The sequence below is a fragment of the Gopherus evgoodei genome, chromosome 13, assembly GCF_007399415.2.
Source record: "Gopherus evgoodei ecotype Sinaloan lineage chromosome 13, rGopEvg1_v1.p, whole genome shotgun sequence".
In the NCBI taxonomy this organism is placed as follows: Eukaryota; Metazoa; Chordata; order Testudines; family Testudinidae; genus Gopherus; species Gopherus evgoodei.
Window position 1 is genome coordinate 1 of NC_044334.1, and position 250,712 is coordinate 250,712.

The 250,712-nt window shown below is 44.2% G+C and overlaps 2 protein-coding genes and 3 long non-coding RNA genes across 5 annotated transcripts; 2 read left to right on the plus strand and 3 right to left on the minus strand.

Moving 5' to 3' along the window:
- Window positions 1–6: 6 nt before the first annotated feature.
- ZNRF3 (zinc and ring finger 3) lies at window positions 7–181,149 on the minus strand (the record flags this gene model as incomplete). Its single annotated transcript, XM_030582723.1, has 8 exons — window positions 180,976–181,149; window positions 51,308–51,433; window positions 15,893–15,967; window positions 10,792–10,923; window positions 9,299–9,409; window positions 4,775–4,942; window positions 1,867–1,969; window positions 7–1,088 (listed from the first exon to the last, which is right to left on the minus strand). Coding segments are annotated over exons 2-8 (1,797 nt in total), but the record flags the coding sequence as incomplete, so codon positions are not given.
- A 627-nt stretch (window positions 181,150–181,776) lies between these two features.
- Window positions 181,777–190,588, plus strand: LOC115660884. The gene is made up of 3 exons (XR_004002966.1): window positions 181,777–181,932; window positions 183,952–184,179; window positions 190,450–190,588. It is a non-coding gene; the product is annotated as an uncharacterized LOC115660884 (long non-coding RNA).
- Window positions 190,589–203,913: 13,325 nt separating this feature from the next.
- LOC115660886 lies at window positions 203,914–212,522 on the minus strand. The gene is made up of 3 exons (XR_004002968.1): window positions 212,370–212,522; window positions 205,088–205,275; window positions 203,914–204,033 (listed from the first exon to the last, which is right to left on the minus strand). It is a non-coding gene; the product is annotated as an uncharacterized LOC115660886 (long non-coding RNA).
- A 12,344-nt stretch (window positions 212,523–224,866) lies between these two features.
- Window positions 224,867–232,432, minus strand: LOC115660885. Its single transcript, XR_004002967.1, has 4 exons — window positions 232,182–232,432; window positions 228,192–228,258; window positions 227,218–227,271; window positions 224,867–225,632 (listed from the first exon to the last, which is right to left on the minus strand). It is a non-coding gene; the product is annotated as an uncharacterized LOC115660885 (long non-coding RNA).
- A 927-nt stretch (window positions 232,433–233,359) lies between these two features.
- Window positions 233,360–237,407, plus strand: XBP1 (X-box binding protein 1). Its single transcript, XM_030583248.1, has 5 exons — window positions 233,360–233,676; window positions 233,765–233,861; window positions 234,006–234,134; window positions 234,834–234,997; window positions 237,121–237,407. Exons 1-5 carry the CDS (start codon window positions 233,471–233,473, stop codon window positions 237,308–237,310), a joined length of 786 nt encoding a protein of 261 aa, XP_030439108.1. The 5' UTR covers window positions 233,360–233,470; the 3' UTR covers window positions 237,311–237,407.
- Window positions 237,408–250,712: the final 13,305 nt, after the last annotated feature.

Below are 250,712 nucleotides of genomic sequence, written 5' to 3' on the forward strand. Positions count from 1 at the left end.
TCCTGCTACTTCTGGACCTTTCCAGTTCCTTTTAACATCCAAGGCAGCACTGGGAGTAGCCTCGAGGCCTCCCTCTGAGGTAGTGCCATTTGAATCCCTGTGCTCTAGTGAGGAATTACTGCTGTAGTTCATCTCCATGCTGCAGTTAGAAAGTTGGTCCCCTGAGGAAGAAGCTGGCACAGGCCGACAGTCAGCACCCATCAGAGCGTGTCCATGTGCCAGAAGCTCGTCCTGATGGGGGCCCTCCAGGAGAACGATCGTCCCTCGGTTTGTACCACCAGCATCCCCTACTCGGCAGGGGCTCTTGCTGCGGTAAATATAAGGGTCATAGTCACTGCTCAGAGAACTACGGAAGGTGGAACAGCTCCCATAGACCCCCTGGTTGCTGACCTCTGTACAGTCAACCATGGAATCACTGGAGGAGCAGTGGCATTGACCAGAACTACTGCTGCTGCTGTCACTGCCTGGGCAGTCAGCCAGGTAACCACTGCACACTGAGCGGTGACCATGATAGCAGCTGAAACTGGAGGTGCTGCCACTCTCCAAGCGGGAGGAGGGCACTACATGTACCACAGGAGGGAACAGCATGCTGCCACCAGGCTGGAAGGCACGGGAGGGACCCTTTGAGGCAATGCCTGCTGGAGGCTGTCCATCTTGCTCAGGGTAGCTAAGGCCTTGGAAATAGTAGTGCTGGTACATGGTCTCATACTGGGAAAAACAAGCTGCTTTGGAGAAATTACGTCCATTGAACTTGGCCCTTCGGAAGGTATGAGCTGGAGAATAAGCTCTGTGCTCCAGGCCACAGCGATGTGTGTTCAAGGCATGATCCAAGTGAACAGGCTGGTAATTTTGGATGTAAGCAGGGGACTGTGCTGGATACAGGCTCTGCTCACCATGCCTGTCCACTGTAAGTACCGTGATGGGATTTCCATGGGGGTCCATGCTAGTGCGGGTGGGATATGCAGTTATTTGGCTGGTCCTGTGCACTCGGCCAGGATAATGAACTGGCAGAATCACCCTCTGCTGCCGGCTGCGCACTGGGTTGGTGGATTCCAAACATACCGGGCCTGGGTTTCCCTTCTTTTGTTCTGGATGGGGAGAAAAACAAACAAACAGTGTGTCCTGGAAATGCAGCCACTCTGCTGAGGGTTTGTTACCTGGCAGACTGCAACAGTGAGTAGAAGTGCCAGCCTGCTCCGGAGAAGTGACACAATCAACACAAGCACACGTGCCCAGAAGTTCTTTGAAACACCTGGGTCTATTGGCCAGGGGAGGAACAGAAGTGATTTCAGCTTCTTCCTCTGCGTAGGCAAAGATGCTGCCTACTCAGCATTCCCAACCCTCTGGGTTAGTAACACTCACCTCTACCCAACTTTTTTCATTCTTCTTGCAAATTATTTAAACGGAAAATGTTTGAAAGTCAATGAAAACCACATTCTATGTCGCTGCACAGAGGAATCCAGGAATTTTACAACTTCCTCCCAAATACCAGCTGCTTTTAATTAATTTGCTTTTCTTCGTATTTCCCCATATAAATACAGTGAACTTGGGTGAATTTTATTTGTGCTTCTTTTCTACAGGCTGATAGATGCTGCACTCTGGTGAGCATGTGCCCAGGAATATGGCAGGAAAGTGTTCTGGCTGTTTTAAGACACGGGGTCACTCTCAAAGAAATGTACTTAATTGACCTCTATTACCGGCTGGCATAATTGAAGGAAGTACCAGGATTGTATTACAATACAGACCAATCACTGAAGAGATTTTCCTAGGAATGTATAGAAATACACAATTTCCCCTCCATCCAGAGAGCTGAGAAGTTCAGAAATGGCGCTATTTTGGTGTGTGCATTTGAAGGGTAACACTTACCTATAATGTTATGGCGGCAGTGGGGGCAAGTATGATGCTGCAGCAGCCAGGGATCCACACATTTTTTGTGGAATCTGTGAGTGCAGGGAATCACCCGCAACTCCTGTTGGGGGGAAAGAAAATTAGAAGACTCTTCCTAAAAAGGCACGAATATTCGCAACCCACATCTAATTGTTCTGGCTTAGCTACATATCAGGTCAATTCCCAGCCCCTTGCTGGAAGAGGAGAGGAAAAGCCACCAACCTCTGTTAACAAATAACTAAGAGCATAGTGGCTGGAGAGATTTTTTGTTGATCCATATGGTGAGCATCTCCATGCTCAGCAACCCTGTTGCGCTCATTTTCCTGTTGCAGCCTGTCCTCCTCTCAAGCTACTCTTCCCTCTGAAGCCTCTAGCCTACCTCCAGCAGCACCGAAGAGTTTGAGTTAGGTTTTGTGCTTTGTCTGACAGTGTTCCCAAGGGCCACATTCAGTGCATCCTTGACTGTTGTGCACGTGCAGCACTGAGTTACTGCAGCAGTTATTTTATTTTTTCATGTCTAACAAAGGGTGTATTTTTTATTTGAGGGGAAAAACATTTTAAAAAAGGCAGTGTCTTTTTTTATCCAGTGTCTTCTAACTTCATGCTGAGATTTTAGATTGTCCCTTCCCTTTGGGACATGCTCTTTGATTCATTCTCCTCCTTAGTTCCTCTGAGTGTTGTCATAGGGGAAACGGCAGCCGGGCACCTTTCATTATGGCACTAACACGGATGGAGGCTGAGAGGTAAGAAGTCATTTTCTGCACCTTTGAGCTTCTTCCAAGGTATTTCCTCTGTAAGGATGTGAGACAATGATTTGGTGAACCTCTCATGTAAAATGGTTAGGGCCTAAGTGTATTTAATGGATCATACATACACACGTATCACATATGAGCTAGTAGAATATATATATATATAAGCAAATGCATACTCAATATAAATGTAGGCCTAGTTTAGTTTGGTTCATCAGATCTTTGAATAATCCTTTTTTGGGAAGAAGTGCAAAACAAAGTTTTTGGCTTACTAAGTATCTTGTTATTTCACTCCTTGGAATGCCTCTGATTTGGGTATGAGGTTCCAAGGATGAAGAAAGAATGCAAGATTACGATGACCCAGCCAAATATAATCAGGGTAAACACAGGAAGTCCCCAATGTCTCTGTCAAATATTAAGATTGATAGTTTTGTTACTGTTAATAAATAGGTAAGTTATACAATTTATGGTGTAAGGCAGAATCTTGTATTTGGTCATAAAACATCAGTTCAGAGGAGTGGGGTGTTTGATACAAGGTCTTGGGTATAAAAGAATGTACTCAGACTTAAGTCTTTGCCTTTGTTTGTGTACAGCCTTGTTGGTATATCCTCAGTCAGTTCATTGGCTGCCATCTTCAATTGATTACTGGGGTGTGGCACTTTGTACATATTCGGAAATAACCCTGTCCCTTGGATGGGAACTCTGGAATTAGCAGTGTTTTTGCCTGCAACAGCTAGCAGTGGTTTTCTGCTTTGCTAGATTTGTAAAGTAACCTATAGATCTGAAAATATCCTTACATCCTGATCTTATTTCTTATCTCACTCTTTAAAAGCAGCCCACGCATCAAGAGTGCAGTTTCTAGAGCAACACTTTACTGCTCTCTGGGAATGACTTTGCCTTTGATGGCACATTCTGAAGCAGAACAACAAGATCTTACAAACTGCTTTGCTGAGGCTGCTTATACTTTGGCCTTACCTTCAGCCGAACAAAAACTGAAGCTATGTACCAGCCAGCTCCTCAGCAAACTTTCTCAAGAACCATCAATAAGCTTGGAAGATACCACACTTCAAGCTGACAAACAGTTTACTTATCTTGGCAGCATGTTAAACAATGAAGTGCAAATCAATCACAGAGTGGATATGTGAATTAAGTCAGTGCATCATATGGTCGCCTTTATCACTAAATCTGGAAGCAACATGGAATCTGTTTACAGATGCAAATCTAGATCTATAATACTATTGTCCTCATGATATTGGTCTACAGGTATATTAAAAAGCTTGGAAGTTTCAACTTATAACACCTACAATGACTACTGGGCACCAAATGGCAGGATCAGGTGTCCTACACAGAAGTCTTAGTGCAAGCTGGTTTGGCTGGTATTGAGGGTCATTAGATTTTGATTTGTTATCAACTGAGATGGACTGATTATGTAATTTGTATACCTGAGACCCATTTATCAAAACAAATTCTGTATATGAATTAAGATCTAGCAACAACAGGCATGGAGTGCAGATGAAACACTTCTAAAGATGCTCAAACAAAATCTGGAACCAAGAAATATTTGTGACTCGATCTTCGAGCATTACATGGTGCCAGGCTGTCAGGGTGGATGTCTATGACTTTGATAAGAACTGCTTTGCACAGCCTGGAGCACAGTGCCATGTATGAAAACATGCAGCTCTATCAACATAACTAGACAAATGGCTCTGTGGTCAGTGCAGTCATTGTTTTTCTTCCTGAATGAGCCTACGGAGCTATGAGATGACCCATTCATACAAAATGTAATTGCTGACGTAGTCCTTGAAATCAGGGTGACCAAGGTCCAGACTCCAGAGAAAATAATAAAAAAAAAAAAACCAATAAGTAAATAAAGAGATTTCGGGGTCCACTCAAAAGCATCTGGCAGCCCACATTTGGCCCCTGGTGCATCTATTAACTATACCTGGTCTATGAGATCCAGTTTTGGAGAAGGAGACCTCCCTACATTTTCAGCTGGATGCAATCAACACTGCCACACCTCCTACCCACTGATCCCCACTCTTGGTTCATGTGCCAACAAATACCCATTAGGTGACAACCATGCCAAAACTGGCCCAGCAGCATTAGCCAACCAGGTTAGAGAAACTGCTTTCTTTTACCTCCCCATCGATGTATTTCTCCAGGCAGATGGCACAGTCAGAGGTTGAACTGCTGCTTAGTGTGTCCAGAGCTCCACAGCTTCCTTCACGGTGACCCTTATTTTTGGACTTGAACTTCCTGGTTTCCATCTTTTCCAGTGCCTGCACTGCAAGCCTGTTCATGGAATTCTACAATATAAAACACAATGTTGCTGCTTGAGGGATTGAGGCAATTGGAATAGCAGAAAAATAATGCTGTTCCTAACAATTAACATCTGTAACCATATCTCCTCAGGCTGAGATGGGTGTCAAGTCTCATAAGCTAAGCAGATCCTGATTAGGCTTCTCTCTCTGTGGGAGACACTTTGGAAATGACATACGCTACAGGGAGGAGCGTGGGTGATCAACTTAACACTGACCTAAACATTCTCTGTGCAAACACAGTCCTAACCAGTTAAAAAACAAAAACATAAAACCAACCAACCAAAACCTATGCGTGTGAGAGCACGCACATGCATGGCACTTGGCGAGAAGTAGTTTTCCAAACCTGAAAAAAAATGAGCAAAACTGATTGAGAGGAAAAATTTAAACAGAAAAATGTGAGTGATAATTGGGAATTGTTTAAGAATATTTTATTTTGCTAGATCCCCAAAACACCTACAGCTCTACAATCACAAAAGACGACTTTCTTCAATTAAAAAGCCACTCTGACTAAAAAGAGGAATGAAAGCACCGCTACAAAATAAAAATATATATATTTAGCAAATAAGGAAATTGATAGCAACAACTATAAACAGAAATGGATAAAAGTCAAAAGTGCCAAGGAAAAAAAAGTCTTTGGATAGTAGGGTTAAGGACAATAAAAAGGAACAATGAAACAGAAAAAACACAACAACCTAGTAATAAGTGTTACGAGAAGTGGTAAAATTGTCAACACTGAATCAGAAAAGGCAAGTATTCAAAGACGAACTTTTGTTCTCTATTTGGAGAAAAAGACCAAAGACAACATACTTTCTACTTCTACAGTAACTAGGCAAGATGTTATACAGCATCTATTAAAAGACAGACAGACAGACAGACAGACAGACAGAGGTCATTTAGACCCAGTTGTCTCAATTCCTTGGTAAGCTGGGCTCACTTCAAAGTTAAGACTGCATGTCTGTCACAGATCATGAATTCTGTGTTTCTGTGACCTCTGCACTGGCCAGTGCGGCTGGCTCTGGGGCTGAGGCAGTCTCAGGCTACAAACATACCCACACCCTGCAGCAGCAGTAGTTTGGGTGTGGGAGAGGGCACAGGACTGGGGCTGGGGTGCATAGCAGCGCTTTCCTCAGGAGGGCTCCCCAGAAGCAACTGGCATGTGTTTGCAGTTCCTGGGCGGAGGGGCTCTGCGTGCTGCCCCTGCCTGCAGGCACCTCTTCTCCGCAGCTTCCACTGGCTGCAGTTCCCAGGTAATGGGTACTGTGGAGCAGTCGCTCATGGCAGGGGCAGCATGCGGAGCCCCCTTAGCCTTCCCTCCCTTTAGGAGCTGCAGGGACATGCCACTTCTGGGGAGCCATGTGGAGCCAGGTAGGGAGCCCGCCAGCCCTGCCAACCCTCCCATCCCAACACCAGTGGGGGTTCCAGGCCACACGCCCCACCCTGCAGCCCCTGTGGTCCCCCAGCCCAAGTTTTAGTTAGGGGTATATAGTACAAGTCATGGACAGGTCATGGGCAGTGAATTTTAGCTTACTGCCCACGACCTGTCCATGACTTACTAAAAATACCTGTGACTGAAACGTAGCCTTATTCAAAGTACATGTGCTGTAATTCAGCAAAATACAAGTTCATACATCTAGGAAGAAATAACGTAGGTTACAAACATAGAATGGAAGAATGTATTCTGGAAAGCATGGACTCAGAAGAATTTAGGGGTCAAAATGGACAACCTACTGAACTGTGTACCTGTGGGATGCAGTGGCTAAGAGAGCTAAGATGTATGTATAAAAGCAGAAGAATGATGACTAGGAGCAGGAAGATGGTACCATCTGAGTATATGCAACTGGTGAAACCATTACTGAAAAAGGTGTCTGGATCCAGATCCACCTTTCAAAAAGGATGTTGAAAAACTGCAAAGTGGTCAGACAAGAGTTTCAAGAATGATCTGAGGTCTGGAAAATTTGCCTTAGACAGTGAGAAGGTAAGAAGATCAGTCTGTTTGGTTGACCCAAGAGAAGATAAGAGCTGACATTATTGAGGTGGTTTATAAGCACTTATGTGAGGAGAAAATTTTAGATAGTACAGGGCTTTTCAATCTCACAAACAAAGGCATAACAGGATCCAATGGCTGGAAGTTGAAGCAAGAAAACAAATGTGTACCTTATTTCCAGTCTGAATTTAACTGCGAGGGTAATTACCATTACAACATGTTAAGGGATTTGGTGGATTCTCCATCATGTGAAATATTTAAATCAAGATTGAATGTCTTTCTAAAAGACCTGCTTTAGCTCAGCCAGATGATATGGCCACGATACAGGAATTAATGGGTAAAATTCTACGGCCTGTGTTGTGAAGGAAGTTGTACTAGATGATGATATGCTTCCTTGTGGTTTTTAAATCTCCATCTGCGACCCAGTATGGGATATACTCTTTTATAGGTCAGTGCAGACCTAAGTTCCCTCTAAGCTGTGCAGCGGGCTATCAAGTGCCACACATGCGGGCGGGAGTGGCACCTTTCCCCCAGCCCCAGAGCTGCTGTTGTGAGAGAAGGCTGGGGGAAGCCCTCTCTCCATGTTGTAGCCCTGAGGCAGCCTGCATCCCAAACTGCTCATCCCCGGCCTCACTCCAGAGCCTGAACCCCTGCCAAAGCCCTGCCCCCATCCCACTCTACCCCTCTGCCCCAGCCCTGAGCCCCCTCCAGCACCCCAAGCCCCTCATCCCCAGCCCCACTCCCGAGCCTGACCCCTAGTCGGAGCCCTTCCCGCCCCCCTGCCCCCGCACTCCAACCCTCTGCCCCAGCCCTTGGCCCCACCCCCACCATACATCACCTTCATATTGGTAACCATTACAAAATTCATTCCACACATTAATGTAAATAATTACAGGAAACATTAGTGCAGACCCCAATGCCCCAACATAGTGTTAACAAGATGACTCAGCAGAGAGAACTTTCCAACGTGTGTCAGTATTGACTGTAATGCTCCATCAGGGTGCTATAGGTCAATGGTTCTCAACCAGGGTATGCATACCCCTGGGGGTATGCCGAGGTCTTCCAGGGAGTACATCAACTCATCTAGATATTTGCCTAGTTTTACACAAGCTACATGAAAAGCAGTAGCGAAGTCAGTACAAACTAAAATTTCATACAAGGACTTCTTTATACCACTCTATATACTATGCAGTGAAATGTACGTACAATATTTATACTCCAATCAATGTATGTTATAATTATATGGTAAAAATCAGCAAGTAAGCAATTTTTCAATAATAGTGTGCTGTGACACATCTGTATGTTTATGTCTGACTTTGTTAGCAAGTAGTATTTAAGTGAGGTGAAAATTGGGGGTATGCAAGACAAGTTAGACTCCTGAAAAGGGTACCGTAATCTGGAAAGGTTGAGAGGCGAGCCACTGCTCTAGGCCCTGTGATCTGAAAGACTGCCTATAGCATAAGATGAAAAATAAATGTGAGGATTAAATATCCTTTGGCACTCTTTATGAGGTTTGCAATGCTGGACAATGCCAACTCAGATAATTACATACTGCTTCCCTACAGTTCAAATTGTAGGTTTATTTGAATACAGAATTTATCCTTTTCCCTTCTAGTATCCCTGCTTTTCAGTGTTGTAGGTCCAGAACGCCTGGTGAGTCCCATCACAGAGGTGAGGGTTAAAGGAGTTCTATGATTAAACAATTGTTTGGCCTCCTTCCAGATGAAAGGCCCAATATACATGCAGGGGAATTACAGGACAGATGACAAATACAAACTGCAGGGAACTTTAGCATCTGATTGTTACACTGTTGTCCTGCTCAGCCTTCCTGTCAGATAGCTTAGATCCTCTGAATCTCTGTTCCCAGGATGATTCCTAATCAGGCTTCTTTCCTTGAAATCTTTTCCCTCTAGGAATCAAGGGAAATTTTCATTAAAAGAAAGCTGCCTCTCCTGTTCTTCTTTAATTCCAGATGGAAATCTTGAGGGTCCACATACTATACACCCAACAAGCTTGGAACCTGCTTTGAAGCCACTATCCTTTTTTAGAATCCATCAACACCACTCCAATCAGCTTCTCTCCCTTATCCACTTGGGAATAACAGTTTCTGTAGCACTCCCAACCCAAGGATCAACAGATTGAGCACAGCAGAGTCTAGCAGGTCTCTTAGTAAAGTTCCACACCTTTTCAAAGTGCCATGCATCTTTGGATAGTACCCTTTTCCCAAAGATTGTTTTTCCAGACAGTGAACCCTTCTCTCTCTTCAACAGCACTGACCCAACTCTCTAGAAGGTAGAGGCAGCAATCAGAGTGCAAAATAAGTATCATTATTGATCCCCAGCTCAGGCAGCTCTTACCTGACTACGTCGCTGCTTCAGTTTGATCTTGACAAGAAGAATGAGGCAAACGAGAGAGACCACCACAAAAAAGGCGAGGAAAATCCCCATGTCAAAGTACTCTGTGGGTTGCTGAAGATGACAGAAGAAATTTAACTTACCTCCCCAGGCAGATCACATTCAAATCCATTGCTATGCCCTTCAAATCCATTTCCCCCTTCTCTAATTTCTTGATAATTATGATTTCCATGAATGCCCTGTGGGCAAGAACCACATTGGTGGAAAAATCCACTGCATATGTTAGCCTCTCTCTTGACCTGAGAGCCCTGATGCATGAGCCAGAATCTTAAGTCAATATCACTGAGTGAGGTCAATTAATATTATTTTATAAAATTCCATGTACTTAATAGTCAGGGGTGTCCTTTACATGCAGGGATATGGCAAACAATCTGAAATAAAAAAAAATGGGAGGAAGTCACATTTGTCGCAGGAACGTAAGTATGCGATGGGACACAGTTATGACCAGCCTTAGAGTATAAGGTTTACAGCAGCTCTGAACTCAATGTTGGTTCTACAAACAACAAGTTTCACCAGAGTGAATCACAGTTACCAACAGCTCCAATGGGTTTTTGGTATAATTCTATTTTTGAAGCAAGTAAAATCAACATATCTGAGTCCTCAGGAAAGTATCGATTGCTCAAATGAGTCATGCTTTCTAATACAGCTGATGCTTTAGGAATACAGTAAAAATGAACTAGAAACCTGGTCTACACAAATTTTTATAAAAACGAGGAGTCCGGTGGTACCTTAAAGACTAACAAATTTATTTGGGCATAAGCTTTCATGGGTTAAAACCCCACTTCTTCAGATGCATCAGGCTGTCAGATGCAGTTTGTTTTTTACCCACAAAAGCTTATGCCCAATAAATCTGTTAGTCTTTAAGGTGCCACTGGACTCCTAGTTGTTTTTGTGGATACAGACTAACAGGCTACTCCTCTGTAACTTTGCACTGATTTTTATGTTCCCTTTTCTCATATAAACTACATGTAGGAAGTGTTCAAGATGTCTTGGGAACATCCACTCTAGATTGGAAAGAGAATAAAGTCTCAGATTTCTTTGTTAATCCATGTGTGAAAAATGCAGTCAAGAAATGTTCATTAACATCAGACAGACTGCTTTCCTGGGGGTAGAATACAATTATTAGCTGCTTTTTTTTTTTAAATGTTTTGTTTTCTTTATTAATGGACCATTATAATACAAAAAACAAACACACACAAAATTCCCTGTGTAATAAATATAGGACCCAGGCTGTGAACCTCCTCCTTAGCACTGGTGAGATGTTACTCACTTAGGAAATCCCATGGAAGTCAATGATACTTTCTGAGTGAGTAACTAACTGTTCTCCAGTCAGCAATCATGGAAAGCATCACACTACATGTTATCAAATCAATGCTATTTAAAAGGTGCTGCATGAAGCAACAGCAACACAATCCCCACTGCCCACTAAGCCTCACCCGTGGGGGCCGGTGCTGAATCCTTGCTCGTGCCACTTTCTGCTTGTTAACTATGTTCATCAGTTTGACAGCATCAGCCCCCTTCACATACACCACTGGCCTCTTCAAAGGGTCTTCTGAGCCCTGGTTCAGCTAGATGAGAACACAGTAAAATTCCATTAAACAGATTTATTTCAGATCTCTCTTTTCAAGAGAAGGAGAGAAGACCATGGGTGAATGAAGATAGCACTAGATACACCACTTGTCCTTCTGTAGTGCATCCTTTCATCCGAGAATTTCAAAACACTTTACAAACATAAAATTAAGTTAAAAACTTGAGTTAAAATTAGACCTGTCCATTAATCGCAGTTAACTCATGTGACTGACTAAAAAATTAATCATAATTAAAAAAATTAATCGTGATTGATCAGTTTTAATTGTGCTGTTCAACAACAGAATATCAATTGAAATTTATTAAGTATTTGTGGATGTTTTTCTACATTTTCAAATATACTGATTTCAATTACAACACAGAATGCAAAGTCCACAGTGCTCACTTATTTATTACAAATATTTGCACTGTAAAAATGATAAATGAAAGAAATATTTTTAATTCACTTCATACAACTACTATAGCGCAATCTCTTTATTGTGAAAGTGCAACTTACAAATCTAGATTTTTTTTTGGTTACATAACTGCACTCAAAAACAAAACATAAAACTTTAGAGCCTACAAGTCCATTCAGTCATACTACTTGTTCAGCCAATCGCTCAAACAAGTTTGTTTACATTTACAGGAGATAATGCTGCTCGCTTCTTGTTTACAACGTCACCTGAAAGTGAGAACAGGTGTTTGCATAGGCCAATGGGAGCTTTGGGGGAGGTAGCCCCAGGCAAGGGCAGTGCACACAGCCCTCTGACACCCCCCTACTCCCAGGGCCGCAGGAACATGATGTGGGCTGTTTCCAGGAGCGGGGCAGGGCCAGGGAAGGCAAGGACCCTGCCTTAACGCGGGGCGCTGCTGCCGCTCCAGGTAAGCGGCGTGGGGCTGGAGCCTGCACCCCAACCCCCTGCCCTGAGCCTCCTCCAGCATTCCATGCCCCCTCTCCACACTCCAACCCCCTGCCCTGAGCCCCTGCCTGCACCTCACATCCCTCCTGCACCCCAACCCCTTGCCCTGAGCACCTTCCTGCATCCTGCACCACCTCCTGCACCCCAACCTTCTGCCTTACAGTCATGGCCCTGCATGCAATTTCCTCACCCAGATGTGGCCCTCAGGCCAAAAAGTTTGCCCACCCCTGTTATAGAATATCTACGCAGCACACATTTCATCAGCAAAATTCAAGCTCCTAGCTTACGAGACCTTTGACTTATGAGCTAATAAGTTCTTCCGTCTTCAACAGCAGAGCTTGTAAACTCACTGATACAGTTATTTGGCTTCTAATGCTTACTTGAACCAACAGGTACACACTTGGGTCTTAATCTGCAAAGAATTATTCATGTGTGTAGTCAAACTGACAGTTTGAATTTACCAAAAATGTCTTCATGTAATGAAGGAATCCTCTCTAATCTAGAGACTAACTTGAAGCGTCAACCACAGCCACAAGCATAGTTGAAACTCAGAATTTTGGCACACAAACTGCTTCCTCTATAAGTGTCCTGGGACCACTGCACAGACCTACTTGAGATCCTTTCAAAGTATTAAATCTTAGCAATCTCTAAGCGTATATTACGTATCAGAGTGGGGAAAGGTCTAGACTAGAGGATTCCTCTGTTACAAGATGACATATATGCAGTAAATTCAAAAGGTCTAATCTGACACAGAAGAACCATGGGATAGATAAAGTCACAAGGCATGACCAGAAGGGGACAGAGATGCAGCTATCCTTGTAACTGCTACACCCTTACACACTTATTTTCCCCTCAAAGGAAATTTTCTGGGTCTGACTCACCCTGGAAATTATCCCCTAGGAATTCAAGTATTCTGTTCAATTTTAAAGATGAGGGAACAAAAATCTAACATTGATTCTCAGCCTGAGAGTCACAATCCTGAGAGAGCCTCAAACAGGTCAAAAGGTTATAGACATCCTCCATTTTTTTTTAAGTGATTGGATGGGAGAGGGTCCCCAGACTTTTCTGTTGTAACAAGGGTTCACAGTCCAGATAGGTCAGGTGTTCCCAGCCTATTCCATGGTCACACAGCCTAGTGCCAGGAAGAAGCACTCGTGACAAATCACAGGTCAAGGAGAACACTTGCTTAGCCTTGAGGGGTGACAAGCAATTTGGTCTCAGAACTTGTGACTTTTGCTCATTAACCTGTGTCAGGAGGTGACACAGGAATAGCTACATGCGGAGCTGCACAAGCCAAATTATAGTTCCCTTTAAGTGATGGCTAGGAGCAGGAGGCAAGCTTGTAACAAATAACGGGACAGAAAAAAAATGTGGCCCTTCTCTTCTATACATAATGTGCAGGCTGAGACAGAATAAAATGACTGATCAACTTAGCAGGTGTTTGCACAGAAGGATTCTTTGTTTAGAGTTTGCAGGCTCTGACATTGAGAGCTTATCCATTAAATCTAGCCTTGCAGGATATGATCAAAGGAAGCCTTAGGATAGTAAAAAAAAAAAAGAAAAACAACCTTTGCAGCAAGCTCTTCTTTTTCTTTTCTCTCAGGATGGGGGAGATGGAAGAGGGAGTTCTCTTCCTTAGATTACTGCTGCAAACCTGGATCATGGCTTTTAGTCAGGACAAGGCTTTAGATGTGAAGGCACAGGATGCACAGGGTGTCAAAGTTCCTTTTAAGTAACTGCTGTAAATACATTCTTTCACTAAGGATCTCTGAGACCGCTATATGGGGAGAGCCAAATTTATCCCACTTTTCACTGATTAAAAAAACCAAACCAAATAGTGTAGCATATATGCTGGTATGTTTCTACCAGGCATTCTGCACTCACTACCTCATCCTTGCTTTCCTTTTTCTTGAGGGAGAAATACTAGCAGAGAAGTCATGGCACTGAGTTCTCGCTTAATGCCAACATCTTATATACTTTCAAGACAAGTTAATTAATATCCCTTATACCAAGTGCTCCAGAGCACAAGCCCAAGTCTGCAGAAGAGAAGTCAGAGGAAGAAGGGGATTCATTTTTCTACAAAGACGACTACTTATCTGGAGGCTCTCAGAAGCTTTCCAAAAAATTTTATTAGGATGTATTGGAAGTCACCTTTTCCTTAGGAGAGTAGCTCAAGGACGAAAGGGAAGAATTTGAGGGGGGTCACTTAGATCCATGCTCAGGAGCTATCCCCAGGGCTCACCAGACTGGTTTGATGAGAAAGTGGATGGCTCGACAAAGAAGAGGCAGGTGCAGACTCACCTTATATCTTTAAAGCACTGACCAGGGGCTGTAACGTGACTACACATGAATCATCACATTAAGGAAACCAGTGTCTTCAGGTGGAGTAATATCCCTGAAAGGAATGATTCCAAGGCACTGGGGGTCACAGTTGTCAAGGGTAGTAGTGCTGAATTTGGTGATGGGCATTTGGGGCAGTGGATTTGATGGCCCAGCCATCTTGCAAGTATAGGGCAGATTCCCTTTGAGCAGATTCTTAGCACACGTCCCACAGGCCCTAGTTCTGTCCATGTCTGTACTAGATATCGTGCCACTTTCCCCTGGAACCTGACTGCTCCCTTTCCTGAAGTGAAGAACTGACTTCAGTCCATGATCCACCGCTGCAGGACTCCTCCTGGTCACCAGTGACCTCCCACAGGGCCGCTGCTCGCTCTTTTTGTGCTACCATGTCTGCATCCAGGTCACACCACTACCCCTGCTGGCCCAGGGATGGGGAAAAATAAGAAGATCGGGAGAGTAGAGAAAGGAGGCCTGTCAACGGAACCCAAGGGTGGGGGGCTAAATCCTCAAGATCAGAGTGGAGCTAGTTAGAAGCTGTGTGCTGTTGCACAGAAGCAGCAGACTGGGCCTATGAGGAGGCAGTTGGAAGGTTTATTTAGGAAGAGCAGTTTAGGCACTAACACTCAGAGTTTCACTTGTTCCTGTAGCCAGTCAGTTTCCACACTAGAGGATTCCTTCCATGTGTGAAAAATCAAGAATTAATCATGCAAATAAATGTTGCAGAATCAGGGCCTAAGCTACATGCAAGTGATCTGTTTTAATATTTTACACCTCCACTTGCAGATAGTCTCTAAGATACATGCTCTGTACTCAATTTTCAAACATGTTTCTTCCAGAATTGAAACCAGCTCTTTCAAACCTAATCATGCAGGCTTTCAACCACGAGGACTATACACAGGCCAATTTAAATTTTCATACTGGAGCTATTTTTGTCGTAGCCCTGTTCAAAAAAGCAGTTAGAATTCTTTTCCACACTTGTAAAAGTATTTTCCTGCTCCCATAACTCAGAACTGGCTGAAGAGATTTTGCTCAAACTTCCCACAAAAACACAATCCTACCCTCCCAAAGTGAATACAAGTGACACACAAAACTAACTCCACTAGCAAGAGGCAAAGCCTGGAAAATGTCAGTCCAAAAAGTGAGAAAACAGGGGTGTAAAACAGAAAATATTTTGCAACCTAAACTGCAGTGGCTGCTGCTAGTGGGCACTACACTGAAGCATCCCCTCCACCCTGTACACCAAATACCCTCCCTTTGAGATGAGGGGGTAAAGGGAGCATCCTGGACAACACAGAGATAGATTACAACAGTGTCTTAAAAAAAAAGTAGTGAAAAGGCTGAGGTGGTATTCAGTGCGTGTGTGTGCTGTGCAAAGGGAAGTACTCACATCTCCCCTTTCCGGGGACATTACCTCTTTCACCGGAAAGAAGAATCAATAGAAATGGAGCAGATTAAAAAGTTGGAAACAATACAGACTTCTCTGGCTTTCCCATTCTCCACCACCCTCTGTCAGGGTACTTGCTTGAAGAGGGGGAGGGAAAAACTCAAACACCACATCCCCAGAGAGAAGAGCAGGTGTGTCTATTCTAGGACAACTCTATTATGAGAGCAAAGAACACAGCTCACAATTCAGAGTTTGGTGTACAGCAGCCCTAACAGTGAGGGTAAAGCTCATACAGACTGGGATAAGTCTGGGCTCGCTACTTTGTACCTGGTCAATGGCATCTGGGTTTTCAGAAACATCAAAGATGACAGCTGTGGCTCCTCGCTGAACTGCCCGCTTTGCCTGCAATGAGAAAAAGATAATGCCCCTTTAACACCTCCCAAAAGGGAAATGTCCCCCCTGCTCCCTACCTCTTCCCATCCCAGCAACCAGTGATGCTTCTAGGCATAAGCAGACTAAGCATGCTTAGGGCCCTGAGCAGCTCAGGAGGCCCTCTATTTGCGCGTGTGCACATGTCTGTGTGTTCCTGCTTTGGGCCCCGAAGGGGCTCGCACTGCCTCTGCCAGCAGCAGCCTGCTCTCTTTCACTTTCACATGCTAGGCAGGAAGTAAACATGATTAAAATGGTTTTTATTTCCATATAATCAGAAGGCAAATACAAAGGCAGGGATAACTGAATCTCTAGTGCAGGGAGTAACCAACCGCTCCAGGGCATCCATGGTGCCCTTCCCAGCCCCCCTCAGTCTCAGATGAGAGTTAAACTTTTACCACTTTTTTAAACATTTCTTAGAACTGAAAGAATTAAGTAACTAAGAGAGAAAAGCCCTCTCTCCAGATCACATAGGAGGGAGGAAGTGCTGTGGGGCTCTATTAGAAAATCTTTTCTGCAGTGAGGAAGAGGAAAAAGGGTTCACCATTGGCAAGCATAAAAGGAGACTCAGGGCCATTAAACATGCCATCTTTAAAGTCTCCTAAATCCATTCTCTCTGCAGTCATGACAAATTCTGTCCAGTGAGACTCGGATTGTGTGTTCCCCAGACGTTTTGAAAAGACATTGCTATGTCTGTCCACTAGAGGTCAGTCTTACTGCATGCAGATCTCCACTCAGAAAAGATCAATTCTATTTGATTTGTGAAGGGTTTATACCAGGTGTTGGCAACCTTTCAGAAGTGCTGTGCCGAGTCTTCACTTATTCACTCTAAGTTAAGGTTTCACGTGCCAGTAATACACTTTAATGTTTTTAGAAGGTCTCCTTCTATAAGTCTATAATATATAACTAACCTATTGTTGTATGTAAAGTAAATAAGGTTTTTAAAATGTTTAAGCAGCTTCATTTAAAATTAAATTAAAATATAGAGCCCCCCCGGACCGGTCTCCAGGACCTGGACAATGCGAGTGCCACTGAAAACCAGCTTGCGTGCTGCCTTCGGCACTCGTGCCATAGGTTGCCTACTTCTGGTTTATACCAAGGGACCATAATTCAGAACTGGGAGTGACCAAGAGCCAGCCAGGGACACTGGTATGTATTAAAATCCTCTGGGATAGTGAAATGGGAGCTGCAGGCACCTTTCACTGCAGCGTCTGTAAGTGTATCTGCAACCTCTACTGAAATGTTGTCCTGTAACTTCCTACCGCAAAACAATTGTCACTGAATCATCACAACTAGCACTACACCTCCAATTAAAAAAAAAACCAACAGGAGTCCTTGTGGCACCTTAGAAACTAACAAAGTTTATTTGGGCACACGCTTTTGTGGGCTAAAACCCACTTCATCGGATGCATGCAGTGGAAAATACAGTAGGAAAAATATAAAAACACACACACACACACACACACACACACACACACACACACACACACACACACACACAGAGAGATACACACACACCCCCATGAAAAAATGGGTGTTGCCATACCAACTCTAACGAGACTAATCAATTAAGGTGGGCTATCATCAGCAGGAGAAAAAAAACTTTTGTTGCGATAATCAAGATGGCCCATTTCAAACAGTTGACAAGAAGGTATGAGTAACAGTAGGGGAAAAATTAGCACGGGGAAATAATTTTTACTTTGTGTAATGACCCATTCACTCCCAGTCTTTATTCAAGCCTAATTTAATGGTGGACAGTTTGCAAATTAATTCCAGTTCTATAGTTTCTTGTTGGAGTCTGTTTCTGAAGTGTTTTTGTTGGAGAACTGCAACTTTTAGGTCTGTAACTGAGTGACCAGGAAGGTTGAAGTGTTCAACTGGTTTTTGAATATTATAATTCTTGACGTCTGATTTGTGTCCATTTATTCTTTTGCATATCGACTGTCTGGTTTGGCCAATATACATGGCAAAGGGGCATTGCTGGCACATGGCGGCATATATTACATTGGTAGATATGGAGGTGAACGAGCTCCTGATGGCATGGCTGATGTGATTAGGTCCTAGGATGGTGTCCCTTGAATAGATGTGGACAGAGCTGGCAACGGGCTTTGTTGCAAGGATAGGTTCCTGGGTTAGTGTTTTTGTTGCGTGGTGTGTAGTTGCTGGTTAGTATTTGTTTCAGGTTGGGGGGCTGTCTGTAAGCAAGGACTCGCTTGTCTCCCAGGGTCAGTGAGAGTGAGGGTTCATCCTTCAGGATAGGTTGTAGATCTTTGATGATGCACTGGAGAGGTTTTAGTTGGGGACTGAAGGTGATGGCTAGTGGCGTTCTGTTACTTTCTTTGTTGGGCCTGTCCTGGAGGGGTGACTTCTGGGTATTCTTCTGGCTCTGTCAATCTGTTTCTTCAGTTCAGCAGGTGGGTTTTGTAGTTTAAGAATGCTTGATAGAGATATTGTAGCTGTTTCTCTCTCTGTCTGAGGGATTGGAGCAAATGCAGTCATATCTTAGAGCTTCGCTGTAGACAATGGATCGTGTGATGTGGTCTGGATGAAAGCTGGAGGCATGTAGGTAAGTATAGCCGTCAGTAGGTTTCCAGTATAGGGTAGTGTTTTTGTGACCATCGCTTATTAGCACTGTAGTGTCCAGGAAGTGGATTTCTTGTGTGGACTGGTTCAGGCTGAGGTGGGATGGAAATTGCTGAAATCATGGAATTCCTAAAGGGCTTCTTTTCCCTGGGTCCAGATGATGAAGATGTTGTCAGTGTAGCGCAAGTAGAGTAGGGGCATTCGGGGACGCATCCATGAAAACAGAGAAATCACAGGGCCCTAACCCTTTGTAGAGAGAACAATGCAGCATGTGTTTAAATCCAATAGGAAATAAATAGATGGTACAAACATCCCTGTTACGGGGTAATATTGATGTTTTACCACAAGAAACAAAATTGGCTGCAAGTGTGAAGGACTAACTGGTCATTTTCTCTGCTCCATTCTCTCTTTATTGTTTTCATTTAAAACCTAATAAAGCACATCAGACAGCACCTGAGGGAAAGCAGCTCCCAGACAGGGTCTCTGCCTCAGCCCAGCAAATATTTATCTCCTTTGAAGTCAGAACACCTGGCTAATAGCTAATAGCTGTTGGGAATGAAGTGCTAAAAGGAATCTGATCTAGTAAAGCTCTTCTTCTCTGCCATGGAGATGTGCCAGTGAAGTGGCAACTCACCCGGTATTGCCCAGAAGGGTTCTCTCACAGATGCCCTGCACTTGCTCAAGTGTTGCAGGCATGTAGACTTTAGAGCCTGTTAGAAAGCAGTTCTTTCTCAGTGGGCAGATGTGAAGAGCTTTTGATCTCTGGAGATTATTATACTTTTAAAGTATGTCTGGGTTTGGATCATTTTGCACAGAATGGTGAACAAGCAAGTTTACAGTAGATAACCCAAAAATTACCAAACACACAGTCTGGTCACTCATTACTATCCTGCAGCACAGAATCATAGAAGTTAGAGGCCACTTGGACTCTGAAAGAGCATCCATACAGAGGTTCAATGCAGTTTAATTAATCCACTTTAAATTCACTGCTTTAGCTAATCTAAATTACATTTCCTGAGGTCTCTGTGTAGACAAGCTCTTATTCATAGGTTTTTCTCTATAGCAATTTAGTTAACAGGAGTATTCCGCAGATTTGAGAAATTTATAATTAGATCCTGAGACTCATCAGGTATAATTTTGGGTTGCCTCATCTTGACTTGTTCTCTCACAATACACGCTAAAGAACAAAAAGGCCCAGCAGCTCTTGAATGTCAAACTCTTACACCTGTATTTTCTGTAAGCTGAAGATGACAAAGAACCACAATGCCTCCAGCTACTAGCATCTGGGTACTTGTGGGACACCACACAACCTTGCGGCATATTTCCAGAGAGCATGTTACAATATCCACTGCGTATTGCAGCATTAGCGCACCACTGCAATTGCAAGCTCCTCTTCCATAGAGGAATAAAAGGCTCAGCACAGCAACCCAACTGGTATTTTCTAGGCTGGCTGGCATGAGGCTTGGGGGAATCAAAGGATGTTACAGCTACATGAAGGGCAACTGTCATACAGCAGAGGAAGCTGAGAAATGCTGCTGCATTAGTCCACAAAGCAGCACCTACTGACAGAGCTGCTGAGCAATGGTGCCATAAGTCCTACCACTTTGCCAAGAAGATTAGAACAGCTGACATCCTGACTTGGGTGCCCCCACCCCAGCTCCAACTTCCCTGCATAAACTTGAATGCACTCAGCTCATTAAAGAAAGTGAGTCTCAAACATATCACAATATCAGCTTTAATTCCTAACCTTAATAGTGGTATCAGGAGCATAAGTAGCATAAGACCGCAGCTCCGGTTCAGGAGATATTAATGCACTTTACATGCCCTAAGCACTACACAGACTTAATAGATAACATACAACATTATGTTGCAACTACAGCAGGAGAGACCAAGCCCACTGGTCCCAGTAAAATACAAAATGTAGGCTATTATATGAGAGAGATCTGGTTGTAGACAAGCCAATCATGGAAACTGGGATTAAATAAATGCCACTACCTATTTCTGCAGCAAACTTGCTTGGCTAGTTTCACTGTAGACAATTATAACCAAGCAAGGCAGGATTTTGCTAGGCCCCAAGTAAAAGGCAGAAAACTCAACTTTACTTTTAATTCTCACTTGTCACTTTTTCCCTTTCTCCACCCTTGTTATTCCTATTTCCATAAAGGTGGCCACACAAGCACAAGGCTAACAAGCATGCTGGTCAGCTACTGTTCCCTGAAGCATGAGTCAAAAGTATGACACAAGTAACCCTTCATCAGTCTACAGACTAAGGATTGGAAGCCCTGTCTCAGAAAAGTGCCCTGTTTTCAAACTGAAACTTTTCATTCCAAAGGAAAATTACCTCTAACACCCCCCCACACAAAAGGTTGAAACGGTGAGGGACAGCACAGCAGTCACTTCAAAGACTGGACACTGTTTTCTTTGGCTTTGTTTAGATTCTGATCAGAAGGGTGAAAACAGACCAAACGTGTGAACTAAGCTATTACAGAGTCTGACTCATTACATCTCCACAGACACTAAGATCAAGTCTCTGACCAAGTTACCAACTTAAAGTAACCACAAGAAGCAGATTAGAAAGGGGGGTTCTCCTCACAGTAAATATAAAGGAAGTGTAATTCAGTTCGACAATGAGATATGAAAGCTTCAGATGTGGAAATATAAGCGGGTGTTAGAGCGGAATTGGGTGGGGGCGGAGTGCTTTACACATACAATACACATGCATACGCTATGGATCCCATTCCAGCATTCTGCTCAGCTCCACTTTCCATAATTTAGTTGCAGCTTGGCCTGACCTTCCAGGTTTCCCTGGCAAGAGATCAAAGAGCAGAAGCCACAAACACACCACAGAAAGCAGTCAGTCTCTCTCTCTCCCCCCGCCCGCTCCCCCCACGCCTCCACAGCAGCCTCTCCCCTTCTGGTCCCTTCCCCCCCGTTTTTAAAATCACAGCACTTTGTTGAGAAGCAAGCGAGTGTGAGCAGGCAGGGGCCTGAACACAGGCCTTTTCTTCACCTGATTTTCAGCTCTTTCCCTTAACTCTGTGAAGGTAACTCAGCAAGAGAAACCTTTGCACCTGCACTGCAGGAGAGGGAGGAACAGGCAGCTGCATGTCTTCCACTCCACAATAATAAAGAGAACTCTTGAAAGTTGTGGTGCAAAGCCTCATTGCTTCCACAAAGGCCTCTCTCCCCACTCCTCAAAAACATCTTTTTGGATAATTAAAAGTCATTAAACCTTTGAAAGTTTCCTATCTGCTGCTTACTCAGAGCCCTCCTGCTTACTGAAGATGCAATTTAAGCCTAACTTAAGAAAATACTACTTCATAAAGTGCCTTTCTGCATTAAAAATAAATAAAGTATCAGTTAATGTTTAAAGACTACTTGTTACTCTTAAAAAAAAATGTAGCAGCCAAAAGGTAAACCAAGAAGAAAGGTATAAGCTGAAAAAGGTAGGAGGTTGGGAGGGTACTGCACAGAGGTTATAACAGGGGTTACCAACCTTTCAGAAGTGGTGTCCCGAGTCTTTTTATTCACTCTAATTTAAGGCTTCGCATGCCAGTAATACATTAACATTTTTAGGTCTCTTTCTATAAGACTATAATATATAACCGAACAATTGTGGTATGTAAAGTAAATAAATTTTTTCAAATGTTTAAGAAGCTTCATTTAAAATTAAATTAAAATGCAGAGCCCCAGACCGGTGGCCAGGACCCAGCTTGCATGTCGCCTTCCGCACGCATGCCATAGGTTGCCTACCCCGGATTATAATATGCAGAGTCAAACAGCAACACATTTCCTTAAGTCTCAATTCCCACACAAATGACTTTGGCAAAGTGAAGCTACATTGCAGATGCATATCCATGTTTGAACCTATGCTACTTATCAAGAGCATTAGAGTTAAAAACAAGAAATAGCCCCCCTTTCCTCCTCCCAAAAGTTAGAACCCTCAGAAACAGAATTACTGTTCTAGCTATCAAACAAGGTACCAAACCTTAACTCTACCTTGTAGAGCGAGCAAGCCTCCCATGTTCCTCTATCTGCATGTGGCGTATGAAAAATGTATACATCACAGAAACTGGATTAAGATCTGGTTATTATACATGTCTGCCAAAGCAAGTATGATATCTGGCACCATTCTAACTTTTGCCATTTTAAAAAAAGAGCTCTAATTTAATTATTTGAGCATTTGCATGGTTGCACATAGAGATATGCTAGCTCTGTGTATATGTATAACAACATTTGGGTACTTGGCTGCCACATGGAATCATAGCTCCTTTCAGGCTTAAGCCCTAAGCACCTGAGATACTGACTACTCTCTGCTCCTGGTAGGAATGGGCCATTAATGAAGACTGGGGAATAACTGCCTTCGGCATTCTGTGTGTCTAAGCAGGAATCTGTAAAGTTCTTCTACATCTCACTAGAATAAATAAAAAACCATAAACGTCACAGTCATCTTATGAATAAGATTTAGGAATGATCTACCTGGAAAAGTCAGGTCACTTGGTGTCTTGCTTGACAAACTGAACCTTAAATTCACCATTTCCTGGTATTCAATTTTTTTTTTTTTTTGGAGGGCGGGAGAGAGGAGAGTAAGGGGACGTTATTTAGGTCTGTGGAGTTTTGGGGTTTATTTTTTTTTAAACTCCAATATTCTCATGAGATAATACACATTCACACAACTGGTTTGGGCTTGCAACCCTAACTCCACCATAAAACTTTGTCTTAGCATCATTAAAAAAAACGCACCAAAGGCCCATTGGACAGGAGCCATTTCCAGCAAACCCAAGGAAGCTAACAAGAGGGGAGGCCTAACCGAGCAAAGATCTGGGATAGGGAGGATGAGAAAGTGGGGCAAAAGTCTCCTCTTTGCCAAAGAATGTAAGGTAGGAACTGTGGTGCAGAGTTATCTCCACACAATCTCTGTAGGCCCTTGGATCTGTGGAAGGGCAGGGCCATCTGTACAGAGGCCCTGTACTCTTGCCACTGGCTCTGGCCACTAGTCAGACTCAACATCCTGATGGCGGCTGACTTGGGTCCCCAAAAAGGGGGAGGGTCTGCAGATCAGTTGATATAGCCTGCAAGCTGGTATTACTTTTCCCATGAACTTCCACAGAACTTGAATGGGGGTAATGTGCCTGTTCTCCAACCCTGTCAACCCTATCTCTACCTCTCCCCAGCACTGACCCCAGTCCACATTGAGGAGGGAGCCCTCTATAAGGTCTGGGCTGGAATGCCGCTGCAAAAGGAGCTGAAGTCCTGCACATGGATTAAGAGGGGTGTAATGTGACATTTGATAGAAATGCACTTGCTGTATAAGAATGTAGCAAGAAAACTATGCACCATCTTAGTTGAGTAGGGCACAGTCATGCCTCAAGATGGGGTCCAGAAGCTTAGGGACCATTTACACAGCCGTTCCTGTGCTTGTCCTATACCTTAATTAATTGTAAGAACGCAGCCCCAGGGAGGAAGAGGAAGTCAGAACCCAGGTACAGAGGAAAAGCCGTTAAGGGTTTGATTTTCAGAGATGCCAAGTATTTATGGCCACTCTCTGGCCAGTTAGTTTCAGCAGAATCCCATTTATAACTCTGTTTATTGATCACAAGTTCACACAATGAATAGGGTGGAGGTAGCAGAGAGCATCTCTGATAGTCACAGGTGACATCAATCTGCCATACAGAAATAGCTTATACCAGGGGTAGTCAATAGGCAGACCATGGCCTAAATTCATATTGCCAGATGCCGTTGAATGGACCTCTAAATCTTTTTATTTACTTATTATTGTTGTTATTTTCTTGAGCAAGAAATTTGGACCTTGACAAAAAATAATTGACGACCTATGGCCTACACTTCTCACAATCTGACTGGGAAAAACATGGTCTTTGGGAGCCTTTAGAGAAGGTAGAGTGCAGGTTTGTGGCCATTCACAGCACTGTAATATTATAGAGTGATTCAGGCCGGGTGAACAGCCTACTAATGAAGGGAAAAAAAAGACCTATCTTGTTAATTAGCAATAATGGCAAGGAAAATGCAGATGACATTGTTCAGAAGAGTTTAATGATGATTTTGTAGCAATGCCATGAAGCTTCTGCCAGCAGCTAGTGATATAGGTTGCATTCCAACATCCTTCCTAACCCTTCTTTTTTCAGCTGCTTATAAACAGATTCAACAAATTCCATTTGGACTGAAATTTTCTCTATTCTTGGTTCCAACCACAACAAATTTTTCTGAAAGTATGAGCAAAATCAATGCAGCTATTCTGCATTGACAGTGTGTAAGCCCCTCTTCCCCTACCCCCCATACTTCCTGCTTTTCTGAGAAAATATTTGTATTCCTCATGAATAAAAAAAAGTAAAATTAACTAGTTTAGTACTTTCAATATTAGGATCATTTAAAGGCCCATTGGACAGTAGATTCTTCTACTTGTTTTTCTGCCTTTGTTGAAGGCCCATCAACACCTCAATGGTTAAAGATGCCTCAGGTAATGAATGCCACTCCAATTTAGCATAAGCCTGGCAACTGTACGCTGCAATTTAGCAGTACTTTTGTCCTGAAGAAGCACAAAAGAAAATAAAAAGGAAAAATCCACTGTCTTGTTCATTAATGGTACTATATAAAACACAATAGTAGCTGGCAATGCTGGAAAGTTAAGGGTTAGAAATCAAGCACTCGAACGTCAAATCATAAAAGCTAAAGGTTCTACTGCAACCCATTAGAACTCATCTCATATGGAACCCAGACCAGTATCAATTAACTTAACAAAACCAAAATATTCTCCAAAATAAAACCATCCTCTAGGTCAGTGATCCTCAGACCCCAGTGGTTCAGGAGTCAAATTAGCAATCTCCATTACCCAGAAGAGCCATAGTAGTGTGAATTTTTTCATTTATTATGGTACTTTTGTATATTTTAATTCCCCCGTCAAATAAGTTAATAATTTAGTGCAAGATAACTTAATTGGTTAATAACATAACAGCATCCCAATTGGTTAATAATTAAATCACATCGTGTTTTAATATTACATGCTGCAAAGAGACACAGGAAACACATTAAAAAGCCACTTGCGGCTCGCAAACTGCAGTCTGAGTATTACTGCTCTAGGTCATTTAGTACATTCTTCCTGATTATTGCTGTATATTTAGGGTAGAATTCTCTTTTCAACTACATTGGTGTAAATCCAGAGTTACTCCTCTGATTTCAATGAAACTACTGTGGATTTACACGAGTATCTGAACAGACTCCATCCCTTAGAACTGTAAGACCCCTGGGACAAACCTCTTTATTCCTTTGTGTTGGGAAGAACACATTGTCAGCATGTAAACAAATTACTAACAACATTAACTAAGCCACTTTACACAGATGTATAATTTTCTATTCCTGTTTTCCATCGTAACTGAACATGTCAGCCTCTTTAAGGAGACTCACTGCTGTCGAGTCACTCTGTCCTTTAAGGAAAAGGAATTGTAGGTGATTCAGTTGCCAGGCATACTCAATAATAGGGAGGAACTGGCAGGCGAACCAGCTGAGAAGAACCCAAGGAATAGCTGAGAGAAATCTGCAAGGACTGGGAGGGGCTGGAAAGCTCTCCAGTCATACAGCCCTGGTCTAGGACTGACTGATCCCACAGGAAGTGGACCAGAAAAGGAAGAAAAAAGTGGTTTGGAGTGAAGGGGATATGTTGCTCCACCATTCACACTAGAACCCAGAGATGAGTGACAGGCCAGAATCCCCTAAATTGGAGCAGCACGATCAAGAGGGACAAGCAGATGCCCCCAGTAGAAGGAGAAAGGAATATTGTGTCTGAGCACTTAGTGATGGCCGACAGTCTGAGTCCAACCAGGACTGAGGGACCAGAGAGAGCAAAGGCAAAAGGCAGACTGTTTTGTTTGGACTGGTGATTTTGTTGATCCCAGAAGGAGGACAGGGGGAGCAAGCCACCTGTTTCAAGATATTGATATAGAACGGTTCACCTCTAGATGTCTGGTTTAAATCCAGCACAGTCTGGTAATGAGTAAAAGTTATTACCATCTGATGGTGGTTCAGTGTGCCATGTAAAGAGAGTTAATGGATCTCAGTCCAGGTCCTGGTGAACAGAATTGCTGGTAGTGTAAAGACCAGACAATCAGTCCAGCACAATATGCTAGAAAGATTTTAAGCTGATCCTTAAAGAAGCTGGTAAATGTAACAGCTGCCAAAGGCAGTATGACATTAATTTTGTTAGAGCTGAATATCAGTAACTATTTTTAGAGGGAACAGAAATAAGAGAAAGATGCCAAGGGCCAATAAAACAAAGAGGAATTAGAATCTTTTAAGATAAACATTTAATTGGCAGTGTCAGATTCACAGACGAATGTATGCAGAGCGTGCTAGCTTCGAAATGAGAAATGTCCCAATAGACTATTGATTGAGGACTGATTTGTCTCACTTTATCTTGAATCCTACTGAGAAATTTGGAGAACCAACTGAACTGCCTCAGTGACTTGGTTGGCTAGAATGAGGGAAGTCACCACAGGTAAGGATACATTGTGCAAGCTTTGTCTCCGCAGATGAGCCACAACAACTGATAGACATTTAGTGAACACCTTTCTTGCCATCAAAAGGCTAAAACACAGCTCTCTAAATTTGTAATGAATGTCCTTCACTATGAAATGCAGGTATTTCACATTTCCACCCTCGCATCTCACAGAAAAAGTTCACATTTGCAAGTTGAGAGTCACAAACTAATTTACAGGATCTAGGGAGGGAATTGCAGAAGCAAGGGTGACCGTTCCAAACCAAAACTCATGAATGAACCTGTTCAGCCATCTGAAGTCCAGTACAGGATGCCATCCTCCTTTCTTCTCGTAAAATTAATTTCAAATGAGCACCTCTAGCCTTCTGGGAACTCTCTGAAAAATATCTACAAATTAAGCATTTTTCAAGCATGTACTGCTCTCCAAGGCATAGAAAAATTTAACATACCCACCATTTAAGGACATAGCTACCTCACAGGCTGGACAGGTTTTAAATTATAGAGGTGCTTAGCTTGCACCATAGGGACAGTGCCATGTTACTAAGGTAAACCTACTAAGGGAACAAAAATGTTTCTTTTCTTTTAAAACCAGGGTACTAAATAACTATAGAACCTAACACTAACAGAGAGAATAAAAAAGCTATAGCTATAGAGTAGCCGAGGAAATTCTGTCTTGCTGCCACAGGTGAGTGAGTGATCAATGTGGCTGCTCCACCCTTTACACCCTTGAGTGAAGGGTGTGAGAATATGCAGGGAGTACGTGTCTTGCTCCAAAGGACACTGAATTAGTTTGGTCAACAATCTCATTCATGTGTCCTTAGAGTGGGATCCATGCAGACACTTTCTTCTTCGTGCCTTCCCTCTGGTGAGAGAGTAGCAAGTACCACCAACATAGAATGGTGAGCAAAGAAGTTCTTTAATTAAGAACCAAAGCACTGCTTACCCAAATCTGGCATCTAAATGACAGGCAAGGTCTAATGCACATTATTGGAAGAGCCTATGTTATTAGCTTGGTTGACTGATGCTGAGGCTGGAGATTTTACTGCCTCCCTGGCAAAGTGCAGTTTAAGTGGCAAATGCTGGCAGGATTTGGCCTGAAAGTCCAGACGGATAGATTTGGGCCTTGTCCAAACACACGAACCACCACACACAAGTCTCCTGTTCTGCAAAGATGGAACAGCAGATCCCACATCACTTACAGCCCTTCTTAGATTGGCTGTGTAACCTCAGCACCCTGAGACTGTGAATGGGAAAGAGTTCTCTTCGGTCTTCAGAAGAAGGGAGTTCCCTAAAGGAAAACAACACTACATTAAACTAAGTACAGGACTAAGATTTGCTAAGTACAGTGGTAGTGAGAGTCCTTAAACTTTTCACTGTGAAAGAAGAGAAACAAAGGTGAGCAGGGGAAGCAAACCAATTATTTTGGTATGTTGGCCATAGACATCATATGGGGCCCCCATGCATCCCCAATGATAGAGATTTGGTTTGGCAGAGGTTCCATGACTAAACACCAAGAGTTACCATATCCCACAAGCGAGAATGCACCAGAACAGAAAAAGAAAAAGACAGATTCATGCTTCTGGCTTGGAATAGGAGTAACTCTTATTTCCAAGCAACATGTTCCTTTTAGGACCCAACATGCACATGACTTTAAACCGTTTTCCAAAAGTCAGTCTGTTTTTATTCTACAGCTTTGCACCAGCAGTCTCCAGTGTGCTGTATCTACACCTGGGAAAAAAAAGAAAGAGATGCTCTTCTCTGAGACAGTCACCAGCACCTCTCCATTAACTTGATGGTTGGTACATGTAATAGGCACCTTCTGTCATAAACAGATTGTTAAGGGTTAATGGCTCTCGTATCTGTAAAGGGTTACAAGCAGGGAACGGGACACCTGACCAGAAGACCAATCAGAAGACAAGATACTTTTAAATTTGGGCGGAGGGAAGCTTTTGTGTGTGTTCTTTGTCCGTTGTGGGTTCTTCTCTTGGAGGGTCTGAGAGAGACCAGACATTACTACAAGCTCTCTAAGTTTCTTTTCTAATAGTAAGTAAAAACAGGTGGTTTAGGTTTTTTGATTGTTTTACTATATTTGCAATTGTGGATCTGGCTGGTTAACTTTTATGTGAGTAGTTGCTGGGAATATTTTGATTTGTATTGGTACTGGGGGGAAGTCTCTTTCTGGTGTCTGTAAGCTATAGGACCCTGTAATATTTACATCTTGAAGTTAGAGATAATTCTTTACTTTTTCCTTTCTTTTAATAAAAGATTTCTTTTTTAGAGAACCTGATTGATTTTTTCCCCTTGTTTCCCTTGTGTTATTCCAGGGGATTGGGATAACTCACCAGGACGGGTGGGGGGGGAGAGAGGAGGGGGAGAGATAGAATCTCTTTGTTTTCCTTGAATCTGTTTGCCTCTTTGTGGAAGGGAAGGGAGATGCTTCTCTGTATGGTGATTTAAGAGGTTGGATCAGTATCTCTCAGGATAGCCCAGGGAGGGAGAAAGATGGAGGAATAGTTTATTTCTCCTTGTTTTAAGAACCCAAGGGATCCGGGTTCTTGGGGTCCCCAGGGAAGGCTGGGGAGGTCAGAGTGCCCCAAAACACTGTATTTTTGTGTGGTAGCAGCGCTATCAGATCTAAGCTGGTAATTAAGCTTAGAGGATTCAGGTGCTAGTATCTCATTTTTTTAACTCTAAGGTTCAGATCTGAGAAGGAATGCTATGACACCTTCTATCTGGAAAAAAAACAGAAGCAGCCCAGCAAAATCTGTTTGTTTTAAAAGACATCATTTGATTGTTTGATACTGCTTTTGGTTTAAAGCAAAGCAAAATCTTTAAAATACACCCTACGAGCTAACTGTTTAAGTAGGCAAGAATTTGTTGTCTCTATATCCCTTCCACTATCCATAGTGAATACAGTTAGCAGCTGCTACTATTAGGGAAAAAAATGCACAAAGATTTGTTTATTAAACAGATAAAATCCCATTCCCAATTCCAACAGAATTACAGTTAAATCTGCAAAAAGGGTGGTGCATCAGCCACAGGCTAAGACATTCCAGTATAGTAACCTGCTGCATAGTGTTTCGCTGTGAATCCTGCATGAAACCCACAATGTTATGCCACATATACTACATCATTAAAGGATAAACCCTGAAGCTTTTCTTGGTCCCTCAAAGCTACCAAGAGTGTGATGTGTGGGATATTTGGACAAATAAAGTCATACGTACTAATCCTGTGTTGAAATCAGTCTCAGTATCACTGAGATCTCTCTGTCCCACAATTCTCTGGCAGGATTTGAAAGCCAGACCACAGGTCAGTTTTTCATCTGAAAGTGGGGAATGGAAAGGGATAATATCTAAACTGCTAATGGCTGAAGTTACAAATTAACCTGCTGACCTGAACACTCAGCTCTGCTACTCTGAACACTAAAGATTCATCTTTATACATATGCTATAGATATTGCATATGTGGTGGTGATAGCCAGTACTGGGTAAATGCACAGTTTACAGCAGTTTTCCATAAAAATATGAAGTCATGGACCATTTATCAGATTCACAATCTCCAAAATCAATCTTGAAACAGGCACTTAAGACATAAGTAGTAGTTCTGTCTAGATACATAATCATGTTTACTATGGTATAAACTGGTCAGATAACATAAACTTAAGTATCAGCAATATGCAGGGAAGCACAGCTCTACCTACCCTTTACCACACACAACCACACCACTACCACCAGGACAACCCAGTGCTTGGATGAGATCGGCTCATGGATGAAGAATAGGTGGCTGAAGCTGAACCTGAGCAAGACAGAGGTGACACAGTTAGGCACAAGAAAGCATTTTGAAGGGTTGCCGTGACAGTGACATCACCTTTGGTGAAAGGGTCACAACCACAATTAGTCAATTCAGCCTGTAGTTTAGGAGTACTCATGGATTCCTTGATGATGGCAGTCTCTCATGTAGAAGAATCCATGCATAATGCTTCCTGTCATCTCTGGCCAGCTAGAAGACCTTGTCCTATCCTGGCAGAGAATGACCTAACTTCAGTTATTCATGCCATCATCACTTCTCAGTTGGCCTAAAAGCAGTCAGCCCTTAGGAACTTCAACTAGTACAGAACGCTGCAGTGCACCTCCTCAACAACACAGGCTATTGCGAGCAAACAAATCCTCTTTTCCCTGCACTGTATTTCAAGTTAAGTTTACGGTCTAGCCTGATATCTTCATGGTCTCCATGGCCCAGTACTGGGATACCTAAAAGACCCCCTAAAGATTAAGGATGAAGTCCGGGATAAAAACTACACTCATCTGGCACAGAACTCCTCTCTACAGTAAGGGTAAAGTTCCCTTGTGTAGGAAACAAATTTGAGGGGTCAGTTGGAGACTTTGGTATGAATTCCCCAAGGAACTAAGGATCACCACAAACCTCACCACCTTCTGTAGCAAACGAAAGACGCATTTCTTTGAGCTTGCGTTCTCTAACAAATACATAGAAATATGCATATTTCAAAAAACCCTACCAAAAACAAGACACTAGTGCATGTGTGCTCCAGACTCTGTTTACCTCTCTCCATTATGAAAACTGACCCTTTATTCCTACCCGTTGTTTCTTTACTGATTCAAGAGTGGAGCTTCCCTCTTATCACATAGCTTCCTTAAGAGCTTTTGGTGATGGACCTTGTCAAAGGCTTTCTGAAAGTCCAAGTACACTATATCAACTGGATCACCTTTATCTGGGATGGGAAGATTGTAGAATGCCTGGCATTGAAGGTTTTTAGGAACAAATTAGATAAACACCTGTCAGACATGATCTAGGTAGGTATTCTTGGTTCTGCCTCAGCAGAGACAGCTATATTAGATGACCTCTTGAGGGCCCCTCCAGCTCTACATTTCTCTGATTCTATGGTAAATGCGTGTTACCATTCTGTATAGATAGAGTTAGCAGCACTGCGGTCCAGTTTTGAAGTACAAGTACCTTCAGTTATGTGATTAACGTCTGTCATACGTGGCTCATTCTTGCACACAGGGGAAAATGGTATGTGCAGTGCAGTGTTTTGTAGGGTTTTTTTGTTTAATATATACAAGCTGATCTGTGTTTATATTAGACAAAGGAAAGTATGCTTTCCACTGGGATTGGAAGGTGGTGAGGTTCATTATGGTCCTGAGCCATGAAGTTCATTCCACAGACTGAGACCGGCCCCTTTAGAAAAAACTGTTTCCTGCATAGATGAGCTTTACCCTCGTGATAGAGAGTCCCACAGTACCCAGGAAGCACAATTGAGAACCATGGGTCCCCATCCCAGAGTTTGAGGTGATCTTTTAGATATAATGGGCCCAGAGGACTTAAATATAAGAGAGAGAGCTTAAACTGGACTCAATATTCTATGGGAAACCAGTGCAGATAGCAGAGGACAGGTCTGATATGTTCATGGCGGCCTAGGTTGCTGAGAAGGCATGCTGCTGCATTCTGTACTAGCTGAAGTTTCCCAAGGGCTGATGGGTTCATGACTAGCATTACTGTAGTCAAGCTGGAAGTTAACCAATCATGTTCAACTGAGGCCAGGTCAACACCTCACAGGATGGGATGGAGTCTTAGTCTAAGGGGTCTGGGGGGAGGAAGCACAAGCAGCAGCCATGAGTATGGCAGAACTTAACATCAGTGAGGAGCACAGGAAACTGTGGACTAATTTGACCAATTTTGGACGTGTACTGTCAACACAAGGAGCCTCATCCATCACTACAAACTCCTCAGAGTGCTTTTATATGACTACCACCACAGCTTCCATCTTACTTGGGTTTAAGTTCAATCAGCTGATTTTGATTCACAAGCTGATCTTGTTCAAACACTGGGTCATCTCTGTGGTATTGGTATGGTCATATCAGATGAAGGATAGACATAACTGTGCATTGTCTGAATATTGCTGGCACTTGAGCCCATGTCATTTCACCCGTTCTAATGGCTGAATGTAGAAGTGTAATTTCTCCAAGATTAATCTTTGGACTTATCTAATTTAGTGCATTCTCTTGGCACTCTGCCACCTTTCTCAGGTGGGACAGCAGTATCTCATGGTCGACAGTACTAAATGCAGCAGAGCGAGCCAGAAGGATGACAATATATGTCATAGAATATCAGAGTTGGAAGGGACCTCAGGAGGTCATCTAGTTCAACTCCCTGCTCAAAGCAGGACCAATCCCCAGATTTTTACCCCAGTTCCCTAAATGGCCCCCTCAAGGATTGAACTCAACCCTGGTGGGCCACTGCTCAAACCACTGAGCTATCCCTCCCCCAACATAATCCTCCATCCATACTGGTGAGGCAATATTAAATGTCATGATATTGGTCTTATTACGGTTGATTTTCAGTCCAATTTGCTGGCTGAATGTGTTGACTCGAGTTGTTTTTTTCTTGTATATGGTGTTGGGTATGTGATAGGAGAGCGAGATCATCTGTGAAGTTCAGGTCTTCAAGGGATAAGAAGAGTGTCCATATCTTCTGTTGTATGCTGCAGTACCCAGTCAATGGAAATGTTGAAGAGGACTGCAGATATGACATATCCCTGACATACTCCTCTTTTGACTTCAAAACTGAGCTCACTAAGATCAACAAGCCATGTAAAGTTGGAATAGAAGCTTTTGATTATGTTGATTACATGGAGAGGGATTCCATGTGCCCGCAGAATGTGCTGTAGGCTGGTCCCGTGAATGCTATCGAAAACCTTCTCAAAATCTATTAAGTTTATGGAGATGTGCCGTTGCCATTCTAAGCATTGTTATATTATGTTTCGTAGAGTGAAGATTTCATCTGTGCTTCCAAGCCCTTTCCAAAAACTGGCTTCCTCTTTTCTGAGAACGCTTCTTCATAGGAAAGAGATGGATAATTTCCATGGGCTACACTAGCAATGCCAGAATTCAGACTCAGTTTGCCAAATCCACAAGAAAAATGGTAGCGAACAAAGCATACATTATGATAAAACTATCTACCAGGCAGCACCTGTTCGGGTAATAAGTTCTGTGGGTGTACTGAGGATAAAGATATCAGAGGGTAGCCGTGTTAGTCTGGATCTGTAAAAGCAGCAAAGAATCCTGTGGCACCTTATAGACTAACAGACGTTTTGGAGCATGAGCTTTCGTGGGTGAATACCCACTTCCTCAGATGCATGTAATGGAAATATCCAGGGGCAGGTATATATATGTGTGCTAGCAAGCAAGCTAGAGATAATGAGGTCAGTTCAATCAGGGAGGATGAGGCCCTGTTCTAGCAGTTGAGGTGTGAAAACCAAGAGAGGAGAAACTGGTTCTGTAATTGGCAAGCCATTCACCTCAACTGCTAGAACAGGGCCTCATCCTCCCTGATTGAACTGACCTCGTTATCTCTAGCTTGCTTGCTAGCACACATATATATACCTGCCCCTGGATATTTCCATTACATGCATCTGAGGAAGTGGGTATTCACCCACGAAAGCTCATGCTCCAGAACGTCTGTTAGTCTATAAGGTGCCACAGGATTCTTTGCTGCTTTTTGAGGATAAAGATGCACTGCCAAACTGGGTCCAGGAAATACTCTGATTTGGCCAGCAACTTTGCATTAGTGGCTAACGAAAGATGACATGATCACCTTTTCAAAACATAATGGTGCTTGGTTTTGGATTAGGTTAGTTTCAGGGACCCTAACTATGGTGGGCCCATGTTGTTAGTTTGTTGCCTTTTTCCCAGAAAAAGGATTCTTGTTACAAAGGGAAACTGGAAACTTCTTTCCATACAAGCAGAGACATGGCTGTATTGCAAAGGCCTCAGGGTAAGGATTAAAGAAAAACAAAATAGAAACCCGTCCTTCTCTAATTAGGGTCTTCATTTGCCAAAGAGCGATTCCACAGCGGGAGGAATTACATTCAGGCCATTGCTTGGATAACGTCTTCCAGCAGGTTGGCTCCTCAGAGCAGGCTCCTCTGAGCCAACAATTTCTGGTTACATGGAGGCAAGCTGCCTATATACTGTTTTAACTGGCCTGGCTTTTGCAGCCGGTTTTGTTGAGGAACAGTTTTCTGTTCAGAATGCAGAGATAAAAGCTTGGTTTGGGTTGAAATTCTCCCCACTTTCTTTCTCCCTTTCTTTTTTTAAACTTGGGAATTATAGGTTTGGAGTTTGTCTTATTTTTCTTGTAGACATCAGTGTTTTCCCCCTTAGCCACTTGACACTCTGCCAGTGAAGACTGCTGTCTGGAGTCCAGCCATTCAATCAGCCCCTACCTCATCAACACTGTGGTGCTGGTGGTCATCGTCTGTTGCTGGTGACAGGAAATCATAACTTGCAAGAGGTTAACCACAGCCCATAAACAGCCAGGCTGGCTCATTAGTCCCTTAGAGTCAGCCCAAAGGAGCTTTTGGTTGTTTCAGCACTGTTCATGGGCTTAAAATCTATGTCTTTGGAGCTCTGAGGAACCAACTTGTCTTCCCTAAAAACAGTTATCTTTTTTTTTTTTCTTACTATCTGTCCCATCAGCCAAGCCCATGTGTCCCTGTTCAAATGCCTGGAGCCTAAGGTTAGTTCTCTCCAAGTCTTTTGGCACTCTCCTCAAGCATCCAGGGCCAGACAGCTAGAAAATCTCTGGGGTATTTTTAAAGATTTGTTGGGAATCAAACTTCCAGATATAGACCTATTCATCAGAAAACCTGTGTGTCCATGTCCATATGCTGACTGACGCACCAGAACATGCACACACATTTTTTTTTTACTTTCATTAAATGTCTCAGTGTGAATCTCATGCTGGTAACTTAGCACAGCTCACCGCTCACAAATGCACCTCAGCCCTGAGCTAGCGGGACCATCCTATAGGATAATAAGGGAAGTTTAGTCCATGCTCTCTGCTGACACAGGGGATATCTTAGTGCTAATTTTTCTTCATATGTGAAATGGATACCAATCCCAGTTGGAATTAGACCTTTGAACTACACAAAACACAAAACTGTCACATGCTACAGATGCAGATACCCTTAAGTATATCCATGTAGCCACTGTGAAGACACTCAGAGGTGAAGTTCAGAGGGGAGCAATAGCTTCTAGAAAGTCATCTTTCTGGCAGTGGAAAGGGAAGTTCAACTTCATAAGTTTTGAGTTGTATTAAACTCCTCTTCCGCCAAGCCCTATGTCCCTGAAGTTTCTTGCAAAATGCTCCTAACTTTTCTTTGCAACATCTCTCCAAATCTAAAAATCATAATCTGCTAAAACTTGTCTGTCTCTTACTGTGAAGACTGGAACCCCTCCCCCTCTAATCTCCCTGCAAATCTATCCAAAACTCCACTGCACTTTTAATTATATCACCCCATCCTCATTTTTAGTGCACTGAATTCAGGCTCTTCACTCTCCTCTGCAAAGCCCTGAACAATCCCATTCCCTGCCTCCAGGTCTGCTCCCTGCTCTCTTCATCTTATTGCTCCTTTATCTCACTCCGCTTGCCAACTTTCTTTTGCTATAATTCCTGCGATTCATGCAACCTCATTTCTTAGCCAACCACTTCTTGTTGCCTCCAAATTCATTCTTTCATGTAGCCTTCCAACTGTAGCTGTTTCAGTTATCACATGTATTGATTTGGTCTATAAGCTCCTTGTGGCATGAAATCCCTATCATGGACTTGTAAATGAGTCATAAACCATGTACAATTATGGAATTCTAAAATCTTACCCGACTGAGAAACGGGTCAAGTCCTGAAGTCATCCTCAGTCCTAACTCAGCCAGAACTTCCAGTGACTTCAGTGGGAGTTCTGCCTGAGTAAAGACACCAGTAACAAGTGTCAGAAAATAACAGTGGTTCTTTAGCTCCACGTTTGTTCGGGGGGGATTGTGGAGGACTCAGTCCTAAAAGGAACATTTATGCAGAGCTGATCCACTGTTAGCAAATCTGTGGAGAGGCCAAAGGGAAAAGCATAAGATGTGTCTTTATTTGCATGCTGCTGCCACGCATTCCATATTATAAAAATACACTGTGAAAGTCTGAGGATGTCAATGTAATAGTGAAAGCCTAATATCTCTGACTTTTGACACTGGCTGTTATTCTGTAGACCCTGCTGTTCTCCTCTCACCTCTTCAGCTTTTCTCTGATATTTCTTTCTGTATGGCACTTAACATGGCTGAGATCAAACTCCTTATCTTAAACCCTCTCCTCCTGACACACTCCTGGATTGCCATCCACAATTAGCTCCGTCACTCGTCAACTGAACATTGTCTCTCTCCTTCTCGCATCCTTCTACTTACTCCTCCTTAAAGAGACTGCTGAAATGAAGACAGGAAATAATTACGAAGCCAAAAGAAAGGGTTAGGAAGAAAGACAAGAGAAAAGGTGTATCTCAAGTTTAAAACCGTGTCCTCACCTTCATGGCCCTTCACAATGCTAGCTTAACCAACATCTCAGACCTTGTTTTATGTTTCCCCACACATCCCCTGCATTCCACCAATAACAATTCTCCGATTCCTGTTTCTATGCATGCAGTGCCCACCTGAACCAGTTTGCCAAGTCACTTCCTTCTCCCCATTCAAGTCTCTCTTAAATCTGTTAAATAGCCTTACAGTTGGAAGGTAGCATGGTCTGGAGGAATGAGCAGGGAGCTGGGAAGCAGGAGGTACATAGTTCTCATCGTGCCTTTGCTGAGGAATCACTTGGTGGCTGTGGGCAAATCATTTCCTCTCTTTCCCTCCATTTATATCCATTCCATAATACCTGCTTACCCCACAGGGACATGATGAAGATTAGACTTCAGCTAGTCAATGTACTTCAAACTAGTCAAGCAGAACATAAATGCTATTATGGAAACCTCAGATCTTCCTAGATGCAACCAGAATTTAAAAACAGAACAAGTGTTATCCTGTCTCTGGATCTCCCTGTGCATCTCTGTTAGCATCTCAGGATAAAATGACAGAGTCCTGTGGTACCTTATAGACTAACAGTCATATTGGAGCATAAGCTTTCGGAGGCGAATACCCATGTGTTGCTTTTTACAGATCCAGACTAACACGGTTACCCCTCTGATACTTGACATTTCAAGAAGTGATTGTCTTATTTTTGGGCTTTGTATCGCACCAAGCTGTGTACTATTGTCACTAAGTAAATACAAATATAGGTGCCTGAGATAGATGGACGTAAAAATAGAATGTGAAAATACCAGCACAATTACCAGTATCCCTTCTGAGACATGAGTCTTAAGGAAGCTCCTCCTGCCATAGGACCTACAGTGGACAGATTTGTATCTAATGCTCTCCTGCTAGTTTATTCTACACATTTCACTTCTTCTCTCCTCCAAACACTTACACTCTTTTCCTTGCATCTTCATGCTCTTTATTGTTGAACTGGTTCTCGCTTTTTTTTTTTTTTGGTATCCTACATTTTCAGCAACTAGTATTGAAGTGGCAGCCCCTTTCAACTGTACGTTTTACAAATGATTTAACAGAATAAAGCTGTCTGTTCCCTGGGCTCCCATTCAGGCATTGCAAAGCCCGTTCTTCCTGAGTTATTTGTGTATAGCCTTAGTTAAATGAAACATTTGTCCCCTTATATTATATATAATATTTTTAAAAGAATATAAATCACATATGCTCTAGACGTGAGAATAGTGTATAATTCTCTAGTAAGTAACTCTGAATTTAAGGGCTGCTTAAAGATAGACAAATCCAAAACAAGTCCTATTGACTGGAAGTTGAAATTAGAAAATTTCAGACTGGAAACAAGGAGCAACTTTGTTTTAAATCCATAAGGTAATAAACTATTGGATCATCTTACCAAGGAATGTGATGGATTCATCATTCCTTGGAGTCTTTAGAAAAAAAACCAATCTTGATTTAAATTATGTGCTAGTTTAACCATAAGTAACTGGGATTGAAAGTGTTCACTTAACACAGTAGGGAAAAAATTCCCACCAATGCAAGAATTACTGGGTGACGTTCTACTGGCACAGTGGATGCTCTTGCCTTTTAGATCTATGATCTAAAGCCTGCTAGACAATCAGTGGGGCCCCTGGACGATTGAGATTAAAAAAAAGGAGTACTTAAAAAGACGATAAAGTCATTGCAAAGAAACTAAATTAATTCTTTGCTTCAGTCTTCACGGCTGAGGATGTTAGGGAGATTCCCAAACCTGAGCCGACCTTTGCAGGTGACAAATCTGAGTATCATTAGAGGTGGTTTTGGAATTAATTGATAAACTTATCAGTAACAAGTGACCGGGAGCAGATGGCATTCACCCAAGAATTCTGAAAACTCAAATGTGAAATTGCAGAACTACAGGCAGCAGATTTAAAGCAAAAAGGAAGTAGTTCTTCACAGAGCACACAGTTAACCTGTGGAACTCCTTGCCTGAGGAGGCTGTGAAGGCTAGGACTGTAACAAGGTTTAAAAGAGAACTAGATAAATTCATGGAGGTTAAGTCCATTAATGGCTATTAGCCAGGATGGGTAAGGAATGGTGTCCCTAGCCTCTGTTTGTCAGAGGGTGGAGATGGATGGCAGGAGAGCAATCACTTGATCATTACCTGTTAGGTTCACTCCTCCTGGAGCACCTGGCATTGGCCACTGTCAGCAGACAGGATACTGGGTTGGATGGATGTTTGGTCTGATCCAGTATGGCCATTCTTATGAACTAGCATTGGAAATGTATGCCAGGCCAGTCTAATCTCATTCGGAAGAATGCTTCCATTTTGGACTCAGAATGGTTTCCCCTCTTTTCACAGAAAGTGATAGGCCTTGTAGTAGGGCTACTACAAGCTTTCAACAACTGAATTACTTCTCTCAAAGAGAATGTTAAATACTGAAGTTAAATATTGTTTAAATATTAGGGACCTGAGTTGAGTTTTTTTTAAGCCTAAGGGATTTAAACACATCTTCACTGAATTTTAGTTCCACAAAATACTATGTAGCTCATCCATGATTTTTAAACAAGATAAGCATGCAACTGTACCCTATTTTGCATAGGCAATTCCTACAACTGGAACAGATTTAATTGTTTCTACATTCAACAACCCAATCTGTGCATGCATCATAGTAATTATGTATGCAGGTTAGGAAAGCAATTGCACTCTCTTTTTGTGCCCATAATTACATGCTTGACTTGAAAAAATTCAAGTCCTAGACATAAACCAGTTTACCACCTGCCTTATTTCTGTTTCAGCAGCTCACAAATACCATTTGTGAACAAAATGGCTAACAACTGGCTCAGAAATATGAAACGTAAAGAAACTATTTTCAAATGCAAATGAATTTACTGCTGGAAGGAAGAGTGTCTGATATTCTGAATTTTCTTGCAGCAAGCTGGATGAAGCCACAGATTTGTAGGAAGTCAGAGGCTCACAAGGGAAAAGTGACTAGTAGGAGAGAAACAACTTAGTACTTAAAATTCTGTCTTCAAGTACTATACAAGTATTAACCAGTATATGGTAACAGACTTGTTACTGTAAAAATGTCCCAGGAGCCCTCCCTAGAAGGGGCCCCTATTAGGTATGAGTCCAGCAAAACAGGGTCCCCTACCTGACAAATGAATTGGTAATAAAAACTGAGATGGGGGTATTCATCAAACTGTCTTCTCTGGCATGTGCCCTACTTCAGGTGTACCAAAAGCTTCTGCAAGCAGAACTGATGGAGCATCAACATTTCAACTGAGTTTCCAGGAGCTAGTTTCTTGAGAGGTATTTTGTAAATGGCATGTTTTTTAAAGTGCTTTATGGACTCTTCTGTGGATTAACTGGTGAGTTAAGTTCCTAATGTCTATTTTAAAACAAGCTCCTTGGGCCAAAACTTTACCCTCTATTTTCTGCACAGTGCCAAAGCACATTGTTGACACTCTAATATTAAATACACACTTGCACTTCTGGCCTAAAAACTTCATCCTTCCTAAATGCCTGGTTAAGAATTTGAACAGCTCTGCCTGCTAAGGCCTATGGGTACACCTTACAGAGATACCATTTGGAAACAAAGACTGAGTAAGACCTAGAACTGGACAAGAAAAGCAGCCAACCTCACAAAGTGAATGAGCTCAGGTCAGGGTCACATAACATTCTGAGACAGAACTCCAATATAATGACTGGACAAATGAAAGGTAAGTCAGATTTATAATTATTCAATTTTATTTACAGATTTTAAAATATTCCACTAAATCCAAACTAAAACCCTTTCCCGTTAGAACAGCCCACTCCATAAATTGGCCTTAGGGCTGCACCTGTAGATCCGCAGTTTAAGTGTACCCGGTAAGAATGTTTGAATTAAAAAACTCATTAGAGAGCCAAACAATTAGAAGTCATGGCTACATTTTTCAAACAAGATGCTGACTCTCACTCCAAACAGCAAAAACAACCTTAACTCTGACCCATGGCAACCGCAATAAAACCTTATTATGACATAACACAAGAGGTTCTTCTAGTCAGTCTCAATGTAGATATGCTCTGATTAAAGTTCAAGGGCAATAAATAAAGCAATAAATGGGTTCATTGGGGGAAACGTTGGAAGTATTCTTAGCTTTAAGGAATCCTAACACTGGACTGAGGAAAGCCAGCCAGTTTAGAGGTGGGTGCATTCACCCTCTTGCTGAGATCCATGGGAGTGAAGCCATGCTATTGCTCACCTCCTAACAGCGACAGAAAGTAAATACGTCTTTGGTGAACCTTAGAAGGGGCACGGAAAAATAAATCCCTTCCTGAGGACTTTGAGGCTTGTATGAGAAAGCAGGTTTTGTGGCTTAAAGCTCGTCTTCAGTATAGTCTCTTGCTAGCCATTCTGACTCTGGTCCTGCCCCAGTATCAGAGAAAAAGGCAGGGCACTAGTAATTCTAGGTTCCACCAGTTTAACTTCTTTAAAATCAGCCAGCCAGTCAGTATTGGAAATGCACCACTGAAAGAACCACACACAAAAGTTTGCGAGCATTACACAGGCAGGCACTCCCTGCCTGCAGCCATGCAGCATGTGCAGGCACTTTCATTGTAACTTCAGACAACTTTACTCTGGAAAACAGGGAAAGGCAAGGTTGTGCTGTTGCAGCGTGTGGGGGAAGAGGTCTGGCCAATGGAGAAAGAGTTTCACTGTGCTGCCTGCATTGAGAAGGCAGGAATTCTAGAAGGGGAAAAGGTTCCCTTTGAAGCACATGGCACTAAGAGCTTCCCAGTGACCATGGCAACAGGCTCAGTGGGTTCCCAGCCTGAGAACCAAGGAGCAACAGCCATGATTCAAAAACAAAACAAAACAAAAAAAACAGTCTGAAAGAAAAGGAGGAAGGAGGGGCAGAGGGAATGAAGTAGAATTAGCCTGGCAGAAACAGACCGGCTCCCTGGTAGGCAAATCCAGCCAATAATGCGTGTTGGGTTCATGGGGTTTCCTTTTCATTTTCAAAGCTTTCTTCTTCCTTCTTCATTCCCCTTCCAGCCCTATTCACGAGCTCATCAGATCAGTAAAGCCAGGCCTTTGCTTCGCCTGCATGCAGCAGTGCCTTAAATAGGGCTGCACTGTGATCAAAGGAGATGCTAAATCAAGGCTGCCACACACACCCCTTGCCCAGTCGGGACCCAGTTTTCACTGGTGCTCAAATGGAGTTGTTTTTAGAGAGGGGGGCCAAAGAGGATGACACTCTTGTGATTGTCCTTCCATTATATCATATAAGGCTCAATCTTGCTGGACAGGATTTCCTGTGATGCAAAGATCTCTTTAGAAAGAATTAAAAACATTCTTGTTCTTAAATACTGGTCCTATTTAATGAGCAGATAGAGAACTGGTATAAAGCTACTGAAAACACAGGCTACTGTTCTGCCTGGAGAAGAATCCTTATACCAAACAGGTGGATCACTGTGTTATGGATGAACAACATTGTTATATTTCAGATTGTGACTTTTTCCCTTTACTTAAATTCATCCTCAGTTCTCTCCCTCTTGCTTTCTAATGTGAAAAAAGCTTAGCGCTCCTCACCCACCTGACACTCTCATTCTGACACTTTCCCTGTTATTCCTAATGGCACCTTTCTACACAGCTCCTGATGTTTCTTGATCTTCTGAGTCATCTTCAAGCCTGGTCCACACAAAGTTGCATAAGTATAACTGAAGGTGTAATTTTAAACCAGTTCAGTTAAACTGTGGCAGCTCTGTATATAGACACTCATATCTGTTTAAATCTAGTTTATATTGGTTCAATCTGAAGTCTGTAATTTATAGATGCAAGGTAAACATATGAACTGAGTTTAAACTGATAAATATGTACAATGTTCTGTATGGATGTTAGTTTAAGTTAAACTTCTGTGCAAATCCTTGTCTTTATTTCCACAGTACCAATTTTCTTCCTACCATCAAATTGCCAGATTAAATAATCCAACTTTTTATACACCACTTTCCACATGAAAAACATAGTTCTCAGAGTTAACAGAATGGCTTCCAATGAAATTAAGGATGAAGGACAGACACTGGCAGATTCCAATCTGACTTCAGAGTTAGAAAATCCATGGATCTGGGAAAGCAGTAGAAACTCCAGCTGCAATTATGTTGCTGCAAAGACAAAGCAGACTCTCTCCCAGTGGCCTATGGCTCATTATAGAATTAAAGTTCAACAGCCCTGCATCTGTGGTTTTTACACAGACTAGTCCATCTATTGTGCAAAAATGTCTTTTGAAAGGAACTATTTGAATCTGCAAGTTAAAAAAAATTCAGTAGACATCTTAACTTTCATATCTTTGTTGAGGTTTCAAAATATTTACTTCATTTTTTAACTCAAACTATTTCCATTATACCTGGGTCTACTGGAAAAATAGGCAGGTTTGCTATTTTCCTCCATTCTATGGAAACAACCCAGACAAAGAAGTTGATCACAAAAGGAAGCTGATAATCTCAGCCATAGACACATTAGTGGAGATACTCAACCCGACTGTCCCAGTGGACTATATTCCAAGTATCTAAGGCCCAGCTTGACAAAGCCCTGGCTGGGATGATTTAGTTGGTGTTGGTCCTGCTTTGAGCAGGGGGTTGGACTAGATGACCTCCTGAGGGCTCTTCCAACCCTAATATTCTATGTTAAAACCATTATTTGACACTTTTTGGGGGGAAGAGGAAAGACAATGAGAGGTGTTCAGGCTTCTCTAATGGAGATGGCAATAGCAGAGGAAGTGAAAAATAACAGACTTTTCTTTAAAGAAACTTTTTCAACACCAACATGTATTTCACTTAAAATCCTTGTGTTGCTATGAACTCCACTTCCCAACAGGCTTTCCCTTCTTCCACAAAGGCTGCCACAATCTGCTAGGAATCCTTCTACATTGGGCATTTTCTTAAAAGGGACACGAGAGATAATAAAGTTTATTATCACTGTTTACAACTAAACCTTGCAGATGCATTTTTGTTTGAGGGAAACACTTCTTGTACTGTATTTACACCCTATTAAGTTTCTCTATCCTTGTTTGCCCAGAATCCTGGTGTCCAAATTGCTGGGAGAATTCTTAACCATATCAGCTAGAAGTCAAATGCAGCCAGTCTCCCGTCACCTCCTGCTACGTTATATTGATGTTCTTAGCCTTGACAGATACTGTAGTCACACTGGTTTCTACAGTTCGGTTGATTAGATGCTCAACACACATTATTCCCACAGACTGGCTTTTGAGCATCATAGTGTGTGTGTCCACATCTGTCCATGTGTTCAGTGCTCATGAAAATTACTGATTTGAAAGCCCTGGAGACTAGAATTCTCTGTTTATACACAGAACTAGAACAGCCAAGGCAGTGGCAATGCAAGCTTCCACCATGCACTATCTGACAACATGCCTCAGCCCTGATGTGGCAGGGGATTAGCAAGAAGGGTGAAAAAAATAATTTCCAGGCCTCTTTAGAGTCTTGTTTAAGACTACCAACAGCAGGAAGCAATTAGTGACAATTATGGTGGTAGGTCTGTGGTGGGTTCACCTTTCTACTGGGAACTGGACTGAGCATAAAGGCCAAAGAGCAATCAGATGGTAACTGTGTCACAACCAACCTGCTCAGGATTCACAGCTGTCACTGGTGACATGCAGGTGAAATGCTATCTGTCAGTCCCAATCCTGGCCACTAGCTAGTTACGCAAAGGTTGCCAACTACATTGCATCTGAGTTTCCCACTCATGATTTGAGCCCTACAATTGCTCAAGGATTATTCTTTTGTGTAGCTGATGGCAAAAAACTTACATGTATCTTTTGATCTTCTTATGGAATGTTCCAGAGACCTCTCTTCTTAAGCTACTACTTTTTTCCTCTGTATCTGCAGACACTTGATGCTTTAATTGTCAGGGGTCTAATTACTTTCTGCATGCAGAAGATGTAGAGACAGGTTCTTTTTGGTTTATCCTGAGGATGTGTCTCTCCTAATTTCATGCTCTCTGGCTGAGATCATTTGTTAGGGTTTCAAGAATTTTTTTGCATTAACATAAGTGAAAAACCAGAAGTTAATGTTTTTAGGACCTATTGCTTCTTCCCATATACACATGTATTAGAGAGACAAGGCAGGTAAGAGAATCTCTTTTATTGGACCAGCTTTTGTTGGTGAGAGAGACAAGCTTGTGAGCCACACAGGGCTATTCTTCAGGTCAGGGCACTGAGGTTTGTGCGGCTCAAGAGCTTGTCTCTCACCAACAGAAGTTGGTCCAATAAAAGATATTAGCTCACTTGTCTTCTCTAATATCCTGGGACCAACACGGCTACAACTACACTGCATATATAAAAGTATGTTAAGATTTACTTCTCCCATATCACTTTAAACTGAGCCTGATGAATATCGCTTCATTCAGATCGCTCTCACTATTTATGTAGATACCATCTGGTAGCTATTTCCACATTCTGGTCCATGCTTTGCTTTTTTCTTGCCTCAGTCACTAATGATTCCCTTCTTGTTGGTCTTCTTGCCTCATCCCTTTTTGGCTTACATTCTGTTCAAATTCCATGGGTCATTTGAAAAAAGGAACAATGAAAAGTCATCTCCTGCTCCTTTATTCAGACATCAGCAAATACATACCTGTAAAGTTGCAAAATTATCTTTGACACTTACAGCTGTTCATACTGTTCCATGCATATGTTTACAGAACCTAAGTCATTTATCCTTCCCAGGAAGCTGACCACTATGACCTAGTTTGTTTAAATTTAAACTTTGTTTCTTTTAGTCTGCTGTATTCTGGTTTGTGCTATCTTTTATGCTCTGGACAGAACCTTAGAATTCATGAAAGCTGCTATACAAGTTATTAGACAGCACAAGTGGGTATTCACCCACGAAAGCTCATGCTCCAAAACATCTGTTAGTCTATAAGGTGCCACAGGATTCTTTGCTGCTTTTACAGATCCAGACTAACACGGCTACCCTCTTGATACTTGAAGTCTTGTTCCAAATCCTTGCAATGCAGAGAGAGCCCCCAACTGAGTTTGCAACAAGACTCTCAGGCTTGTGTTTGCCCTTTGCACATTTCTAACCTTCAAATCTATACTGGATATTGTATTATGAGAATTGTGTGTAAGATGAAGAGTAAAAAGACTAAATCTGCCAACACTCAATAAAAAAAGCAGGAATCCCTTAAATCCTGGTTTATGGGAGATCCACTGCATTTCAGATAATGTGCTGTGGAAGTGACTTTGTGACTCCACAGCCAAAAACAAAGCCTTTGAACGCTTTTTCCTTGGTGTCTCAGGGTCCAGTGAAAACCAGACTTGAACAGCAGGGCAATAAAACAATTACCGTTAGTGGATGCCATCTGCAAGATGTCTGGGGGAAGGTGTGACATCAATTGCAAGAAATAAGGATGGGGAGGATCCTCAAATGGCTTAACAAAACACAGTGAACAAGTTGCTTTGGCACAGCTGAAATCAAAAGGTATCTGAAGCTGGGAAGGCATATTCAGGCCCTCACACTTTTTCACTCCCTGAAAGATGGGTGGCTTTACAAGGGCTCTCCCCCACACTAAAACAATTAGTCACAGGAAAGGCCATGATAGCAGGTTCGAGCAACGCTCCTGAAATTATTTCAGTCACAGGAATGTCAAGCATGCTCCATCATTGCATCTGCCCGATTCGAACATCAGCCCTTCAGCATAATGAGAAATAATTCACCACAAATTGTAAAAATGTAATGGGCTATAAATGTCAGATGTAGAATGGAGAAATAACTGACTCTGCAAATCAATGTCATTCTATAGTTTAATTACATATATAAATGCACAGAGCAAGAGCATTAAGGTCGCGAAGTCAAGGACTCAAAACTTAGAAAATGCCAGAATTAAGGTTTTCCATGAAAATCTTAATTCAGCCTCCTTGTGTGTACACATTATGATATCTTCAATTATATGTTTCTCTCCTTCCCCTACAAGAAGACTCCTGCTTCATTCAGAGCACAGTCTGGATGGTGTTGACTCATTATTCAATTTTTTTAATCCTTATTATATGGCTTCAGGCCTTATTTACTGCACACAGATCAAACCCTGAACTGAATACAGAATTATTAATATCCTCACAGGCTTTTCTATAATGCCCATCACCACCATGCCTTCACAAACAATTAACATCTCTTCACAACACTCCTGTAAGGTAAGGTGATATTATTCCCAATTTGCAGATAAGGAATGGAGGCACAGAGATTAAAGCCAAATTGCCTAAAATGTCTGTTATTTGGGTTCCCAACTTAAGATGCCTAGGGAGCCAGATTTTTTAGTTGTACTTTATATAGTTAAAGCACAGTTGTAGTTATGAGCACTCAGCACTTCCAGAAATCAGACCTCAGCTATCTCAAGTCAGACACCCAGAAAATGAGGCCAGCATGAAAAGTCTGGTTTAAATAACTTGCTAAGCATCACATAGGAACTCTGTGGCACAGATATGGATAGAATTCAGTGTTCAAGGGTGGCATTAAATTAACTCAGCCACAAGATCATCTTTGTCTCTTTCTACAATACCATCTCCTTCCCAATACACCTTTCAATTCTTCAGCAAATGAGGCGGGGGTTCTATAACCTATAACCTCATCCATCACACAACCCAGATTCGTTTCCAGAGCACCACCTACCCTATAAACTGAGGGAAGAAGGGGTGCTGTAGCAAAAAGTTTTTAATCACATGATCACAATCACAGTTTATACATACAAGGAGCTGAATTAAGGTTGCACAGGCAACCTTAATATTGGCATTTTTAAAAGTTTGAATGAGTCCTGTGGCACCTTTAAAGACTAACAGATGTATTGGAGCATGAGCTTTCGTAAGTGAATACCCACTTCGTCAGATGTATATAATGGAAATTTCCAGAGGCAGGTATAAGTATGCAGGCGAGAATCAGTCTGGAGATAACGAGGTTACTTCAATCAGGGAGGATGAGGCCCTCTTCCAGCAGTGGAGGTGTGAACACCAAGGGAGGAGAAACTGCTTTTGTAGTTGGCTAGGTGTTCACACCTCCACTGCTAGAAGAGGGCCTCATGCTCCCTGATTGAACTAACCTCGTTATCTCCAGACTGATTCTCGCCTGCATACTTATACCTGCCTCTGGAAATTTCCATTATATACATCTGACGAAGTGGGTATTCACTTACGAAAGCTCATGCTCCAATACATCTGTTAGTCTTTAAAGGTGCAACAGGACTCATTTTGCTTTTTACAGATCCAGACTAACACGGCTACCCCCTCTGATACTTAAAAGTTTGAGTGCTTGACTTTTCAACCTTAATATAGTTTAATTGTATATAACTTCCTAAATTTTTATAAAAAACAAAAATCAAAATTCCATGACATGGAGCAAATACAGACCTCCACGTGGGTCATCAGTAGAGTAGGAAACTTTTAATCCATATCACGAGCCAACGATGACTGGTACCAGTAGAAGGCTGTTATCCTCTATGAGGCCCTGACACCAGAGCGGGATGAGATTCACACTTTGCCAGTAATTTTCACAGCTATTTGCTAAACAGCAGAGAAACGTTCGGGACTCTGAAATGCTGGTTTTAGTTTCAAGTTCTGGAAAAGAGCACTCTCTAGGGGCTATAGCCCCTCGTGCTCCCATCCCTCAGAGACTGTCCCCAACCAAACCTACTCCTCAAACACTGCATTTGAGTCAGGATGCTTTCCCTTTCTCGTCCATGCTGCCTGGGCACCTGCAGAGGGAGCACTGAGAGCACAAAAAAGTTAAGTCTCTCTATTCTTACTTCTGGTGTCTTGCACCACATGATCGCAGTGCTGCTGGCAGAATCAATGCAAGGAAAGTCCTGCTCAACATCTACAATCCTGGACTGGAGCATGCTCAGTGCAGACAGAATGTTCAGAAAACTTTGCTCCCCACCCCTAACAAATCTCTACAGATCATGTAGAAATGGTGATTTTCAGAAGCATATAAACACAGCTAAATTTGGTTGTATCTTCACAGGGATGACAAAGGCATCTCTGACACCATGGCATCCTCCACAGATCACATTTCGAGTCCTTGATCCAATTCATGGAGGCACTAGAAGTTCTCAATGAAAAGATTGCAAGAACTTTTTTAAAATGGGCTAAGCTTTTCTTTTTCCCCAACCTTGTTCTTGGAAATGCTAAACAGTTTTTGCTGAAGCTTTTAAAAAACTTTTAGATTCAAGACAGCCAGGGCTGTAAAACAAGGTCTCATAATGGAAAGCATTAAGCAACCTCAACTAGGTGTCACTTCCAACTGCATCTATAATGTCATCTCGTTTAAACATTAGTCTTTGAAAAACACTAATCTTAGAGTATAAATGGTCAAGCAGGACTTTGGCTGGAAGATCAAGAGAGCTGGACACTGAACCAGGATAGCAGAACTCAGGACACAGAGTTTGGAGTCTTCTAGTCTAAAGTTACTGTCAGAGTAATTCTAGTGCCCCAGTTGCTGCTCAGTGCCTTGCCCAGTGCCAACATGAAGTTAACAGGATGGGTAAATTTAATGGCTCCTATTCAGAATCCTGGTCTGTAGCGAAACTGCCAAGAATCCAGTCCATTCTATAGTACTGCTGCTGCTGGATTGCTATAGCCCTGAGCTACAGCTGAGCCACTGTAGCTATCCTCTGGAGAGGAGAGCTCACAAAAACGAAACCATGCAGGGTACTATAGCTCAGACACCCTCATGGAAACAGAGAGATTGGGGATGGATAGAATAGCAAAAGAGCCTCCTGATTTTCTAGTAGCCAGGAGGGTGGAGAAGCAGCAAAGAAACTCTCTACCTCTGGTGAAAGTCAAAGATACCTTCCCCCTACAACCCAAATAATCCAGAGTCCCTGGTCTTGGGGGGGCAGGGAGGGGAAGGGTTCTCCCACTTTCCATCTGCCAGAGAAGGCTGGGAAAGCAGCTAGTAGCCAAAGACTGGTACAAGAGACTGAGTCCCTGAGCAGGGCCCAGGGACATAAACCTCCCAGTACTCTACCCACTCCCCAGCAGTAGAGTGCTGGACTTTTCACCAGGACACTGCCCCAGGTCTTTTCTGGTCCCTTTCTCCCTCCATCTTTCATATTAACCCCCAGCTAGCACATATCTGCTAAATTTTTCCATGCCTTATGTCTTCACAAAATTCTCAAAAAAGAGCTCAATATATTTAGTTTAACAAAGAAAAAGGGTAAGTGGTGACTTGATTACAGTCTACAAGACCCTACATGGGGAAGAAATATTTAATAAGCTCTTCAGTCTAGCAGAAAAAGCTAGACCAGTGGCTGGAAGTTGAAGCTAGACAAATTCAGACTGGAAATAAGGCATACATTGATGACAGTAAGAGCAAATAACCACTGGAACAATTTACCAAGGGTCATGGTGGATTATCCAAAAACTGACAATTTTTGAAATAAGATTGGATATTTTTCTAAAAGATCTGCTCCAGGAATTTTGGAAAAGTTTTATGACCTGTGTTATACAGCAGTTCAGACTAAGTGATCACAATAGTCCCTTCTGACCTTGGAGTCCATGAATCTCCCCATTCTGCCCCAGTTTATGCACCCCCCACATAACCACAATGAGACCGCCACCAACAGAGCACAATACTTTGCTGAAACTCCTCCTTGAGCTAAATGGCCTACTTTGCCCAAATCTTTCCTCTCCCCCAGCCATTTTTCATACCTTAGATGCCCTTTTTCAAGCTTGGAACAAGTGCCATATCCCATGGGAAACCTTAGAAAGGATCTGTTTGGGGAAAAAAGTTTCCTCCAGTTTTTCTCATTTGTCACAAGAGGGGGCTATCCCCTTCCAGAAACAGAATTGCAAGCTCCATTTATCTAAAACATTGGTGGTCATTTTTACCCTTACCTTGCCCAGAACAGTGAGGCATGGTTTAGGCTCCAACTCAGGCTGTTCCAGTTTCACCACTCCTACCCAGCCATATTCATACAAGTCCTCTTCATCGTTGCTATTACACAGTCCCAGTGGATGCATCTGAAACAGAACAAGGGGAGACAAGGAGAAGTTGGTAAAGGCGTTAACCAAAACATTAACATGAAACCAAAACAGTGTTCATTATGATGGAAGTAACAAGATATTCTACTGGTGGCCTAAATACAGAGCATAGTATATTTATCAGTCAAATACACACTAAACAGAGAAATGTCTGCTTGCTGTTCAGACAGTGGCATGTCAGAAGGTGAGAGAAGTTCCATAATTCATTGATGTCCCATCACTTCAAACTGCTGATATAAGTTTCATTATACATTAAGGGACCAGTCTCTTCCTTTAAAGATAGAAGGTAAAGGTGACTAAGCATCTTTTAAAGGCATCTAGAGTTAGGCTCCTGATCTTGAGACTGGAACAGATACCATCAACTAGAATGAAAGGAGGAGGCAGCCAATCACTGAGTGTTTTAGTAAACTAGTGGAAAATCCTCTCCATTTCAACGCAGCGGCCTCTGCACAACTATATCAGAGAACATAAGAGTATGGTTTTGTGGGGAGCAACATCATAACCTGGTGCTGAGCTCTGACTAGGATTTAATATTTGCAATACAGTAGCCCCCAGAGACCTGCATCAGAATCAGGAACCCACTGTGTGATGTGCTAGAAGTTCCCATCTGGACTCCTCTGCAGCCTGGGACAGTTACCCAACCACTCTGGCTCACTTTCTACCTCTGCAAAACAAGAAAACACCACTCTTCTTCCTAAGGGGTGGTGCGGTGGAGTTAATACTTATGAAGCACCTTTGAAGATGAAAAGGCTGTTTTAGTGCTAAATATTTTTATTGGAGTCCGTACACTTCTGAGCTCTGTCAAATCACAATTGAGATCAGATTTGCCAGTAACAGATGGACTGGAAGCCAGTGGTGCGAAACAGTTAGGAAGCCAAAAGCAGGAAAACACTCCAAAGGAAGATTGATAGTGTCAGACAAATCAGAAATTACTTTGAACTTAAAATGTTATTCCAGTCTAGAGTTTTCCTCAAACAGGGAGCAGCCCAGCACAGTCCTCTCCTTGAGAAAGAGCAATGATGAATGAATATAGCCATGGGGCACGGCAACAGTAACCCAGAGCATTTGCATTGACAAACATACAGAAAAATATTCCCAGACCAAAAAAAACAAAAACAAAAACACCCTAACACTGCAATAGTGCCCAAATCCCTCAGCTAGGATCGGGGCCCCTTGTACTAGGTATGGTACCGAGATACTGTCTCTGCCCCAAACAATTAATTACCTAATTTGTAAAGAGACCCAGCTAGACAGTGTAAACCAGGATTATAAAAATAAAATCCCGGCAGTTAACACAGGTCAGATAATACACAAGCTGATGGTCCCAGGTCATCTGAAAGAGATAGCTCCTGTAAAGCAAAGGCAGGTGCAAATATGTGTATTAGGGGGTCACCCAAAGAGGGCAGAGTTAAGGTTGCATAGCAGGTACCTGAACTCCTCCCCAGCACATAAGCCTGTCTTGATGTCTTGTGAGATCTGCAACTTTCACACCCTGCAGGTAATTTTACCACACGGTTCTCCCAGTCATCACAAACTCAACTATCTATAGTCCAATAATCAAATCCCCATCACTGTTACCTGGCTCTTCCTAACAATGGGTTCCCACGTCAGTCTGAGAGGCTATCATGACATCTGGAGGGCGGATTCCAACTATAGGATTGTTATCCTCTAATCCAGCTTGATATTATTCTTCCCCGAGACTTTCATCCTCCTTAGCAGCACAGAGGCTGTCAGGCTGGGTGTGGGACCATTCTACCACATCCCTGAAAGTCTCGGCTAAGTACCTCACATATGTCAAAGGCTGTTAGAAAGAAGATGGTGATCTATTATTCTCCGCATCCACCAGACTAGGACAAGTAGTAATAGGCTTCATCTGCAGCAAAGAAGATTTAGAAAGTTTTTCCTAATATCTAAACTATAAAGAAAGTTAAGCTCTGGAACACGCTTATAAAGGGAGGTTGTGGAATCCCCATCACTAAGGTTCTAAGAACAAGTTGGACAAACATGTCAGGGATGGTCTAGGTTTATCTGGTCCTGCCTGAGTGCACGGGGCTGGACTTAAGGACTTCAAGGCCTCTTTCAGCCCAATGACTCTATGCATCTCTCTCCTTTGATCACACACATGGGAGTCAGGGACAGGGACTCACACTTCTAGAGAGAGGCACAGCCCCTAAGATCACCTCATATCACAAAATCACAGCTCTGACAAGCTGCTCCAGCTAATCCCTCCACTATCCATACAGCTACATATAATATATTAATTGTAATTGGAGTGCATGCAGATAATCCCCAGAGGCTCCAGTCAACTCCAACAGGACAGAGTTAAGGTTGCATGGATGTGTATCGTAACTCTGTATTTCCTAGTTTTTAGAAGTCTGTGTTTTGCTGAACTTAAATGTTCTGGAAGGGCACAAAATACCACTGACTACCTTAATTCTGCATTAACAAAAGTTTTTTGGAAGTGAATATAGTGCTATAGTTACACCCTCTTCCTGTACAGCAAAACAAACACTATAGCTATTTAACACTACCAATGACTTGAAAGAATAGTGGAGGGCCATGATCTGATCCTTGAAGGAACCACTAGAAATGCACCCATTCAGTGATGATCCCCAGTTAACAAGTTACATTTTGAGACCTGTGAGTTAGCCAGTTCAAAGCAAGTCTACCCCAAACAGTAGTTGGAACATCTATGCACTGCTGGGAGCTGTGAGCCCTAGTGCAGGAGATGCAACAGAGCAGCCACTAAGGAGCTCAAGCACCAAATTTTTCAGCATAGAACAGACTTTTAGTGGGATAGTGAAGATTCTCATCTTCTGAAGAGTAAAATATCCAAGGAGTGTCTCCCTAACAAAAACATTTATAATGGGAGAAGGAGAAGAAAGAGGTAAATCCCTTATCACAGTCTTTGTTTAATCCTGAGCTGATGGTTCAGGACCAGACTTCAAAAAGAAACTGCTGAGTTTCAGTTCACTTGCAAAATTTGACACCATCAGCTCAGGATTAAAACAAAGACTGTGAATGGCTAGCCAACTACAAAGGCAGTTTCTCCTCCCTTGGTGTTCACACCCCCACTGCTAGAAGAGGGCCTCATCCTCCCTGACTGAACTAACCTCGTTATCTCCAGACTGATTCTGGCCTGCATATTTATACCTGCCTCTGGAAATTTCCATTACATACATCTGACAAAGTGGATATTCATCCACGAAAGCTCATGCTCCAATACATCTGTTAGTCTATAAGGTGCCACAGGACTCTTTGTTGCTTGAATCTAGAAAGGAGTCTCAGGACATTTTTCAATATGAAAGAATTTGGTATCGGCAAGGTACAACCTGTAGTGAAAGATTCTCAGTTCTTATACATAAATGGGAAGCATACTGACAAGTTAACTACGGGCTTGGCTACACTGGAGAGTTGCAGCGCTGGTGGTGGGTTTACAGCACTGCAACTAATACACCGTCCACACTTGCAAGGCACATCCAGGGCTGTATCTCCCTGGATACAGCGCTAGCTGTACTCTACCTCTGCCTGGGGAATAACGACTGCAGCGCTGGTGATGCAGCACTGCTCTGCCAGTGTGGCCACCAAAAGCGCTGTTATTGGCCTCCAGAGAAATTCGGAAGTATTCCAGAATGCCTGTTCAGCCACTCTGCTCATCAGTTCGAACTCTACTGCCCTGGACTCAGGTGACACGCCCTTTAAATGCCCTGGGAATTTTAAAAATCCCCTTCCTGTTTGCTCAGCCAGGTGTGGAGTGCAATCAGTGAATCTTTCCAGGTGACCATGCCTCCACGAGCCAAACGAGCTCCAGCTTGGAGCAATGGCGAGTTGCTGGACCTCATCAAGTGTTTGGGGGGAGGAAGCTGTGCAGTCACAGCTGCGCTCCAGCCGTAGGAATTACAATACCTATGGACAGATATCAAGGGATATGATGGAAAGAGGCCATGACCAGGACGCGCTGCACTGCAGGGTTAAAGTGAAGGAGCTGCGGAATGCCTATTGCAAAGCCCATGAGAGAAACTGCGGCTCTGGTGCTGCCCTCACAATCTGCCGTTTTTACAAAGAGCTGAACGCGATACTTGGGGGTGACCCCACCGCCAATCCAAGGACCACGATGGACAGTTCAGAGCTGGGGGGGAGGAGGAAATCGAGAGTGAGGGTACTGGGATGGGGGGGAGACACCCCGGAGTCCCAGGAAGCATGCAGCCAAGAGCTCTTCTCAAGCCAGGAGGAAGGTAGCCAGTTACAGCAGCCGGTACTTGGTGAAGGACAAGCAGAGGAGCGGGTTCCCAGTAAACGGCTTGTATTTTCAGGATGGAAATGTTTTAGGAGAGGAGGGTGGGTTAGGGCTGCATGCATGCATGCCTAGATGTGGAATAGCCCATTGATGTGGTCTATCACGTCACGGTAATCGGCCTCGGTAATCTCTTCAAAAGTTTCAGCCAGAGCGTGGGCAATGCGCTTGTGCAAGTTTACAGGGAGAGCCACTGTGGTCCTTGTCCCAGTCAGGCTAACGCGGCCGCGCCACTGTGCTGTGAGGGGTGGGGGGACCATGGCTGCACACAGGCAAGCTGCATAGGGGACAGGGCGGAATCCGCATTGCTGTAGAAGACCCTCCCGCTCTTCCCAGGTGACCCACAGCAGCGAGATATCTTGCAGGATCAACTCCTGTGGAAAATGTTGGGAGACTGTTCAGTGTAGGTGCCCCCTGAAGCTGTCTGCTTCTGGGCTGTACTGGGGTTTTTGTGTGTTGGGGAAAGCAATCAATCAGTCCCCCTCACTCACCATTTCGGAGCTCCTGTGGGTTGTGTGTGCTCTCTTTGGAATGGGAAAATTATACTAAAGTGAAGACTGTAAACTCCTTCACTGTGTGGGAATAACTGTCTGAGATATAAACAATGCTGCCTCTGTTAACTGTTGCCTTTTTTGCCTTTCTACAAGCAACCTTGACTTCTTGGATGCCTGTATTATCAACAGCTGAAAGACTCCAAAATCTCCAGAAGAAGCTGCGAAAAAGCAAAGACGACCTGCTGCAAGCAGTTATGGATCACTCTGCCAGAGAGAAATAAAAAACTGCAGGACTGGAGCAAAAAAGAAAGCAGGACCCGCCAGAGAGAAACAGCGGCCAGGAAGAAAAGCACAAAGCAGCTGATAAGCATCCTGGCATGGCAAGCGGACTCTATCCAGGCGCTCAGAGACATTCAGGTAGAGCACTACTGTGCCACCCTCGCACCAAAGCTCTTTCACTTGTGCCCCCGTGTCAGCTCAAAACCCCCTTCCCCAGCATCCACGTTCTTACCACCATCACCAGCTGCCTCCAATACTGTACGTTCACCAACCAGCCCTGAGAACTACGACCCTTACCCTCTGCACTCAACCCCCATCACCATGCAGTATAGGCATCCTGAAGTGCAGCAGTCATTGCACAGCACTCCAGACAGCACACATTCAAACCTGTGACTGTACAGTTCACCACTGTACTCCCCTGCCCTTTTAGGTTTCGAAAATGTTGTGTGTGTCAAGAAAGTTATTTTCTTTTCAATAAATGAATTCTTGGCTTTGAAAACAGTCTTTATTATTGCAGAAAGTAAAAAGATACTGTAGCCCAGGAAAGAAACAGGCACTGCAAATCAGCTTAGGAAAAACAGATTCCTACTAACATTGTAATCACTGCACTTCACTCCTGTGCAAGGCACCAAACATTACTGTTGGGTTTTCACCCTCAAATTCCTCCCTCAATGCATCCCTAATCCTTGAAGCCCTGTGCTGGGCCTCTCTAGTAGCCCTGCTCTCTGGCTGTGCAGATTCAGCCTCCAGGCGTTGAATCTCGGAGGTCCATGCCTGACTGAATGTTTCACCCTTCCCTTCACAAATATTATGGAGGGTACAGCACACGGATATAACTGCAGAGATGTTGCTTTCCCCCAAGTCTAGCTTCCCATACAGAGATCTCCAGCGCCCCTTTAAACGGCCAAAAGCACACTCCACAGTCATTCGGCACCGGCTCAGCCTGTAGTTGAACCATTTCTTGCTCCTGTCAAGCTTCCTTGTATACGGTTTCATGAGCCAAGGCATTAACGGGTAAGCAGGGTCTCCAAGGCTCACAATGGGCATTTCAACGTCCCCTACTGCGATCTTCCGGTCTGGGGAAAAAATCCCTGCCTGCAACTTCCTGAACAGGCCAGTGTTCCAAAAGATGCGTGCATCATGCACCCTTCCAGGCCAGCCTGTGTTCATGTCAATGAAACGCCCATGGTGATCCACAAGCGCCTAGAGAATCATAGAGAAATAGCCCTTCCAATTAATGTACTCGGATGCTAGGTGGGGTGGTGCCAGAATAGGAATATGCGTCCCATCTAATTGCCCCTCTGCATTAGGGAAACCCATTTGTGCAAAGCCATCGAGAATGTCCTGCATGTTCCCCAGAGCCACGGTTCTTCTTAGCAGGATGCGATTAATGGCCCTGCAAACTTGCATCAAAACGATCCCAATGGTCGACTTTCCCACTCTAAACTGGTTCCCGACCAATCGGTAGCTGTCTGTGGAGTTGCCAGCTTCCAGACTGCAATAGCCACCCACTTCTCCACCAGCACGGCAGCTCTCAATCTTGTGTCCTTGCGCCGCAGGGTGGGGGTGAGCTCAGCACACAGTCCCATGAAAGTGGCTTTTCTCATCCGAAAGTTCTGCAGCCACTGCTCGTCATCCCAGACTTCCATGATGATGTGATCCCACCACTCAGTGCTCGTTTCCCCAAGCTCAAAAGTGGCGTTCCACAGTGCTGAGCATTTCCGTGAATGCCAGCAGCAATTTCGTGTCATACATGTCAGGTGACTCGCTATCATCATCAGACTCCTCATCACTTTGGATCATAAGGAATAGCTCAACTGCCAAATGTGATGTGCTGGCAAGACTCATCAGCATACTCCTCAGCAGTTTGGACTCCATTTCCCACAGAAATTGCGCTGCATAGAAACCATTGAGAGAGTCAAGATGGCGCCAAACGTGGACGGAAAAACAGGGATTACTGGGATTTGAAGCAATGCATCACGGGGTGTTGGGACAGGAAGCAGAATGACCTGCACACTCCACCCCCTTCCCACAACCCACAGCGCCAAAATGGGACGAGGTGCTCTGTGGGATAACTGCCCATAATGCACCACTCCCAACAGCGCTGCAAATGTGGCCACACTGCAGCGCTTTCCCTACACAGCTGTACGAAGACAGCTGTAACTCCCAGTGCTGCACAACTGCAAGAGTAGCCAAGGCCTACAGCTCCAAGATGAAACGGTTACCATACTACACAAAAATCATGGGTATTGGAAGGGGCAGATTCTGACTCCGAACTGAGATCAAGAACCATAACATCCCAAATGTTCCTATAAGTGTGTAGCAACAGCATGTTGAAATTATTCTGAATAGGGCATGTAGTATGAACTCCTAGTAAACATGTTTATACAGCTAGGAGAGATTTTCAGTAGAAGACATGAGAACTTCTGAAGCCCAGAACTAGAATATGTCTGAGAGTGACAAAGTCCCTATACATTTTTTTTGGGAGGGGTGGGAGATGGGGGGGTTACACAGAAGAAAACAGTTTACTAGAAGATGAATGCAGCAGTCAGTGCTTTCATGTAGCAGGAATCCAGAGGAACCTGCATGGAAGACTATTGACGTTCCATCAGCCAAAGCTGCAGACACTGGAGGGATGAAAGGGAGTGTTTCCCCAAATTTTACCTCCTATGCAGCAAGGCTAATGCAACTGGCTCTGTGGATGAGGGGAAAGCAGTGTTATTCCTTGACTTTAGCAAAAAGCTTTTGATACGGTCTCCCACAGTATTCTTGCTGGCAAGTTAAAGAAGTATGGGCTGGATGAATGGACTATAAGGTGGACAGAAAGCTGGCTAGATAGAGCTCAACAGGTCTAGCTGGCAGCCGGTATCAAGCAGAGTGCCTCAAGGGTTGGTCCTGGGGCAGGTTTTGTTCAATGTCTTCATTAATGATCTGGAGGATGGCGTGGACCGCACCCTCAGCAAGTTTGCAGATGACACTAAACTACAAGGAGTGGTACATATGCTGGAAGATAGGGATAATATACAGCAGTACCTAGACTTAGAGGATTGGGCCAAAAGAAATCTGATGAGGTTCAACAAGGACAAGTGCAGAGTCCTGCACTTAGGACGGAAGAATCCCATGCACTGCTACAGACTAGAGACCGAATGGCTAGGCAAAAGTTCTGCAGAAAAGAACCTAGGGATTACAGTGGACAAGAAGCTGGATATGAGTCGACAGTGTGCCCTTGTTGCCAAGAAGGCTAACAGCATTTTGGGTTGTATAAGTAGGGGCACTGCCAGCAGATCGAGGAATGTGATCATTCACCTCTATTCGGCATTGGTGAGGCCTCAGCTGGAGTGCTGTGTCCATTTTTGGGCCTCACACTACAAGAAGGACCTGGAAAAATAGGAAAAAATAAAAAGTCCAGCGGAGGGCAACAAAAGTTATTAGGGGCCTAGAGCACATGACTTATGAGGAGAGGCTGAGGGAACTGGGATTGTTTAGTCTGCAGAAGAGAAGAATTGGGGGGGGAGGGGGGAAGATTTGACAGCTGCTTTCAACTACCAAAGAGGATGGATCTAACTGTTCTCGGTGGTAACAGATGACAGAACAAGGAGTAATGGTCTCAAATTGCAGTGGGAGAAATTGAGATTGGATATTAAGAAAAAAACTTTTTCTCTAGGAGGGTGGTGAAGCACTGGAATGGGTTACCTAGGCAGGTTGTGGAATCTCCTTCCTTAGAGGTTTTTAAGGTCAGGCTTGACGAAGTCCTGGCTGGGATGATTTAGTTGGGGATTGCTCCTGCTTTGAGCAGGGGGTTGGACTAGATGACCTCCTGAGGTCCCTTCCTACCCTGATATTCTATGATTCTTAATTCCTGGTTGCCTCCCTGCTGCACAGAGTTTTTAATCTTACATAGATCTATACACCACAGTGTGAATCACAGATACTAAGGCATCTAAAAAAAAAAAGTTAGCTGCTGCTAGAGTAGTTATATCTATAGAAACAAAGTGAAGGTATTTTTATTTGTAGGGTTTATTATGATAATCACCCTAGTATCTTACTGTACGTTTTTAACTGTAATGATCTTTTTTTTTTTTTAATTTCAATGTACTACTTGATTGGGAATCTCTAACTTTCCCTCACTTCTCCACCATCCTCTTTGCCTCCTGCTTCTGAGTCCTCAGATGCATCCAACACCCTTTTGTCACATCTTTCAGCTCCTACTTTCACTCAAGTGTCATTTGAGCATCTCATAATTATCTTCCACCACAGTTACTCCCCTCTCACTTGACTGCTCAACTAATTTCCATTGATTTTATGAGTTCCCGTTTATGCTGTCTAAATCTTGTCCTATCTGCCACTCACTCATAGGTCTCCTCAAACCCCTCTTCTGCATTGTAGTGTCTACTCTCCTCCTCCCTCGATCCCCCCTTGGCTACAGTTCCTTATCAACAGTTTCCACCAGCTCTACCTAGTGCTCTTCCCTTCTCCACTCCAATCGCCTTCCCACCAACACAAGCACAAATCCAGATTCCATATCTGCATCTCCCCCTTCCTTCTCCTAGCATCTAGTTGACAACTGGCCCAACCCTGACGTTCCTTCCATCTGCATCCTCTACACCTCTCATATCTGTCCATCACCCCTCTTGTGCCAAGATTCCTAACCTCATGCCCATCTCCTTCTGTGATGGAGAGTACTTACCCCGCTCTGTTCCTGCAGGGTTAACCATACCCTGTAGGCCAACAGGCCATGCCCTCTTGCCCTTGCTGGGCATGCTCTAACTGCAGGCCAAACATAAAAAAAGAGGGTAGCCCAACTCAGTCTGGGCTGGCTGGGAAGGAGAGCAGATGTGTTGCAGGCATCTGCCCAGAAGCTATCAGAGCCCCATGCCACAGAGACCAGCCACACCGAGACCCCAGTGAGTACCAGCTCTGAGGCCCATGGGGGAAAGGAGTCACTGGAAATCTTGCCTGCCTAGCACCCCAAGGAGATTGAGGACCTGCACACTATGGAGCCAGAAGACAGGGTAGGAAGTAGTCCAGTGGAACCAGACATTGATCCAAGGGGGTACCGGGAGCGGATTCAGTGTGTTTTGGTATGATCCTACTGACCTGACCCAGTGACAGGACCACTCACCCCGATAGAGCCCTTGGCTGGGACATGGTAGAGTAAGGTGGGCGCGGGTTCCCACCCCTGGCTGCCAGCCTCATCACTGGGTGGTGGCATGCTCCCATTTGGCCACAAGGTCCAAGCTTGTTGCTGACTTGCCCCAGCCAGGAGGCTGTGGGACCCTAAACAGTGAGGGTTCCCTGGCCAGCCCTACAGACTCTGACCACTAGGCAATTCAGCCCTGTGCTTAAGAGCAGCCACCTTGACCCCGACACCAACACCCCATGACAGGATGTACTCACCCTGTGACAATTGGCAGAGAGCACAGGCAACAACCAGAACCTCCTGAAAGTTCCACACCAGAGAGGGCCAGAGACAAAACCTTCCCACCCCCTATTCTGGTTTGTTAAAGATGGAGACAGAAAAGGTTTTGAAATGGCTACTGGAAAGTCAGCAACAGGCAGTGCAGGAGCAGCATCAGGCGCAGCTGCTACAACAGATGGCCATGCAGCAGCAGCTGGTATGGGAGATGGCTGTCCAGCTGCAGGAATGCCTGGTAAAGAAGATGGTGATGCGGCTGCAACCAACCACCTCACCTGCCCCAGAGCAATAAGCTGATTGGGGCCCAAGTGGAGGAGACTGTCACACTGGAGCAATTCACCCAGATCCTCCCTAGTAAGGGGGAAGGAGTGGGTCCAGGGACATTGCCTAGCTACCCGTGCAGAGGCCATTTCCTTAATGGAGGAATACCTGAATGCCAAAGGGTCTGAAACGTGAGTCCATAATCTGGAGAGCCTAAGGAGCTGGAGTCAGCTGGTGGATTGGGGAGGGGGGACACGCAGTCCTGAGATAGGGAGTCCTCGGGACCAACCCAGGCCATTAGCAACAGTATGAACACCAGCAAGGAGGCGTGAACACTCGGGGGGGGGTGTCTTGAGATCGGAACCACCAGCCAGGGGGCCCTGGCCATTGCAGCTATGACTAAATGTAGGTGGCCAGCCTCCAGGCAAGAAAAAGGGGCCTATGCTCCTGGTATCCCTGTGGGTGAATGGCAGGGAACTACTGGGCAACAAAGGCCCGGATGGCTCAGGAAAAGGTCCCTCCGTCCAGCCAGAGACACCGATACACACCCCCACAGGCAGAGGTGCCAGTGGAGGCTGACTAGGGCTGGCTGGACATTGACGGAGACTTCCTAAGGAAGCAGAGGGATGCAAGTCTGAGCTGAGCCTGGGAACACATGGCGGGCCCCAAGCAGGAAGATGGTGCTGGCAAACAACCACCTCAAGCACCCCAATTCGAGGTGCATGATGATTGCCTCTGCCAGCTGGCTAAGGAACCTCAAACTCAGGAAGAATTCCAGCAATTGCTGGTCCTGCAGAGGTTCCTGCACAGCTTACTATGCCTAATGCACTCCATGCCCTGGGCAGGACACTTGTTGAGTGAGAAGATCCTGCAAGAGGTGGTAGGGAGGATTTCTGGCCAGGTATCTCAGGCGAAGTTTGGGACTTCTGCACCACCTGCCCTAAGCACCCCACCAATACCACTGCCTGTAGTTGGGGTCCACTTTGAGTGGATTGGTATGGACCTGATAGGGCCTCTGGAGAAGAGTGGGTTGGGTGCCAGTATATTCTCATAGTGGTAGATTATGTGCCCTGGTACCCCAGGCCATGTCATTGCAGATGGCCACGGCCCCCATAATAGCTGCTGAGCTTCTAAAAATCTTCACCTGGGTAGGAATACCCAGGAAGATACTAACTGACCAGGGGACCAATGTCTCAAATTAAATGGCAGAGCTGTCCCAGTTATTAAACATTCTGGATCACTAGGTCACACTGCCCTGCATAGAAGGGCAGCCCTATTGACTCTGGCCATTAAGCCATGCTGCCCTGCACAGAAGAGTAGCTACCTTGACCCTGACCTGACACCCCATGACGGGGTGTATTTACCCTAAGACACACTCCCTTTATCTTGCTGCCTCTGGAATACTCACTTCTCTCTAAAAAGGGCCACAGCCTTCTGTAACCTGTTCATATCTTGTTCCTGAAAGCTCCTGGTGCTCACAAAGACCTGGATCCCTCCATCTGATGAGACTTCTGCAGCTGCCTTCTCTCATGGAGCTCTCTCCTCCCCCCCTCCCCCCGCCCTAGATGAGGCTGTGGCAAAAAATTGGACTGCTTAACAGGGAAGGAGAGCTAATAACAAATTACACCACTAAGTTGTAAGTGTTTAATGCCTATTTTGCTTTAGTCTTCATGCTAAAAAACAAAAACACACACACACACACACACAAACTGTGACCAGATGCTTAACCACACGTTAACAACAAGGTGGAAGGAAAAGAACAAGGAAAGAACTGGTTAAAGAATATTTAGATAAGCTAGATGTATTGATGTTGGCAGGGCCTGATGAAATTCACCTCAGAGTATATAAGCAGGAAAAGACCTCCCAGTCTAAAATACAGTGGCTGGACACCGTCACATTCCTGTCCCTCACAGGCAACTGTCATGAAGAACAGAACATTAGGGAGGCACATAATTCATTTGGGGGCCTCTATGTTGTCCAAGTGACAGCATGAGAACTAACCATGATAATGTGTAAATTAAAATACAAAACCTGTTTTAAAAAAGAAGTTCTCTCAGTGTAAGAAAGATATACAGCCATAGCATCTCCCATATACATCAGCAGCAGGATTTTAACCAGGATCTTCAGGTTCTCCAGCTCAGACCCCTACCCACTTAAACTATAGGAGTAACTGATAGCCTTTTTGTGGACTAGCCACCAGGAGGAGGATTTGGCACACATTTTCCCAATAGGTCAGATGAGATGAGAAATACTAGATTCCGTCCCTTAGAAGGGAGTGTGGTTCAGTGGCTAGAGACAGGTAGTCAAAACTGGAATGACGACTCTGAAAAGCAGTGTGGCTGACTGGATAAGTTAAGTCTGCCTTGTTAGAGACCTGGGCTCTATTTCTCACTGTGCATACAATGATGTTGTGTAACCTTCCCAAACAACCAACCACCAACAAACACTAATGGGGGCTTGTAGCTCATCCTTGACACCATCTACGGTTGGGGCTCAATGTCTTAGTCAATAATAAGGGTAGTGATAGTGTGGAAAGAAACAGTCGGCAGAAGTGAGATCTGAACTCATGGTCCTCTGGCTGCCAGCTCTGTCACATTTGCTCTGGCGTATATGGGTATTTAGGGCAGATGTTTCTCTCTCTCACCATATCATCATCATCATCATCACCACCACCACCACCACCACCACCACCACTTCTAAATGTGGCAGCAGATTTGTCTTTGCATTTGTTCTTCTAAAAACACTAACAGATATCTACACGTAACTGAGATTATAATAATTGCTACATGAAGGAGCAGTATATATAATAGAGCACAGGATATTGGATTTTTTGTAAAAGGGATTTGCAGAAAGGTGACACTTGTACAATGAAACCTCTACAGTAGGGGCGGGCAAACTACAGCCTGGGGGCCACATCTGGCCCTTTCAATGTTTTAATCTGGCCCTCGAGTTCCCACCAGAGAGTGGATCCGGGGCTTGCAGCACTCCAGCAGGGGCTTGCCCCGGCTTCATGCATGCCGTGGTTCTGCACGGCTCATAGAAGCAGCGGCATGTCCCCACTCCAGCTCCTAAGCACAGGGTCAGCCAGGGGCCTTTGCACGCTGCCCCTACCCCAAATGCTGCCCCCGCAGCTCCCACGGCCATGTGGAACCACAACCAATGGGAGCTGCAGGGGCAGTGCCGTGGATAGGGCAGCGTGCTAAACTGTCTGGCTGCACCACCGCATAGGAGCTGGAGGGGGGACATGCCATTGCTTCTGGGAGCTGCTTGAGGTAAGCACCGCCTGGAGCCTACACCTCGACCCCCTCCAGTGCCCCAAATCTCTTGGTCCCAGCCCGGAACACCTTCCTGCACCCCCAATCTCTCATCTCCAGCCCTACCCCAGAGCCCATACACCCAGCTGGAGCCTTCACCCCCCAACACCCTGCCCCAGTCCAGAGCCCCCTCCCACACCCTCAACTCCTCATATCTGGCCACACCCAACCCCCAAATTTCATGAGCATTCATGGCCCGCCATACAGTTTCCATACCCATATGTGGCCCTTGGGCCAAAAAGTTTGCCCATCCCTTCTCTACAGCAACCTTAGCCCTTCACTCATTATAAACTATCTCTAGTTTGCAGCACCCACTGCTAAATCAGTCATGGGGCCACCAGACAGCTCTGCCAAAGCAACTCACTTATGGCCTGATATGCTAAGACCCCAACACTCTAGGGCATGCTTTGGTGTTTAATTTGCCAACTTCACAGATTCTGTTTGCAACGTTTCATAATCAAGCTGCTTTGCTCATTTCCAAAAGTCTGAAGGTCATTTCCTGCCAGTGTAATTGCTCCTTACCCTACAACCAATTAAACATCCCTCCAGCAACATGGTTTGGATTTAAAAAAATAAGTAAAAGTCATTCCCACCTTAGTGCAAAGAAGAAAAGGGTGCAAGGTGAGGACACAGAAGTTGCTAAGGTGATAGAAACCTTCAAAATCATTGGCAGAGCTCTGGAGTCAGCTCTTGGCTATAGCACAGAATTAATTTAGGCAAATTATTTTCCTTCTCTGTGTCAGTTTACTTACCAGTAGAATGGGGATAGTACTGACATACCTGCCAAGAGGGCTATAAAGCAGACAGATTAAGGTTGCACTGAGAGCCTCTGGTGGAAGATGCTACTGATGTGCAAAATGTTAAACAGCCATTTGTTTTACAAGAATAATAATCTGAATCTCTCTTCTGATATCAACTCACGATATTGCTTTTTTAAAGCTCCTTCACCCCAACAATAGCTTAGGAGAAATGAAACAGAGCTTATTTCCCTCTTCAACTTCTCTGAAAATGGGTTATATTTGACAAGTGAAATACATTTGATCACTGAAATGGTAAAAATTATTGACATTGGCCATCCATCTGTTTTAGGTTTTGAGCTGTTTGTGGAGCAACACATAATGAACATACATTCCAGAGAAACCACATCATGCCTCTATTCTGGAATGTTTCAGATCTACCTCCAGCAGTGATAAAGAAACCCACTGCCCACAAGGCTCTAGAGTCTCTTCTAGACACTTGATAATTTATCTGGTTGTCTTCTGTTTATTTGTTTTTTTGTTATCAGCAGTGTCCTTACAACAGCATGAGAAAATAGCTCCCTAAAAGGTACAAAAATTGCTCTGGCATTTAATCAACACATCACTTGCTTGTACAAACATTTAAAAACCCCCACTGACAATGGAACATTATCCCACCATGGGACAGTGACCCAGCAAAGTTTACCACCACTTTAAGACTGACTGCTGATGAACATCAAATCTTACCTGCTTGAGATGAATGTTTAAAGGTACTCCAACTCCCTGGCTGCAGGCAGATCTCACTCTCAAAAGGTATTCAGAGGGGTTTTGCTGTTTTTACAAAAGCCATTTAATTTCAGGAAACAGCCCAAATCATACAGCATATGTGCAGACTTGACTCTGTTCCACCTTTACTTATTAGTCAAGAAGGGAAGTTTGATCTTAAACTGGAAATTTTCCTTCTTGGATCCTTCATGTCCCACAATTCCCAGGTGATTAGAAGCAGACCAACATACTCTGAGCTCTCCACAGACCATGAGCTTTTAGAGCAGGGGTCAGCAACCTTTCAGCAATGGTGTGCCAAGACTTCATTTGTACACTCTAATTTAAGGCTTCACGCGCCAGTAATACATTTGAATGTTTTTTAGAAGGTCTCTCTATAAGTCTAATATAACCAAACTACTGTTATATGTGAAGTAAACAAGGTTTTCAAAATATGTTTCAGAAGATTTAAAATTAAATTAAAATGCAGATCTTATCAGTTTAGTGTGATCCTTGCCCTTGCTTTTCCTTGCTGAGTTTTCCAATGTCTGGCACGTATTTGGATACTTTAAGCTGCATACAGGCTTCTGAGTGATCAGTTGTTAACTAGCTCTCAGGGGGACAGAGGACAGATTTCATATGTGAAAATACCTTTTCATACAGGTATGTGGATCCAAATGCTGAAAGCATTGCAAATGCAATTTTCTTCAAACAGTTAAATTTCACTGGCAGGGACATCCAGCAGGTCAGAATAGAGGCCCCATGATCTCTCTCAGTGGCTTCAAGCGTGCTTCGCAGAGCCACAAACTTTAATGTCTACAATTCTGAGCTTTTTAACTAAACGAGTTGCATTTCAAAATTTTCAACACCCATCCACTTAAATACAGACAAATCCAAGTCGCTTTCATTGAACTTTTAAGGTTTAATTAGAAAAGAAAGCACTGGGCCAAATCGCTGGAAATCTTTAAATCTGTCAGAAAATTCTGATTCCAGTTCTTGCACGTACTTTCCAATCTCATAGACGACACTGACAGTGCAACGTGTCGATAGCTCTTTTATGAGTTGGAAGTAGCGGAAAGTAGAAGTTCGAATATCCCTGCAAAAATAATGCTAGTTTTACAACAAATGCCTTCTAGGCTGTATAAAGATCCAGAACTGTTCGAACTCAACCTTTATCTCCAGAGTGCGGAGCATTTAAGTGACCAGTGATATCAGTTAGAAACATGAGCTTACACAGCCATTTGTCATCATCCAGTTCAGGGTAGTTTTGTTTTTCTTCCGACAAAAAGGCCTTGACTGCATCAAAACAGTTTACAAAGCACACCAAAACCTTTCCACAACTTAGCCACCAAATGTTGCTGTGAAGTGGGATGTTCTTATAAGCACTGTCCATCTCTTCTAGCAGTGCTTGAAATTGTCTGAGTCAAAGCAGATCAAGTAACAAGAAAATTCACAACTCACACCACTACATTCATCACATTAAGCTCTGAATTATAAATTTTAGCACACAGGTTTTCTTGATGGGATGATAAAGTGAAATTTCACTGTCGGATGGCCAATCTGATCAAGTAACTTTACAAATCCCTTGTTTTCCAACCATGGCAGGAGCACCATCTGTTATGACAAAATATTTTTCTGATGTCAACTCCTCCACCTTCAAAATGGTTTACAAAACTTTCCACTATATCTTCCCTCTTTGTTGTGCCATGCAAGAGTTTTAGGCAACAAAGTTCCTCTTTGATTTCATCGGAAGCACAATATCTTGCAACAACTGCCAAACGTGGAACGTCATTTATATCCATGCTCTTATCAACTGCAACACTAAACACTGCTGTGTCTTTCGATGCAGTTGTCTGCTTTTGCTTAATGTTTTCTGCCATTTCACTTATGCATCTCAACTGTTCTGGCAGAGATGGGCAGTTGTTTTATTCCAGATATGATTGTAGCTTTATTTGGCAAATCATTGAACAAAATCTCCGAACTGCTGAGAAACTTTATATATTCCCCACCTGTAAACGGCTTTCCATTTTTTGCAATGCATTGTGCAATCTTGTAACTTCCTGCTGTAGCGTGATTTTTACTTACACCTAAGCTTTTAAAAATATTGCTTTGCTTCTCATAGGCCGCTATTGTCATTCAGTCTTGTCTGCTTTGTCAAGAAAGGTTTCCTTGTGCTTCATTTCAAAATGTTGAACACTTGATGTGCAACAAACAACACTTATATAACAGCACAAATAGCACTGTCCTTCTTTTCAATAAATCCAAATGCATCTGTCCAAGCAGGCTGAACTGACTGGACATCTAGCTATGCTTTCTTAGGAGCTGCCATTTTGTCAAATGTTCCCCTCAGTTCTCAGTGGGGGGAAAAAAAAAGTGGCGATAGTAGGCATGCACAAGGTGAAATGCAGTGTGCTCTCATAAAAGCAATTTTTAAGATGTGGGTTCTGAGCTGCAGCCCCTCTTGCCCTGAGTGCAACCCTCACTGTCCAGGCTGAGGACAGTAGGCCACAGAGAAGAGGCTGCAGAGCACTGATCCAAGGCCAGGAGCAGAGCCCAGGGTGGCCTGCTGGGACTCCAGGCCAGAAAGCAGACTAAGTAAGGCTGGAGATCCAGATCCCGGTTGCAGGAGGCCAGCAGCTGAAACCCCAGATCAGCAGCTGACGTGAGTGGACCTGGAGGCTGGTAGGGCTGAGCAGGGCCAAAGGCCTGGACTCTGTCTGGCAGGGGGCCTGCGCTGGAACTCCAACCGGAAGCAAGGTGAGTGGGGCTGCGGTGGGGACCCCCGCTGGAGAGGGGCCAGCAGCCGGAACCCCAGAGCAGCAACTGAGCAGCCCAGCCTGCCGTTGCTCTGGGGTTTTGGTCGTTGTCTCTTGCCAGTCGGGATCTCAGCCCGCTGCCAGCCTGGGGTTCCTTCACCCAGGCTGGCAACGGGCACTGAGTGGGACTGGCAGTGGGACCCTGGCTGGCAGGAGCCGGCGGTGGAAACCCCAGAGTGGCAGCGGCTTAGCGGCTCAGCCTGCAGCGCTTACCATCAAAATTCGGCTCGCGCGCCACCTTTCTAACGACACCTGTTCTAGAGCTAACACATTAAACATTGCTAGACAAAATATTTAATTGTGCTACAAAGAAACTAGATTAATAGATTATACAGATAGATGGGAATGCCGATCATCGCGTTTGACTGCCTGTATGACACAGGCCATAGGACTTTCTGAATTAATTCCTGTCTGAACTAGATCTTTTAGAAAAATGTCCAAACTCGATTTAAAAAAAAATATATATATAGTCAGTGATGGAGAATCCACCATACCACCTGACAAGTTGTTCCAATGATTACTCACTTGGTTAAAAATTTACACCCAATTCCAGTCTGAATTTGTTTAGTTCCAACTTCCAGCCATTGGATCATGTTAGCCTGTCTCTGCTAGACTGAAAAGCCCATTATTAAATATCTGTTCCCTGTGTAGGTACTTTTAGGCTGTAAATCAAGTCATCCCCTAACCTCCCTTTGTTAAACCAAACAGATTGAGCTCAGAGTCTCACTATGAAAGGCAGATTTTCTAATCCTTTATAGTTCTTCTGGACCTTCTCAGAACTCTCTCCCATTTTTCACCATTCTTCTTGAATTGTGATTGTGATGGGGGACACATACACACACCCTTCAGGGCCCTGCCTGGAACTGTGGCACCATTAAGCCCACCTGACCCACCAACCTGAGTTCCCTTTACACTGTAGTGTTATGCAGCCTGTAAAGCCCTTCCGCAAGCTTCAGACTGCGTTTTAACACCACATATACAGGTAGGGACACACCCAGCTGCAGCTATACACACACATGCTCAGATCAGCTCTGATGGGAAGGCTCAGCTGAAGAACTGCCTAGTTACTCAACTGCACACACATCCCTCTGGAGTGTAAACCCAAAATTATACCGTCTTGTGTTGCAGAGAACTGTAAAGTGTAAGCTCATGAAATTTGCCCCCTCCTTCAATGTGGAGAGGAATATACACAGCTTTCTGGCCCAAGTTATTATTTTCATGCTCACACTGGTTTTAGACAAAAACGAAAGTAAGTTTATTAACTACAAAAGATACATTTTAAGTGATAAGGGATAGTAAACAGATCAAAGCAGATTACCTCGCAAATAAACATACAGAATCTAAGGTAAATATACTAAAGAAACTGGATGGATGGAACTCAACTGGCAGCAGTCTCAGTGGGGCCGGCTGCCGGGACCCTGGCTGGCAGGGGCCAGCGGACGAAACCCCAGACCAGCAGCAGGCTCAGCCCGCTGCCGGTCTGGGGTTCCGTCTGCCGCCTGTGCTGCCAGTCTGGCACGCGAAATCTTTTATTGGCATGTGCAACCTTAAAATAATGAAGACTTGGCACACCACTTCTCAAAGGTTGCCGACCCCTGTCATATCATAATATCTCTATGAAGAATATGGGGGCATAGTGTCACCATGGACACCAGAATTAGACACAGTATTCCAGCAGTGGTCACACCAGTGCCAAATATAGAGGGAATACAACCTCCCTATCCTTACTCAAGATTCCCGTTTATGCATCTAAAGACTGTACTAGCCCTTTTGGCCACATCAACACACTGAGCTCACGTTCAGCTGACTATTCACCATGACCCTCAAATGTTTTTCAGGGTCACTGCTTACAATTCACCATCCTGTAAGTATCGCCTACATTCTTGTTTCTAGATGCATACATTTACTTTCAGCCATACTCAAACACATACTGTTTGCTTGCACCAGTTTCCCAAACAATCTAGATCACTCTGCATCATTGACCTGTCCTAGTCATTATTTACTACTACTCCACTCTTCAAAGTCATCTGCTAACTTTATCAATGATGATTTTATGTTTTCTTTCAGGGCATTAATAAAGGTGTTACAAAGCATTGGGTTCCTGTAGGACCCAACTAGAAAAACACCAGCTGAATGATGAGTCCCTGTTTACAATTACATTTTGAGACTTGTCAGTTGGCCAGTTTTTAATCCATTTAACAATTTGCTGTGTTAATTTTGTATCATTCTAGTTTTTAAAATCAAAATGTTGTGTGGTATCAAGTCAAATGCCTTACATTAGCCGTAGTATGTTACATCAACTTTTGTTGACCAAACCTGTAACCTCAAAGAAAGTGAAAGTTAAATTGACAGGATCTATTATCCACACACCCATACTGATTGGCATTAATTATATTACCACACTAGATTAATAAAGATAGATATCAGCCACTTCATTATTTTGCCCGGGATCGAGGTTAGGCTGACAGGCCTGTAATTATATCCAGGTTGTCCTGTTTACCCTTTAAAATACTGGCACACCATTAGCTTTCTTCCAGTCTTCAGCAACCTCCCCAGTGTTCTAGGAGTTATTGAAAAGTCAACATTAACAGCTGAGAGAGCTCCTTGCCCAGCTCTTTTGAAATTCTTGGATGGGAGTTATCTGGCCCTGATGATTTAAAAGTGTTTAACTTTAGTAGCTGCAGGGTAACATCCTCCCTCCAAGGTTACTACTGGAAGTGTTTCCTCATCATCATATGCTGTAACTGCATCTTTTTTCCTCCAAATACAGAACAGAAATATTTTTGAATGCTTCTACTTTTTTCTGCATTATTGGATATTCTGCTATTCCCATCTAGTAATACCATTGTTAGGATTCCTTTCGTTCCCAATATACTTAAGCTGTGCTGCCAATAGATCTTTCTTTATGTCTTTTGCTTGCAACATATATTTTCTAAGATTCTGAACTTCTGATTTATATTAATTGTCAACATCCCCTTTCTTCCACTTGTTATACATAATTGTTTTAACCTGCCTTCACTTCAAAGTGTGGCTTTCCCTCAGTTGTCACTTTTTGAGCATCTACAAATATATTCTGGAACAGCTCCCAATTATTTCAATATTTCTGTTTCAAGTATTTCTCCAAATTGACTGAGGTTCAGTTTGCTTTCAACTTTATGAAACTGGCTATGTATAGCCAATGATCACTTGTACCTAAGCTAGTACAAATTTTCAGTTTTGTGGTCAATTCCTATTTGGGCTGTCTACATAGGGCAGCACTAGAGGACTGTGATATCTAAAGCACACCGATGTATTGCATGCTAACTGGCCTGTATAGACCCTTCTAGTGCAAGTTAAAAGGTCCCAAGTACACAATTACATAGTAAATAGCACTACATTAATGTACACTAGGGATCCATTAGTTCACAGCTGCAGGGGAATCTATGCTGGTCAGTGCACAGGTGTGCTTTAAGAAATCACATTTATCTAGTGCGCATTACTGCTGTGTAGACAAGCCCTTTGTCAGGCCAAAGACATAGAATTCCCACTTGTTGGCTGTAACACTTTGAGTTAGAAAACTCATCTATAATATTTAGAAATTCTGAGGATGATTTTAGTACTGACAGCATGAGGCCACCAGCCTGTGTCACTCAGATTGACGTCTTCCCATGATAACTCAGCTTTCCCCCGCCCCCACTAGACATTATAAATAGGTGCATAAATGAGTGCATTATAAATGGAGATCCTATTCCCTAGCTGTGATTTAGGGTCAATAGCAGACACCAACTAGAACCCCATTTTGTGCTTTATCTGTAAGAACCCTGATCCAGAAGAATTCAAATCTTTTTCTGGAGATATCAGTAACTAGAAACAGGTAATATCAAATACCCATCTTTAAAAGAGCCTTCAACTCTGACAATAGGCCTGAAGAAATGCATCTTAGCTCTGGACTCAGTAAATTCTCTGAGTAGGGACATGTTCTGGGGCATGAAAGGTCCAAAAAAGGAAGTTTAGGCAAAAATCAAAAAGTTCCATTGATGATTCCTTTATTGTTTTTTAAACAGTGGGATGGTTCACAGCTGTCAAAGCCTTCTGCGGAGAGGATGATACTAATACATAATATACAGTAGCCTGCTTTTCAGAAGGGCAGAACATAAAACACTATCAAAAGTCAATGGGAACTACTGGTTCTCAGAACATCACATCAATAAAAGCAGGCTACTGGATTTCTGAGGTACCACAGTGTGGAAGACTACCACCACACACGCTACATCCCGATGTGACAGAACGAATACTTTGTAGTGTGTGGAATACGTGGATAATCAAGTGACCTCCTTGCACATTTCTTCATATGAAGTATCTAATTCTCTTAGTCCACCAAGTAGACAGAGTGGTAATGCTCTTAGGTGAAGTGGCTCATCTGGCCTTGAAGATTTAGAAACTGTGGCCCTGGCCCTAGCAGCTGCTGCACTTGTGGTGCAGTGACACAGAGTGTTATCCTGGGGGGAGAGATGGCCAATGAAGGCAGCTCCAGCTGGGGAGGGGGCTCAGAATCTGCCCAAAGGGCCAGTTGGAAGACTATTCCATAATACAGGAACTAGGGGTCACCAAATGAAATTAATAGGCAGCAGGTTTAAAACAAATAAAAGGAAGTTCTTCATGCAGCACACAGTCAACTTGTGGAGCTCTTTGCTTGAGGAGATGGTGAAGGCTAGGACTACAACAGCGTTTGAGAGAGAACTGGATAAATTCATGGTGGTGAAGTCCATAAATGGCTACTAGCCAGGATGGGTAAGGAATGGTGTCCCTAGCCTCTGTTTGTCAGACGATGAAGATGAATGGCAGGAGAGAGATCACTTTATCATTGCCTGTTAGGTTCACTCCCTCTGGGGCACCGGGCATTGGCCACTGTCGGTGGATAGATACTGAGCTAGATGGACCTTTGGTCTGACCCGGTACAGCCGTTCTTATTAGAGAAGACGGCAGCAAAAAGACTCCGTTTGGGTGAAAAGGGGTTTGGCCAGAGAAAGCTGTATTAGAGGAACCTGGTCTGTGAAGGGCTGTTTGCAAGGAGTCTGGTGGTAAGGGGCACAGAGCTTATGACTGGTGAGAGTGATCACTGAAACATGGACAGAGGGAATACAGTTTTGGCACCTGAGGAATGGGTGTGGCCCTCCAGGTGAGGAGCTGTTTGCCAGTGGACCTGTTGGAAAGAGGTGCAGTCACTGAAGTGTTGAAGCAAAGGAGCATCGCAAGCCAGATAGACAAAAGCAGGACAACAGGAGTGAACCTGGACTTTGGAACCAGGGAGAGGAGGACCTGATTCCCTCCTGAGGTGACGCAGCATTGTTGAAACACTTCTTTCATTGTAATTGTAATTTAGTTTATTTTCCTACTCAAGTATTTGATGTTACTTTATTTTATTGTACCTGCCAAATGTCTGTTTTTTTTTCCTTTATAAAGTTTAAAATTTAAGATTAAAGGTTGAGTTTGTTTGCCTTTAACTCTCCCCATAGTAGGCACAGCCTAGCTGAAGTGGGTCACTGCACAGGCTTCCGCTATGCATGTGCTGAACCATCTTGCTGTGAGGGCCTTGGAGGCATGCTTGCTTGATTGCTGGCTGGTAAAGCACTATGAGTGCAATTAACTTTTCTGTAGTGTTGGGTCCTCTTGAGGCAAGTTGTTCTCCTGACATGCCAAGTGCACCACTCCATCACTAAGGATACTTCAGACTAACAGAAAATACACTAATTACTTCTGATGAGTTAGCTAACCTTGGTGTGGGTCTGGCCTCAGAACTATTTACTATCCTAATCTGACTCTGTTAACAATGTTCCTATTGACTCAGAGCTGGCATTAGAGCAAAGCACCTTAAAAGTGAGAAAGTGAAGAGACTGAGCACAGAGTTACAAAAGATTGATGCCCACACCCTTACAAAACTTGAGTCGTAACGAGGTATTTTAGTGCCTAGCCAAGCAAGAAGATTTACACCCGCTACTGTTTCCCCCCCACCATCATTTTTCCACCCCTGTGGCTTTGAGCCTTGGGCAGCTGCCCCGCTCGCCCACCCTGGTTACGGCCCTGTGGTGCAAACAGGTCTAGCATCTTGCAGGGAATCTGAATCACCGGTAGGTATAACGGCTGTATAGCTCTGAGGAATCTGGTAACATAATGGAGTTTTATCATCAACCTGGCCTTCTGCAGCAGATAACAAGGACAATTTCTAGAACACACTTCTTGAGTGTTGGCCTTGAGCTCCACTGCTATCCTGTCACAAGCATAACTTTGGCCAGGGATGCTCAGGTGCATCATTCACAGCTCTATAGCTAATTTTTGTCTATACTGCCCCAAAGGCGATATTGGTGGGTCTTTACTGAGAGTAGAATGTCTACCTCTGATTATCTCAAGGAGTGTATGTCCCTTTCTTAGAATTTCCAAGCTGTTAGGCAGTCAGCCACCTCCTGAGTGCTCCTTGTTGGGCAGCAGTCACTCTGCAGCACCCTGCCTCCCTTTCCCCCTTCTTAGGGCCCCTTAAAAACTGCACAGTCCACAGTATTTCAAATAAATAATATTAACCCTTCTGGGTGGGGCCCAGTTATTTAATATTACATGCAGTCTTAAGTGACCTTCTAGGCCCAACCCTCTTCCATCTTGACTAAGAACTCCACAGCCCTCCTTCTGGGGCTTGGGCTGCTCTTCTCCCTGGTCCTTTCTGATTTACACACCATTTTATACTGGGCCTGGCCCAAACTCTCCTTCCTGGGGCATCTGTCTTCCCTCTCTGCTTCAACTGCCACTCCCAGGGGTCGCCTGGCTGGGGCTCAGCCTTCTGATTCTGGTATCCAAACTCTTGGTGCCAGCATCTTCCCTGCATCCTCACTCTCTACTCTTTTCCTATGCTACCTCTCCCTGTTTCCTTTTCCCCTCTGGCTCTTTATTGAGGACACCTATCCTCTGTCAGGCTCTATCAAGGCTGTAACAAATCAGAGGTGTGCTGAGCAATTCCCTCTTAAAGGACCCAGTACATTCTGTAACAGGGATCTTGATGCAAAACTGGTCACTGAGTTACGTGGTCAGGAATCAATATGACTGGGGTACACCAATCTTCATCTGATCTCCATGGCTTCTTCCAATAATATTCTTATTAGTCTTTGCTAAGAATGGAATACATAGAAAGCTTTTAAACAGGTCATTTGTGGGGTAGTATATATTGCCTTCACTTCTGAATCTTTGCCTTTACAAAAATTTCTGTCTCCCTATTAGGTCTCAACATGGAAGTCCTTCAAAAAAGGATTACATTTCCTACAGTATAGAGCCTTTATTTTCCCTGGACATGGGGGTCCAGATAGAATGATGTGATTTTCCACCCAGGTAAGCAGCTTGGGGGACTCCTTTTCAAGAGGAATAAGCCTTCTTCCCACCCTTTACTCAAGTATGCAATCACCATGCTGTTGTCATAAGGACTAAAACATGCTGATGCTGTACTACTAGTTGGAAATGCAGTGGAGCAAGCCATCTCACCCTGAGCTCCAAACAGCTGGAGTTATTTTTCCCTGGTCTCTATTTGGACAGAACACCCTGTGTCAACTGATTTTCTAGTACTGCTGGTGAGGAGGATCCTTTCCAGTTTTAACATGTGATATCCCAGTTCAAACTTGCTGAGACAAGTCAACAGCTCCATGGATTGAATTAAGTCTGGTACCCTCACTTTGAAGTGGAGGAAGAAAGAGTTGAAACGGGAATCGGAACCTTAGCAGTCCTCCTGTGGAAGCAGAAACACTGATGTGTTTTCACAATACCACCAGCATGAGTCGTCTAGCACAAGTCAAAAACAATACTGATATTATTTTAACTTCTCAGGTGATGATTCTGACCTTGTCTGGAATTGGAATCAGGAGACTTTCATAAATGAATGTTTCTGTAGAAAGCCATCTAGAAGAAGGCAGAGAGACTGCAGTCTATCTCCACACACTGGAGGTGCCTCCAGTTTTAGCAGGAATGCAGAGAAAGACATCTGACAGGAATATGGAACTGTGTATTACAGGTCATCATGAAGGGACAGAATTTCGCTTTCAGAACCAAGAGGCTTGCATGACCACCTTCTTTGTACTCCACACTACTGCACTTTTGATGTGTTCTATGACTCACATCTAGTCCAGTTTGAAGACCTTTTCTGGACTCTGGTTTCTGGGATCTCATTTCTTTTAGGGGGAGCTGGATCAGTTTCTACTAAATATCCATTTTGAGTTGTCCCTAGAACTGGACAAGAAATCTTTTCAGGGTCTTTGGAATTGCAGTCTGATTTGGATTTTCCCTCCCTATCTAATTTATTCCAGAGCAGTCTTCCTAACAAATAATGAAAAACAAGTACAGCTCCTTCTTAAACTGAGAGAAAACACCCCCTCCCACCTCTTTTCACCACCTCTGGCCACTCTGGATGTTCAGACTACACCTGGGCACCATCACTGGGTGTATCTGGACTTTTGTGAAGATCCAAGGCTTGAGAGTCAGGCATTTCCCATCACTAAAGAGATATTCCCATTTGAAGTCAGTATCAGGTCTAGGGTCATATTTCCCCTTTAGGTTCCCTTGGCATCACTGGTTAGGCTTTAATGTCAGGGAAGGATGGGTTCAGTGCAATGGAAAAAAGTGGGACTCCTAGGCATAAAGTTTCTTTCTCTGCTTCTTTAAGACAGGTCAAAGCTCCCGTTTTCTAAGGACCCTGAGAGTGTATCACACCCCTTAAACAATCTATTCTGACGAGGTGAAGAACACAGATTGCCTGTTTCACCATAGAGGCATCCAGCTCTGGAGGCAGCCCTGCAGTTGTGTTGATGGATGAGGAATTCAGTCACTCCATGCAGCGGTAGCATTATCTAAGGCAAGGCTGGTGTTGGTTGGGGCTGTAGCAGCAGGATCTCTGTTGCTGGAGCAAGCAGCTGTTCCAACACAGGAATCATCAGTATATTCCAGCGAGGCATGAGGTTGCAGTCTCCACCTTCATAGCCTGCTACCAACTGCCTTGGAGGATGTGCTGAGTTGGCTGTACATTACCCGGGTAGCCTCCCCTTCCACAGAAGCAGGGTCATTACTGCTGCATGCAGTGACTACATCCCTGTGTTTGCCCTTCCCCTCTCCCACAGTGGACAATTAAGAAATAAGTCTTTGGGTTAACTCTTGAAGCAGAGTTTAAATTCCTTCTGAATTTTGATACACTACTCAATGTAGGGATCAATATCCTTGTTATTCATATAAAGTATCTAATCCTTTTTCCAATCCTACGTTCATTACCTCTGTTGTGGCAATGAGTTCCACAGGTTAATTCATGCACTGATTTTAAGAGCATTTTCTTTCCTTCGATCAGTTTTAAATATGCTCCATTTAATGTCTCTTTTTCTATTATGGGATAGGAAGTCAGAATGCTCAACTTACTTTCTGTACACTTCTCACTATATCGTACACATTTATGTCCCTTTCTATTTGTCTTCTTTCTCAACCTAATATCCCAGTTTTCAGACAGTATGCAGATGTTTCCTATATAAACATCATTCCCTTTCCCTTGCTGCCCGTATGCACAGGAAAGACTCCCAGTCAAAATCCAGAAGGCCACTACTTCATCCTCCTTTAAGTCATTCCCCGAAACTCATCTCTGCCAGAACACACACAGAAAACTGCAATCTGAGAACAGCAGGACAGGTGGCAAGTTGTGTTTACAGTTAATGAATTACACAGTAAGTTAAGAATTGTATACAGCAATTGTCTGTACTAAAAGTAATATCCTATTATTTTTGTTACCCCATCCCTCCCGCTCATCCCCATGCTGGTCTCAGACATGTGTTCTGTCTTGTCGATTAGTTTATAAATGTTTTGAGGCAGGGATGATCATTTACAATGCCCTACACAGTGGGGCCCTGGCCTACTGGAGGACTCACTTCTGCAGTATAAGGGTTAAACAATAGCAATCTCCAACACAGAAGTTTTCCCAGGTCTCTATTTTTATTAGCCCATCTCTGAATCACCTAGAAGGTTGTCTCAAAAATAGAGAGATATTGGGTGGCCAGTACTGAACTCTATTCCATTTTGTTCATTTTAACATTGTTTACTTGTTGGCTTACCACTAGACAGTCAGAGGTTTTCATTGAGCTGTCCACAACTATGCCTAGTTCATGTGGATGAGCAGGTCAAATTACTCCCTTTAAGGGGCTGGGATATCAATTTCTGCAGGAGGAACCAAGCCTTAAACTAAGCATCAGACCCATAGAAAGCCACTCCATTCAGATATAAAGCAAGGAAAAGGAACTGGGAGAAAAGAAAGAGGAAACACACACCCCCCCACCCACCCACCCTCCCTCCCTCTGGCCAAAAAACCTTGAAAACAAACTCAACTACCTCAACATGCTCAAAGCTCACCAACCCCAAAGGGTTCAGCTTACTCAGTTTTGTCTTTCCAATATGAATAAAAATGGAGTTTGAAAATTGCTCCAAATCCACCAAGCTTGGCTATAATAGCTGCTTTCTCTGGTTAGTGGAAAAGAATCTATGTTAAATATCTAGAGAAATAGAGAAACAGTCCCCTGGTATACACTGTATCAATCAAGCTTTGAAATCATAGCCCATCTCTTTAAGAAGTATCCAGCACAAAATCCTTGAACTATACTGGGGCACTTTCCACATGTCTAAAAGGGCAAAATTGAAACCACAGCTGGGTGGTGCTTTTATCCAAGGTTACAATATCAGCACACACTGTTGAGGGTTTAAATTAACTTCAAAGGAGCCGTGCAGTTTTAAGTGGGTTACTGTTACACAGCAGACAAACAGTGAACTGGGAAGGAGGGAGGGACCTTTTACTCTGTAACTTTATCTCCTCAGAAAAATCCTGGAGATTAAAAGGGAAAGCTTCCGTCCTTTTGTCCTCTTCCCCAGTTTGCTAGGGTCGGATGTCATGGTATTACCAGCCTCCAAATGAACAAACCCAGGATGTTCTCTTAAAGACATTGTTACTAGATTAAAGGCTTGTATTTTCTATCCATCCATAGAAAACTGTCTCCACCTACTTTTCATGGACCGGAAAAATATTCTTGGAGTGGGGCTGAGAAGAATAGAAAATGCTTCCCATTAATGTACTGAGTCACTTTGTTCTAAATACCATTATGCTTCTTTAGCACACAGTGTTTCTTCTTCTCAACCAGACTTAAACTTTCCCAAGAGGCCACAGTCACAAGCTGCCAAACTAAGGCCTTGTCTACACTACAAAGTTACAGCGCTGGTGAGGGGGTTACAGCGCTGCAACTTAGAATGTGTACACACCTGCAGGGCATTACCAGCGCTGCAACTCCCTGTTTGCAGCGCTGGCCGTACACCCGGTCGTGCCTCGGGTGTAGAGGAGCCAGCGCTGGATGACCAGCGCTGGTCATCAGGTGTAGACACTCACCAGCGTTTTTGTTGACCTCCATGGAATAAGCAGGTATCCCAGCATACCTGAGGAAGCCTCTCTGGTAATTAAGCAAACTCCACTGCCCTCCAAGCAGGTCTCCTTCCCCATGGTGTGCTCTGGCGTTCCCCGACCCCCCCTCCAAGCAAGTCTCCTTCCCCGCGGTGTGCTCTGGCATTCCCCGACCCCCCCTCCAAGCAGGTCTCCTTCCCCGCGGTGTGCTCTGGCGTTCCCCAACCCCCCCTCCAAGCAGGTCTGCTTCCCCACGGTGTGCTCTGGCATTCCCCGACCCCCCCTCCAAGCCGGTCTCCTTCCCCGCGGTGTGCTCTGGCGTTCCCCGACCCCCCCTCCAAGCAGGTCTGCTTCCCCGCGGTGTGCAACAGCGCTGCAGCGTGGCCACATCTAACACCACTTGCAGCACTGGTTGCTGTAAGTGTGGCCACTCTGCAGCACTGGCCCTATACAGCTGTAACAACCAGCGCTGCAAAATTGTAGATGTAGACATACCCTAAGATCCTTCAGCACTAATAGTCCCTGGCAGGCGACAGACCACTGGAATCAGTGTTTAACCAACCAACCACTTTGTTTTCTTAGAGGCTGTACGTCTTCAGCAATCAGAGCAGAGAAGTTCACTACAGAACACTTTGCTGCACTCTCCAGGTGGTCACCAGGCTGTTAGGGTGAGAGCAGCACCACCTGAAATTTATTCTTCGAAATTCCACACTTGCCACTCACTTCAAATTCTCGTGTAACTTATTTCCCCTCTTGCCTATTTTGTGCAAAACCTTTCCTAAGGTTCTCTGAAGAATTTATGCTCTGGAAAGGAGAAAGTGGTTAGAGCCCTCCACACTACCTCTTTTCTCCATCACTGCAACCACCACCACCACCCTGCCTGTGATTCAGGCCCGTAACCTGGTTGTCAACTCTCTGTAGGTCCTCACATCCAGCCTCAATCTAAATCTTGCTGCTTTTCCTAGAAAACTTCTCTAGGATATGGCCTTTCCCAGACATCCACAAGCAAAAATTCTCATCCAAGCTTTCATCTCACATCAATTACTGCAACATCCTTCGTCTCTGTCCGTGAAATGCAGTCTTGCCCGCTGCTGTAAAGATTGTCAAAGCAGCAGGCTAAGAAAACTGTCACTCCGCCCACTGGCTCCACCTTGTCTATCATGTCAAACAAGCTACTTGTATACAGTTTCAAGGCCTTTACTGTGATCCCCACCCAGCCTATCATCATCTCTCATTGCTGATGCTCACATCCAATCAGCTCACCAGGTCAGCCTTCACTGCTCACGCTCCCCATAAACATCTGCAAAGCTGCCTCATTACCCACATTCAGATCCCTCTTCAAATCTCTTCTTTGCCATAATATTTAAAAATCTTAGTGGTTAAAACCTCTAAGGATGCAGCAACCACTACTTAACATCCTGACCACTCTTATTGCTTACTTGTACTCTGTCTATACCCATCTGTTGTCTCGTCTTTGAATGTAAGCACCTTGGGGCAGGAACAGTCGTTGTTCCATATTTGTACAGCATCTACATCCTTCCTGGTCCATGACTAGGGTTCCTAGGCACCAATAATATAAACAACCAACAGCAGCAGCAAGGACATAAAAAGTATGGGGCAGATTCCTCTCCAAGGCAGTCTTAAGACTTATCTACTCATGGAAATTTACCGATAATTTCAAAAGATCCCCATGGGGGCTTATGCTGGAATAATCATTCCTGAATAGCTATTCTGATAAAATTTCCATGTGTAGATAAGCCCTTAGAGCATATTCAGGAAAGAATTAAACTTCAGAGAAACATATTCCACAATACATCACTAGACAGATTGGTTGATGAGCCTAAATGACTTATAAAATTGCTGCCTCTTGACTAAACTGTACTTTCCACTGTCATTTTGGATTGGACATGTGATCCGTCTAGTCCAATCATATCTCCAACAGTGGCCAGCACTAGATGTCTGGTACCACGCTCCCATTCAGGAACAGAAAATTGGAAAAGAGAAGTATGTTTTTATAAACTACATAAAATTTCAAGGAAGAAAGTACTGAGTGTGTCATGACCCTTTGGGTTTCCTTATTATCTACACAAGTCCACTCAGTGTCACCCAAAATTTGCCAAAGCATGCCAGCACATACATCTCTTTGCTCAAAAGATTATGTTTTGTGCAGTGCTGAACTATAGACTTTAGCAAGATGAGCATACATAAACAAAGAACGGAGCAGATTTCTCCACTAGACCCATCTCTTACAGCCCTCAGAAAAACAGGGTTAGGAAAAGCAGATGCATATAGTTTAGAGGACAAACAGCGAAAAGGCCCTGTTAGATAAGAAAGCAGAATCTTCATGATTCCAGAGAAGCTGGACTTGACAAATTAATTTGCCAGCAGCAAGTCAAAAAAAACCAAAAAAACAAACAAAAAAAAAGACACCACTTATCCAGGCTAACGGGGATGCCTCAACCATCTATTTACTTAAATAATTAAATCCTGAAGAAAGGCTTCCAAATATGATGTGAGCACTGACCATTACAGTGCATCCCTAGGAACTCTGCTCAAAGCTCTCCATAGCAGTAGCAGCAGGGAAGTGAAGTTAACAAGACTGGTCAGTTTCCCGGCTACAATTCAGAACCCTATGGGCAGGAGTGGAACTAAAGAATCACATCGGTTCTGCTCCTTAGAGAAGAGCTATGACAAGCAGACATAGGCACTGGGACTAGTCATAGAGAAAGATGTATAGCAGCAACCACCAAGGACAGTGAGGGCAGATTAGCCCCTTTCCCCACCTCCTCCTGACTGAAAGGTCAGGAGGCTTGGGGAGATGGGAAGCAAGAATAGAAAGCTTTCTCCCTTCCAGCAGCAGGCAGCTGGGTTAAAAGCTTTGACAGGTTCCTTCCAGTGAACACACACTACCTAGAGAGGCTGACGCTTTGGCTACACTACACAGCTTTTAGCAACATGGCCGTGTTAACACTGCAATGTCACTAAAAGTCAGGCACTGTAGCTGCTGTTTTTCAGCACTTTTTGCCAACAAAATACTTCCACCTACAATGAGCAGCATTCACTATTCACACTGACACTTGCTGCAGCAAAACTTTTGTTGGATGAGGGTGGGCGCATGGCGTGGAGAGGTTTAGTATCTCTGAACAACAAAGGTTTTATTGCTCATTTGCCAGTGTAGCCATAGCCTGACAGAAAGCCCTCATGCAGTGTCCTCTAATTGGCTCCTACCAGCTTAGCCAAGAAAGGCATCTCACAGGTGAGATGAATGGAGAACAAATATGTTGAGGAGCAGGACTGGGAAAGTGGTATGGGCTGTCGCTAATAGTGTGCGTCACCATACCTCCTAACACTAGCTGCAGCACAGGGAGCCTGCAACAAGGATGATGAGGCTGGGATCTGGGAAACAGGCTCACTCCACCAGAGAGACTTGGGCTCTGCACTTACTGAACACTGCATTACATTTCACAATTTGTTTGTCAGAAGAGCATCCACTACTCCTGGATATGGCAGTCATCAATACCAGGCTTCCTGAGAAACATACATGCACTCTAATGCAAGAGGCATCCTGGCAGAATGCAAGGGAATCGCCCGAGATTCAGGAATGTGCTCTTACAGAGCAACTTCTCAAAGAAATGTGATTAGCAAAGTCTGGTGGAATTTGGAACACTGAAGCAAAGAACCCACCTCCTAAGTACAAGATTCAGACTAACAACAGTGCACACATCTTCGACTCACCCTGAAGGACAGATGTTCATATATTCCAGATCAGTCCCAGGAACTCCATCTGAATAGAAAACCCAGCATTACACACAGGCAACTGCAAGGTTTTACAAATATTTTATTGTAACTCCTTGCTTAGGACAAAGCTATTGTTCGGGCAGAAAGGGAAGCTTCTCCCTAAAATGGCATGGCTACCTATTGACAAATAATGCTGTTAGAGCAAGAATGTCAAACGGTAAATGAAAGCTTCACACTGCAGTCCAATAGGACAGGTGAGATCCTACACCTTATGCACTCCTACAGGGGGCATAAACAAGAGGAGTAGGGTTCAAAGAAGAGTTATTAGAATGATAAAAGATGAGAAAACATGCCTTACAGTGACAGACTCAAAGAACTCAAACTACTTAGCTTAACAAGGAGAAGGTTAAGGGATGACTTGATTACAGTCTGTAAGTACACCTCTACCTCGCTATAACACGACTCGATATAACAGGGGTTCGCGTATAGCGCAATAGCATCACGGCTCCGGCGGCGCTTTAAAGGATCCGGGGCTCGAGCTGCTATGGGGAACCCCAGGCCCTTTAAATCCATAGACTCAGACTTTAAGGTCAGAAGGGACCATTATGATCATCTAGTCTGACCTCCTGCACAATGCAGGTCACAGAATCTCACCTATCCATTTCTATAACAAACCCCTAACCTATGTCTAAGGGTATGTCTACATCTACAATTTTGCAGCGCTGGTTGTTACAGCTGTATTAGTACAGCTGTATAGGGCCAGCGCTGCAGAGTGGCCACACTTACAGCAACCAGCGCTGCAAGTGGTGTTAGATGTGGTCACACTGCAGCGCTGTTGGGCGGCTTCAAGGGGGGTTCGGGGAACGCGAGAGCAAACCGGGGAAGGAGACCAGCTTCGCCGCGGTTTGCTCTCGCGTTCCCCGAACTCCCCTGCAAACCGCAGGGAAGGAGACCTGCTTGCTCGGGGATTCGGGGAACGCGAGAGCAAACCGCAGGGAAGGAGACCTGCTTGCACGGGGGTTCGGGGAACGCGAGAGTAAACCGGGGAAGGAGACCAGCTTCGCCGCGGTTTGCTCTCGCATTCCCCAAACCCCCCTGCAAACCGCGGGGAAGGAGACCTGCTTGCTCGGGGGTTCGGGGAACGCGAGAGCAAACCGGGGAAGGAGACCTGCTTGATTACCAGAGGCTTCCTCAGGTATGCTGGGATACCTGCTTATTCCACGGAGGTCAAGAAAAGCGCTGGTAAGTGTCTACACTTGATTACCAGCGCTGGATCACCAGCGCTGGATCCTCTACACCCGAGACAAAACGGGAGTACGGCCAGCGCTGCAAACAGGGAGTTGCAGCGCTGGTGATGCCCTGCAGATGTGTACACCTCCTAAGTTGCAGCGCTGTAACCCCCTCACCAGCGCTGCAACTTTGTGATGTAGACAAGCCCTGAGTTACTGAAGTCCTCAAATTGTGGCAGAGAGAGGAACAGAAATAGGCCGCAGTCATAGAGAACCCCCTCAGCCAACATCCTCCCCCTGCTGTTATAGGTGGCCATGTTGGCCATCGCTATCGGGAGGCTGACAAGGAGGTCCCATGGGTTTGTAAGGCTGAGAGGCAGAAATGCTTCTCATTCAGGGATACTCCGCACTGAAAACTTATATAGACGCAGCTATCTCTCAAGTCAGCTGGAGCCCTGCCAGTGCTACTCCGGGGCTGCAGCAGCAGGGCTCGCCAGTTACTTAAAGGGCCTGGGGCTCCCCGCAGCAGCTGGAGCCCTGAGCTCTTTAAATCACCACTGTAGCCCTGCCGCCCCTACCCAATATAATGGGGTTTCAGCTATACCATGGTATGGATTTTTGGCTCCCCATGACCACGTTATAGCAGGGTAGAGGTGTACCTACATGCAGAACAAATACTTAATAAATGGGCTCTAGCAGAAAAAGGTTTAACACAATCCAATGGCTGGAAGTTGAAGCTAGACAAATTCAGACTGGAAATAAGGCATAATTTTTCAAAGAGAAGAATATCACTGGAAAAAAATGTACCAAAGGTTGTGGTGGATTTGCCACCAGTAACAATTTTTAAAACAAGACCGGATGCTTTCCCAACAGCTCTGTTCTAGAAATCATTTTAGGGATGTTCTCTGGCCTGTGTTATACATGAGGTCAGGTAACAATGGTCCTTACTGGCCTTAGAAGTTATGAACTTTATTAAGTCGCCATCCACAGGCAAAATAATCCTGTACACAGAAAACTCTTAAACTCAAAACACGAAACTCACTGTAAGCAGCAAGTGAACGTAAAAAAGATGCACCAGGCTCTGGGCTGGCAGATGTAACATTAATCAGCTGCTCTCTTCTCATCCCTGGTCATATGTTAGCATGTTTTTTTTTCCCCATTGGAATCCTCCAAATAGAATTATTTATAGTATTTATGTATCTTTCACTGATTCTATTTGCCATGAACTGATTTTGCATTCAGGTCACATGTAATGACAGATTGATTCACCAGGAGAATCTCCTTATTTGACTGGAACACCAGTACCATTATTATTAGCTCTTCTACCACCCTGATAGTTCCGTTCATGATTGGGAGCTTTTGCTCAGTTCATATTAATGTTCAGCTGTCAAGTTTTCAGCGATTTCTAATGAAGCTGTCTAATAAAAAACACAAACAACCCCTCCCTCTCGCAAATTGTTACATGCCAATGTTTCCTCTTTGTAGGATATGCATGCAAACATTTCAGCGTTAATGCTATTTGAGTGCTCTACAACGTTTGAAATAGTTCTAAATATGAATTACATTCTCAGAAAACATTAATGACATCCACTAACCTCCATTACTGTTATTTATTATTTATTATTTGAGTGATGATAGTGTCTAGAGGACCTCATGAGGGATCAAAGACCCATTGTGCTAGTCCCTTGGATGTACAATGTGATTAGGAATTGGGCTTCTGGAGATTTGGGGGACAAGCTAGTAATGATGCCTTTCAGATAGTAAGAAACTATTTTCTTAATGACAGTTTAAAGACTGAAAATAAGATTTCCAGCCCCATTCCTCAGAGACACTGAAAAGTATCAGAGTACTAAACTACTATTATCATTAACACTCTCTCTTACTTAGGAGGTATCATAACTGTACCTGGCACTTTACAAATGTGCACTACAAATACAGACTGCCCCAAAGATTTCCAGCCATAGGACATTAAGCTATACCTGCAGGCTACAAATTCACAAGGATTTTGTTGCATCACATTGGTTAATTGCCCTGGTGAGATTCCAAACAAATTAGATAATCCTGGTGATGTTCTCTCACAGTCCATGTGCTTCAGGGAAGGACAAATGATGAAAACATTCTAATGTCCAATTAAAAACATGTGCATTATGAAACCAAATGACTGAAAAAAATCCAACAATGAACATAGGTGAGGATGATAGGAGAAACTGCAAAAAACTCAACCAGGAGACAGATATTAAACATCTAGTCATACTGTTACCCAACATTACAAAATAAACATGGGGGAAATCAAGCTCACAACCACACACACTGTTGCTTTGTAAAGCCATAAAGATCATAAAATAGCAACAGTGTCTGCCATAAGGTCTGCCTCCTTCACCAAGGTCCTAATGGTCTCTTTCTAGCCACATCTTGGGGCCTATACTCCATCCTCACCCTCCTGGACACCAGTGTGACCTCTCTCCTTGGCATCCCTGGAGGTTCCATGACAACGTGCTCTCTTGACCACTTCAGTATTTCCTCTAGTGGGCCTGCTTTTTTACAGGACTCTGATCTTGGTCCCTCCTTCCTTTCTCTATACATCTTCTTGCTAGGTGATCTCTGCACACAGAGTTTCAACTGCTATCCCTATGCTATGACTCACAGGTCCACCTGAACCACTTCCCTCAACCTAACATTTTGGCCTAATTCTCTTAACACTTCCCCTTGGAGAGGTCACCAACAAATTTGTTAAAACTGAGCTCATCTTTCCTCTCAAACACACACACACACACTCAGTCCAATTCTTTGTCACGACTGAGCATAACACCATTCTTCCTGTCACTTGGACCAGTGACAGACATCTCACTTCTCCCTCTCCTTCACCACACAGGTAGTGTCCAAATCCTTCCACTGTCCCCTTAATCCAAGATCCGACCTCTTTTTTGCCCATGCTACCAAAAAGCTCTTGTTTCATACCCCTGCCATTTCCCAACTTGCTTACTGCAAACTCCTTATCCCTGGCCTCACCTACCCCCACTGCTCCCTCTGATAAACACAAAATAGAGCTACTAAAAATCCCTGTATGAATCCCATCTCTCTTCTGCCATGCCAAATTTAAAGCTGATTGTCCTGTCCTTCAAGACCTGCATAACTCCTCAACTATCTGATCTAACATCCACCTCTCTGCAAGTGACGCTAGCTGCACTGATCCATTGGTCTGCTTCCTCCACAACTGTCTCTATGTGGGAAATTTTCAAAAGCATTTAAGTGACGTAAGAGCCCAAAACAATTTTGAAAACAGGATTTGAGCTCCTAGGAGCCATAAGTCCTATTGACTTCCAATGAAGAGGGCACTTTCAAATTCATGACCATGAAAAACACATCATGGACTGTGAAATCTGGTCTTGTGTGCTTCTACCCTATACTACACGGATTTCACGAGGGAAACCAGCATTTCTCAAATTGGGGGTCCTGACCCAAAAGGGAGTTGCAAGGTTATTTTAGGGGCAGGGGTCGCAGTATTGCCACACTTACTTCTGCATTGCCTTCAGAGCTGGGCAGCCACAGAACAGCAGCTGTTGGCCGGTCACCCAGCTCCGAAGGCAGCACCCTGCCAACAGCAGTGCAGAAGTTAAGGGTGGCAATATCATATTATGTCATCCTTATTTCAACACTGCTGCTGGTGGCATCTCTGCCTTCAGAGCTGGGATCCCGACCAGCAGCCATGGCTCTCCAGCAGCAGTACAGAAGGGTAGTGATACCACACAACCCCCTCATAACTTTGCAAACCCCACCCTCCCCAAAAAACCCTCCTTTTTGGATCAGGAGCCCTACAATTACAAACCTGACAGTGAATTTTTAGATTTAAATAGCTGAAATCATGACATTTTTAAAATCCTATGACTGTGAAATTGACCCTAGTGGACCATGAATTTGGTAGGACCCTATCAAGGAGGCTTCAGCTTCTAAGGACTACGGTCAGTTCTGAAACATAGGACTTGGGGCCCTTTTGAAAGTTTTACTCCATGCCTTTTTCCACACTACCTCCTACCCATGGCATACTGTACCTGAGCTCATTAAATTCCTCTCAAAAATTCACTTCTGCTGTAATGCCTGCAAGCAACAAGTCAAAGATATACCTGATAACTAAACCAAACAGCTTGCTCATGATATGCAAATACCTTCACTGAGCAGCCATGCAGTCTCACTGATCTGACATCTTTGCACGCCTCCTCTCATTGTGCCATATCTAAGTTACCATGTAAGCTCTTTGCTGGGTGTTTCACAGGGCAGATGAGACATGGTCACTACTCCAAAGTATTACGTGTTGTAAAATAAATTCAGTATACAGGTCTACTCAACATTTCAGCCAGATGTTCTAAGATTTGGTGTCACAAAAATAAATAATGCAGGACAATCTAAATTACCAGAACTTCGGTTCTTTCTACACTGACAAGGCCTCTTAAAGATTAAAAATGTCTTACAGCCACACAACACAATTTTCTTCCCAAAGTCTGCGTTGGTACCTGCAATTTAATGGACTTTGTTTCAGAAAGTGATACAACTGTAATAAGCACTGGGGGAAAATGAACAAATGATATTCACAGATTTTAAGGACAGAAGTGACCATTATGAGTGTCTAGTTTGGTCATCTATATAGCACAAGCCAAAGAATTCATCCAGCAAATTTCTGCTCTCAGCCCATAATCTTCTGTTTTAGCTATTGCAGATCCTTTAGAAAAAATACCCAGTCCTTATTCAGAGACTTCAAGTGAAGGAGAATCCAACAAGTCACTAGGAAAACTATTCCAACCCTCACTGTTGAAAACAAAACAATTTCTAGTTTGAATTTGTTTAGTTTAATCTTCCAAACACTGGATCTCATTATGCCTTTTCCTGCTAGACTAAGCGCAGTCTTGCATCAGAAATCGCTTCCCCATGTAAATACTTACAGACCATGATCAAGTCGCCTTCTAGATGATAAACTAAATACACTGAGCTGCTTAGGTCTCTCATTCTAAGGCAGGTTTTCTAAACCTGAAATCATTCTTGCAGCTCTTTTCTGAACACTTCCCAATTTTTCTACATTTTTTTGAAGTGTTGACACCAGAAATAGACATAGTATCCAGCAATGTCTCACTAATGCTGTACTCAGAGGTAATACTTCCTCCATATTCCTGCCTGATATTCCCATTTATCCATCCAAGAGTCACATTCACCCTCCTAGCATCACACCAGGAACTCAGATTCAGCTGGTTATCTAACAAAAAAGTTAGAAAGTCTATTTGAGTTGGGGGGTCTCAATTTTCTGCTGTGTACCTTGGCCCAGAATGTGACAAATACCACCAAAACATAGTCCATTCTTTACCAGCTATAAACAACGTAAATTAGCAGTAACTCACATAACAGTAAGGAAGACTTCCAATCAAGTGTCTAAATACCCAAATGTCCAATTTATAAATTACAATCTGATTCTATATTGCTCTCATTATTGATATACACAGAAGTACAGAGACCTCTACTAAGGATTCAACCAAAGGCCAATAAAACTGGCATTTTCCTGGCCAAATGTGTCACTATTTCAAGGCAAAAGCTTCAATACATCGAACAATAAACCACTGAATATGTGATGTAAAACGTCCAGTCCTCTCTTGGTCACAGCATCTTCATACCATCTAAGGCCCAAATGGCATATGATCTACTTAACTAATCCTCTGAAAAACTTTGGGATTTCACACACTGCAGAGAAAAAAATCCGGAGCAATGAAACTCTGAATGCCAGTTTGGAGTAAGTTTGGGTATTATCCTCTATCATACTTAGCCTATGAACCTGGAAAGAGCCCACACTTCATTGTCTGTCTTGCCAAACATATGGCCATAAAGAACACCGTTTAACTTTTATGACAGCACACAATTTAAGAAAATGGCACCCCACCACAGCCTACAATACTAACATTAGTGTCCATGGACATACCATATACACCTTTGGGTCTCAAGGGACTCACTAGTTTCCAGGATTTAAGGAGAACCAGGATCACAAGAGTCTTCCTCTACCACAGACTGATGAGTCCTGATTCGAGAAAATGTTGTCGATATTCAGCGTCCTAGTCAGGCTCAGCTGCCCTAACCCAGGGGGAAGTATTTCTGAAGGGAGTCTGCTGCCATTTTGGGGCTAACTGAACCCTAATCATTCAGTGTTTTAAAAGAATTGCTGGTTCATTGCCTGCAGGTCATATGGTAGAAGTTTTCAGGAAAATGCCGAATAAGGAATGAGAAATTTCTGTTGCGCAGCTTCTCTCCAAATTCATTACTCATGGGGTAATGCGCCCCACATGCAAAATAAAAAGGCTGTTTCTGGTGATTCCAAAACTAGATTCTGGCCTTCTGCTCAGGACAGCAGAAGAGTTCTTCCACAGCTGTAGAAACATTCCAGCAACCACTTGATATCAACTGTCTTGATGCTAATGCGTGTTAAATTAACCTTAAGACAATGTGTTTAAGTCCATGTTTACACTACACAACCACCCCAGTAATTACTGCCATTGTCGGTGGTATGCCTCCTCACTAGGAACTCTTGCACTGACTTAAAGAGAGGAAGTGTGGGAGGCTGAGAACCTGGGCTCTCAGCTCAGCGCTGCTGCTGCCTGGGCTCTCAACTCCCTGATCTGCGTGGAGCTCCCAGCAGGGAGCCCAGCTGCCACCCGGGTTCCAGCTTGGAGCTCCACAGGGAGCCCACAATCGGGGCTCCTGGCACTGGGCAGTGAGGCACCAGGTGTCAGCACTGCTGTGGCTGACAGCTGGAACACATACTTGCCCCGCTCAATTTCAAAAACAGGGACCCTACCAGCAGAGAAACTGACATTCTTGTCAATATCATGGCTCCGGCTGTCAGCCCTCCTGACAATCAAAAGGTGAAGCAAGTAACTCAGGGTCTATACCACAGATCGGCAACCTTTGAGAAGTGGTGTGTCGAGTCTTCATTTATTCACTCTAATTTAAGGTTTCACATGCCAGTAATACATTTTAACATTTTTAGAAGGTCTCTTTCTATAAGTCTATAACTAAACTATTGTGGTATGTAAAGTAAATAAGGTTTAAATGTTTAAGAAGCTTCATTAAATTAAAATGCAGAGCCCCCAGGACCAGTGGCCAGGACTGAGGCAGTAAGTGCCACTGAAAATCAGCTTGAGTGCCACCTTTGGCACGTGTGCCATAGGTTGCCTACCCCTCGTCTATACGGACACTGCGTCACTCAAACTACTTTGACCTAAGCCTTCCACCCGCTCCTCAAGGTGAATATATTAGGTTGGCATAGCAGGAGAGTCACAGAGGCAGGCGTGTGCACTTACACGGTTAGGTAGACGTAAACTGAAAAAAGCACAGGAATAGATTTGTAGAGATATGCCTAGAACCCCAACCAAGGATATTCTATTTGCTGTCCAAGATCCATAAATCTGGAAGTCCTGGATGCCCCGTCATCTCAGTCATTGGCACCCTACCAAGAGGACTGTCTGGTTATGTGGACTCTCTCCTCAGGCCCTACGCTACCAGCATTCCCAGCTATCTTCGAGACACCACTGACTTCATGAGGAAACTACAATAATAGAATATCAGGGTTGGAAGAGACCTCAGGAGGTCATCTAGTCCAACCCGCTGCTCAAAACAGGACCAATTCCCAACTAAATCATCCCAGCCAGGGCTTTGTCAAGCCTGACCTTAAAAACCTCTAAGGAAGGAGATTTCATCCACCTCCCTAGGTAACCCATTCCAGTGCTCACCTCCCTCCTAGTGAAAAAAAGTTTCTCCTAATTTCAACCTAAACATCCCCCACTGCAACTTAAGACCATTACTCCTTGTTCTGTCATCTGCTACCACTGAGAACAGTCTAGATCCATCCTCTTTGGAACCCCCTTTCAGGTAGTTGAAAGAAGCTATCAGATCCCCCCTCATTCTTCTCTTCTGCAGACTAAACAATCCCAGTTCCCTCAGCCTCTCCTCATAAGTCATGTGCTCCAGCCCTCTAATCATTTTTGTTGCCCTCCGCTGGACTCTGGCTATGTTTTCCACATCCTTCTTATAGTGCGGGGCCCAAAACTGGACACAGTACTCCAGATGAGGCCTCATCAATGTCGAACAGAGGGGAATGATCCCGTCCCTTGATCTGCTGGCAACGCCCCTACTTATACAGCCCCAAAATGCCATTAGCCTTCTGGCAACAAGGGCACACTGTTGACTCATATCCAGTTTCTGTCCACAGTAACCCCAAGGTCCTTTTCTGCAGAGCTGCATCCTAGCCATTTGGTCCCTAGTCTGTAACAGTGAATGGGATTTTTCCATCCTAAGTGCAGGACTCTGCACTTGTCCTTGTTGAACCTCAGATTCTTTTGGCTTGATCCTCTAATTGTCTAGGTCCCTCTGTATCCTATCCTTCCCTCCAGTGTATCTACCACTCCTTCCAGTTAGTGTCATCTGCAAACTTGCTGAGAGTGCAGTCTATGCCATCCTCCAGATCATTAACAAACCGGCCCCAGGACCGACCCTTGGACACTCCGCTTGAAACCGGCTGCCAACTAGACATGGGCTATTGATCACTACCTGTTGAGCCCAACGATCTAGCCAGCTTTCTATCTAGTTTGTAATCCATTGTGATCTTCCAGAAAACGCCATCCTGGCCACGATGGATCTAGAAGCCCTCTAACAACATTCCACACAAAGATGGGACTACAAGCTATCAAGAACAGTATTCTCGTTAATGTCACGGCAAACCTGGTGGCTGAACTGTGTCCTCACCCACCACTATTTCACATTTGGGGACAATATATACCTTCAAAGTCAGCGGCACGGCTATGGGTGCCCGCATGGCCCCACAGTATGCCAACATTTTTATGGCTGACCTAGAACACTTCCTCAGCTCTCATCCCCTAACGCCCCTGTGCTACATTGACGACATCTTTATCATCTGGACCCAGGGAGAAGAAGCCCTTGAGGATTTCCACCTGGATTTCAATAATTTCCACCCCACCATCAACCTCAGCCTAGGCCAATCCACACAAGAGGTCCATTTCCAGGACATTACTGTGCTAATAAGCAATAGCCACATAAATACCACCCTATATATCGGAAACTTATTGACCACTATACTTACCTACATGCCTCCAGCTTCCATCCAGGACACACCATACGATCATTGTCTACAGCCAAGCTTTAAGATACAACCGCATTTGTTCAATCCCTCAGACAGACAACTCAAGATCTCTATCAAGCATTCTTAAAACTACAGTACCTACCTGCTGAAGTGAAAAAAACAAATTAACAGAGCCAGAAGAATACCAGAAGTCACCTACTACAGGACAGGCCCAACAAAGAAACAACACAATGCCACTAGCCGTTACCTTCAGCCCCAAATAAACCTCTCCAGCGCATCAAAGATCTACAAACTATCTGAAGATGATCCCTTGCTCTCACAGATCTTGGGAGACAGACCAGTCCTCGCTTACAGACAGCCTCCCCCCCCAACCTGAAGCAAATATTCACCAGCAACTACACACCACACAGCACTAACCCAGGAACCAATCCTTGCAACAAAGCCCGATGCCAACTCTGTCCACATATCTATTCAAGTGACATCATCACAGGACCTAATCACATCAGCCATGCCATCCGGGGCTCGTTCACCTGCACATCTACCAATGTGATATATGCCATCATGTGCCTGCAATGCCCCTCTGCTATGTACACTGGCCAAACTGGACAGTTTCTCTATGCAAAAGAATAAATGGGACACAAATCTGACATCAGCAATCAGAACATTCAAAAAACAGTAGGAGAACACTTCAACCTTTCTGGTCACTCAGTAACAGACTTAAAGGTGGCAACTTTGCAACAGAAAAGCTTAAAAAAAAGACTCCAACGAGAAACTGCTGAACTTGAATTAACATGCAAACTAGATACCATTAATTTAGGCTTGAATAGAAATTGGGAATGGCTGAGTCATTAGAGATTGAATCTATTTCCCCATGCTAAGTATCCTCACACCTCTTGTCAACTGTTTGAAATGGGCCATCTTGATCATCACTACAAAAGTTCTCTCTTCTCCTGCTGATAATAGCTCATCTTAATTAAATTAGCCTCTTAGAGCTGATATGGCTACTTCGAATCTATGCATTTGAAGACGTGGGCTATAGCCCACAAAAGCTTATGCTCAAATGAATGCGTTAGTCTAAGGTGCCACAAGTACTCCTGTTCTTTTTACGTTGACTTAACATTGTAGCATAAACATGCCCAAGGTCTTCCTCTAGAGAAAATCATCAATTTTTATCATGTTCTTTACCACACTACCACCGTGGCTTGAATTCAGAGAGAAACTTTAACAAAAGAAAGAAAGTTATCAGGTAAGAAGTTTCTCATTGTATTTCACAGCTTCTCTTCTCATTACTTACTTATGGGAAGTAGCAAGAATTAGAGAAGGAAAGGATAAGCAGACTTCTAAAATTATAGTAAAAAATACAGGCAGAAATTAAGTTCCCCCCATATAAAGCAAGTGCTTTATAAACAAAGTAATTACATGGAAACAAACCTAGTAGCACCTTCCAGCAAAGGATGCCTTTGCAAAGGAATGGAAACTTTCATTTAAGGAAGAATGGTGAAGTGACTCATATACTTTCTTCCCCAAGTGTCTGTAGGAACTTCTGTGAACAGTCTCCCAGATGCCTAGCATGCCAACTGGTGCAGATTCTTACATCTTGCCTGCAGTAACCTTGAGGTCCAATGGCCTTGGTATTTTGGATAGAATGACATCAGCAGGGTACAAATGGTTTATATAATCCATGTGCTTGAGATATATCTTTAGAGCTCCAGGAATGCTCATTCATGCCACAACCTTCCAATGGTTGGAACAAAACGAAAAAAAGAAAAATGTTAATGTAACTTTAAATTCAGTTAAAAAAAAATCAGTCACGAAATGTAAAGCTAAAGCTCCACTGCCATTAACTGCTGCACTGAAATGCACATCCCCAGTACTCTCTAGCCTTGATTTCCTAGTGAACCATGTAATGCATTCCATTTGTTTGTTTCTTAATATTCACTATCAGATATACAAGGCAAGTAATGCAGCAAAGTTACTAATGCAATACCTTTAGTTTGTATTTCCTGTGATTTTAACGGTTTTGTTTTTAAATTCTCATTCACTAAAGCAACCACTATTTTTACAGGGCCTACAGAAACAATGCTTTGTTCTTGTGTATCCTACTAGATCTGCACGACAACAAACAGAAGTCAGTCTTGGTGGTTACAGCAGACTTCTATTCCCAATTTTGCCACTGGATCACTACGTGATCTTGGACAAGTCAGTCTTGGTATTTATATGGCTGCATCAGCATAGCATATGAGCACCTCCCCAATTATTTATAAAATGTAAGTATTTACCCACAGTGCATTATCTTAAAATAGAAAAGGCTCTCAAAGCTTTTTTGCAGATGAGAGGCCTTAGGTGCAAGGCTCTATGTAAGTGTAAGTATTGTTAGCAACAAATCATTGCCATAACCCAATGGAGAGAAAGGGGCACAAAACAGTAACATTGCTTTGTTTACCTGAAGGTGCCATTAAAAATAGGAAAACAGTGTTTTACAAACAGGAAATGAAAGATTTTCTCCAGTTTATGATCTAGGAGGTAGACTAACAAAAGCATATTAAAGAACTATTGCATGTGTCCCTTCAATCCAATGAAGTGGATCAACTTTCCATGTTAGCAGCAGCTGGACTAGAGCAGCTCTTCTAAAGGTGAAAGCCAGAAGCTTTTCCTCAACATTCTGCACACATCGGACATGGAACTCAGCAAGGTTAAGAGCAACATATGGCCTCAAATGCAAGTACAACAACAGCCCCATTAGAGAGATTTTTTTACAAGGATATCCAGCTAGGAACCAAGCCACCATGAAATGTAACATTACCAGACTTGAATAATCCAGAAAGTTTGCTTTTCTTGGCCATCAGTTGTGACTATATGGGTCAAACCAGCAGTAAACCTACAAGAGGGTCCCACTGAAAATTACCCTCAGAACCAGAAGCTTCAAGCACTCTAGAAGTACACTCCTATTCCTCATTCCCCAAGAAAGGGGATGGCCTAAGGGAGAGGATTACAGCAAGAGCTGGAGTTCTGGTTTCATGTGAAACCAGGACGGCAACTGAGCACGTCTCTTATGCAGAAAAACCCAACATGGAGATTACAGATAGGATGGAACTACAAACTACCCAGGAGGTTCTGTGAACACTAATGGTCATCTTTGACCATTAGACTGCATTTCAGCCAAAGCTAACTTTTGTTCAGTAAGGATCCAGGACTTGGTACTGCTATCAGTGAAGTGATACAAGCAGGCTTCTGCAAACTGATCATTCGCTGCAATTTATAACTTGGCAAAACACTAAAAATCATGTTCTTGTAAGACAGACATTAATTTTGTCCTATGACTGCAGAGGGGTTTACAGGCCACTTCACCTTGAATGGTCTCTTAGGATATGTGTTAAACACTTATGCTAAACAGTCTGTTCCACTGTACATTTAACTGTGACACTGAGTACCTTTCCCAGACCTGAGGAAGAGCTCTGCGTAACTCGAAAGCTCCTCTCTTACCAACAGAAGTTGGTCCAATGAGAGATATTACCTCACCCACCTAGTCTCTCATTCACTATAAAGCAAAGTGTGCCACACAGACTCAGTGTGCAGTCCACTGAGGCAAGCTGCTTGTACTCCAATTCCAGTATTCCTTTAAAGAGAGTCTCTGCACTCTGCAGGGGAAGCTCTGCATCAAATCTCAGCCTTTTTATTCCCTCAAAGGGTCTTGTTAAAATACAGCCCCACAAAGATGTGAATATCTAAGATTAATTTCTTGAGGTCTCTTCAAAATGTAAGTGTTCTAATTACAACAAAACACAAGTGCTCCTTCCACAATATCAACAGAATAAAGGAGGAACAGAGTCACATTTATAGTTAGGCTTTTTTTGTGCATGGAGGTGGTATATACTGGGTGGAAAGAAGCTGGTGAGAGATGTGAGCATAATGCCACTGACGGGGGAGTGAAAATTGCATGTAAAATGATACATTTGTAGCCTCTTTTGGCAGAAGAGTGTGCCAGTAGCTATACAGTAAAATCTAAGAGTTCTGGCACTATATAAAAGGAGAATGGCTCAAAAATCCCTCGCAAGGCCATTAGGGTCTTTAGATAGAGTCAAAACTGGCTGGGAAAACAGGATTCTCTTACACTTCATAAACTACTAAATTTGTCCTGTACTACTCAGTGGAGGATTTACCCTGCAAGTATCAGATCAATGCCAAACAGCAGCCTGGACTTAAAGTGAGATTCACCAAAACAGACTTACAAGTGCTTTCTGAGCAAGTTTTCCACTGGAAGACTAAGGTGGGAGTGTGAGGAGGGCCCTAATCCAAGCTTTCTAGAATATAATGGAAGCTACTCATTTCATAGAATCACAGCATATCACGGCTGGAAGAAGAGTTTTCAGGAGGTCATCTAGTCCAATCTCCTGCTCAAAGCAGGACCTATCCCCAACTAAATCATCCCAGCCAGGGCTTTGTCAAGCCAGGCCTTAAAAACCTCTAAGGAAAGAGATTCCACCACCTTCCTAGGTAAAGCATTCCAGTGCCACAGGGAACTTTTAGGGCTGGAAAGAATAAGGCCTGGTCCATACTACACAGTTAGGTAGATGTAAGCAGCTTACATCAAGCTAGCTGCGGAGGCCTCTTCACTTAAATTTGGCTCCCAGTGACTAAGTGCCCTGCTATATTTCTGTAATAACACCATCTCCCCAAGTGGTGTAGAGTCATGGTCAGCATAGTTAGATTGACACAGTGATAGCGCAGACACTTCGTTACTTACATCAACTGTTTCTGGCTACCAAAAGCTGTCCCTCATTGCCCATGCTGACTGCTCTGATCCCCAGTGTGAACTCTGCTACTCAGGGGTCAGGTGGACGGGAAGGTGCCCCTTCCTTTTAAAGCCCTGCAAATTTTTGAAGTTCCTCTTCTTGGTTGCCCAGCTTGGCAATCACACCTAGCCGCTCTCCATTGTTGAGTGTAACTGCCCAGCAGACCACACCAGCTACACACTGCAAACACACTCTTGCCTGGAGTACAGAGGAAGGGGAAGATCACCTGGGCTTATGTGGAGAAGCAGCTATGAAAGTACAGCTCAACGTCATCAATGAGCAGATGGCTCGGGAGATGCAGGAGAAAGATTACAACATGGACAAGCAGCAGTGCCACATGAAAGCCAAGGAGCTGCGGCAGGCCTTCCAGCCCAGAGAGGCCAACAGTCGATCTGGTGGAGAACTGCAAACCTGCCATTTTCACAAAGAGTTGCATGCCATCTTTGGCAAACCCCACGAGCACTGTGGATGTTTCAGGAGGAGCCAAAGTCACAGGCCCCTGAACAGCAAGGGGGAAAGGCAACCAGGGGATCCAGCTGCACAGTGAGCTAGGAGCTGTTTTTGACTCCCCACAGTCCAGCCAATCCTGACAGTCAAGCATAGGTGAGCCTGATGCAGGGGAAGGAACCTCAGGTAAGTAAGCAATTTGCTTTGAAATTACAGGGTTTGGAACCCCCAGTGTAACAGGACATGTCTGTTAATTAACTATTACATGTGCTAGAAGTAATAATGGAACAACCAAGAGAGGCAGAGTTGCTATCCGCTTTTCATTCCCCTCTAGAGTTAGGCAAAGAGCCATGAGGAGCAAGACTGCCTGTCAGAAACAGTGCCAGTATTCAGTTCCATTGCCCTCTAAAGCTATAATCATGCCAGCGAGCTATTCCCCACCTCATTTCCCCAGGGCCATACTCACCATGGCTGGTGCTGTGACTGGTGCCATGTTCTCTAAGCCCACGTCCAGACTAACCCGCGGCATCGGCGGGTTAAAATCGATTGCTCGGGGATCGATATATCGCGTCTAGTCTGGACGCGATGCATGGATCCACAAGCGCGCTTACATCGATTCCGGAACTCCATCAACCCGAACGGAGTTCCGGAATCGACACAGAGAGCCGCGGACATCGATGCCGCACCGTCCAGACGAGTGAGTACCTCGATTTTAGAAATTCGACTTCAGCTACGTTATTCCTGTAGCTGAAGTTGCGTATCTAAAATCGATTTTAATACCCTAGTCTGGACGTGGCCTAAGTCACACAGAGGCGAGAATGTAGTGCTTACAAGTATTGGGGTACAAGGGGAGTGAGTTCAGTATCTTAAGTTTTGAATTTCATTGTGAATACACTGACAATGGTACCTGTCTGTTGTATGTGTAGCTGCTGCCACTGTGGCCTTCAGAGTCTCCCTCTCCACACCCACAAAATGCTTGAGCCAGACATAGCGGAGAAAGAGGATGACTCAGGATGACATGGTCCAGGAGATCCTGCAAGCCAGTACTGCATCAGAGAATGAGAGCAGGGCCTGGAGGATCACCCTTGCAGATTGCACAGAGAAGGACAGAGTGAAGAGGAGAAAGGTGCTGGAAAAGGAATGGAAAGTGCAGCAGAAGGTGCTTGCACATCTCAAACAGCAAATGGAGAAGCTGCAGACTCTGGCAGAGCTGCAGGTTCAAAACCCTGTGATCACTTCCCTCTGCAGTCTATAGAGAGCTCAGTATCAGGAGTGCTGATATTGAGTTTTGATTGCGGGGTTCATGTTACAGAATAAATGTTTTTTGGAACAAAATTCATATTTATTAGATCACAACATATGCTGTCTTGTGCTAAGCAGATCTGACAGCAACCAATTTCTTGCTACTTCACTTTTTCACAGAACATGTATTATTCACAGACAATATCAATCGTTGCATTGGCAATCTTATTCCCACACACAGCACTCACTACAACCTTCGTACCAGGCTCCATAAGAGCAAGGCCAGGAAGAGCACACTACAGCAATGCACACTACTCTGGCTCACAATTACAATGGTCTTTTCAAAGCCTCCTTGAACCATATAGTCTGCATTGAGCTCTAATAGCTCCCATATCTAGATGTTCAAATTCAACAGCTGCTCCACCTCTGCTCTGCACCCCAGCAAAAATTTTCCCCTTTGCTTCACAGATATTAGGCAGCTATGGGACAAAAGGCAGCTATGGGATATATTTTTCTTACCGAGGTCCAATCTTATAAGTAAAAGAACGCCAGTGACCCTTCAAAATGACCAAAGATACAGTCAACTGTCTTTCTGCAACTGCTGCTAATGTAGTTGAAGCACTCCTTTGTGTTGCTGAATTGACCGGTGTACAGCTTCATGAGCCATGAGTGCAAGAGGTAGGCTGCATCTTCCAGAATCGCTACTGGCATTTCAATATTCCCAATGGTAATCTGTCAGTCAGGAAAGAAAGTCCTTGTTTGCAGTTTTCTGAACAGTCCTCTGTTGTTAAAGATGTGCACATCATGCACCTTTCCTGACCAGCCCACACTGATGTCAGTAAACCATCCCTAGTTTCTGGGGTCCACTGGATCCACTAGTGTTTGCACTGCCCTTTCTGTTGATGTATGTGGTAAGGTGATCTGATGCTAAAATAGAGATATGCACACCATCTATTACCCCACTGCAGTTTGAGAATCCCATTGCTGCAAAACCATTCACTATGTCCTGCACATTGCCCAGAGCCACAATCCTGCATAGCAGGACATGATTTAATGGACTTGCATGCTTGCATCACAATGGCCCCTGCAGTGGATTTCCCCAACTCCAAATTGATTCCCAACTGGCCAGTAACGATTTGGCATCCACAATGCACGTCGCCACTAGATTCTCAACTGTCAGCGCAGCTCTCATTTTGGTATCCCTGGCTGGAGAGCTGGGGCGAGTTCGGCACACAGATCCAGGAACGTGGCCTTGTATAACTAAAAGTTCTGCAGCCACAGCTTATCATCCCAAACCTACATGACAATGTGATCCCACCAGTCAGTGTTTGCTTCTCAGGCCCAGTACCAGTGCTCCACTATCTCTAGCTGCTCCATGAAAGCCTCCAACAGCCTTGAATTGTTTCTTTTTCTGTCCCACAGCAATCTAGCCTCCAAAGAATCATCATGTTCCCCATGGCTCCTTTTGCAGTCCTGCAAATACCGGAGGATCATGCGCCCTGTGCTTGCAACACTAATTACAATAGTGCAGACCTGCGTAGGCTCCATGCTTCTGTCATAAGAACAGCCATACTGGATCAGACCAAAGGTCCATCTAGCCCAGTATCCTATCTACCAACAGTGGCCAGTGCCAGGTGCCCCAAAGGGAATGAACAGAACAGGTAATAATGAAGTGATCCATCCCGTCACCCATTCCCAGCTTCTGGCAAAGAAACAAAGGCTAGGGACACCAGCCCAGCCCAGCCTGGCTAGCAACCATTGATGGACCTATCCTCCATGAACTTCTCTAGTTCTTTTCTGAATCCAGTTATAGTCTTGGCCTTCACAACATCATCTGGCAAGGAGTTCCACAAGTTGACTGTGCATTGTGTGAAAAAATGCTTCCTTTTGTTTTAAATGTGCTGTCAGAGATAATGGCCAGCGAGATGGGATATGCAGATTTTGAACAGGTGTGGACTATTATGGGATAGAGAACACTGCATTATGGGAAGTTGACCCCATACTCCCAGTCACCTCTGGATGACCTGTTTCAGCCCCATCAGACATTGCAAAGCCTTTCCAAAATAGCCTGTTCTGGATGGTGGTAAGTTGCACAGTGGGATAGCTGCCCACGGTACCCTGCATTCTGCATTGATACAAGTGTTCCTGTTGAGGACATGCACTGCCAACATACGGAGCAAAATGTAGACACACAAAAGTGATGTACTAATTGCGATGGCTGTATACCAATGTAACTTAGGTTGATAAAATGTTATAATGTAGACATGGCCTAAACTTCATATTACTCAACAGCAGCATCTACAGGCTTACTAAAGGCGCTAAACCAACTGGCTCTAAAAGAAATTTCCTTGTGCAATCTGCAGATATCATTCAACATCACTTCTCCTACAAATTCCTATTTTGGAAGTTATTTAATGAGTGATATGGAAAAATACTGAAGTTGCAGCTGATAAATTCTAGTGTTTTGGGAATTTTGACCATTGCTGCATACTGAAAAGTTTTCATTGAGCTGTCCATAAGGATGCCCATGTTTTCTTCTTCAGTGGTTATAATTAATATAGTAACAGCCAAAGTGTACAATTATACCTGCCAACGCACACTTTCCTGCATTTGTTGTTAATTAATTTAATCTGCTATTGCGCTGTCCATTCACTTCAGAGGGACCTAAAAAACTTAAGTTCCTCACAGATTTGTCTAGTCTTTATTCACCTAAATAATTTTATTATTTGCAAATTTTGCCACCTCACTGCTCACTCCCTTTTCCAGATCACCGATTGTTGTGTTAAACACCATTGGCCCTAGTGCAGAACCTCACGCAGCCTGTTAACCTTTTGCCATGTTGAAAAAATTGCCATTTATTCCTACTCTGTTTTCTTGTCTCTCTGCTAGTTTCTGATCCATGACAGAAGTTTACCTCTAATCCTACGGCTACTTGGTTTCCTTAGTAGCCTCTTGTAAGGTGTTTTGTCAGACTTCCTCACCACCACCACCCCCTCCAACTCCAGGTCAGCAGGCTTCAATTAACAGAGTCCATGACTACACAAAATGAGGTTATAAGTTTGGTTGATAAAGGTAAAAGTGTTTATGTACAGTAATATATTTAGAATTCTGCAAGGCATTTGACTTGGTACCGCAGAACATTTTGATTTTAAAAACCTAGAACGGTATAAAGTTAACACGGCACACATTAAATGGACTTAAAATCGGCAACCTAGTAGGTCTCAAATGTAATTTAATGGGTTTTTCTAGGGTGGTCCTACAGGGATTGGTTCTTGGCCTTATGCTATTTAACATTTTTATCAATGACCTGGAAGAAGATAGAATCAATCACTGATCGAGTTCGCAGATGATGCAAAAATTAGGGGAGTGATAAATGATGAAGAGGACAGGTCACTGATTAAGGACAATCTTGATCACATGATAAACTGGACAAGCAAAATATGCATTTTTAAAGCTACATGTTAAACATATCTAGGAATAAAGAATACTTACAGGATGGGGGACTATCTGGGAAGCACTGACTTTGAAAAAGACTAAGGGCTGTTGGGTATAACCAGATGAACATAAGCTCCCAATATGATGCTGTCGCCAAAAGAGCTAATGCAATCCTGGTATGCATAAATAAAGGAACCTCAAGTAGAAACAGATTGGTTCTCTTACCTCTGTATTTGGCACAGGTGCAACCATTGCTGGAATTGTGTCCCCATTTCTGGTGCCCACAATTCAAGAAGGATGCTCATAAATTGGAGAGACTTCAGAGACAAGCCACAAGAGCAATTAAAGGATTAGAAAACATACCCTCTTTGAGTCTATTTAGCTTAACAAAGACAGCTCAGGGATGACTTGATTACGGTCTACAAGTACCTACACAGGGAACAAATATTTAATAATGAACTCTTCAATCTAACACAGAGGTATAACATGATCCAATGTCTGGAAGTTGAAGCTATATAAATAGAGTGGAAATAAGGGATACATTTTTGACAGTGAATAACTAGCCATTTGAACAATTTACCAAGGTATGTGATGGAGTCTTCATCACTGAATCTCTAAAATCAAGATTGGATGTTGTTATTCAGGTCAGACTAGGTGATCATAATGGTATCTCCAGGTCTTGGTATCTATGAAAATAAAGCCTAGATGCAGGGCTCTGTCTCCTCCCCTGACACTTCACATCAGTGCCTTTGCTAATCATCTAGAGTGGTTGTGTTGCCTCAGAGAGGCCAGGGTAGGGGCAGAGGAGAGAGATGAGTATATGGGGGTAGGAGCACTACAGCTGTTGCTCATGACAGCTAAGAACAGGTGTGTAGGCATCTTTACTAGAGAAGCCTCAACTTTTGGGGGGAGTATTCCAAGGGAAAAGCCTGTGTGCTGCAATCTAGCCTTAGAGACCAGAACTCCCATGATGCCTTCGGGAAAGGGGGAGAGACTTCCACATGCAGGCAGAGCAGGGGGTGGATGCCATTTTGGGGAAAGGAGTGAGATTGCTGCTGTGGAGCTCTGTCCACACCAGGAGCTGCTGCTAGGAAGCCAGGAGCTGCTGCTGGGCCTGCAGGGGCTTTGACCAAGCAGGGAGCCTCAGAGGCTGTTGGTGGTTTCACTGGGGCCAGGGCAGAGACTGTTGCAGTGCCTAGAGCTGACTGAGGTGGGCCTGCAGTGAAGGAACTATGAGTAACCCCAGCTCTTGCAAGCGAAGAGGCACAGCAGAGGGATTGAGAGATCTTCCCACCAAACCAGCACCCAGAGGGGCTGACATTTGGTGAAGCCAGCTCCAATCATCAGTGGGGTTGTTGCCTTGGCGGGACTGATACACAGAACCAACAGGATGCTGTCTCCAGCTGCAGATCTCCAAGCATACCCCCGCAAGCATCTAGGACTCTGAAATCAAAAGGAGAGTTCACTGTGGGGTGGGGTAAATGGTGACAGTGTAAATGACAGTTACACAAGTTTCAGTTTTTATTGTATACTATATTTGTTAACTATATTCAACTGCCCCCTGTGGATTTAAATTAATAGTGACATAATCTTAGAGTGTTATACCCTGATTTTTTAAGTTAAGTAAACATGTATTAACTAATTAAAATATACTGGGTATATATTATTTATAATTGGTATTTGATATTATTTATTAATAGAATAGCTTTAGCTTTATTCCTGGAGGTTCCCAAGGCACACCACTGAGTGTGTACAGGGGCCAGCCAGGTGGAGGCACCGCCAATTTTAAATTCTTTTAGGAGTAAAGGGATTGCAGCAGAGGGGTGAGTAGAGGATTCCCACCTATCCAACAGCACCACTGGGATACTCCGGATCTTCTTTAATGTCAACATCTGGCATCCAGGCACACAGGTGAGTGTTGCCTGCTCCTGAGTAACCCAGGGAAGAAAGGGGAGTTACAAATGTATTATGAAAGAGGAATAAATTAAGTGGATTGCTACTGGCCGAACAGCAACACCAGTCACTGCAAACCAAACTGACTCTCAGGCCTACAGAGCAAACTTCAAGTGGAGGCAGAAACAGAGCACTCCCACCAAGAAAAACATTTTTCCATGTGCCCATTTCTGCACGATAACGTTTCAACTACATACAGAGAGGTGAAAGCCAGAGAGGAGGGGAGCTGGGAATCTCAAAGGAAATGAGCTAAAAATCAAACACTCCACCCCACTCCCACCCCTCATCTATAATCCAACACAAAAGAGATAACAGGCAAACAGCAAGAGGTCACCTTCAAAGGGCTGGTTGCCAAGGGAAGCAAGTGCAAAGGCAGAAGGCATGTCTCCATCAAAGTCCAGCAGCTGCCAAAGAACCACAAGAGGTACAGCTTCCCTGGGGGTTGGAGGGAAATTTAGACATGGAGAAAAACAGTACTAGGAAGCAGCTGGCTCCTGGAATATAAAAATTGGTGATTTTGTGCTTCTCAGCAGGCAGAGGACAAGACAAAAAAGGTCTAAAATATCATTTCCCTCCCCCAAACGACTTTTGCCTATTGAATACCTAAACCATTATCTAGATACATGAGAAAAAATGCCCCACTGAGCCAGTCCAACAACAACAACAACAACTAGAAGAGGCCCAAGGACGGCCCTTTCCTTCATTTAAACAGCAGATTTTCAAATTACAACTCACAACTCAGTATAAGTGGGCAAAGGGGGTGTTGGAGGAATGACTATTAGGTATTTACATTAGGAACATTCCTGAGCGAAGTCAAAACACTTGCCTCCTCCCCACCCAACCCCCATCAGAAATCAGAGCCTGTAGAGATTAGTCCCACAATAGGAAGGGCTATGTGATTTTTATTTAACACCATAGGGACAAAACAAATGGAATCATCCACAAAATGCCAAGTCCTGGAATAATGCTTACAACCTTTGTAGCAAATAAACAAAAAAACAGTCAGTCCGTCACCGTAAGACCAGACTCAATCTCATCTGCTCACACCACCCCATTTCAAACAGTTTGATTATTGGTTTTCTCAAGTGTTGCTACCTTGCTGTACACCAGAACATATTCAAATTATCTGTGAAGTCAGCTGTGCAAGATCCCACCATCTGCTCTTTCATGCCAGACAAAACTTGCCACTGCTCTCCAAGTCAGGACAACACCTACACTTCAGTCATGTTTCTGAAACCTTATTTATTTGTAAGCTTGCTATGAAAACTGACAGATGAGAGGTCAGAAGCTCTATATTTTGTTTACATGATTCTGCCTGTAACAATCAAGATAGTTATAAATAAGCAACTGTACTGAGCTTACATTAAATCAGACACATCCTGTACTGAAAGATGTGGTGTCACTAAAGGCAGCATAAATGGGATCTTACTAACAGCCCTCATTAGCTTCAAAACCAGGGTGTTGCCAACTCACATGATTTTACTGTGTGCTTCTAAATATTTGGTTGCATTTTTTAAGCTCCCACTCTTGAAAAGATGAGAATACATGAATAAGAATTTCAGCTTTCGTTTTAAAAAAAGTTCTTAGCCCTAATGATTGCAGAGAAAAAAGTGCACCCTGAAACAAATAAAAAGCCTCAAACTTGCATGTTAAAAAAAAATCTTTATAAACAAATTTGTGTTGTCAATACTGAAATCAGGAGTTGGAGAGAGGAATTTACTCTCAGAACTCCAAACCTACAAGCCCTGATCACTGGAGCAGACAAACCAGCCACTGGAGAAATGCAAGTTTATTTTGGGGGGAGAAAACCAAAAAGCCTGCCTTGCCTAGATTCTCAAACATCACTTTGACCCTCTTAGGTATGACCCTTCCACATGGCAAAGCAAACCACCCAGCCAGCTCACAACCTCTGAAATGCAGCTCTGAAATTACCATGCAAGAACAGAACAGAAGTTATTTGAGTCAATTTATTCCCTTTCCAAAGCACAAAAAATCTTTCCCATAGGCCTGAAGACTTCAAAATGTTATGGTCTAGCTGACACACAGGAGATGCCCCCTTTTCTCCTCCTCTGGTCTGGGTTTAGGAAAAATACAGGGAAGCGCAAAGTTTTAGTTTACACTGAAGTATGCTGGTACCTTGGAGTATGAACACTAACAGTCCTTACAACTATTTGGTCTGAATAGAAAACTATGAGCCAGCTATACCATACACTTCTTCCATTCTCTCACATAGAAAAACCTGCAGCAGAGGGTCCAAAGAGTAGGGCGACCAGATGTCTGGATTTTATAGGGACAGTCCTGATATTCGGGGCTCTTTCTTATCTAGGTGCTTATTACCCCACGCCCCTGTCCTGATTTTTTATACTTGCTATCTGGTAACTTTACTCAGGAGGAAAATTTTTTTTAAATTTATTGTCCCAAGTCTGACTCAAAGAAAATTTTAAAGCCTACTAGGAGAGTAAGTAGCACAGTTTCTTGTTGGGGCACCAATAAGATTTTACAAAACCTAATCCCGTTATATTTAAGAGGAAAATTTTCCATGAGATGAAGGTCTTGGGATCAAGATAGTCTCTACAAGGCTCTGAATGGCTTACTGTGGCTAGACATGCATAATTTGCCACCAACAGAAGATGAATCTATTTCATAAATCAGCATGCAGAAGAAGCCCAGATGAACCTTTGAGTACTTAAACATGGGGTTCAGTAAGGTGTCACAGGGCCAGAGAAGGAGCACATATTAAAAAGAGTTTGGATTTTCCCTTCATTTGTCTGCTAATAGGTACTATTAGAACCACAAAGTAGTTTTACTGATCCTCTGAATAAGATGAAGTACAGATGCCTTGACTAAGGCAAACAGATCTGCATACATCTAAATAGGTCTTAAATCTCCAAGTGGTAAGAAATGTTTGTAAAGCCATTTGTTAATTTCCAGGAGCACACAGCTCAGCCCCCCTCCACCTGCCCACACAAGCTAGTTTTGGACATCTGAGTGCAGACCTTTTACTATGACATTTCATATTAAGTTTACAGCAGGGGTAAGCAACCTTTCAGAAGTGGTGTGCCAAGTCTTCATTTATTCACTCTAATTTAAGGTTTCGCATGCTGGTAATATATGTTAATGTTTTTAGAAGGTCTCTTTCTATAAGTCTAATATGTAACTAAACTATTGTTGTATGTAAAGTAAATAAGGTTTTTACAAATGTTTAAGAAGCTTCATTTAAAATTAAATTAAAATCCAGACCCGCCCCCCCCGACCGGTGGCCAGGACGTGGGCAGCGTGAGTGCCACTGAAAATCAGCTCACCTGCCGCCTCTGGCACCCGTGCCATAGGTTGCCTAGCCCTGGTCACCAGCATACTCATAGCTGGTATTTCCCCTGAGGAGGAATTTCTCTGAGAATTCGAACACCATGTTTTGCCCAGCTTGGTGTTTCATCTTGAGCAGTAGATGGCATGGAAGATGAGTAGGCACTACCCTACTCTTGCGCTCTGCAAGATTACTCCCTAGTGAGGGAATTTTAAATGAGATGGTGAGATGACAAGTGTTTCAGGGACATGTTATAGGGGATGGGAGTGAGAGAGACTTCAGGAATGTTTTGGCTTCCAAAGTGTGCCCTTCTCACTAGCTTGCCTGTTAGAATCAGACAGTCTGGGGCTGTAACCTTTCACTCTTATTTCTTTTCCTTCTACGCTATGTTTTTAGACAACTTCATCCATTCTAATGGCTTTAACTAACAGCTCTATGCAGACTCGCCCTGGACTTCCATCTCCATCTGTGACCTCGCCCCTCTACCATGAAGTATTTCTACCTGTCTCCAACTTGTCCTCCTTCAAACTCAGGATGTCAGAAACTGAACTCTTAATTCTTCCCCCAAATCCTCAGTAGTGACACCATGTGCTGAAAAGAAAAAAATCCCACATCGTTTTTAAACATATGTAGAATTTCCATCTCCATCACAGTACTGTTATAGGACAGAGTGAAGGTTGTTTGGGTGCCTTGACTGTGCATTTCTTGACAGTTAAGGTTAACAAAATCCAAACATATTAACTCTGAATTTTCTTGGTTTATAAGGGTTGGCTTTGGGACAATTACATCATCATCTTACAATTACCTGCATTAGTGATAAGTACTCAACTTTTTCTCCAGCTTGATGTAGCTGTGTCTAAAAAAGGAAATTCTTAACTAAAAATTTCATACACGAACATTAAACAAGAAATTCAAGAGAATTTGTCACACCTCAGGCAACTGCACCTATATTTCTCCCTCATGGTCCATCCAGGGCATCCACTCTAGGCTCCCAGCTTCTCAGTGGTCACATCTCTTGGGTAAAATCAACAAGGAGTACTTGTGGCACCTTAGAGACTAACAAATTTATTTGGGCATAAGCAACCTCCATCTTCTCATGTACTATGTATATACACCTTCCTACTGTATTTTCCACTCCATGCATCTGATGAAGTGGGTTTTAGCCCACAAAAGCTTATGCCCAGATAGGTGTCACAAGTACTCCTCACTGTTTTTGAGGATACAGACTAACACAGCTACTACTCTGAAACCTCTCTTTGGATAGAGACCCACCCTCTCTCCTTCCTAACTGGATGTTTTCCAGGCTGTACAAGCAAGCCAGACTGTCGAAACAGGCCAGCACTTGTACTTGGCCTTCTCTCTGGAAGCTATAATTAGCATAATGGCCTGCAGTTACAAGTTACCACACAGCTCTTTGTATGGAAGCACATTTATTTTTTTAGGTGAAAGCATTACACAGAAGAAGATGTACTAAAAACGAAGAACGAACCTACAAGCATGCCAAAAACTTTACTAGAGGTCACCCCAACTCCAACTTGGCAGTTTGGTAGGTGTCAGTCATTCAAAACCCACAAATGGGTTTCCCTTATGGTTAAAAGTAGACACCCCTGCCCCAAACAGCTTACAATCTAAATAGACAAGTCACAAACAGGATGGGGGAGGGAGTACAACACAAGCAGAATGAGCAATGGGATGGTGTCAAACGTTATGTTAGTTCCACAATATAGATTTGAGTGGGTTTACTTAGGAGGGGATCAGCTAACTTAAAAGAAATTGGCAAGGTTGGGTGGGGGGTGAAGGATCAGGCCAGGGAGTGGAAGCTAAAGAGGGGCAGGTGTGAAGTGGAGCTGAGGTGAAGAGACTGAGGGAGGAGAAGAGTTGAAGCAAAACAAACAGCCAAAACAGCACACGACAGAGAAAGTCAGAACTGTGTAGTTTTGACTGGAATGTCTAAGGGTGAAAAAAAGGTCTGCTCTGGCTGCTGCTATTGCTACTGGCACCTTCAATCAGAATAAAAGCCCATCTTCCATTGCGCCCAATAAGAATGAAGCTAGAAAAGATGGTGGCTCCTCAGACTGCAAAGAGAGAGGGAGAGGAACACTCAGTCTCATGGAGGGCAAGAGAAGAGAGATGCCCTTCTCAAAATGGCCACCTGACAGTCTGACTTCAATCCCATTGTTCCAAATGGAAATCAGCAGCCATTATGAAAGAGGTCACTTCTATGCAGTGTTATCAATAGTCAAACATTCTTCAGTCCCTGTTGGCTTAGAATGAAAAAAAATGTGCATTATTCCTAAATGTTTCAAATGTGGCCAACACACAGTATTTCACTCATTTCCCATATAGTTTAAACTCGCAGAATGTGAGTACAGGTGTTATTCTGTTAAGTTTATTTCCCTTAAAAAAACCCAAACAAACAAAAACCACACATCTGACACGAGGTGCTAAGCTTCTTAGAGGACCCATTTTAAAATAAATTTTAAATCCTGAACTATAACAGATTTACTTGTAAATTCTCAAAATAAATTCTGTACCCAAAGTACTGCTGTAAGTTGAGGATAATTGTTATTTTTAAATAACATAACAACTCAATCCCAGCTTGCAAAAGTAAATTCAACTAACGTTAACTATGGAGTGCAGAAGGTGCTCCATAATATAAAGTCCTCTCATTGAGGGCTTTCCCTGGCACCATACCAAGGTGCATTCTTGTCATATTCCAGCATCTCAACATAAAGAAAAACAATGTTCCGATAGTCCCTAAAACCTTTCTAGTGAATAGTTTTTAGTTAATGTTTAAACATGTAGGAAATAATAAGAAACCTTTATTAAAGATTCTAGTCATGGGTTAGTTAATGGTATCTGCTTAGTTTGCAATGCTACTTAAGATAACATTCACCCAATCCAAAAACAGAGACAGACTTAATGAAACTCTTAGAACAAGCAGTGCCCTGAATTTGACAGGTTTTTGCATTAGACACTAAAACTGGGGAATAGGAATAATTCAGAATCAGAGAATTCCTGTATTCTATTTGAAAGGGATGTTGCCAGGTGCCACTGATGCTAAATTATAGGTGGAACTAGCAATGCTGCCTAAACCTACGGTTGCATAACACTTCCATAAGACGACCCAGTTGTCAGTTTGTAACTGTTTAGCCATGCGGGCCGAAATTTTCCATGTCAGGTGTCTGCTTCAGGCTGATTTGTTGGGAAAGTTTAAGCAAAAAAAATGGTTCTGCCACTACTGAGAACAAGATTAAGGGGAAATAAACTGTTTTGCCCACCCTAAAAAAACTTCTCACAAATGTTTCATTAAGAAGCTCCAGTGCCTCCATACTTCAGAACAGGGACTTGAAATTCACCCTTGTGTTAAGGATGTGCCTTTTGCTGTTCTGGGTAGCTGGAAGTAGAGTGACAAGTTTGGATAAGTTGGAAGCCTTTGAAAATTCTCAGTTTAAACATGCTCAGTAGAGACTTGTTTGGTATCTAATTTCTCCAAATATTCAGTCCATAGTGAGCGGGTTCCTTCCCTTCATAGCTCCTACACACCACCAGGCTGGGCACGTAGCATCTCTACACAGCAGCTGGGCATGCTCCATTCACAAGAATGCAGGAGATGAGTAGGAGACTTTCCTCACAGTGGCCTGACTCAAATGCAGATGGGAGAGGGGCAGGACGCATGGGCTGGGAGAAACTGAACTGGACAAGGCAGAAAGGTCTGTATAATCACTAGAGCATATTCCCCTCCAGAACCTTGAATTGAAACCCTTATTCCTGACTCTCAGGGCTTGTCTACACTACCCGCCGGACTGGCGGGCAGTGATCGATCCAGCGGGGGTTGACTAGACACAATAAATCAACCGAGTGCTCTCCCATCAACTCCTCATTCTGGTGGAGTAGCGGAGTGCAAGCAGAGTTGATGGGAGAGTATCAGCTGTTGACTTACCGCAGTGAAGACACCACGGTAAGTCGATCTAAGTACGTGGATTTCAGCTACACTATTCATGTAGCTGAAGTTGCCTCTCTTAGATCAATCCCACGCGGTAGTGTAGACAAGCCCTCAGGTGCTCCTCTGCTCTGAAACCCACTGGCCAACGGTGCATCTCCATACTCCTTTAGTGGCAGGTCTCTATAAAGAAGAACAGCCTTGTACCGATACCAGTCACTCCATTGCCTCAGTGATAAAGAACTGCTGTAGGTCTAATTATCTAAACCATGCTGGTGAATCAGAACTGTGTAGCAAAGGAGGGAGTTGTCTGCAGGACCCCTGCCATATTTGTTGCAGAAGTTGAAAGACATGTAGTAGAACTATTTAAAAAAAAAAAAAGCGTAGATGTAGTGCTTTGCTAATAAAAAACAGTTCAAAAAAACTCCATTTAACTTACCGGCTTTCTAGTATGGTCTTAAGTCACAAGGGAGCACTCCCTTGTGTTCAAAGCAATCTCCCAGTCTAAAAGGTAATGTAGTGCTTTTACAGCTACTATCATACTATGCAATGAAATGTGACTGACCTCAAATCTACCCCCTCCTCTCAGAGAGGGAGGGAGGTACAGGTGTGATGCAGTAGGGACTGTCTGTGTGGGGAGTGGGAGAGCAGGGGAGGACTTTAGGGGATGGACGATGCCAGGGCCTGTAACCTGAGCTAGGTAAGGGAGGGGAAAGGTCAACACCTTTGCCCGGGAAGGGGAACAAAGGAAGGGAGTGGCAGGAGGGAAGCAGTTGGAGTTTGGGCTTGGGGCTGTGTGGGCGGAATTCAGGGTATCCTAGCTAGGATCCAAGCACCCTGAAAGCCCAGAAGGACTCGGTGGAGAGGTCCTGACTGTGCCTGCAAGCTCTGCTGTAGCCTGTGTTCCTGTTGTCCAATAAACCTTCTGTTTTACTGGCTGGCTGAGAGTCACTGTGGGTCCCAGGAAGAGGGGTGCAGGGCCGGACTCCCCCACACTCCGTGACAACAGGCCAGGTCCAGTTGCCTTGCATAGTGAGAGTCCTCTTAACACTAACATGGCTCTGTTTTTTTCCTTTTAAAAACAAAATTATTTTTGTATACAAAATGAATGGCAGTGAAAGTCCTGGAGACAGTTCTTCTGCTATTCCCAGAACCTGCACAATGTAGTCAAGAGCAACATAAGCTCTTTACTCACCAAAATGCTTCTATTCCCCATGAATGGGGCTTGCTGTAGACAATCCTTTCTATTCTATGTCCAAGAAAGGAGTTCAGTCCCCATGGCCTGTTCAGTATTCAGTCTCTCTGAAGACTCTCAGTAGGGCAGACTAGGGTGGCCTGTGAGCTGTGGACACCCGCATACCAGGAAGTGGGCTGAGATACACACCTCCAAACTCATTTCACACACGCCATTAAGCATTCATACAACAGTTTGACTCCTAACCTGGCCTGGATTCCTACTAGCGCCTTATTATTATTATTATTAAATAATTTCTCTTTAGCACCACATTTGCACTTGAAAAATAAGAGATTCCCTCTCTCTCTCTCCCAAACAGCTTTTAAATATAGAACATGAAGCTAATCAAAGGATGGGCATATAAAAAGGAGGGATGAAAATTAAAACAAAAAGCACTAATCTCCCCTCACACACTCTAATACTGCCCCCAGCTTGGTAGCCCAAAAACTTTCATTTCTCAGTTGCGAAGCAGCTCATAACCCCAACACCAGCAGGAAACAAACTTAAGAAAAGAGAAATCCAACTTAAAACTAAGTCAATCCCTGGCAGGAAAGCATCCAATAGGAATAGCATCAAGAATGAGGTACCTTGATAGAGTTGTTCGGAATCTGGATTGAACAGCAGGGCGTGCTGCAGGGCAGCACAGAAGCATCAAGAGCTATGTATCAGAGGGGTAGCCGTGTTAGTCTGGATCTGTAAAAGCAGCGAAGAATCCTGTGGCACCTTATAGACTAACAGACATTTTGAAGCATGAGCTTTCGTGGGTGAATACCCACTTCCTCAGATGCATGTAGTGGAAATTTCCAGGGGCAGGTATATAAGCTAAGTAGGTGCCCAGGACAGCAATGCCAGGGCTAAGGAGGTTTAGCAGAGCAATGTGTGGGAGTGGGAGCAGAGGAAATTTGCACAGCACATGCACATGATGCCTCTAGCCACAGTTAGAACCATAGAAGATTGAGAGGAATTTCAAAGGGACCCAGCAACTCTGTGTGAATGGGCAACACAGTGGCAGATGAAATTCAGTGTTGACAAATGCAAACAGTGATTTGAGTTAGTCAGCTACATTGCTGAATCCAAAAATTAAACTATTACCATTCAGGAAAAAGACCTGCGGTCAACATTGACAGCTTAACAAAAGCCTGTGATTCAACACACCGCAGCTGGCATCAAAACAGTAATGTTATGGAGCCACATCCTGAGTCCCACACCAAGGATGCAAAAGGAACGGTAAGCGACCCACCAGCTGTGGACTCTCCCTGACAGAATTGGTGGGTACTATAAGGCCAGCATTGGGCATCTCTGTCACCTACCTAGCATAGGGGGCATTCCTTGAATAGAAAGGGGACATGACAAGCACACACTTTGCTTCAGCAAGCTAGGGCCATTAGTGATTATGCTGGAGCAGCCTTGATGCTGCTTCTACTTATGCTGGGAGCCAAAAGGGGGCCCATTTAGAATGGTATGTGCAGAAAGGCAGTAACAACCACCCAACGCTTTCCCCCTTTTCCTCAGGCACTCCAACCACTATTCTGGCCCACCTGAGCATCTGGCTCAAGGTTTATGAAGGAGATGGAAACAGCACTGAAAATAGGTCATATAAACCAATGGTCTGCAACCCAATTTCAAAGGAGAGCTGCAGAAACATGAGTTTAGCAAACAAAGCAGACAATAAAGGGACCTGGGAAGATTTTATGTGACCATACTTAGTTTAAAACAGTCCCCATATTTTCAGAGATAAAGGCAAATAAGAGATATGTCAAAGAATAAGTGGAATGGAAAAAGTAAAATCAGAGATACTCCTAATAAAAGAGCAAAGCAGCATTTGATAAAATGGAAAGGCAATACTCACATCACAGACATTAACCTGTGGAACTCTATGTCACTCGATAGCGAGGTTGAATGCTTAGCAGGATGCATGAAGAGTTAGACATTTAGATAGATAATAAATACATGCCATCCACAAAGCATTCCACAAAGCGTGGAAAGCGAAGGGCTTGATGAGGCACAAAAGACGTCAAGGCCATCCACTGCAACCAAAGAAGTTACCAGTCGTGACATTTTTTCGTACCATCGGTGTTTGGCTTCTAAGGTCGAGAGAGTGGGATTGCTCCTGTGCAATGGCTCTACCACTTAAAAAGCTTTCACGCACAGATCCTGTGCAAATCAATCATCATACTACCCAAGTCCTGTGGCGATGGGGGAAGGGGCAAAGCAACAGGTGGAGGTTACCACTGGGAGTCAGTCCCAATCCTACACGCAGGCGGCCTGTGGATAGGTGGTCATCCAGCTCTATACTTGGGGCAGCAGAGTTGCCTGGCAGCAACCCAGGCAACTGAGCAGCCTTCTTTAGTACAGCACTGCTCACCCTAGTAAGGCAGGGGCCTAGAAAAGGTGACCTAAAAATTGCCTGCCCTACAACAGCTAGCCAGCAAGCCGCAGCTGGCAGTTTAACCTAATCTGCGGCCGAAACCAAAAGAAAAATGCGGGGGGGGGATGAAGACTTACCATTGGTGTATGGAATGTTAGTACCCTCATGGATCTAGAAGCTGTGACAAGACCTGAGAGAAGTACAGCTCTCATTGCTCGAGAACTAGCCCGCTACAACACTGATATAGCGGCAGTAAGCGAAACAAGATTGCCTGGGGAAGGTTTCTTGAGCGAACCAGGAAGTGGTTACAACTTCTTCTCGAAGGGTAAGACTGAGACAAAGGACAGAGGACAGAAAACATGGAGTTGGTCTGGCAAAAAAAACTCTGATGCATCAACTCCCAGACCTTCCAGTGGGTATCAATGAAAGACTGCTGAAACTACACTTCCCACTAAACGCCAAATGTCATGCCACCATCATTAGTGCATATGCACCCACTCTAACATGCGCTGACAACTCAAAGGAACAATTCTATGAAGATCGACCGACTGATCAAGGCCACACCTATAACAGAAACTACTCCTACTTGGAGATTTCGACGCTCGAGTCGGGGCTGACAAACGAGAACTGGAAAGGAGAAACCGTGCCACATGTGTAGGCAAAATGAACAGCAATGGACTACTCCTTGAGCCTTTGTTCTGAAAATGACCTGACCATCACAACACTCTCTTCCGACACGCGGATAAATACAAAATGACATGGATGCACCGTAGGTCCAAACCGTGGCATCTGATAGATTATGCCATTGTCAGAATGCGAGACATTATGATCACCAGAGTAATGCGAGGCGCAGAGTGCTGGACAGACCACAGATTAGTCAGTACATCTCTCCAACTTTACATCGCTCCTTCTTGGCACAACACCCTAAGCATTTGCGACCTGCTTTCAACATAGCCAAACTGAAGAATGCTCAATGTTTCAACAACTTTCAGGAGAGTCATGATGACAAACTGACATCCCACGGACAACTGATTGATACTGCAACCAAAAAGTGGGACCAGTCAAGCAGATGGTGATTGACACAGCAGTAACATCTCTTGGACAAAGAAAAGAACACATCAGGATTGGCTGATGAGAACCAAGAAGAAATATGTTCAGCTCTGGAAGTAAAGAGAAAAGCCTTTATCACATGGCAGAATGATCCCTCCTCAGTCTCCAAATGGGACCACTTCAAGTACCTTCAGAGCAAAACAGAAAGAGACCTCCGTCAGATGCAAGACAACTGGTGGGAGAGCAAAGCCAAAGAAATCGAGCACTATGCTGAGACCCACAACTCAAAGATGTTTCAGTGCTATTAAGACTGTCCATGGACCTTCCAAACTAAGGACCACTCCACTGCTCTCAGACAACACAACGCTGATTAAAGATAAAGAAGGCATCAACAAAAGATGGCGAGAACTCTTCAGCAACCTTCTCAATAGACCATCAACCGCGAATAATAATGTCCTCAATGAAATTCCATACAGTCTGCTCTAACAGATCTTGACACTCTGCCCACTATAGATGAGATTAAGAAAGCTGTTAGCCAGATTAGTTCAGGAAAAGCTCCTGGAAAAGATGGGATACCAGCAGAGATATACAAAGCAGCAGGTCCAGCAGCACTAGCAATGTTACACAGCATGATCATCAGCATCTGGGAGGATGAAAACATACCAAAGGACCTCCGCAACACTACTATTGTCTCTCTTTTCAAGAACAAAGGCAACAACGCAGAATGTGGAAATTACAGAGGCATTCATTTTCCCTCCAATGGAGAGGGCGGCTAATCATCGCTCGCATCATCTTGAACCGCCTAATAGCCAGTATTTCCGAGGCAAATCTACCTGAAAGTCAATGTGGTTTTTTGACCTGGCCAGAGCACAGCTGAAATGCTGGTTTGCTGTCAGATAAATACAAGAGAAGTGCATTGAACAGAACATGCACCTGCATGATGTCTTCAAAGATCTGACAAAGGCATTTGATACCGTCAACAGGGAAGCCCTTTGGACTATTCTAACATGACTTGGGGCTGCCCAAGAAAATTTGTCCAGATTATATGCCTTTTTCATGACAGGCGAAGTATTGTCTGATGGAGCCACATCTGCCCCCTTCAACATCACCAACGGCGTGAAACAAGGATGTGTTCTCGCTCCTGTCTTATTTAAACCTGTTCTTTGCATGCGTCCTCAACCATGCAATGAAAGATCTGGATCGAGGTATATATTTGAAATACTGGCACGATGGTTCACTTTTTGACCTCCATCACCTGAATGCAAAGACTAAGACAGTGCAGAAACTCCTTCTTGAGGCACTCTTTTCCAACGACTGTGCCTCATGGCTCACACTGAAATGATCTTCAGCACATTGTCAATAAGCTTGCCGAGGCCTCGCAACTCTTTGGACTAACTACCAGCCTCAGAAAAAGACGGAAGTTCTCCATCAACCTGAACCAGGACCCAATGCTTCTGTCCCAAGTATCTCCATTGATGGCACTCAGCTTAAAGTAGTGGAGAACTTTAAATACCTGGGTAGTGTCATATCCAGTGACGGACCACTGGATAATGAGATCAATGCACGAATATCCAAAGCAAGCCAGGTACTTGGCTATCTGTGTGTCAAAGTTTTAAAACCACCACAACATCCGGATGTCAACAAAACTGCTTGTGTACAGAGCTGCTGTTCTTTCATCTCTTTTGTACGGGTGTGAAACACGGACATTATATAGGCGTCACATCAAGCAGCTCAAAGCGTTGCCTCCACAACATCATGAAGATCCGCGGCAAGACAAAGTGCCCATCTTGAGGTCCTCGAGAGAGCCCAGATGACAAGCATCGAAATGATGATCATGAAGTCACAGCTATGTTGGACCAGTCATGTCAGCCGCATGGATGCCACAGAATACCCCGCCAGCTTCTCTATGGTGAGCTCTCCCAGGGCATCCAGCATATAGGTTGTCCACGAAAATGTTACAAGGACACCATCAAAGCCAATCTGAAGTATAGCAGTATCAAACCCAGGGACCTTGAGGACACTGCCAGCAACAGAACACAGTGGCGTGCAACAGTCAGGAATACCTGCATCACTTTTGAGGAAGACCACTGCCGGCGTCTACAAGAGGTACGCGAACGACGTCACAGAGCATCAGCAGCGCACAACCCACTGACTGAACTTCCCATGCACCATCTGCAGCCAAATGTGCACCTCTAGAATTGGCTTGTATAGCCATCAGAGGGCACACCATGAGACCAACAATAGATTTGCTCAGATTTGTCATCATCGGATCGATGGGCTACCAAGAAATACATGCAGTTATGTTTGACAGGGTATAAGTGCTTAGAAAGGGCATCCACACTCTTGCTGCAGGACATAATCTAACTTTTAACTAACTCAGAGGGGTGCCCAGTTGTCCATAATAGACCTTCTTGCATTTTCCTTTGAAGTACTTGGTTCTGGCCCCTGTCAGAGCCAGAAATGAATGAGATGAGTACATGGTCTGATCTGACATGGCAATTCCTACCTTCCTAAATCAAATATTCACAAAAGAGAAAAATGAAAATTGCTATTTAGATAAAAGCATTGTATGTGCACAGACAGCACCACAGAAATCCAGGAATCATGCCCCTCTATGATGTGGCTGTACCACAAATAAGTAGACACTAACATCTCTTCCAATTTTAATACAAGCCAGCCTGAGCCAATGGAATTGAATTGTTTTACTCTGGTGAGGCACCTTGGCTGTTCTCTGGGAGCCACCAGGAATTGAAGAAAACTCTCGGACTGTGACCCTACTGCAGAGCTGAGCTCATAGCTATACCCAACAACTCTCAGGACCAAATACTGCTCCTTCATTCACAAGCTTAGAAGGTCCTAAACAGGACATCCTCCCACACGAACTCCTCACACAGGAAGTGTTTGGTGGGGGGCATGCTACAATTCAGCAGCCAATACCTCCATTTATGCAGCTCCATCAACCTAATCCCACTATGCAGGAAGCTCAGAGAGCCCCAGAGTCTAAAGCTTTGTTTACACTACACAGCTTTTAGCGACACGGCCATGTCACTAAAAGTCGGGCAGCGTGGCCACTGTGTGTCAGCACTTTTGCAACAAAAAGACTTCCACCCCCAACAAGCAGTGTTTGCGTTGTTAGCAGGAGCACTCTCCTGTCGACAACACTGATACTTGCTATGGCAAAACTTGTGTCTTTGGGGTTCCGGGGGAGGATTAGTACCTCTGAATGACAAAACTTTTGTCGTTCAATTGCCAGTGTAGACAGCCTAAGAATGCACTTCCCCATTTATTTCAGTGGGCTGCTACCTACCTCAGCATTAGCGAGTTTGTTGGCATGATCATGCCAACACACACCAAACGGACCACCACTCTCCCCCTACCCTACCTGATCTCTGGAGCCAAAGTAAGGGTTAGGAATGTGGTCTTTTACTCAAGGCTAGTAAAAAGGCCTTTCTAAGAACAGAGCAGCTTTCACTGCAGCCCTTCCAGATTCAGGCAAGATGCTGAAGTGAATTATTCCTTTATTCAATTGATGACTCCCCTCTGTCATAAACCCACAAGACCTTACAACAACAGAACTGCTCACAGGAAACCCAGTGAGCAGCTTCTTCACTGTTCTCCACAAACACAATGTCCCTGCCGTAACACAGCAGCTCACTCCCCTCTCTTGCAGCTATCTTCCCACACTCAGTGCTGCAACAGTGAAGTTTTGCTAGTAGCAATGGCACTCTTATACACAGTTTTCCCTCTGCGATAAAAGGTCAAACAAGTCCAGGGAAAATGGGGGGAAAGTGCCTGCTCTGCATAAAGGCTGACCACAAGAAACACCTACAAGCCTAGCACTGATGTTCTACTGACAAAAAGCTTTTATTATAGGTGCATTTTTGAAATTTCTCCAGTCCAAATGAAACCCCAAATGTTTTGCCATCTCTCCCTTTCAGCACTGATTCTATAGGCAGAATGTTATGGAGGTGCACTATGACAGTTTGGGACACCTGTTCTATAAGAATCCAGATGCATGTTCCAAAAGGAGATATTGGAAGGGGATCCAATTCCCAGAAAATGGTTATAGCTGCCCTTCCCCTCTCTCCTCGTTTCACATCATAAATCCAGTCTGTTTACTTTGTAGTAATTTACAGAATAAGGGGAAAATTGCCTGTAGCAGTAGCAAAATACATGTCATGGCCCATCCCAGAGCTTTGTAAATGTGCAAATTCCCTAATGCCTGCAGGTTGAGTAACTAGAAACCTAATCAGCATATTCCAGTTGTATTTGAATCAGGATATATTGGGGGTGGGGGACCAAAACAACAAAAGGAGACTCAAAAGAAGGAAAAAAGTAGTAGTTCTGGTGTCAGTGAATGGACCAGAGAGTCTCCAAACATGCAATTCAAAAATCCCACCAAAGCCCCAGTACAGTCTGTGGGAAAGTGGTCCTCAAATTCCAGGCCAAGACCACCTATTAGTCAACATTACTGAAGCAGCAGACAAGAAATTTTATGACAGCATCATCTGAATTCAACAATTTTTTTTTAAACTGAATTAAACATGAAAATGAATAGCAGTCAGTGCAGCCTTCCCTTCCCTTGTACAGCACAGTTTATGCGGTCACTACAGTTTCAGTTTTCAAGTGCAACAACTTGTTTGTATTGACAACATAACTATAAAAAAAAAAAAAAAAAGAAGAGGTCAGGGAGGACATGGAAGAGAAGCCCCTGAGGTTTTTGCCAACCAGCTAGATAGGGACATTCATGTTTTTTGGCACCTTGGAAAGCAGACTGAGATTGAGGAGATAAACCCATTAGTTGTATCCTTCTACTAAAATGATCAGCAGTGAAATGATGCTAACATGTTAACTGTCAGATTTGCGCTTTGGAGTTAACCCACTGTAAGTTAATGGGAGCAGCTCACTCCATCACAACTGTTTCAGATTGTCTGCACACTCAGGCAGACAACTCTACATTGGTTGTATCCCGTTCACATTTTTAAAGTTCTTCGTAATGGAGAAAGGCTAGAAATTTTATTTTAAATGAAAACGAAAAACCTGGAGCATACTGTAATTCTGATGCAGTCTCCATCCCAGCCTCATCCTGCAGCTGCAGAACACATTTAGTCAACTGAAGGGCCCCCAACCCCCCAGAAAAGTCACCCCTCCTCCCCACTTTCTTTTCCCCTTCATGATATATGAATTAAGTCTGAAGCAATTTCACTGGTTTTCCCCTGCTCTTTGAAGGTGGTGGGGGAAAAATCAGTACATACGCCTGGGCTCTGCATTGAGCAGAGGTAGGGGGTTTCCTTAAAGGAAATGGGCTGACTACATCTCCTTCCCCTACACCTTATGTATCCTCAACTTCCTCCGCACAAGCCCCAGAAATCCCTACCTGAGGTGCAGGGTCGGGGGGGAGGGGCATGGGAAGAGAGAGAAGAGTTTCAGTTAGGAGAGAACAGTGGGTGGAGGGCTGAAAGACCAGATGTTCTTGCTCCCATCTTTATCTCAAACATTTAAATAAAGAAGTTACTTCCATTCACAGCAATTTTTCAGTCTAAGGTAAGGAACTAACAAGCCTGCAACATTGACAAAACCCTGGCTGGAATGATTTAGTTGATGTTGGTCCTGCTTTGAGCAAGGGGTTGGACTAGGTGACCTCCTGAGGTCTCTTCCAACCCCAATAGTCTATGATTTCAAAGTGCTGGGGCTCAACATTCTGGCACACTGCTGAAGCCCTTCAAACATCCAGGTATCCCTCTCAGCCTCTGTGGCACATATTTCACCTCTCTAAACATACAAGGGAGGTCTTTGTGTCTTTGTTTAAAGTTTAACAAAAAAAAAAACCTGTCTCACAGGCTGATTACATCAGCAAGAGCTTCTCGTTTTCTGTATCAATCCTGCCTTACTCAGGCTTTGAAGAGCCTCTGTGTGCTACTGCTCTGCGCTTTGATCTTTCTATTTCATCACCCCAGGGCCAAAGCTGATAATATCAGCTTTGCCTGCACAGTTTTAGGCAATGCAGCAGCACTCCATTCCTGCCCAAGTGAATCTTTTCTAAATACACTAAAATGTACACCCCCACGGAAGGAGACTCATGAACACGTGCCATAACATTTAGACAGGCCGCATTTTTCCTTCTGTTAGATTGCAAGCAAGCTGCCACACTTATTCAACCGTTAAGACACAAAAGGCAACAAGTGCATTGTGCACCAGCACATGGCATCCAATAACCTTGGGGGTTCCCAATTCACTGTTCTGAACCCACTTAGTCGAGGGCTTTTAAAAAAAAAAAAAAACACAACTGTTTATTCATTTGGGTTTTCAAAATCAGACCTAAGGAACATTATTTACATGAAGCGATATGTTTCAGCTACCATAACACCTCCCAAATACCAAATTCAGCAGAACTTTTCAGAATTCCTAAACTCTCGAAAAGTGCACAACAAAATCAAAGGACCATAATGATCACGAGGAGCCAGCCAACTCCCCTTTCCGCCAGAGTTCTAAAACTTGTAGCAGCTTCTTTGACCAAGAGCATGAACAAGTGCCTGTAATTTATGTAATTTAGAGCCCCTTTTAGTATCTCTCCTGCCTACCTCTCCCCGTTTCAATACCAAATGATGGCTATTGGATGAGCACCGGGCTATAATGGCAGAGAGAAAGGAGGGTCAGGGCAAAGCTGGGAGGCAAGATCAAACCAGTATCTTAGATGCCTATATACAAATGCAAGAAGTATGGGTAATAAGCAGGAAGAACTGGAAGTGCTAATAACTAAATACAACTATGACATTATTGGCATTACTGAAACTTGGGTGGGATAATACACACGACTGGAATGTTCGTGTGGATGGGTATAAGTTTGCTCAAGAAGGACAGACAGGGGAAAAAAGGGAGGAGGTGTTGCCTTATATATTAAAAATGTACACACTTGGACTGAGGTGGAGATGGACATAGGAGACTGAAGGTGGAGAGTCTCTGGGTTAGGCTAAAAGGGGTAAAAAACACGGGTGATGTCGTGCTGGAGTCTACTACAGCCCCGTAATCAGGTGGGAAGAGGTGGATGAGGCTTTTTTTTCAAACAACTAACAAAATCATCCAAAGCCCAAGATTTGGTGGTGATGGGGGACTTCACTATCCATGATATATGTTGGGAAAATACACCCGCGAGGCACAGAGTATCCATAAGTTCCTGGACTGCATTGCAGACAACTTTTATTTCAGAAGTTGAAAAGCTACTAGGGGGGAAGCTGTTCTAGACTTGATTTTAACAAATAGGGAGGAACTTGTTGAGATTTGAAAGTATAAGGAAGCTTGGGTGAAAAGTGATCATGAAATCATAGAGTTGCAATTCTAAGGAAGGGTAGAAGGGTACAGCAGAATAGAGACAATGGATTTCAGGAAGGCGGATTTGGTAAGCTCAGAGAGCTGATAGGTAAGGTCCCATGGGAATCAAGACTGAGGGGGAAAAAACACTGAAGAAAGTTGGCAGTTTTTCAAAGGGACACTATTAGGGCCCAAAAGCAAGCTATTCCGATAGTTAGGAAAGATAGAAAATGTGGCAAAAGACCACCTTGGCTTAACCACGAGATCTTGCGTGACCTACAAAATAAAAGGCGTCATAAAAAAATGGAAACTAGGTCAGATTACAAGGATGAATATAGGCAAATAACACAGAAATGCAGAGGCAAGATTAGAAAAGCAAAGACACAAAATGAACTCAAACTAGCTATGGGAATAAAGGGAAACAAGAAGACTTTTTATCAATACATTAGAAGCAAGAGGAAGACTAAGGACAGGGTAGGCCCACTGCTCAATGAGGAGGGGGAAACAGTAACAGGAGACTTGGAAATGGCAGAGATGCTTAATGACTTCTTTGTTTCAGTCTTCACTGAGAAGTCTGAAGGAATGTCTAGTATAGTGAATGCTTACGGGAAGAGGGTAGGTTAGAAGAGAGAATAAAAAAGAGCAAGTAAAAAATCACTTAGAAAAGTTAGATGCCTCAAGTCAACCAGGGCCTGATGAAATGCATCCTAGAATACTCAAGGAGTTAATAGAAGAGGTCTCTGAGCTCTAGCTATTATCTTTGGGAAATCATGGGAGATGGGGGAGATTCCAGAAGACTGGAAGGGGGCAAATAGTGTGCCCATCTATAAAAAGGGAAATAAAAACAACCCAGGAAACTACAGACCAGTTAGTTAACTTCTGTGCCAGGGAAGATAATGGAGCAGGTAATCAAAGAATTATCTGCAAACACTTGGAAGGTGGTAAGGTGATAGGGAATAGCCAGCATGGATTTTGTAAAGAACAAATTATGTCAAACTAATCTGATTGCATTCTTTGATAGGATAACAAGCCTTGTGGATAAGGGAGAAGCGGTGGATGTGATATACCTAGACTTTAGTAAGGCATTTGATACGGTCTCGCATGATATTCTTATAGATAAACTAGGAAAGTACAATTTAGATGGGGCTACTATAAGGTGGGTGCATAACTGGCTGGAATAACCGTACTCAGAGAGTAGTTGTTAATGGCTCCCAATCCTGCTGGAAAGGTATAACAAGTGGGGTTCCGCTTCTGGAAAGGTATAACAAGGGGTCTGTTTTGGGACCGGTTCTGTTCAATATCTTCATCAACGATTAGATGCTGGCATAGAAAGTACGCTTATTAAGTTTGCGGACGATACCAAACTGGGAGGGATTGCAACTGCTTTGGAGGACGGGTCAAAATTCAAAATGATCTGGACAAATTGAAGAAATGGTCTGAGTAAACAGGATGAAGTTCAATAAAGATAAATGCAAAGTGCTCCACCTAGGAAGGAACAATCAATCAGTTTCACACATACAGAATGGGAAGAGACTGTCTAGGAAGGAGTATGGCAGAAAGATCTAGGGGTCATAGCAGACCACAAGCTATATGAGTCACAGTGTGATACTGTTCCAAAAAAAGCAAACGTGATTCTGGGATGCATTAACAGCTGTGGTGTTAAACAAGACACGAGAAGTCATTCTTCCGCTTTACTCTGCGCTGGTTAGCCTCAGCTGGAATATTGTGTCCAGTTCTGGGCACCGCTTTCAAGAAAGATGTGGAGAAATTGGAGGGGGTCCAGGGAAGAGCAACAAGAATGATTAAGGTCTTGAGAACATGACCTATGAAGGAAGGCTGAAGGAATTGGGTTTGTTTAGTTTGGAAAAGAGGAAGACTGAGAGGGGACATGATAGCAGTTTTCAGGTATCTAAAAGGGGGTCATCAGGAGGAGGGAGAAAACTTGTTCACCTTAGCCTCCAATGATAGAACAAGAAGCAATGGGCTTAAACTGCAGCAAGGGAGATTTAGGTTGGACATTAGGAAAAAGGTCCTAACTGTCAGGGTAGTTAAACACTGGAATAGTTTGCCTAGGGAAGTTGTGGAATCTCCATCTCTGGAGATATTTAAGAGTAGGTTAGATAAATGTCCTATTAGGGATGGTCTAGACAATATTTGGTCCTGCCATGAGGGCAGGGGACTGGACTCGATGACCTCTTGAGGTCCCTTCCAGTCCTATGAGTCTATCTACCAGGTGCAGGCTGAAGACGCGTTATTATAACGGGAGCTCAGTGGTGCTGCAATGGAGCCAGATCTCTTTTATGAAGCTCTCTCAAACTACTGTTGCCCATGTTCATGTGCACTGAAAAAGTGTTAACCTCTTTGCTTTCCCATTTCACATATTGCTAGGTGATCACTTCATACACAGGAGAGAATTCAACAGAAGGCTTGGAGGAGGAGAAGAGAGGTTATGTTCCCCTCTCTCTCTAACCCCTGGTGTGACTGCCTTCAGAACACACTAGTCTTTTCCAGTCACTTCAGCACCTGGAAGTTGACAACTGGGACCCAGTAGAGCACAAGAGGATCAAGAGGCTGGAGGTTCCATTTGTGAGAAAATACTCTAGCTAGGTACCTGGAGTTTGGAGCTATCCCAGTGGCCAATAACCACGTATAAATATTTGAAGGTTGTAAATAAAACAAAAGAAGAGAGAATTAAGGGTTGTTTGAGAGGTGTAAATAGTAATAATGCAATTCTGTCAAATGCATCAGATTAAACACTGCCCCCTCCAAGTGCCTGACCAGGTTGGGACTGGATGGAGAGTGATCTAGTAGGAACTTAATCCAAGAAAGACTAAAAGAAATGCTAGTGAGTGGGGGAGGAAGTTTCGAGGATACAGTACCGATACACTCGATTTTACCTAAGTGAGGAAAATTGTCCACTATTTGCTGAAGAAGCTTAGATTGCTTTTGGATCTACATTGCTACTGGACTCTTCAGTGGTCGTGGCAGCCAAGAGTCCCTCTCTAACACCTTTCCAGGAGGTAGAAACAGAGCTGGGCCTTGCCTCAATCACACGTGTGTGACTTCTAGACACAATTAATGAAATGCACAAGGCTACATGTGAAGACCACTCTGAATTTTCAGCTAGTCCAGTGCAGCTGTTACTGGCAGGAAGCAGCAACTACACTAGATCCCTATTTCACTTATTCATGTGGAATTCAAGGTGTTTCAACAATACGGCTTTATATAGCTGTTCATAAGCAATTTAGTTGTGTATGGCACTATACACCACAGATACTATTGGGATATCTATTGCACGCATATTTGATTGTGCACCAAAAGAAATAAATGATCACCTGATGGTCCTTTGCCTCAACTTGACATCTGCCCATCACATAACAGTCATTAGTGCACATGCACCCACAACATCTTCTGGTAATGCAAAGAAAAAAAAAAATCCGCAAAGACGTCTACGATGCCATACAGTCAGCTCATCGGCACAATAAATTAATCATCCTAGGCAACTGTAATGCCAGAGTTGGTGTTAATCACAAAGCTTGGCCTAAAAGTAATTTGTAAACATGGTGTGGGGACAAGAACTCAAAGAGCACACTAATCCTCACAAGTGTATGGAGAATTAGCAAGTCATCATAAACACAGTATTTCAACAAGCACATGCAAAACAATGTGATAAAATCTCTACTCTGGTCACTGGCATTTAACTGACATGACCATTGGGAGATCAGAATCAGCAGGTTTCAGAGGGTCCACCAAGCATGACTAGCATTAGACTCACTAGTCCTCAGTGCAAAAAGCCAAAGACCCACCGTACAGAACTGCTTCCTAGGGCCCTGAGCCTGACCATCTGGTGCCAAAGCTGAAGCCTAAGCAACGTAGCTTTGCTGTGCCCCTGTGGTGTGGGGCCCCAGGCAATTGTCCTGCTTGCTACCCCTTAACTCTGGCTCTGACTTTTAGATGCAGAAACAGTTGTGGCACAGCTGGGCCATAGAGTTTTTATAGCATGTTGAGGGGAGGAAAGGGGGCTGTGTCTCAGAAAGAAAAAGGTTGAGAATCCCTATTTTAAGGAAACAGCATTCAATATGTCTAATGAAGTTCTCAGCTCTATGAAGAGCAAGCATCAGGACAGGTTTGACAAAAAAGACGCAAAGATGAAGCAACTTCTGACATCCATGCACGCTCTTTACACAGTATGGATACGCGTAAATAGATGAGGGGTTTTTGTTGTTTTTTTTTTATGGCAGCACAGGTCATGTATAAAGCGTAAATCGGCAAGCTAAGCTCAAGCACATGAAGGATAGCTGGTGGAAAATGAAAGCTGAGCTGCTTCAATCAGTGGCAGACCAATCAGTGGCAGACCAAAAACCTATTGGTTTTTGATGAGCTGAAGACCATTTACACCAGAAATCGAGTAGTATTGCTCCTATATCAAATGCAGATGAGTCACTGCTGCTGACTGATCATGGACAAATTCTGAAAAGAAACTGTACACTTTAATAAAGGTTCTGAACTGCCTGTTCACCATGTCAGTATCAGCACTTGAAGATCCTGAATAACTTCCTATTCAAGACCAACTCTCAATTCCACCAACGTAACTGACATATGGAAAGCTGTCAAAGAAATGTCAAATGGGAAAGCAGTGGATCCAGGTGGTATTCCTGCAGAGATCTCCAAAGGTGGGGGCCAGGAGCCAATCAAGAAGCTCACTGGCCTCTACTTATGGTTTTGGGAACAGGATGCTGTGCCACAGGTGCTTAAAGACGCCAACATTATTCACCTTTACAAAAGGAAAGGCAACGATGCTTCTTGCAATAACCAGGGAGGCATCACACTCCTTGCCACTGCAGGAAAGATACTTGTCCACACTGTGCTAAGCCAGCTACGTGATCAGCTTGCAGAAAAGATACTGCCTGGAAGCCAGTGTGTCTTCAATTCTGGGCACAATACTTCTGACTTGATCTTTGCACTCTGTCAAATTCAGGAGAAGTGTCATGAGCAGAATCAAGCCCTATGTGTAGTTTTTGTAGATCTAAGTAAGGCCTTTGACTTTAAATTAAGACGGCCTGAGAACAGGCCTCTGAAAGTTCAGCAGTTCCAATAAGTTTATCAACATTATTAAATCTTTTCAAGCAGGAATATAGGTTCGTGTCCTTCTCAGCTCCATTTGTCATCACCAATGGAGTAAAACAATGTGTGTTCTTACTCCAACATCATTTAACACAGGGGTGACCAACCTGAACCGAAGAAGGAGCCAGAATTTACCAATGGACATTGCCAAAGAGCCACAGTAATACATCAACAGCCCCTCCATCAGCTCTCCCCACTCCTCCCCTCCCCCCACCCACCAGCAGCCCCACTGATCGGCACTTCCCCCTTCCTCCCCACCCCTCCTGATCAGCTGTTTCCTGTTTTGTGGCATACAGGAGGCTCTGGGGAGACAGGAGGCAAGAGGGCCCAGCAGGCTCAGGAGAGGGTGCAGGAAGGGGTGGAGTTGGGGCAGGGCCTGTGGCAGAGCCAGGGGTTGAGCAGTGAGCACCCCCTGGCACACTGGAAAGTTGGCACCTGTAGCACCACCCCCGGAGTTGGTGCCTATACAAGGAGCCACATATTAAACTTCTGAAGTGCCACATGTGGCTCTGGAGCTACAGGTTGGCCACCTCTGATTTAGCATCATGTTTGCAGCTGTTCCAATAGATGCATTCAGAGATATCGATTGTGGCATTTATATGAATTGCTATATGGATGGAAGTATCTTGAATCTGCATCATCATCTGCATGAAAAGACAAAAGTTAACAAAATTATTCACAAATTACTGTTCGCTGATGATGATGATTTACCCACAATCTCCTGGATAGTCAGTTGCTCACCGACTGCTTTGCATGTGCACCAAAATGTTTTGGCTTAATAATCAGCCTAAAGACAACATAAGTCATGGCCCAGCCTCAACTACTTCATTAGCATCCATCAAAGATGTACCACTCAAGATTTCTGACTAATTTTGCTACTTGGCGTGTGTCATTTCACAAGATGCAATGATTGACTTTAACATTATGAAATGCATTGCTGGACACACCAATTTCAGTGTCGTCTCTGGAATGACCATGTTGTCAGACTTCAAATAAAAACTGATGTTTCTGAGCCATTGTCATCACCACTTCCCTCTGGGACTGCATGGCCCTCTACATGCACTTCTCATCAATGACATGTAAAATGTTTGGATCAGTTCCACCTGCAATGGCTATGGTGGATAACGGGAATTAAAAGGCAAGATTTGGTTCCAAACAGCTAGATCCTTGAGTGCTGCAACATTACAGACACTGAACCTTTTTATTGTCAGAGCGCAGCTGAGATGGTATAGTCATGTGGCCTGTACACCTGACAGTAGAACACTGAACCCCATCTTTTATGGAGAATTGCTGACAAACTCATTTTAGGGGCAAGACCAAGAAAACGTTAAGGCGACTTTGGAGGCCAACCTTAAAGCTTGAATTTTTGACCTAAAAACACTTGGGCACTCAAACTGTGACATGATCTCATGGTGGCAGCTCTGCCACCTCAGACGGAAAGATTGAGAACTCAGATTCCTGCAATAATGGACAGACATATATGAGGCATAAAGCTAAAAGCAATATACATGCATCTACCATTGTCTTTACCTGTAGCACTTGCAGACAGGGCTGCAGGTCCAAAAATTGGTCTGCGGTCTCATCTCAGGACACAAAATAAGTGACTGTAGCTCATCCATCAAACTCGACAGGAGACACCCAAAAGTTGTGATCTACCAATCTCATTGCGGAGAAACTAAAGGGATTCTTTGCTTCAGTCTTCACGGCTGAGGATGTTAGGGAAATTGCCAAACCTGAGCCGGCTTTTGTAGGTGACAAATCTGAGGAACTGTCACAGATTGAAGTGTCACTAGAGGAGGTTTTGGAATTAATTGATAAACTCAACATTACAAGTCACCGGGAGCAGATGGCATTCACCCAAGAGTTCTGAAGAACTCAAATGTGAGGTGCAGAACTATTAACTAAGGTTTGTAACCTGTCGTTTAAAATCGGCTTTGGTACCCAATGACTGGAAGTTAGCTAATGTAATGCCAATATTTAAAAAGGGTTCTAGAGGTGATCCCGGCTGTTACAGACCGGTAAGTCTAACGTCGGCACCGGGCAAATTAGTCGAAACAATAGTTAAGAATAAAATTGTCAGACACATAGAAAAACAAACTGTTCAGCAATAGTCAACATGGTTTCTGTAAAGGGAAGTCGTGTTTTACTAATCTATTAGAGTTTTTTGAAGGGGTCAAACATGTGGACAAGGGGGATCCAGTGGACAGAGTATACTTAGATTTCCAGAAAGCCTTTGACAGGGTCCCTCACCAAAGGCTCTGACGTAAATTAAGCTGTCATGGGATAAAAGGGAAGGTCCTTTCGTGAACTGAGAACTGGTTAAAAGACAGGGAACAAAGAGTAGGAATAAATGGTAAATTCTCAGAATGGAGAGGGGTAATTAGTGGTGTTCCCCAAGGGTCAGTCCTAGGACTCAATCCTATTCAATTTATTCACAGATGATCTGGAGAAAGGAGTAAACTGTGAGGTGGCAAAGTTTGCAGATAATACTAAACTGCTCAAGATAGTTAAGACCAAAGCAGACTGTGAAGACTTCAAAAAGATCTCACAAAACTAAGTGATTGGGCAACAAAATGGCAAATGAAATTTAATGTGGATAAATGTAAAGTAATGCACATTTGAAAAAATAACCCCTACTATACATACAATATGATGGGGGCTAATTTAGCTACACGAGTCAGGAAAATGAGCTTGGTGTCATCGCTGATAGTTTCTGAAGATGTCCACGCAGTGCACAGAGGCGGTTAAAAAAGCAAACAGGATGTTAGGAATCATTAAAAAGGGGATAGAGAGTAAGACTGAGAATATATTATTGCCCTTATATAAATCTATGGTACGCCCACATCTCGAATACTATGTACAGATGTGGTCTCTTCACATCAAAAAGATATTCTACACTAGAAAAGGTTCAGAAAAGGACAACTAAAATGATCAGGGGTTTGGAGAGGGTCCCATACGAAGAAAGATTAAAGAGGCTAGGCCTCTTCAGCTTGGAAAAGAGGAGACTAAGGGGGGATATGAAGAGAGGTATATAAATCATGAGTGATGTAGAGAAAGTGGATAAGGAAAAGTTATTTACTTATTCCCATAATACAAGAACTAGGGGTCACCAAATGAAATTAACAGATAGCAGTTTTAAAAACAAATAAAAGGAAGTTCTTCTTCACACAGCGCACAGTCAACTTGTGGAACTCCTTACCTGAGGAGATTGTGAAGACTGGGATTATAACAATGTTTAAAAGGGAACTGGATACATTCTTGGTGGCTAAGTCCATAAATGGCTATTAGCCAGGAAGAGTAAAGAATGGTGTCCCTAGCCTCTGTTCATCAGAGGATGGAGATGGAGGCCAGGAGAGAGATCACTTGATCATTGCCTGTTAGGTTTACTCCCTCTGGGGCACCTGGCATTGGCCACTGTCAGTAGACAGATACTGGGCTAGATGGACCTTTGGTCTGACCCAGTATGCAGTTCTTATGTTTTATGTTGTGCATAGCACTGTATACCACACATGGAAGACTCCCTGCACTCAACAGCACATCTAAGTGGTTCCCTGGAGCAGTGGCCCTCAAACCTGAGGGGAGGGATAGCTCAGTGGTTTGAGTATTGGCCTGCTAAACCCAAGGTCATGAGTTCAATCCTTGAGGGGGCTACTTACGAACTGGGGCAAAATCATACCTGGTCCTGCTAGTGAAGGCAGGGACTGGACTCTGACTTTTGAGGGTCCCTTCCAGTTCTGAGATAGCTATATCTTTACCTCACTCCCTCCTCATCCCTGTCCACCCCGAGCCAGGGTGCGGGGGTGGCGGAGGAAACATGGGAGCTGGGGGCCAGGAGCAGAGTTGGTAGTGCTCTATCCCCATCCCCAGTGGGGGAATGCCCCACAGTTTTGAGGCCTCTGCCCTAGAACAAATCAAAGCTGTCCCATTCAAAGCCCCAGGTTTAAACAGCTAGAGTGCTGGTGGCAGAGCAGTGTTACTGAAGGGAACATCTACTTTGGAAGTCACCTGACGCTGGTCTGACCATGGCTGACTCCAGGCATGCAATTTCCCTCAGCTTCTCCAGGTTCTATCAATCTTGTTTTAAAGCTTTGAAAATGTATGTTGCTCATTAGGAGTGGGCTTGCAACCTGGGATGACTCCTTCTTGCCACAGCTCACTGTGGAGAAATCTTACCTGTTCTAGACATAGAAAGATGAAGCATACATCCTTCACCAGCACACAGATCAGATCCAGTCAAATTTATCCTCAGAACTGATGGCCCTAAATTTGGCGCACTCTTTATGCCACCCCGTCCACCGACCAGCCGTTAGCATTTGGAGAAGTCTATGAAAGGCTCCCCAAAAACACAGATACCTTTTCCTTTACAAATACCATAGTGCTGTTTACACACACCACACACACAAAACCAGTAACTCTATACAGCTGCTCAACACTTAGTCTTCAAGAGAGTTATTCACTTTGGGGAAATCCTTTACAATTTAAATAGGAGTGAAGCCTACATAATTCTATTTAAAAAAAAAATCTTTAAAATACAGCGAGTGAAATACTATAGAATGTTTACATCAGCCTACCCAATACACTCTATACCATTATTTAAAATACCTACAGAAATACTGTAATCCACTTTTGAGGTTTATAAGTCTTTTTCATGAGGGTTATGAATAGTGAAAATTAGACTCAATATGTCCATTAAGTATTATAAGCGGCAGGCTGTTTGTATTTCTATTAGGGCTCTATGCATTAATCTCTTCACAGATTTCCACCCAAGCCAGCAGTCTTCCAAGCTATAGACAGGGAGCACAGAGGAGTGCATGTGTTCTAACACTGCAGTGTGGTGGGGGGGAAGGAAGGACAGAAAGCTCCCACTTTTTTTTTTTTGTTATTAATCTGTATTGTATTAATGCCTACAAGCCCAACTCCGTTTTGCTAGGCCCTGTACTTGCACATAACCAGTCCCAGCTCCTGTTTACACTCCACATAAGTTCACTCCAGTGTTGAACTCTGGAGGGCAGGCAGTTCACCTTTATCACAGGTTTCAGCAGGGTTGCCAATTTCTCCCTATCAGCCAGCACAATACTGGATCCTTCCCTGGAGCTGAGATGAGACTGCTTTCTCTCAGCTATCCCTTCCTCCCCGGTACTACTCAAGACCCCATGAGGTAACACACAGAATGCAATTTCCATCCCATTTTACTGCCTGCAGCGAGCTCCCTAGAGTGAAGCCTAAGAAAACATACTAGAAATCCCCTCTAAGAGGGCCACATCTTCCTCCTATTTAATATACTGGGACAGGGACAGGTCCTCCCCTATCAAAAAAAAGTTTGAAATTTTCCTTCCCACAATTCCTCCTCCTGTGGTCCATGGGTTACACCTAATCACTACCCCAAGGTTCAGTGGGATTGGGCAGACAAGATGGGCTTTTGATGGGTAATTTGCTTTTCAAGGACTGGCCCCACAGAGCTATTTTCAGAATTCTAAACTTCTTCCCCATTTAGGTCATTTTATTCAGCCTTGTCTCTTCTGCACGAAAGTGGAGAGGGATTGCTGCCAAGAGTCTGCAGATTAGGTAATGATTTTAAGCAGAGTGAATGTTTTGTGTACTGCACCCAGGTATCTTTTTGGGCACTTATTTACTTAAATACTGGGACCAACCCCAAACCAAGAGTTGGCCAGAAATTAATCATTTTAAGAGTCTCAAAACGAAAAGACCCCAACCCAAAAAAAACGAGAGGCAATAGCAGACCCTGGTCCCACAATGCCACCTCACAGCGTGATTGCAGGCAGCAGGCTGACTGCTAGGCAGGTCCACTGGAAACAGCTTCACTGCAGCCTGACTCCAGGTTTTACCCTTAGCCGCTCTTCCCCATCCTTCAAAGGAGAAGTATTTTTGTACAGCCCAGCAAGGAGTGTAAACTGGCCAGCTGCTTCCAAAGCAAGATCAGTTAACCCTTGAGCAACCAGCACACTCCCCCTACAACAGGGGAGATGGCAAAGAAAGGAGAAACAGAAGACAGCAGGAACCTATTGTGCCATGCTGGCTGCTGCAGGAGATCTGGAACAGTCTTCCCCCTTGCCCCTCCCCTTTTTTTTTGGTAGAATTCCTACTAAAACAAAACAGAAATCCTACACAATTAGGAAGGACACTTTAGGCAGTGCATCAGAATTTCATTTAAAATGATTAAGGCCTGGTCTACACTAGGGGGGAAATCTAAGTTATGCAACTTCAGCTACATGAATATCATAGCTGAAGTTGACGTATTTAGATCGACTTACCGTGGTGAGACAACTGTTGCCGCTCCCCCGTCGACTCCACTTGCGCCTCTCACAGCGGTGGAGTACGGGCATCAACAGGGGAGAGCGCTCAGGAGTCTATTTATCGCGTTTAGACTAGATGCGATAAATTGACCCTCGCTGGATCAATAGTTGCCCACCAATTCAGCAGGTAGTATAGACATACCTTCAGAGACAAATCCTCAGTTCCTCCAGTAATGCAAACAGTCGACTATAAATATTCTCCCTGTCTGGAGGTTCAAATGGATCCAAGCAATTCAGCACTTCAGTGGAAACTCCAGCTAACAGAATACCTCTCTATCTCCCACTCCCCCAGCTTTGCTCTCATACACACGTAGTTGCAGGACAGCCGGCTTCAGCACAAAAAGAAATTCAAATAATTCCAGTTTCACTATGTCACTACAGTGAAGTGTTAAACTTCCCTGCATGTCTTCACTGTCTAACTTCCTGGTTGTCTCAGAGTATGAGCACATCGCAATCTTGCACACAATTTTGTTCTTTCCAGAATAGGACAGCAACCATTCCAGATGGACCACCCCTGCAGACAAGTTCTGTCCTTGTGCCAACAGGAAAGGGCTTCACCCATCACAAAAGGCTACCTCTACTGAGATCCTTCAAACATACAGATCGTTCAAAGCATCCTTGCACCAACATCCCCATCCCTACCGCCGAGAGAGGAAGAAGCAATGGAAGGCAAAATATCTCCCACTTGCCAGCTTTGTCCCCCCTCACCCTTCCTACTCTATCTGGGGTTCTGATTTTCCCCAAGATTTACAAATACTTCTGGAGCTTGTCAGCTCTGCATTCTTTGGCCAGGTCCCTTGGTTTTATTACTGGGAAGTTCTGTCGGGGACTCCTCAAAGTGAATGCTGCAGAGGTTTCGTGTCTCTACCCCATATGGAGCAGGTGGGAGGTGTGTTCGCCATGCCTACAGAGTTTCTGGCACACCCTCCAAAGAGAAGGCTATGGAGGTTGGCATGACTGGCATTCCTGTTAGCTCCCATTCTGTTTTAGGCTGAGACTGTAGAGATGGCTGTATATAAAACAAACAATTCTGGAAGAGAGAGAACTGGGCTACTTTTTACAGCAGCATAAGTAACTGAGCTTTCCTCAATATAAAGGAGCCCTAGAGCCATCCAGTTCCTTCTTCCATTCACGCATGCTGGAGTGGTGTTGTCAGACAGACAAACTGTATTCTCAGAGAGTGGACACTATTCCTGTGGGGTTAGAAACACACTCAGGAAGCGGTGGGGCCCTTTAGCATGAATTATGCTAAACAGTCATCCCATGAAAGGCATGCCAGAGAAGCCCTGGAGAGTGCTGCACCTAGTGACATTTACTGAAACCAAAACTATTTCCTTGTAAACACAGTGGGGTCCTTCAGCCGAAGGCCTAGCATATGAAAGTTTAGTCAGGGTCCAAAAAGCAGAGACTATTCTCCATGACAGTCCAAAGAGTTTCAGAAGGCTAAATTCCTGAGAAGAAGTGTGTGAATCCAAAATAGCAAAGCTGACCTTAACTAACTGCAAGGTCTGAACTCCTCGGAACCGTTATACAGCACATACAAAGCCCAACGGCAGATGGCTCTAGACTGCTAACAGGTACTCAGATGCAACATTCAATGAAACAAAAAGGTAACTACGTGAGCCCAGCCCAACCCTCTGATCCTAGCACAGCAGCCATGGTTGTAACCAAACTCATCGCCTTTCAGAGGGCCCTTAATACATTAGCCAGCACTCATGGTGGCTTTATCCTTTTAGAGAATTTACACACATGTAAAGTTGTGTACAGACTGGGAAATTTTAGCTCAGGGCTGGAGAAAGAGGCAGGGTCAAATATGAAGTATGAAGCTGCATGAGGCAAGAGGTTTCAATTGCCTTTTACCAAAACAGTCTGTTTGGGGGAAAAGAAAAACACTACAAACAAAAACAGTCACATGAACTTGCCTAGCAACTTCTGGCACCCACATCTATGGACCAGCCAGAGCTCAAGTTATTTGTGTGGTTTGAGCTCAACCTCAGTCAACTGGATTGTATTTAAATAAAGGGGAGGGGCGGGAAGGAGGGAGAGAAGAAGTGCAGTTTGACTGAAGTGAGATCATAAGCCATTTAATGTACAACCAATGAACACAGGCCTGGAGTAGAAAGCCACTTACTCGGGAAAGGGATACCACTAGCAGAAGACCATGGAGGAGAGGACTCATGGCACCACTCCATAAAAACTACAGCATTGCTAAAGAGCTATTTTAAATTATGTACCAGTATAAAATACCTGACAGCCATTGATCTCAGAGCTGCTAGTATTGCTACTTTGGGAAACAGAAGGGTAGGGAAGAAAGCTGTTTGACATTCTGCTAATTAAGCCTGAGGAACTGTTTTCAGCCAAGGTAGCCTGCCCTCACTAGCCTCACCTGTATATGCAGCTTTAGGAAAGCAGCCCCATTCTTGAAGAGATACCCAGCTTTAACAGGTCAATGACAACTTACTACCCCAGGCCAAAATCAAGCCTTTCACCCCTGAACATGCTTCTTCCCTGGCAACGAAGATAATGAGCTGCCACTTGCTATTTTAGCCAGGGAGCACCTCATAGCTAGGCTTGGAAAGAGGAAATTTTTATCACTAATGTCAGAAAAATGTCTATTTTCATCATAAATACACAACCTGAGGAAAATGCATCTCCACCAAGAATAATCAAAATGTACAGATAAGTAAAGAAAGAAAAAATCTGCTTGAGAACTTGCAGCTTCACTTAAGGATGTTTGTGTTGTATATTTTGACATGGGGGGGGGGGGGAAAACCCAAATTCTCTACATCCACAGTTATGAAGCTTTAACTTTATCTCAGCATCTAGTGGTATTTGATAATTGCTGTCTGACCTCCCCCATATAGTCTACTGCAACTGTGAAAACTGATAAAAATAAAAAAAATGCTTAATATCCAATATCTGCAAAAGTTATAAAAATAATTTAAAATAATTCTGCTAAGTCTAATAGCTGAACATCTAGTTTCCTGTGGCTCTGAGTTACAGGAAGGATGACGATGACTAGTGGTAGGGGGAAAGAATTTAGAATTAAACCCTTAATGTCAATGAGATATATCAGAGACAGCTGCACACACAAAAGCAGTTCAGGCACTGGCTGCAGGAAGACCAATATATGAAACAATTCTTTTTATATATGTATAAAATAAATTTAGTATGAATTTAAAACTGATGTAAATTTAGTAGCACACACAAGTAAGGATGATTAAAAAATAGCAAATGTTTAGAAATCAACATATTCCAGTCTACTCATGTCAGTCAATAGATGCATGTCTGATGCTGAGGCACTTTGCTACATACATCATTCCTTACTGCACACACACTCAGTGGTGTTTTATTGCTTATGCTTTCACACATGCACACTCATGGGACTTCCCCACCAGCCAAATATCAACTTGTGCTAACAAAATTTTGGGGACCTGAACACCAGCTGGCTAGAGGCAAAAACGTTATTTCCTCCAGCTACACTGGACTATGCAATGTGAGGTCACATGTAATGAGTAGGAGCGGTAGCATTTGAGACATTGGAACTAGAATCCTTTGTTGTTCTCACATCTAGACCCTGTATGCGCAGAATCACTGTCCATTATGAACAAGAATAAAACGGTTGCCTACCTTTCCATAACTGTTGTTCTTGAATGTGTTGCACATGCACACACCTACAGGGGAATGGACATGCCCCAGGCATGGCTGTCAGCACTACCAATCAGGGCGGCATGAGCACCTTTGGTGCCTCATGGCACTGCATGCAGATATGAAGAGACGCACTGACCTGACCCTCCCTTAGGTCCTTCTTGCTGGAAAGACTCCAGAGAGGGAAAGGAGGGCTGGTCACGTAATGGACATGTGCAACATCTCAAAGAACAGTTAAAGAAAGGTAGGTAACCTGTTTTTCCTTCAAGCAACTGCACATGTCCATTCCACTGTAGGTAATTAACAAGCAGTTTGAACTGGAGGCAGCTCAGAGCCTATTTAAACATGGATTGTAGGATGACCCATTCAAACCTTGCATCACCTCTAGATTGATGAGAGGTGACCCAGTGAGAGTTAAACATGTGGACCAACAGCCAGGTTGCCTCCCTATAAACGTCCAGTATAGATACACAAGCCTGAAAGGCCACGGAAATAGTCTGTGACCTAGTTGAGTGAGATACTGCACCTCCAAGTAAAGGGGTATCAGCCAATTGGTACAGAAATGAATACAGAGAGAAATCCAATAAAAGTTTCTCTAGGTGTCCGTTTACTCTGTCTGAAAATGCAAACAAAAGAGCAGCGATGAGGACCTGAAAGGCCTAATCCAATCCAGGTAAAAAGTCCAAACTCTAACATCTAGAGTATGGAGCTTTTCTTCCCCTTTACTTGAATAAGGCTTTGGAAAGAAAGTTGTGAATAAATTAAATTGATTAAAGTGAAAATCAAACCATTTTAGATTGGAATTTTGGGCAAGGCCGAAACAAAAACCTTCTCCCTCCCTCACGGATGCTCTGATACTAAAGGTCAACTCCCCTGCTCTCCCAGTTGAGGTTATAGCAACCAAGAAACTGACCTACACAGACAAGTGTAACAGAACAAGTCGGTAGCAGCTCATAGAGGGGAGGGGGCAGAGAAGAGGGAGCACGCATCAACTTCACTGTGAATATAACTGAGCAAACCCTTTAGAATCAGATGGGCTAGGGTCTGAAAAAGTGGATCATTTATCCACAGGACAGTGGAAAGCCGAGACAGCCACCAAATAGACTCTGATGGAACTAAGTGCTAACCCTTGCTGTTTCAGAAACAAAAAAAGATAGTCCAAGGTATGGCAAAAGTCACAGCTTGAGCTGGGGGTAGACAGCTCTTTGTATGGACCTAAAACACTGAATCTCTACCTCTTAGCCAGGTAAGTAGACCTCATTGAAGGATTCATACTATTTAGCAGAATTTCTACACCCTATTAGAGCAAACCCATTCCAAGGTTGTCAGCCATGAAGCATCCATGTTCTCAGGTGGAGGGCCTGAAGGTTGGGATGAAGGAGGCAACTAAGGTTCTGAGAGATCACATCCACATCTCTTGAGAGTGGCAGTGGAGGTCTGACCAATAGGGTTAGTAGAATTGAAAACCAATGTTGACATGGCCACACTGGGATGTGAATAAGGTGAGCAAAATCTAGCTTGATTTAGGTTAAGACTTTGGGCAGGAGCAGAACTGGTGGGAAGGCATACAGCAGGCCTCTTGACCAGGGTAGGAGAAAAGTAGCTGTCGGTGAACCTGGCCTGTGACCCTCTCAGGAACAAAGAGATTAAATATTGTTTGCTCTTGCTGCAAACAGATCCACCTGGGGAGTTGGGCCTGGACACATCTGAGTGAAGAGACCACCCCAATCACCTATAAAACAACCTGCTACGGTGGTCTGCTAGAAAGTTTTGAACTTCCAAAAAGTAAACCATTCTCCAGTTGATGGAGCTGGCAATACAGAAATTCCAAAAGGAGGATTGCCTCCTCGCACACACCCCTGCCTTGTTCATTTACACAGAACATGGCTACTGTGTTGTCTGAGTGTACCAACAAATTCTATCCCTTGACATGAAGAAGGAACACCACACAAGCTCCCTGAAATTTATATGGAGACTTGGATCTGGAGGAGATCAAAAGACCCTAAGACTGAAGGAGAAAATAAGTGAGCTCTCTAACCTAGATCTGACACATCTGACTAGAATGAGTGATTGCTGTGGATGGGCAAAGGGAGTACCTCACAAAAGCATTTGCAGGTACTTTCATAAGTCCAGTGAGGACAAGACCTAAAGAAATACATGAACCACCATGTCCCCATGACGACGGGCTAGTGAATATACCAAGGTTAGCCAACCCTGCAGTTCTGAGGTGTATGTAGCCTGGCATGCTGCACCATATAAGTCCACACCTCCATGTGTCCTAGAAGTGTAAGGCAGTTCCGAAATGCAGTGACAGAATACTATTTTAGGTCTAGAGCAATGACCCCCATTGTTTGGAACCTCTGTTCCAGCAGGAAAGCCCTGGCCCTTATAGAGTCCAGGACTACACACAATGAATTCTATTCTTGGAACAGACATCAGGATAGATTTTGCTGTATTGATCAGGAGCCTCAGTGCATCAAAAGTGAACTGAATGGTGGCTATGCTGGAGAGTACCTGAGACCTGACTGGCCTCTCACTAGCCAGTTGTCCAGGTAGGGGAATACATGACAATCTTCCCAGGAACTCTGTTACTACAGCCATGCACTTCATGAATACACAATGGCTGCTGACAGGATGAAAGGCAGTACTGCAAATTGGTAGTGGGAGCGGTTAATCATGTATCTGAGAAAGTCTGTGATGCTGGCCAACCACGACACAAAACCCAAGTTTTAAGTCAAGGGGAGCAGACTAGTCCTCAGGATCTAGGGAAGGGATAACAGGCGCTAGAACCACCACCTGGAATTTTGTTTTCCTTAGGAAATAGTTCAGCTGCCTTATCTAAAATAGGCCTCCAATTTCTCCTTGTCTTACGGATTAGGAAGTAACAGGAATCAAGTCCCTTCCCTCTGAATGACAAAGGAACTTCCATGGAGAAGGACAAGCCTGGATCTCCTGAAGAAGCACTCTAAGAGTGGTCCCTGAAAGAGGACAGGGAAGGGGAAGAGGGAGGACAAATAAATGTAAGGGTATCTCAGTTCCACCATGCTTAAGACCTACTGATCCATGGTGAGGCAGGTCCAAGCATTTAGGAAGTGGGATAGCCTGTTGGCAAAAATGGTACTCTAGTAATTGATAGACTGCTCTTGACCAACAGGTCAAAATGATTGTTTAGAAGACCCAGTTTGCCTAGAAGAACTGGCAGCTGCGGAAGAGGTGCAGGGAAGAGGTGGCTTCTTGTAACTTCTGCTCCTTTTTATGCACAGGTCCTGGTTACACAGCAAAAGGGCTGAAATTGCTGGCACTGTTGTGGGAGGCATGGTTTTCTTTTTGCCACTGGGGTATAAATCCCCAGAAATTTTAACGTCTTTCTTGAATCCTTATGACTATGAACTCTCTCCTCATCTGTCTTATTGCAAAAGAATGTGGGGCCTTCAAATGGAAGGCCCTGAATGGTTAGTTCCACCTCCAGGGGAAGACCTGACAACCGCAACCAAAACGAACACCGCACCGTGATGGCAAAAGCTATAGCTCAAGCCACAGAGTTTGTCACATCCCAGCTCACTTGCAATGCTGTTTGGGCAATTAATTTGGTGTCCTCCACCATAGTAGTGAACTCCTCCTTTGCCTCATTAGGGAGCTTGTCTTTGAACTTCAGGATATATTATCCCACAGGTTGCAATCATATTGACCCAGCAAAGCCTGTTGGTTCACAACTCCAAGCTATAAACCTCTTGTGGAATATGAAACAAAAAAAACACCCACCTTCCTGCTGAACAGCTCTAGCTTCCCCCCCCCCCCCTTTTTGCTTCTTTTCCTTTCAGGCCTGGTTTACCCGTCTCTTTTTTGTTAGCAGTTGTGACTACCTGGGAGCCTGGAGGAGAGTAGTTCTAGAAATGTTCAAATCTCCATTAAGCGACATAATATCTATTCTCCATCCTTTCAATAATGGGAGGAAGGGGTAACATGTCAGTCCTTCTAGGACTGATCTCAACATACCCTTCCTGGGCTACAGAGTCAGCAATCCCTCCCAGTAATGGACTGTGTCCAGGGTGGGGTTTGGAGGGGGCAGTGTCTTATTTGAGTGCACCGCCAAGTCCTTGCCTCCAACCATAAAATCCAAAGACCTTGGTACTGAATCTTTGGAAGACTCAACATTCTTTTTAGGTACCAGCAACAAGGATCTGCCTCCGGACTCTGTTAGAACAAGGGAAACACTCCTAAATGACTCAGACATGCTCGATACCTGTTCAGAGAGGGAAGCTTCTGATGGCAGCTGAAGCACAGAATCCATATGCAGGTAGTTGAGTCTGACAACCTTGTAGAGGATTCAAACCCCAATTAAAAAGGACAAGTGTGACATTTGTCACTCAGACACTTAAAGGAACTGGATGTGGGTCACTCATTGGCACAGACTTGATACATAAGCAACAGGACTTGAAGCCAGGAGAACAAAGCATTAGTCCAGTACACAATTGAGAATTGGGAACCCTACTCTAGAAAATCACTATCTAAATATGTGCACACACACACACACACACCCCTAAAACTCACTCCACAGGTAATATATACACTAAAAGAAGGAAGACTTGCAATACAAAGATCAAAGTTCCAACAACCATCACTGGCAGTAGAAAGGAACTCAGGGCAGCCTTTTGCATACATGGCATGGAGGCACCAGACGGTACATGCACTGTCCCAATGGGTACTGCTGGGGGGGCGGGGGGGAGAGAGTCTCCAACCTACAGTGGAATGGAGATGTGCAATTACTTGAAGAACTACCTTACATCTTCCTTAAGCTGGTGATGTGAGAGTGGAAACTAGCAGCAAACAGTCCCTTCCTCGCATCATTCTAGTTTGAGATGGAGAATAGTGTTTTAATAGGTGAAAGTTTATCACATTCAGACTTCTATTTGCAGACAGTGTTTGGCTGTCCATCAGTTTTCGCTAGAGCATTATGGAACTCAAAATTTAAAAAAAAAAAAAAAAAAAAAAAAAGAATTAAAAAAAAGACTCTAGGATAGGGTTTGGCAACCTCTGGCACGTGGCTCGCCAGGGTAAGCACCCTGGTGGGCCGGGCCAGTTCGTTTACCTGCCGCGTCAGCAGGTTTGGCCGACTGCGGCTTCCACTGGCTGTGATTTGCTGTCCCAGGCCAATAGAGGCTGCAGGAAGCAGCGCGATGCGAGGGATGTGCTGGCCGCAGCTTCCCACCACCCCATTGGCCTGGGACGGTGAACTGTGGCCAGTGGGAGCTGCGAGCGGCCAAACCTGCCGATGCAGCAGGTAAACGAACTGGCCCGGCCCACCAGGGTGCCTACTCTGGCAAGCCGCGTGCCAGAGGTTGCCAAGCCCTGCCCTAGGGGTTGTAGCTTCAGGTCCTGATATAGCATTTTTACTTTGACTCACGACTAATAGCATTCAATGCGTGTGAAGCAGTCCAGCACTGACCTCATTAACCACCTCTCTGTGGCTGGAATATCTTAAAAAAAGAACGCGCAATGACAAGTTATTAGGGTTCCGTTCAGTATATGGTGTCCCTTCTTGCCATTCAATTGTAAGTGGTGGGGAGGGCTCTTGTTTAGCATATTTTTACCTATTGCACATACTTGTAGCAATACACAAATATTACCATTTTGGCCATGTCTACATCTAAAATTTTGCAGCGCTGGTTGTTACAGCTGTATTAGTACAGCTGTATAGGGCCAGCGCTGCAGAGCGGCCACACTTACAGCAACCAGCGCTGCAAGTGGTGTTAGATGTGGCCACACTGCAGCGCTGTTGGGCGGCTTCAAGGGGGGTTCCGGGACGAGAGAGCAAACCGGGAAAGGAAACCAGCTTCCCCGCGGTTTGCTCTCTCGGTCCCGGAGCCACCCAGCAAACCGCAGGGAAGGAGACCTGCTTGCTCGGGGTTCCGGGACCGAGAGAGCAAACCGGGAATGCCGCGGTTTGCTCTCTCGGTCCCGGAGCCAGCCAGCAAACCGCAGGGAAGGAGACCTGCTTGCTCGGGGTTCCGGGACCGAGAGAGCAAACCGGGAACGCCGCGGTTTGCTCTCTCGGTCCCGGAGCCACCCAGCAAACCGCAGGGAAGGAGACCTGCTTGCTCGGGGTTCCGGGACCGAGAGAGCAAACCGCGGCGAAGCTGGTTTCCTTTCCCGGTTTGCTCTCTCGGTCCCGGAACCCCGAGCAAGCAGGTCTCCTTCCCTGCGGTTTGCTGGGTGGCTCCGGGACCGAGAGAGCAAACCGCGGCGTTCCCGGTTTGCTCTCTCGGTCCCGGAACCCCGAGCAAGCAGGTCTCCTTCCCTGCGGTTTGCTGGGTGGCTCCGGGAACGCGAGAGCAAACCGCGGCGAAGCTGGTTTCCTTTCCCGGTTTGCTCTCTCGGTCCCGGAACCCCGAGCAAGCAGGTCTCCTTCCCTGCGGTTTGCTGGGTGGCTCCGGGACCGAGAGAGCAAACCGGGAAAGGAAACCAGCTTGATTACCAGAGGCTTCCTCCTTCCACGGAGGTCAAGAAAAGCGCTGGTAAGTGTCTACATTGGATTACCAGCGCTGGATCACCAGCGCTGGATCCTCTACACCCGAGACAAAACGGGAGTACGGCCAGCGCTGCAAACAGGGAGTTGCAGCGCTGGTGGTGCCCTGCAGATGTGTACACCTTCAAAGTTGCAGCGCTGTAACTCCCTCACCAGCGCTGCAACTTTCTGATGTAGACAAGCCCTTAGACTCCATACTACAGACGTGAGAAAAACATAGGACACAGGACTGCTCAGGACTTCCTGGGTCATTAAGTCCAGTCCCCTGCTATCACTGGGAACCCTGTCTTATTGAGTTGGCAAGAATTAATTTTATTGGCAAATATTGGCAAACATTGATTTCATTGGACACACACAACCCAACAAAAAAGTATTTCCAGCAATATTCAAAATTTACAGATAGGCAAAAATAAAAATGCTGCTGCAGAGCTAGAGTTTGTGTACTTGTGATGGGATGTTGTGTGTGTACTTGTGATGGGATGTTGAAAATCTGCCTCAAAGTTTATAAAGCTTTAACCTTTGAATCACAACATCTAGGATCATTAATTTCCAAATTTCCAGAATTGTGAAAAGAAATTAAAATTTTATTACAAATGCTTAAAGCCCATAATTGAGCAACCATGATAATTAAAAATGCTTTAAAATACTCAATATCCAATCAAAAGTATATAAAAATAAAATAATTTTGTCAAGCCTACTTATAATCAAGCTACTAAAAAATAGCCAGGAACAATTTAGATGCTCAGCACCATAATTTAAAATATTAAAGTAAGAATTTGATATCTATTGCTTGATGTATTACACAAACATGCAACAGCAAGAGATTACTCTAGCTTCGCCTTTCTCTGCAGCATGGGGCACGGGTCACCTGCAGATTTAAACTAGTGTAAATGGTGAATTCTCTGTAACTTGAAGTCTTTAAACCAGGGGGTTCTCAAACTGCAGGTCAGGACCTCTCAGAGGGTCATCAGGTTATTACATTGGGGGGGGTTACGAGCTGCCAGCCTCCAGCATTTTGTTAAACCCCCCCCCAAAAAAAAGTGTTTTTAATTTATAAAGGGCGGGGGTCACACTCAGGCTTGCTATGTGAAAGGGGTCACTAGTACAAAAGTTTGACAACCACTGCTTTAAACCATGGTTTGAGAACTTCAGTAACTCAGCCAGAGGTTAGGTGGTTGGGTGAAGTTCTGTGGCCTGCAACATGCAGGACGTCAGACTACATTAATGTCAGAAGGGAACATCATAAAGTCCGAGTCCAGCTCTGATAAAATATCCCAAACTGAAAGACGCGGGGGCACTATCCAATCTTGAAGTGCATTCTAGCCCTTAGAAGTTTTGTAACCAATGTCCTCCAAACCAGCCCTTGTTTTGAGAATCATGCACACAGATGTGCTAACTAGAGAGAGTTGTGTTTAAAAAGATCTAACCAAAACCAGAAATCACAAAATATAAATATAACAAATATTTTTACATGACTGAAATATAATATCAGCAACTTCAACATAGCAGACAAAACCATTGATCTATCCTTAATCTACAAGGATTATTGCAACTGAAGGGTCAGTGTATACTATACAGGCATACTTGAAAACAACGTTGTAACATTATCTGATTAAAATCATTGTTGCAACCATTTATATATTTGCAACAAATCTTGTTGAAAATGTGACATGTAAGATGTCTATGAAAGTTTATGATTTGCCGGTTATGATTATGCTATCTGTATACTTATATAACAGGGGTCGGCAAACCTACGGCACGCGTGCTAAAGGTGACATGCAAGCCGATTTTTGATGGCATGCAGGGCTGGCTGAGCTGCTCAGCTCGCCGCTGCTCTGGGGTTCCCGCTGCTGGCCCCTTCTCAGTCAGGGTCCTGCCACTGGTCCCACTCAGCGCCAGCTGCTGACCTGGGGGAAGGAACCCCAGGCTGGCTGCTGGCTGAAACCCCAGTTGGCAAGGAGCTGGTGGTGGAAACCCCAAAGCAGCTCAGCCCACCACTGCTTTGGGGTTTCCTCTGCTGGCCCCTTACCAGCCGGGGTCCCCGCAGCCTTGCTTCCAGTTGGAGTTCCAGGGCAAGTCCCCTGCCAGACAGGGTCCAGGCTTCTGGCCCTGCTCAGCCCTTCCAGCCGCCAGCTCCATTCACCTCAGCTGCCGATCTGGGGTTCCAGCCGCTGACCTCCTGCCAGCTGGTTATCAACTTATAACTCAGAAGCCAGTGTGCAGCTTAAAGTATCTAAGTAGGTGCCACCAGACATGGGAAAACTCAGCAAGGAAAAGCAAGGGCAAAGATCACACTAAACTAATAAGATCTGCATTTTAAAATTTAATTTTAAATAAAGCTTCTGAAACATTTTGAAAACCTTGTTTACTTCACATATAAACAACAGTAGTTTGTTTTTTTTAATTTATATTTATATTTTATAGAGACTTAGAGAGCCCTTCTAAAAAACATTCAAATGTATTATCGGCACGCAAAGCCTTAAATTAGAGTGTATACATGAAGACTCTGCACACCACTGCTGAAAGGCTGCTGACCCCGATATATAATTTTTGGTATTTAAAGTTATGAATACTGGTTCTATACCTGGATTTCAAATGTTTGCTCCGGGAGTAAACACTCACAAGGTATTTAGCCAGAACATATTGGAGGGACTATTCAAATTAACTGGCTCATCAAGAAACCCTTAATAGACAATGGACCATGGGAGATGCCCATCTACACTAAATGTGCTGTCCTGCAAACGTGCTGCTTGAGGTAGTATAGGTAATGGCTTCTACTGTGTGCAAAAGTTCATGCTTGGACATATGACTTGCCCATGTGATTCCAAACACTGTCTTGTGACCTGTAATTTTCCACTAGCATGCTGAGGTTTTGTTGGGAAACCCATTTTTTTCCAACCACATGGCAAAAGATATAAGGCCCTGGAAACCCCTCTATTTTGCCTCTATCCTGCTCCAGCCTCTGGACTATGAATTTATACTAATAGGAGCATTCTAACCAATGGACCAAAGATCTTCCAATCATTTGGAAGTAGCCAGAGACTTGACTTAAGCCAGCAGTTTATTCATCACTGCTACAAGCCTGAACCAAGAACTTGACAATTGTATGTATTTGATTCCTTTAGCCAATTTTAACTCTTACCTCTCTTTATACTCTGTGATTTTTGGGTAATATCTAAGTTCTATATTCACCTGGGTGTGTGGCTGGTCCTCTGGGATCAGAAGAAGCTCTTATTTGAAGAGAGTGGTTTTAAAGAACCACTCATCTCTCAATCCAGTGTTTTTGGTGGTGATAGAGGAACCGGAACGCCTAAGGAAAGTGCTTTGATGACTTCTTGTTAGCCAGTGTGTTGAAACAGAAGCTTATTATTGTCGCTGGTTTGGTATATCCTATGTGGGATTTGCCACCAGTCTGGGGGTGTATCTGCCCTATTTTTCAGGGGTTTGCCCTGAATTTGGCATCCTCAGTTGTGACTCACTGAGGCACGGTTACAAATGTACAACAGATACAAATAGTGTGATATTAACCAATGGTCTAGTTATTATATAGTCCTTTCCTGTCTCCTGCACTCAAGACTAGATGATCTATTGAGGTCTCTTCCAGTCCTACACTTCTATGGTTATAATTGTAATCAAATACTTTCTTCATATTCGACATAGTTTTGGAATTACACACTTACAGAACTGTAAGAGAGAAAAGGCTCTGAGCTCAAAGTTTACTTGTCTTCAGATTTACTTATTACTCCTGTATGATTTAATCTGTCCATTTAGGCATTTATATTGCACTCACCACAGCAACACCTGAGCACCTTGCAACAAATTACATAATATCAGAAAGTGTCAAACATCAGCTGACATTTAGCTCTTTCCTTGCACATGCAGATTTCTCTCTCCTCCCTTCCTCTTTCCACCCAGTATCATTTACCCATCTTCAACATGGACCCCAGTGGAAGGTATAAACACTGCTCTGTCTACTTTTAAGTCTTCTTAAAGAACCACTTTTGCCTTGAGATCTACTGTGAGTCTAATTGATTTGTGTTAAACTAATGTTTTTCTCTCCCTTTCCTTTAATATCCACCTGTCCTTAGATTGAGAGCTTCCTGGGGCAGGGACCAACCTTTTCTGAACATCAAAAAAGCAACCATACATTAATAATAACCTGATTCAGCTACTCATGTTGGAAAGTGGTTGGTATTGTAGGACCTGGCAAAGAAATGGGTTTTCTATTTGTCATGAAAGCAACAAGATCCAGGGCCATTCTAATCTCTTGTGGCAGGGAGACCAAAAGCTGCAGTCCAGCTACCAAGAGTGTTTGTCCCAGGGTCCTACAAGTTTCACCCTTGTTGACAGTTCTGTTTGATGACCATGATAGGGCCTCTTTCTGTGGTGAGGACCTAAATCGCTGAGACTGGCCAGAACCAATGCATTTACACATTTGACAGGTCAAGCCCAGGACTTAACATTTCATTTCATACTTGTACAAATCACTGGTGAGATCAACTGCTATACAGTGTGCAGTTCTGTTATCTGATATTTAAGAAAAGATTGAATTCAAATTGGAAGAGGTGCAGAAAAGGGTTACTAGTTTTCCATTCCTCTGATCATCCTTACTCTTGAGAGGAAACTCAAAGAGTGTGGCTGGTTTAGCTTAACTAAACAAAGGTTATGGGGAGATGATTGCTCTCTATAGATACATCAGCAGTATAAATACAAGGGAGAGGGAGGAGTTATTTAAATTTAAGCACCAATGTGGACACAAGAACAAATGGATATTAACTCGTCATCAAGTTCAGGCTTGAAATTAGACTAAGGTTTCTAACCCTCAGAGAAGTGAAGTTCTGGAACAGCCTTCCAAGGGAGCAGTGGGGGCAAAAGCTTAACTGGCTTCAAGACAGAGCTTGATAAGTTTATGGGGGAGATAGTATGATGAAAGTGCCTATCACTGCATGCAGCCAAGCTGTGACTGCTAGTAGAAAATATCCCCAAAGGCTGGTGATGGGACATTAGATGGGAGGGCTCTGAATTACTAGAGAGAATTCTTGCCCAGCTGTGTGGCTGGTGAGTCTTGCCAAAATGATTAAGGCCCAACTGATCATCATATTTGGGATCAGGAAGGAATTGCCCCCAAGGTCAAATTGGCAGGGACTCTGGGTGTTTTGTTTGTTTTGTAACCTTACACTGCAGCATGGGGCATGGACCACCTGCAGGTTTAAACTAGAGTAAATGGTGAATTTTCTGTAACTTTAAGTCTTTAAAATCATGATTTGAGGACTTCAGTAACTCAGCCTGAGTTTGAGGTCTATTACAGGAGTGGGAGGTGTGCCGAAGGTGGCACACGAGCTGATTTTCATTGGCACTCACACTGCCTGGGTTCTGGCCACGGGTCTGGGGAGCTCTGCATTTTAAATTTAAATTAAGCTTCTTAAACATTTTAAACAACTTCATTTACTTTACATACAATAGTTTAGTTATATATTATAGACTTATAGAAAGAGACCTTCAAAAAACATTAGAATGTATTACTGGCATGTGAAACCTTAAATTAGAGTGAATAAATCAAGACTTGGCACACCACTTCTGAATGGTTGCTGACCCTTTGACTAGATGATCATGATGGCCCCTTCTGGCCTTAAAGTCTATCAGACTTTTCAAATAATGCCAGGTGAGTCACTTTGTCATGGTATAATTCCCCACTCTGAACCTTAGCGTCCAAAAGATGGGGTACCAGCATGAATTCCTCTAAGCTCAATTACCAGCTTAGTACTTGTAGCGCTGCCACCAACCAGGAATTCCAGTGCCTGGTACACTCTGGTCCCCCCAAAACCTTGCCCGGGGACCCCCAAGACCCAGACCCTCTGGATCTTAACACAAGGAAAGTAAACCCTTTCCCTCACCATTGCCTCTCCCAGGCTTCCCCTCCCGGGTTACCCTGGAAGATCACTGTGATTCAAACTCCTTAAGTCTTAAAACAGAGAGGAAAATTCACCTTCCCCACCTCCTTCTCTCTCCCCCTCCCAGACTCTCCCTGAGAGAGAAAGTAATCCTAACAGAGAGGAAAATTAACCTCTCCTTCCCCCTTCCCTCCTTTCTCCCCACCAATTCCCTGGTGGATTCAGACCCAGTCTCCTGGGGTCTCACCAGAATAAAAAAAAACAATCAAGTTCTTAAGAAGAGAAGCTTTTAATTAAAGAAAGAAAAAAACAGTAAGAATTATCTTCGTAAATTAAGATGGAATATGTTACAGGGTCTTTCAGCTATGGACACTGGGAACACCCTCCAGCCTAAGTATACAAGTACAAATTAAAATCCTTTCAGCAAAATACACATTTGCAAGAAAGAAAACAAACATAAGCCTAACTCGCCTTATCTACCTAGTACTCACTATTCTGGACATATAAGAGACTATATCAAAGAGACTGGAGAGAAACCTGGTTGCACATCTGGCCTCTCTGAGCCCCCAGAGAGAACCAAACATTAACAGCACACACAAAGACTTCCCTCCCTCAAGATTTGAAAGTATCCTGTCCCCTGATTGGTCCTCTGGTCAGGTGACAGCCAGGCTCACGGAATTTGTTAACCCTTTACAGTCAAAAGAGACATGAAGTACTCCTGTTCTATGAACCCTTAACTATCTGTTTATGACACACTTAAAACAAAATTTTAGCATGTGGCCACTAATTGCATGTTTTTCATTTTCTGGGCACTCAAGTTGAGACACACAGAGTGGAGCCTGAGTTCCTGAAATGTCAAGCACTCATGATCACAACTGAAGTAAATGGGACTGTAGATACCTAGTACCTTTTTCACAGTAGTATGGTCTGAAGGAATGATTACAGGGCTTGGTTGGAGTCAAGATGCACTACATTCTAATACTGGTTCCACCACTCTCTTTCACTGTGTGACCTTAGGCAAATGACTGCCGTTCTGTCCCGGTCTCCTCATAAAATGGGGAGACTATTCACTCTTGCATTTTCACAACTCTGTAGCATTTGCTATTCTCTGTGGGTCACTCATACTGTAATAATGAGCATCATAGAAAAGCCCACTCCTCGCAGATGTGTTGTAAATAAGGCCTGGGGTTACATGCTGAATATCTATGTCAGACATTTAGCAGAAAAAAAATAGTATTTGATCATAATACAAACACAGGGACAGGGTAGGCTTAAGGTTGCACAGGATACCTTAGTTCTGGCATTTCTTAAGATTAAGGACACAAGTCAGCACTCATTCTTTTATCCACTTTTTATAGGTTCTCACAGCTTTCCATATATATTGTACAGTAACTCCTAGATTAACGCTGTAGTTATGTTCTTGAAAAATGCAACTTTAAGTGAAACGATGTTAAGCAAAGCCAATTTCACCATAAGAATTAACTGTAAAATGTGGCGGGGGGGGGGCGGAAGAGAACGTAGATTCCAGGGACTTTTTTCCCCAGACAAAAAGACAATATATACATATATGGGTATAAGTTGCAAACAAACAGTCTTAACTAATGTAATACTGTACTCAAATGATTATCATGAAGCTTGGTTGAGGTGGTAGAGTCCGAGGGTGAATTGTCTAGCTGCTCCTCTTGCTATTCTTTCCAAAGTGCAGGAGGCTGCTCAACCCCCAGCTCTGCCCCAGGCCCACCCCCACTCCACCTCTTCCCCCTAGACTCCACCCCCATCCTGCCTCTTTCTGTCCTGACTCCAAGCATGCTGCATCTTCGCTCCTCCCACACACCTCCCAGCCTCCTGAACACTGCAAAACTGCTGGATTCATAGACTCTAGGACTGGAAAGGACCTCGAGAGGTCATAAGAGTCCAGTCCTCTGCCCTGATGGCAGGACCAAATACTTCAGCCTTCCTTCATAGGTCATGTTCTCAAGACCTTTAATCATTCTTGTTGCTCTTCTCTGGAACCTCTCCAATTCTCACATCTTTCTTGAAATGCAGTGCCCAGAACTGGACACAATAGTCCAGTTGAGGCCTGACCATCCCAGAGTAGAGCGGAAGAATGACTTCTTGTGTCTTGCTCACAACACACCTGTTAATGCATCCCAGAATCACGTTTGCTTTTTTGCAACAGCATCACATTGATGACTCATATTAGCTTGTGGTCCACTATCACCCCTAGATCCCTCTCTGCCGTACTCCTTCCTAGACAGTCTCTTCCCATTCTTTATGTGTGAAACCTGATTGTTCCTTCCTAAGTGGAGCACTCTGCATTTGTCTTTGTTAACTTCATCCTGTTTACCTCAGACCATTTCTCCATTTTGTCCAGATCATTTTGAATTTTGACCCTGTCTTCCAAAGCACTTGCAATCCCTCCCAGTTTGGTATCATCTGCAACTTAATAAGTGTACTTTCTATGCCAACATCTAAGTTGTTGATGAAGATATTGTACAGAGCTGGTCCCAAAACAGACCCCTGTGGAACCCCACTTGTTATACTTTTCCAGCAGGATTGGGAACCATTAATAACTACTCTGAATATGGTTATCCAGCCAGTAATGTACCCACCTTATAGTAGCCCATCTAAGTTGTATTTGCCTAGTTTATCAATAAGAATATCATGCGAGACCGTATCAAATGCCTTACTGATTGCTGCAGCAGGCAGGCAGGCAGCTGATCCACACTGCTGGTGCACACTGTTTCCAGGCCCCTACACCAGACAGCTCCAACAGGCTGCTCTTTCAGCAAGCAGTGGACAAAGCAGGTGGCTGCCAAACAATGTTATAAGGGAGCATTGTGCAACTTTAAACAACATGTTCTCTGATTGATCAGCAATGTAACAAGGAAATGTTCACCAGGATGACTTTAAGTGAGGCGTTACTGTACTATCTAGACCATCCCTGATAGGTGTTTGTCGAACATTGCACTTACAAATCCCCAAAGATGGAGATTTCAGAATCTCCCCAGGCATTTTATTCCAGTGCTTAACCAGTCTGGACATTACAGAAAACTTCCTGTCCACTTAAACTGCCTTTGCTGCAATTTAAGCCTATTGTTAACCTCTGGGGATAGTACAAGCAGCAAAGCTTCTCCCTCCTCCTTTAACAACCTTTTATGTACTTGAAAACTTATGTTTCTTCAGTCTTTTCTCCAGACTAAACAAGCCCAATTTTTCCAAAGTTTTCTAGACCTTTAATGATTTTTGTTGTTCTTCTCTGGACTCTCTCCAATCTGTCCACATCTTTATTTAGCATGGCACCCAGAACTCGACACAATACTCCAGTTGAGACCTAATCAGCGTGGAAGAATTACTTCATGTCTTGCTTACAATACTGCTACTAATAATCACCAGAATGTTGTTTGCAACAGTGTTACACTGTTGACTCATACTTAGCTTGGGATCCACTATGACCCCCAGATCCCTTTCCGCAGTACTCCTTCCTACGCAGTCTCATTTCCCATTTTGTATGTGTGCAACTGATTGTTCTTTCCTAAGTGGAGTACTTTGCATTTGTCCTTACTGAATTTCAGCCTATACTTCAAACCATTCTCCAGATCATTTTGAATTATAATCCTATCCCTCTAAAGCACTTGCAACCCCTCCCAGCTTGGTAGTGTCCATGAACTTTGTAAAGTGTGCTCTATATGCCGTTATCTTTCATCAATGATTTAGATATTGAACAGAACTGGATCAAGAACAGATCCCTGCGGGATCCCACTCATGCTGGATGGGCATAATGACTGAACCACTGATAACTGCTCTCTGGGAACGATTTTCCAATCAGTTATACACCCACCTTATAGCAGCCCCATCTAGGTTGTATTTCCCTGGTTTGTTTATTAGAAGGTCACGTGAGACAGTATTAAAAGTCTAACTAAAGTCAAGAGATACCACATCTACCACTTCCCTCTTATCCACAAGGCTTGTTACCAAAGAAAGCTATCAGGTTGGTTTAAACACAATTTGTTCTTGACAAATCCATGCTGTTACTTGTCACCTTATTATTATCTTCTAGGTGTTTGCAAATTGCTTGCTTAATTATTTGCTGCATCATCTTTCCAGGTACAGAAGTTAAGCTGACTGGTCTGTAATTCCCAGTTGGTCCTTATTTCCCTTTTTAAGGATAGGCACTCTATTTGCCCTTTTCCGGTCTTCTGGAATCTTGCCTGTCTTCCATGACTTTTCAAAGATAATTGCTAATGGCTCAGATATCTCCTCAGTCAGCTCCTTGAGTATTCTAGGATGCATTTCATCAGGCTCTGGTGATTTGAAGACATCTATCTTGTCTAAGTATTTTTGACTTGTTCTTTCCCTATTTTAGACTTTGATCCTACCTCATTTTCACTGGTATTCACTATGTTAGGCATCCAATCACCATGAACCTTCTTGCTGAAAACCGAAATAAAGTAGTAATTAAGCACCTCTGCCATTTCTACATTTCCTGTTATTGTCTTTCCCCTTACATACAAAGCCAAACTTGATAACTTCACATACAATCATAGCACATAAAATCCAACCAGATATTAATGTTTAGCAGATCAAGACTTTTAGAAGGATACCTTACAAGGCACACTTAGTTTAAAACAATTCTAATTACTTGACAGTGAATACTGGGGTCCCAGGATGTCACACATGTCACTTAAAACGTAAAAGCCATCCTTGTTCATCTGTTTGTTTGTTTACCTTAAAACTAAAGTTTGGGACCTTGTTTTGCACAGCAAAATAACGACTGAACACACAACAAGCATTAAATGCCATGTAGGACCCCCACCACTTCACACCACAGAATAGGACAGCTGAACTGCCAACTAACTGAGAATTTGTCTTAACAAGGGTTGTGTAACTACAAAAAAAAGTGTGTTAACTCAAGTTAGCTATCAAGGTAAAATCCTAGTGAAGACAAGGCAGCCTGTAGTTTCCACACAAATCATCAAGTCAAATTAATGCACTGCTAACTATTATGAAAATACACAGTGCGTTGTCTTCACTAGAATTGATGTTCAGTTAGCTAACACAAGTTAAGAACTCTTTGTACTGAGAACAAGGCCTTCCATTCAAAGATGTGGCATTAGCATATTTTAGTTAATGTTCTAAAACGCTAGTATAGACAAGGAAGCATCAACTTTAATGAGTGCTAGCTGGCCAAGTTGAAACCTAAAAGGGTGCCAGCAAGCCTTCAGCTTGACCTGTCAGTACATGTAAAACTAGAGTTGAGAACATTTAGAAACTTGCCAGTATAATGTCAGTTAGGGATGTGTTTTTTTGTAAAATTTCAAAACAAAAGCCCTAGTGTAGACTCAGTTATAGTGCTTTGCCAGTACAGATTATTTCACTTGCCAAAACACAATTATGCTGACAAAACCATCTTATACAGGAAAAAGAAGTACACTTGCGATACCGGCCAACCAGCCCTAGCGTAATACCTGCAAACATACGGCCTAGTCTGTTACTTCTGTAGTACAGACAAGCAAACAACCTTGCAAAAACTATCACCACCTGAAACATTGCCACTTTCAGATCTGCAGATGGGAGGGGACATCACCATACCACCACTTTGCATGGGCAGAATGGGGGGGGGGGGAGGGGCAGAAAGGAGGAGAAGAAGAAGAAGCAAATAACTTTGTGAAGTCACAACTAGTGCATGAGATACCTGATACTTAGATACTGTCTTAAAACCCTTTTTGACTAGTCATCAGGGGAAGAATAAAAGCTAAGAGAGAGAGAGACAGGTTAATATTATGCAAGAAGAGGTCTTCACTGGAAGTGACTCACTCAGCTCTACACCACAAAAAAATATTGGCACACAAGATTAACTGAAATATTTAGTGCTCATATGGACAATACTGAAGATGAAGAGACCGCTTTGCTGTTTCTGTTGATTAGGACAGATGATTCTATGAGGAACTGAATATTAGGGATAAGTCAGACTGCAATAAAATCCAAAGAATAGAGCAGAGAGAATAATACAACTTTAACTACTCAGCTAAACAGAGAAAAACTAGCAGTTTATGTCCAAACTGACAAAAGGAAATACTTTTTCCACACAATTTAAATCAATCTGTGGAACTCACTGCCACAGGAAGTCATTGTGTATGTCTGTCTACACAGACACTGAACGTGCATGGTTGGCCCATGCTAGCTGAATAAGGCTCACAGGCTGCAGGGCTGTTTCGTTGCTGTGTAAACTTCCAGGTTCAGGCTGGAGCCCCAGCCTTCCAGGGTGGAAGGGTCACAGATGCAGGTTTTTCTTTGCTGTGTAGATAGAATTTAACAAGACTCAAAACAGAGCTGAACATTTATATTAATAAAGTATCTTCAGAATTATAATTAATGAACTTTTTGTGAAAGGCATATTGAAACCAGAGCTGTGCTAAAAAAGGCCAATTCAATTGCAGAGGACTTCTGATTAAGAACAAATCATCTTGAAATATTGAACACAAAAAATATTTGTTGAAGTCCCACAAAAGGGATTGGAGCCTGGGGCTGTGGAGCAGTGCACCAGGTGGGCTGCCCCAGACCCAGAAGGTCTGAAGTTCCTGACTCTGAGGAAGTCCAGCAGATGGTCTACTGAGGAGCCATGCTGCCACAGCAGGAAATCATGTTCCTACCTGGGTTCGGTCAGAAGTTCACTGAAATCAAAACCATCCCAGTGAAACATTCCAATCTTGATGAATCAGAAAACACCAACGAAAAAAAAAAAAGTGATAAGAATTTTTCTAACCAACTCTAACAAACTCGCACCTCAGGATTTACACTCATCTTTATGCCACCAGCACTCGCAGCTATCTCCGTGACACCACTGATTTCCTGAGGAAACTACAATGCATTGGTGACCTCCCAGAAAACACCATCCTAGCCACCATGGATATAGAGGCTCTCTACACAAACATCCCACACACAGATGGAATACAAGCTGTCACTATCCCTGATGATGCCACAGCACAACTGGCTGCTGAGCTCTGTGCCTTTATACTTACACACAACTATTTCAATTTGATGACAATATATATCTCCAGATCAGTGGCACTGCTATGGGCACCCGCATGGCCCCACAATATGCCAATATCTTTATGGCCGACCTGGAACAAAGCTTCCTCAGCTCTCGTCCACTCACGCCCCTTCTCTACCTACGCTACATTGATGACATCTTCATTATCTGTACCCACGGGAAGGAGACTCTGGAAAAATTTCACCACGATTTCAACAGCTTCCACCCACCATCAACCTCAGCCTGGACCAATCTACACGGGAGGTCCACTTTCTTGACACCACGGTTGCAAATAAGTGATGGTCACATTAACACCACCCTATATCGAAAACCTACCGACCGCTATGCCTACCTTCATGCCTCCAGCTTCCATCCTGGGCCACATCACACGATCCATTGTCTACAGCCAAGCACTGAGGTGCAACCGCATCTGCTCTAACCCCTCAGACAGAGACCAACACCTACAAAATCTCCACCAAGCATTCTCAAAACTACAATACCCGCATGAGGAAATAAGGAAACAGATCAACAGAGCCAGACGTGTACCCAGGAAGCCTCCTACTGCAAAGACAAACCCAAGAAGAAACCAACAGGACTTCCACTGGCCATCACATACAGCCCCCAGCTAAAACCCTCCAACGCATCATCAGGATCTACAACCCATCCTGGACAATGATCCCACACTTTCACAGGCCTTGGGTGGCAGGCCGTCCTTGCCCACAGATAACCTGCCAACCTGAAACATATTCTCACCAGTAACCTGACCACCGCCCATAATAACTCTAGCTCAGGAACCAACCCATGCAACAAACCTCGATGCCAACTCTGCCCGCATATCTACACCAGCGACACCATCACAGGACCTAACCAGATCAGCCACAACCATCACTGGTTCATTCACCTGCACATCCACCAATGTAATATACGCCATCATATGCCAGCATGCCCTCTGCTACGTACATCAGCCAAACTGGACAGTCTCTATGGAAAAGGATAAATGGACACAAATCAGATATTAGGAATGGCAATATACAAAAACCTGTAGGAGAGCACTTCAACCTCCCTGGCCACACTATAGCAACCTTAAGGTGGACATCCTTGCAGCAAAAACCTTCAGGACCAGACTTCAAAAGAGAAACTGCTGAGCTTCAGTTCATCTGCAAAATTTAACACCATCAGCTCAGGATTGAACAAGACTGTGAATTGCTTGCCAATTACAGAACCAGTTTCCCTCTCTTGGTTTTCACACCTCAACTGCTAGAACAGGGCCTCATCCTCCCTGATTGAAACTGACCCTCGTTATCTCTAGCTTGCTTGCTAGCATATATATATACACACCTGCCCCTGGAAATTTCCACCACATGCATCTGAAGAAGTGGGTATTCACCCACGAAAGCTCATGCTCCAAAACGTCTGTTAGTCTATAACGTGCCACAGGATTCTTTGCTGCTTTTACAGATCCAGACTAACACAGCTACCGCTCTGATACTCATCTTTAGCTACTAGAGATCAGGATGAGACTTAAAGAAGGGGGCAGATAACCCCAAGTCTGCCTCCTGTGGGGGCTCTTATGCCTTCCCTCCGAGTTGTCTGATGGTGGCTGTCAGAGACAAGGCATTACATAAGAATGGCCATACTGGTCAGACCAAAGGTCCATCTAGCCCAGTATTCTGTCTTCTAACAGTGGCCAGTACCACGGTGCCCCAGAGGGAATGAACAGAACAGGTAATCAAGTGATCCATCCTCTGATGCCCATTCCCAATTCCGGCAAACAGAGACTAGGGACCACTATCCCATGCCCATCCTGGCTAAAAGCCATTGATGGACCTATCCTCTATTAATCTATCTAGTTCTTTTTTGAACTCTGTTGTAGTCTTGGTATTCACAATATCCTCTTGGAAGGAGTTCCACAAGTTGACAGTGTTCCGTATGAAGAAATATTTCCATTTGTTTTCAACTGCTGCCTATTAATTTCATTTGGTGACCCCACCACACTGCAGGACCTTGAAGAGAACAAGTGTTTTTTCGTAATTTTTTTTGTTTTGCATTTTCTACTACATTCATATATTATGCAAATTCACAATGGACAAAAGGGAAAATTCTTGCATGAGGAGGAACTTTTGTTCCAGTTGAAAGCGTGCACACTGAAGTGATTGTAGCTGCCTATAAATATTTGAGAACATCAAAGCTGGTCCTGTTAAATTAAAAATGCTGTCACACAGATAGGAACTAGCCTCTAGCACTGCCAGCTTCGACATGCGAGCCTCTGATCTGAGAGGCAGAAGCATAGTTTCCTCAAGAAATTTTATTCACTATAAGAAAGTTTTTTTAAACCAGCAGTTGAGATTAATAAGGATATTAAATACCTTGTGAGTGAGCTAATTAAAGCTTAACTCTTTCAAGACACTGTCAAAATGCTTCAGAGCTTTAACTGATAAATTTTTCTAGGTTCCAGGACCACTGGCATCCAAGCCCCAAAACAAATGTTGGTAGTCTTCAAAAAATAAGAGTACCTACTCTTAGGTTAGCCTTGGTACAAGTTGATTTAATCTGATCACACAGAACAGATATTTTAGGAAATCACTGGGTATGTTCCCTATCTGATTAAATATTCAACACTGAGGCTGTCTGATCAAATACTTAGGGGAAATTCAGAGCACAAATCACACTAACAGACTAATGCAGTAGGAAGTACTTTTGATCTCATAGTTATCAGCCACTGGTAGCTGAATCTTCCCAACTCAACACATTTAAGACAAGCCTATTGGGGAAAATTGTAATCTGTCAGTACATTCCCGTAATGATGAGATACTAAGAGAAGTGCTTAGCTATCTAATTAAAGATAACTGCAAGAGTACTGAGAGTTAGAAATTTAGGAAAAAGTCTGTTGCATTTAAGAAAATTGCATATCAAATCAGGTAAGGGAATGCAAAAGGTAAATTTCTCACAGCAACATTAACTCACATTTAACAACTTCAAAATGCATGCAAAGTTCCTATAGTAATGGTAATCTTTTGCACTGCCAGACTTTGTTTGCAACTGTTACATTAACGTAGGTTTCCTAGCCTCACAACCAGGGCCGGCTCCAGCTCCAGCTCTTCCGCCCCCCCAAGCGGGGAGGGGGAGAAAGAAGCCGTGGTCAGCTGCTTTATTCTTCAATGGCGGGTTCTTCCCTCCGAGAGGTACTGAGGGACCCATCGCCAAATTGCCACCGAAGATCTGGACATGCCACCCCAAGCACCTGCTTGCTGTGCTGGTGCCTGGAGCCGGCCCTGCTCACAACAAAAAATTCCTTATTTTTAAGAAGCATTACTTAAGAATTATGGAGTCAAGAATTTCTTTGAAGTGTAGCACTGACGCAGATATACACTCAGTACTTATTCCTATTACTATACAGGTTTTAAACCACATTTCTTTATAACTAAAAGTTACAATAGTACCAAGAGACCCAAATGAGACCCACAATACTAGACGTTGTACACACAGTGAGTCAGTTCCTTCCTCAAAGTGCTTAGGAAACATGGGAGGCAAACCAAACACGGGAGAAGAGATATAGCACACAAGCAAAGTGACTAGGGTTACCAAATGTCCATATTTTCCCAGATATGTCTTGCTTTTTGGTTCTTAAATTGCCATCCGGGAGGAATATTTAAATATCTAAAATCATCCAGAATTTTGCCATTATTATTTTTCCCCAAAGAAGAGTTGATCATTCAAGAAAGAGTGAATGCTGATCACTCGAGAGAGTGCCTGCTTTTTCCCCCTAGCTCCCAGCGCTTGTGCAGCTGGGAGGGAGGGGGAGAAGGGAGAATGTGGCAAGCTCAGGGGAGGAGGCAGGGCTGGGGATTTGGGGAAGGGGGTTGGGCCAGGGTGCCCCCATCAAGTGTCCTCTTTTTTCAATGTTCAAATATTATAACTCTAAAAGTAACCAAAGTAATGGAAGCTACACAGCAGGTTAGGGCCATGTGCTTTTATAATATACATTACTACATGAATTAATTTTAGGGGCTGGGGAGTGCACAGGGATGAAGCAAGGGAGAGGAAAGGATTGCTCGAGAATGAGGAGTGAGTAAAAGAAGAGGAATAGAGCAGCAACGAGATGTGGGAGCAACACTGGGGTAGCTGAAGAGCTGCACTCACAGAAGGCTGGAGATGAAGTTGACTAAACCACCAATGGCAATAAAGCAAATGAGAAAAATCAGAGGGGAGAAACTCTCTCTGGTTCAGAGGAAAAAGGCAACAGTTACTCCATGAGGGGGGCTGGCCTCTATTCCCACCTACACACCTACATTCTAGCTGGGAGGGGGCAACACTTTAGGGTAGGAGGAACATGTGTTTGGGCTTTTTAAATACCATCTGTGAGGTGTTGAAATGTTTTGTTTTGTTTTAGATAAAACCTATCAGATTTCAGCTATTTGTGCCATACATTCAAATAGGCCCAAGCTCTAACAAGAAAGAATCTACTAAACCTTCCATGCCACTTTCCTTTGGATGAATTCACAGCCCGGAAGACAAGTTTCCCTGGACCACTGCATAGATTCAAGTACTGCACTAATGCACAAACAATATAGCAGTTTTCAGAACACTAAAGTAGTCACATAATTATAATCCTGCATGTCCACATGCCCATAGGTTTCCTAAACATTTCATTTTGGAACTGAAAGTTTCCACCCTGTTTTTTCCCCAAAGGTCAATTTATAGGAAAATTTGAGGGGGGGGGGGGGGGGCTCAAGCACTTGAGTTCCGGAAGAGGAAGAAAATGCCACACACATTTCAAATTCATTACAGCTACATTTGTGAACAGGCCCACATTAAAAGGCTCAAGTCTGGAAGGTGAATCTGGCAGAGTTCAATCAGTAGGGCCTAGTGCCTTTGAAAAAATTGCTCCTAATTTAGCCAACACTGTAAAGACAGAAGCATTTAAAAGTTGCTTAGCAAGCACACACATAAATTCACAGTAGGAGGTGTGTACTTGCAATGTGCATGCCTGTGCAGCTAATTAAACAGCAGTACTCAAAGCGTGACTACTCCATTTGATATATGCCTCCTAGCACTCCCCTGCAACCTCCTTATTGACCCTACAACCCGTTCTGCTACTCAGAATGATGCAAGGCTATACTGTAGCTTAAGCACTGTAAAACCAAATCTAACACTACAGTCAGTTTAACCTTTTTAAGAAAACATCCCCTATATGCTTTTTCTTAACTGAATGCAAGCAGATTTAATTGTCAATGCTACCACCATCACCAGAGCCTTATTCTACACTAGAGCGCCTACCAATAACCACACAGGTGCATTTCAGACAATAAGACCACGGCAGGGGGAGAATTTTTTTTGATAAAAATCCTCAGTGCAGACAAGACCAGAGACTTCCAAGTTAAACAGGGCCTGAATTCTTAAAACAATTTTTTTTGTTTTTAAATAAAGCCACCTTTCAGGTCTTTGTCCATCAGAAAACAGCATAAGATTCAACGTAAATTTTCTTTTTTCCTTTACAAGTTATCTTTACTCTGAAGGGTACTTGTTTAAGCAGATAGGAACAGAGTGGACTTTTTTGATCTGCGAGCATTAATGTGTTCAAACCAGGACAACTGTTAGACAATGCATATATACCAGGTCAAAATTAATATCACACATTAAACCTCCATGTTTCCAGAATTAAGCAATTAAAAGATGACAAAATGTACCTTAAATGCAGAATATATACAGCTCTCACAGAACTGTATACACAGCTCTAACCAAAAACATACAATGGGTCACCACCTCCACCTTCTACTTTCCTTATTTACAAGATGTAGGTCTCCCAGACTTCACACTTAGTAGTTTGTACTTATCAAGACTATTTTGATCTACAAAGGCCTCACTTTGAAGTCTCAGAACAAAAATAAGAAGACTGTAATAAAAAGGAGCATTTTTAAATATATGTTACACAGCAAAATGGTCTAAACTGGAGGAAAATTACTATGTACGCTAATCAGTGGTTTTACACAACTGCTTGGGGATTTTCTTTAACACTGTCTTGCAGTGGAGCTGTCTGTCTCTCTTTTCCAGCAAGACGTGCAACACCAAATCATGTTCTCTTCATGCTTCATCTGGTACCATTTTAGGAGCCCTTTACTTTCATTGCTATAGTGGAGTCACCCTGTCCCATAACCACATCTGCCAGTGTTTGGCACAGTGAGGACATGTGCCAATTATATCTTTGTGGCACTCCTGGCCACAGCTGCTGGCAATACTACAGAATCATAAAATACTAGGCAGGGACCTCAGGAGGTCATCTAAGTCCAACTCCCTGCTCAAAGCAGGACCAATCCCCAGACAGATTTTTGCCTCATATCCCTAAATGGCCCCCCTTAAGGATTGAACTCAACCCTGGGTTTAACAGGCCAATGCTCAAACCACTGAGCTATCTACATGCAGGCAGTAATTACATTTAATCCATCCTGCCCGTATAGATCCAGCCTTAATATGCACAAGTCAGAAATCTGAACATGCAACCAGTTGGAAAAAAATTTATGTTTTAGCATGCCTCTCTATCTTTGGGATTTTTAAATAATTCAGTCCCTCAGAGCAGTGTACTCTCCTGCAATTTCAGCATTTAAAAGGGAAGAAATGGTCATGGTTTTGTCAATGTCCTGGCAGAGTAATATCTTCAGTACAGGCTCCAAACTTTCAGGAAGAGATTGAAGTGTTACCTGTCAACTACCAGCTTAAGGACAGTGATAGCCACTTATATCCCCAGAAAGCCACTATTTGACCAACCCTTTTAACGGAATAGATGTTGGGCCTCTGTATCAAGATTTGGAGGTCACTTCACTACTGTTTAGCAAAGCTCTGAGGCTCCAGGGGGCCAATCTGCAGACATCACTGCACTGGTTCCCAGCCAATGGGAGTGCAAAGCCGGTGCTCGGGGTAGAGGCAGCGCACACAGCCCCACGGCCTGCCCTGCCTAGGAGACAGACCTGCTGCTGGCCATTTCCAGGGCACAATGCGGTGTCAGAATAGGTAGGGACTAGCCTGCCTGAAAAAGCCAAGCAGCAGTGCTGCCTGGCTAACGGCCCAATCAGCAGTGCAGGTTTAAAAACAAATAAAAAGGAGGTTCTCTTCACATAGCGCACAATCAACCTGTGGAACTCCTTATCTGAGGAACTTGAAGATTAGGACTATAACAGGGTTTAAAAGAGAACTAGGTAAATTCATGGAGGTTAAGTCTATTAACGGCTATTAGGCAGGATAGGTAAAGAATGGTGTCCCTAGCCCTCTGTTTGTCAGAGGGTGGAGATGGATGGCAGGAGAGCAATCACTTGATCATTACCTGTTAGGTTCACTCCTTCTGGGGCCACCTGGCATTAGCCTCTGTCAGCAGACAGGATATTGGGCTGGATGGACCTTTGGTCTGACCCAGTCCCTTAGTTCCACAACCCAGTCCTGGGTCACGACCCGCAGTTTGAAAGCCAGTGCTCTACAGCACTCCCAGCCAACATCAACTTCCTGGACACCATAACTGCAGGATTATTGCACAGCCTAGGTTGTTAGGGTGCCTTTACTGCACATTTCTGTACCTCAAGATGTTTGGATCTCAAATGTAACTGAACTTCCTTGGTTTGTAGTGCTTGGTTATAGGATAGTTATAACACCCCTGTGAACCTTTTTTCACCCTTACATTACTATTATGTACTCTCAGCATTAAGTAGTTTTTGGTCTTGGAATTTAAAAAATTTGGGACTCTTGGGTTAGCAAAAAATATCTTTCCCAACATAGTCCATTTTAGTGCTATCTTCCCGAGTCTGCTGATAGCTGTTTAGTTTTTTACTTTGCACTATTAAAATGGTGTCTGCAGTGTAGAATGTATCTATAGTGCGCAATTAGAGACCTGGAGCTGGCCCAGGTCAGCTAACTCAAGCTCACAGGCTTCAGCTAAGGAGCTGTTTAACTGTGGTGTAAATGTTTGGGCTCAGGCTCAAGCCTAAATATCTACATTGCACTTAAACAGCCCCTTAGCACAAGCCCCATGAGGCAGGGCCAGCCATGGATACCCAAATTGCAGTGTAGATATACCCTTAGCGCTTTGTTCAGAATTTTAATTCACCGAGGCTTGGGAACAATCAGGACTCTGCTCAGTTCCACAACTGCAGCTCAGAACACTAGTCACTAGCAAAACTTGTGACTTCCAGTCAATTTCGAACAGCTGAGCTCTCAACATCAGAAGAGAATGCCATTGGTACTATTCACAATGGAGAATGCCTCCGCTTTGCAGCAGCCAGGAGACAGTGGAGATGGCTGAAATATCAGGCTTCTACTACTAAAACATTAAGGAGGTTGTGGGCAGAAACATCTGCATTCTTCCAGAAGAGGCAAATAATAAAGATTGAGCCCCTGAACAAGATACAGGCACAGCACCTTGGTAAGAAATCCCAGCAGTCTGAGGCGAGGACTGGCAAAGTGCTAATATAATGCAGACGTATCCAACCTCCTACTTACATCGGACAACACTAAGAGGTCCTGCCAGCTCACAGGACATTTTAAAACCACTGGTTTGTGTCTCAGTGCTTGGCATGTAGCCTAAAAGAAATAATTCAGAGTCTCTGGTTGAAACTTACAGTTGTACGTGCTATGCTATTACACATGAGGGGTACAGTACTGTGAGGATTTCATTTGCTTAAGCCAGAGCAGATCCCCACAGGCAGTCTCAATGCCACAATATCTAGAACAGGGTAGAAACAAGGAGGAACTGGAGGCTGAAAAAGCAAACTATTCCACCAAACTTAGTTTAGTAGAGGAGAGATACAAGTAACTGGTCAAAGTGTGAAACAATTCCTGGTTGCTCTGATGACACTGTGTAGAACACTGCACTTGAATTTTGACTCACCAGGTACTAAGAAATTAGTAAGGCACTGGTACTATTGGGTTCCACTGCTGATGGAAGAAATGTGCGAACCCTGATTTTCTTCAGAGAGCAGCCATGAAAAAACAAACATCTTCCATTTTTCACTTAACCACCCTAACTGATAGAACAGGGGATCTTAGATTTTTGTACTGGTGACCGCTTTCACACAGCACAACCCCCCCTTATATATTAAAAAACACTATATATTTAACACCATTATAAATGCTGGAGGCAACGCAGGGTTTGGGATGGAGGCTGACAGCTCACAACCCCCATGTAATAACCTCATGACCCCCTAAGAGGTCCTGACCCCAGTTTGAGAACCCCTGTGATAGAACACTCAATGGGGCAAGAGATTGGTACGAGAATCCAAAAATCAGGTTTAGGCTGAGTTCAGCTTTGAGGCTGATGCAGGAGCATGTTCAGATTCAGGTGGCTGAAAATGGAAGTTTAAATGCACCACTAGTCAAGGTATGCTTCTGACTTTAGATCCAACATGGAGGCAAGCAGATCAAACATTCTTCTCCATCCCCCCACTCTGCTATTCAAAGGCCACAAGTTTAGAGGTTCTATCCCATCTCTACTAAAATAAGTAGTAATCTGAAACTTCTGTATTCATCTCCAAGAACCCAAATTCTAAAGACAGGAAAACAGCAATTCTGAGTATAGATCACTGCCACTGAATGTGCTAATCTTTGGGCCTAGGGTCTCAAGCAATTTACCAGAGGACTATGCTTCAGCTGATGTCTACAGCTGTGGGTAGCAGTGGCACTACAGCAATGCCTTACAATTAAGGCATCTGGCAGCGATGTGGAACCAAGCTATCTTCACATTAAAAAGATAACTGCCAACAAAATCCAACATGCTTGTAACTGAAAGCCACGAATAATTCCAATTCCTAATTTTGATTAGCCTATAGGCTCTGAATTTGAGCAAGACAAAATTTCACTTATTTTAACTATGAACGAAGAGACAAGAAATGAAACTTTGTATTAACAAAAAACTTTGCTTAAGCTCATCTCCTCCAATCATTGCCACACTTCTCTCCTAGCTGCAGCTTTTATTCCAGCTACCTTCTTTACAAGAGTCAGAACCCCATCCTCATTATGTTTCAGTATTTAAAGGTGACCTGTCAAAGAACAACCATGGAATCTGCCCCCGCTCCCTTTAGGATGCACAAAGAACATCTAAGGATTATCCAGAGGAAAAAGCAGGACAGGAAAAAGGAGGGCCTTCTAAACATTCGAAATTTTCTTATTTTTACCTGAGAGACTAAAGGCAACTTGACAAGTAAGTAGACTAACATCACATGACCCAAGAAGTGAGACAAGCAACTGAAGTGTTTTTTTTATTCAGACCACTTAAAGCTCTGGATTTTATTTCTGAACTATTTAGACAAATTATACTCTAATACCAAGTATTTGTTAGACTCTATATGCCTCCACTTTCATTTCAGAGTTGGGTTAAAGCACCATTCTCTGCTCCTGCAGTGAGACAATGAGCAAAAAACAGAAAAGGCTAGACTCAACATTGCTGGCCCTTGTCTACACTAGGCTTCTTTTCCTAGAGTTTCCATGCTGCAGCCAGTCTACAGTACTTCTTCCACCAGCAGAGTTGCACCAGTGGTAGCAACGGAGCAAAGGTTCACGGAGAGGGTTAGTGATGATGCCCTGCTGTGGTTAAACAAGTAGCTATATTTAACAACCTTGCCAGATTATTTTTGTTTGCTTGTTTATTTACTCTGTATTAGAGAGGAAAACTCTGCTCTCCCTTTCCCCCATTTTAACCAGCCAGGAGACTGCATAATTACAATGTGCAGCTAACATCCATCACAGCAAATGCAGCACCATGACACATCAAGTTCTGGTCATTAGGCAGCACAAAGAGCTGAACTAGGCAAACACAATTTAGATGGGGCTACTATAAGGTGGGTGCATAACTGGCTGGATAACCATACTCAGAGTAGTTATTAATGGTTCCCAATCCTGCTGGAAAAGTATAACAAGTGGGGTTCCACAGGAGTCTGTTTTGGGACCAGCTCCGTACAATATCTTCATCAACAACTTAGATATTGGCATAGAAAGTACACTTATTAAGTTTGCAGATGATACCAAACTGGGAGGGACTGCAACTGCTTTGGAGGACAGGGTCATAATTCAAAATGATCTAGACAAAATGGAGAAGTGGTCTGAGGTAAACAGGATGAAGTTCAATAAAGACAAATGCAAAGTGCTCTACTTAGGAAGGAACAATCAGTTTCACACATAAAGAATGGGAAGAGACTGTCTAGGAAGGAGTATGGCGGAGAGGGATCTAGGGTTTATAGTGGACCATAAGCTAAATATGAGTCAATGTGATGCTGTTGCAAAAAAAAAAAAAAAAATAAAAAAATAAAAAAAACACGCAAACGTGATTCTGGGATGCATTAAAAGGTGTGTTGTGAGCAAGACACAAGAAGTCACTCTTCCGCTCTACTCTGCACTGGTTAGGCGTCAACGGAGTATTGTGTCTAGTTTCTGAGCACTGTATTTCAAGAAATATCTGGATAAATTGGGGAGGGTCCAGAGAAGAGCAACAAGAATGATTAAAGGTCTTGAGAACATGACCTGTGAAGGAAGGCTGAAAGAATTGGGTTTGTTTAGTTTGGAAAAGAGAAGACAGAGGGGACATGATAGCAGTTTTCAGGTATCTAAAGAGTGTCATCAGGCGAAGGGAGAAAACTTGTTCACCTTAGCCTCTAAGGATAGAACAAGAAAACAATGGGCTTAAACTGCAGCACGGGAGGTTTAGGTTTGGACATTAGGAAAAAGTTCTTAACTGTCAGGGTGGTTAAACACTGGAATAAATTGCCTAGGGAGGTTGTGGAATCTCCATCTCTGGAGATACTTAGAATAGGTTAGATAAATGTCTATCAGGGATGGTCTAGTATCAGAGGGATAGCCATGTTAGTCTGGATCTGTAAAAGCAGCAAAGTGTCCTGTGGCACCTTATAGACTAACAGGATGTTTTGAAGCATGAGCTTTCATGGGTGAATACCCACTTTGTCAGATGCTCTAGGGATGTTCTAGACATTATTTGGTCCTCCATAAGGGCAGGGACTGGACTCCATGACCTCTCGAGGTGGCCTAGAATCCTATTAACTTAACACAAAGTTTTGTCAAACGCTGGCAGAAATAACTCACAACTCTCCTACAACCTCCAGAGGATATTTCTGATAAGCATCTTGGATTTTATTACTGGAGCACCGTAAGTCAGTACTCTACCAAAAAAAAAAAAAACACACATAACAACAGGTTAGAGACTGTGGTTTGACATAACTACAACAAAACCCACAAACAATAGTTCAAACACAGAAGTGCAGATATCAGGCCAGATTCACAAGCTGACCTATGCTAGCCTTTGCCAGTATAACCCAAGAAGAAGCTCCTGAGCAATGGGTTTCACAGAGGATGAAACTTGTGACAGTATACATGAAATACTTCACATCCACCAGGGAAGCCACAGTCAGAAGTGTCAAGCAAAGCCTCAAAAACAGGCAGTATTGATCAGCAACAACATGAGAGGTGTGGCCGACAGATGAGCAAATGATGTTTCCACTGCAGCCATTCCATTCAAGAGTGACTCCCAGACAGGGTACAGCTGATTCTGCTGGCTCAGAGTGGTGACATTTATGCCTCGCTGTGTCAGCAAAGAGAATCAAGCTGACAAGCAACAGAATTTATTTACTACTCTGTTTTAAGACAGAGAGACATTCCAGATTTTGTAGATTCACATATTCCAAGGCCAGAATGGACCACTGTAATCTTCTAGTCTGACCTCCTATATAACAAAAGCCAGAAAACTTCTCTAAATTAATTCCTAGAGCAGAGCTGTTGGAAAACATCTCATCTGGATTTTAAAATTGTCAGTGATTGAAAATTCACCATGACCTTTGGTGAACTGGCCCAATGATTAATAAGGCATGCATTTTATTTCGGTTTGAATGTCTAGCTTCAGCTTCCCACCACTGGCTCAACTAGACTGAAGATCTCATTATTAAATATTTGTTTCTTCACACAGGTCCTTCTAGACTTTAACAAAGAAGATTAAGGGGCAACTTGATCAAACTAAATAAACTGAGCTCCTTGAGTCTCTCACTATAAAGATGTTTCTAATCCATTACTCATTCTCATGATTCTTCACTGAACCCTCTCCAATCTATCAATGCCCTTCTTCAGTGGCGACCACCAGAAATGGACACAGTATTCCAGCACTGGTCACACCAGTAACGAATACAGGAGGTAAAATAATCTCTACATCTACCTCAAGATCCCCCTCTTTATGCATCCAAGAATTGTATTGGCCCTTTGGGCCACAGGTTCCCTGTGTGATGCTGATTATCCACCATGATTTCCTAATATTTTTCAGAGTTGCTGCTTCCCAGATGGAGTCCTCCATCCTATAAATATGGCCTACATTCTTTGTTCCTAGATGCATACATTTAGTCACATTAAAATGCATATTGTTCATTCGCACCCAAATTACCAAGCGATCCAGATCACTCTGTATGAGTGGCCTAGTCCTCTTCATTATTGACCATTCCCCAATTCTGGGGTCACCTGAAAACTCTATCAGTAACTATTTTAATCTTTTCTTCCAGGTCATTAATAAAAGTATTAGTAAGTGTATGTCCTAGAACCTATCCCCACAGGACCCCACTAGAAACACACCTATTTTGACCATCATTCTCTGTTAATAATTACATTTTGAAGTCTGTCATCCAGTTTTTCCATCAATTTAGTGTTGGCTAGGTTAATTTTATTTCCTTCTAATTTTTTTTTAAATCATAATGCAATTGTACCAAGGAAAATATCTTACAAAAGTTTAAGTATATTAAAATCAACACTATTATCTTTATCAAACTTGTAATCTCATCAAAACACATATCTAGTTTTAAAAGAATTATTTTCCATAAACCCTGTTGATTGGCATTCATTATATTAACTCTCCTTAATTCTCAGCCACCCTATTATCTGGGACCAATGACAGACTGACAGGCCTATAATTACCAAGGTCATCCCATTTCCCTTTTTTAAATATTGGCACATTAGCTTTCTTCTAGACTTCTGGAATTTCCCTGGTGTTCCAAGGCTTACTGAAAATCCACATGAACAGTCCAGTGGGCTCCTCAGCAGGTCTTTTTAAAATTCCTGGATGTAAATTATCTGATTAAGAATGTCAACTTCAGTAGCTGCTGTTTATACATCCTACAGAGATATTCCATTCCAATAGTGAGTCATTCCTGTGATGGCTTTACCCTCTCTTTTTTCCGCAAATACAGAACAAACTATTTATGAACACTTCTGCTTCTTCTGCTTATTATGATAATTCTATCATTTCCATCTAATGGACAATTCCATTTTTAGGGGTTTTTTTCTTACAAATATGCTTTAAACAAACAGCTTCTTGCTGTTCTTAACTCTGAGGTATGGGTTCCTTGTGTTCCTTGGCTTCCCTTAAAAAGTGCAGAAAATGATATTGATTCTATTATTACTTTCAGCTTCCCCTTTCTTCCATTTTTTAAAAATATATTTATCTCTCTCTTCACTTCCTGTATAAATCAGCTCAGTTTTTAACCAATACAACCTTTTGGGGCCCTCTAGAAAAAAGTGTTGTGAATAATTGAGAATTGTTTACATTTTTCTAATTAAATTCCGCCTTACAACTGATTTGGCTCAATTGTTTTCACCTTCATGGAACTGGCCCTTTTAAAGCACCTACTATATGTACCATTGGTCTGCTCTTTATTCTGTTTTGAACGTTATAAATGGGATCAAGTTATGATCACTTGTACCTAAGTTATCACAGAACTAAATAAGGGGAAGTTACTCTTCATCTGTCAAGATGTAGTATAGAATTCCTTCATTTTGGATGCAACACATTTTGATTAAGAAACAGTCATCTATCTTTAGAATGTCTAAAGCTGTTTTGAATACTGGCAGACTGAGACTTCCAGCATACCTCACTCAAAATGAAGTATTCCCTAGTCACACAGACTCTTTTCCCATTCATTATAGATTGGCACCTACACACCTATCAGCCTGTTCCCTGCTATGATTTGGTAGTCTTGTAGTAGACACCAGTAAGGTCCCATCTTCTACTTTCTCTGTTAGGACATTCATCCATAACAGTCACAATCACTTCCTTTCAATTTATCAATGACTTGGAAAAGATGGGGGGGGAGGGAGGGAGAGTTTCCTTTTTGCCAATTTTATCCTTCCTAAATAGGTTATAATCATTTATTTGTAATGTTCCAACAATAGGAATCATCCCATCAGGTTTTGGTAATACCAACTAGACCTAAACAAAAAAAAACAAGTTTGTAATGAGTAATTCCAACTCCTTATTTGTTACCAAGGCTCCTAGCATTGGTATATAGGAAATTAAATAATTTCTGCTCTTCATGTCCTTTAGTTCCTGATTTTCTTTCTAAACATCTCTATTTTGTGCTGAGAGTTCATATCTTCCTTCTTTTATGCTCTTCTTTTTATTAGTTTAATCCCCTCTTGCCTACTCTAACTAGCCTGTCACTGAAAAAAAACTGGTCCCGTCTTCTGCTGATGTGGAGCCCATCCCAACTGTACAGGCCCCTCCTCCAGATAGAGGCCATTCAGACTGTACACCCCTTCTCCCCCAGTGTTCCACAAAAACCAAAATCATACACCTTACATCACTTATTTAGCCAGTGGTTCACTAAGGAATCTTCTACCTTCTGTCTTCTTTTGCTCATGGGACAAGAACCATCTCCAAGAAAATCAATTGGATGTTCTTCACACTTCTGAGTCATCAATTATCTGTGGATATCCTGCAATACAGCATCATTAGTGCCAATATGCACCACCAATGGATCCCTTTCCTCATGGACTTCAAAAGGCTATCCAATCTTAGAGTGCCATCTTGTGTCTTGACTCCAGGAAAGTAGCATACTGTTATGTCATCCACCTGTCCCTTGCAAAATATTCTTCTATTCTATGAGTATTAAATCCCCAACAAGGATCCCTTAGAGGGCTGAAGAACTCTTTGCAGACAAGCTTGATTTTCTTACAGGTAAGGCAGAAGTGCCATTCACAGCTGACTCATACATCTCTTCATTCCTTGGATTAGCTGGATCTTAAGTGTAGAAACTGTTTGTAAAGATACTTCTGGAGGACTTGGTATTGATTGGAAACTCTTAGCCACATGAAACTCACCAGAAGGGACAGGAAAAGAGCAAGGAATCCACATACAGGTAAGGACATGCTATACATGCTCTAGCTCCTGAGCACACAGAGGAAGTGATTTGATGGTGCTAGTTTACCTGCTTTGGAGGACATCTGGCCTATTTCACCCTCTGGTGGCTGAAATACTTTCATACAAGTATTTACAAGCATAAATTAAAATCTCATTTGAAATCTAAAAACACAGTATAGCTTGGGAGATAAATAGCGGCTGCGTACATGTGTGCACAAAACCACTAGCAAAAAAATTATGAGTAGTGTAAAATGCAAAAATTTGCTTCATTAATTCCCAACCCCTACCCATGTTTTAAGTATTAGGCAAATCAGCTGATCCATATTATAATAAGCCACACACACACACAAAAAAAAAATCACGTAACACATTTGCTTCTAGTTTATGCCAGTTTAAGCCTTTAAAATGTTTTCTTCCTTACATTTATATTTAAAAAGCAAGACAGTCTCTAAGTTCTCTCAATACTGTGCCTCCTCCAGACAACACATTCAAAGTTTCATCTTATGGCAAATTTCATAGTAAGAATAAAATCTCCCATTTTTCAAAGATTTACCATGCTGGAATTAACAAAGTAATTCCAGTAATGTATATATTTCAGCCCCTACAAGCAGAGTTTAAAGTAAACTGAATGCTTCATTGCTGATGGAGGGAGCAATCTGATTTCACAACTCTTCTTCTGTGACAAAATTTGTTCACTTAGAAAATTTAAGGTTTCACAGTAAATTCCATAACAAAGCCAAGAAGGGGAACAGGGAAAGAAAGAGTCTCTGAACTACAAAAGAAAACTTACTATTCAGTATTTTTATACAGAGCTCACGCTCAAACCAACCAACTCCACAGATGCTGTAAGTGAAATAAGGACAGCTATTAGTGATTACTTAACAAGGTCAACTTATTAAAATACCATTTAAGTCAATTTTCTTTACTTAGCCTAGCCAAAAGAAAAAAAATTAAGTCAACAATTGCTAATGACTACAAGGAATTAGGTAAGTACTTCAAAAGTTCCAGATAGAATAGGGAATAGCCTGGTTCTGCTAAACTCTGACATTATCTACCTGCTAAGAAGAATAAAGATAGTTTTAAGTGATGTGTTTAAGCTTAATTTTGTATTAAATAGCTAACTGGAGATTAGCTCTGAGTGAAGGACTAGTGAATACATAGAACAAAGTGATCCACCAGAAAGAACAAGGTAGCTAAAACCAAACATTTTAGCATCAGAAACTGCATGAATTGCTAGAGCTACTTAGGAAACGGATTTAAATATCAAAACAGCAACTTCAACAGTTCTCTGTGATGAGTCTCAAATCAAAATGCCAAACAACCAGGGTGAGCAGGAACATTCAGCAGAAATCCAAGCTTTAGAGAGAAGCTTAGTAACTTTGGAAAGAGCTTTAGCACATGTATGGGTAATCACCACAAGAACTGATAAATCAGCAAAATTCAGAACCATAACTTCTTGACTGTTTTCTCCAACAAACCTGAACATGTAACACTTGAATACTTTCCTCCTCACTTTCTACACAGAATTGTGTATGTGAATCACATGAGACAACGGCTTCTCAACTGCGGCCTTTCAAGGGGCACATTGCTGAAACCCCAAGGCCTGATACCACCCACAGGTTGGACACCAGGGGCAACGCCAGGGCTGACACCCCCTCATCCCTTTGCACCCCACGAACCCCTCCAAGTGGAAGCCAGGGGCAGCACAGGGCGAGGAACCCTGAGCTCCCCTCTCTACCCCTCCCAAAGCCAGGAGCAGTGCATGGCTGAAACCCCATGCTCCCACCCCCCACCACCCTTGCTCAAGCCCTGAACCCATGGGCAGAGTTCAGAGGGCACAAGGGTGTTGCCCCCCTAAAACTGCAGTGCCTTGCCCAGAGTGGGGCAGTCCTAAAAGCAGCTCCATACACCCTCCACCCCCTCAACTCCCCTCAAGCCAGATCCGAGGCGGGAAGCCAGAGCCAGGCACAGCAGGGCAGCTGCTCCTCTAGCTAGTGGTGCCATGGAGTGGGAAGCCAAGGCACTCTCGCATCTGCTGCTAATGCCTGGGGTTGCAGCTGCTAGTCTGCCCCCAGCCTCCTTTGAGTGCTCATGCAGCTGGTCAGAGCTGCCCAGGTAGGGATCAGGCACCGGCACACAGCCCCACACAGATGGGTGTCCTACTGAATGAGACAGGGGTGAAGGTGGAAAAAGGTTGAGAACCCCTGGCATAGGCTATCACACAGCATACTGAAGTTTTAATGTTCTGTTTTGCAGCCTGGAGTGGTCAACTATTTCTACTCATGCAAAATCCAACTAGCCAAAGTTGCAGTACTTTACAGCATGGTACAAAGATCACTTATAAATCCGTTCCATGCAAGCTTGGCCGACTGACATGTTTTGAAGAGACTCTCACCATTGCACTACCATGAATGCAGTTCCCCAAGAGCAGGGCATAGGCACTTTTATCTCGGTATCTAACTGGGCTCAGAACAGCTAGATACAGGACAGCAGTAAAGTTACTTGTGCCCTGTGCACTCTCATCATTGCTGTCGCTGGTGGAAGTGCAAAGACCATTTCTCAAAGTGTGCTAGAATAGAAACGCCATAACATGTTTCAAGAATGCAGGAAAGTTTCAACTGTTGACTCTATGCTATCGTTAATAATAGTGAGCAAGATTCACTCAGAACCTGAAGAAAAGAAATCTCAATGCATTTTCTTTGCAGAAATATTCTCTAGTATATAAAATCAAAACAACTCAAATCACTCTTTTTCTTAGGGGAAAGGGAAGCGAGGCGCTAGCAATACCCAGATGTGTACAACGCTTTAGAGATACCAAACCCTTTTAAAAAACTCTTCCCATCAGCAGCAACCTTGGCAACATAATTTACGTCCAAAGACCTACTAGAGTTTCTCTAAAGCCTTTGCAAAACGAGACAAAAAAGAAACAGCATCCAGTTACAACAATCATAAGCAGTAGGTCAGCACCACTGCCGTCGTTAACATCTCAGACAAAGTAAGCCCTGCAAATAGAGTATTTTTTTAATCCCTCCATATCAAGCTTCCTCTGGAATGCAGACTTCTTTCATTTAGTAACAAGGTGGAGGCCCTGTTAGAAAGGGTGAAATCTCCAGGTTACTGCAGCCTCAGAGTTCCTGGTTCTCCCATTCTAAGTACTTCAAACAAGTGAGAGGTAAACTATCCCCCAGTTCCCAGCCAGGAGTCCAAACTACAGACGCATATGCAGCAAGACCACTCGGGGGGTGTTTAATTCAGCATTACACTACACCAGACTGGCCCTCTGTAGTATGAGCACGGTCACCTCCCTCCACGGAGGGCACGCAATGAGACAGGGGCAGCCCAGTACCCAGGGGGATCCCACGGGCTTGCCAATGGCCAAGTCCTACAGCCCTCTTCTCGGGCAAGTGCCCTGCCCACGTGGGTCACCAGTACTTGGTCCCCAGAGCCAGGGTCTTGCCGGGGCCAGGCCCGGCGCGGACAGGACCAGAGCCACACGCGGGGCACGGTCTCCGCCGCACACGCGCCCCACAGCCTGGGCGCAAAGACCAGGCCGAGCCGCCCCGCCGACCGCTCGCACCCCGGGGACAGCAGGTGAGGGGCGCTGACCCCCCAGCCAGGGGGCAGCGGGGATTCCCCGCACGCAGGAGCAGCGCGTCCCGGCTCCGCGCCGGTGCCCTTCGAGCCCCCCATGCCCAGGGCGGCCGCCCCGACGAGCCGAGAGTAGCCCGAGCTCCGCGGGCCCTGCCCGCCCCTAGCCCGCACGGTGCGGCCGCCGCTCCTGGCCCAGCGGAGCCATCTTGGGAGCAGGGAGCCGCCGGCCGCCCGGCCTGGCCCGGCCCGCCCGGCGCAGCCCCGCCGCTCACCTGCACGATCTCGCCCTCGGCGCTGAGAGTGGCCCCGGCCCGCGAGAAGCGCCCCTGCAGCCCCGTGGTGTAGGTGGTGTAGTCGCCGCTGGGGCTGGACTCGAAGAGCACCACCTCCACGAACGCCGTCTCCTTGGCCAGCGCGGCGCCCGGGGCCGCGGCCAGCAGCAGCCCGAGCAGCAGCGGCGGCGGCACGGCCGGCCCGGCGCCGGCCCCGCAGCCCCTCATCGCGCGGCGGGATGGGGCAGCGCCCAGCCGCCGCGCATCGCTCGCCAGCGGCTCCGGGTCCGGGGGGGAGTCCGAGCGGGTCAGCGCCCCATGGCGGCAGCGGCGGCTCCCCTGCCCCGCGGCGCCCTGCCCCGCGCCTCCTCCTGCCCCGCGCTCCGGCTCCTGGCCTGCCTGCCAAGCCGCGTCCCTTTCATCTGCTCCACGTGACAGCTACCGCGGGGTTATCCCCGCCCCCGCGCGCTGACCCGCGCCCGCCCGCCCGCCCGCCCGCCGCCGGATCGGGCCCCTCGGGGCGCACAGCGCGGGGGAAATCGCGGCAATTTGCGGTGCCTCGAGCCGCCGCAGGACTCGTTAAACGGTCACAGCCGCGGCAGAGCCGGGCTCTCGGGGAGACGGCGGAGAGGGGCCCTCCCGGTCCACACCGGCGCGGCTCAGCTCCAGACTCGGGAGGCTCCGCTGGCTCCAGGGGGCTCCCGACCGTGTGGAGAACAGGGGCCGCCCGAAGCACGGCGGCACGCCGCAGGGGGCGCTCTGCCGCTCGGCGGTCCCGTGGCTCCGGTGCACCTCCCGCAGGCCGAAGGCACCCTGCCTGCCGCCCCCAGCCCCGCTGCTGGGGCCTGGAGCCCCCCGGTGGAGAAGAACACGTGTAGGCACGTGCAGGATCAGACCTGGACACTTGGCCTTGCCTGGCTTCAGGCAGAGCCTGAGCCTGGCAGGTCGGAGCCTGAGGTTAAAAAAAAAAAAGGGTGAATGTTGCAGTGCAGGGGAGAGTAACTCCCAGGGCACTTAGGGAGCAGGAGAGGGCCCATACCGGAAAGTAAAGTAATAGTTCTTGGAGGTTTTAGTCTGAAAATGGATGCCTAAAATGGGCTGCTGCTTACCAAAAAGATTGCTACCAACATTTCCATAATTGTTGCCCTTTGAGAGGGGTTGCACATGTCCCCAGTGTAGGCATGTGCCTGTCTCAGCAGTAGTGAGAGAACCTTTTTCCGAAGCAGTACCTGTCAAGGGAGAGCTGCCACTGCCAGCAGTCTAAGAGGATGGAACCTTCCCCCCTTTCACTTCCTTCTTACCACCTACTCCTAGACTTTACTAGAGACGGGAAGGAAGGTGGCTTGTAGAATGGACATGTGCAGCACATTTCAAAGAACAACACTTTTGGAAAGGTAGGTAACCATTTTTCCTTCAAGTGATTGCACATGTCCATTCATAGACTATCAGGGTTGGATGGGACCTCAGGCGGTCATCTAGTCCAACGCCCTGCTCAAAGCAGGACCAATCCCCAATTCCTCTGTAGGTGACTCACAAGCAGATTAACATGGACGCTGGCTCAGTCTATCTGAACAACCCACAAAAACTGACATAGTTCCTGGATTGATGGGAAATGGCATAATGAGCAGCAAAAGTGTGTACCCAGGGCGGGCTCCAGGCACCAGCTTATCAAGCAGGTGCTTGGGGCTGCAACTCCGGAGTGAGGCGGCACTTTCAGATATTCAGTGGCAATTCGGCAGAGGGTCCCTCTCTTGGAGCGAAGGACTTCCCGCTGAATTGCCACAGATGGCGATTGCGGCTTTTTGTGGGGGGGGAAGAGGGAGGGCTGCTTGGGGTGGCAAAACCCCTGGAGCTGGCCCTGTGTGTACCAAGGACCTGGCTGGTGCTTTTCAAACGGCTTCAGTAGGTCCTTATGCTAGAAAAGCTGCCTATGCTCTAGTCAAATGAGCCAGCAGTCTGGGGGGTGACATGCTAACTGGAGCACAAATAAATGCAAGAGCAAATCCTCAGAGTGGAAACCAGTTTGCCAGTCACCATGTCCAGCATCACAACAAATAACTATGTAACGATCTAAAAAGGGCTGGTGCAATCCACATAGGACAGTGCTCTCCTCACATCCACCAAATGAAGGTTCTGTTCATCTATGTGCATGTGAGGCTTCAGGAAAAATGTTGATAAATAAATTGCCAGATTAGCATGGAAATTGGAAACTACCTTTGACAAGAATTTTGGGTGAGGGTAGAGGTAAACTTTATCCTTATGGAAAACTGTAAAAGAAGAGATTCTGAAACCAAGGGTCTCAGTTCACTCACTCTCCTTACTGAGGTTATTGCAACAACCAGGATGCCATAGAAAAGTGGAGGAGAGAGCGTGGCGCAAGGGGTTCAAAGAAAGGCCCCATTAATTTTGTCAGAACAAGATTTAAATCCCATGAGGAACAGGTTCTTGTACTAGAGGGTATCATCTGTCCAACCCTTTTAGAAATCTGATAGTTGTGGGGGTGAGAGAAAAAGTGATCTACTACCCTCCACTGGATAGTAGCGCTGAAATCGTTGCCACATATACTTCAGTAGAACTAGCAGTCAGGCCTTGCTGTTTTAGGTGCAACAGATAATCCAATCTGGTTAATGGGAACCTGCACTGGAGAGACACTTATCTGTTGAGACCAGGTAGAAAAATGTTTCCATTTGGCCAGGTAAGTGCACCTAGTTGAAGGCTTTCTCCTGTTCAAAAGCACCTTCTGAATGTCTTTCGAGCAAGTCCTTTCTAGTGGTGTTAGCCAGGAAGTATCCACACTGTTAAATCGAGGGCCTGTAGGTTGGGGTTGAGTAGACTGCAGTGGTCTGAAAAAAAATCACATCTGAATCTAATGGGGGAGATAGGAGGCCTCACTAAAAGATTCAAAAACCAGCATTGTCGAGGCCATGCTGCTGCTATTCGAATGAAGCAAGCATGTTCCTGCTTGATCTCAAACAGGACTCTGGGTACTGATGGAATCGGAGGAAAGGCATACAGCCGAGAGTTCATCCGTGATAGCTGAAAAGCATCTGTCAAAGACCCAGGTCTGGAATTCTCTCAGCAGCAGAACAGGAGGCATTTGTTGCAAACAGGTACAGGTGGGAAGTTTCCCCAGAGCTGGAAGATGAGCCTAGCCACATCTGGACCTAGTGACCATTCATGGTGAGGGGACAAAGACCTGCTCAGGTAATCATCTGATGTGTTCTGCTCTCCTGGGAGGTATCCTTCTGGCACAGTTGGGAGGAACGTGCCCCTCCCTGTCTGTTTACGTAAAGCATAGTTGCTATATTGTTCTTTAACACTAACAGATTTTTTTCCCAGAATGTGGCTGGAAGGCAGAGCAGGGTAGATGGATAGCATGTAGTTGCCTGACATTAATATGAGTTCTCAGCTCCTGCAAGGACCACTACCCTTGAGTTTGTACAGTTCCGATAGGTGCCCCCAACCCAGGAACGAGGCATCCGTGACCCACATAAGTGTTGGTTGCAGAGAAATGAAGGGAACTCCCATACAAACAGCCTGAGGGTCTGTCCACCGGTCCAGAGAGGACAAAATTACCTCTGGAATGCAAATTTATCTGTCTAGACTATGACAACAGGGGGCATCTGTGAAGCTTCCTGAGGCATAATCAGGTGTGTTACGTCATGTAGATACATGTTGCCATGTTCCACAGAAGTCTGAGGCAAGCGTGCACTGTAACAGTGGGATGTGCTTTTAGATCCAGTACCAGATCTCAGAGCAGCTGGAACCTTGACTGGGGCAGAAATGCTCTGGTTTGTATAGCATCCAGGTGTGCTCTCATAAACTATTCTTTGCACTGGTTTTTAGAATGTATCTGACTTGACTGAGTAACAGGCGCAGTACATTGAGGGTGGACTGAATGATACCCACACTGGACAGCACTTGAGAGTTCAGCCAGCCTGTCACCAACCAATCGTCCAGGTGGGGAGTGCACGGATTCCCAATTCTCTCAGATATACAACTACCTTACCTTGCACATTGCGAAAATGCAAGGGGCTGCTGCGGACAGACCAATCTAAAGTAGTGTAAATTGGTAATGTGTTTCATGATGAACTTCCGGTGGTCTGGAAGGATCACTATATGGAAGTAAGCGTCTTTTAAGTGCACTGGCCTCCTAGGCACCAGGAGCAGCATTGGTAACGCATGCTCTTGCAGAGCTGGCATAGGCACTACAGACACTGGTACTGGTTGGAACCCTTCCTGCATCACCAGGGACATAGGTATTGAGAGGTTAAATAATTCTCTGGCAACAGCATATGCTTCTGGCATTGCTGGTATCAAGATTGGGTCTGACAAATAGACAGTTCAGGAGCTGGCCTTGGCAGACATGGCACAGGTTCTGGAGCAGATGCACCCCCTATTGCAGCAGAGGCATACTGTGGGGAACGCCTCCCCTCAGAATCCCTCCCAGAGATCTTTTATCGGTTATGAAGATCTTGCTGGACGAGGTACCGTATCCTTGGCAGATCTGTCTCCTCTTCAGTACCAGAGACAGAGAATGTGGTGCCAAAGACATCTCAGGAAGCACACACTGCATCAATAGTGCCACATTTGGAATGTGCTCTGAACCCAACATCTCCCCGGGAGGGCAAAGTGCCACCTCCATAAGGTGACAAATCTGACTGTTCTGTCTCTTTTTGAGCAAGGCTTAAATCATCTGCAAATGTGACACTTGTGACTGATGTGGGACTCCCCCAGACATCTTAGGCAGCTGGGATGTGGGTCACAGACCAGCATCAGTCTGGCACATGACCAGCAGGACTTGAACCCCAGCGAGCGAGACGTGGCTCCAGTCCCAGTATCAAATAAACTTGGTTCAAAAGGGACCCTGTGAGGGTTTACGCCCCTCGTTACAGAGCAGCACGGCCTAGTGGCCAGAGTCCATAAAAGTGGCCCTAGTTGCAGGACACCATGGCCTAGTGGCCAGAGTCCATAGAATTGCCCCTGGTCACAGGGCAGTAGGACCTTACTACTGGCTCAGCGTGGGGGAGTCCTACCAAAACACGCTGAGGCTCACCGGGGGCAAGGTACCAGTCCGTCACACACTCCCGGGTCGCTTCCTACTGGCTTGGGCATTGAGGTTTCCCGCAAATCCCAAGGTTCTCCACAGGTCTCCGGATCCATTGCCTCCCCTGGTTCCTCTTGCAGTAGGGATATGCACCAACCTGTAGAAGCCTTTGTTCACAGCAGCTTCAAGAGTGTTGGCTAGTCCTCCACAGGAGCTTCCCGGTTAGGTCCTTCCCCTGCAGCTGTCAGCCCAGACTGAGCTGAGTTCCCTCCTTTTATACTCCCAGAGCACTTGGAGCATGCCCAGTATGAACAAGGTGGGACTTCCTTCATCAGAGCTACTGGTCTGACACCACTGGGGCTAGTGCAGGACGGGGCTGCCTCGTCACAGACCCAAACAACTAAAACCTAATATTAACGCTATGCTATATCTAATTAACTACTAAGTACTAAACACACTATATACAAAAAGGGTGAGGAAAATAAACTTGCCATCGCAATACTGGATGGAAGCGCTCCAACAACCATCACTGGCGATAAGAAGGAACTGAGCGGGGTCGGGGCAGCTCCGCCCTCTTATACTGGCACAGAGTGGTGCACAGATGTAGCAGGCACTTGAGCTGCCCCAACAGATACCACTGAGGAAAAAAGTTCTCCAATAACTGTGTGTGAGGCGCACACTCACATACAGTGCATGGACATGGGCAATCACTCAAAGAACCCCTTTGTTGTATTCAGAGTTGCACATAGTTGCTTAACTAAAGAAAGATTTTAATAGGATTTACTCATGTTAGCACTGCTAAGTCACTTTTCAGTGCCCATCCATTTAGATTCTTGTACTGTGCCCATCACCATAGTATCCAAGCTTTATATGGTGATTAGGCATTTATAAGATGCCTCTGAAACATTGTCATAAATATCTGACTCTTGAGTGAGCTGAATTCTAGTTGAGGTGAAGAGTCATCAACACAACTGTTAAAAATACTGCAACTGGAACTTGAGTATGGTTGATGATGCACAAGCCAACAAGAACTCAGCTGACTTCCACATCCCACTGCAGGCTGTAGTGCTAGCCGCTGCTTAGTTCACAAGCTGGATTTCATTTTTCAGGCTCACTGTGTATAGATACATGCTCAGATAGTTCAGTGCCTTGTAAGAGGCTAGCTAGGTAGGCATGACAGAATCCTGGAATCCCATGAAGCTCTATTTTGGTCACTTTTCAGACTAGAGCCACAAGTTAAGTAAATGCCATTCTAATTTCATATACCTTGAACTATTGACTTGTATGTAATTTTCGCACTTAGAAATTCAAATAAAAGACTAATTTCTTTTGTTGGCATTTTACCCCTTCTTGGTATATGTACTGCACTGTTTTTATTTATACAATGCCGAAAAGTGCAGTTGGCATCTGGACATTTTTTGGTGTGTGCAGTTATTGCCAGAAGGGTGATTAGATATTTGATCTCTAGGTTGACATCTGATTCTCTGACCAACTCAGACACTTATAGGATCCCTTCTTTACGTCGTTCCCCTTCACTTCCCTCCAATAAATAATGGAAAGGGACATCCCTACCTCTCAATCTTCAAACTTACCAATACATGACAAGTGACCAGCAGATGGAACACCTGAGTTTTATTGCACTCTGATTGACAGAGCATAATGGTTTCTAACTGTAAAACTTACTTCTAAAAGGATGTTTCTCCCTGTGTGAATCAACTAAACCAGTTTTGCCATCTGTAACTAACTTCCCCTGGGGCATGGTGGGGGGGAGGTGGGAAATAGTCCATACTCATGCAATCTGGCAAATTCAATTAATCCTGCTGCTGCTTCCCTCTTCCCCAAATTTAACTAGTTTAGGCCAACCCTAATAGGACTCTGCTGCCTTACCTGCTCTTCTGGAACCTAAAAGGCTTTCAGTAGGAGCAGCAGCACCTTCTTTTCTCTTTCCCTCCAATAAGCTATTATAGGACAATGGTTGTTTGAAGGATGCAAAGTGTGCTAGCTTACGAGGATTGCAGCTGCACAAGGCCTGCTCTCCTTCCTCTGCCCTGTGACAAATGTGATGGTCTTAGCTACTCTCCCATCCCAAGAGGCAGGGGCGGCTCCAGGCACCAGCACACCAAGCACATGCCTGGGCCGGCAAGCCATGGGGGCCACTCTGCCGGTCGCCGGTCTGCCAGTCACTGCCTCCCGCAGGCGTGCTGCCAAATCCGCGGGACCAGGGACCTCCCGCAGCAAAATAGCTAGAGCCACTCCTGCCAAGAGGCATCTGCTCCTGAGCAGCTCAGCTTCCTTCCTTCAAGGTCTCTTTCTTCTGCTTTTAAGGAGGGAAGAGGAAGAGAGGACTAAGGGAAGAGTCTCCTCTCTTCCTCACCTCCACCAAGCAACTACTTCTTGTCTGCAGAAGACAGCCTTAATTGGGGGACAAAGCCTGAATCAGTAGCAGTGCAGAATGCACCCAAACTACAAAGGGCTTGAGAACTCTAGGGACATCCCTTCCCAGTAGAGCCTCCCATCCTAGAGAGCCTCCCAGGAATAAGTTCTTAATGCATGGAATGTTTACTAATTTGCATATGAAAGGCAGTGATGTGAAAGCCCTTTTTAGATGCAATATGATTTCTAGTTAAAGTGACTGTGAGCAGCATACTTTATTAAATCCACACTTTATCATGTTCCAAGACCCAGTCTACACTACTGCATGTTTTGTAACCAGTTCATGACGTTCATCTGACCCAGTTAAGTCCATGTGTCTGTGTTATGAGAAAGCTGCTAGTGCTAGCCTAGGCTTGTTTGCAATCCATGCATTCTACAAAAAGATAGATAGCTATCTGCACCATATCTAAGCAGGGGGTAGAGTGCCCAGACAGCAGCGAATATGGAAATACTTTCTGGGATACCATCCTGAGAAAAGAGTTATGTAACAGCCAACCCAATTGGGAAGTCTTTTCTATACAGCAAAATAATGATACTGTAGTTAGCTGGCTGTAAGATCACCATGTGACAGCCTAGGCCACTGACACTAATGATACATCATGACCTGCTATGGTTATTAACTATATCAAACATGTTGAATGTGGAACACAAGCCACATTTAGAACCAACTATGCCACTACCTACTTAGAGCTCTTAACCAAGGGAGCATTGCCAAGATGGTGACCTAAGCCCTGTGGTAAGTGGGGAAGTGGAATACCAGGAGAAAACACAAGGAGGAGGGTGCAATGGGGGGGCCTCCTGTTTCATACTGAGAAAGCAGGGCAATCAGCTAGTTATCTTAGGTGCTTGTACATGAACGCCAGAAGCCTGGGAAACAAGCAGGAAGACTTGGAAGTCCTGGCACGGTCAAATAACTATGATATGAATGGAATAACAGAGATTTGGTGGGGTAGCTCACATGACTGGAGCACTGTCATGGATCGGTATAAACTGTTCAGGAAGGACAGGCAGGGGAGGAAAGCTGGAGGAGTTGCACTGTATGTATGATTGCTCAGAGCTCCAGTATGAAACTGGAGAAAAGCCTGTTGAAAGTCTTTGGTTTAGATGTGAGAGCAACAAGGGTGATGTCGTAGTGGGCATCTGCTATAGACCACCAGACCAGGAGGAGGAGGTAGATGAGGCTTTCTTCGGACAATTAAATGAAGTTTCCAGATCACAGGCCCTGGTTCTAATGGGGGACTTCAGTCATCTGCTGGGAGAGCAATACAGCAGAGCACAGACAATCTAGGAAGTTTTTGGAGAGTGTTGGGGACAACTTCCTGGTACAAGTACTGGAGGAAACAACCAGGGGCCATTCTCCTCTTGACCTGCTGCTTATAAAGAGGGAAGAATTGGCAGAAGAAGTAGAAGAGGGCAGCAGTGATCATGAGATGGTTGAATTCAGGATCCTCGCAAAAGGAAGAAAGGAGAGTAGCAAAATACAGGCCCTGGACTTCAGAAAAGCAGACTTTGACTCCCTTAGGGAACTGATAGGCAGGATCCCCTGGGAGGCTAATATGAGGGGGAAAGGAGTCCAGGAGAGCTGGCTGTATTTTAATGAAGCCTTATTGAGAGTGCAGGAACAAACCATCCTGATGTGCAGAAAGAATAGTAAATATGGCAGGCGACCAGCTTGGCTTAACACTGAAATCTTCAGTGAGCTTAAACACAAAAAGGAAGCTTACAAGAAATAGAAACTTGGACAGATGACTAGGAGGGAGTATAAAAATATTGCTCAAGCATGCCGGGGTGTAATCAGGAAGGCCAAAGCACAATTGGAGTTGCAGCTAGCAAGATATGTGAAAGGTAACAAAAAGAGTTTCTACAGGTATGTTAGCAACAAGAAAAAGGTCAGGGAAAGTGAGGGATCCTTAATGAATGGGGGAGGCAACCTAGTGACAGACGATGTGGAAAAAGCTGAAGTATTCAATGCTTTTTTGCCTTCGTCTTCACAGACAAGGTCAGCTCCCACACTGCTGTCCTGGGCAACACAGTATGAGGAGGAGGTGAGCAACCCTCCGTGGTGAAAGAACGGATTAAGGACTGATTAGAAAAGCTGGACATGCAGAAATCCATGGGTCCAGATCTAATGCATCTGAGTATGCTGAGGAAATTGGCTGATGTGATTGCAGAGCCATTGGCCACTAACTTTGAAAACTCATCCGATCGGGGGAGGTCCTGGATGATTGGAAAAAGGCAAATATAGTGCCCATCCTTAAAAAAGGGAAGAAGGAGAACCTGAGGAACTGCAGACCGGTCAGTCTCACCTCAGTCCCTGGAAAAATCATGGAGGAGGTCCTCAAGGAAACCATCTTGAAGCACTTGGAGGAGAGGAAGGTGATTAGCAATAGTCAACATGGATTCACCAAGGGCAAGTCATGCCTGACCAACCTGATTGCCTTCTATGATGAGATAACTGGCTCTGTGGATATGGGGGAAATGGTGGACATGATATATCTTGACTTTAGCAAAGCTTTTGGTATAGTCTCCCATGGTATTCTTGCCAGCAAGTTAAAAAAGTATGGATTGGATGAATGGACTACAAGAGGGATAGAAAGCTGGCTAGATTGTTGGGCTCAATATCTAGTTGGCAGCTGGTATCAAGCAGAGTGCCCCAAGAGTCAGTCCTGGGGCTGGTTTTGTTCAACATAGAATATCAGTGTTGGAAAGGACCTCAGGAGGTCATCTAGTCCAACCCCCTGGTCAAAGCAGGATCAATCCCCAAACAGATTTTTGCCCCAAGATCCCTCAATGGCCCCCTTGAGGGTTGAACTCACAACCTTGGTTTTAGCAAGCCAATGCTCAAACCACTGAGCTATCCCTCCCCACCCCCAACAATTTTATTAATGATCTGGATGATGGGATTAATTGCACCCTCAGCAGTTTGCAAATGACACTAAGGTGTGGGGAGAAGTAAATATGCTGGAGGGTAGGGATGGGGTCCAGAATGACCTAGACAAATTGGAGGATTGGGCCAAAAGAAGTCTGATGAGGTTCAACAAGAACAAGTGCAGAAACCTGCACTGAGTACGGAAGAATCCCATGCACCGCTACAGGCTGGGAACTGACTGGCTAAGCAGCAGTTCTGTAGAAAAGGACCTGGGGATTACAGTGGATCAGAAGCTGGATATGAATCAGCAGCCCTTGTTGCCAAGACGGCTAATGGCATATTGGGCTGCATTAGTAGATGCATTGCCAGCAGATCGAGGGAAGTGATTATTCCTCTCTATTCTGCACTGGTGAGGCCACACCTGGAGTACTGCGTCCAGTTTCGGTCCCTCCACTACAGCAGGGATGTAGACAAATTGGAGAGAGTCCAGTGGAGGGCAACAAAAAAGATCCAGGGGCTGGGTCACATGATTTATGAGGAGAGGCTGAGGGAACTAGACTTGTTTAGTCTGCAGAAGAGAAGAGGGAGAGGGTATTTGTTAGCAGCCTTCAACTACCTGAAGGTTGGTTCTAAAGAGGATGGAGCTCGGCTGTTCTCAGTGGTGGCAGATGACAGAACAAGGAGCAATGGTGTCATGTTGCAGTGGGGGAGGTTTAGGTTGGATATTAGGAAAAACTATTTCACTGGGAGGGTGGTGAAGCACTGGAATGGGTTCCCTAGGGAGGTGGTGGAATCTCCTTCCTTAGAGGTTTTTAAGGCCCGGCTTGACAAAGCCCTGGCTGGGATGATTTAGTTGGTGTTGGTCTTGCTTTGAGCAGGGGGTTGGACTACATGACCTCCTGAGGTCTCTTCCAACCCTAATCTTCTATGATTCTATGACTGGAATTCTTGCTCTCTGTAAAGATAGGAGCATGTAGTGTAATTGTACACCACTGTGTTTAAAATTACCTGATTACAGCCTGTTGTTTATCTTAGGTCCCCAGCCTTAGTAATTGCACAGGCTGGACAATGTCCAGGGATTTTAAGAAAGCATGCAACGTTTAAGGATAGGTGATTAAAACAGAAGAGATAAGAAGGCTGCACGCTATAATATTATGTCTAACAAATAAGACTTGCTCATGCCAGGCCTAGCTATGCTGCCAAGTCACATGATAGCATCCATTGGGAACATTAAGGTTCATCCTCATTCTTTGTGTTCAAGTCCATCTTAAGTCATGCAAGCAGCATCTAGGTTATTTATTTTTACTTTTTTCAATATTGATCATGTTTCATCGGAGGAGAGCAAGTATCAAGCTGCATGGTACCTGAAAGGTGATGGCAACTCCCCTAAACTTTAAGTTCTTCCCAGCTTCACCAAGTCTGTTTTTTTCAGGATAGCATTCATTTAGTGACTACACTGGATGTTGTGTGTGTTTATGTACCCTTTGATGTTATTTCAGCCCTTATAGTGGTTGTTAAGAAATACAGTCTACTACTCTAACTTAGTTATATTCTTGCACTGGCCTGCTTTCATTATTAATATGGTTGGCTACAGTATCAAGTGCGTGGTTTATAACTCTTCTACAACAATGGCACTCCTTTGTTCTAATTAAAGGAGAGAGGCCTGGATTTTTAAAAGGTGTTTAGACATTGCTGCACTCAACCTTGCCACGCTTAACTGACCTAGGAACCTAAGTCCTTGTGAAACTGAGATTTAGGTTCCTAAGTCAGTTAATAGTTGCAACACTGAGCGCAGCAATGCCTAAATACCTTTAAAAATGCAGGCCCAAGTTACTTTGCTTCAGAGAAGCACAATTGTGGGTCTCATTCACTTCCCTTCAGAGCAGGGGCGGCTCTAGACATTTCGCTGCCCCAAGCACGGCGTCATGTCACAGGGGGCGCTCTGCCGCTCGCTGGTCCCGTGGCTCCGGTGGACCTCCCGCAGGCGTGTCTGTGGAGGGTCCGCTGGTCCCGCGGCTTCGCTGGAGCCGCGGGACCAGCGGACCCTCCACAGGCATGCCACCAAAGGCACACTGCCTGCCGCCCTCATGGGAACTGGCAGAATGCCCCCATGGCATGCCGCCCCAAGCACACGCTTGGCATGCTGGGGCCTGGAGCTGCCCCTGCCTCATAGGTTGGGGTGCTGCTGGAGTTGGTGTGTACAACACCTTGTTTAGCTCTGTTCTGGAAGAGGCTTATTAGAGAGACAAGGTGGATGAGGGAATATCTTTTTTTGACCAGCTTCAGTTGGACTGGAAGAACTCTGTATAAGCTCAACAGCTTGTGTCTCTCACCAACAGCAGTTGGTCTAATAACATACTACCTCACACACCTTGTCTCTCTAGTATACTGGGACCAACACAGCTACAACAAGACTGCATACTGGACAAGGCTGTCAGATTGTGGTTTCTGTTACCCAGTCTGGAGAATGGACTTGCAGCTTACATCAGTGTTCCAATTTTTTTTTTTAATAATACCGACTTTTTTTAAATACCATACTGCTTAATAACAGATGAAACAGAATCTGTAAATTTTCTCATTAAAGACCTTAGACATGTATTCTTATCTAGTTATTTTGCAGGTCAAAAACATCTGAAGGCATTTTATACCAGTAATCTCTAAAACACATAACTAGTAGTGCTCCAGTTCTGCAGCCCCCTAATACCCATCTTATTTTCGCCAGTTAATTCAAGGAACAGGAGTCATACAGTTTACCTAGTAGTACATTTCCACTATAAGCTTAGCATGGGTCCAGACATAAGAACATTAGAATGGCCCTACTGGGTCAGACCAAAGGTCCATGTAGCCCAGTATCCTGTCTTCTGACAGCGGCCAGTGCCAGGTGCCCCAGAGGGAGTGAACAGAACCAGTAATCATCAAGTGATCCATCCCCTGTTGCTCATTCCCAGCTTCTATCAAACAGTTGCATGAGTTGCTGGAAGTATGGCTCATATTTATGCTAAATTGTATAAGTACAAAAAAGCCTTTTGGAAATAAAGGATATTGGCTGACAAAGCCTTTTTTGTGGAAAAAGGCAGTTTGTACATGATTGATAGAAACTTGGATTATAAGATAAATTCGCTGAAGATTCTGACTGTGCTGAGCATGCTCCAGTTTGGGACTGAGTAGCACTTTCCTGCAATCACAGACTTGGGCTGCTGCAGCCTGGGGACCTGGACTGAGAGCAGGGAGTAGGTTTCCTGTGCTCCGTGACCTTCCCCTACCCCCACAAAAAATCCCACTGGGCCCAGACAGTGTGGAGGAGGAAGCTTCTAGATTCAGATGCAGAGAGGACAAAAACAAGACCTGCAGGGCTGTGAGGAGGAAATAAATTGGGATAATCTTGATTTGTAGGGAGAAAGGGGACAGACTAGGACAAGAGTTCAAAGGGATGAGACTGGGTTTTGCTGGGTAAAGAGATTTGTAAGCAGAGTCAGGATAAGCTCTACCCTGACATCTGGTGGAAAGAATGTCAGAGAGTGTATTTGCATAGGCATGCCTACCCTATCCCAGACTGCTGAGCTGTGGGACTGCTTGGTGACAAATGACTCACCCTCAGTTGGGTGGTACTTGCTAGACAAGGGACATGGGTTCCAAAACCCAGTAAATTGAGAGAGAGGCTGGGGACAGGTATCTATGCCTGGTGGTGCAGTCTCCTTGTGGAGCCAGAAGCACCAATTCCACCCCCTCCTCTCTCCACTGTGGAATGTCAGAATTGACTTTTTTTATTCCCTCAAGAATCTAAATACAGGTTACTGAGCTGAACTCAACTCACTTTGGGCTAATGGTGCACTAGCACTGGGGCTCCCCCACTAAGAGCTGAGACCACTAAGAGTTGAACTCACTAAAGAGCTGAAATAACTGAGCTGAGAGCACTGAGTACTGTGCTAACTAGTGGGGGAGCCTGAAGCTATGCTGTGGAACAGAGCGGCTGGTGGAGTGGAGCAGTTGTGGGGACGACTGGTGGCAGCAGAGCGGCTGGCAGAGCGGAGTAGCTGTGGGATGGGTGGAGCGGCCCACAGAGCGAGCGGAGCCGAGCAGTTTGTAGAAAGAACTGGAGCAGCTCATGGAGCAGAGCAGCTGGTGGAGCAGAGCAGTTCGTGGAGAAGGTGGAAGCAGAACCCACGGAGAGGCAGGGCAGTTGGCCCCAGACCACGTAAGGTGCCCCTTTCTACCCAGGCTGGGGGGAGGGTCCTCTACAGATAAACTCTCGAGCTCTGGGGTGGCATTGACCAGAGACTTTTGGGTTGTTGGACTTTGGGGTGATTGGACTTAAAACCCTAAGGGGAAAAAGGACAGTGCCAAACATACTTGGAGGTGGGTTTTTGTTTATGGTTTGTGTTATAACCCTGTTTGTGGTGTTTCTCCAATGGGATGCCGCATTAATTCCTTCCTTTATTAAAAAGATTTTGCTACACTCAGACTCCGTGCTTGCGAGAGGGGAAGTATTGCCTCCTAGAGGTGCCCAGGGGGGTGTGGTATGTGAGTGTCCCAGGTCACTGGGTGGTGGCTCGAGCCGGTTATGCATTGTGTTACTGAAACGGAACCCCTGGATACTGAACCCGGCCCTTGTTGCTGCCAACTCAGAGGGGCAGAAGGGTTACAGACTGATGGAATCAGAAGCCTGAGGATGGGACACTGGGACTGGCTAGGGAGGTGAATGGGACTAGGAGCCAAGGAGTAAAGAAACAAGATGGGATAGGTTGGAAGGGATGGGGCAGAAGGGTCTATACCTATTAGAGCACACTCTCCTCCAGAGTTTAGAATGGAGTCTAAGATTCCTGATTCTCACCATTCTTCTGCTGACTGCAGGTATCTGTGAAACCCACTGGCAATGTGTCCTGTGCCTTCTAGTGCAGTGTGGGTGACAGCCTACCGCTGCTATCAATTATTCCATTAGCACAAATGGCAGAGTTCTGTGTGGTGGATCTAGAGGTTCCAACCCTGCCAGTGACCCATGTGGGTGTCAACGTGATGGAATTTGGTTTTCCCCCTTTGCTTTCTGTAAAACCTATGAGCAAATGAGTGCATGAATGGACACATGCACAGTTAAAATCCTTAAAAGTTAGGAAATGCAAAAATTAATGTTGCCTATGCAAACCTAATTCAGTCCTCTTGTGTGGTGTGTCACTATAATGCATACAGTTTCCCCCCACACACACACAGGACCTCAGGCTCCTTCAGTGCCCAAGAAGGGCTAAGTAAAGAGCTAGGGTTCAGCTAAACATCCAGAGTAATAAGTCTTTGTTTGTCTGTATGAGCATGTGACTTTGGACAGAACCGGTGAATATACAGACCGGTTGAGATGAAAAATCAGATACTGCTTGGAGAGGAATTTAGGATGTTGTCAAGCTGTACCTTTCAGGAAAAAAAAAATGTATAGAGAGTCCATTACGAGGGCATGCAGTTCTTCTGTGCCCTTCATGGACATGATGGCTACTAAAAATGCCACTTTTGCTGAAAGATGTGGCCATGAGCAGGAGTGGGATCCAGCGCAGCCGATAACACTAAATTAAATTCCCACGGTGGGGCAGAGTCCCTAATAAGTGGAATTTTGACATCATTGAATTAGAGAAAATCTCCCTGCGACATGAGAGCAGAATGCTGAGATTGTACCCACATGCACCTTGATGGCGCTCACCACCAAACCTGGTTTTTTAGATGCAACAAGTAGTCCAAGATCTTTTGATTTATGACCTGCATAGGTGACACCATGGGTAGCTCCCCAGATAGAGAACTGCTTTCATTTACTAAGTTAAGCAGCCCTTGTGGAGGACTGCTTCTGAATGATGTACTTCCTCAGGATCTAGTGACCAAGGAACCAGGCTATTATGTGTAATGCCTGAGGTTCAGGTCCAACACCAATCTGTGATCTTGCAATCTCAGGTCCTTGCCTGGAGGCAGAGGAAGAGGTTCCTTGACAGATAGCTTGTAGAAGTCCGGATACCACAGGCGTTTTCCCTGGCTTCAGAAGTGGTATCAGGGAGCTGAAAGGCATGCTTTGCCTTCAGTACCAGAGGCGCTAGCCTGCAGATGAAGAGGCTTGCATGGAGGACTGTGATGATGTGGAAGCTTTCCCTTTCTTTGGCTTCACAGGCCCAAGCAGCTCTAAGCACTTACGTCTCTTCAAGGACTATAGTTCCCTGGTGAAGGGGATCTCCTTTCCTGGCCTTCTGGTAGGCCAGGGAGTACTTCTGGCCAGGAAGAAATTCCCTCCAACTGGCTGCAATGATCTTAATACCAGGGAAAGGGCAATCTCTGTAAGGATATCTCTGAGGTGTTCTTCGTGTCTGGTCAGCAAATTGGACACTGGGCCCTGACGTAGCCCTCATCCAAGCACTTCAGGCAGCAAGAGAGTGTTGCTCACAGGCATTAGCTTGTGACACACAGAGCAGGGTTTGAAGCTCAGGGACCTAGACACTGAGCTCTGCCTAGTACCAGGGGAACCAGAGCCCACTGATTTATGAACAGTAGAGGACAGTAGGTAAGACAGAGGCGTTAGTTGTATTCACTTTTGGTCCTCAAACTACCAAAACAAACTAACTGCATTTTGCAAGAAACTGATAGCCTGCTCCAACCACAGAGCGTAAGAAGGAATTGACAGGTCAGCTCTACTCTGTGGAGCACAGGTGTGGCCACCCCAGAGGCATTGCTGCTAGGGAAACTCTCCATCCGTGGTGCATGAGATCTGCGCGTGCACACACATACCCTTAGTGTAATGGACATGTCCAATCATTTGAAGAACTACTGATGGAATATGGTTCCATTAAAGAATACATAGTTCTGTCTAAATTGAAACATGTTGCAAATGAAGTCAGCGTTGCTGGAATTCAATTTCAGACGAAAACCAGGAAGGGACCAGTGTCAAAACATCCAACTGAACATTTGACATTTCTAAATAAAAAGTTGTTTGAATAACAAGTGTCTTGTGTTTAAAATGTTGTGGGTCTGTATAATATATAGTACAAAATTTTAACAAAGTCAAAATGGAAACAATTTTGACTGCCCCAGAATTATTTTTTGGAGGGGTGGAATGGTAATTTTCTTTTGGCAAGTTTCAAAATTTTTAGTTTTTGTTCCAGTTCAGAACAAGGCCAAATTTGGAAGTCTCAGAACTCTTAATAAATCTGAATTCTGTCCTCCACACAGCTCTGTTAGTAAGTAATGCAAAGGACTACACTTGGGAGTGATTGGAAGGTGAGAGCACAGGGAACCAGTTTCAGCTCCGTGATCCTGTGCTGCGCAGTCCCAAAAAAGTTTAGAGCAGGCCTCCAGTTGCTTTAATTTCCATTCTACTGGCACAGGGTCCCTAAGAGTTCAGTTGAGGATAGAAGCAGTTCTGCTATGGCCCTCCCCCCACAACATACTCCTGTCCCCTTTCCTCTCCCTACTGAAGATAGATGGAAGGAACTCATGCAGGAGCCAACTCTGTGGCTTCTTCCAGCTTTACACAGTGACCAGTTTCCCTTCTGAAGGGGAGATTCTCCACTGGCCGACTATGACTGGAATCTGCCCACTTAATACCTGGCCAGCAGACAGGACAGAGCAGACTGGTGAATCCATCCCAAATACTTTTTTTGGGAAATAGTAATCTACTATAATACTTGACTATAAGCTATACAGGAACAATCTATTTTATATGCTGCTAATACTTATTTGCATGTGCAGGGTTACTGGGTTATGCTGGTACCCTAAATTGGGAATTTCCTGATATGTGTGTTAAAACTCAGCCTTGCATTAGCAGTATTGTCATTTAAATTTTCTTTTAAAGACAGAGCAAAGAGAAGGGCAAGGCAAACGTGCATATCACTGAATTATCCATTATAACAATTGCATTGTTTTGGATGAACTCAAAGACTGATCAGAGATCAGCCATATGATCAGACCTCAAGCAAAATGGCACTACATATGCCTTTATTTAAGAACATAAGAATGGCCATACTGGGCCAGATCAAAGGTCTATCTAGCCCAGTATTCTGTCTTCTGACAGTGGCCAATGCCAGGTGCCCCAGAGGTAATGAACAGAACAGGTAATCAGCAAGTGATCCCCTGTTGCCCATTCCTAACTTCTGGCAGAGGCTAGGACAAATTCCTGCCCATCCTGGCTAATAGCCATTGATGGACCTATCCTCCATGAATTTATCTAGTTCTTTTTTTAACCCTGTTACAGTCTTGGCTTCCACAACATCCTCTGGCAAAGAGTTCCACAGACTGACTGAATGTTGTGTGAAAAAATAAGTCACTTTTGTTTGTTTTAAACCTGCTGCCTATTAATTTCATTTGGTGACCCTTAGTTCTTGTGTTATGAGAAGTAGATAACACTTCCTTATTTACTTTCTCCACACCAGTCATGATTTTATAGACTTCAATCATATCCCACCCCCCCTTAGTCATCTCTTTTCCAAGCTGAAAAGTCCCAGTCTTATGAATCTCTCCTCATAAGGAAGCTGTTCCATATTCCTAATAATTTTTGTTGTCCTTTGCTGAACCTTTTCTAATTCTAGTATATCTTTTTTGAGATGGGGTGACCACATCTGCATGCAGTATTCAAGATGTGGGCCTACCATGGATTTATATAGAGGCAATATGATATTTTCTGTCTTATTATCGATCCTTTTCTTAATGACTCCCAACATTCTGTTAGCTATTTTGATTGCACGTTGAGTGGATGTTTTCAGAGAATTATCCACAATGACTCCAAGATCTCTTTCCTGAGTGGTAACAGCTAATTTAGACCCCATCATTTTATATGTATAGTTTGGGGTTATGTTATGATTATGTTTAAGTATCAACATTACTTAACTTTGCATTTTTAAAGGGCTATTCTAGATTATAGCAGTAAATATAGATATGTTTGGTACAGGATTGTTATGTGGAAAAAAGGGGGTGTAGCTCAGTGGTAGGAGTGCCACTTTGCACGTATGAGGCCCTGGGTTCAATCCCTGGCATTTCCATTGTTTTGCAGGGGGAGTGATAGCTCAGTGGTTTGAGCATTGGCCTGCTAAATCCAGGCTTGTAAGCTCAGTCCTTGAGGGGGCCACTTAGGGATCTGGGGTAAAATCAGTACCTGGTCCTGCTAGTGAAGGCAGGGGGCTGGACTCAATTTTATTTGGATAGGTGTCCATGTTTCTGGCTTATTTGCTATAGACATGCTGGTACACTGATACCAGCATTTGGCATATCATTGGTACATTTGTGTTAGAACACAGGAAGTTAAAATAAGAGTTTTGTAGTCAGTACTTCAGTAGCTGGGGCAAAGTTGTACTCAGGTAGAAATGTAGGTATTATTTGCCTAATATATAAATAAAATGAATTAAAGCTCTGATCTAAAATGGATGCTATATGAAACACCACTTCTATTCAGGAAGCTGTCAAAGCATGTACTTACAGGTAAATATATGCATCAGCTGCACTTGCCTGGAATAGTGTGTTATTATCTTGAGCAAAGTTGTACTGCACAGATTCAGTAAGACATCTTCAATCTCTTCCCTTGTCTGTTACCTCTCTGTTTTCAAAATTAGCAAATCACATTCCCCTTGAGGGACTATGGAAATGTGTAGTTAGCATTTTTAAAAACAAAATAATTTTCTTGCAATGTAGTATAACCATTTTGGTCCCAGGATATGAGAGACACAAGGTGGGTGAAGTACTATCTTTTGTTGGACCAAATTCTGTTGGTGAAAAAGACTAACTTTCTAGCTTACACGGAGCTCTTCTTCAGGTCATTTTGTTATTCCAAGCACAAATACCCAAGACTTCTAATGTAAATGCAGTTCAAATTTCTTTAGCCTTTCCAGAAAGTTGCCCTTATATTTACAGACTATATTCATTACCCTATATTTCTCCAGTACCTGGAAGTATGAAAATGTATACCACATAAAGATCAAGTCTAGTAGCTGATATTGTGGCAAACAAACTTATTTCTAAAGGTGTAGCACATTTTTACTCAAATGATTTCTAACAAAAAAATTTGTTAAAAGACCACACAACCCTGTCTGTGCTTCCTGACACTCTACGATTCTTATACTGACATGATGCCATTTTAAATTCTCAATTTATGATAATTAGAACATTATATTTTATCAAGACTCCAGAGGAGGAGGAGTAAGACTTTCACACTGATTGCAATTTTAATTTAAATGTAATAGACTTTTGCAAATGTCACCCTAAAATTGACCATGACAAAGGAAATAAGGAAAGTTGTTGCCAAACTTTACTATGAACAAAGATAAAAATTCTTCTAGAATTTCCATTTGCTTGTGGTTAACTATCTACACAGTCAAACCTTGCAAGGCTCGTTAATGCAGAAAGAAGAAAATCTGGTACTAGGGGCTGCTCAGATAACAAGGAAAAGCAGTTATTATTCTGGTCTAAACCAGTGAGAATCAATTAGACCAGAGCTACTGACTGCAGGTAGGTTTGGTTCTTCAGAATATGGCAACCAGCTCCCCCTGCTGATCAGCAGTAAGTTTGTATATGCTGCTCACAAAGGCTCAAGTGCACTCATAGGTTGTATGGCATAAGTGGTGTTGAGATTGTTTCTCCTTTTATCACCTGGCATTAAGACATGAGCTCCCCACTGTGTTGCTATCTTAGTCCTGAAGCAGCAGAGGAATTCAGAGACTGGCAACAAAGTGATCAAGGGCCTTGGAAATGACAAGATTAAGTTCTCAATCAGCTATTCAAGCAGTCCTTGAAAAGTCCCATTTGCCACTGGTGAGTGAACTTCCCCTGGTGAGTCTAGAGGCTGATTCTATTGACTTCTGAAGAAACTTCACTTTAATATTAAGCTACATTTCGAGCCTCTACCACTCTGAAGTAAGCCTTCCAAACAGGAGAGTGTCTCTGTCTCTTTGTTTAGGCATGTATTTGGTCTATGGCATGGGTAGGAAACCTATGGTACGTGTGCTGAAGGCAGCACGCGAGCTGATTTTCAGTGGAACTCACACTGCCCAGGTCCTGACCACTGGTCCAGGGGGGCTCTGCATTTTAATTTAATTTTAAATGCAGCTTCTTAAACATTTTAAAAACCTTATTTACTTTATATAGAATCATAGAATATTAGGGTTGGAAGGGACCTCAGGAGGTCATCTAGTCCAACCCCCTGCTCAAAGCAGGACCAATACAGATACAACAATAGTTTAGTTATATATTATAGACTTATAGAAAGAGACCGTCTAAAAATGTTAAAAATGTATTACTGGCATGCAAAATCTTAAATTAGAGTGAATAAATGAAGACTTGGCACATCACTTCTGAAAGGTTGCTGACCCCTGGACTATGGTTTTGGAAATAAGATCTTCCTGGTGATATTGCACGGACAGAGGATTAGCTACCAACCTTGATAAGAACATAAAAATAGATGTATTGAGTCAGACTAATGGTTCATCTAGCCCAGTATCCTGTCTTCCAACAGCAGCCAGTGCCAGATGTTTTGAGTGAACGAACAGAACAAGACAATTATTGAGTGATCCATCCAGTCCCTGGCAGTCAGGTTAGGGACATTCAAAGCCTGTCATTGTGTCCAGGACCATCTTGGCCAATAGCTATTGATGGGCCTACCCTCCCATGAACTTATGTAATATTATGTGGAACACAATTATACTTTTGGCCTTCACAACATTCCCTGGCAACAAGTTCCACATGTTGATTGTGTGTTGTATGATGAAGCACTTCCTCATGTTAGTTTTAATCCTGCTGTCCAATGTTTCATCAGGTGACTTCCAGTTCTTGCATAAAGGAATAAACAATACTTCCTTATGCACTTTCTCCACACCATTCATGATTTTATACACTATCATACCTCCCTTTAATAGCCAATTTTTTATAAAAGTTATTCCATAGATGGAGCCAAAAGAACATTACAAACTTTACTCATACTGCACAGTGTGTGTACATAGGAATCCTTATCCCCTACTAGTGAAATGTAGCCACCCTTGGGGTAGAACATGGTAGTTTAACTGCCACACATCAGCACTGCATAGCACAATTTAATTTGGAAGAGGGAATTTAAGTTGGTAAAATGCAATTCCCCAGACTGGAATTTCAGCAGGTTGATTAGGCTAACACCCAGTCTCCTGTGAAAAATCCCATAAGATCTATTGTCAGGCTCTCAATTTTAGGAAGTATTTGAACATTCATCACACTATCAAAAGATACAATTATCTGGGCCCTTGGGATCCATTTTAAGGTGTTGACCAGAATTACAGTACATATGAGAGAAGTTCTGCAACATCCTCGAGTGATTTTATGCTACAGCATCCTTTTTTCCAGCACCCCCAAGTAGACAAGTAGGCAGTGGTTCCTCTCGAGTAAGCACATTTCCTGCCCCACAGGGAATAATCACACTGGAAACCCATAGAAAATAAAATCCCAAAAGTAGATCATTGAGTGAATCTACACTTACATGTATCTTATATCAGAGGGGTAGACATGCATCTGAGGAAGTGGGTATTCACCCACGAAAGCTCATGCTCCAAAATGTCTGTTAGTCTATAAGGACAGGATTCTTTGCTGCTTTTATGTATCTTATAGCATCCCCTCTTGTGTTCTGGGTGCATAGGCAGAGTCCTAAGAATCACTGAGTTAACCCTCTTGCTGCTAGACAGACAAATGCTCCAGTGCTGCTGTTTCCACTGAGCTTTCTGTGAAATTTAGGAGTAGTGGGCTTCTGTGAAGCAGAAATTAATGCAATTAACCACTTACTCTGTAACAGACAAGAGTAGGTCTGAACATGCAAACTCCAGAAAAAATACACAGAGAAAGGGGAAACCATTCCACGGCTTGGGGGTTACTGAGCTCATGTTGAAAAAGGAAATACTTTCCTAGGTGGGTGAGCAACTTGCATTTTGCAAGGCTGGAATAGACCATTAAAATACTGTGTCCCACCTTAAACCATAGATTTACATTCAGTCCTGGTGCCTCTTTGTATCTCCTTCCTGGTGAGGAACAGCAGGGCTCATCATTCACCTAGGTGAGCTAAAGCCTTTTTTGTACTGCCACATTCCTGTTATTGGTCTATCTATAATCTTCCTAATAGCATTACGGCTACATGTTATGGAAGTGCAAGTGCCTTAGTCCAAGAGAAAACTGGGTGACCTGCCTGCGTTGTGTTCATTCCTGTTTGTTGTTGTTATTATCGATATTGCAGTGACATATGGACATACAGATCAAGATCTGTGCTGCGATTGTGTTGGTCACTGTACAAACATGAAAGACAAGATGGTTCCCTGTCCCAAAGCTTTTATGGACATTTGAGTCCAAATGAGTCAAGTAGCAGTAGTGCCTACAGAGATGAGGTTCACATTATGGACAAGGCATAGGAATATGTGAAGTGTGCTGCCCTGCATATACCCTCATGTGTTAAGGTCACCATAGTACTGAGTGGTAGAATAAAATACACACTATCAATATTCTGTTTATACCACCCCAAGGGGAAGCTGAGGATGTCCTAAGTTTCAACAGGGCCAGCAGTTTCCACTATGGGCCATAGCACTGCCTGAATCTCTGTGTGCTCTGGCCCCATATCTGACAAGCCTGTAGCTGCACCCCACCTCCTAGGGCTTGTGGGGGATTCCCAGAAGAAAGCTTTACAGTGTCATCAACCAGGACTGAGCTACAGGGCTTTTTGTGCCCATGTACACCACTCCAGCACTTTTACCTAGCATAAAGGAGCTTGTGATGTAGAGTGCTGGGGTGGGGGGAAGTGGTGTTGAGGATCTTACCTTTGCTTCTTCATTATCACAGAGAGAATTCAGTGACTTCCTTGTCTGATATTGGGATGTTGTGCTCTTGTGCCACACAGTGAAGACTGTACTTGTAATCCACAGAGAATCATAGGAATGTAGGGCTGTAAGTGTTAGGTTGGAGCCTTATAGTTAAGTATATGTAACAGAAACAATATGGGCAAAGTCTGTAGAAGGAAGACCAGTAGATTTATTGCTTAGAAGCTTTTGTTTAAAAGTTATTCGCAGTATTTCAAATATATGTTTTGTGTGCATTACATATTTGTTTTACTAAGAAACTGTATTTTAGTCTCTCTTTGAAGTTGACTGGGAAGTACTAACACTTACACGTCATATCAGCATTTTATGTACATAGCCTGGAGGGTAATTGTGTGTCATACTTTCTGAAAAAATCTGAAAAGGGAAAATATTGTGCTTCAGCAAAAACTTAAGCTGAGGTGCAGGAGAAAGGAGAGGGTACGAGCGTTGTACACAACACTCTGCCCTGTTATACATGCTGATTTGGAGATCATTCTGAGACTTCATTCCGCTGTTATTTTCAAATTTGAAAAATCAGGTTGTGTATCCAAAAGTGTCCACTCCCTACAGTTACTAGATGCTGTGCTGGTTTGGGTTGTAGGAGTTCCTGGCAAGACATAGACAGACGACTGTAAGGATTTGATAGCTGAGGGAGGGTCATAGGTCTGCCACTAGAGGCGGGTGCCTGCGAGTTTATCTTTATAGCATCCATTCAAATCAAATTTGTGCTCCATCCATATCACAGAAAATTTGGAAATACCAGGGAGCTGCACAGAAAATCTGCCAAACCTGTGCAGTGGCCTCCTCTGATACTATCTCAAAGTTGAGTAGAGAGAGATGAGTCTACCCTTCCCCCTTTCCCTTTCAGACGTTAGAAGGGAAGCAACAGCCCTGATTCACTTTCAGATGGGCCCTGGTAGCTACAAATCCAATCTCACATAGTCTGTAGGAACAGTGCATTCTGGGGCACAGGTGCTCAAGGCCTAGCTCTTCCAAAGACAAAAGAAAATGTTATTCATCCTACTAACAACTCATATTGGGAGAAAATATCCTTTTCTCAATAGATTCAGGCTCATGCACACACCCATTTTTTTTGGTCACCAACGTGCTAGGTGCAAAACTGGTAGCCTTCATCTTTTCAGACACGTTTCACAATGGGAATGGGGCCATGATCGAGAAGTCCATTCTGAGAATCAGTGAATGCTTAATGAGTTTCAGATTTTGAAATAGCATGAACAATTTTAGCTTTTGGCATCTGCAGATATATTTGCTTTAAAAACTCAAATACTGTCATCATTTTCTGCATGTTGCACTTTCTGGAGAGTGACATCCCACAGGGAGATCATCTCAGCATGTACTTAAGGACATCAACCACTAGATGTCCTCATACCTCTTCAAAAACTCTGCAGTTTTTCTGTGTATTAATCATAGAATCATAGACTTTAAGGTCAGAAGGGACCATTATGACCATCTAGTCTGACCTCCTGCACAACGCAGGCCACAGAATCTCACCCACCCACTCCTTTATCAAACTCTAACCTATGTCTGAGCTCAAATTGTGGTTTAAAGACTTGAAGGTGCAGAGAATTCTCCAGGAAGTGACCCATGACCCATGCTGCAGAGGAGGACAAAAAAAACCCAGGGCCTCTGCCAACCTGCCCTAGGAAAATTCCTTCCTGACCCCAAATATGACGATCAGCTAAACGCTGAGCATGTGGGCAAGATTCACCAGTCAGACACCCAGGAAAGAATTCTCTGCAGTAACTCAGATCCCACCCCATCTAACATCACATCACAGGCCATTGGGCATATATGTTCCACACTTCACAATAAAAACTAGAACTGACCAAACAGTGGAAAAAAATTCCACAAATATTCATTTGAATTTAAACAATTATCTCTTCCCATGAACATTTCATTTTCATTTTCAAGCATTCAAGCTGTAGTAGTGCAAATACTCACCGCAAACCGAAAGTTATGACAAGTATCCTTCAGTATTTGCTAAAAGCAATTACATAAAATCACAAATCACAAATAAATACATTAGGTTATGTCTACACTAGAGAGCTTACAATGGCATGGCTGTACCGATGCAGATGCGCTGCTGTAAGATCTCTCGTGTAGCTGCTCTCCCGTTGACATGATTAAATCACCTCCCACCAACATAGTGCTGTACACACTGGTGTACTGCTTATGCCGGCAAAACTTATGTCACTTAGGCGGGAGGTTTTTCACACCTCTGAGTGACATAAGTTTTGCCAACATAAGTGCTAGTGTAGACATGGTCTCATTCTTACCTATCTTCCAGGCCAGCTCTAACTTTTTTGCCGCCCCAAGCAAAAAAAAAAGAGTGCTGCCCTGCCATAACACTCCCCCCGTGAGCGCCACGCCGCCGAACCCCTCGCAGTGCTGCGCTGCCGAAACCCTTGCCCCAAGTGCCACATCACCTGAAGCCCTGCCCCCGAGCGCTGCGCTGCCTGAAGTCCCACCCCTCGAGCCCCGCCCGAAGCCCCACCCCCGAGCACCGTGCTGCCCGAAGCACCCACCCCCCCGAGCGCCACGCTGCTGAAGCCCTCGCCCCCCGAGCGCTGCACCGCCTGAAGCTCCGCCGCCAAGTGCCACACCACAAAAGCCTCCACCCCGAGCGCCGCGCCACCCAACCCCCGCCCCCCGAGCGCTGCGCTGCCTGAAGCCCCGCCCCTCCGAGTGCCACGCCACCCAAACCCCTGCCCCCCCAAGTGCCGCGCCACACAAGCCTCCCCCAGCGCCGCACTGCCCAAAGTCCCCACCCCCCCCAAGCACCATGCCGCCGAAACGCCCCCACTCTGAGCGCCGCCTGGCGGAAACAAAAACAAACAAAAACCCCCTCCAGCACTGCCCTGCCGAACCAAAAAAAAACAACAAAAACCCGAGCATCGTCCCACCCCAAGACGCCCCCTGAAGCACGTGCTTGGTCAGCTGGTGCCTGGAGCCAGCCCTGCTATCTTCAGATACAAACAATACTTACCACACAATATTCCAAACTATGCCGTGTCTCTCTCACCTAGCCCTTCTTAAAGCCAAAACTAGACTAACTAACAAACAGTGAATACTGAATATTCAGAATGGATTGTTCACAAGCTATTTGTGTAAGAAAAACAGTTTGTGAATGATTTTGGATGTATAGTTTCAGGGCCTCCCTGCCCTGTACCGTGTGCAATCATTTAAATCTGTGCCAATTGCTACAACTGTGTTTTGGGAGCATTTCACAGCCACTTTGCACAGGTTTATTTGACTACAGAAGGGACTACACAAGGTGATGAAGAACAGTCAACATGGATTCACCAGTCATGCCTGATCAACCTGATTGCCTTCTAGGGTGGACATGATATATCTTGACTTTAACAAAGTTTTTGATACGGTCTCCCACAGTATTCTTGCCAGCAAGTTAAAGAAGTATGGATAGGATGAATGGACTATACGGTGGACAGAAAGCTGGCTAGATCATTAGGCTCACAGGTAGTGAGCAACGGTTTGATGTCTAGTTGGCAGTCGGTATCAAGCAAAGTGCCCCAGGGGTTGGTCCTGGCGCTGGTTTTGTTCAAGATCTTCATTAATGATCTGAACAATGGGATACATTGCACCCTCAGCAAGTTCGCAGATGACACTAAGCTGTGGGGAGAGACAGATACACTGGAGGGTAGGGATAGGGTCCAAAAGAAATCTGATGTTCAGCAAGGACAAGTGCAGAGTCCTGCGCTTAGGATGGAAGAATTCCAGGCACTGCGACAGGCTGGGGACCGACTGGCAGTTCTGCAGATAAGGACCTGGGGATTACAATGGACGAGAAGCTGGAGATGAGTCAGCAGTGTGTCCTTGTTGCCAAGAAGGCTAACGGCATATTGGGCTGCATTAGTAGCAGCACTGCTAGCAGATTGAGGGAAGTGATTACTCCCTTCTATTCGGCACTCGTGAGGACATATCTGGAGTACTGCGTCCAGTTTTGGGCCCCCAACTAGAGAAGGATGTGGACAAATTGGAGAGAGTCCAGTGGAAGACAACAAAAATGATTAAGGGACTGGGGCACATGACTTATGAGGAGAGGCTGAGGGAACTGGGCTTATTTAGTCTGCCGAAAAGTGAGGGGGGATTTGATAGCAGCCTTCAACTACCTAAAGGGGATCTTCCAAAGAGGATGGATCTAGACTGTTCTCAGTGGTGGCAGATGACAGAACAAGGAGCCAATGTTCTCAAGTTGCAGTGGGGGAGGTCTAGGTTGGATATTAGAAAAAACTAGGAGAGTGGTGAAGCACTGGAATGCTTTACCTAGGGAGGTGATGGAATCTCCATCCTTAGTCCTGTTCAACATATTCATAAATGATCTGGGAAAAGGAGCAAACAGTGAGGTGGCAAAATTTGCAGATGACACAAAATCGCTCAAGATAGGTAAGTCCTAGGCAGACTGCGAAGAGCTACAAAATGATCTCTCAAAACCGGGTGACTGGACAACAAACTGGCAGATTAAATCAGTGTTAATAAATGCAAAGTAATGCACATTTGAAAACTTAATCCCAACTATACATATAAAATGATGAGGTCTACATTGGCTGTGACCACTCAAGAAAGATCTTGGAGTCATTGTGGATAGTTTTCTGAAAACATCCACTCAGTGTGCAGCGGCAATGAAAAAAGCGAACAGAATGTTGGGAATCGTTAAGAAAGGGATAGATAATAAGACAGAAAATAGGATATTGCCTCTATATAAATCCATGGTAGGCTCACATCTTGAATACTGCATGCAGATGTGGTTTTCCCATCTCAAAAAAGATATATTGGAAAAGGTTCAGAAAAGGGCAACAAAAATGATTAGGGGTATGGAATGGCTTCTGAATGAGGAGAGATTAATAAGACTGGGACTTTTCAGTTTGGAAAAGAGACAACTAAGGGGGGATATGATTGAGATCTATAAAATCATGACAGGTGTGGAGAAAGTAAATAAGGATGTGCTATTTACTTCTCATAACACAAGAACTGGGGGTGTCATAAACAGATAGTTAAGGGTTAAAGTCTCTTTTACCTGTAAAGGGTTAAGAAGCTCAGTGAACCTGGCTGACACCTGACCAGAGGACCAATAGGGAGACAAGATATTTTCAAATCTTGGTGGAGGGAAGTCTTTGTTGTTTTTTTGTTTGGTTCGTTGTTTGCTCTTGGGGCTAAGAGGAACCAGACGTACACCAAGACTTTCCCTATCTTTCTGAATCAGTCTTTCATGTTTCAAGATTGTAAGTAATAGCCAGGCAAGGCGGATTAGTCTTATGTTTGTTTTCTTAACTTGTAAATGTGTCTTTTTGCTGGAAGGATTTTTACCTCTGTTTGCTGTAACTTTGAATCTAAGGCTAGGGGGGGAGTCCCTCTGGTCTATATGAATCTGAGTACCCTGTAAAGCATTTTCTATCCTGATTTTACAGAGATAATTTTTACCTTTTCTTTCTTCAATTAAAAGCTTTCTTTTTAAGAACCTGATTGATTTTTCCTTGTTTTAAAACCCAAAGAATTGAGTCTGAACTCACCAGGGATTGGTGGGGAGAAAGGAGGGGGATGGTTAATTCCTCCTTGTTTTTAGATCCAAGGAGTTTGGATTGGTGAGAAGCCTCTCAAGGCAACCCAGGGAGGGGAAAGTCTGGGGGGGAAGAGGAGGGGGATGGTTAATTTCTCCTTGTTTTAAGACCCAAGGGGTTTGGATTTTTGTTCCCCAGGGAAGGTTTTGGGGGAACAGAAAGTGTGCCAGACACTATATTCTGGCTGGTGGCAGCGTTACCAGATCTAAGCTAGGAATTAAGCTTAGAAGGGTCCATGCAGGTCCCCCACATTTGTACTCTACAGTTCAAAGTGGGGGAAAATGGCTTCCGTATGAGGAGAGATTAATAAGACTGGGACTTTTCAGCTTGGAAAAGAGACAGCTAAGGGGGGGGGAATATGATTTTGATCCATAAAATCATGACGGGTGTGGAGAAAGTAAATAAGGACATGTTATTTACTTCTTCTCATAACACAAGAACTGGGGGTCACCAAATGAAGTTAATAGGCAGCAAGTTTAAAATAAACAAATGTGAATTATTTTGCACACAACACATAATCAGTCTGTGGATGTTTGCCAGAGGATGTTGTGAAGCCCAAGACTCTAACAGTGTTAAAAAAAGAACTAGGTCTGTTTCTTTGAGGATAGGTTTATCAATGGCTATTAGCCAGGATGGGCAGGAATGGTGTCCCTAGCCTGTTTGTGCTGGGAATGGGCGATGGGATGGATCACTTGATGATTCCCTGTTCTGTTCATTCCCTCTTGGGCACCTGGTATTGGCCACCGTGAGAAGACAGGATACTGGGCTAGATGTATGGGCAGCCAGTGAACCAGCCGTGCAGGAGGCTAACCCCTGTCCCTTCGCCTTGTGCCTGAGGCCCCACGCCTCACCATCCTCTTCTGCTCCCTCTCTCCTGCAAGGAGCCCAGAGCTTCCTCCCCCATCCTCAGCCCCAACCTGAGCGACCCCAGCCCCAGGCGGGCCCCTAACCCCAGCGCTGGGTGGCATGGTCCCAGCCCCAGCTACCCCAAGTTCCTGTGGCATACCAGCAAGCCCCAACCCTAGCCAGCCTGAGGTACGGGAGAGCAGGAACTAGGGGCAGAGTGTGGGTGGTGCCACACCAGACTATTTGGGGAAGCACAGCCTCCCCTAGCTTATGATACCCACCACCCATGGCTAGACGGACCTTTGGTCTGATCCAGTATGGCCGCTCTTATGTTTCATTGATCATGCAACACCTACACATTTTTCTTGCAACACCAATCAACAATACAAGGAAAATGAGGCCTCATAAAAAAAGCTATTCTGCAATTTTTTAAGAATACTGGGAATGGTCCAAGACTTTAAGTCATGAACCAGATACAAAGTACAGTGCATGGCCATGCCACAAAACCAACTATAATTCAGAGGGTTACCCAGGAGAGAAGAACTAGTGAGAGTTTTTTCTCCCTGGGTAAGGACCTAGAGGAAGGTCTGATAGTTTGGGACTAGCTGTGGTGGAGATCCTACAGTGGGGGGAACCCTGAGCTAGGGTCTGTGAAAACCAGCAAATAAGGTAGAAGCCCATGAGCAATGGAAAGTCAGGTTAAAGGGCACTTAGACTCCCAGCAGGGAAGATCCTGGGTGGTTGGCACTCTGACAAAGGGGGAGAATCAGAGTCAAGCCCAGGAGGGGCAAAGGACTTACTGTTTGGAGGCAAGCCCAGGGTGACCGAAGAACCTTTTTGTCTTAGAAAAAGCCCAGAAGGGAACTGATCTATCCGTGAGTTGGCTGGAGAGCTGAGATGCAGAAAACCCAGTAAGGCAGTCTGGAGAAGAGAACAGAGGAGATTGACCATGGTGGCAGAGGTGGCCACAGGATGGAATGAGAGAGGCCAAGTCCCCTTCAATGTCACACATGGGCACAATGGGGCACCCTCAAGGTAAGGACACACATTTACCATTTCATCTTTGAACCTCTGGTTTTCCCATTAAATAAACATTTTGTTTATTTTTATCCCCCAAGCAGGTCTCTGTTGTACAAGCTGTGTGGAGTCTCTGTGCCAAAGTGAAATGATTACTGGGGGGCTGGTTTCATGCCTTTGGGGTGACAAATCAGAGGGAAAGTTCCGAGTATCTGGCAGGTAAAAACTTGAAGAGGACAAAGTAGGGGAGACTCAGGAATAGAAGGGCTGTTGGGGTCACTTTGCAAGAAGCAACTAGGCTAGTGAAAGCCAGGGTGAAGCTGTGTGCTTGTGGGCTGGCAATTAATATAAGGGATCAGACACACAACAGCACAGCATTAAGGCACCCCAAGGTTAGAGGGCAGGCAGTGACAGAACCCCTGACTGGCTGGGGATGATCCCCAAAATGTCACACTCATCGTATAGTAATCTCATCTAGACCACATTTCCCTAGTTTGAGAATATCATATGGGAATGTCAAAAACCTTACTAAAATTAAGATATATCAAGTCTATAGCTTCCCCACTATCCATGAGGCTAGTAACCTATCAAAGAAACAAAATAGGTTGGTTTGAGATAATTTGTTCTTGACAAATCCATTCTGGCCATTCTTTATATCCCCTATTATCCTCTAGGTGCTTACAAAATGATTGCTTAACAATTTGTTCCAGTATCTCTCCAGACATTGAAGTTAGGCTCACTGGTCTATAACGTCTGAGGTCCTCTTTTTCCCCAATTTCAAGGCGAGGTAACATGCTTTCCCTTCTCCACTTCTCTGGGACCCAGCCATGCCCCCTAGGCATAAGTAGACTAAACATTTGATAAGAACCAAAAGCAGTTCAAGGGGGCCCTGATTTAGTACTACCCGCAACATACTAATCTCATTTAATGTAGACTTTTTTACAAGTGTATTAGTATGTGTTGTGTTGGAATAGTTTTTAGTTTGTGAAAATAAAGCAATTATTATTTTTAGGGGATGGGTGAAAAATAAGGGGACCCTCAAAAATAGTCCTCCCATTGACTCATCTGCACAACCATTCATTCATCTCCAGGATGTGTGGCAGACGACTGCTCACAATGCCATATTAGGTTAGCAAATGTGAATATTATTAGACTGATGTTTAAAAAATGATGCAAGTGTTGTTTCAGGGATTTATCCCCCAGATGTCAATTACTATAACGGTAGGATAAGGTCCTGATTTCCTGAAATAAAACAAACACCTGTTTAGAATACTTCTGACTACAGCCAATAAATAATTTTAATGACTTTTTAAGTGGTATTTTAAACAAATATCTATAGAAATGTGTCAAGTATCAGAGGAGTAGCCGTGTTAGTCTGGATCTGTAAAAGCAGCAAAGAATCCTATGGCACCTTATAGACTAACAGACGTTTTGGAGCATGAGCTTTTGTGGGTGAATACCCACTTCGTCGGATGCATGTAGCGGAAATTTCCGCTACATGCATCCGCGAAGTGGGTATTCACCCACAAAAGCTCATGCTCCAAAACGTCTGTTAGTCTATAGAAATGTGGCTGATCAAAATAAAAGAATTAAAAGAAATGGAATGACTTACTGCCTCCTTCAATTAACTACTGAAGTGTTGGAGCAAGATTAGCCAAATGGAATTAATGGATTAAAAAAAATGTAACTTTTCTAAAAAAAAATATGCCCAGTACATTTATAATCTGTACTGTCTCAACGTTGCTGTCTTCCTGTATTCATTGTGTTTGACGTCCCCTCTTTTAATACTTACAACAGAAAATTATTTTACTGACTATGTCTGTTCATCCTTAATAAAAAGTTAGTAACTAACTTATGTCTGAACTGTTTCATTCTTGGAAGAAAAGAGGTGAATGCTAAATACCAAGCCACCTGCCAAAGCAATGGCAAGAGAGGATAAAATTGACAACACAGGGCAGGGCTTAACATCTTTAAAGTCAGAGTTTCTGGATTTCCTCTTCCCAGAACTCCGATAAAAATTTAAACTTTTTGCAAAGTGCCCATCTCTAGCAGGCACTCCTCACTCAGCAGGGGCTCCAATCTGAATAACTTGCACATTTCCTCTCTCTTCCTAAGCACTGGCAAGACGCACAGTTTGTTTAATTAGTATAGGCTGGGCTCCAGCTCTGCCTGACTAGTCACACAAGCAATGTCACAAAGACCTGGTGCAGCTAAAAGCTAACAAAGTGACTGGAATGAAGCCATCACAAAGATGCACAGTAGTTTTATACCTCCCTGAGCACACAGACCACTATCTCTGTTGTCCATAACCCTTACAGTGAGTTTTCAGCATAACAAAATCCAGTCGGGGGGAGGAGGGGAGGAAGACATTGCTGACACTGACTGAGTTTTTAAGATTTCTCATCTCTGAACCATTGTTTTGCAAGTTGCGTGTGCTAGTTTGAGGCAAAATCTCTGTTGCTATTTCCTAATACTTTGCCTTTTTTCCCCCTTTGCTTTCACTGTTGGTTTCTCAACAGAGCAGGATTCTGAGATGCAGGAGAGAGCATCCAAATGGGAGATATAATTGGGCTGTTTCAAACAGTAAAACCAGGACTCCCACGGGCTTCCAACCAGTGAAAGAGATTTCCCAAATGTGGAAAGTGGTTTGGAAGTGAGAGGAGGAATTTATGCTCACACCCTGGCATTGTTCCAGGAAAAAGCTGGCTGTTACCAACAGGAGGTGGGTCACTTCATAAGTATATACATTTACCTCCCATATAAAGAAGAGAGGTTCCTGTTCTCAACCAGGATATGCAAACTAGGAAACTTACTGGAACCAGACTGCTGGGCCCCTGGGATTTCAACACCCAGCTGTTTTCCAAAGAGAGCTGGTTCAACCTGCTGAATATTTGGACAGAAGCCAGCCTACATACACACTGACAACTCCCTGTGACTGAAAGCATTGGGTTTGGCCTCTCCAGTGTCACCTCAATGTGCTTCACATGCAGTGGGAGGCCCTTCATGTAGGAAGAGGGAGTTTTGCTAGCCCTATCTGGCACCTAACACTGTGTGATCTTTACCAGTTGCTGTAAACTAGCTCCAAATGGTACCTTTACACTATCATTTTTGCTGTTCACATTCAGATGTCATTTGTCTCCATTGCTTGTATGGAGGTGGATAGACTATGTCTAAGAAGATCTTTCTACTCTCTCCAGAGTTTGCTCTATACCACATATAATAGCACATCTGGAAACCTGATTATAACACAGCTCCATTTTCTAGTTTAGGTGGGACTTTAGCATTACTCAGGAACATGCTTAAAGCTTTGGACAGTCCAAAAGCTAGTCCAGGTGATCCCTAAATCCTGTGTATGCAGCAGTTTTGCCTGAGCCAGCTTTGCTCTGCACTGTGGTGTAATGAGAATCCTGCCAGGGAAACAACCATTTTGCATACAAATCTGTTTACATGAAAAATGTTTGGAGAACTTTCCAGTAAGCTCTAGGATCATACTGAAGCAGCACAGCAGCTGTACCACACCTGTTAATTAATTTACAGAGCTATCTTTCCGAACTTGTGGCATAGGGGTGGTGGGAGCCATGCCCCTCGATGTACTGTGGCTATAGACAGTGAATATTGTTTTTTACTCTGTGTGTGGGAGTTCAGCCTCCAGCCTAGAACACAAGGCCTCCTCTGGGAAGAGACTACCAGAGCGAGAGAATATTTGTCAATTTCTTTACAATGAAATACTAGAATTTGAGCATAGAAGGGATAGGCTTTGCCTTTATAATATGAATTCCATGGATAAAGGGGTCTATTTCAGCAGGGTGCCACAAAGTTCCATACTAGGACTGGTGGTTGTTTACTATATTCATGTTATCTGGGAAAACAGGTAAGCTATGAGGTGGCAAATTTTCCAGATGACACAAAATTACTTAGGTTAGTCAAGACTAAGAAGACTGAAGAACTTCAGAGGGACCTAACAAAGCAAGGTGAATGGGCCACACAAAGGTAAATCAAAATCAAAGGAGAAAAATGCAAGGTAATGTACATTGAAAGGAATATTTTGAACTCTTAATATACATTACTTGGTTCTACATTGCCACACAATTACAATCACAAAAGGAGACGGGCATCAATGTGGACAGCGCAAGGAAGTCTGCTGTTCAATATGCAGTAGCAGTCAAAAAAGCAAACAAACAATGTTTTAATGAATGGGACTGGAAATAGTGAAATATTACACCAGTATATAAATCAATGGACAATCCTCACCTGGAGCTCAGGCCAGTAATGTGTTGAGCACCCTGGCCCCAGTGCAGCAAAGCACTCGAGCACCTGCTTACCTGTAAATGTGTGAGGAGTCCCACTGAAGTCAGTGGTTAAAGCTAAGCATAAACTGAGTGCTTTGCTAGATTGGAACCAGAGTGCTCAGCACCTTGAAGGGTACAGTGCCTGGAATACTGTGTTTGCTTTTGGCCACTCTGTTTTGAATCAAATAGAGGGATAGCTCAGTGGTTTGAGTCCTGGCCTGCTAAACCCAGGGTTGTGAGACCAATCCTTGAGGGGGTCACTTAGGGATCTGGGGCAAAAATCAGTACTTAGTCCTGTAGTGAAGGCAGGGGGCTGGACTCAATGACCTTTCAGGGTCCCTTCCAGTTCTAGGAGATAGGTGTATCTCCATATTTATTTATTTTATTTTATTTTAGAATGAGAGAAATCTTAGCAAAGGTTCAAAGATGGAGGATGAATATTATAAGGGACCTGGAAAAAATTCTATCTGGAGCTAGTGTGATAAGACTGGGACAGTATGGTTTAGTGAAAGATGAATACGAGGAGACGTGAAAAATATATAAAATAATGACTAGTACAGAGAAGATAAATAAGATACTCCTCATAACTAGGGATCCTAGAAATCTGTTTGCCATGGAAAAATGCAAAATTTGCATTTTTACAGACTCTTTAGTTTTTACATTTTGTGGAAAAAATAAAAACATATACAGTAGAACCCTGTGCCACCAACACACACAGAGGAACATGGGAAATTGATGTTTCATGAAAAAACGCAGATTTTTATGGTTTCTTATCAGAGAATTTGGGGATTTTTATCACCAAAAACTAGGATCCCTGCTCATAACATAGGAAAAAAAGGGACATTAAAAGAAACTGAAATGCAACAAATTTAAAACTGATTATAGGAAATGATTTTTTACACAAAATATACTTCACCTTTGGAACTTACTGTCAATGAGTGACACTGAGGCCAAGAACTTAAAATGAAAATCCACAGTTCCATTAGACAGCTGTCATGGTTGAGGGCTAGCTGCATCTCTGTCCCCTTTCTGGTGCACCCTTCAGTGTCAGGCCTTGTTATAACCTTAGTCCCAGATTTGGACCTTAGCGTCCAAAATATGGGGGTTAGCATGAAAGCCTCCAAGCTTAGTTACCAGCTTGGACCTGGTACTTGCTGCCACCACCCAAAAAATTAGAGTGTTTTGGGGCACTCTGGTCCCCCTGAAAAACCTTCCCTGGGGACCCCAAGACCCAAATCCCTTGAGTCTCACAACAAAGGGAAATAATCCTGTTTCCCTTCCCCCCTCCAGGTGCTCCTGGAGAGATACACAGACACAAGCTCTGTGAAACTACACAGAGTGATTCCCCCTCTCCGTTCCCCAGTCCTGGGAACAAAAAGGACTTTCCTATTCCCCAGAGGGAATGCAAAATCAGGCTAGCCAATTCAACACACACAGACCTCCCCTGATTTCTTCCTCCCACCAATTCCCTGGTGAGTACAGACTCAATTTCCCTGAAGTAAAGAAAAACTCCAACAGGTCTTAAAAGAAAGCTTTATATAAAAAAGAAAGAAAAAATACATACAAATGTTCTCTCTGTATTAAGATGATACAACACAGGGTCAATTGCTTAAAAGAATATTGAATAAACAGCCTTATTCAACAAGAATACAAATCAAAGCACTCCAGCACTTATATTCATGCAAATACCAAAGAAAAGAAACCATAGAACTTACTATCTGATCTCTTTGTCCTTACACTTAGAAACAGAAGACTAGAAAATAGAACTACTTCTCCAAAGCTCAGAGGAAGCAGGCAGGCAGACAAAAGACTCAGACACACAATTCCCTCCACCCAAAGTTGAAAAAATCCGGTTTCCTGATTGGTTCTCTGGTCAGGTGTTTCAGGTGAAAGAGACATTAACCCTTAGCTATCTGTTTATGACACGCCCCCCAAATTGCAGACAGTGGGGAAGCTCACTGGCGGCAATTTCCTTCTAGAACTTGAAAATAACCAGGTTAATACAACACATGCACCTTTACATATACTACTAAGTATATAACTAACAGACTTTTACATTTTAAGAACACTTTTTAACTACTGGATTCTGGGAAACTCTCACGGGAGAGTGCATCAGCAACTTTGTTAGAAGCTCCTGTGATGTGCTGAATTTCAAAATCAAAATCCTGGAGAGCTAAACTCCAACGAAGAAGTTTCTTCTTGTTCCCCTTGGCAGTATGAAGCCACTTTAGTGCAGCATGGTCAGTTTGTAGTTGGAACCGCCGTCCCCAAACATATGGGCGTAGCTTTTCCAGGGCGTACACAATGGCATAGCATTCCTTTTCACTGACTGACCAGTGACTTTCCCTCTCAGACAGTTTCTTGCTGAGGAACACGACAGGATGGAAGTTGTGATCTGTTGCTTCCTGCATGAGCACTGCTCCTATACCACGCTCAGATGCATCCGTGGTTACTAGGAATGGCTTGTCAAAGTCCGGGGCCCTGAGCACAGGGTCAGACATGAGCGTTGCCTTAAGCTGGGTAAAGGCTTTTTGACACTCATCAGTCCACTTAACGGCATTTGGCTGGGTCTTTTTGGTCAGGTCGGTCAATGGGGCAGCGATTTGGCTGTAGTGTGGTACAAATCGCCTGTAGTATCCGGCCAAGCCTAAGAAGGATTGGACCTGTTTCTTTGACCTTGGGACAGGCCACTTTTGGATAGCATCCACCTTGGCCTGTAGGGGGTTTATGGTTCCTCGACCCACCTGGTGCCCCAGGTAAGTCACTCTGTTTTGGCCTATTTGACACTTTTTGGCCTTAACAGTTAGTCCTGCCTGCCTGATGCGCTCAAAGACCTTTTCCAGGTGGAGTAGGTGTTCGGGCCAGGAGTCTGAAAAAATGGCCACATCATCGAGGTAGGCAACTGCAAATTCTCCCAGTCCAGCTAGTAGACCATCTACCAGCCTCTGGAAGGTGGCGGGTGCATTTCGAAGGCCGAAAGGAAGGACATTGAATTCATACACCCCCGCATGGGTGACGAATGCTGACCTCTCCTTGGCAGGTTCATCTAGCGGTACTTGCCAGTACCCCTTGGTTAAGTCTATTGTAGAGATGAACTGGGCACGTCCCAGCTTCTCCAATAGCTCATCGGTACGTGGCATTGGATAGTTGTCCGGACGAGTTACAGCATTTAGCTTACGGTAGTCCACGCAAAAGCGTATTTCCCCATCTGGTTTGGGTACCAGAACCACTGGAGATGCCCATGCACTGGTAGATGGGCGGATTATACCCATCTGTAGCATGTTCTGGATCTCCCGTTCTATAGCAGCTTGGGCATGAGGAGACACTCGGTAGGGTGGGGTTCTGATTGGGTGAGCATTACCTGTATCAATGGAGTGGTATGCCCGTTCAGTCCGTCCTGGGGTGGCTGAGAACAATGGGGCGAAGCTAGTGCACAGCCCCTTGATTTGTTGCCGTTGCAGACGTTCCAGGGTGGTTGAGAGGTTCACCTCTTCCACGCCACCGTCTTTTTTTCCGTCGTAGTAGACACCGTCAGGCCACTCAGCATCATCTCCCTGGACTGTAAACTGACAAACCTGTAAGTCTCTGGAATGGAAAGGCTTGAGAGAATTAACATGGTACACTTTAGGCTTTAGTGAGGAATTGGGAAATGCTATGAGGTAGTTTACAGCTCCCAGGCGCTCTTGGACCGTGAATGGCCCTTCCCATGATGCTTCCATCTTATGGGCCTGTTGCGCCTTCAAGACCATAACCTGGTCTCCTACCTTGAAGGAACATTCTCTGGCATGTCTGTCATACCAGGCCTTTTGCTCTTTCTGAGCATCCTTTAGGTTCTCTCTAGCAAGGGCTAAAGAGTGTCGGAGGGTGCTTTGTAGGTTGCTTACAAAGTCCAGAATGTTAGTTCCTGGAGAAGGCGTAAACCCCTCCCATTGCTGCTTCACCAACTGTAATGGCCCCTTAACCTCGTGACCATACACAAGTTCAAATGGTGAAAACCCTAAACTGGGATGTGGTACAGCCCTGTAGGCAAACAGCAACTGCTGCAACACTAGGTCCCAATTATTGGAGAATTCGTTGATGAATTTTCGTATCATGGCCCCCAAAGTTCAATTGAACCTTTCCACCAGGCCATTGGTTTGATGGTGGTACGGGGTGGCAACCAAGTGATTCACCTCATGAGTTTCCCACAGTTTTTCCATGGTCCCTGCCAGGAAATTAGACCCTGAATCTGTAAGGATGTCAGAGGGCCAACCTACCCTGGCAAAGATGTCTGTTAGGGCCAGGCACACAGTGGTAGCCCTGATGTTGCCTAGAGCTACTGCTTCTGGCCATCGGGTAGCAAAGTCCACTAAAGTCAGTACATACTGCTTTCCTCTGGGCGTCTTTTTTGGGAAAGGGCCCAGAATATCCACAGCTACTCGCTGAAATGGGACCTCAATTATGGGGAGTGGCTGGAGAGGGGCCTTGACCTGGTCTTGAGGCTTACCCACTCTGGCATACCTCACAAGACCGGACATACTTGGCAACATCCTTGCCCATCCCCTCCCAGTGGAAGGACTTTCCCAACCGGTCCTTGGTTCTGTTCACCCCAGCATGCCCACTGGGATGATCATGGGCTAAGCTTAAGAGCTTCCCCCGGTACTTAGTGGGAACCACCAACTGTTTTTGCGGCTGCCATTCTTCCCGGTGTCCACCAGAAAGAATTTCCTTGTATAAAAGTCCTTGGTCTATAACAAACCGGGATCGATTAGAAGAGCTGAGAGGCGGTTGGGTGCTCCGTGCCGCCGCTCACGCTTTCTGAAGGCTGTCATCTGCTTCCTGCTCAGTCTGGAACTGTTCCCTTGAGGCTGGGGTCACCAGTTCTTCCTCAGGCTGTGGACTTGGGCTTGGTCCCTCTGGAAGCGATGTAGGTGATGGGGTTGTTTCCGTTGCTGGTGAACCGCTCTCCGCTGGTGCACCTGAGGGTATTTCAGGCTCTGGCTGAGCCTTTTGGGTATGGCTGTCTTTTGCTTCTGCCAGTTCTGGCTTGCTGGCGCCCTCTGGCGTTGAGTTTGAAGATGTGGTTGCACTTGCTGGTGCTGGTTGCTGTTCCAGTTCCCGGCCTGGGACTGGAGATGCTGTGGCTGCTTCAGTGGTAGGCATGGAATCCGGGTCCACTACCTCTGTCTGGGTCTCTGGTAACACAGACGGGGCCTCTGTGGACGGCTCAGGAACAGGAATGGGTCTGGAAGCTTGCCTGGTTTGGCTACGTGTAACCATTCCCACTCTCTTGGCCCGCCTCACCTGGTTGGCCAAGTCTTCCCCCAGTAACATGGGGATAGGATAATTGTCATAGACTGCAAAAGTCCACATTCCTGACCAGCCTTTGTACTGGACAGGCAGTTGAGCTGTAGGCAAGTCTACAGCTTGTGACATGAAGGGGTAAATTGTAACTTTGGCCTTTGGGTTGATGAATTTGGGGTCAACGAAGGATTGGTGGATAGCTGACACTTGTGCCCCCGTGTCTCTCCACGCAGTAACCTTCTTTCCGCCCACTCTCAAATTTTCCCTTCGCTCCAAGGGTATTTGAGAGGCATCTGGGCCTGGGGATCTTTGGTGTGATGGAGGTGTAATGAATTGCACTCGCATGGTGTTCTTGGGACAGTTGGCCTTGATATGTCCCAGTTCATTACACTTAAAGCATCTTCCATCTGATGGGTCACTGGGCCGAGGTGAGTTACTGGAGACTGATGAGGTTGAAGGGTAGGATATCTGTGGCTTTACTTGGGTGGTATGTGGGGTCTTTGGCTGTCCTCGGTTGTAGGGTTTATGGTCTGTGTGCCCCCTGTGGTAATCGTTCCCCTTGACAGTAGCTTTCTTGCTTTCTGCCAGTTCCATCCATTTGGCTCCAATCTCCCCCGCCTCAGCGATATTTTTGGGATTTCTATCTTGTATGTACCGTGTGATGTCTTCAGGAACACCATCCAAGAACTGCTCCATTTGTATGAGGAGGTTCAGTTCTTCCAAGGTTTGAATGTTGTTTCCTGTTAACCAGGCCTCATAGTTTTTTGCAATGTAGTAGGCGTGTTTGGGAAATGACACCTCTGGTTTCCACTTTTGGGTTCTGAAGCGCCGACGGGCATGATCTGGGGTTATCCCCATCCTGTATCTGGCCTTGGTTTGAAAAAGTTTATAGTCATTCATTTGCGGCTTAGGCATTTCAGCTGCCACCTCTGCTAAAGGTCCACTGAGCTGTGGCCTTAATTCTACCATGTACTGGTCTTCGGGGATGCTGTACCCAAGACAGGCTCTTTCAAAATTTTCCAAGAAGGCCTCGGTGTCATCACCTGCCTTGTAGGTGGGAAATTTCCTGTGCTGTGGAGCAATACTTGGCGCCGGGTTGTTAGGGTTGGCTGGCACATGCAGCCCAGCTTTTGCCATCTCCAGTTCATGTTTTCTCTGTTTTTCCTTCTCTTCATTCTCCTTTTGTTGTTTTTCCATTTCTTTTTGTTGTTTTTCCATTTCTTTTTGGTGCTTTTCCATTTCTCGGCGGTGGGCCACCTCTTCTTCTTCTAGTTTTCTTTTGTGTGCTGCCTCTTGGGCTGCCTGTTCTCTTTGGAAGGCTGCCAGTTTGATGCTTTCTTCCTTTTCTTTCATCTCCATCTGTCGCCTGTGTTCAGCTTCTTTGATTTGTTCTTCGGCGTCAATCTTTGCCTTAGAAGTCATGGTTCCTGTTTTCTTGTGTTGGGGTGCCCTCCGGTGTTTCTCTTTTGAACTGCAGGCTCTGTTGCCTCCTGAAGTCTGCCTAGCAACAGTGCTTTTTTCCCCTTTCTCTCTCTAGCTAATATTCAATGAAGGGAAACCAGAAAAACCACTTTATTTGCATGCATATAAGTGCTGGTACTTGCCTCCTAATGGGAGGGCTATTGCATGACAAAAGACCCTCAACAGTCTTCTCGCTTAACATGCAAACCACAAACTGCTAGAGAGAGCAGAAAAAAAAATTCTCTCTGGTTCCCTTTTAAAACCAAACTGTTTCTCTCTGCTAAAAAGCCCTTAGCAGAGAAAAGAAAAATATAATATTCCTACTGGCTTCTGGATTCTGTCTATCTCCCAACAGCTGCTACACCATATCATAACCTTAGTCCCAGATTTGGACCTTAGCGTCCAAAATATGGGGGTTAGCATGAAAGCCTCCAAGCTTAGTTACCAGCTTGGACCTGGTACTTGCTGCCACCACCCAAAAAATTAGAGTGTTTTGGGGCACTCTGGTCCCCCTGAAAAACCTTCCCTGGGGACCCCAAGACCCAAATCCCTTGAGTCTCACAACAAAGGGAAATAATCCTGTTTCCCTTCCCCCCTCCAGGTGCTCCTGGAGAGATACACAGACACAAGCTCTGTGAAACTACACAGAGTGATTCCCCCTCTCCGTTCCCCAGTCCTGGGAACAAAAAGGACTTTCCTATTCCCCAGAGGGAATGCAAAATCAGGCTAGCCAATTCAACACACACAGACCTCCCCTGATTTCTTCCTCCCACCAATTCCCTGGTGAGTACAGACTCAATTTCCCTGAAGTAAAGAAAAACTCCAACAGGTCTTAAAAGAAAGCTTTATATAAAAAAGAAAGAAAAAATACATACAAATGTTCTCTCTGTATTAAGATGATACAACACAGGGTCAATTGCTTAAAAGAATATTGAATAAACAGCCTTATTCAACAAGAATACAAATCAAAGCACTCCAGCACTTATATTCATGCAAATACCAAAGAAAAGAAACCATAGAACTTACTATCTGATCTCTTTGTCCTTACACTTAGAAACAGAAGACTAGAAAATAGAACTACTTCTCCAAAGCTCAGAGGAAGCAGGCAGGCAGACAAAAGACTCAGACACACAATTCCCTCCACCCAAAGTTGAAAAAATCCGGTTTCCTGATTGGTTCTCTGGTCAGGTGTTTCAGGTGAAAGAGACATTAACCCTTAGCTATCTGTTTATGACAGGCCTCAAGGCTTTACCTCTACTGGGGAGGAATTAAAAAATTCTCCTTCTCTTAGGGCCATTGGCTCAAGTATTTTGCATATCAACTCTGCTGACCCAGCAGGTCTGACTGGGTTTGGCATATGCAGTTCTTTCCTTCAGGAGCGTGTGACCAGTGGTGTCTATGGTGACGAGATGCATGTTTTTCTTACCTAAAGATTTGTAATAATTATTTGTATTACAGTAGCGTGTAGAATCCCTAGTCCTGGATCACGACTCCATCGTCCTAGACGTGGTACCAACACCACCCAGAAAGACAGCGTCTGTCCAAAGGGCTTACTGTCTAAGACAACAGACAATAGGTGGATATAGACAGATAAGGGAGTACAAACAAACAATGAGACAATATTGGTCAGCATGATTGGCAATGGCCTCAGCATACCAGCAACTTAACCATAATCAAGTTTTTTGTAGACATCATGGAAAAGGGAAGTTTTGAGGAAGATTTTGAAAGAGGATAATCAGTTAACATCCTGTGACTGTGACTAGGGAAGTCTAACTTCTTCAGACATCCCCTACTCCCCAGGAGCATCCTGGGTCAGTCTGGTCCCCCTAAAAAACTCCCTCCAAGACTACCCCCCCCTTTTGTAAGAGAATTTCCTTTTACATGGCTAGTGTCCTTTTGATCTTCTGGTTCTCAGGTCTTTTCTAGTCCTGGCATTCTCTCGCAAGTGTTTGCTGAAAAATGGGTTATCTTGAGCTATTCTTCTCCCGTTCCTGCTTGTTTTCTTTACAGTCCCTGTCATAAACAGATAAGTAAGAGTTAATAGAACAAAAGTGCTTCATATTTCTTTGCCTGGAAAGGGTTAACAAGAACAGTGAGCCTGGCTGTCACCTGACCAGAGGACCAATCAGAGGACAGGATACTTTCAAATCTTGAGGGAGGGAAGTTTTTGTGTGCTGTTAGTTTTTTGGTTGTTGTTCACTCTGGGGGCTCAGAGGGACCAGATGTGCAACCAGGTTTCTCTCCAATCTCCCTGATACAGGTTCTTATAGATTCTAAATAGTGAGTACTAGGTAGATAAAGCGAGTTAGGCTTATGGTTGTTTTCTTTATTTGCAAATGTGTATTTGGCTGGAAGGAGTTAAAATTGGTATTTTGCTGAAAAGATTTTAATTTGTACTTGTATACTTAGGCTGGGAGGGTATTCCCAGTGTCCATAGCTGAAAGACCCTGTACCTATTCCATTTTAAATTTACAAAGATAATTTTTACTATTTTTCTCTCTTTAATTAAAAGCTTTTCTTGTTTAAGAACCTGATTGTTTTTTTCATGCTGGTGAGACCCCAGGGGACTGGGTCTGAATCCACCGGGGAATTGGTGGGGAGAAAGGAGGGAAGGGGGAAGGAGAGGTTAATTTTCTCTCTGTGCCAGGATTACTTTCTCTCTCAGGGAGAGTCTGGGAGGGGGAGAGAGAAGGATGGGGGGGAAGGTGAATTTTCCTCTCTGTTTTAAGATTCAAGGAGTTTGAATCACAGTGATCTTCCAGGTTAACCCAGGGAGGGGAAGCCTAGGAGAGGCAACGGTGAGGGAAAGGGTTTACTTTCCTTGTGTTAAGATCCAGAGGGTCTGGGTCTTGGGGGTCCCCGGGCAAGGTTTTGGGAGGACCAGAGTGTACCAGGCACTGGAATTCCTGGTTGGTGGCAAGGCTACAAGTACTAAGCTGGTAATTGATCTTAGAGGAATTCATGCTGGTACCCCATCTTTTGGACGCTAAGGTTCAGAGTGGGGAATTATACCATGACAGTCCCCCATTAAACTAAACCAATACATTCATTCAGTAACATCCCAATAAGCGGGTCAACATACAGTATTCATACATTATTACAGGTCAGCTCCACTTTCATCACAACAGAATTTTACAAAATGTAGATGGAATATGCCCTCTGATTTCAGGCATAAAATAATCTTTAACAGACGGGTAAGAATGAAACTTCTCTATGGGCAGGTTATTCCACAATTGTCCAAATGGAGGTTTCTTGACTCTTCCCCTGAGCCCTCAGGTACTGGCCATTGTCAGAGACAAGATGCTGGACAGGATGGACCACTGGTCTGATCTGGCAATGCATATGTTTCTGTTTACTCTTTCAATGTGTGTTTGAAGAAAGGTGCTTGGAGAACTGGGTGTCCTAGTTGTGGGTCTTTGTTATCCAAGATTAATTCACTGTGTCTTGAGATGAATTGACAGAGCTGCGTGAGTACCTCAAAACTAGACACACATGGAATTCTGCAAATCAAGAGTTAGATGTTTTTTGGCAGAGCAGTGAGTGAGCCTCAGGTCAAGAACACAAGGAGTGCTGTAAATCAAGAATGGCTTAAGCTTACCTAGTGTCTTCTAATACCATGCTGTTCTCTTGCCAGTGGTATCAGCCCATAACTCTGATAAGAACACAATTACAGTCAAAACAGTAATTTTATTGACCTTCCAGCTCTGATAGGGAATGTTTGGGCCATGATACTACAATTTTAAAATTATGGGAGATAATGCAATTAAAATAAAAAACAAAATAGCTAAATGTATAGGCCTGAAACCCAACCAAGTCTGGAAATATCAGAGACCTTCTTACTATCCCTCTGACCAGCTCAGACAGACCTGGGAACGCACAAGTTGTTCAGCTGGACTAAGGCCCGGGGCCACTGTCCATTCATCCTAGATACAGGTTGAGCAAACAGGCTCTTTTCTTAGACAATGCCCTTAAACTCAGCTGGATTATTAAAAGTTATGCATCCTCCACACCCTCTCTTCCACTTCTTTCTCACTGCCTTTTTTTCTCTTCTCTCTTCCCTTCCCCCTACCCCTTATAGTAAACAACCTTCACTCTCACCACCTTCCTTAAACAAACTCGTTTCCTTTTGACACGGTGCCCATCTGGAACATGGCAGATAAGGGCCATATCATTAGGAAATAATGGTTTACTCCATGGCAAAGATTCTATCACCTTGTTTAGATTAGGGAATTTTTGCTAAGATTTCCTATGTTGTTATTACTGGTTCAGCTCCACAGGTGATAGCAATGGTGGGAGAACTAGTATAGATAAGGCACTGGAAGCTGCTAACATTCTAAACATGTTGTGTAAAACCTGCTGTAAGCAGGACAGGGGAATAAATTGCATTTGTCACCTGGAACCTTGTCTGCACTAGCAACCTTGCAAGTGCTATGTATAGAGGTGCTGTACTAGTGTTTGCAATGGTGACAACATTTTGCCAAATAAAAAAACAGTGAAGAGACAGCCAGAGAGGAAAAAGACAAGGGGTGGTACAAATCTGAATTAAACCTGAACTCCTGCAATAAAACCTACCTAGAGATGCTGCCATTCAAGACTGAGCTTCTGGTGAATTTTTGTTTCTCACTCTTTCACTCTGGCCCTGCAACATCATAATATAATTACTGGAGACTGTACATGCAGTGGGAGCTACTGCAGTATTTTAAAAAAATTAGTGCATATTTCGTAGGTCAGGTTTCTCCACATCCATTCCTGGCTGGTCTCAGTGGTAAGACTACAAGCAATCAACAAGAACCGAATATATAATTTACTGTGTAAGGGGTTTATTCAGGGTTACAGAGTGTACCCATTTGGGGGAGTCTGTGCAAACGTATGAATTCTGGTTGATATTATAAAGTTATGAAATGTCTGTATGATGAAAGGCCTTTCTGTGTATCCTCTTCTGACAAGCTTTAAGCATGTATCACCCATTGTTAAAGACTACCAGCAGCTGAACAGACCTTACCTGGGGAGAACAAGAGTAACTGCATGCTAGGGGAAACCAGTTCTCTCCACCTTTTCTGGGGATTGACAGAAGTTAGCAAGAAGGACAAAGTAAAGTGAAGAAATGACAAAGGCAGAAGGTTATAAAAGTGCTCAAAGGGGGAAGACTCAGAGAAACACACAGGAAGTTTGGGCAGCCAAGAGGAAGGGAATGGATTAGCCATGCTCAGAGGAAGCATGCTTGGGGAGAAGGCTATGTGTCAGAACCTTTGCTAGGCACTGCAAAGGAAGGACTCTGATGACTCTGACCCCAACCCAAAGAATGCTTTGGAGAGGTGAAAAAAAAGATACAGGGAACTGCATATAGAGTTTATTATTGCTGGATAGATCTGTGTATTTTTTGTGATATTAAAGAATGATGATTTACAATCTGGTGCCAGTCTGTCTGTCTATGTTCAGTATTTACATCTACCACATGCCCTCTTGAAGAAGTACCTATTGGGTGTCTGGGAAGTGGGCGGGCTAAAGGATCCTCCCCCCAGCCTAAGGGGAGGAACCACAGGGCCACAGAACCCACTGAGTGCGGGGGACAACTAATAAAAGAACAGGGACAGGAGTGAGGTCAAAGGGTCAGAAGGAGGGAACCTAACGGGGACACCGAGCAGAGAACCCCGGACAGTGCCCACTGCTCCTCGAAGGCGTCAAGGGAGCCAGTGGACGCCGCCCAGAGGAACTCCGCCCGGATGCGTGATCGGACCATGGAGCGGAAGCAAGCCCCACAGTCACCGGAGTCTCCATCGGCCAACCTCCCCTCCCTGGTCGCGTGGATGGCTTTTTTCGCCAGGGCGAGGAGGAGGTTGACTAGGAGGTCCCGGGACTTCGTGGGGCCATGGATAGGGAGTGCATACAAAAGGAGGTGAGGGGAAAAGTGTAACCAGAAACGTAAGAGGATGGCTTTGAGGAGCCAGTGTAGGGGCTGCAACCTGGCGCACTCTAAGTAAACATGTGCCAGGGTCTCCCTCACGCCGCAGAAGGGGCAGGTGTCCAGGACAGGGGTAAACCGCGCCAAGTACACGCCCGTGCTCACAGCCCCATGGAGGAGCCGCCAACTGATATCCCCAGTGGGCCTTGGGACCAGGGTGGAGTAGAGGCTGGCCCACCGGGGCTCCTCACCCTCCAGAGGTGGCAGGAGGTCCCGCCACTTCGTATCAGGGTGAGACACGAGGGTGAGGAAGTGAAGGGTGTGGAGCACGAGCGTGTAGAGTCTTGAAGAAGTAAATCAGAAGGCTCACTTGTAGGTGAAGCTCTGGGAGAGGGTGTGTTTTAAGCTATAGGGAGGGAATCCAAGGGCCCAGCACTGGTTCCATGGACTGGGGTGTCGGCTATGTTGTTGAAACTCTCAGGAGCAGGTGACAGCGTGTGCTCAGAGGCCTTAAGATAGGGACAGTGCAGGGGCTCTCTTCAGAGTGTGGAGGCTTAAAATACAGGAGATTCAGCAGCTAGGTTCCCTCACAGCAGTCTGATGAGAGGTCAGGAGAGGGTACTCAACTGGAGCTGTGACCAGTGGTTTATTTTGCATCATTATTCACTAACAGGTGTCAAAGTCAATGACAAATAAATGCCAGCGTCAGAAAAACCCCATACAGCTTGGTTTGCTTTAGTTTGTATACCACTTCAAAAGTTTTGCATTTCTATTCTTGCCCTCACTAGCTACAAATATAGAATGGAAAATCTTTGAAAATAAAAGCTGCTCAGGAAGATTAAACAAGATCCTGGTCCAACACCTGAGTTAATTGCTCTGGTTTTATGCAGGCAAAAAGCCCATTGGCTCAGATTCTGAGCTGCATCCAATTTGTACGCAATGCAGCTCATCAGACCAGTGTGACAAAGATGGTTGGTTATATCACACACAACACATCTGTGGCCCCCGGATTCTGAGGCCAGACAAAAACCAGTACAGCCTGAAGGCTGCTCTAGATTACACCCAGCTGCCTGAGGTGCCAAAGAACTATTCTGGCTGCTGGCTATAACTGGAATCTAAATGTGTTCTGGCTATGCTCCATTTTTCCTGGTCATACCCTCTATGGTGACAAGGCTGAGACAATTAACTGCTGGCTATACATCCCCTTGGGATACCCTTTGCCTGGGAATTGTCCCTTCGTAGATGGGTATCCTAGTTTTCCAGCCTCATCACAAAGCAGCCAGAGCACTGGTAGGTAATAGGTCAGGATCTGGCTAGTTGACTTTTTAGGAGTTTTGACTAAGTCATGACTTCAGTATTTAACTTAATTAACAGCTGAAGTCTCCTACAAGACAGCCACTAGTATTAGTTTGGATTTTCATTTGAAAATAGCATGGTGTGATGAAACAGGAATTTTTTGTAATGTATTTTAGGAATCTTAGGCATGCCTCAGTTTCCCTCTGTATGTTGCACTGCTACCAAATGGGTGCAAAAGGGTAACACTAGTCGTAGAACAGCACAGTGTATATGTGTGTTTACCCACCCTCACTGTCTGGTTGAATTAAGAGAGTCATTTTAAAAAGTGGCTGAAACAGACCCAAATCAGCAGAGGTCCAGCAAGACAAAGATGTCCTAGTGACTGAGCAATCAACATCTAAGAGTGGGAAACCCCAGCAAGCAAGACTTGTGAACTGAGTTAGGGAACAAGGTGGCTGGAATAAAGCTGGCAGTCTTGGAGGGACTAAGGAGTCCAGACTAGGGAAACAAGGGTGGCCGAGGGCAGACAAGAGAGAGCCAGAGCTCAACACAGCTTGGCTAGCTTATTATGGCACTGGTTTGACCAGGATGGAATAACTCAAGGACTTTCAGATTCTGTACATCAGGTGACTAATAGCTACCTGTTTTGAAAAGGCTGCCTGTGTTGTTGTAAATACTCCTTGAGAGTATTGCACCCTGACAGGGCACAATACAAGCTTCCTGTGGGAGTATGTCTTGGTAGGATTCTCTGCAGATAGCCAGAGAGAGATGGGGATAGCAAATACCGAAGGCCCAGTCTCAGAGTCCTGGAGAGTTACAACAGAGCGGACCTTGTGACTCTGACCCAACAAAACTGTTAATTATATTAAGATTATTTAGTAAAGTTTCCAGCAGGATTGCCAAAGCTTCACCATCTAGAATTACAAGACTTGCTGTTAATAATGTTGCCTATCACTCTCTTGTCACTCTCTCTGTTCAGCTGGCTCCAGCAGAGCTCGCTTTTGGGACCCACAATCACAGGAGCCTTCAACTGCCCCCTCCCAGCCCTTTTAAATTCTTATAGAATCTAACACAATCTGGGGTGCACTGTGTCAGCAGGTGCTAAAATACAGGATGAAAGAAAAGGAAGAAGGGCTTGCTAGGCCCTGAAGGGTGCCCAGCTGAGCATAGGAGGGGGCCAACAGGTCCTGAAGACCCATAGTTAAAAATCCAGTTGCAAGAGCATGAAGGGCAGGACCAGAATAAAATTTCATCCCCTTCAAAAAAGAGAAATTAATTCAAAGCTGCCATTTTCCTCATGAATGGGTCAAATCAAAGGTGTGAGGTATCAGCTATTAGCACTGAAAAGGTGAACAAATACTTACAATGGATAGCTTGTTCTTCATACCATAGACAGGGAACTAGGCAGTACCCTAACACTGGAATAATGCCAAAGAACACAGCTGTAGCGTGATGTCTTTGAACTTTTTAAGCTAATCTTTTTCCTCCATTATTTTACTCTTTAGCTATTTTCAATACACAAACAAACAAACTGCAGAAATAAACACAAGAGAGGGATCCCTCATATGCTCAACCACTTGGGAGGTGAAAGGCAACTGCCCTAGAAAAGCAAAGCACACAAATGATACAGATTTTTCCTCCCCTAGTATCCTGCTATTGATTGATTCTGTTAGACTGACCTCACACTAGGTCAAGCAACCCCCATCCTTCCATGTATTTATCCCTGCTCCTGTATTTTTCACTGCATGCATCTGATGAAGTGGGCCCTAGCCCATGAAAGCTTAGGCCCAAATAAATGGTAGTCTTTAAGTTGCCACAAGGACTCCTTGTTGTTTTTGCTGATACAGACTAACATTGCTACCACTCTGAAACAGAGGCAAATGATACAAGGCCCTGGCGCCAACTGTATTTCTGTATCTATGCTTGCATTCCATATACAGCAATACCTGAAACTGCTGTTAAAAGAACAGTTTGCTACAAAATAATTCCAAATAGAAAAAAAACAAAATCCTGTAAACTGTTACTGCTTTGAAACTTGATGTATGTGAAAGTGAACGGGCTCTAAAGGCCCTTAAGTTTGTTTCTCTCCCCTGGCCCAAACCCTCTGCTTCCAGCAGCGCACAGGTGTCTCCCGCCGCCGTGCCTTGCACAGTGACAGCACTGGCCACCTGCCCGCCTCATGGCGCCTGTCACCCGCTCCTCTCCCGCCGCCCAGGCCTCCTAGTGCGGGACGGACACGGGCTGCCCCTCGTGAGGGCGCCGGGCGGGGGCGCCTGTTCCCAAGCCAGGCTCGGGCAGCCCCGCCACCTGCGGAGCCCGCGCTCTGCCACGCCCAACCCCCGAGCTGATGCAATAACGCCCCGCCCAGCGGTTCCTGTCTGTCAGCCTCCCACTCCAGGAAACCGCCCAGTCTCACCGTCCACGTGGGCACGGCCTCACCTCCCCCCTCAGTCTGACGCAATTTATTTGCACTTTGCTCCTTGTCACGGGCCAATAGCGTGTTACTCAAGGCTTGACGTCAGACAACACTGGCCAATGGGGCCAAGCCACGGTGGCAGAACGCGAGTCGGGGGCGGATGGAACGCAGCTGAGTCCGGTGTTCGGTCGGTGGAACGTTGGCAGCGCCAGGGTTCTCAGCAGCGCAGCATCTGCCATGGTGGCGCTACACGGTTCCGCGGCCCCGCGGCTGCTCCTCATCCCCAGCCAAGCAGCCGAGCCCCTGAGCGCCGCGGCCGGCCGGCCCCTCTCCATGGTGCTGCCGGCGGGGGGCCCGCGCTCCCCCAGCCCGGAGCCCCAGCAGCCCGCCCGCAAGCGGCAGCGGCTCACCCACCTGAGCCCGGAGGAGAAGGCCCTGCGCAGGTGAGCGGGGCGTCTCCCGGGGGGCCGGGGCCGGGACTGGGGCGTCTCCCGGGGGGCCGCGGCTCAGACCTGCGCTGTCTCCCCGCAGGAAGCTGAAGAACCGCGTGGCGGCGCAGAGCGCCCGGGACAGGAAGAAGGCGCGGATGAGCGAGCTGGAGCAGCAGGTGTTGGAGCTGGAGCAGGAGGTGAGGCTGGGGACTGCCCGGGCCGAGCCCTTGGGGAGGGAGAGAGCCCTGCGCCGCACGGATAGAAAGTGCACGGCGAGCGGGGGAGAGCGGAACTGGTTCCTGTGGCCCGCTCCGCTGAGCTCGGCTGTGGGCTTCTTTCAGAACCAGAATCTCCTGTTAGAAAACCACCTCCTGCGGGAGAAGACACGCGGCCTCGCAGTACAGAACCAGGAGCTGCGCTGTCGGCTGGGGCTAGATGCGCTGGAGACGGAGGAGGAGAGGGAGCCTAAGGTGAGAGCCCAGCTGTTTCCTGGGGGGGATTGGGACTGATGGGCCAGCACCAGATACTTTAGTGGAAGGTGTAAGAAATCCCCAGTAGGTAAGGAGGGATGATCTGCCTTTATACTAGGTCTCGTCAAGATGTAATAGATTGGATTACATCCTGAAGCTTAATATTCCTCCAAAATAGTCAATATTAACTGCTACTCAGGGAGGGGAGGTCTCGTCTCTCTCATCTCCACTGAGCTTTAAGTGGCTGCTGGCTGGCAGCTTGGAAGAAAACCCAGCAGCATTCAAAGAGTTAATTCATGACCCTCTCAAATCTACATCATGTGTTGTTCTCTGTGTAACCTGCTTTTTATTTTTGAAATCAAAGTAGCATAAAATGTGGCCACAAGAGCTGGTGGTGAATATCCAGTACGTGGCACAAAGGGAAAATAATGGACTGGTAAGGTCAGCCTCCTTCAGAAGGTGGTCTTGGATCCAGTGTACTGTTAACAGATGTCTCAGACTGAAGTTAAAGCTCAACCACAGTGGTGTGTATTTTGAACACGTGTCTACAACAGTCATCTCACTTCCCAATCTCTGCAGCGCTGTTCCTCATTTTTGGTACTAGCCAAGTGAGGTTGAGATCCTTGCAGTAATGGCAAGAACTCCAGCAGGTGGCTTGGGAGTCAGTAATCTGATAATTTATTTTCTCTGCTGATACAGGTGGTGATGGAGTCACAGGTGGATGAAATCAGGATGGTGACCGGGTCCGCTGAGTCCGCAGCACTCAGACTACGTGTTCCTCTGCAGCAGGTGCAGGCCCAGCAGTCACCCCTCCTGGCAATCTCCACATGGATTCTGGTGGCATTGACTCTTCAGACTCTGAGGTGAGCAAGTCATTCCCTGTTTACTAATCATGAGTTTTTGAAAGAATTACAGCCCCGTGTCTCCAATTCATCAGCTATGGTACATGGGGCAGTAGAATTTGAGGTGTAACACACCAAAAACATAGTTCAGATGTGAATGTGTTGAGGCAGCTCTTCATAGGCTGGCACATTTCAAAGGCCCAGATGCTCTCAGATACGTTTGTGCTTGTGAATCTTGGGCAAGAACTACTGACTTACAAGCTGTGTCCAGTAAGTCAAAGACAGGTAGGGGAGGTAATATCTTTTAGTGGACTAACTTCTGTTGGTAAGAGACAAGCTTTCAAGTTCTGAAGAAGAGATATGTGTAAACTTGAAAGCTTGTCTCTTACCAACAGAAGTTGGTCCATTAAAAGATATTGCCTCCCGCACCTTGTGTCTCTAATATTCTGGGACCAACATTGCATATTAGGTATTCTAAGAGACTATTCAACATGAAGTGGCTTATTAACACTCCTGTGGTAACAGGACAAAACCAGGACTGAAATTAGTGGAAGTTAAGTTAATTTTGAAGGCAGTTAGAGTATACATTAGTTATTGTTCCCATAACCATTATCATTCAGCTTTTGCAACATGAAGCATAGACTCCTAGAAATATTGGGCTAGAAGGGACTTTTAGAGATCATCTAGTCCCCTGCACTGAGGCAGGACTTAAGGATACCTAGAACATCCCTGACAGGCTTGTTTAATCTGCTCTTAGAATCCCTGTTGTTGGAGGTTTTTGTGATCTTCCTTGGAAGCCTAGTCCAGTGCTTAATTATCATTAGATTGCTAGTGTAGATAAAGCCTTAGGTTAGCTATTTTGGCAGTCAAGAGTGTGGAAAAAGCACACCCCTGACTGACACAGGTTACACTGGCAAAAGTGCTGGTGTGGACAGCACTATGTTGGCAAGAGACCCTCTCCCACTGACATAGCTATTGCAGCTCGTTGGGGGTGGTTTCATTATGCCAGCAGGAAAGCTCTTTTCCACTGGCATAGAGCAGCTACCCAGGAGACCTTGCAGCAGTGCTGGTGTAAGGTCGGTAGCGTAGACACAGTCTAATCTCCTGGACTGCAGATTAAGTTATTACTACTTGGTCTCCCTTCAATAGACATGGAGAACAACTATCTTGTCCTCTATAACAACCCTTAATGTAATTGAAACTTATGTCCCCTCTACTTAGTCTTTTCTAAAGACTAAACATGCGTCTTAACCTTTCCTCATAAGTGAGGTTTTATCACTTCTTCTGTTGCTCTCCTCTGGACATTCTCCAGTTTGTCCACATCTCGCCTAACATGTGGCACCCAGAACTGGACTCTGTATTCCAGCCAAGGTCTCACCTGTGCTTAAGAGTGCAGGACATTTGCTTCATGTCTTACATAAAACACTCCTGTTAATACATCCCAGAATATTATCCTTGTTTACAGCTGCATCACCTGTTAGCTAATTTTCAGTTTGTGTGCATGTAAAAACCCTGAAAACATAAGTCCTTCAAAGCACATGCTGTTTTTCTACTGTAGTTTTGGGCAGGTTTCAAGTAGCCTGATACTGTGAAGTCTACTGGTTACTGTTCAACTGCTGTCTTGATCCCGAAGAGTCAGAGATACAAGGACCTGTGAAAGCTAAAAGCCAAGGAACAAATCAGTTGATGCTGATAACCTTGTGGTCATGGAAACTACTGCTCAGGCTAGTACCTGATGCTGACTCTTTAGTTCCAGATTTTGCCATTGTTTGCTGGCTCTGCAGAGATTGTAGGCAAGGGAAGCTTTTGTTTGAACAGTACACACAACTGTGCAGGGTACTTGATCCTGAGTGGGCCCCATTAGGGGTACTGTAATTCAAATCAGGAATGTAGAGAACAGTCTAATGGTGCCAGTCAAGCTCCAGGAAAGGTTAATGGACTAGAAAGTTCTGGGTTAAATAAATGAGCATATTAAAGTACATGTGCCATTCCCACTTGTGCTGCCTTTCAGTACCTATCAGGTCTTCAGGTCATATTGACCTTAGCCTACTGTGGATGGGGAGGAGTTGGTTTCAAGAGGGGGGCTGGTTAGTGTACAGTAATTTGTACGTTCCTTTTAAAATGGTGGGTTTTTTATTCTGCAGTCTGATCTGCTATTGGGCATTCTGGACAGCCTGGACCCAGACATGTTCCTCCAGTATGGTAATTCAGAGTCATCGTGCTTGGAAGAGCTTGAGGAAGAAATCTGTGGAAAAGAATCAGATTCCTTACCAGCCTCCCCCACTCCCTCTGTGGGGTCCTCATCAGCCAAGTTGGAGGCCATTAATGAACTGATCCGGTTTGACCATGTGTACACCAAGCCCCTAATCTTTGAGATCCCTGCTAAAATGGGCAGCCAAGCTGATATGCTAATGAAAATAGAGGAAGCATCTCTCTCTCGCTCCGAAGACAAGAACCTCCCTGAGTCCCCAGTCTCAGTGAAAGAGGAACCTATAGACAACTTTTTGCCTGAGCTGGGTATCTCAAACCTGCTTTCATCTGATCACAGCCTTGAGAGCTCTTGCTGTCCATTGGATGCATGTAGTGATTCTGGATATGAAGGATCCCCTTCTCCCTTCAGTGATCTGCCCTCTCCACTGAGCACAGACCATTCTTGGGCAGATACTTTTGCCAATGAACTTTTTCCCCAGTTGATCAGTGTCTGATTTATTCATTAGTGTTGCATCTCTTCTGTGGAGCAACACTGTACAATCTGTGCAGGATAGCAGGAACCATCTCCCCTTTTTCTTAAGCCAGAAGTAAAGTAGATGGCTATTTCATTGCTTTTTAAAGTGTTTTTCACCAAACCAAGTATTGCTAATTTGTGCCCATCTCAGACTCAGAATAGAACTGGGTAGAATGGTACCCTTTGTACCAGTACTTTCTCTTGAAAAGGAAATGGCTAATCTCCCTTATGAGAAACTAAAAGTAATGTTACCCTCAGAAAGAAACATGTGCTCTTCTACCTAAACTGTACTTGCCCAATTTGGGCAAACCCTCCATACCTAGGAGAAATTTACTGCAGGGGGAGGAGTTTAAGTCCTTGTCACAGCAATAGCCTGCTTAGGCAGTGAGGCTATGCTTCCCTCTATGTACAGACAACTGGCTCAATATAAGATTAAAAATCTCTTGTAAATTTTACATAACTTACTATGTAAATGCTTATGAAAGTTTTCTATTGCTACTTAGTTTCAGTGAATTGCTTTCTCCATTTAATATTTAAAACTACCTGTGCAATTAAAAAAGTGCAATGCAAGTACTTGCTATACTTCCATTTTAAAGATAACAGCTGGGGGGGGGGGGTCTCTGCTGCTTTATCAATCTCATCCTGCTTACATGGTAAAAAGATGGGTGTTGTAATGGTTCCCTTATTGTACAGACATATGAAATGACTTGTTTGGGTGCTTGTCTTCATAACCGCTCAGTACAGCGGCAGAACAAAACTTCTTGGTCGAATCAGCTATCAGAGCCTTACACTTGCAGGAGTGATTTAGAGTACCCACTTGCTCCCTGTGATTTAGAGTACCCACTTTGCTGTTGAGAGCAGAGACTTTAAAGGGCTTGTCTACACTTCAAACACTACAACTGTACATATAAAATGAAGGGGTCTAAACGAGCTGTTGACTCCAAGATCTCTTTGAGGAGTTGTTATGAATAATTGTCTGAAAACATTCACTCAATAGTAGCCAAAAAAGCTGCTAATGGTGGAAATCACTGGAAAAGAGCCAATACAACATATCCTAAGGCCTTTATATCAATCCATAGTACACTTACAGCTTGAACACTTGTGGAGAGCAAATTGCCCCAATCTCCAAAAAGATATGGGAATTGGATAAGGTACAGAAAAGGGCAAAAATGATTAGATATATGGAACAGCTTCCATCGAAGAAGAGGACTTGCCAGCTTGGAAGAGACAACTAAGGGGGCATAGGATAGAAGTTTATAAAATCATGATGGATATGGAGAAAGTAAATAAGGAAGTGTTATTTACTCCTCCTAACACAAGAACTAGGGATCACCAAATTAAATAGGTTTAAAACAAAATGAAGTATTTCTTCACACAATGCAGTCAACCTGTGGAACTCTTGGCCAGAGGATCTTGTGAAGGCCAAGACTATAACAGTTCTAAAAAGATAAGTTCATGGAGGATAGGTCCATCAACAGCTCTTAGCCAGGATGAACAAGGATAGAGTCCATACATTGGTTCTCAAACTATTGTACTGTGATCTCTTTCACATAGTAAGCCTTGGAGTGCAACCCCCCTGATAAATATATAAACAGGTGTTTTTAATTTAACACAATTATAAATGCTGGAGGCAAAGCAAGGTTTAGGGTGGAGGCTGCCAGCTCACAACCCCCACGTAATAACCTTGCAACCCACAGTTTGAGAACCCCTGCCATAGCATCTGTTTGCCAGAAGCTGGGAATGGGTAATGGGTTGGATCACTCACTAATTGCCTGTTCTATTCATTCTTGCTGAAGCACCTGGCATTGGCCACTGTCAGAAGACAGGATACTAGGCTAGATGGACCTTTGGTCTGACGAAGTAGCTGTTCTTACATTAGTGCTTCAGTATAGATACTACCTCTGCCCCCAAGAGGCATTCTCCTGTTCGTGTAGATAATCCACATCCCTGAGAGGTAGGTAGGTTGATGGAAGAATTCCTAGAGGTTAGCTTGGTTTAGCTATGCAGATGGGTTGAGTTAGCCTTTGAACAGAGACCAGGTCATTGGAAATTCCTAATGCAAACTACTATAGGGTAGACTAGGTAAGGGTAGCAATAGTCAAAGCTGCTTTATACTAGAAAAACTACTGTAGCTTGAAGCAGTTCAGATGAACCTGCTCTAAAGCCTCTAAGGTTATGTCTACACTTAATACCTAATAGTGGCACAGCTGCAGAAGTATATGCAAATGGGAGGGGTTCTCCTGTGGCTGCAGGTAGTCCACCTCCCCTAAGAAGTAGGAACTAGGTCAATGGAAGAATGCTTCTGTCAAACTAGTGCTGTCTGCAGCATAGCCATGTCTCTGCATCGGTGTGGATTTTTCAGACCACTGAAAGACAGCTGTGCTGATGTAATTTTTCAGTGTAGAGCAGCCCAAAGTAACAAATCATTACAAAACAATGCCTTCAGCTTGCCATTCCACCTGAGGAATGTTTTCTTGTGACTTATTTTTGCATAATGAATGGAAGAGCTCCTATTGGAGTTCTGGGAGGTGCACCAACCCACAGCTAACAGACCTTCCCTCAGCCTATGGGAAGGATCCACTGAGTCCAGGACTCAACTAATTACAGGGGACAACAGAAGAAATAACAGGAACAGGTGTGAGGGTCAAAGGATCAATAGTAGGGAACCTGAAGGCAACACTGAGCAGAGAACCCCAGACAGCACACCTTGTTCCTCAAAGGTGTCAAGGGAGCCAGCGGACACCACCCAGAGGAACTCTGCCCAGATACATAGACTCATAGACTTTAAGGTCAGAAGGGACCATTATGATCATCTAGTCTGACATCCTGCACAATGCAGGCTACAGAATCTCACTCATTCATTACTATAACAAACCCCTAACCTATGTCTGAGTTATTGAAGTCCTCAAATTGTGGCAGAGAGAGGAACAGAAATAGGCCCCACAGTCATAGAGAACCCCCTCAGCCAACCTCCTCTCCCTGCTGTTATAGATGGCGATGTTGGCCATTGCTAAGAGGAGGCTGACAAGGAGGTCCCATGAGTTTGTAAGGCTGAGAGGCAGAAATGCTTCTCATTCACAGATACTCCACACTGAAAACTTACATAGACATAGCTGTCTCTCAAGTCTGGAGAGGTCTACCCTGTAGAGAACGTCTATGCTACCCTAACCACACCTACTATTGACAGTGCTAGGTTGATGAAATAATTCTTGGGGAGGGGGGTTACATACAGTGAGAGGAGAACCCCTGCTGGTGCTGTAGTGAATGACTACACTGAAGTGCTACAGTGATACAGCTACAGCACCGAAGATGTGCAGTGTAGAAATAGCTCTAACTCAGAGAGGGTCTCTTGTCCGTTGGAAAGCCATTGACTTAAAACCTGATAAGCTTCTTCAAGAATAAACTTCATTGACACTAGCTTAGGTTTCAGAGTGGTAGCCGTATTAGTCTGTATGAGCAAAAATAACGAGGAGTCCTTAATGCCCCTTAAGAGACTAAGCTTATGCCCAAATAAATGTTAGTCTCTAAGGGGCCACAAGGACTCTTATTTTTGCTGACACTAACAATTATCCATCAACCACAGCAGCATTTCTCAAATGGGGTCACAGCCTCCTGGACTATGAAGTGATATTTGCATGTTTGTTAATATCACTTCTCACCGCTTCCCACCTAGCTAGCAAGTCTGCTGCTGTGAAAAGTGATATTAACAAACATACAAATATCACTTTTCATAGAAGCAGACTTGCTAGCTGGCAAGTCTTAAAAAGAGAGGCAACCAAAAAAGCAAAAGAAACAACAAAAGACAAGAACCTGTAAAGCATCATATTTGTGTTTCTATTCTGTTGAGGTCCAGTAAAGAATAGAGATAACTGTTCATTATTTTTATGATCGAGTCTATAAAAATCCTACATAAATTACAATGATTTAGGAATGTATGTGTATATTTATTTTTCCTAAAAGTTCATTACGTATTTTGGGAAAAATTGTTAGAGTGGCCACTAGCAAGAGTTGGTGGCTGTATTCTGAGGTTACCAAAAAATTTGTGAGAACCCCTGCACTAAAGTGCTGTTGCTAGGACCCTCCTCTTTTTGAGAGAGATTTGGTCTGATTTCTCTCTCCTCTAGCAAGGAGAAAGTCACTAATCTTTTAATAAACCAATAAGTACATTAAAACATTATTTTCTCCTATTTAAGGGAGCAAACTTCATAGCACATCCAAGGGCTTCTGTTTCAAACTCAGTCAGCTTTAAACAATACAGTGTTAAGTACTGTAAAGAATGAGTCTATGCCTATTAATTTTATGAGCATATATTTAGCAAAGTTCAATTTTTTTTGTTCCAAGCTATTTCTGCAGGAATAAGTGTGGGTGCAGTACTATACATGAACTCCTATTCTAATACAAAGATGAGTGGAAAATTGAGCTAATCATCCCTCATGTAGCTTCTGTAACATGGTGATCATGAATAGGTGGGAGGGCAACCCCATAATCCACAGCCATAAAGGAAGGAGTAGACATGACAGTCATTAGAGGGAGAGGAAGCTTTCCAAGCTTGGATAAAGGGAGACAAGTCACATTTGTGATTAAGAGTTGATAGCTGAATCCATGCAAGCAGATGAGGTGTAGGAGAAAAGGAGGTAAAAGAACAGTTCATGAAAGCCAATGTGGGACAGCAGCTAGTGTGCTGAAGAGAGGAGCACAGCTTGATTGGAGGAAAATCCAGGATGGAAAGGAGAGAGAAAATGAAGGCAGAAATTCTGAATCACTTCTTTAGGAAATTTTTGCAACCACACAAAGCAGGCAGAACAAGGCCGAAAGAAAGAAACAAATCCTCTGTCAATTCTTTGTGTTACTATAACATTTAGGCCCTCCTCATAGACCAGAATCTCCTGAGCTAAGAGCTTACAATGTACAAAAAATATAGAGTACACTAACTCCTCGCTTAACATTGTAGTGATGTTCCTGAAAAATGCGACTTTAAGCAAAATGATGTTCAGTGAATCCAGTTTTCCCATAAGAATTAACATCAATGGGGGAGGAGGTGTTAGGTTCCAGGGAACAAACAAACCTAACTATATCTGTATACATACACAGTATACATTTTAAACAACCAATTTAATACTGTACATAGCAATGATGATTGTGAAGCTTGGCTGAGGTGGTGGAGTCAGAGGGTGCAAGAGGGTGGGATATTTCTCACGGAATGCCTTACTGCTAAAATGACGAACTAGCACTCAGCGGAGCCCTCAAGGGTTAACACATTGTTGTTAATGTAGCCTCTCACACTCTAAAAGCAAGCACAAATGGAAGGAGGGGAGACAGCATGGTAGACAGAAACACACACTGTGTGTGGGGGTGTGTGTGAAAGAGGGATGTGCATTGCCCCTTTAGATATGCTGACCCCACTCTAAGTAAATTACCTTTTTAAGTAGATCAGCACGTTGAGACAGCAGCTGCTGCCAGCATGCTCCCTCCGTCCTGAGCCATGTTGTATTCCCCCCACACTCTATGGAGATGCGGTAAATGGGGGGCAGGAGCAGGGGAGAGGGGGAACACCCTGACATTAGTCATATAAAAAATGGAAACTAGGTCAGATCACGAAGGATGAATATAGGCAAATAACACAGGAATGCAGAGGCAAGATTAGAAAAGCAAAGGCACAAAATGAACTCAAACTAGCTATGGGAATAAAGGGAAACAAGAAGACTTTTTATCAATACATTAGAAGCAAGAGGAAGACTAAGGACAGGGTAGGCCCACTGCTCAATGAGGAGGGGGTAACTGTAACGGGAGACTTGGAAATGGCAGAGATGCTTAATGACTTCTTTGTTTCGGTCTTCACTGAGAAGTCTGAAGGAATGTCTAGTATAGTGAATGCTTACGGGAAGAGGGTAGGTTTAGAAGAGAAAATAAGGAAAGAGCAAGTAAAAAATCACTTAGAAAAGTTAGATGCCTGCAAGTCACCAGGGCCTGATGAAATGCATCGTAGAATACTCAAGGAGTTAATAGAGGAGGTCTCTGAGCCTCTAGCTATTATCTTTGGAAAATCATGGGAGACGGGGGAGATTCCAGAAGACTGGAAGGGGGCAAATATAGTGCCCATCTATAAAAAGGGAAATAAAAACAACCCAGGAAACTACAGACCAGTTAGTTTAACTTCTGTGCCAGGGAAGATAATGGAGCAGGTAATCAAAGAAATCATCTGCAAACACTTGGAAGGTGGTAAGGTGATAGGGAATAGCCAGCATGGATTTGTAAAGAACAAATCATGTCAAACTAATCTGATAGCGTTCTTTGATAGGATAACGAGCCTTGTGGATAAGGGAGAAGCGGTGGATGTGATATACCTAGACTTTAGTAAGGCATTTGATACGGTTTCGCATGATATTCTTATAGATAAGCTAGGAAAGTACAATTTAGATGGGGCTACTATAAGGTGGGTGCATAACTGGCTGGATAACTGTACTCAGAGAGTAGTTGTTAATGGCTCCCAATCCTGCTGGAAAGGTATAACAAGTGGGGTTCCGCAGGGGTCTGTTTTGGGACCGGTTCTGTTCAATATCTTCATCAACGATTTAGATGTTGGCATAGAAAGTACGCTTATTAAGTTTGTGGACGATACCAAACTGGGAGGGATTGCAACTGCTCTGGAGGACAGGGTCAAAATTCAAAATGATCTGGACAAATTGGAGAAATGGTCTGAGGTAAACAGGATGAAGTTCAATAAAGATAAATGCAAAGTGCTCCACTTAGGAAGGAACAATCAGTTTCACACATACAGAATGGGAAGAGACTGTCTAGGAAGGAGTATGGCAGAAAGAGATCTAGGGGTCATAGTGGACCACAAGCTTAATATGAGTCAACAGTGTGATACTGTTGCAAAAAAAGCAAACATGATTCTGGGATGCATTAACAGGTGTGTTGTAAACAAGACACGAGAAATCATTCTTCCGCTTTACTCTGCGCTGGTTAGGCCTCAACTGGAGTATTATGTCCAGTTCTGGGCACCGCATTTCAAGAAAGATGTGGAGAAATTGGAGAGGGTCCAGAGAAGAGCAACAAGAATGATTAAAGGTCTTGAGAACATGACCTATGAAGGAAGGCTGAAGGAATTAGGTTTGTTTAGTTTGGAAAAGAGAAGACTGAGAGGGGACCTGATAGCAGTTTTCAGGTATCTAAAAGGGTGTCATCAGGAGGAGGGAGAAAACTTGTTCACCTTGGCCTCCAATGGTAGAACAAGAAGCAATGGACTTAAACTGCAGCAAGGGAGATTTAGGTTGGACATTAGGAAAAAGTTCCTAACTGTCAGGGTAGTTAAACACTGGAATAGATTGCCTAGGGAAGTTGTGGAATCTCCATCGCTGGAGATATTTAAGAGTAGGTTAGATAAATGTCTATCAGGGATGGTCTAGACAGTATTTGGTCCTGCCATGAGGGCAGGGGACTGGACTCGATGACCTCTCGAGGTCCCTTCCAGTCCTAGAGTCTATGAGTCTATGAGTCCCTCTCTATCTCCCCACTCTGCACAGCAAGCAGGTGGTCCCAAGAGCAGCTCCAAGGCAGAGAGCAGGAGCAGCACTCTGCAGTGGGGGGAGGGACAGCTGAACTGCCGGCAATTGATAGCTTGCTGGGCAGCTGCTGCACATGGAACTTAGGAGAGCGGGGAGCTGATGGGGGGCTGCTGGTCCACCCTGGTTCCAAGCCCCCACCAGCTAGTTCCAACAGCTGCTCTTCCTGCAAGCAGTGGACAAAGCAGGCAGCTGCCAAACAATGTTATAAGGGAGCACAGCAAAACTTTAAACGAGCATGTTCCCTAATTGATCAGCAATGAAACAATGTTAGCCAGGACAACTTTAAGTGAGGAATTACTGTATAAAAAGACAGCTAGCTACAGACCCAGGGAATTTAAAAAAAAAAATGCAGCAATATTGATGAGCATGATAGGCAATAGCTTCAGCACTCCAGGAGCCTAACCAGTGTCAATTTTTTTTTGGAAGCAACACTGAAAAGAAAAGCTTAAAGGATAACGCTTTAGTTTTGCAAATGTTTACAGGGAGCTCCTCCCAACCATGAGGGGCAGCAAGGGAGAAAGCACAAAAGGTGCTTGTTTGAAATGTTAATGAGTAGGCAGAGATTGCCATCATGGGCCAATCAGAGACAGGAGTCAACATCTTGATACTGAAAGATAAATGATAGGCCTTGAAAGCGAAGCCAAGTAGCTTACGTTTGATCCGACAGAGGAGAGATGGAAAAAGAGGCGTAACAGTTAGAACACTGAGCTGAATGGATCTGAGCAGGGGAGGTGACATTTGCGAAGGCCAGAGAGAAGGATGTTGTAGTCATCAAGATGAGAGCTTGTTCCTGCTTCTCTCCACAGCCATCAGAAGTCACAGATCCCTTATCCCCACTGCTGCAGGAGCTCCCCACGCTGGCAGATGTGGCATAGACAACACCAGTTACACCACAGGGTTAACAACTGTTTTAAATGTTATTTCACATTTGTCAAAAAGAACACATTAAACACTCAAATCCTTCAGACTAGGGGATGAGGAGAAAAAAATCAGCTCTTAAAATGTGACTGTAAATAGAGAATCATTACATGAGGGACCTGAGGGCCCCAGCAATAAAATAGAAGGGTTGCTATGGGCAGGCTTTCACAGTCATAGTAAGTTTTAAGATCTGTGGGGTTTTTAGATAGATAGATAGATATAACCACCACAGAACAGACACTTTTGTGAATATGTCAGAGGGGCAGACTTCCCCCCAACGAAATGGACCTTAAGATCTTCTCAACAGACAACCCCTTCCTCCCTCAGACTCTGTCCTTTCAAAATGTACTCCCACAGATCCTAGGCTTGAGCCTAAAAGATTATTTATATGCAGAAGTATCTAATATTTGAAAGTTGCACATGTGAAGTGCCCAGAATGCTGTACATTGTCCTCAAAAGTATAATGAGATCAAGAATAACTCACTGAGGCAATGCAGCCCAACCCATTGCTCTTGTGGCCATGGTCCCCTTCCTGCACAGATGTGTATGTGAAAAACACCTGGCCTTTGAAGGGCTGTTTGCACTGAAATACTAGACCATGTAACTGATGTCACTATGTTGCTTGCTGCTCAGTTGCCAGATTACTCACATGCAGTTTGCACATTTGATAGGGACGGTAGCATTCACTTCTGGGAAAGTATTATACAGTTGTGCCAGTCTTGTTATATCCAGAACATCGTTACAACATGAGGTATAGAAAAGCTGAGTGAAAATGCCCCTCTGCTACACAGTTGCAGCAAAGGATTTCCAGCAAGGACTAGAGCTGTTAGTTCCTGTTACCATCTGGAGCTTCACCGTTTCACTCATTTTCCTGCTAACCTAGTGACAGCTCTCCATTTTAGGTAGAACTTCTTGTGGTAAACAATATTCCCCTTTACTTACAATAGCATCTTGAGTGAGCTAAAATACTTAAGTTTCGCTCACGTGATTTAGCTGAGAAGTTGCATTTCCTATGCATCTGCAGTGGCTTGTGACCAGATTAGACACTAGACAAAAGCACAGGACACAATGGGAAAGTCATAACTGTCTTAGACACCTTACTAGAAAGTAAGGCATTTATTTTTTTTAACAAATCACCACAGCAAAGAACTGCCAAAAATGAGAAAAGTTTTAAACTGAGCCCTTTAGCTATCGGAACAGCTGCCATAGTTTCTAACATGCCTCCCACAAAGAAACCCTGTTCATCCTCCCTCAGAAAACTGATGCCCCTACCTGTAGAAACCTGTTCACCCTACTCCCAGACACCAACCTCTGCTACAGAGCCTCTCATAAGGGAGAGTCCAGGGCAGTCTGCCTTGGCTCATGTTTACTTACTACCCTCTCCTTGTGTTCAAATTAGCTTGTGCACCCAGACTTAGCTGCATTACATATCATTTGTGATGCTACCTGGAAGCCTTCAGGATGAAAGACATTACAGCAGTGTACAGTCTTATTTTAAGTTAGTAGGCCCACTTTCCCCAGACTTCTCCTCTCCAGTCTCTTAAAAGTGTTTATGTCAGGGCTGCTGTAGGGGACGTGGAAATACTGGAGTTTCCCTATGAAATCTGAGCAGCTACTGTAATAAGGAGATGGCAAGAGCCAGTTACAGGAAGGTACGAAACAGGTGTCTTAAAGCCCATATAGAAAGCAATATCTTAAGCATACACGTCTGAACAACATGCACTCATCTAAAGGGCTAAGTTCTTTCTTCTCCAGGGACTGGATCTACACTAATTAGCCATGTTAGGGAAGGTTAAACCAGGTTCTCTGCAAAGCGGCTAAAAATTAGAGGGAAACCTGCTTCCACTCAGCTCCTTTCAGTTAACGCAGTAACTTTCTCACAGTGCACATGGAGGCTGTCTACTTTGAGAATTAGAAGCAGTTCTCCCACTGTTTATCTAGCACTGGTACAACTTCACCAGCGCTAGCAAAGTGAACAGTGATGTGGACCAGCTGACCTTTTTAAAACCATTTTATAATCATTGGGCCTGGCATCACACTGTGAGGTCATGTTCAACTGATTATCCACCATGATCCCCAAAGTCTTTTTAGAGTTGCTGCTTCCCAGGCTGGGTCCCTGATCCTGAAAATATAGCCTACCTGCTTTGTTCCTAGATACATACATTTAGCCATATTAAAATGCTTATTGTTCATGCCCAGCTTACAAAGCAATCCAAATGGCCATCACTCCGTCTAATTCACCACTCCCTCAAGTCTTTGGTTTATTAGAAAACATCCTAACTCTAGCTTCTCTTCCTGCGATGTCAGGATGCTACTGTTCAGTATCACATACCCACACCACACAGCCAAGAAACACTACACTACACCAGCAGAGCAGAGATTTACAGCAGATCCAAGGATTCAATAAGAGAAAGATAACACAAACAAAGCAGGGAGCCTCTGTTTCTGCCACTGGATTCCAGAGGAGAGACAGAGAAATGTAGTTAGCCTAATGAGAATTGGTCCAACTTTCATGCCCACAAAATAGTCTGTCCACTCTACTAAACAGTTACAAAAAGCAAGCACCTGCTATCTCACATCCATGGCAGTGAGCAGGACTTGAATCTCAGTGAACAGCATGTTCAGAGAAGCATGAACACATCTGAGTCTCAACCGATGGGTCAGGTCATCATAGGCTAAAAACATCATATGCAAATTTTCAGCCCTGTTTGCACTCCAGCATCAGGCAAGAGCACAGCTGCAAAATTCAGTATTTCAATGGATTCCTACAGACAAAACCCAACAGAAATATTTACTATTCTACAACCTATTTCAAGTTGGTTTCTTCCTCCAGACAAGGATCCTGCCAGTTTTGTCCATTTTCCTTCTCCTATGCAAGGCCCTTGTGTCACTGCAACTATCCTGAGCCACTGGCTAACAAATGCCCAGTAGTCTTTTAAATTAAAGAGCAGTCCTGCAACTTTAAGCTGTTTTAATCAGTTAATTTACAACTATTGTTCAAAGTGCCATAGAAACAACAGTACTGCGAAATCTGTGTACATCAGCTCTTCAGTGCTGAGCCCATATCTACCTCTGTATCACACACAGTGCAACGGGGCCCTGATTCTGACTGAGGGCTCTGCATTGTATCATAACATTAAAATATACTACATGGTGCTCGAGATAGGAAATTATAACAGAAAGTGGACTGTTTTCAACTCTAACTGCCCTCCTATTATAACAGCCCATTTTATATTTCAGCTACTAAATAAGGTTAAAGGAAGGAAGTGAACATTTGGGCTGGACATCAGGAATGAGTTCCTTAACAATAATGCCCACTGCTTTAGGAAACAGTTTTGCAAGGGAAGCAGCTGAAACCCTGACATGGGCAAATTTAATCTTGAATTAGAGAAAGCTTCAGGTATGTTGTACAGAATTTGACAACGGTTAGGCTGCTGGTGTGCAGACACCACTGCCTATCACGCTGACCAATACTGTCACACATTTCCTTGTATGCTCCCGTCGGTCTGTCCATCTGCTGTCTCTTGTCTTTTGCTTAGAATGTAAACTTTTTGGAGCAGGGACAGCCTAGAACAGTAGGGTTCTCGTCCATGACTAAGGCTTCTAGACCTTATGTTAATGCAAATAGTAATGTGCTACAGGAAACAATCCTGTATTAACAAGGGAAGAGACTGATGTTAGATGTTTACTATGCTCCTGTAGAGAACCACGTACAAACATGGCATTGAATGGAGTCTACAGAGGTCATACAAGACCCAATGGAGCACATCATCCTTCACATCTTCTAATGAGAATTTGTGTTTACATCACTATATTTTACCTTCACAGCAGGTTACCTCAGTATCTCAACTGCTGAGTAACTCTCCTGAAGGCACTAATTGCCAAACAATAAATGTGCTAGCAACAGCACTATCCAGTGTCCAGCTTCCAGTAGTGTGTGTTCAAGTGGTACTGCTTTGCTTGTCTCTCAAACAAAATGGTCATTTCATGTTAGTTTCTTACTGACAAAGTAGTGAAGATTTAAAAAATATATCTGTGGGACCAACAGGATAGCCCCTCCCTCTAAAGGAACATTCCCATTGGGTTTTGCCCTTGGGCTGTGAGCTTTCAAAAGAAAGGCCTCATTTTATTTAGCAAAGCAGGCTAAAAGTTCATTGGGAGAAGCACTCCCCATGCCCTTGCACCGCTCAGTTTGGCTACCATAAACATATTATGCACTAATTTTTCAACTGTCATGGGTTCTATTAGAGTTGCCCTGGAATCTAAGACAAGTTGAACTGGAGGCTACTGCCACCTACTGGAGCCTTATTCATGAAGTGTGTTGGGGTTCTTCCAAAGCATTGGATATTGGATGACATCCTCCTGGAGATTACCTTCTGTGTTGGTATTTCTTCTCTTGGCCTCTGGTGAAGCGACATGGATAAGCCATCCATACATAAAGGAGATCTGGGATTGGTTCTTATTTACATCAAATGTAAATGGCACCATCACCCAGCATTCTAAGTGCCTAACATCTGCACCTGGA

Excerpts from the sequence above, each read along its gene's own strand:
- XBP1 (XM_030583248.1), top strand. The coding sequence starts at position 233,471 with ATGGTGGCGCTACACGGTTCCGCGGCCCCGCGGCTGCTCCTCATCCCC. Across the intron at positions 233,677-233,764 it reads GAGGAGAAGGCCCTGCGCAG|GAAGCTGAAGAACCGCGTGG; the intron begins GTGAGCGGGGCG and ends GTCTCCCCGCAG. Across the intron at positions 234,998-237,120 it reads TTGACTCTTCAGACTCTGAG|TCTGATCTGCTATTGGGCAT; the intron begins GTGAGCAAGTCA and ends TTTATTCTGCAG.